The 243,793-nt window shown below is 45.4% G+C and overlaps 1 protein-coding gene across 2 annotated transcripts; it reads left to right on the top strand.

Annotated features, from left to right (window-relative positions):
* Positions 1–402: 402 nt before the first annotated feature.
* Positions 403–212,439, top strand: LOC141257343 (calpain-13-like). Of its 2 annotated transcripts, XM_073671799.1 has the most exons (26): positions 403–693; positions 13,125–13,188; positions 27,834–28,076; positions 54,563–54,632; positions 55,527–55,645; positions 57,114–57,247; positions 60,778–60,952; positions 63,812–63,886; positions 104,515–104,600; positions 109,732–109,806; positions 111,236–111,396; positions 111,642–111,796; positions 133,399–133,410; positions 151,370–151,572; positions 152,710–152,778; positions 157,410–157,481; positions 157,813–157,855; positions 163,952–164,014; positions 165,540–165,597; positions 166,000–166,070; positions 167,482–167,550; positions 169,237–169,315; positions 181,360–181,476; positions 182,796–182,851; positions 195,029–195,077; positions 211,554–212,439. In XM_073671799.1, exons 3-25 carry the CDS (start codon positions 27,846–27,848, stop codon positions 195,053–195,055), a joined length of 2,220 nt encoding a protein of 739 aa, XP_073527900.1. In that variant the 5' UTR covers positions 403–693; positions 13,125–13,188; positions 27,834–27,845; the 3' UTR covers positions 195,056–195,077; positions 211,554–212,439. The 2 variants fall into 2 exon arrangements, with proteins under 2 accessions (XP_073527900.1, XP_073527899.1); XM_073671798.1 differs by lacking the exon at positions 13,125–13,188.
* Positions 212,440–243,793: the final 31,354 nt, after the last annotated feature.

Raw genomic sequence — 243,793 nt, 5'->3', positions numbered from 1 at the left:
GTCCTGATCAATTCAACAGCCAGCAACACGGGATGGAACATTTACAACCCTCCTACAAGTCCACAAAGCACAAGCACCACCAGCAGCATCACCACCTAGCTATGCCTCAAGATCCATGATTCTTAAAAAGTAAAAGGTGGAGGACAAGTAGGCACACCAAGGACATTTTCCTTTTCTAACAGGGCAACAATGTACCCATATAAGGGGTACATTAAAAATAAAGAAGTCTAATCTTTTATACCAAGGTAAGAAATTAAGAATTATGGGTTACTGCCAGTGTCTGGGTGTAAGGCAGTAATCCCTATGTGATCTAGAACATATTCAGGTGACACTTCCACGTTGGGTGACGTATTACTCTATGGTGACTTTTTTTTCAAGGCAGAGGGGGGGGCCGTCTGTTCATTTCCCTAATAATAGTATGTAAATACAGGCAGAGCGTACAGCCCCAGGGCTCAGGGAGACACATCCACACTCACCTGCTGCAAGGAAAGCTCAATACACGTCAATTATTGATTCGCAAACATACAGGAATATAGACACAATAGGCCAATGTTCAACCAAGGCAAGGCTGGCTACTGAGGAAGAAGAAGGAGGAACAATACTGACAAAATAGCATTTTATACTCTGGAGTAAAAGTGCAAGAAAGAAACCAAACTCGGATTGTATCTTGATGGTTCCTTGAAGATCCCTAAGGTAAATTGCTTTTCCGCAGAAACGAGTCTCATAGCCGCTCTGTCCTTAGGCACTTAGACACGTTTGTAGGCATGGAACTAATAGTCACAGCATAGTATAGTGTGAAGGTAAGCAGAGCTACTTTGGAGCTGGGTGTGCATGACCATGGAACATGCTGGGACTTGTGGTTATACAATAGTGGTTTCTGATAGTCTCTAGTAGATACTACAGGATGTGTTCATAATAGAGTGTAGTGTACGGTATGTTATTCACACTGACTCCATCAGTAATATTTGCATGTATCTGAAGTGTGGGACCCTAGACTCAGTATTACTGGGGGGGGGTCCCTGCTACCCCAGACATAGCATTAGCACAATCTTCAACAGGTAGCAACAGGGGCTCAACATGTTTAACCCTCTTGCAAGCACACAAGGTACTAGCACCCCCAGATCCATACATCACTAGACGACATGTTACCACCGGGTACATCATCAGAAGATACATCACCACCGGGTACATCACCAGAAGATACATCACCACCAGATACATCACCATGAGATACATTGCCACCAGACACATCACCACTAAATACATTACTACCAGATATATCACCACCAGATGCATCGCTATCAGATATATCGCTACCAAATACATCACCAGAAGATACATCATCACCAGATACATCACTTCCAGATACATCACCACCAGGTACATCGCCACCAGGTACATCACTACCAGATACATGACCACCAGGTACATCACTACCAGATACATCACCACCAGGTACATCACTACCAGATACATCACCACCAGGTACATCACTACCAGATTCATCACCATCAGGTATATCGCCACTAGATACATCACCACCAGGTACATCGTCACCAGATATATCACCACCAGATACATCACCACCAGATACATCACCAGCAGATATATTGCCATCAGATACATCACTACCCAATACATAGCCACCAGTTACATAACCACTAGATACATCATCACCAGATACATCACCAGCCGATGCATCAACACCAGATACATGATCAGCAGAAACATCACCAGCAGATACATTACCAGCCGATACATCACCAGTCACTGCTAGATACATCATCACCGGATACATCACCAGCAGATACTTCACCACCACCAGATACATCACCACCTGATACATCACCAGCAGATGCATCGCAGCCGATACATCAACAGAAGATACATCATCACCAGATACATCACTACCAAATACATCACCAGAAGATACATCACTACCAGATACATCAACACCAGGTACATTGCCACCAGGTACATTGCCACCAGGTACATCACCATGAGATACACTGCCACCAGACACATCGCCACCAGATACATCACCACCAGGTACATTGCCACCAGGTACATTGCCACCAGATACATCACCATAAGATACACTGCCACCAGACACATCGCCACCAGATACATCGCCACCAGGTATATCGCCACCAGGTACATCGCCACCAGATACATCGCCACGAGGTACAGTTATATGAAAAAGTTTGGGCACCCCTATTAATCTTAAGCTTAATGTTTTATAAAAATTGGTGTTTTTGCAACAGCTATTTCAGTTTGATATATGTAATAACTGTTGGACACAGTAATGTTTCTGCCTTGAAATGAGGTTTATTGTACTAACAGAAAATGTGCAATCTGCATTCAAACAAAATTTGACAGGTGCATAAGTATGGGCACCTCACCAGAAAAGTGACATTAATATTTAGTAGATCCTCCTTTTGCAAAAATAACAGCCTCTAGTCGCTTCCTGTAGCTTTTAATGAGTTCCTGGATCCTGAATGAAGGTATTTTTGACCATTCCTCTTTACAAAACAATTCCTGTTCAGTTAAGTTTGATGGTCGCCGAGCATGGACAGCCCTCTTCAAATGATCCCACAGATGTTCAATGATATTCAGGTCTGGGGACTGGGATGGCCATTCCAGAACATTGTAATTGTTCCTCTGCATGAATGCCTGAGTAGATTTGGAGCGGTTTTTTGGATCATTGTCTTGCTGAAGATCCATCCCCTGCGTAACTTCAACTTTGTCACTGATTCTTGAACATTATTGTCAAGAATCTGCTGATACTGAGTGGAATCCATGCGTCCCTCAACTTTAACAAGATTCCCGTTGCCGGCATTGGCCACACAGCCCCAAAGCATGATGGAACCTCCACCAAATTTTACTGTGGGTAGCAAGTGTTTTTCTTGGAATGCTGTGTTTTTTTGCCGCCATGCATAACGCCTTTTTGTATGACCAAACAACTCAATCTTGGTTTCATCAGTCCACAGGACCTTCTTCCAAAAATAAATTGGCTTCTCCAAAAGTGCTTTTGCATACCTCAGCCGACTCTGTTTGTGGCGTGCTTGCAGAAACGGCTTCTTTCGCATCACTCTCCCATACAGCTTCTCCTTGTGCAAAGTGCGTTGTATAGTTGGCCGATGCACAGTGACACCATCTGCAGTAAGTTGATGCTGCAGCTCTCTGGAGGTGGTCTGAGGATTGTCCTTGACTGATCTCACCATTCTTCTTCTCTGCCTTTCTGATGTTTTTCTTGGCCTGCCACTTCTGGCCTTAACAAGAACTGACCCTGTGTTCTTCCATTTCCTTACTATGTTCCTCACAGTGGAAACTGACAGGTTAAATCTCTGATACAGTTTTTTGTATCCTTCCCCTGAACAACTATGTTGAATAATCTTTGTTTTCAGATCATTTGACAGTTGTTTTGAGGAGCCCATGATGCCACTCTTCAGAGGAGATTCAAGCAGGAGAACAACTTGCAAGTGGCCACTTTAAGTAGCTTTTCTCATGATTGCACACACCTGGCTATGAAGTTCAAAGCTCAATGAGGTTATAAAACCAAAAAAAGGGCTTTAGTAAGTCAGTAAAAAGTAGGTAGGAGTATTTAAAACAAGAAAATGATAAGGGTGCCCACACTTATGCACCTGTCAAATTTTGTTTGAATGCAGATTGCACATTTTCTGTTAGTACAATAAACCTCATTTCAAGGCAGAAACATTACTGTGTCCATCAGTTATTACATATATCAAACTGAAATAGCTGTTGCAAAAACACCAATTTTTATAAAACATTAAGCTTAAGATTAATAGGGGTGCCCAAACTTTTTCATATAACTGTACATCATCACCAGATACATCATCACCAGATACATCGCCACCAGATACATCGCCACCAGATACATCACCAGCAGATACATCACCAGAAGATACATCACCACCAGATACATTACCACCAGATATATCACCACCAGATACATCGCCACCAGATACATCACCACCAGATACATCACCACCAGACACATTACCACCAGATACATTACCACCAGATATATCGCCACCAGATACTTACCACCAGATATATCGCCACCAGATACATCACCACCCAGTACATAGCCACCAGATACATCACCAGCCGATGCATCACCAGTCACCACCCGATACATCACCAGCAGATACATAGCCACTAGATACATCACCACCAGATACATTACCAGCAGATACATCACCACCAGATATATAGCCATCAGATACAACATCTCCAGAAGATACATGACCAGAAGATACATCACTACCAGATACACCACCAGCTATACCTGTACTGGATTCGTGAATCATGTCTGATCTGTTTACTATTGACATTACTAATTTTTCACCGTATCATGGGCAGAGACATTAGACAGGCATCAGCTGGAGGATGCTGAAAGGCAATGTTGCACTTCTGAAAAACACTTATTTAGGCATCTGCTGCAAGAGCATTGATAGTGGGAACCTGGAGAACATTGGCGGACATATCATTGGTGCAATCTGTGCAGTCGCACAGGAGCCCAAGAGATAAGGGGGCCACTGCCAGCTCCAAAGCAGCAAGTAACTTCTGACACAGACACAATATTGGAGTGATATTATATTTGCATATGGGCCGTTTTCTGTCTGGAGAAGATATACTGAGCTAGGCAGGCACCAAACCAGTCACCTGTAATGTAAAACGAACCATTCTTCTCTCATGTGTCATCCGTTTCGTCTCTGTTTTGCATCTTTTTTTTCTCTCATCTTGTTAAAAACTGAAGCAGGTAGACCGTCTGATCTTTTATTCATGGTTGCCTCTTGGACATCAGTTAAAACAGGTGAAACATGAATGGAAAACTGAAATAAAAAGATTGTCTTCCATTTTTCATCAATTTTAATGGACCCCCATAGACTTTAATGGCTGAGACTGATCTGAATAGGAGACTTGTGGATCAGACAAACATCTATTTTTTAAACACTTGTCTATATGGATCAATGAAAAATGAAATTGTAATAATAATAACACATGGACATGTCTGGATGCAGGCTTAGACTGCGGCTAGACAGCGACTTTGACAGTAGCACAGGTCGCGCTGCCAACGTTTGTTAAGTCTATCTGCACAATACCAATGAATGATGTCGCATTGCAACCCCGAGGCTACAAGCAAGTCACAAAAAATACAACAGATTCTTATTTCTTTGCATCTTCCTTGTTGCAGTTGAAGTATCCTCAGTTGTATTATGCTGTGATGTAGCCATGGAGCTGTCACCTGTGTCGCGGCCAAAGTCGTTGTGTAGCCACAGCATTATTTTGGAGCCAGTGTTACCTCCTAGGTGTGCCATCTGGAAAGGAAAGAGGACACTGTAATAATCAGGTTCAGAGTAGGATCACACAACTGTTTTCTCCACATCTGAGAAAAATGGCCCGAATCTTCTGATCAGACTTTGATCAGAGATTGATTAAAGATTGATCAGAGTGGCATCAGGTTTTTTTTGGACGTGGAGACAAAAAAAATGTAATTTTTCCACCTCCATTCTGTCAGTCCGTGAATATCGGACTGCACTGAGATGTAATCTGAGAGTGCAGTCCGATTTTTTTTTTTCATGTATCCATAAACTTGCATTGCCTCACTCAGATCAAAATCGGACATGTCTTCAATTTTTTTCCGCCGACTACTTGGTCCAAAGTAAAAATTGGATATTTGCATAGCCTCATAGAATATCACAAGCACAAGTGGAAACCACAGATAGCACTCGTACGAGAAAATCAGTCGTGTGCATGGGCCCTAACAAGCCCAATTACAGATATTGCTCTCTCCGTATTAGGAGATTATTTTCAGAGCACACAGCTTGGAGGGGACAGAGCATTGGCATCTGTGGCAATGACATTGAAAGAGGGCATCTGTGGCAATGACATTGAAAGAGGGCATCTGTGGTAATTACATTGACAGAGGGCACCTGTGGCAATGACATTGAAAGAGGGCATCTGTGGCAATGACATTGAAAGAGGGCATCTGTGGCAATGACATTGAAAGAGGGCACCTGTGGCAATGACAATGAAAGAGGGCATCTGTGGCAATGACATTGAAAGAGGGCACCTGTGGTAATTACATTGAAAGAGGGCATCTGTGGCAATGACATTGAAAGAGGGCACCTGTGGGAATAACAATGAAAGAGGGCACCTGTGGCAATGACATTGAAAGAGGGCATCTGTGGCAATGACATTGAAAGAGGGCACCTGTGGCAATGACAATGAAAGAGGGCATCTGTGGCAATGACATTGAAAGAGGGCATCTGTGGCAATGACATTGAAAGAGGACATCTGTGGCAATGACATTGAAAGAGGGCACCTGTGGTAATTACATTGAAAGAGGGCATCTGTGGTAATTACATTGAAAGAGGACATCTGTGGCAATGACATTGAAAGAGGGCACCTGTGGGAATGACATTGAAAGAGGGCATCTGTGGTAATTACATTGAAAGAGGGCATCTGTGGTAATTACATTGAAAGAGGGCATCTGTGGTAATTACATTGAAAGAGGACATCTGTGGCAATGACATTGAAAGAGGGCACCTGTGGCAATGACATTGAAAGGGGGCACCTGTGGCAATGACATTGAAAGAGGGCACCTGTGGTAATTACATTGAAAGAGGGCATCTGTGGTAATTACATTGAAAGAGGGCATCTGTGGCAATGACATTGAAAGAGGGCACCTGTGGGAATAACAATGAAAGAGGGCACCTGTGGCAATGACATTGAAAGAGGGCATCTGTGGCAATGACATTGAAAGGGGGCACCTGTGGCAATGACATTGAAAGAGGGCACCTGTGGTAATTACATTGAAAGAGGGCATCTGTGGTAATTACATTGAAAGAGGGCACCTGTGGTAATTACATTGAAAGAGGACATCTGTGGCAATGACATTGAAAGAGGGCACCTGTGGGAATGACAATGAAAGAGGGCACCTGTGGCAATGACATTGAAAGAGGGCATAGAATCATAGAATCATAGAATGGTAGAGTTGGAAGGGACCTCCTGGGTCATCTGGTCCAACCCCCTGCTCAAAGCAGGATTCACTAGATCATCTCAGACAGATGTCTGTCCAGCCTCTGTTTGAAGACGTCCATTGAAGGGGAACTCACCACCTCTCGTGGCAGCCTGTTCCACTCATTAATCACCCTAACTGTCAAAAAGTTTTTTCTAATATCTAATCTGTGTCTCCTCCCATTTAGTTTCATCCCATTGCTTCTAGTCTTTCCTTGTGCAAATGAGAATAAAGATGATCCTTCTACAATGTGACAGCCCTTGACATATTTGTAGACAGCTATTAAGTCTCCTCTCAGTCTTCTTTTTTGCAAGCTAAACATTCCCAAATCCTGCAACCGTTCCTCATAGGACATGGTTTGCAGACCAGTCACCATTCTGGTCGCTCTTCTCTGAACTTGCTCCAGTTTGTCTATGTCTTTTTTAAAATGTGGTGCCCAAAACTGTACACAGTATTCCAGATGAGGTCTGACCAAAGAGGAGTAAAGACCAATAATGACTTCACGTGATCTAGACTGTATGCTTCTGTTAATACATCCCAGAATTGTATTTGCCTTTTTTGCTGCTGCATCACACTGTTGACTCATGTTCAGTCTATGATCTATTAGTATACCTAAATCTTTTTCACATGTACTGTTGCTTAGCTCTATTCCTCCCATTCTGTATATGCTTTTTTCATTTTTATTGCCCAGATGTAGTACTTTGCATTTTTCCCTGTTAAAAACCATTCTGTTGGTTGCTGCCCACTGCTCCAGTTTATTTAGGTCTTTTTGAATCCTCTCTCTCTCTTCTCTAGTATTAGCTATCCCTCCTAGCTTTGTGTCATCAGCAAATTTAATCAGTTTACCCTCAATTCCTTCATCTAAATCATTGATAAAGATGTTGAACAATACAGGTCCCAGGACGGAGCCCTGTGGTACCCCACTTGAGACATTCATCCAGCTGGATGTGAAGCCATTTACAATCACCCTTTGAGTCCGATCACTAAGCCAGTTATGAATCCACCTAACAGTTGCCTGGTCCATTGCATACTTGGTCATTTTTTCAATAAGGATGGTGTGAGATACTTTGTCAAATGCTTTGCTGAAGTCAAGATATACTATATCTACAGCATTTCCCTGATCCACTCAGTCAGTGATTCTGTCATAGAAGGAAATTAAGTTAGTCTGACATGACTTGTTAGTTATAAACCCATGCTGACTCTGGTTAATCACTTCATTCTTATCCAGGTACTTACATACATGTTGTTTAATAATTTGTTCAAAGATCTTTCCTGGTATAGAAGTCAGACTCACCGGCCTATAGTTCCCTGGGTCCACCTTCTTCCCCTTTTTGAAGATAGGAACAACATTTGCTCTTCTCCAGTCTTCTGGGACTTCTGCTTTTCTCCAAGAATTTTCAAAGATTATGGAGAGTGGTTCTAAAATTTCTTCTACGATCTCCTTCAGTACTCTGGGGTGTAATTCATCTGGACCTGGAGACTTGAACTCATTTATGTTAGCTAAATATTCCCTCACAATCTTTCTGTTTACAGATAACTTGGATTCTTCTATTCCTTTAAAAGGACAGTGAAGATCAGTTGATGTTACATTTTCTTTCTGAGAGAAAACAGATGCAAAATAGGAATTAAAAAGTTTGGCCTTCTCAACATCCTCTCTTACCATTTCTCCATTTTCATCCTGTAAAAATCCTATAGCATCTTTGACTTTTCTTTTACTTTTGACATACCCCCAAAATCCTTTTTTATTGCTTTTGACATCTCTTGCAAGCCTTAATTCATTGTCAGCTTTAGCTAACCTGATACATGCCCTACAGGATCTGCAGACTGCATTATAATCTTCTTTAGATATGCCTCCCTCTTTCCATTTAATAAACATTTCTTTCTTTCTTTTTAGCATGTGTTTAAGTTCTGTGTTCATCCATCCTGGTTTCCTTAAATGCTTCCCATTCTTCCTACTTTTCGGGATTGTTAACGATTGTGCTTTGAGAATCTCATTTTTAAAAATTTCCCATCCTTCCTGGACATTGCATCTGTGGCAATGACATTGAAATATGGCACCTGTGGCAATGACATTGAAATATGGCACCTGTGGTAATGATATTGAAAGAGGGCACCTGGGGCAGTAACCTATGTACTGGGGCAGACAGTAATCTGTGCACCTGAGACAAGGACATTAATAGAGAAAATCTGTGATTCCGGGTGCTTAAAGTCGTTCCCAAGGTAGAAGCTAAAGGAGACAATTGTGGTATAAATTATGAGGGTATGTTTATTTGTCACCGACATGTCACATTTTTCTGGGGTGGATTCTGCAACTATATACAGAACAATATATACATAGAAGACTGTGAGCTGTGGTTTTTTTCATTTACTTGCTGCCAAAATAAGTGCAAATTATATTCCATGTATTTTACCCCCTGCAGTGAATTGTGGTGCCGCCTTGTGCATATATAGCCCGTGCCCTGTGTATGTTCTTCCCTCTCTCCAGGTATACTCTGAGAACTTTCCATCCTTGGGGTTTATCTTTAGGAATTTAGCTCCAATTACAAAGAAATGGGAGAATCGGAAGCAGAACAATTAACATTTGATTTAAAAGCTTCAGTTTACCCACAAAATAAATAACAAAAAGTAACTCTCTTGGAATCATGTAACGTATCATTTATTATCAGGTAACAGAAATGTTACAGTTATAAACATGAATTTTCAGAAAAATGAGCCTTGGGATATTGATGATTTTTGGTATTTCTGCTGCGACGTGTAGAGACATAGAGCGTGCGACGTGTGGAAGGGTCGGGATTTTCTTTGGGGCTTAATTAATTACCTAAATACAACAATAATAAAAGGGGAAACATTTTGTGCTGATGGAAAGTCAGCGTCACCTTAATTCACAGGGTGACCATAGAGCCTGTATTTTCTGCAGGTTGATGGTTTGCTCGCCATATGAATGCCCATAAAGCCGCATTCATTAGAAATGTCTTTCGCTTAATGAAAATATGTCAACAAAATGCTCAATGAAAGTTTTTTTGGGGGGCAAATGTTCCTGGAAACAATATATTGAATTTCCTTTAGCATCGGGTTAAACACCGGAGTATCCCTTTAAGTGACAATTGTGGCCACAGACGCCTCAGTTGTAGAGGGAAGGTCACAATTTTTGGGGGAAACATGAAGCCTGACTTTATAGTTTGGTCTTGGTGATCTCCACCACCTCAGAGGTTCCCACCACTTCAGGTTGCAGCCGGCTCTTTGTGGGGCTCCGCAGGGCCACAACCTACTACATCCTGCACTGATTGCACCATTTTCACAGTGATGCACCAGTCCCTTTAAAATGAACCATTTCATGAGTTTGTGGGTGCTCATAGCCACTAGGTCACTACTTTCCACTCCACCTACGAACTAGAAGCAAAGAAACTCCATTCCAGTCACATAGGATATTGACACCTTTGTGGACAATTTTTATTTATTTATTTTTTTAACCTAATTGCATTTATTTTGGACTAAAAAAATAATTTTTGCAATTAGGTTTCATTAAAAATGTTGCTCTTTTATCTGTGCACATTGCTGGCTACAGAATGAGTTATCTTTGAATCCATCAGTGAGCTCATTCTGATTGGAGTTTGTATGTTTTATTTTGAGCTGAGAGGAGCTCAGAAAAAGACATACAAACTCCAATGAGAACGAGCTCACTGATGGATTCTCAGATAACTCATTCTGCAGCCAACAATATATAGCATATAGAAAAAGGTTTTATCTGCAAAACATGCAAACACTTAATGAAAGAAGACCCCGGCTAGACATTTCTATCGGAAGTGCAACACTTTCTCCTTCTTGGGCTTTTAATCTTATCTTTACCTAATGATCCGCACTGGAAGCCAAACAAACTTTTTAGCCATTGATTTGTGCGGCCTCAGAGAAGTAGATGGATTTGAATGTTCCCTATAATACAATTACACCTCCAGGAGCCGCTGCCCCATCAGACGCCTCTTAGCTCTGACAGATTTAATCTCCTTTAATTTAATTAGAAATAATTTGTTCATGAGGAAATGTGAAAAGATTTATAGATATTAGAGAATGATGTAACATCAGTGTATGATCTCAGCAACACCGGGACCATCAGGAGTCTCCAGAAGCCATTTATTACTAAGCAATAGGTTGTAAGCAAGTCCAAATCTATCTATCTATCTATCTATCTATCTATCTATCTATCTATCTATCTATCTATCTATCTATCTATCTATCTATCTAACTTTCTACAGTGCTGGCCAAAAGTATTGTCACCCCTGCAATTCTGTCAGATAATACTCAGTTTCTTCCTGAAAATGATTGCAATCACAAATTCTTTGGTATTATTATCTTCATTTAATTTGCTTGCAAGGAAAAAACAGAAAAGAGAATGAAGCAAAAATCAAATCATTGATCACTTCACACAAAACTCCAAAAATGGGCCAGACAAAAGTATTGGCACCCTCAGCCTAATACTTGGTTGCACAACCTTTAGCCAAAATAACTGCGAACAACCGCTTCCGGTAACCATCAATGAGTTTCTTACAATGCTCTGCTGGAATTGTAGACCATTCTTCTTTGGCAAACTGCTCCAGGTCCCTGATATTTGAAGGGTGCCTTCTCCAAACTGCCATTTTGAGATCTCTCCACAGTTGTTCTATGGGATTCCGGTCTGGACTCATTGCTGGCCACCTTAGAAGTCTCCAGTGCTTTCTCTCAAACCATTTTATAGTGCTTTTGGAAGTGTGTTTTGGGTCATTGTCCTGCTGGAAGACCCATGACCTCTGAGGGAGACCCAGCTTTCTCACACTGGGCCCTACATTATGCTGCAAAATTTGTTGGTAGTCTTCAGACTTCATAATGCCATGCACACGGTCAAGCAGTCCAGTGCCAGAGGCAGCAAAGCAACCCCAAAACATCAGGGAACCTCCGCCATGTTTGACTGTAGGGACCGTGTTCTTTTCTTTGAATGCCTCTTTTTTTTTCCTGTACACTTTATGTTGATGCTTTTTCCCAAAAAGCTCTACTTTTGTCTCATCTGACCAGAGAACATTCTTCCAAAACGTTTCAGGCTTTCTCAGGTAAGTTTTGGCAAACTCCAGCCTGGCTTTTTTATGTCTCGGGGTAAGAAGTGGGGTCTTCCTGGGTATCCTACCATACAGTCCCTTTTCATTCAGACGCCGACGGATAGTACTGGTTGACAGTGTTGTACCCTCGGACTGCAGGGCAGCTTGAACTTGTTTGGATGTTAGTCGAGGTTCTTTATCCACCATCCGCACAATCTTGCGTTGAAATCTCTCGTCAATTTTTCTTTTCCGTCCACATCTAGGGAGGTTAGCCACAGTGCCATGGGCTTTAAACTTCTTGATGACACTGCGCATGGAAGACACAGGAACATTCAGGTCTTTGGAGATGGACTTGTAGCCTTGAGATTGCTCATGCTTCCTCACAATTTGGTTTCTCAAGTCCTCAGAAACTTCTTTGGTCTTCTTTCTTTTCTCCATGCTCAATGTGGTACACACAAGGACACAGGACAGAGGTTGAGTCAACTTTAATCCATGTTAACTGGCTGCAAGTGTGATTTAGTTATTGCCAATACCTGTTAGGTGCCACAGGTAAATTACAGGTGCTGTTAATTACACGAATTAGAGAAGCATCACATGATTTTTCAAAGGGTGCCAATACTTTTGTCCACCCCGTTTTTCAGGTTTGGTGTGGAATTATATCCAATTTGGCTTTAGGACAATTCTTTTTGTGTTTTTTTCATTGAAGACAAATTAAATGAAGATAATAATACCAAAGAATTTGTGATTGCAATCATTTTCAGGAAGAAACTGAGTATTATCTGACAGAATTGCAGGGGTGCCAATACTTTTGGCCAGCACTGTATCTATCTATCTATCTATCTATCTATCTATCTATCTATCTATCTATTATCTATCATCTATCTAATATATATCTAATATCTTTTATCATCTATCTATCTATTATCTATCTTCTATCATCTTTCTATCTACCTATTTAATATATATATAATATAAATCATCTATCTATCCATCACATCTACCATATTTTTCAGACTATAAGACGCACCGGACCATAAGACGCATCTAGGTTTTAGAGGAGGAAAATAGAAAAAAAATGTAAGCAAAAAATGTGGTCATGATGCACTGTTAAGGGGGAGGGGGTCTGCTGCTGACACTGTTTAGGGGTAATATCCCACAATTATGTTAATATCCCGTATCCTGGTATATATGGCCCCCTCCTTTCTGTTATACGTGGCCCTCATCCCCATCCTGATAGGCATGGCACCCCACATCCCCATCCTGGTATGCATGGCACTCCTCATCCCTGTCCTGGTATGCATGGCACCCCTCATCCCCATCCTGCTATGTATGGCACCCTTCATCCCTCATCCTGGTATGTATGGCACCCCTCATCCCCATCCTGGTATGTATGGCACCCCTCATCCCCCATCCTAGTATGTATGGTACCCTTCATCCCTCATCATGGTATGTATGTCATCCTTCATCCCTTATCTTGGTATGTATGGCCCCCCTCATCCCTCTTCCTGGTATGTATGGCCTCCCCTCATCCCTCTTCCTGGTATGTATGGCACCCCTCATCCCTCTTCCTGATATGTATGGCACCCTTCATCCCTCATCCTGATATATATGGCACCCTTCATCCCTCTTCCTGGTATGTATGGCACCCCTCATCTCTCTTCCTGGTATGTATGGCCCCCCTCATCCCTCTTCCTTGTATGCTTGGCACCCCTCCATCCTGGTATGCTTGGCACCCCCTGATCCCTATCATGCTGCACACAAAAAAATAAACAATTATGCTCACCTCCTCGCTCCTCCAGCTCTGCGTCTTGCTCTGCTGCCGACAGGTATCTCACTGTGTGAGCCTTGCATAGCATAACTGCCATGCGCCCTCACACTGTGAGATGCTGTACCGGAATAGTCACTACTCCCCACGCCGGGACTGTGTGCGTGGGAGCAGTGACCATTCACTCACCTTAAGAGTGCGCACACTGTAGCCGCAGTGCTGCTCCTGCTGCGGCCGGCGGTCACGTGTGTCCGCTATTAAAAACCATGAATATTCACTACATCCCATGCGAGTGGGTTGCAGTGAATATTCATGCTGTTTAATAGCTGGCACACAGACCGCAGAGCGTTTTCCCTCTCCTCATTCATTGGGAAAGCGCGCGGTGGATGCGCCCAGTATTCCCACTTGACGTGACATCAGCGCGGGGTCACGTGATGCCTGTGAGCGGCCAAGGATAGCGCTGCTCACAGGCAATAAAGACTACCAAAGGTAATTTCAAAAAGTCTTATAATCACAGGTTTAATACATTGAGGCAATCTGAAAAAGTAGTGGACAACTTCTTTAAGGATTTATTATAGCTGCCTATTGAAGTCTAATGAGAAGGGGGAGGAAGGTGCTGCATAGTCAAAGAGTTGCCCAGACATATAGAGATGATGCTGCTATTTTCTAATAAAACTAAATTTCTCAACCAAGTGCTGGATTCACATCTACACTGCTCAATGCTACTGTACAATGTCATCCATGCTGATATTGCTCCCTCTGAACATGTGCTACAAAGTGATAGGAGAGCCGGAATCCCTCATGTCTGTGTGCGCTGTGTATGGGAGACATCATAGCAGCTAATCTCCACCCAGTAGCTCTGAGACAAATTAAAAATTAGAGATAGCGGCTGCAGAGGGGAAAACTGCAAGATCGAAGTCATATAATGACAAATAATTATGTTATTCATCATGTGCACAGGACAGACTATTCTGAGCAGTCACCTAAATGGCCAGCTTGCTATAGATCTCTGATTGCTGTCAGTGAATAGAACCAATATTGTATGTATCAAAATGCTAAAGACATAAAAAATCTGTTATGATGGTGTAGCAACTAACTTTGAAAAACATTAAAAACTGCAACCGACCGGTTCCTGTACAGACTAGAGATCTTGATCCCGCAGTCCTTAGTGGTTCCTGTGTGAGCAGAGATCGCCCTAACCACAGAATAGATGATGGCAACTCAGATCTATGCTGCCTGAAAGGTCATTGAGTGCTTCACATTCATTCAAAGCAACCGGAGGGCAGAGCAGAGTGCAAATTACCTACAGAAGGAAAAGTGTGCTGAAACAGAAAGAAATCCCAGAGTAAGTAAAACAAAACACAAAATAAAAAATAAAAGATAAAATACGTACTGTTAGAGAATATACCGCCTATTTCCTAAAAAGAAACACAAGATGGATGCAGGATAAAGAACATAAAGAGCAAAGAGATAAACCCTAGCTGGTCTTTCCCTAACTGGCTTAGCCTACAGCAGTATGGCTGGACATACAAATGAGACTATCACCAACAGGAAACACCAACAGGGCGGAAGTATATAAAGCCGCACCCAAAAGGTGATAGGGCAGACAAATGAGTGAATAATGTTACCCTAAAAAGACTGCAGCCAAGATAACAGAAACTAAATACCTGGAGAAAATGTGTATCAGCTGTAGCTCTGCAAACAGAGGAGCCGACCACAAAAAACAGGCTCAAGGGTTCGAACCCAGACGCATGACACAATCCTAACACCTTACCTGTCACAGATGAAACGATTTTGTTACAATTGTATCCAAACTAGACAAATTTCCATGAGATCAGCAACCAGCACTCCAGACTGATACAGAACAGGAGGGGGACTGTGCTGCTGATATCTTCAGCTTACATAAAAATTCTTTAGACTAAATACAATATCCCAAACCTGAGCAGCCAAAAAAATGGAGAAGGTCATTATGATATACTAAGAATAATCATAATTAGTGATGAGCGAGTATGTTCTATTAACCCTTTCGCCGAGTATGCTCGGGCGAGCACTGACTAGTTACAGCTGCTTGGTGTTATGTTGGAATCACTCCAGTGTGCATGATTTGCAACTGTTTGACAGCTTTAATACATGTAAGGAATGATTGTTTCTTTTGCATTCCTCACATGTAGTGATGAGCGAGTATGTTCTGTTAACCCTTTCGGCGAGTATGCTCGGGCCGAGCACCGAGTAGTTACAGCTGCTCGGTGTTATGTTTAAATCACTCCCGTGTGCATGATTTGCGACTGTTTGACAACTTTAATACATGTGAGGAATGTGTAAGAAATAGACATTCCTTACATGTACTAAAGCTGTAAAACAGTCGCAAATCATGCACACGGGAGTGATATAAACATAACACCGAGCAGCTGTAACTACTCGGTGCTCGGCCCGAGCATACTCGTCGAAAGGGTTAACAGAACATACTCGCTCATCACTACATGTGAGGAATGCAAAAGAAACAATCATTCCTCACATGTATTAAAGCTGTCAAACAGTTGCAAATCATGCACACTGGAGTGATTCCAACATAACACCAAGCAGCTGTAACTAGTCGGTGCTCGCCCGAGCATACTGGGCGAAAGGGTTAACAGAACATACTTGCTCATCACTAATCATAATACATAAGTATTAATAATAGTTTAACTATAGTGTAATAATAGTATGATAATAGTGTGATACTTTGTCACTTTTCTTAGATCCTTGACTTTTGAGTCTTTCTGTTACTAGCACATGTGGGATGCCCATCAGTCATTAATTTAGGCACAGTCTATCCCTTAAAGGAGTATAATGCTAACACACTTATTTAAAAGCAACCTCTTCAAGTTAAATGGTCGGCTAAAGGGTTACCCTTAATTTATGAGCATTGTGGAAGTTGCTGGACAAGTGCGGCCACCTTCTCTATTCACTCTCACTACTATTCCTGGTGGGCTTGGGACACTGTAGGTTGGGGTCTCAGAGCTTAATATGTCCTGTGGATATGCTATAAATGCCTGGTATGGGATAATACCTTTAAGACTTTCTTTGTTTTATGAATCAATGTGATTGGGATGTAATTTCTCTGGAATGCCATGACAGGAACAGGTAATTGACGAGGCAATAAATCTCTGTGTAAACATTGGAGCCGTAAATTACAACAGCAAATAGATCCAAAGGGTAAAATATGGATCGCGAAACAGTTGGGTGTGAAATACACGCTCCTCTCACCCTTGGCAGTCCGCACCAGTCACAGTTTGACTTAAAGAGGTTGTCCACCACTTTTACATTGATGGCTTATCCTTACAAAAAGATCATTAATGTCTGATTGGCCAGGGTCCAACACCCGCCGATCAGCTGTCAACAGTGTCGGAAGCGGCAGCCGCCGGCCGGAAGTTCTCACTTGTACTCACATCTCATAATTTTTGCAAGGTGACATGATATTGGCCATTGAATTGAATTCGTAATACTCCATTTCCCCTGTAGTGGGTGCAATTGCATTCAGCAGCCTGAATATACACTGCAAAATTACCAAAAAATTCTGAACGGCTTGGATTACGTAGATGCCACCTGTGCAAGAAATGGGGTTGTCTTCTCTGATAAAGAGCGCCACTGTTTACAGGCTGTGTTTGACATTGCAGTTTCTCGCTAGTCCCATTGATGAGGTTGGTAGTAAAATGAAGTCACCACAGGTTTACAAATTGCAAAGTATAGTTGTTCTGTTCATTGTTAAACAATCCAAAAATGTGACATGTTGGTCAGATCACAGGATTCCTCTCGAACATCAGATTGCATGTGACGCGCCCCCTGGGCCATATTCTTTAGGGGAATACCCGGAGCCGGATCAGATGGGGGTTGTAGTCTCCGAGTGGCTGTGACCCGGTCCGTGCCCAGGGTGTCAAGCTCAGAGTATGTGGCAGTCCTACAGATGTTACAAAGTTCGTTATGTCGACTACGCCACCCGTTGGATTGCGGTCACTACGGCCGCCGCTGCAGCAGGGTCCGCTGAGGCTGATGGTGTTGGTGCAGCTTTAGATAGTATAACCCCCAACGGGAGGGGTATGGCCTCAGGGGGTCAGGTGCAGAGGATGGGGGTTGTGGTGGTGCAGCGTAGATGATAATTAAAGACAGAGTCGGGTTGTGCAGTTCAGGGTGTTTACTTACTGCAGATATTCCGGTCACTCCGGCCTTGAGTGACCACCCGAGCCGTGCTGCGTCCACCAGGTCCTGGATTCAGCCAACCCCCAAGCAAGTCCGGAGCGTGTCCCTGAGCCCTCCTTCTTGTCCTTTCTTCTGGCCGTCCCCACCAGGGATCCACCTAGGTCCAGCTCCCTCGGGCCTTCTGTTGGGAGACCCTTGGCCTTGGGTTCCCTGACCCTACACGTGGTTTGCCTTCAGGGTGGATGTGGTGGGTGGCCGTGGCAGATCCTGCCCACGGCCTCCGGTCTCTGGCTGGGGTATGCTTTAGCCCCCACCAGTTTGGGATCCGGTACCCTGTTGCCAACTCTTCACCCTAGGGTTGTACTTGGGTTCTCAGAGTTCCTTCTGTCTCCCCCTCTGGGTCTTTCTTTCTTCTCCTCTCTCACTCTGGCTTCTCTGCAAAGACTCGCTGACTAACCTCTCACAGACTGACCCTGATCTTAGATGGTGCCCACCTTAAATACTCCCTCTATGTGTGAGCTCAGGTGACCAGCACCCAATGAGCTCCTATCTTTACCCAGGCTGCTCCCCCTATCTGCCCCTACACTACTGGGATGTACCACCCCCCTCCCACTTCAGCCAGGAACAGACTCGGTCGTACCTGCACATTTCTAAGTGGGAGTACCGTTGGTCTGTTCCTCGGAAATGGGATGTGTGTAGTGCATGCAGCTTTCTGAGCTCAGCTCCACACTCCATCCTTACCCGGGAGTGGAATATCACACCTCTGGGTTGAGGTGCAATACCCCTGTAGCAGCCGAATCCTCAGGGTGCTACATTCCCCCCTGGTAAATCACAGCACGTCCTCGGGCTGTAAGATACAAACACACCAAAACATACAATTTTTGCATAAACAACATAATAAAAACATATAAAACATATATATCAGCAATAAAACTTTTCATATATAACATTCTCGTAGACTTTTCTTGCTTCTGGCTCCTCCTCCGGACACTGTGCAACGTGTACCCGGGAAAAGTGCAACAGTTTCTCTAGAAAAATGGTCTTCCTATAAAACCGGTAGGGGGCGCTTTAGGAAGCGCAACTATATACAAAGGGATATGGCCGCTCTCAGTCCTCGGCCAGGTATTAGGGAGGATTGACCGCTCTCAGTCCTCGGTCAGTGGGAATAGGGACACACGGGATTAACAGTTCAGTTCTCTGGTCCCAACGGGGACTATATTAGCAGCAACGGTTCACTGTGCCCCGACGGGCAACTATATACAGCTTCTACTCTGCTGTACTCAACGACGACGTCCTCCTGCTCTTTCTTTGTGGTTACCTTTAGCTTCAGACCCGTCCGGGTCCTCTTGCTCCTCCTCACACCGCAGCTCCTCCTCCGTCAGGCGATGCACATGGAGGGCGTAGGGTCCTTTGGCACACTTGTGCCGGGTGAAGGTGACCTCGTCCCCTATATAAAGGTCACGACCTCTGTGTCCCTCCGGTAGGTGGGACTCAACGTCTCTCCTGGTCACGAAGACGTCGCCTGGGGTGCGGTGATCTCGGATGAAGCCCTACCCGTGCTGCATATTAAACTTTATCACAGTCCCGGTGGAAGGGGGACCATGAGCTGCACGGGGACTCCTCCTGGCCCGGCTCTTCTGCTCCGCGCTCTTTATTTGGGCTTGTTGTTCCCGGACCCGCCTCTCTCTCCGCTCCCTCTCAAAGACCTCGAGCTGCTGCCGGCAGCACTCTGCACGCTCCGCTGCGGCTGCCCGAGTCTCCTGAGTGAACCCCATGAGATCTTCTCCGGTGGGGTCCCACTCAAACTGTGCCTCCTCTAGCGGGGGCGAGGTCCTTTTTACGGGCTTTGGAACCGGAATCAGGGGCTCGTCTAGGGGTCTCTCTTTCCGGAGTCGGGGATGGTGAAACTCCGGTGGCCATATAAAGGGCTGCCCATCCGGGCACGTATGTTGGGCGAACAGATCTTCTCCCAGATGCGGCACTCTTGGTTTTATGGGCGCGGTGGTGGTGGCGCCCGGGTTGCCCAGGCCTTGCGGCCAGGCCTGGGGCACCTGGAAAGTGAAGGGCACCGTAAGGACGGCGGCGCCCTGGGCTACTTGGCCCTGCGACCAGGCCGGTGGCTCCGCGGAGGTAGGGGGCGCTGTTGGTATTGCGGCGCCCGGGGGTACTAGGCCTTGCGACCAGGCCGATGGTACTTCCTGCTTGGTCACGCTTGGGGTCGAGGCGTGTGACGTCACAGGGGTCGCGGCTCCCGTTTGAGGCCTAGTCTGCGGCGGTGACGTTGCAGCGACGGGCACGGCAGGGGATACTTCGGGCTCTGCGACGGGGAGCTGGGGCAGGCACGCGGTTTCCCGGCTCGGGGTATAGACGTCCCCTTTACCTGCCTCCATTCGTTCGGCTCCCTTCTCGGCGCCGTCTCCGGCCTTCAGTCCTCCTGCGCCATCCTCAGAGGCGGTCTGTCTCCTCGTCTCGGGTGGCGTGCTCCGCTGACGGGTTCTTGTCTGCTGGGCCATCTCTCGGCTCCACTCCGCTAACGTCTCTCGCTGCACCCGGGCCATCCTCCGTGCGAGGCCCTCCAGCGCGGTCTGTGCACACTCCCGATCTCGGGGGAGCTGTGCCAGGACCTCCACTAAGCCTAGTGGGGTCGTTGCTTCTAGCAGGCTCCTGACCAACGGGTCGGTGCTGCTCTGCTCTCCTCTCGTTGTCTCCAGCAGGCTCCTGGCCAGCGGGCCGGTGCTGCTCTGCTCTTCTTCCATCTCCGGGTAAGCTTCTTCTGGACTCAGCTCTAGGCTTCTTGTCTCCGGGTGCGCTCTCTCCAGACTGCTCCAGGCGACACCCATCTTTGCTCTCTCCTTCTCAGTCCTCCCACTTCGAGGGCGGTCCCGGGGCCACTTGGTGATTGTCAGCTCCAGGGGCAGTTCTTTCACGCTGACAGACACCTCTAGCATCACAGTCTCTGTTGGTGGGGGCGGTTTCCACTTTTGGCGCCATTTTCGGTCCTGGCCCACGATGGGAGGCGGCCTCTTGCCATCCTCTGGCACGCCCATAATGGCGTCCGCTCTGACAAGGCGGGAAACCTTTGGAAATGGCGGGAATCGTCTCCCAGTGGCGGGAAACTCTGCAGATGGCGGGAAAAAGCTGTTAATGGCGGACAACCGGCGGGAATCGACCTGTGATGGAGTCCGATGGCGGGGACCCTCCGGAACCGGCAGGAGACTTCTTTTTGAGGTAAACTTGTTCTTTTCTTCAGGCACGCAGTACCCGGATGTTGCGGGCACGTTATCCTGCCGACTACGCCAAAGTTGACGCGCCCCCTGGGCCATATTCTTTAGGGGAATACCCGGAGCCGGATCAGATGGGGGTTGTAGTCTCCGAGTGGCTGTGACCCGGTCCGTGCCCAGGGTGTCAAGCTCAGAGTATGTGGCAGTCCTACAGATGTTACAAAGTTCGTTATGTCGACTACGCCACCCGTTGGATTGCGGTCACTACGGCTGCCGCTGCAGCAGGGTCCGCTGAGGCTGATGGTGTTGGTGCAGCTTTAGATAGTATAACCCCCAACGGGAGGGGTATGGCCTCAGGGGGTCAGGTGCAGAGGATGGGGGTTGTGGTGGTGCAGCGTAGATGATAATTAAAGACAGAGTCGGGTTGTGCAGTTCAGGGTGTTTACTTACTGCAGATATTCCGGTCACTCCGGCCTTGAGTGACCACCCGAGCCGTGCTGCGTCCACCAGGTCCTGGATTCAGCCAACCCCCAAGCAAGTCCGGAGCGTGTCCCTGAGCCCTCCTTCTTGTCCTTTCTTCTGGCCGTCCCCACCAGGGATCCACCTAGGTCCAGCTCCCTCGGGCCTTCTGTTGGGAGACCCTTGGCCTTGGGTTCCCTGACCCTACACGTGGTTTGCCTTCAGGGTGGATGTGGTGGGTGGCCGTGGCAGATCCTGCCCACGGCCTCCGGTCTCTGGCTGGGGTATGCTTTAGCCCCCACCAGTTTGGGATCCGGTACCCTGTTGCCAACTCTTCACCCTAGGGTTGTACTTGGGTTCTCAGAGTTCCTTCTGTCTCCCCCTCTGGGTCTTTCTTTCTTCTCCTCTCTCACTCTGGCTTCTCTGCAAAGACTCGCTGACTAACCTCTCACAGACTGACCCTGATCTTAGATGGTGCCCACCTTAAATACTCCCTCTATGTGTGAGCTCAGGTGACCAGCACCCAATGAGCTCCTATCTTTACCCAGGCTGCTCCCCCTATCTGCCCCTACACTACTGGGATGTACCACCCCCCTCCCACTCCAGCCAGGAACAGACTCGGTCGTACCTGCACATTTCTAAGTGGGAGTACCGTTGGTCTGTTCCTCGGAAATGGGATGTGTGTAGTGCATGCAGCTTTCTGAGCTCAGCTCCACACTCCATCCTTACCCGGGAGTGGAATATCACACCTCTGGGTTGAGGTGCAATACCCCTGTAGCAGCCGAATCCTCAGGGTGCTACACATGCTCAAATCAAAAAGTAAACATGATCCTACAATCCAGCAGGTCACGTTATGAGACCGAACTGCCACATGTGTGGATTGTCTGACAATAAATAGAACAATTATACTTTGCAATTTGAAATAATGTTCCTAGTTCTTTTTACCATGGTACATAAGAGGCAGGGCCCTGCTTGAGCTTCTTGCTTCAGGACTGGAGTGCTGTGTTCTCTTTTCCGCAGTTAACAAGGGTGAACCTGTAAGCCACAGAAAATGGTCAGATGCCACTTTTTCAAGAAAGTGGATCAAAAGTGGGTTAAATTTTTTGTTATCCCTGACTAACACTTTGGGTGCCATGTAATTAATAAAATCATGTTCCCTGAAAGAAGCAAAAATGGACTGTCGCATCTATAAGTAAAAATCTTCAGGCTTTATTGGATCACATTAAAAACAAAAACCTCCATGGTAGTGAGTAAAACCACGCTGCCTCTCTGATGAGTTTCTGTCATTGCTGCCCTTAGTCATAGAGTATGGTTAGATACTATGGGAGATCCTATTTAAAGGTTGCACCACCGATAGAACAGAACAGGAAAAGTGAATAAGGTTGGAAATCATTTTAAATGCAAAGAGAGCTGTGGTAGTAGGTTGACTCGCTCGGCTGCTTCCGGAAGTAGACTCCGGAACCGGGTTTTCTCTGCAGTGTTTATTATATGGCATAAAGCCCTGCAACTCCAGCAACAATGAGCACGGTCTTACTGGCAAAACAACAAAACAAAAGATAAGCGATAGCATAGTCCATATGTGTGCGTGCGGTTCGCTCACACAGGTTGTGTCCAGCCTTCAGCTCCCTCCTGAGCTGTGGCTGTCCAGTCTGGAGACCTTGCCTCTCCAAACACAACACAGAGAAAAGAAAACAGGACTGAACATTTAAAGCTTGCTCAGCCACACCCTGAGGAGGAGGTATGGTGAATGACTTCCCTCCCATCTCTACGTCATTCCCATAAAACCACACCCTTTAAAAGAGGTAACCCCCAGCATATAACATGCTGCCAAAAATTCAGTAGGTCTCAGTTCACACAGGAAAGCATCCTGAGTGACACATACCTCCCCTCGCATATAACACCCAACACACCAGTGACTCTGTCCCAGAGCATATAACATGCGATACACTGATATCATAAATATAACTCATAGAAAGAGAAAATCAGTAGATAAACATGGTGTAATTTCTATAATTCATGCCTTTTGGCATTTTGGTGTTCAATCTAATAATCCAAAAGGCTTCTCTTAGACGGAGCTTTTTTTGTGTCAATCCCTTCCCCTTGCTGGTGGATTAACCTTCTCAATGCCAGGAAAAAAAACAAAACCACCCATTTCTCCATTGTGGACATCCAAAAAATATTTAATTACTAATATTTTAAAAACTAATATTTTTATTACTGATGTTTAGTTCTGAAGTCCTTTTCTTTAGTTTATGTCTCGTACGTCCTATGTGTTTCACATGGCAAATATTGCATGAAATACAATAGACATCATGTTGTGTCTTACAATTGATAAATGAATTAATGGTCCACATTGTCATCAGTTTTTTGTGGTTTTTTTTGTGTATTTGCACAGAAAAGTTTTTTTAAAATGTGTCGGTAACAAGTGTAACGTGCAAATTTGTGCAGGCTCTTCTTTCTTATCTTGTTTTGATGAATCATGTTCCCTGGTCAATGGTTCTGATTTTATGTTAAACATACGGCAGAATAAAGGACACCTTTAGGGCGTATGGACCTGTTAATGGGTTGGATACACTGTTCTGGGTCTTTGATGGGCACTTTGGATACATTCACACTTACTAATTTAAGAGAATTTTGTACAGATGCTTCAGTCTGCATGTAGTGTGTTCTGGTGGACAATTTTCTTCCCATAGTAAGTACCAACAGGTGGCGCTATAGAGTTCAAGTCCTCATCCTCTCTGAAGAGGCAATTTGCATATTAAATTTCCCAGAGGAGCATTGCAGAGGGAATAAGCCTCCTTACTTTGGCATGCCAGGAGCCTGTATGTCACTCTCCACAAGGAGAAACATTACTCTTTGGACCTCAGTCCAGAGCCTTTCACCTAGCCAAATCAATTCTCATACTTTGCACTGATGAGGGGCAATACCCCAAAACATTGTGTCTGCAAATTGAGATTCTGATTTGGCTTTTATCTTAAGTCGAATTGCAAGACTCATTAAAGGGTCGATCACGACTTGTAGGATTGCTGCTTCCAGCAGGTGGCGCTATAGAGTTCAAATCCTCGTCTCTGAAGAGGCAATTGGCATAGTAAGAAAGGTTTCACAAGCATCTATAACACCAGAGGGTACGAGGCTCTGGCTCCATGCCACCATGCATATACACCAACTCTCCAAGGATGGCTGGAAATCTCCCAGAAAATCGGGAACTGGTGAAGCCTCCTGACATACATAATCTTTTGGGTCCTTCTATGGCTTTGTCCATTTTATAATAGAAGTCCCCCCCTTTGTTTCAAAAGGGTCTCTTGCCCAAAGAGGCTGTGACTTTTACACCCCAATAGCTAAACTCTTGCTCATAACCATGGATGTAATTTTAGGCTTGTGGGTTCATTGCAAAATATGTCAGGAGAGTATTGGGACTGTGTGGGAATTTAGTAACCAGATGTAGCTGCTACCTCCTCACGCCGTGGAAGCTGGACATAAGGGTTAGACTAAGCCTAGCCCTAACCCATTGAGCCCCTCAGATTACAATCTCTGCACCCATGTAATTCCACCTCTCACCTCAGTCTAATGAGGAAGGAACTTACCCGGAAATAAGAAAAAACTTTATTTCAGATTCAGATATTGATTAAATATGTAACATGTTAGTGATATTACAGAGTTGCTTAGAAGTGGTTGAATGGGCCCTGCTTGACGTCGCTTATGATTTTCTTTGCTAATTATCCTTATCTGCTTTAATTATAACACTTGTATGAAGAAAAGCCGGGTCAGAACATGAAAAACAGACACAGAGATAAAAGTGAGTAAATGGAAGGTCGGAAGCAGCAGAACAGCCGGTAAATGTGGCTCCTGCTGTTCATACAGGAAATCAGGTTGTTTGCATGCACCGAGCGATATATAACGGCGCGGCTGATAATCAGCTACATAAAGTCTTCTATATTTGTAACTACATTGAGGCTGTTGCGACAAATTTTCACAAACTTAGAAAACTATTTTTTGTTTTTTTTACGACTACTCCTTTGTGCATTTGTAGGGGAGAAGGCAAACAAAGCTTCCTATATGAAAATACATTGCCCCTTTTTACTGTGGACTAGAACACAAAAATGGCAGACATATTCGTGTTCCCATGCGCCATGACATCTGAGCTAGTCGGCCTATAACCTGGATCTAATATGATAGGGTGTCCCCCAGTAGATGTTGTTGGAAGGAAAGAGGTATTGGGTGTAAAAAAAGGAAAATAACGTTTTGTTTTTTTTACATGAATGCAAATATTATCGTCTAAAAATATTTTTTTTTCAATTGGGTTTCATTAAAAAAGTGTTTGCCTTCTGTAGCTTCTGTGTTGCACTTTCTAATGCAGAATGAGCTAACTGAGAATCTGTCAGTGAGCTCGGGGAGTTTGTAATTCTTTTTCTGAGCTCCTCTCAGCTGATTATGACCACATCAAATTTGAATGTGCAATGAATCAAAAGATCCTGTAAAATCCAAATGGTACAAAAAATGTCCTGTGGGCAACCTTTTTAATGGACAGAAAGTGACACCAGGAATAGCTGGATTGCATCCCATGTGGCAGCCAGTACTACCCAACTCATGGTGGTGGACTATCATGGCAGCGGGGGGAGGGTCTAACAATGGCATCCATGGCTTCATATTAGATCTTGTTAGAGACTGACAGGCATAATACACTGCAATACACATTTATATTCAAGTTTTAAAAAAAATGTGAAAAATGTAAAAAAATAACTTTAAAAAAATGTATAAAATAAAAACCAAAAATTGCCATTTCTCCTTTATTGCTTTGATATTTGAACAAGTATTATATTGATACAATACAGTTATTTATATATATAAATAAATGTATTGTATCAATATAATACTTGTTCAAATATCAAAGCAATAAAGGAGAAATGGTGATTATATATATATATATATATATATATATATATATATATATATATATATAATTCCATGTCTGTTATTCAATGTTTGAAACAACCCCAGTGGTTAAAATGTAAATCATTTTATTTCATTCACTATGACTACCAAAAAATTGAATAAAAAACAATCAATAAATAACACATACCATAAAAAAGTACTGATAAAATTGTCTTCTCTTCCTAAAAACAACAACACAATTCTATCAGCAGAATATTAATAATTAAATGATTTTTCTTTAAATTCATTTTATTGCATAAGAGAAGGAAAACATAAAAAAAACTATATAAATTTGATATTCCCATCATTCTACTGACCCATAGAATAAATTTAGCCTGTTAAAAACCATTAAAAACAGCTTAAAACTGCTACAGATCTTGAAATAAAGTAATAAAAAAAACTAAAAATATAAATCGCTTTTTCCTTAAAAGACAACGGAACTTTCAACAAACTTTGTATAACTTAACAGAACAGGCAAATATAAGAAACTTTGTGATATATCTTAGCAAAAAAACATCATTTTTTCACCACTTATGAGCCACTTCTCCTGTTTCTCCTGCCTCCTGTACTCACCATTCACTCTAACAAAAGCTTTAGTGGTTAATAAGGGTAGAGCGTCTCAGTTTGTCAACAAAACACCAGCTTATTTATTTTTTTCGCACCTCTAAACAGGTTGTTCCTTTGTGTTTGATCGGAACAATGAAGCATTGAACATCAGAGAATATATGCGTCTGACACTACTTATTATTTTTCTGAAGCTAGCAATTTTTTTTTTTAATAATAATGGAAACCATCAGCAAGTAAAAAATGTAGCCAATGTATCAGGTGACACAGTCCATTTCAATAACCAACAGTATTTTAATGTCAGTGAGAATTTTGGCCAATTGCAGACATAAAAAGTTAATACCTTGGTAATTGCTCCTTTTTTCAGCTTGTGCCTATTTTTACTGAATTGTTTCTTCCTGGAGCCAGTCAGATAATTTTAATCAAATCAGAAGCAAATTTATTTTTGTAAACAAATTGATGAAAATTCCTGCAGTAACTTTATGCTGCACTGACTGGTTTGCAAATCAAATTTCTACTCTTCACAAAGGGCGTTACATCGACGATGTATTTTTTTTACGTTTCTGTTAGTATTATAATATGCAACTTTTTTTTCCCTTTAATAGCTACAAGACATAATGCCGATCCCTGGCGTATATCAGAAAGTGGCAGAGGGGCAACAGAGAAAAATTGGGACTGTGGACAACCCCAAAAAGTTTAAAGGACAAGACTTTAACAGCATCCGCGACCTGTGCATCAGTAGGAAGCAGCTGTTTGAGGATGATGTGTTCCCAGCCAACCTCTACTCTATAGGAGAAAAATTACTATCACAGGATAAACTGCTGAGCATCAAATGGAAACGACCAACCGTAAGTTACAGTTTAAGAAAATAAAAAACACATATTATTTTATTATTTCTACAGAAATATGGACATTTGCTACTGACTTTTAGACGGCTCCATTACGGAAAGATGTGACTGTAAGGTGTAATGTGAGCAAACTTTCACAAGAGTTAGTATTACAGAAGATTCACATTAAGGAAAAATATGCTATCCTTTTAGGAAATGTTTCATTTTTTAAGCAGGATTCTTAGCAATGTGATCATTGGAAAGTTTATCTGACCTACTATAATATACATAAGAGATGGGGGGAGGCTCCTGCTGCAGAAAGTTACCTTGTGGATAGAGACTGATCTGACCTGAGGTTTGTGAGGAGGAGCATGCTTTTCACCCGGATATGCTGTCCTATGTTTGGGCAGTTTACACGGACATTTCTGTTTTTCATATCTTTTGGCCTACTGCAGACAGGGGAGACGGGGGAGGCTCCTGCTGCAGTGAGTTGTCTATCAGCTACAAACAAGGCAGGGGGAAGATTGGGCATGGCTCATCTCCGGAGACACAGAGAAGACTTCTTTAGATATTTTAATTGATACATGAGGCAAAATAGGATCAATGAACAGGAAGAGTTTAAAGGGTATATCTGGGACTTTCTGAAAAAGAAAAAATGTGCCTAAGCACTAACGGGCAGGTAGTTGTTACCTACCTGCCTGTTGTGCCCGATGCCGTTCTTCCCCAGCACAGACTGCTCTTGCAGGGGATTCAGCTGCCTCTGCTGACGTCACATCGACAGAGCGGTGGCTTCTTCTCCGCTCTGTTCTGTTGATGGGGCATGACTTCCAACGTCATCCTGATTGACAGCCAGCTCTCCCATTTAGGTAGCGGCAATCCGGCTGTCAATCAAAATGACATAAAAAGTCCCACCCTGTCAACAGAGCGGATCAGAAAAGGATCCGCTGCTCTATCGAGGTGAGGTCAGCAGAGGCAGCTGAATCCCCGGCAGGAGCGGTCTGTGACTGCTCTGTGCTGGGGAAGAACGGCGCCGGGCACAACAGGCAAGTAGGTAACAATTACCTTCCTGTTAGTGCTTAGGCACAATTTTTCTTTTTCAGAAAGTCCCAGATATACCCTTTAGGGGAGAAATTTGGGTATGTACCCTCGATGCCTTTTAGACGCCGATGTACCCACTGAGTTTTGTCAGTGGAAGAGGTTTCAGCACCTGCCGGCATCTTTTGCCCTCACGCACCTTTTTTGGCATCTCTTCAATAACTTTTTGGGGGGATATTTTGGAATAAACTATTGAGCGCCTTGCAAACAGAATCCGCATGAAGGGTAATTGGGTCATCCTTGGGCTTTCAAAGCCTGAAGTGGTTAAACGAAGCTCAAATACACTGAACATAAGCACAGCAACTTGTTTTGACTTTCAGTGCATATGTTCATTCTTTTTTAGCATTTTGTAAGTGATTTTTCACTTTTGCTCCTCAGCGGACTCACCTGGAAAAGCCGACATGTACACATACACTTCAGGATTTTTTTCTAATGCATTTTCTGTGTATTGTGTTCCTTTAAGGAATTTTTAAAGAAAGTTTCTGCAAGAGAAGAACCATTATAATTCCATTATATGGAGACATCTCTGTAATTACAAGAGACAATGCAGGTCCATGTTCTGACAGTGATAGATGAGATCTACCAGGCGCTGGGAAAGCATTAATTGTGCAAAATCATCTTATTGATTGCTGTAAATAATCCAGTTGTTTCAATTTGCCCAATAGTTTTTCTTTTACCTTTAATGATTATATCAAATAATACAGAGATTCTTAAAGCAGCATAAATCCTGCATGCTTAAATCCTCTGTTCCCTGATGTCTGGTGTCCGGGGAAAGTCGGAATATTACTATACATGTAAGATTGTCGACTGAGTTTCATGTCATAAGTATAACAAACTTTAGGAACAGACTTTAGTCTTCCATTACTGAGCCTTTAAGACCTCCATTTTTGGTATGAAAAGTTTCATATAAACTAAGAAATTCTCACTTAAAAGAGGGATGTCCTCTGTTCTGGAGCCTCATTTCTTGGCCAATTGTCACAGAAAGAAAACTGGAAAATTGTAGAGCGGAATCAGGATCCCTCAGCTATGACCTGACCACTAAGATCTGTGGAGTAACCCAGCCGCAATTGTGCAGTTTACCTGCAGCGCCACCACAGGAGAAGAGAAGCATTACACAGAACTGATAGAAATGTATGGGTCGGATACACCTCTTTGTAGTTTCTTCTTGCTCTTGCTCGAACCCCTTTACTTAATTTCCCAGCAGAGTGTATGAAAGTGGGTTTTCTGTATCATACAATCCTTCTCACCAAGAGACTAAGTCATAATCAGTTCTTTATATTTGTGTTGTTAAACTTTTGCTGGAACTTTTCAAAGTCCTTTATTCGAATTAATCTGCTCCATGTTGACAAAGAGCTCATTCTGGGATTCGCTGTAGGAGTTATCGAAAATTATACAATGTGGAGGCCAAGACTTCACGCCAATATCGGTCCACCACCAAAACCAATATGTATGAACTGGGTGTGCCCTTGGGGAACGAGCAAATATTCCCATGAAATGCATACTGCAATGAATGTACATTATGTTCCTGCTCAGTTCTCCAACAGTGGCCACTACGGGAAAAATATAGTCTCACGTAAAGCTTTGCTTAAAGGGCAATGCCATATGCAAAAAACACTATTTACCTGTAGATATAGGGTTAAGCTGCAAGTAAATTGTGTTAAAATGTTGCCTTATGGTAAGTTTGGCTACTGGGAGGAAATTAACTTATATTCTCCTATGAGGCGACGGTTTCAGGCAAGCCACACTTGTTCAGTCTTAATTGTACTGTCATGAACATGAATTTTTGACTTGCTGAGGCCTTTAGAGTCTGAGCTGTAGCTCTTAGGCTTTTTGCAATTTCTTTGAGCATTGCATTGTCAGACCTGTGAATTTACTGGGACGTCCAACTTTTGAAGATTGTCAGCTGACGTGAATGTGTTCCACTTGCTAATAAACTTTCTTACTGTAGAATTAGGACTCCAAATTGTTTACAAATGGTCTTTTAATAACCCTTTCCAAATTGATGGATAGCAACAATGTATTTCCTCCTCAGAATTGTGTTAACGCAATCTTGAATGCTCCAGACCAGTAAACTGCCTTAACTTCTGCTTTCATAGAGGGGCTCACACTCGCTGATGAATAATTAATCAACGGCATTTGGTTAGCGGCACATGGCTGCTACTCACCCACTTAACTTTTATGGAAGCAGTAAGGATGTACTTAGTTTGTCCTACACTGATTCTTCATTCTGGCCTAACGACACAGTGTAATTTATCACATGTTCATCTAAGGTTTGATTTACCTATTTGTAAGATTTTTTTTAAGAACCAGATTTTTTTCATTGTGTCCGATTCTTGATACACAAAACCATAAAATTCAAAGACGGTGTACTGTACTTAGTTTTTCTCCTGACAGTACATGGCAAGAAAACCTCTTAATATGTATCTATGGGTGGTAAACAGAGCTATAGGATAGTCAGATTTATTTTCCTGCATGTTTTTTTCTATGGTCCAGAGTCCTGAAATGTGATCTGTGCTGTTATCTCGGTACAGTGCTATTATAACGTCCTCACAATGAGTTCATTTAATACTTTGTACACAGAAAAGCTGTATTACCGGTTCTAAAGTTCAACGGCTTTTCACTTTTTCTAGCTGTATACATTCACAAAGGCTTATTTGATAACTGGGCTTCTTAATTGCTTTTCATGTATTAGAAGTGAGAAGTGGTTTCCAGTTACTATTCATGTACGTGCTCGCTGTTAATAGACATACAGAAGGGTAAAGCTGTAATCTGGTTTACACAACCCCTTACAACACACCCTAATGGAGGTGAAGCATTTTAATATATCGTTATAGCCTTCAGGACCCTGTTTTTCTGATACAGAGCTCCAAATCCCCTGGCACAGAAATAGTGTTAAATAATACAATTCTGACTCCCTGCTGCCACCACTAGGGGGAGCTCCCTGCAATCAATTTTATAATGTCTTACAGAGTAAGCTTACAATCTCCCTCTAGTGGTGACTGCAGGAATCCAGAATTGTATGTTGTATGAAAGTGAAATCTTATGCACACGCTGCTTATTTTTTACTTGCAGATTTGAACCAACAAAGCGTTTTTTCAAATCTGCAGAACGGAATTTTTCTGTGTTTTCGCAGTGATTTTCACAGATTCAAATGAATGTGGAAGAAAATGCAAGTAAAATTTCATTAAAAATGCAGTGCAGATTTTTTCCCACCAACCCTCTGGTTTTTGCAGTCGAAAAGTCTGCTGCAAATAGTCAGCATGTGCACATACCCTTAAAGTAAGTTTCAGATTGGCTTCTTTTTTAATTAAATTGCATTTTATGTTGTTTCCTATATTGAATGACAATGTTTTTAGAACCTAGTGGAGATTCATTGTATCACTGGAGAGGTGGAGAGCGTCAGTAGGGTGCTACTATTCCCACCTGTTTGACTTTCCCTATTGTTTAGGTGTTAGACTTGTTACTTACCGTTGTATTGTATTCATTCTATTTTTCCCTTTCATGATAGACTTTATGTATGCGAGTAAATTAGTTCTGCATTCACTTACACAAATACTGATCCTTCATCATTAGTCAAACACAACTTCGTCATAAAGGTCAGTGCTTAATATGAGGCCACATGAGAGCAAATAATAACAAATGGTTACATTGTAATGAGAAAGTTGCCAAAACAAATCTTCTGATTTTGACTTTTGTGGGCAGAGGACGGGGAGATTCTTAGTGGACAATGTAAAGTTTCACACTTTCTTTAAAGGTTTCTTTACAACTTATGTGAACTATGGAAAAATCTCCATGTAGCTTATTTAAAGAGTAATCATTTTATCTTTTATCTTCAGAAATCAGTAGTGTATATGAAAACATAAAATGTTGCCATATACCTTATTAGAGAAATCTGCTTTTTTCTCCTTCTGGATTGATCATTCATTCTCAGTATTCTCAATTCACAAATAAAATGTGTCTTCAGTGACTACCGACTCTCTCATTACTGAGATAAGAGATTACAGTTGGTGCTTATAAAGTTCTATGCATAGTAGAGGGGGAAGGAGATAGAGGAAAGACACAAAAATTCTGCTACAAGTTCACCAGAAACGACAGTTAACTTTAAATCTGGTTTCTATCATAAACACTTATTGTTTCAAATGTTTGGCATTCTTTGGGAAACCATCCTGGAAAATAAAAAAATGTAATGTTGATTGTTTTTTGTAGCTTATTTCTCAGCTTTATTGTATAGACTAGGACACATTCAGCAGAGTCACCTCACTCTCACTGGAGAATTGAATCGGCAGAGTTATCTCATTATCATTACTGAGTGAGGATGAGGTCAGCAAAATAATATAATTATTTTAAGAGAAGAGGGTCAGCTGAATCATCTTATTATTAGAAGAAGACAGGATCATTATAAAGCAGGGTCAGCAGAGTAATCTTATTATAATTAAAAGCAGAGTCAGCAAAATCATTTAAAGGGAATCTGTCACTCCCTGGCACTTATCTGACCTCTAATATGGGCATACAAGTGATAGAAATGTAAATCTATACCTACCTGTATGCCTCATATTAGAGGTCTTGTTGCTGTGAAATGTCTTTTTATTCAATCAAGTATCTGATGCTTGCAGGCCCGGGGCCCTGAAGAAATCCCGCCATTTGTGGTAATTCTAATGTTTCCCCCCTCCCCTGCATGTCACAGACAGTGCCCAGATTTGGCCGTGGCAACTGCACACCACAGGGTACTGTGACATGCAGGGGAGGGGGGAAACATTATTAAGGTCAGCAGAGTTATCTCATTATCACTAGAGGACAGGTCCAACAGAGTCATCTCATTATCATTAAGGGAGGGAAAAGTATTCTTATTATCATTATAGGGTAGAGCCAACAGTCATCTCAATTATCATTAGAGGGCAGAGTTAATAGAGTCATCTCAGTATCATTACAGGGAATGGCCAGAAGAGTCATCTCATTATCATTAGAAGGCAGGTCCAGCAGAGGGATCTAATTATCATTAGAAGGATGGGTCAGGGTCAGCAGAGTCACCTCATTATTATTAGAGGACAGGGTCAGCAGAGTCATCTTATCATTATTAGAGGGTAGAGACAGCAGAGTCATCTCAATTATCATTAGAGGGCAGAGTTAATAGAGTCATCTCATTATCATTACAGGGAATGGCCAGAAGAGTCATCTCATTATCATTATAGGGCAGGGTCAGCAGAGTCATCTCATCATCATTAGAAGGCAGGTCCAGCAGAGTGATCTAATTATCATTAGAGGGCTGGGTCAGGGTCAGCAGAGTCACCTCATTATTATTAGAGGACAGGGTCGGCAGAGTCATCTTATCATTATTAGAGGACAGGGCCAGCAGAATCAACTCATTATCATTAGAGAGCAGGGTCAGTAGAGTTATCTCATTATCATTACAGGGCATGGCCAGCATCTCATTAGTATTAGAAGACTGGGTCAGCAGAGTCATTTCATTATAATTAGAGGACTGGGTCAGTAGAGTCATCTCATTATTATTAGAAGGCAGGGTCAGCAGTGCCATCTCCTTACCATTAGAGGACTGGGTCCACAAAGTCATCTCATTATCATTAGAGGGCAGGTCCAGCAGAGTCATCTCATTATCATTAGAGGACTGGGTCAGCAGAGTCATATCATTATTATTAGAGGTCAGGGTCTGCAGAGTCATCTCACTACCATTAGAGGACTGGGTCTGCAGAGTCATCTCATTATCATTAGAGTACTGGGCCAACAGAGTCATCTCATTATCATTACAGGGCAGAGTTAATAGAGTCATCTCATTATCATTACAGGGCATGGCCAAAAGAGTCATCTCATTATCATTAGAGGGCAAGTCCAGCAGAGTAATCTAATTGTCATTAAAGGGCTGGGCAGGGTCAGCAAAGTGATCTCAATTATCATTAGAGGGCAGGGCCAACATAGTCATCTCATTATCATTAGAGGACAGGGCCAGCAGAGTCAACTCATTATTATTAAAAAGCAGGGTCAGCAGAGTCATCTCATTATTATTAGAGAACAGGGTCAGCAGAGTCATCTCATTATCATTACAGGGCATGGCCAGCAGAGTCATCTCATTATCATTAGAGGGCAGGGTCAGCAGAGCGATCTCATTGTCTTTAGAGTACAGGGTCAGCAGAGTTATCTCATTTTTATTAGAGGGCAGAGTTAGTAGAGTCATCTCATTATCATTAGAAGGAAAGGTCATCAGAGTCATCTCATTATCATTATAGGACTGGGTCAGCAGAGTCATCTCATTATTATTAGAGGGCGGGGTTAGCAGAGTCATCTCATTATCATTAGAGAACTGCGTCCGCAGAGTCATCTCATTATTATTAGAGGGAAGGGTCAGCAGAGTAATCTCATTATTATTAGAGGGCAGGGTCAGCAGAGCCATCTCATTACCATTAGAGGACTGGGTCCGCAAAGTCATCTCATTATCATTAGAGGGCAGGTCCAGCAGAGTCATCTCATTATCATTAGAGGACTGGGTCAGCAGAGTCATCTCATTATTATTAGAGAGCAGGGTCATCAGAGTTGTCTCATTCCCATTAGAGGACTGGGTCTACAGAGTCATCTGATTATCATTAGAGGGCAAGTCCAGCAGAGTCATCTCATTATTATTAGAGAGCAGGTCCAGCAGAGTCATCTCATTATCATTAGAGGGCAGGGTCAGCAGAATCATCTCATTATTATTAGAGTGTTGTCATCTGTCTGTGCTCATAAATGTAATTATTTTGGCTGTTCCTATAGATGGTGAGCTGGCAGACGGCCCTTCTAATTTATAGGGCCCAATGTTATACTTATAGAGGTGATATATACAGGTACTAGTAATGAGCGAGCCTGCTTGCCACTACTCGGTACTCACCTGAGCATCACTGTGCTCAACAAGCTCGGCGAGTATTTCTGGGTTGCTCGGGCGGGAGCTCGGGTCCCCTCCCTGCATGTTTAGTGCCCTTTAGAGAGTCAATGAACATGCAGGGATTGTCTGCCATGCACTGTAATGCCGTAGCCATGTTGGTTGTGGCATTACAGTGATTGGCCGGCCACACAGCTTCATTGGGTCTATATAAGACCTGGTGTCGCTATGCTCATCACAGTCTAACCCGGAAACAGGCAGAGTAGGGAGAGATGCTGCTGAGCTAGGGACAGAATTGGAGATGTAATAGTCAGATATAGGTATTCAACAGCAAGATATATATCCATCTGAACTAACAGACCTTCTGAGGACAAGTCCAGCTGCATATATTCAGTGGTGAAGGTGATAGCAGGAGTTAGGCAGGCAGGCAGGTAGGGTTTGTGGCAGTGTATTAAGCACAAGAGGTTCCATTGCACGTTCTGTCTGCTGCTGCTGTTACAGATATCCATAGACATAGCCCCAGATATCAGGGGCCAGGGCTAATTTTTTTTTCTCTTAATCCTGACTATTTGCTTAAAAAGCAATCCAGAGTACACCATTTTACTGCTCCATTTGCTTATTAGCAGAATACAGCCATTTTTTTTTATTTTATTTGCATGACTGCCATTTGACTGCCGTAATAATACAGAAATTTTGTGGAGCGTGCCAAATATTCCACTGAATTTAAAAAGCCAGCCAGCTGTGTTTTGTTGAACCAATTGACACTTTGTCGCTGACAAATACCACACTATTATGTGACTGCCTGAAACCTTCTTAAACACAAAAAACTGTCCCTATCTCCTGAAAACCTGTCGGGGAGAGCAACCTTGGGTTCAGACTGGACAGGTCTACCAACATTGGTAGCCTGTAACCGGTGATACTGCTGCTGAACCTCACAGCAGATGTCATTCACCTCCAGAAACAGACAGCGGAACTGCTCTGCGAGCTCTGCAACTGATCCCATACTAAAGGGAGTAAGGAAAAAAAAGGTGCACGCCCAAAAAGAAAAAAAAACAAAATGTCAATCAAGTGTAGTTTTTTTTTTTTCCCCAAAACATGCTCGGCCAGTTATAATGTCACCCCAGGTGTGAGTGCAACACAGAGAGTAACGCCGGGTGTGCAACACAGAGGGGAAAGGGAAAGGGAGCCCAGACACTAGGGAAAGGGGGAAGAGGTGACCTCCTAATCTGGACTAGCGTCACCCTGTCTTCCCCTAACGTCTGAGTACAGCCTCCGCAGTTGTCGCCGATCACTTGCCTTGCCCTACTATCCCTTGCATAAGGCTATAGCTGGGGGTGGAAGGAGATGAGCACTAGTCAACCTCCGCTAGCACTCTAAAGACAAAAGGGGAAGACAGCACAAAGGAAAAACAACTCAGCTTTAGAAGAACTCCAACAGGGCACACGGCCTCAAGACTCCAGAGAGGACGTGATGCTTCTTCAGCCAAGTTCCAAGTAGAAATGAGTATAACCTGCGACGCCCACGTAGACACACCAGGTATATATACACCCAGACTAAAGGGAGGTAGTCGCTGGGTCCTAAAAACAGCCTCTTATCTAGGCAGTTGTCTGCATTGCCAAACGTGGAGACCCTGCAAACCACTGCAGGGCGACTGTCTGTCACCTCTGACACACCCGTGACAAATACACATTTGAAGAGAGGTAAAAAAATAAATACATAAATAAATAAAGACACAGTAGGATCTTTCTTTAGTATAAAAACCAGACTCGCCAATGTAACCTCAATGTAATCACATTGTTCAGCTCCTGCACCTCTCCCTCCTCCTCCTGTTCGACCTCCATCTCCGAAATGATCACTTCAGTCACAAGCTGGAAGCACTGCAGCACTGCCTTGGCCAAGCGACAACAGGCTGTGCTGAAGATAACATGTTTAATGCTTAGGTGACAAACTGCCCAGCGCTGCAGAGTTGTTGAAAGCTGTAACACAGCAGGCAGATCTGTGGCTCTCACCGTTGAACATACAGCCAGGCATGGTCGTGTGTGACAATGGCCGGAACCTGATGGCGGAGAAATGACAGCCGGAGTAGATACGGTTTTCCTCTATGCTAGTCCTTTCATCCAACCTGAAGAATATGGCTGTGAAATACAACCCTCTCCGAGAAGCAGCCCTGGCTAATAAAAGTCTGTGTGAAGGTTCCCGACACTCTATGGCTGCTTTTTTACTGTGGATTGGACGTGCTTATGCACGTTATTTCTCAAACCGCTTTGCAGATCAGGCCATTGCCCAACTCTGTAGTCATGAAATTCAAGGCGCAAAGAAAGATCTTTGTGTATCGAAGCACCACTGAGAAGTGTGAGCTAATGTTGGACGGGCTGCCATTGCTTATGCAATAAGCTTCATTAGAGGACTTCCTGGGAGAAATGACAGCCGGAGTAGATACAGTTTCCCTCTATGCCAGTCCCTTCACCGAGCTAAAGAATATGGCTGTGGTGAAATACAGCTCTCACCGAGAAGCAGTGTCAGACTGAAGAATATTGGGCCCACCAGAGGATTTGATTCTGGGGGCCCACCTTTCTCCCCCGTTCAAGAGCCCCATACAAGCTGCAAAGTTTGCGCTATGATTGAACTCTCTTGATGGAGAAGCCAGGGCCCACTGGAGGATTCTCTGGTGGGTCTGTCCAACCCTGCTGAGAAGCAGCCCTGGCTAAGAAAAGTGTGTGGGAAGGTTCCTGGACACTCTATGGCTGCTTTTTTACTGAGGGGAAACCCAAGCAAACACGGGGAGAACATACAAAATCCTTGCAGATGTTGTCCTTGGTGGGATTTGAACCCAGGATTCCAGCGCTGCAAGGCTTTAGTGCTAAGTTAACCACTGAGCCACTTTGCTGCCCTCTCTGTTCTCCCTCTGATATCTAACATGCTGGAGAAACTTGCACCTACTGCCACTCTGTATCTTCAGCTCCTTTGTGAGAAACTAATGTATTTGGGCAGCCACTCAGTCTACCAAATAAAATTCCTAAGAAGGAAATTGTGGAAGGCTTCGCTACTGGTACTGGGGGCACTGCTAATACCATGGTGACTCGCCCCCTGGGCCGTGGGGCACCCGGGACCGGGCTTCTGTGCGATGCTGGGGGTAGTAGTGGCAACCCGATCCCGTGGCTCAGGGTGGTCAGACCAAATGCTGTGGCAGTCTATTTATCAGTGTTTTGAATGTCCGACTACGCCACCCGTGGATTGCGGTCAGGGATGACCGCCGCTGCGAGGCAGACCGCTGAGGCTGGTGTTGGTGTGCAGCACAGGGGTAGGATAACTCCCCACGGGAACAGTGTAGCCTCAGGGCAATGTAGTTGGATGCTGGGGGTGATGGTGCAGGCGCAGCATAAATCACACAGAGTCGAATGGTGCAGTTCAGGCCTTTTACTCACAGTTGATATCCAGGTCACCTCTGTCAGCAATGACTGCCCAAGTCGTGCTGCGTCCACCAGGTGAGGGGCTCAGTCAACCCCCAGGCAACTCAGGAGTGTGGCACAGGACCCCCTTCTATCCTTTCTCTGGCCTCTCGTGCCCCACCAGTGACCACGCTTCTGTCCGGCTGCCTCGTGCCTTCTCTGGTAAAACTTGGCGCCAGTTTCCCTGACCCTATGTGGTGCCTTCCTAGCGGGTGTAGCAAGGGGTCGCACCAATAAATGATCACGACCTCCGGTTCTTGGCTGAGGGATGATTTACATCCACCAACTTGGGAATCCGGTACCCTTCCACGGCCTGACCCTTCACCCGATATAACGCGGGCTTGCAACGGTTACTGTCCGTTCTGCTCTCTTAGGGTCCCTTCTGCCTTCTTGTTTCTGGAGCCTTTCTACTCCTCTGTCTCTCCTCTTTCCTTCCTTCTCCTTCTCCTCTTCTCCTCTCTGGCCCCGGCCTTCTCTCCAGGCCTGCTTCGTGGAGGTGAGCTCAGGCTGAGCCACAGCTCCCTGTCAGCTCTGGCTGAACTACTTCTGAGAACTGAACTCTCCCACTCTCCACTCTCTTCTGACTTAAGATGGCTCCCACCTTTTATCTACCTCTCTGTGTCTGAGCTCAGGTGACCTGCACCCAATGAGCTCCTTCCTATGCTCCAGAAACCGTCCCCTACTGCTCCTACATCACTGGGTTCTCTCCCCCCTCCCCACTCCAGCCAGGGACATGGTCAGTTGTGCCTGCATAAATGAGAGCACCGTCGAGCTGTCCCCCGGAAATGGGGTTAGTGTGTGTATGCAGCTAACCGAGCCCTGGTCCACACTCCATCCTTACCTGGAAGTGGAATATCACACCTCTGGTTGAGGTGCAATACCCCTGTGGCAACCGAACCCTCGTGGTGCCACATTCCCCCCTGGTAAACCACAGCACATCCAACCCTGCCGAGAAGCAGCCTTAGCTAAAAAAAAGTCTGTGGGAAGGTTACCGGACACTGTACGGCTGCTTTTTTAATCCACAACCTGTCTCCTCCATATATCTGTGACCCAGTCTCCCCGTACATACCTGCACGGAACCTCCGATCCTCACAAGATCTCCTTCTCTACTCCCCTCTTATCTCCCCTTCCCAAAATTGTATACATGATTTTTCCAGTGCATCCCCCCCTTCTCTGGAACTCTCTACCCCAACATTTATGACTCTTGCCTACTGTTGAAACCTTCAAAAGGTACCTTAAGACCCACATCTTCCAACAACCTGCAGTAACCCTTGGTCCACCATAGCACTGCATGACCAGCTCTATCCTCACCTACTCTATCCTCACCCATCACTTGTAGACTGTGAGCCCTCATGGGCAGGGTCCTCTCCTCTCCTTTAGCAGTCGCTGTCACATTTTTGTTCAAGATTATTGTAATTGTTTTTGTGATGTATACCCCTTTTTCACATGTAAAGTGCCATGGAATAAATGGCGCTAAAGTAATAATAATGTGGTCCAGACACTGGACCGTGCGGAAGACAGGGTGGTGGTGGTAGCAAACTGACTGGAAGCATTATCTGCTATCCAACCAACAACCTTTTCACACTGCTCTGGCTTCAATAGTGGTGTTCCGCGACCCCCTAGAAATTGGGACAGCAAGGTAGTTCAGCATGATATGGGTGTTTGTTGTGCTCCCTCAGCAGGCACAGTTTCATCTTGCCCACGGCCTCGGCCTCTGCGTGCACGATCACCATTACGTCCACTTCCCCGTTCCTTGCCACGCGCCTTGCCTATTTTAAATGGAGTATAATATTTGTCACGTTGCCAAAAGTGTCTGTATTATTAACTCAGTAATATAGGATCACGTCTGATGACCACGGTTTTAGGCAGGGACCTGGGAGTCAGAGATGCTTCCAGATGTCTTCCCCATGCTGTTCCCATGTCTTTTCAGCACTGTATGCATGTGTCTGATGATATCTCACACACCCCATGGCCAGATAAGGTTGTAAAATGTTAAAATTACATTTCCAGTGAATGCATTTTTCACCGTTGAAAGCAATTCCAAAGCGCAAAAACGCATCCAAAACGCTACATGTGAACATAGCCCAAGGTGTGAAGGAGTATTTTTGTTTTTGGCTATTTATTTTGCCTTATATACAAGTCATTACCCTGGAAAGGATGTTCCTTAATATATTTCCCAGGAAAATGCATTTTGGTTTCGTTTTTGTATATTTTATTGTGAGCCCGTAAAAGTAGCGTAATACTCTGACAACATTGTTCACAGCAATAACCTGGGAGTCAGAGATGCTTCCAGGGGTCTTCCCCATGCGGTCCCCATGTAATTTCAGCACTGTTCCCATCGATTTGGGCAATTTTTAGGCCCTCTGCAGACCGCCGGGGGGGCGCCAGAAAAATGCTCGAGTTTCCCATAGACTTACATTGGGCTCGTTGCTCGGGTCGAGCACCCGAATATTCCAATGTGCTCGACCCGAGCAACGAGTACCCGAGCATCTTAGTGCTCGCTCATCACTAACAGGTACTAATGCAGAGTTAGGTATAATTCATACATGTTAATAACTTTGCCCCAGTACTCGATCCTGCATGCAGCTTAATAGTGTCATTATTCACAGCTCAGCGTAACAAAACTAAAATGTTTTTTCCTTTTCTGTCAGTGATTTCCTCAGCAGCAGTGACCAGAATGCATTTGTCAGGCTATTTTCTTTTCAAAGCAGAATTTGCAGTTTATGGTACACTGAGCGGCTGCAAAGCTTTTGCATTTTTATTATTTGCATCAAAGCCCTATAGGGATATATCAGTAAAATGAGGTTGTGTGAAGATCAGGGCAGAGTCTCCGCTTCATAGCACATCTCTCTACAGAGGTTCATCCTCAAGGTCGTCTTATCCTTCATACTTTCACATATCCCCTCCTCCACCCCAGTGTTAGATATTGTACCACTCCATCGACCAACACAATATAGCAAAAACCAACATTTACCGTGAGGCTTAATAAATAATAATACATCACACTACATCCAAATATTGGGATACTGTAGCTTTCGGACAGGCAAGATCTGGATTTCCTGTGAAAGTTATTTGTCTCTTGGACCTTCTTATAGCCACATCATGTGCAAAATAGGAAAAGTCTACTTCTCAGTCCTACAAGAATGACAGTGTAAACATTTTGTGCACCATTAACCTTTGATTCTTTACAACAGATGTAGCAATCTTTAACTGACATAAAGATCTTGTAGATTTACTTGCACTCCTATGGGAACCTAAAGATGGACCAATGTGACATCAAAGAATGATGAGTGACCAACTCAGCTGGTAAGAGGGTTATAAAGAAGGCCACCACCCTCTTACAAAAATTATTTGGGCAGTGACATTAGAGCTAGGGATAATATGGAAATACACCTTGGGTCAAGAAAAGTCTTATATTTTGAAAGTTTGATATTCCACCACTGAAGGTGATCTGTCCTGAGGAGTTATTGGTAAGATGGTCATTGTTCAACATGGGATCTCCACAGAAAGCTCATTTTTACGAACTTATAAGGAAGTATTTTTACACCAGAAATGGTTAGACACACAGAGACTGCATAGACAGAAGAAGTTGAGCTGCAGAGAGAAATGCCTACATCACAGCTAGTTAGCAAGTGAGGGTGAGTAGCATTTGATACTATATTGTACTACCTTGGGATTTAGTAAGGGCCACAGTGGAGAAAGTAAGTGCTCATTCCTAAGCTCTATTTAGCATAGATTGTTACGTAAAGGAGGCCACTTTACCATCAAGGGCCACTAAATCTTATCAGATTTTAGTGAGTATAGCATGCTTTGGACGTTGGCACAGTACCTGGGCACTTATTCACTGTATAGAGGTAAAATAGCACATGTAAAGCAAGTTACATGGCAGTGTTTGCAGTTTTAGAAGTTAAAAAGGGTTTTAGCCAGAGGTTACATATAACAGTGAACCTATGGGACCCCCACTGATTTTTAGAATGTTGTGGAACATCCTCTCTTGGATCACATCGACTTCTCCTGAATTTCACTGTGGTTAAGTAACAAATCCCTGCGATGATCCTGCACAGGAACTGCTGGAATTTTGCAAAGAAAATTCGATTGTGGTTCAAACCCCTTTGTTCTTGTGATCTGTGGTGGTCGCAAGGTGAGAACACATCTAACTATTACTACATATCTGAATCATTTTCTGTCTCTGGTTTTGTCTGCCGTGCTCCTTTATGTGGCAGTACAAGGTATACCAGCTTTGCCTCTTCTTGGTGTGTGATAGAATTAGGTTGGCAACTGGGCACAACAAGGTCACCTAAAAGATACAGTAAGAGAAGAAAATTATTTCATGTCAAGAAGCCATTCATTCAATGTTTTCAGATCTTTGTAAGCTCTTAAAAGTCTACAAGGTCAGGGGACATCAAGGTCCTGCAGACTGTGGATGGTGGTTTGACATGAAATGCCAACTTCGAACCCCACCTATAAAATTTTCACAAATATGGACAAATTGACATCATGGAGAGAGGTCCACCATTTCGGACCACCATCTATCCAGCAGAGCATACAGGTGCAAGAATGGTTCATACTGTACTGGATGGCTAAGTCCAAAAATTACATGGTTCCATTGTTCAGAGGAACCTGCTCCAATGATGAATCTATCTATTTTGCTGTGGAAGCAGGAAGTTACTTTATTCCCTTAATTTCCAAATGTCCCGCAGGATCCCAACAGAGCATCAACGTGACAGTGTCCATAATATACCAGATATACAGTGGTGGCCAAAAGTATTGGCACCCCTGCAACTCAGTCAGATAATACTCAGTTTCTTTCTGAAAATGATTGCAATCACAAATTCTTTGGTATTATTATCTTCATTTAATTTGCTTGCAAGGGAAAAACACAAAAGAGAATGAAGCAAAAATCAAATCATTGATCATTTCACACAAAACTCCAAAAATGGGCCAGACAAAAGTATTGGCACCTACAGCCTAATACTTGGTTGCACAACCTTTAGCCAAAATAACTGCGAACAACCGCTTCCGGTAACCATCAATGAGTTTCTTACAATGCTCTGCTGGAATTGTAGACCATTCTTCTTTGGCAAACTGCTCCAGGTCCCTGATATTTGAAGGGTGCCTTCTCCAAACTGCCATTTTGAGATCTCTCCACAGGTGTTCTATGGGATTCAGGTCTGGACTCATTGCTGGCCACCTTAGAAGTCTCCAGTGCTTTCTCTCAAACCATTTTATAGTGCTTTTGGAAGTGTGTTTTGGGTCATTGTCCTGCTGGAAGACCCATGACCTCTGAGGGAGACCCAGCTTTCTTACACTGGGCCCTACATTATGCTGCAAAATTTGTTGGTAGTCTTCAGACTTCATAATGCCATGCACACGGTAAAGCAGTCCCGTGCCAGAGGCAGGAAAGCAACCCCAAAACATCAGGGAACCTCCACCATGTTTGACTGTAGGGACCATGTTCTTTTCTTTGAATGCCTCTTTTTTTTTCCTGTACACTCTATGTTGATGCTTTTTCCCAAAAAGCTCTACTTTTGTCTCATCTGACCAGAGAACATTCTTCCAAAACATTTTCGGCTTTCTCAGGTAAGTTTTGGCAAATTCTAGCCTGGCTTTTTTATGTCTCGGGGTAAGAAGTGGGGTCTTCCTGGGTATCCTACCATACAGTCCCTTTTCATTCAGACGCCGACGGATAGTATAGGTTGACACTGTTGTACCCTTGGACTGCAGGACAGCTTGAACTTGTTTGGATGTTAGTTGAGGTTCTTTATCCACCATCCGCAAAATCTTGTGTTGAAATCTCTCGGCAATTTTTCTTTTCCGTCCACATCTAGGGAGGTTAGCCACAGTGCCATGGGCTTTAAACTTCTTGATGACACTGCGCATGGAAGACACAGGAACATTCAGGTCTTTGGAGATGGACTTGTAGCCTTGAGATTGCTCATGCTTCCTCACAATTTGGTTTCTCAAGTCCTCAGACAGTTCTTTGGTCTTCTTTCTTTTCTCCATGCTCAATGTGGTACACACAAGGACACGGGACAGAGGTTGAGTCAACTTTAATCCATGTTAACTGGCAGCAAGTGTGATTTAGTTATTGCCAACACCTGTTAGGTGCCACAGGTAAGTTACAGGTGCTGTTAATTACACGAATTAGAGAAGCATCACATGATTTTTCAAACAGGGCCAATACTTTTGTCCACCCCCTTTTTTAGGTTTGGTGTGGAATTATATCCAATTTGGCTTTAGGACAATTATTTTTGTGTTTTTTCATTGAAGACAAATTAAATGAAGATAATAATACCAAAGAATTTGTGATTGCAATCATTTTCAGGAAGAAACTGAGTATTATCTGACAGAATTGCAGGGGTGCCAGTACTTTTGGCCACCACTGTATAAGTTAATGTAAACATGATGATTTCATGTGCAGACCAACATGACTGTAGGGTCCAGTCCTCCATATCCCAGGAATAATTTATAGCTGGGGAAAATGTCTGTCTATAGAAATCATATTGTACATAAGATCTTGTCCTGCTGGACCTTGAAGGCGCCACCACATAATACATCCATGTACTTATGTAATGAGAAAGCAGTCAGCAATTAATTATTCCTGAAGGTGACCTCCAGACTGAACCGTGCGCTGCGCTGCTTCCCTGCTCTATCTCCAATCTGCATGGGGCTGTGTGTGAGGAATCAGAACAAAACTTGACATCTAATAAATATTTAAGAGCACATTAAACCTGAGCAGCAAATATAAATATGGAAACAGGAGGGAGAAAGGCGGAAAACAAACCATCTGCTGGGAACTGAAACCTGCTAAACATATGAGGTGTTCGAAATATAAAAATTATGAAAATCACAAAATCTCATAAATGTATCAGACGGTACAGAAATGGTCTAGAAATCACATTCCAATATATAGGAGGCAGAATTATAGCAGTTATATTCTTGTACATAGGAGCAATATTATAGTAGTTATATTCTTGTACATAGGAGCAGTATTATAGTAGTTATATTCTTGCACATAGGAGCAGTATTATAGTAGTTATATTCTTGTATCTAGGGGGCAGTATTATAGTAGTTATATTCTTGTATATAGGGGGCAGTATTATAGTAGTTATATTCTTGTACATAGGGGCAGTATTATAGTAGTTATATTCTTGTACATAGGGGAAGTATTATAGTAGGTATATTCTTGTACATAGGAGCAGAATTATAGTAATTATATTCTTGTACATAGGAGCAGTATTATAGTGGTTATATTTTTGTATATAGGGGCAGTATTATAGTAGTTATATTCTTGTACATAGGGGCAGTATTATAGCAGTTATATTCTTGTACATAGGAGGCAGTATTATAGTAGTTATATTCTTGTACATAGGAGCAGTATTATAGTGGTTATATTTTTGTATATAGGGGCAGTATTATAGTAGTTATATTCTTGTACATAGGAGCAGTATTATAGCAGTTATATTCTTGTACATAGGAGGCAGTATTATAGTAGTTATATTCTTGTACATAGGGGGCAGTATTATAGTAGTTATATTCTTGTACATAGGGGGCAGTATTATAGTAGTTATATTCTTGTACATAGGGGGCAGTATTATAGTAGTTTTATTCTTGTACATAGGAGCAGTATTATAGTAGTTATATTCTTGTACATAGGAGCAGTATTATAGTAGTTATATTCTTGTACATAGGAGCAGTATTATAGTAGTTATATTCTTGTACATAGGGAGCAGTATTGTAGTTATATTCTTCTACATAGGGGCAGTATTATAGTAGTTATATTCCTGTACATAGGGAGCATTATTATAACAGCTATATTCTTGTACATAGGAGCAGTATTATAGTGGTTATACTTTTGTATATAGGGGCAGTATTATAGTAGTTATATTCTTGTACATAGGAGCAGTATTATAGTAGTTATATTATTGTACATAGGAGCAGTATTATAGTAGTTATATTCTTGTATATAGGGGGCAGTATCATAGTAGTTATATTCTTGTACATAGGAGCAGTATTATAATAGTTATATTCTTGTACATAGGAGCAGTATTATAGTAGTTATATTCTTGTACATAGGAGCAGTATTATAGTAGTTATATTCTTGTACATAGAGGCAGTATTATAGTAGTTATATTCTTGTACATAGGGGCAGTATTATAGTAGTTATATTCTTGTACATAGGAGCAGTATTATAGTAGCTATATTCTTGTACATAGGGGCAGTATTATAGTAGTCATATTATTGTACATAGAGAGCAGTATTATAGTAGTTATATTCTTGTACATAGGGGACAGTATTATATTAGTTATATTCTTGCACATACGGGACAGTATTATAGTAGTTATATTCATGTACAGTACAGACCAAAAGTTTGGACACACCTTCTCATTTAAAGATTTTTCTGTATTTTCATGACTATGAAAATTGTACATTCACACTGAAGGCATCAAAGCTATGAATTAACACATGTGGAATTATATACTTAACAAAAAAGTGTGAAACAACTGAAAATATGTCTTATATTCTAGGTTCTTCAAAGAAGCCACCTTTTGCTTTGATGACTGCTTTGCACACTCTTGGCATTCTCTTGATGAGCTTCAAGAGGTAGTCACCGGAAATGGTCTTCCAACAATCTTGAAGGAGTTCCCAGAGATGCTTAGCACTTGTTGGCCCTTTTGCCTTCACTCTGCGGTCCAGCTCACCCCAAACCATCTCGATTGGGTTCAGGTCTGGTGATTGTGGAGGCCAGGTCATCTGTTTAGCACTCCATCACTCTCGCTCTTGGTCAAATAGCCCTTACACAGCCTGGAGGTGTGTTTGGGGTCATTGTCCTGTTAAAAAAGAAATGATGGTCCAACTAAATGCAAACTTGATGGAATAGCATGCCGCTGCAAAATGCTGTGGTAGCCATGCTGGTTCAGTATGCCTTCAATTTTGAATAAATCCCCAACAATGTCACCAGCAAAGCACCCCCACACCATCACACCTCCTCCTCCATGCTTCATGGTGGGAACCAGGCATGTAGAGTCCAACCGCTCACGTTTTCTGCGTCGCACAAAGACACGGTGGTTGGAACCAAAGATATCAAATTTGGACTCATCAGACCAAAGCACAAATTTCCACTGGTCTAATGTCCATTCATTGTGTTCTTTAGCCCAAACAAGTCTCTTCTGCTTGTTGCCTGTCCTTAGCAGTGGTTTCCTAGCAGCTATTTTACCATGAAGGCCTGCTGCACAAAGTCTTCTCTTAACAGTTGTTGAAGAGATGTGTCTGCTGCTAGAACTCTGTGTGGCATTGACCTGGTCTCTAATCTGAGCTGCTGTTAACCTGCGATTTCTGAGGCTGGTGACTCGGATAAACTTATCCTCAGAAGCAGAGGTGACTCTTGGTCTTCCTTTCCTGGGGCGGTCCTCATGTGAGCCAGTTTCTTTGTAGCGCTTCATGGTTTTTGCAACTGCACTTGGTGACACTTTCAAAGTTTTCCCAATTTTTTGGACTGACTGACCTTCATTTCTTAAAAGTAATGATGGCCACTCGTTTTTCTTTACTTAGCTGCTTTTTTCTTGCCATAATACAAATTCTAACAGTCTATTCAGTAGGACTATCAGCTGTGTATCCACCAGACTTCTGCACAACACAACTGATGGCCCCAACCCCATTTATAAGGCAAGAAATCCCACTTATTAAACCTGACAGGGCACACCTGTGAAGTGAAAACCATTTCCGGTGACTACCTCTTGAAGCTCATCAAGAGAATGCCAAGAGTGTGCAAAGCAGTCATCAAAGCAAAAGGTGGCTACTTTGAAGAACCTAGAATATAAGACATATTTTCAGTTGTTTCACACTTTTTTGTTAAGTATATAATTCCACATGTGTTAATTCATAGTTTTGATGCCTTCAGTGTGAATGTACAATTTTCATAGTCATGAAAATACAGAAAAATCTTTAAATGAGAAGGTGTGTCCAAACTTTTGGTCTGTACTGTACATAGGGGGAGGTATTATAGTAGTTATATTCTTGTACATAGGAGCAGTATTATAGTAGTTATATTTTTGTACATAGGGAGCGGTATTATAGTAGTTATATTCTTGTACATAGGAGCAGTATTATAGCAGTTATATTCTTGTACATTGGGGGCTGTATTATAGTAGTTATATTCTTGTACATAGGGGGCAGTATTATAGTAGTTATATTTTCGTACAAAGGGGGAGGTATTATAGCAGGTATACTTACTAAATAAAAATTTATTTTACAATGTGTTTATGAGAAATTATATTCCTGTATATTGTATATGTATAATATTTATTTTTCTATTGTTTAGAATTTCTTAGATTTACTTTCAGTTTGAATTTGCATTAAAATACAGTTGTGCTCAAAAGTTTACTAACCTCGGCAGAATTTTTCCTTTCTTAGTCTTGTTTCAGAGAATATGAATGATAACAAAAAAAACTTTTTTCTCCACTCATGGTTATTGGTTGGGTGAAGCCATTTATTGTCAAACTACTGTGTTTTCTCTTTTTAAATCTTAATGACAACCAAAAACATCCAAATGACCCTGATCAAAAGTTCACATACCCTGGTGATTTTGGCCTGATAACATGCACAGAATTTGACACAAATGGGTTTGAATGGCTACTAAAGGTAACATCCTCACCTGTGACCTGTTTGCTTGTAATCAGTGTGTGTGCATAAAAGCTGAGTGAGTTCTGGGATCCAAACAGACTCTTGCATCTTTCATCCAGCCATTGACATTTCTGGATTGTGAGTCATGGGGAAAGCAAAAGAATTGTCAACGGATCTACAGGAAAAGGTAGTTGAACTGTATAACACAGGAAGGGGATACAAAAAAATATCCAAGGAATTGATAATGCCAGTGAGCAGTGTTCAAACTGTGATTAACAAATGGAAAATCAGGGGCTCTATAAAAATCAAACCACGGTCAGGTAGACCAACAAAAATTTCGGCCACAACGGCCAGGAAAATTGTTCGGGATGCAAAGAAAAACCCACAAATAACATCAGCTGAAATTCAGGACTCTCTGCATGGTCGAGTCGCTAGAAGAAAGGCATTACTGCGCAAATGCCACAAAGTATCTCGCCTACGATACGCCAAACAGCACAGAGACAATCCTCAAAACTTCTGGAACAAGGTATTTTGGAGTGATGAGACCAAAATTTAACTTTTTGGCCACAACCATTAACGTTACATATGGAGAGAGGTCAACAAGGCCTATGATGAAAGGAACACCATTCCTACAGTAAAACACAGAGGTGGATCGCTGATGTTTTGGGGATGTGTGAGCTACAAAGGCACAGGAAACTTGGTAAAAGTTGAAAGAAAGATGAATGCAGCACGTTATAAGCAAATAATGGAGGCAAATTTGCACTCATCAGCCCAGAAGCTGGGCATGGGACGTACTTGGACGTTCCAACATGAGACCGATCCAAAACACAAGTCGACCTCTCATTGGCTACAGCAGAACAAAGTGAAGGTTCTGGAGTGGCCATCTCAGTCTCCTGACCTCAATATCATTGAGCCACTCTGGGGAGGTCTCAAGCGCGCAGTTCATGCTAGACAGTCCAGGAATTTACAGGAACTGGAGGCTTTTTGCCAAGAATGGGCAGCTTTACCATCTGAGAAAATAAAGAACCTCATCGACAACTACCACAAAAGACTTTAAGCTGTCATTGATGTTAGAGGGGGCAATACACGGTATCAAGAACTGGGGTATGTGAACTTTTGATCAGGGTCATTTGGATGTTTTTAGTTGTCATTAAGATTTAACAAGAGAAAACACAGTAGTTTAACAATAAACGGCTTCACCCAACCAATAACCATGAGTGGAGAAAAAGTTTTTTGTTATCATTCATATTCTCTGAAACAAGACCAAGAAAGGAAAAATTCCGCCAGGGTATGTAAACTTTTGAGCACAACTGTAATATGAAAATAAAATTCTTCTGTTCCTTCTGATCCATATTTCCTGTAATCACTCAGCCACAATCAGTGTGTGAATTATTTTCCTATTTCCTTTGGGACTGCAGGCTGTAAATGTGTTAAGAAGAATGTTCTTTAATTTGCCCCTAGTCTGGATTAGAGGGATTAATGTCCTGTAAAATGATCTACACTTTTCAATTTTGTGTGTGTTTTTAAGCATGAATCAGAAAATTATTTTTTTTATTGTCTTTTTACTTTCTGGGGGTTTTAGATTGAAGTTAATAGTGTGTGAACTATTTCATTTATTTCAATGTGGAATTATATACTAATGTAATGAGAGTAAAAAATAAAATGTCCGTATAATGGCTGAAGAGGATTTTAAACACATAGGAAAGATGAGCTAAATATATCATATCAGCTAGGATCAGTAATTTACCAATGCTTCAATTTTTCCAGTTTCTTCAGATTCAAATTGAATATGTGATCACCACATGCTGCAGCACACATCCTAACCACTGGGTGGCCGCATACAGACACTTATAGCATAAATATCTTCCAAAAGAGTATCACAATATTATGATTTTTTTTTTCAAAGCTGCACGTCTTTATATTCACTATATATCAGCACGGTGCAATTGTGTTCACACACTATTAAAGGCAAGGAGTCGGAAGGACAAGTTGAGAATATGGAATAAAAGACTCCTGGACTGTAATTGTGCCCACTCCTCACAAGTTAGTGTTGTCCTTGTACAGTCCATGTACAGTATCCACATAGCATATAAAGAAGGTGCCATGCAATGACAGATCTCGTACTTAGGATTCTGACAGTGAGCTCCATTGGAGCACTTATTGCTACTGCCACTAATCCCTTGGACAATCCATTATTCCTTATTTTATTTATTATATCATTTTTGTAGGCGTCCATCTACTTATTCTAGTTTTTATTTAAAATTTATAGTATTTCACATGGAAAGATAATAAATAACAATCACAATGCAGTCAGATCTGTCAGACATAGCCATTCCTCCAGCACCTCCCCTGAATAGCCGGCCCACGCTCAGCTAGATTGTCAAGTTTCTCCATAGGGTGCAACCTGTTAATCATGCAGAGGTGGGAGGGAAGAAGCTGACGAGGTCATTCCTTCATGACATGTCATCACAGTCACCATGACACTGGTTAACAATATAATGTATGTTTTCTATGAAATGCGGCAGCATCTCAGAGTGAACAGACATATTTACATGTAGCACAGCCTGTCTCTGAATGCCGCCTTGGTTCCAGCATGAATCATCTGAAAGGTTGCTTTTAATGGTTTCAGCACCACAGACAGTGACACAAAGCATATTGGGCACACGCTATTAGAGATCAACCAATCTGTGAGAGGCAAATCCAAGAAATTATATTCACCTAAACCTATTTTTTTTTACATTCTCTTTAGATAAATTCAACAAAATGGCAACCAGGTTTCTATATTACATAGGGCTGGGAAGAGAATAAAAAATAATAATGTTCACAAGGTTCTCATCTGTTTCCCTGTACGGAAAAAGATCAGGTCATCTTCTTTAGTCTGGTCTTCACTGGTCCATCTCCAGCACCTTCCACCATGTGGTCATCTTTGATGTTTCCAGTGCATTCTTGGCCTGGAATGTCATGATTTCCCATTATCGCAGGAGGTGCCAAAGGTGGCGGATGATGACTCCAAAGATGGCCAAGTGAAGACGGACTGAAAAAGATGACACGGCCAATGTGGCGTTGCGTGGCGGTAAACCAGGGGAGCCTAGTGAGTATTTATATATTTTTAATCATATATTTGTTCTGTTGTGAGGTCTGTAAAGTTGCACACTAAATTTGCATTAAATAAATTTGATGGAAATAGATTTTTTTTTGGCCCAAGTTCCCGTGAATCTGTGATATTTTACATTTTGTAGCTTCTCCCATCACTACACATAATCAATAACATACAAGGACCTCCTTGTTTGACAAAAGCCATCGCGAAATGCGCGCCCAAGGGTTTCTCCCGGGTGTTAGCAGTCACACTGTATGGGTAAGCAATCATAATTAAGTGTGATGATTGATTTGCACTGGATCTACCTGCTTTAACTGTCACAGGCGCTGGGGGTGGCCAGGTGATTGTGTGATGTAATGCATAATGGAATGATTCACCTTTCATATTGATGCCAGGCAAATTTATTTATGACTGATAAGGACAGGTGGAACTAGGTGTATTTGTCATACTCTTGAACCAGCATAAGGGCTGTGTTATGAATAATAATTAGAGAGCTATAGCCCGTATAGATTGGATATACAAATTACCTGTTTAAAGTACTGCTTGTCCAAACAGGGACTACAATTGTGGTTCCTCCTGATTGCACCTCTATGTATTGTGTAGAATATTTATTGTAGTGATTTTTGTTTAATAAAGATTGTGTTTTCAATAAGTGCATGACTCCAATGGTTCTTGTAGGTGTTATTAAATATGGAGTTCACTTTATCCAGTAGTAATTGCCCCGTTTGAATTAAATAGTGGAAGATCACAGGATCAAAATGATATTATGTTTCCCAGTATGAGTTTTTCTCTGAATGTATTAATATTATCAATTACACAGCATACTCAGAGCATGGCTAGGGCTATTGCTGAAATTTATGCTCAAGAGTAAATGCTTTTATTTGTATCCGGCATATGAAGAACAGAGATCGTTCAATGTTTCGATCCAATCAGTGGTATTTTTCAAGGACATCTGTAGAACAGGAACGCCTGGCATGAAGAGTAGTGTAAAGCGGTCAGACACCACGAATGATTTTATTCGATTAGTGTTCCAAGTTAATTGACCAAGCAAGATTCTTTCTCAGCCAAGGAGCAATTTGGCATATGTGGGGGCACAGGAGATACCCATTGCGGTGCCCCTAAGTTGGTGATCAGTCCTGCCATCAAAAAAGGAAATAATAGTGCAAATTTGAGAACTGCTTGGATTTGACACTTATGAGACCTTTTGGGTCGTAAACTTATAGTCTGATCCTGCAGACTGTACTTCTATCTGTCCACTACATGTTAAATTATAATAATTAATAATTATGGATAGATAGAACAAGTGCAGATATTATAATGAGTTGTTACTTCTGTTGTATAACTTTTTTACTTCTAACATTCATATTTCTCCTATCAGGATCTGCAGAGAGATGCCCGATTTCTGGTAGACGGTGCCAGCATATTTGACATTATGCAAGGAGAAATAGGTAGGAATATTTTATTCTTCCTCTTACAATTTGTTTACTTTAGTTAAAATATTAATATATAAATGTATAAATATAATAGATACAATTTTTTTTTATAATAAATATAATTAGTAACATTACACTTAACGATAAACCACTGATTGTTTTACCTACGTGACAAGATTCAGTTTATCTGATATCACCACTAGGGGGAGCTGACAGTGTACCAATTAAGGGGTTTTCTGGGAGAATTTAGTACTGGAGCACCTACACAGCTTCTCTAGGATTGGTAATAGTGAGTCAATTTCTTGCTGTTATGGTTCTTTCTCCAGTCCTGAGATCGGACAGCTCGTCTTGACTTTCTTCCACCCCTCGCTCTCCTCTTAATGAGCAAATATTGATTATGATGTCCCATGTAACATCATGGCCATTGTGAGGCAGATCTTATGGAGGAGACGCAAGCAATCTTCAGCATTAGATGAGAATTGGTCGCATGCAAAGAGCGCTGAGTTGAGTTTTTTTAGCGCACTGTGACGCATTTCTTGCTGATAGAGCAAGCAGAATACTTCTGAGAGCAGATACTTGGGCCAATAGTTATAGGAATGGTGGCTCAAGATTGCTACAGTGAATGTAGTTGGATGTAGTGGGCAGGTTCTGTAAATGTTTATGAATTGAGCTCCCTCTACTGGTGGCTGAAGGCTGAAAAAATGTCATCAGTTAATTTTATGACTGTTTTGATGCTTTTACTGTTGAGGGTGCCTCAGGCTTTGGGACTCCAGGATAACAAAATATGGCTGTAATAATACTTCATGAAATGTTTCTGGTAGAATGAACCATTAGGCTCCTTGCATGGAGAAGTATCTAATAGCTGTACCTGATATACAGATCTTCATATGATTTCTCTTTCTCCTGTAGGAGACTGTTGGGTTCTATCTGTTGTTGGAGCATTAACTTTGCATCGGAAATTTTTGGAAAATGTTGTTCCCAAAGACCAGGAGTTCACAAACAAGTATGCGGGAATTTTTCATTTCAGGGTAAGTGGTGTTTGATGGCTTTCAGGCTTGGTATTGATCCCTGAACATATCGTAAGACTTGTTAAAGGGTACGAAGTTGAGTTATAGGGTAGTTACCCCCCCAGGACCCCAAGGGACTTACTCTGCATGACAATAAATTTGCATACTTTTCTCCCATGGATTATTGCCTGCAGATTGTGTCTGTATTCCGGCTTCATCGGTACAGTAAACGTACCGAAAAACTCAGTGGTGATGTAGTACTTAGGCAGCCATGAGATTTGCAAAGATGGCGGCAACGAATGGATGTTTCCTGTGTTACCACTGCCTCCCTGTGCATGTGCAGTGCACTAAAGAAGCTGGAGCGCATATACCCAGATACGGTGCATTGTCCGGGAGCCAGAGATTTGGAAAGAGCCAGAGATGACGCTGCTTTTGCAAATTATATTACTCACAACCAGAGGTGGATGAAAACATGATTAGTGAGATCGACTAGCCTGGACAAAACAACGACCATTGAATAGTCTCCACTAATCAGCATATTGTCACCAAAGTTAGAAAATAGTTTTTTTGCAGTAATCTAGTAATCTAGTAAATGCAGCAATCTTGTAAAAGTAAATGCTGTAATCTAGTAAGCGGGCTTGCAAGGAAGGAATCACATAACAATAGATACATGGTGGCAGTTTGGGGACTTTGGAAAGCTGTCAGGATCTCTGGTGACAGTAGTAGATTCATAACCGACATTTTGCAAATCACTTCATTAGGAGTTTATTTGTCCCAGAGGGGCAGAGGTGACCTCCCAAAGAGCATATTCATTTGGCTCTGTAATCTCAGCTTCTAAAAAGTTTTCTTTGTCCTCACGCACGGATTTAGGCAGATAATCTATTCCAAACACTGTGCAAATTACATAAATGGAGCCCAACGTGCAAACATTTGTATAAACCACGTGACGGGGCGTCAGCAGGTTACCGTACCTCACTGTGCAAATATAGAAAGTGACCGGTATATCAGGAGCCAAAACTATCTCCATGATAGACCACAGACTGCTGTTATAGGGGGCTCCAGACTACACATCCAGACCACTGTGATAATACTGCACGTGCTAATCACTAGAATTACTGTGAATTGATTTACATGCCCCAGTCCATTGGTCTCGTCACTAATCTGTGGCCGCTGGGTGAGGAGCCATGTGTACCACTTCCGCGACTTTTTTTCATTAGCCGGCCTAATCAAAAGAAGAGCCACGGAGGTCATCAGGTAGGAGGTGATAGTCAGGCCTTTCATCCTATGGCCACGGATTACTGACATGGCCAATGAGCCGGAAAGTGCTGATTAATTGTCACCAAATATATTTGTCACATATAAATATTTCCTATAAATAAAGAATCTGACTTGGGATATTGACTCTCTTGATGTTTAGTATCATAAGGTAAAGAAAGTAATAACCCAGAAATATCACCTGTCGTATGACTCCTGTGTTTTTCTTTTTAAGTTTTGGCAGTATGGAGAATGGGTGGATGTGGTCGTCGATGACCGGCTGCCGATGCTCAATGGAAACTACTTGTCAGTGCAACCACGTGTCAGCAATGAGTTTTGGCCTTCATTATTAGAGAAAGCATATGCAAAGTATGTATATGTTATACTGCACTGATCCTGAGTTACATCCTTTATTATACTCCAGAGCTGCACTCATTATTCTGCTGGTGCAGTCACTGTGTACATACATTACATTACTGATCCTGAGTTACATCCTGTATTATACTCCAGAGCTGCACTCACTATTCTGCTGGTGGAGTCACTGTGTACATACATTACATTACTGATCCTGAGTTACATCCAGTATTATACTCCAGAGCTGCACTCACTATTCTGCTTGTGCAGTCACTGTGTATATACATTACATTACTGATCCTGAGTTACATCCTGTATTATACTCCAGAGCTGCACTCACTATTCTGCTGGTGCAGTCACTGTGTACATACATTACATTACTGATCCTGAGTTACATCCTGTATTATACTCCAGAGCTGCACTCACTATTCTGCTGGTGCAGTCACTGTGTACATACATTACATTACTGATCCTGAGTTACATCCTGTATTATACTCCAGAGCTGCACTCACTATTATGCTGGTGCAGTCGCTGTGTACATACATTACATTACTGATCCTGAGTTACATCCTTTATTATACTCCAGAGCTGCACTCATTATTCTGCTGGTGCAGTCACTGTGTACATACATTACATTACTGATCCTGAGTTACATCCTGTATTATACTCCAGAGCTGCACTCACTATTCTGCTGGTGCAGTCACTGTGTACATACATTACATTACTGATCCTGAGTTACATCCAGTATTATACTCCAGAGCTGCACTCACTATTCTGCTGGTGCAGTCACTGTGTACATACATTACATTAGTGATCCTGAGTTACATCCTGTATTATACTCCAGAGCTGCACTCACTATTCTGCTGGTGCAGTCACTGTGTACATACATTACATTACTGATCCTGAGTTACATCCTGTATTATACTCCAGAGCTGCACTCACTATTCTGCTGGTGGAGTCACTGTGTACATACATTACATTACTGATCCTGAGTTACATCCAGTATTATACTCCAGAGCTGCACTCACTATTCTGCTTGTGCAGTCACTGTGTATATACATTACATTACTGATCCTGAGTTACATCCTGTATTATACTCCAGAGCTGCACTCACTATTCTGCTGGTGCAGTCACTGTGTACATACATTACATTACTGATCCTGAGTTACATCCTGTATTATACTCCAGAGCTGCACTCACTATTCTGCTGGTGCAGTCACTGTGGACATACATTACATTACTGATCCTGAGTTACATCCTGTATTATACTCCAGAGCTGCACTCACTATTATGCTGGTGCAGTCGCTGTGTACATACATTACATTACTGATCCTGAGTTACATCCTTTATTATACTCCAGAGCTGCACTCATTATTCTGCTGGTGCAGTCACTGTGTACATACATTACATTACTGATCCTGAGTTACATCCTGTATTATACTCCAGAGCTGCACTCACTATTCTGCTGGTGCAGTCACTGTGTACATACATTACATTACTGATCCTGAGTTACATCCAGTATTATACTCCAGAGCTGCACTCACTATTCTGCTTGTGCAGTCACTGTGTATATACATTACATTACTGATCCTGAGTTACATCCTGTATTATACTCCAGAGATGCACTCACTATTCTGCTGGTGCAGTCACTGTGTACATACATTACATTAGTGATCATGAGTTACATCCTGTATTATACTCCAGAGCTGCACTCATTATTCTGCTGGTGCAGTCACTGTGTACATACATTACATTACTGATCCTGAGTTACATCCTGTATTATACTCCAGAGCTGCACTCACTATTCTGCTGGTGCAGTCACTGTGTACATACATTACATTACTGATCCTGAGTTACATCCAGTATTATACTCCAGAGCTGCACTCACTATTCTGCTTGTGCAGTCACTGTGTATATACATTACATTACTGATCCTGAGTTACATCCTGTATTATACTCCAGAGCTGCACTCACTATTCTGCTGGTGCAGTCACTGTGTACATACATTACATTAGTGATCCTGAGTTACATCCTGTATTATACTCCAGAGCTGCACTCACTATTCTGCTGGTGCAGTCACTGTGTACATACATTACATTACTGATCCTGAGTTACATCCTGTATTATACTCCAGAGCTGCACTCACTATTCTGCTTGTGCAGTCACTGTGTATATACATTACATTACTGATCCTGAGTTACATCCTTTATTATATTCCAGAGCTGCACTCACTATTCTGCTGGTGCAGTCACTGTGTATATACATTACATTACTGATCCTGAGTTACATCCTGTATTATACTCCAGAGCTGCACTCACTATTCTGCTGGTGCAGTCACTGTGTACATACATTACATTAGTGATCCTGAGTTACATCCTGTATTATACTCCAGAGCTGCACTCAATATTCTGCTGGTGCAGTCACTGTGTACATACATTACATTACTGATCCTGAGTTACATCCTGTATTATACTCCAGAGCTGCACTCACTATTCTGCTGGTGCAGTCACTGTGTACATAGATTACATTACTGATCCTGAGTTACATTCTGTATTATACCCCAGAGCTGCACTCACTATTCTGCTGGTGCAGTCACTGTGTACATACACTACATTACTGATCCTGAGTTACATCCTGTATTATACTCCAGAGCTGCACTCACTATTCTGCTGGTGCAGTCACTGTGTACATACATTACATTACTGATCCTGAGTTACATCCTGTATTATACCCCAGAGCTGCACTCACTATTCTGCTGGTGCAGTCACTGTGTACATACATTACATTACTGATCCTGAGTTACATTCTGTATTATACCCCAGAGCTGCACTCACTATTCTGCTGGTGCAGTCACTGTGTACATAGATTACATTACTGATCCTGAGTTACATTCTGTATTATACCCCAGAGCTGCACTCACTATTCTGCTGGTGCAGTCACTGTGTACATACATTACACATTACACATAATGTAACTATTTGGAGCTGCTGGGCCATTTCTTCTCACATAATTAGACTAAAGCTTTCCCCCCAGGATGATATGACTGGATGTCACCCAGAACAAAAATTGTACTTTTCTTTATTTATGTATCAAATAGAAAAATGTCCTGGATAAATATTTAAAGTTTTTCATTATCTTACTTTTAACCAGTTCTACTAATGTACTGTCATAAGGTTTAAGTTGAGCTTTTCTCTTCAGTGCTCCCATGACAACACTTCTTGGCCTGTGCTCTCTTGTTTAGCATTACACATTTTCTACATCCAGTTATTCATCCACACTCTATTAGTGGTGTTAGTGTTCTTTGTATATATATTCTTATATATGTGGACATGGATTTCAACATCCTAATGATGACAATAAACCATCAGGACACAGACCAGGAAGCGTCATAAGGACACAGTATGAGGGCAGATGTAATGTTTTATGCGTCATGCAATCTTTCCATATATCACTACTGCTTTAGAGATGATCTGTTAGTACTTATCTCCATTGAATTAACTTGAATGATATTTTCTGCCTCCCATTTGCTGCTTCCTTTCTCCCAGGCTGCGAGGCTCCTACCAGAATCTGCACTGGGGATTCATCTCAGAAGCAATGGTGGATTTTACAGGAGGGGTGCAAATGGATTTTAAGCTAACCAAACCCCCACCTGACCTCCAAGACATTGTTTTAGCTGCTGCACGATCACTATCTCTGGTGGGAGGGACAACACCGGGAAACGTAAGTATAAAATCCGATATAAGAATGAAAACAAAGGGAAAAATAAAAAAAAAGTATATAAAGGTGACCGTGCAGAACTGCATATATTACTTTTCCCTGCAGAAGCTTTGCTTGCCACAGCCCATTTTTTTCTGAACTTTCCAACAAACCAGATCTCAAAAAGGCAGAGTTTATGCAAATTGAATAAAATGGGTACTTCTGAATTTGGAGCTTAAAATATTTTGCAAATTGGGACTGTAACATTATCCACAAATAAAGGTGCGCCAATTCTGTTTACTAATCCTGTCAGCAATGAGTTTTGGCCTTCAGAGAAAGCATATGCTAAGTATGTATATGTTATATTACACTGATCTGGAGTTACCTCCTGTATTATACTCCAGAGCTGCACTCACTATTCTGCTGGTGCAGTCACTGTGTACATATATTACATTACTGATCCTGTACTGATCCTGAATTACATCCTGTATTATACTCCAGAGCTGCACTCACTATTCTGCTTGTGCAGTCACTGTGTATATACATTACATTACTGATCCTGAGTTACATCCTGTATTATACTCCAGAGCTGCACTCACTATTCTGCTGGTGGAGTCACTGTGTACATACATTACATTACTGATCCTGAGTTACATCCTGTATTATACTCCAGAGCTGCACTCACTATTCTGCTGGTGGAGTCACTGTGTACATACATTACATTACTGATCCTGAGTTACATCCTGCATTATACCCCAGAGCTGCACTCACTCTTCTGGTACTGGTGCACTTTGTGTTGTCTGGCTGCCTTGTTTCCAAATCTCTGTGCACATTATTGCCAATTTCTAGTTGACCTCCTGGTGCCAGCACCTGTTATTCAATCTAACACAACCTTACATAATCTGTACCAGGTAGAGACTTGTCACCATCAACAGAATTGGATACGAAGTAAGACAAATTTGCACAGAACTTGGTGGGACTTCCTTCAAGGCCCAATATTTGTACAGTCATGAGAACAACTAAGTACACCCTGCTTGAATTCTGTGGCTTTATGGATCAGAACATAATAAAAAATCTCGTCCTTAGAAAGTCTTAAAGTAGGTAAACACAACCTCAGATGAACAAAAATAGATGTTGTATATTTACCAAGAACTAATCCAAAATGTAGAAACCGTTGGAGAAAAATTAAGTACACCCTATGAATCGATAGCCTGTAGAATCATCTGCAGCAGCAATAACTTGGAACAATTGCTATCTGCATCAATCTCTCACATCGTTCTGGAGTAATTTTGGACCTCTTTACAACGTTGCATAAGATCATTGAGGTTTGTCTTCATTTGTTGATCTACAGGTCTCTCACGGTGTTTCCATTGGATTGAGATCTCGACTGCGGACTCCACATCACCGCAATTCTTTTTTTTTTCAGCCATTCTGATGTGGATTTGCTGCTTGGGATCATTGTCCCCTTACATAACCCAGTTTCGGCCAAGCTTTTGATTCTGGATTCATGGCCTCACATTTGGCTCAAGAAACCTTGTTACAAAGATAACAACACACATAATAGCTGTGCTGATGGTGGTCAAACATATTTATTTAGGGTGTTTACATCAAGAAAAAAGAGATTTTCTTTTGGCAACCCTTCCACTCAAGTCATACTTTTGTATTATTTTTCTAATTGTGCTCATATGAACTTGAATATTTAACATGCTGAGGCCTTTAGCATCTGAGCTGTAGCTCTTAGGTTTCCTGCAATTTCTATAAACACATTCTGGGATGAATTTTCTGGGACGTTCACTCCTGGAAAAATTGTGAACTCTTTTGAATGTTTAACACTTGTAATTATTTTTTCTCACTGTAGAATGATGTACTTCAAACATTTTGGAAATGGCCTTATAACACTTTCCTTATGTTTTTAAGATCATTGCTGATGTATTTTCTCCTTTGTGTTAAAAAATACCTCACTGTTCCGGATCAACAAACTTCCAAAACCTCTACAAATATAGAGGCGGTCTCTCACTTGATGATCAACAATGAATTTAGGGCTTTTGATTAGTAGCACCTGGCTGCTATTTACACTTCTAATTCTTATGAAAGCAGTGAGGGTGTACTAGAATTTTCACACACTGCCTCAACTTTGTTTTTCTCATGACTGTATTTTAATCTGCACCTGTTATGTCCTTCTGGAAGCTGATAGGTTATTAGTTAGGAATGGAAGCATACAAAAACAAAGGCAGAGATGTAGCAGATCCGAGTATGTAGTATGGTTGGATTTAGTTCAGGAGGGGGGTCTGGAAGGGCAAAGTTTAAAAATGGTGATGTAGTAAAGCCCAAAATGAGTTTCATTTTGGGTCAAAGTCAAAGAGTGGTCAAACAGACATCAAAACTAATAGATCCCTAGATTATTATTATTTATTTAATAGCCTTCGGTTCTATCTCGAACCATGCTGACTGGTCGGATGAACGCTCCATAGGAAGATTGATTTAGTAAAAGCCTAGATAGGTCCACCAGGGTCTTGTCCGTTGTTATCTTGATAGTATCAAGCCATCAGGTTGCTGGTCTTCCTCTTCAACTTGTTCCTTCGCTTCTTCATGATGCCCTTTTCCAGTGATTGCTCTCTTCGTATGATGTATCGATCCCAAGATACAAACCAAAAATTCAGGAAGACAAAGCTCAATCTGACTCCCCTTTGGTCTTTTTGGTTAGGTGGCAATAGATATATGTTCCTCTACATCCTTGGCTGCGGGCAGTGATAGCCAGCAGTGGATGGGATTGGAACGTTGAGTGTATCATGTTGCGGTTCCTAAGTAATATCCATAAGTCTAGGTTACGATACGACGTATAAATCAGTTATATCTCTGATATTCTACATTATTCTATTTCAGTTACACACTGGGAACATTGAGCTGCAGAACGGTCTTGTCCAGGGTCATGCCTACACCATAACTGACGACACCCAGGTAACCCTCCACGTCTAACATACAAGCGGATTGTGGAAGTTCTTTCTCAGTAGTAATAGAGGACAAAAAAAAGACACTTAATACAATTCAGAAAATGTGATCAATTACGGCATTCAATGGTTCTTTGGCTCTTGGGCCCAGAATCATCATTAACGTTTTTTTTTAAGCTACTTTCTTTTTTTATCTTGTATAATTTGTGGCTGTTTTTTTGTGCCAAATTCTTCAAACTGGCTCATAAATTTGTCACAAAGACAAAACTGGTCTTTTTTCTCGCCTTGAACTGTTTTTGTGACTTTTTAGCGCAAGAAGCCACATGTTTTGCAAAATGTTGTTAGAATTGAGTCAAAAACTTTCACACTCAAAAAAATACACAACGGGGGTCACCGGAGTAGGATTGCATCAAAGTTTGAGACTTTATAAAATGTTGCACTAAAAGAATCATCTGAAAACATCTGGAATAGCTAAACTCTGCCCACAAAGCATAAAATAAACAAAATAAATCGGCGAGCACATGTAAAATAGTTTTAATAAAAGATAATAGAATAATGAATTGGGTGCAAAAAGGTGCAAAACACAAAAACTAGACAAAAAAAAATCTCAAAGGCAATGATAAATCGGGTCCAATAGATCTGGTATGTGAAAGCTAAGGTCAAGGCAGAAGTAAGCTATGACCTGCTGCCTTGGGTTATGTTCACACTTCCGTTTGTCTGTTCCATTTTGAGGAATAGACAAGTAGAATTAATGTCCAAAATGGATCCGCAGTAGTGGAGGAAACTGAAGATTGGCTCATTGATTATTAGCTGGTCCATCTGTATCCATTATGTGTCGGTTTTTAGAATTGACAAAAAATATGAGGCTTTTTTTTGTCCTTAAAATACAGTAAAGACTGATATTTATGCAATACTGTGGATTATTTTTTGGGTTGTTATATTATTTGAGCGCTGTATGGCAGCATTGCTACTCAGGCACTAAACTGTAGGTTATTTTTGCACTACATGACGTAGGCACTGTTTGGGATTGAGATTTAGACATTAATATGGAGCTGCTCTTTCGTTGTTATGGTGGTATTATTCAAGCACTGTTTGATGGGAGTTGTGGTACTAACAACTAAATGCAAAATAGTCACTGGTGTTTCCTATTGGGTAGTGACTTATTACAAGATATACAGATAGGTCCATATATATTTGGACAGAGACAACATTTTTCTAATTTTGGTTCTAGACATTACCTCAATGAATTTTAAGCAAAACAATTCAGATGCAGTTGAAGTTCAGACTTTCAGCTTTCATTTGAGGATATCCACATTAAAATTGGATGAAGGGTTTAGGAGTTTCAGCTCCTTAACATGTGCCACCCTGTTTTTAAAGGGAATAAAAGTAATTGGACAATTGACTCCAAGGCTATTTCATGGACAGGTGTGGGCAATCCCTTCGTTATGTCTTTCTCAATTAAGCAGATAAAAGCCCTGGAGTTGATTTGAGGTGTGGTGCTTGCATTTGGAAGGTTTTGCTGTGAAGTAAACATGCGGTCAAAGGAGTTCTCCATGCAGGTGAAACAAGCCATCCTTAAGCTGCAAAAACAGAAAAAACTCATCCGAGAAATTGCTACAATATTATGAGTGGCAAAATCTACAGTTTGGTACATCCTGAGAAAGAAAGAAAGCACTGGTGAACTCATCAATGCAAAAAGACCTGGGCGCCCACGGAAGACAACAGTGGTGGATAAGATTTGAGGTGTGGTGCTTGCATTTGGAAGGTTTTGCTGTGAAGTAAACATGCTGTCAAAGGAGTTCTCCATGCAGGTGAAACAAGCCATCCTTAAGCTGCAAAAACAGAAAAAACCCATCCGAGAAATTGCTACAATATTAGGAGTGGCAAAACCTACAGTTTGGTACATCCTGAGAAAGAAAGAAAGCACTGGTGAACTCATCAATGCAAAAAGACCTGGGCGCCCACGGAAGACAACAGTGTTGGATGATCGCAGAATAATCTCCATAGTGAAGAGAAACCCCTTCACAACAGCCAACCAAGTGAACAACACTCTCCAGGAGGTAGGTGTATCAATATCCAAATCTACCATAAAGAGAAGACTGCATAAAAGTAACTACAGAGGGTTCACTGCACGGTGCAAGCCACTCATAAGCATCAAGAATAAAAAGGCTAGACTGGACTTTGCTAAAAACCATCTAAAAAAGCCAGCACAGTTCTGGAAGAACATTCTTTGGACAGATGAAACCAAGATCAACCTCTACCAGAATGATGGAAAGAGAAAAGTATGGCGAAGGCATGGTACAGCTCATGATCCAAAGCATACTACATCATCTGTAAAACACGGCGGAGGCAGTGTGATGGCTTGGGCATGCATGGCTGCCAGTGGCACTGGGTCACTAGTGTTTATTGATGATGTGACACAGGACAGAAGCAGCCGAATGAATTCTGATGTGCTCAGATCCAGCCAAATGCAGCCAAACTGATTGGTCGTCGTTTCATACTACAGATGGACAATGACCCAAAACATAAAGCCAAAGCAACCCAGGAGTTTATTAAAGCAAAGAAGTGGAATATTCTTGAATGGCCAAGTCAGTCACCTGATCTCAACCCAATTGAGCAGCATTTCACTTGTTAAAGACTAAACTTCAGACCGAAAGGCCCACAAACAAACAGCAACTGAAAACCACCGCAGTGAAGGCCTGGCAGAGCATCAAAAAGGAGGAAACACAGCGTCTGTGATGCCGTTACAGTTGAAAGAAATGATGGAGGCGAGAGCATCATGTGATGCTCCCTCTTTCATCATTCCCCCTCTGCCTGCAGCTGGCGTCATTTCATCACGAGCCACGCTGTGCCGGCAGTGGAGCTCCTGAGAAGCACTGTGGACATCGGGGCAGTGGGGGAACGAGGAGGAGAGGTAAGTATGTATTTATTTTTTTTGTAAATCAGTGAGTTCGCCGTCACGATAACACTGTAACACTGCAGGAATGGGGACTGCATTATGTTATATGGGGCTCTGCATTATACGCTGGGGGGGCTGCATTATACTCTAGGGGGTCTGCATTATACTCTAGGGGGGCTGCATTATACTCTATGGGGGCCCTAGATTATACTATATGGGGGAGCCTGTATTATACTATATGGGGTAGCCTGGATTATATTATATGGGGAGCCTGGATTATACTATATTGGCGCCTGGATTATACTATATACGGGGGCTGGATTATACTCCATGGGGGCCTGGATTATATTCTATGGGGGGGGGCCTGGATTATACTATATGGGGGGCCTGCATTATACTATATGGGGGCCTGGATTATACTATATGGGGGCCTGGATTATACTATATGGAGGCCTGCATTATACAATAAGGGGGAGCCTGGATTATACTATATGGGGCCTGGATTATACTATATGGGGGCCTGGATTATACCATATGGGGGGCCTGGATTATACTCTATGGGGGAGCCTGGATCATACTATACTGGGGGAGCCCAGATCATACTATATTGGGGGGCCTGGATTATACTATATTGGGTGCACCTGGATTATACTATATTGGGTGGGCCTGGATTATACTATATGGGGGCCTGCATTATACTATATGGGGGCCTGCATTATACTATATGGGGGAGCCTGGATTATACTATATGGGGTCCTGGATTATACTATATGGGGGACCTGGATTATACTATATGGAGGAGCTTGGATCATACTATACTGGGGGAGCCCAGATCATACTATATTGGGGGGCCTGGATTATACTATATTGGGTGCGCCTGGATTATACTATATTGGGGGGGCCTGGATTATACTATATTGGGTGGGCCTGGATTATACTTTATGGGGGGGCCTGGATTATACTATATGGGGGCGCTGTATTATACTATATTGAGGGGCCTGCATTATACTGTATTGGGGGGCCTGGATTATACTATATTGAGGGGCCTGGATTATATTATATTTTGGGCGGGCCTGCATTATACTATATGGGGAGTGTCAGGAATTGCACAGCGACGACACTGGGGAGATCACGCAATATCTCACCGTGCCGTCACTGTGTCATGGATTTCGTCCGGAATCGCGAGCACACGATCCAGACTACTCACTCCTCAGGTATCGGCAAGCAACCAGTGAGAGTATGGTGTCACACATCTGGATTCCAAAGCATGGAATACGTGTTTACGCCCTCTGTACGGTCACTGTCAGCTTCACGATAGCCCGATTATTAATATTATTCGCTGCCACCACCGTCCAGATATGAAATATAATACAGGCCTGGATGGACACCTGCATTCTTGTAGCATTTATGGCTTCAGGGGAGGGAATGATCACGGAACAAAAGAAACAGAACTATTAAATTTTATATTTAACTCAAAAGGGAGTCTGTGTTATGAAAAATATACAAAGATTTTACAAAGGAGACATACAATACATAAGCAGTTACACAAAATAATAAGGATTAAGGAAGAAACTTACTATACGATTGCTAAGATGACTCAATATAGGTGGAGGAGGGGCTCCCCGATTTGATTAGACTGTTATTGAACAGGATTCGTATAGTCCTTATACCCCTCTGGCAATGAATATGGATCAATCTTCCCTTGTCTCTTTTATGCCAAAGGGGATGGTCTGCCCACACACACCGTATGCTGACATCACAGGGGCTGGATTCCACCCTTCATGTTTGAATTAAAAGCCTGTTTTTTGGGATAACTTATCGCTCATTGATTCCAGAAGCCCAGAAGTGATACCATATTTTCTATTATGATTTTACCTTCATTTAGAGACTACACATCGTATAGTTGCAGTCTGCTATTCTGGTGTTTTTGCACTACAGCTCCACGGAGGGTTTTTCTGCGACAGAAAAATATCCCTATCGTTCCCTAGCTGACCGTGTCCCTAAAAATATGAGTCCCATCATTACCGGATGTATGGAACTTTAGTTATTACATATTTTGTATCGGAGTCGACGTATCTATAGATTTTCTTTTGAAGCTCGGGAAACAGCTTCAACAGTTACATGCAAATTATTTAAATCCTGCAACTAATCACCCCCTGAGTATGCTAGGGAGAAAGATGCTCGCTTTTTAATTAGGTTGCAATTAGGTCTTCCCTCTTACCCTTTTGGTGGCCAGAATGTTCTCTACCTCAAATTCGTTTTCAGCGGAAACCGGAGCAGGAGGCGTGCCTGTAGACTTGGAAAAAGAGTTAAGTACCACAGGTTTGAGGAGAGATACATGGAAGGAGTTAGGGATCCGCAAGTTGGCCGGGAGTTTCAATTTATAGGCCACCGGGTTGATCTGACTGATGATTTCCAGAGGACCGATGAACCGAGGCCCTAACTTATAGGAAGGAATCTTGAGCCGGACATACTTGGACGAGAGCCAGACCTTATCCCCTGGACGGAATTGAGGAGGATCCAGACGTTTTTTGTCAGCATGTCTTTTCATACGCTCGGATGACAGAAGGAGTGCGGACCGGGTACTCTCCCATGTGGAGGAAAATTTGTTAACAAGAGATTCCGCAGCCGGATTGTCCACCGAGGTGGAGACGGGAAACGGGATCCGAGGATGCTGACCGAAGACTACAAAAAACGGGGATTTGGAGGAAGATTCGCTCTCGTGATTGTTGTACGAGAATTCGGCCCATGGCAGGAGATCCACCCAGTCAGAATGGTGGGCATTAACGAAGTGCCGGAGGTAACTGGTCAGGATCTGATTGATCCGCTCCACTTGACCATTAGACTGTGGGTGGTAAGCGGAGGAGAAGTCCAGGGTGACGTCTAGCAATTTACAAGTGGCTCTCCAGAAACGAGAAGTGAACTGTACCCCACGATCCGACACGATGTGACGGGGCAGGCCATGAAGACGGAAGATGTGGCGGATAAAGTCTTTAGCCAGCTCGGGTGCAGACGGGAGGCCAGGCAGGGGAATGAAGTGAGCCATCTTGGAAAAGCGGTCAGCGACCACCCAAATGACCGTACAACCGGCAGAGACGGGAAGATCAGTTATGAAGTCCATCGCTATATGCTGCCAGGGGGCAGCAGGTACTGGCAGAGGAAGAAGGCGACCGGCTGGCAGGTGTCTCGGAACTTTGTTGCGGGCACAGGACACACAGGCAGAAACAAAGTCTATTACATCCTTGCGCAGGTTAGGCCACCAGTAGTGCCGGGAAATAAGCTGGAGGGTCTTTTTCTGACCGGCGTGGCCAGCTAGTTTAGACGAATGACCCCAGTGTAGGATCTTCTCCCGATCAGGTACCGATACGAACGTCTTACCGGGAGGGAGACGATTTAGACTCACGGGAGCCACCTGCATTACTCTGGCGGGATCGATGATATGTTTAGGTTCTTCCTCGAGATCAGATACCAGAAAGGATCGGGACAAGGCGTCTGCTTTGATGTTCTTGTCAGCCGGGCGAAAATGTAGAACAAAATCAAAGCGAGCAAAAAACAAGGACCACCGGGCTTGACGCGGATTAAGTCTCTGGGCATGCTGGAGATAAGCCAAGTTCTTGTGGTCAGTGTAAATTATTACCGGATGAAGAGCCCCCTCGAGTAGGTAACGCCACTCCTCCAATGCCAGCTTGATGGCCAATAACTCTCGGTCTCCTATGGAATAATTCCGCTCAGAAGAGGAGAAGAGTTTGGAGAAGAAGCCGCAAGTTACCATCCTCCCGGAGGAAGATTTTTGAGTAAGTACAGCTCCGGCTCCAGAGGAGGAGGCGTCAACCTCCAGAAAGAACTGCTTGTTGCCGTCCGGACGATGCAGCACCGGGGCGGAAGAGAAGGCCTGTTTTAAGGAAAGAAAGGCCTCTTCTGCTTCGGGCGGCCACTCTTTGGGATTAGTACCCTTACGGGTGAGCGCGGAAATTGGGGCAGTCCGGGAAGAGAAGTGCGGTATGAAGAGGCGGTAGTAGTTGGCGAAGCCCAGGAACCGCTGAATGGCCTTCAACCCCTCCGGTCGGGGCCATTTCTCAATGGCAGACAGTTTCTCTGGATCCATTCGTAGGCCGGTCTGAGAAATAATGTAGCCCAAAAACGGAAGCGAGGTCTGCTCAAAGAGGCACTTCTCATATTTAGCGAAGAGGTGGTTCTGCCTGAGCCTGAGCAGGACCTGACGAACGTCCCTCCGGTGAGTCTGGAGATCCGGAGAGAAGACCAAGATGTCGTCCAGGTACACCACAACGCAGGAGTAGAGAAGGTCCCGGAAGATGTCATTGACCAACTCTTGAAAGACGGCAGGAGCGTTACAGAGACCAAAGGGCATTACCAGATATTCATAATGGCCGTCCCGGGTGTTGAATGCAGTCTTCCATTCATCCCCTTGACGGATACGGACCAGGTTGTACGCCCCACGGAGGTCCAGTTTGGTGAAGACTCTAGCCCCCCTCAGGCGATCAAATAATTCTGGAATGAGCGGAAGGGGGTACTTATTCTTCACCGTGATCTGGTTAAGGCCTCTATAGTCTATACAGGGACGGAGAGAGCCGTCCTTCTTTTTTACGAAGAAGAAGCCTGCTCCCGCCGGGGAGGTAGATTTCCGGATGAATCCCCTGGCCAAATTCTCCTCAATATATTCGGACATCGACCGGGTCTCAGCAGCGGACAATGGGTAAATACGCCCACAGGGAGGAGTAGTACCGGGTAACAGGTCGATAGGACAGTCGTATGGTCTATGAGGGGGTAATGTCTCTGCCTCCTTTTTATTAAAGACATCAGCAAATGACCAATAGGGAATCGGAAGTCCAGGTAGATTAGTTGGGGTAGGAGAAGGACGGACGGGATGAACAGGAACCAAACAAGTCTTATGACAGTCCTGTCCCCAGCGAAGGACTTCTCCGGTCTGCCAGTCAAGCACGGGTGCATGTCTCTGGAGCCAAGGTAGACCTAGTAAGAGGGCGTGAGAGAGTCCAGGCAGAACATGAAAAGAGATGCTCTCAGAATGCAGCATTCCCACCTGCAGAGTTACGGATTCGGTGATGAGTTGGATGGGACGTGGTAAGAGGCCCCCATCCACAGCAGCGACAGATAATGGTACAGCCAGAGGTTTGGTGGGAATGCGGTATTTTTCTACCAGGGACTGTGAGATAAGATTCCCGGCCGCTCCAGAGTCAAGTTGGGCTAGTTCGAAATAACGATTCTCCCCGCAGATAATAGAGACTGACAGTAGCAGAGATGGAGAGGATTTATTCTTGTCTAGGTTGACCTCTCTGAGCGAACCTAGACACAGGCGTTTCCCGACCTCTCCGGGCAGGTACGGATCCGGTGCTCCTTACCGCCACAGTAGAAGCAGCTCCCTTCGGCACGGCGTAAGTCCTGACGGATTTTGACCATCTTGGTCTGGTCGACCTGCATAGGCTCAGGAGAGTGTACCTGGGGAGAGACGGATTTCTGAAAAGTAGGAGCTAGACGTGGAAACCTCCTCTCACGGGTGACCTCTTTGGCACGCTCCTGGAACCGTAGGTCAATCCGGGTGGCAAGAGTTATTAGGTCATCGAGAGTGGTAGGAATGTCCCGACTGGCAAGTTCATCTTTAATACGGCCGGACAGACCCTCCCAGAAGACGGATACCAGAGCGTCGTTATCCCAGGCCAGCTCCGAGGCAAGGGTACGGAACCGTATGGCATATTGGCCCACGGTGAGACTTCCCTGACGGAGGCGTAGCAGAGATGATGCGGATGAGGTCTTCCGTCCGGGTTCGTCGAAGACTTTCCGGAAAGCCATGAGAAAGGCAGGCAAGTCGGACACCAGGGGGTCTCCTCTCTCCCATAGAGGATTTAGCCAGGCCAGGGCCTCACCGGTGAGATGGGACATGATGAAGGCAATTTTGGCCCGGTCGGAGTTAAACTGGTGGGACAGGAGTTCAAAGTGCAGGGTGCACTGATTTATGAAGCCCCGAGCCTGGGCGGAGTCGCCTCCGAAGCGAGGAGGTGCAGAAAGCCGGGTTCCGGGGTAGGATACCATGGTATTGGTGGGCAGCGGAGCTGCCGGGTTGCGAGTCATGGCACTGGCGGTGGTTGCTGGTGGAGCAGTCAGAGTGTCCAGGCGAGAATTGACATTCCGCAGGTGACCCAGGATGGACTCCTGTTGGGACCTCTGACGGGACAGTTCATGACAGAGGTCCGAGAGCGAGGGAGCTTGGGTGCCACCGGGTTCCATGGCCCGAGCAAACTGTAACGGGTCTGGGAGGCGGAACCTCTGAGCTACTATACAAGGGGGCGGTCCTTGTAAGGGAGCGGGTGGCCACCAGGGTAGACGGGCAGGCAGTCACAGCAGGTGACCGGGACAGTCTCTGAATGAACGGACAGGAGGTCACGGCAAGTGACCGGGGCAGTCTCTGGATGAACGGGCAGGAGGTCACGGCAAGTGACCGGGGCAGTCTCTGGATGAACGGGCAGGAGGTCACGGCAAGTGACCGGGGCAGCCTCTGGATGAACGGGCAGGAGGTCACGGCAAGTGACCGGGGCAGTCTCTGGATGAACGGGCAGGAGGTCACGGCAAGTGACCGGGGCAGTCTCTGGATGAACGGGCAGGAGGTCACGGCAAGTGACCGGGGCAGTCTCTGGATGAACGGGCAGGAGGTCACGGCAAGTGACCGGGGCAGTCTCTGAGTAAAGGATTGGTACGACCTGTGGCGGCAGATGATAGACGTGAGCTCCCAGGTGAGCAGGCGAGGGTCTCTGGATAATCGGGTGGTCACAGCATGTGACGGCGGAGCCTCCAGGAAGTCCAACAGACAGGTAGCAGATGAGCGCTCCCAGGTGAGCGGGCAAGAGTCTCTGGAATAGCAGGTGGTCACAGCACGTGACGGCGGAGCCTCCAGGTAGGCAAGCAGGCAGGTAGCGGAGGAGTGCTCCCAGGTGAGCGGGCAGGAGTCTCTGGAATAGCAGGTGGTCACAGCACGTGACGGCGGAGCCTCCAGGAAGGCTAGCAGGCAGGTAGCAGATGTGCGCTCCCAGGTGAGCGGGCAGGAGTCTCTGGAATAGCAGGTGGTCACATCACGTGACTGCAGAGCCTCCAGGAAGGCTAGCAGGCAGGTAGCAGATGTGCGCTCCCAGGTGAGCGGCCGAGCTGGTCCATAGACAGACTGACAGGAGTAGGAAGGCAGACCGTCGGACCTCAGGCTAGCAAGCAGGTAGCAGGAATATCAGGCAGGAAACAGACAGCAAACTGGCAGGACTCTGGCAGGAATCAGGCAGGTAACTGGCAACGGGACCTGAGGGCTGAAGCAGAGTAGTGAACAGTGCAACAACATTGCTCGGGCACCTCCATTTTGGAGGAGGTGCCTTATATATGGTGAAGTCCTCCGGCCATTGGCCGGGGACTCCTTAGGACGGCGCGCGCGGCCCCTTTAAGAGGGAGGGAGCGCGCGCGCCCTAAGCACAGTGGCCGGGAAGGAGCGCGCGCTGCCAGCAGAGCGGGAGGAGGACGCCGGGCTCGGAGCAGAGAGGTGAGGGGAACAGCGTCCCTGCCTAGCAGAGGGCAGGGACGCCGACGCTGCAGATTGCATTATACTCTATAGGGGCCTGCATTTTACTCTATGGAAGCCTGGATTATACTCTATGGGGAGGTTGCATTATACTATATGGGGGGTGCATTATACTATATGGGGGGCTGCATTATACTCTATTGTAGCCTGCATTATACTCTATTGGGGCCTGTATTATACTATATGAGGAGCCTGCATTATATTCTATGGGGTGGCTGCATTACACTATATAGGGGGGCTGCATTATACTCTGGGGGGTTGGCTGCATTATACTCTGGGGGTTTGGCTGCATTATACTCTGGGGGTTGGCTGCATTAAACTCTGGGGGTTGGCTGCATTATACTCTGGGGGGGGGTTGGGTGCATTATACTCTGGGGTTTGACTGCATTATACTCTGGGGGTTTGGCGGCATTATACTCTGGGGGGGTTGGCTGCATTATACTCTGGGGGGTTGGCTGCATTATACTCTGTGCATTATACTATATGGAGGACTAAGGGGAGTTATTATACTACACTGTGTGCAGAATTATTAGGTAAATGAGTATTTTGATCACATGATACTTTTTATACATGTTGTCCTACTCCAAGCTGCATAGGCTTGAAAGCCAACTACCAATTAAGTAAATCTGGTGATGTGCATCTCTGTAATGAGGAGGGGTGTTGACTAATGACATCAACACCCTATATAAGGTGTGCTTAATTATTAGGCAACTTCCTTTCCTTTGCCAAAATGGGTCAGAAGAGAGATTTGACGGGCTCTGAAAAGTCCAAAATTGTGAGATGTCTTGCAGAGGGATGCAGCAGTCTTGAAATTTCCAAACTTTTGAAGCGTGATCACCGAACAATCAAGCGTTTCATGGCAAATAGCCAACAGGGTTGCAAGAAGCGTGTTGGCCAAAAAAGGCGCAAAATAACTGCCCATGAATTGAAGAAAATCAAGCGTGAAGCTGCCAAGATGCCATTCATCACTAGTTTTGCCATATTTCAGAGCTGCAACGTTACTGGAGTATCAAAAAGCACAAGGTGTGCGATACTCAGGGACAGGGGCGGAACTACCGCCCGTGCAGCCGGTTCATTGAACGGGGGCCCCGAGGGAGAGGGGGCCCCTCCAGCCTCCAGCAGGGCCGCCATCAGGGCAGACGCCCTGACTCCAGTGTGGGGCCCAGCCGGTAGGGGCCCCCTCTTGTGATTCTCTCTCCTCACGGGTCCGGGACATCTCAGCGCTGCGCTCCTGCGGCAGCACCTTCATGATTCCCCTGATTTCCGGTCATGTGACGGCGCCGTCACATGGCCGGAAGTCAGGAGAACCTGGTGTTAGCGATTTGGACGAGCGCCAGGATTCTGCAGGGATCGCATGGGGGTAAGTTTTACAAGTTTTGTTTTTTTCAAAATACAATTTACTAGGAGTGGGGGAATGGGAGGTGTGTGTGTGTGTGTGTGTGTGTGTGTGTGTGTGTGTGTGTGTTAGTGTTATAAGAGATGCACATGGGGGGGGGGAGATGATAAAAGATGCACATGGGGTGGGGGGGATGAGAGAGGTGCACATGTGGGGGGAGGGGGATGAGAGAGGTGCACATGTGGGGGGAGGGGGATGAGAGAGGTGCACGTGGGGGGGGGAGATGATAAAAGATGCACATGGGGTGGGGGGGATGAGAGAGGTGCACATGGGGGGGGGTGAGAGATGCACATGGGGGGGTGAGAGATGCACATGGGGGGGATGAGAGATGCACATGGGGGGGATGAGAGATGCACATGGGGGGGGGATGAGAGATGCACATGGGGGGGATGAGTGATGCACATATGGGGGGGTGAGAGATGCACATGGGGGGTGAGAGATGCACGGGGGGGGTGAGAGATGCATCGGGGGGGTGAGCTGCACATTGGGGGGATGAGAGCTGCACATGGGGGGGTTATGTTTACATAACTTTGTTGCCTTATGAAGCGCAGGGGGGGGGCCCCAAAAAATTTCTTGCACAGGGGCCCACTACAGTCTGTGTCCGCCCCTGCTCAGGGACATGGCCAAGGTAAGGAGGGCTGAAAAACCTTTCAACAAGAAACATAAGATAAAACATCAAGAATGGACCAAGAAATATCTTAAGACTGATTTTTCAAAGGTTTTATGGACTGATGAAATGAGAGTGACTCTTGATGGGCCAGATGGATGGGCCAGAGGCTGGATCAATAAAGGGCAGAGAGCTCCACTCTGACTCAGACGCCAGCAAGGTGGAGGTGGGGTACTGGTATGGGCTGGTATCATCAAAGATTAACTTGTGGGACCTTTTCGGGTTGAGGATGGAGTGAAGCTCAACTCCTAGACCTACTGCCAGTTTCTGGAAGACAACTTCTTCAAGCAGTGGTACAGGAAGAAGTCGGTATCGTTCAAGAAAAACATGATTTTCATGCAGGACAATGCTCCATCACATGCATCCAACTACTCCACAGCGTGGCTGGCCAGTAAAGGCCTAAAAGAAGAACAAATAATGACATGGCTACCTTCTTCACCTTATCTGAACCCCATAGAGAACCTGTGGTCCATCATAAAATGTGAGATCTACAGGGAGGGAAAACAGTACACCTCTCGTAACAGTGTCTGGGAGGCTGTGGTGGCTGCTGCACGCAATGCTGATCGAAAACAGATCACGCAACTGACAGAATATATGAATGGAAGGCTGTTGAGTGTCATCATAAGAAAGGTGCCTATATTGATCACTAATTTTTTTGGATTTTGTTTTTGCATGTCAGAAATGTTTATTTCTAAATTTTGTGCACTGATATTGGTTTACCTGGTGAAAATGAACAAGTGAGATGGGATTATATTTGTTTTTTATTAAGTTGCCTAATAATTCTGCACAGTAATAGTTACCTGCACAAACCGATATGCTCCTAAGATAGCCAAATCTAAAAAAAAAACACTCCAAATTCCAAAAATATTAAGCTTGGATATTTGAGTCTTTTGGGTTGATTGAGAACATAGTTGTTGATCAATAATAAAAATAATCCTCTAAAATACAACTTGACTAATAATTCTGCACACAGTATATATGGAGGACTATGAGACGTTCATTATTCTGTAATGGGGAGTTGCATTATAATATATGGAGGACTATGGGGAGTGCATTATAGAATATGGAGGACTAAGGCGTGTGCATCATACAAAATGGATAACTATGGGGTGTGCAGTATAAATACAACCGAAATGTTTCTGTGTGATGGTGCAATATGTGAGCTTTTGGGGCCCCACTTTAAGGTTTTGCCTAGGGGCCCACTTTGTCTAAAACCAGCCGCGCCTGCAGCATGTCAATTTCTGTAGCGGACACGCTAGTCTTCGCTGCAGATTTTGACCAATTGAAGTGTCATTATATGCGGTGAAGTCACATGTACCAACAACAAAAGTGCAGCATTAGAACACCGCATTTTGAAAGCAACAAAAATATGCTGCTCAGTGCTTTTCGGGGGGCCGTAGCGGCTAATGAAACAGCTGTGAGCTGTTAATAATGGCCAGGCACCATGTTTGCAAATGGCACCTTCCCAGGCTAAATGACCGACCTTAATTAAAGTAAAGCGTTAAATAAACACACAGACACAGAGTAAACACTTTGTTTGAAATACAACAGACACATTCTTTAATCATTTAAATTAACCAATATACTCACCCCAGTTCTGACGGGAATCCAAGGGTTTAAGCAATGTCCCACCAAATAACTTTATTTAGCTCCAAAAAGCATTAATTGATGTACAAAAATGCTTAAAAAAAAGCATCAAAAACCGCATCAAAACCGCGTCAAAACCGTGCATTTTTTCCGCAGCGTTTTTCCTGCCAAAGAGATGCAGAAACTCTCAGGAAATTTCTGATTCAAATCCTGATCGTGCGCACATAGCCTAAAAGTTAAATATTGCAAATAGTTTTTCAATATTTCATTGTGCAACTAAAGACATTTAATTGGCTCATATTTTTTCAGCAACTTGATTCACTGCCAGTTTTAGTAGCTAAACCGCAAATAGTTCTAATAACAATATTAAATAACCAAAAATGGTTTTACTAACACAACAAGCTGGAACAATAATACAGCAACAAAATTGTTTTTGAAAAATCCTATCAAATGATGTAATAAGGATGTACTGTAAACAAAACTCCGAAACTATGAAAGCTCAATGAGTCCAAGTCACTAAGAACAGAAATACAGCACAAAATAAGTACAGTAATACTGTCCCATATGTACAAGAATATAACTACTATAATACTGCCCCTATGTACAATAATATAACTACTATAATACTGCTCCTATGGACAAGAATATAACTACTATAATACTGCCCCTATGTACAAGAATATAACTACTATAATACTGCCCCTATGTACAAGAATATAACTACTATAATACTGCCCTCTATGTACAAGAATATAACTACTATAATACTGCCCCTATGTACAAGAATATAACTACTATAATACTGCCCTCTATGTACAAGAATATAACTACTATAATACTGCCCCTATGTACAAGAATATAACTACTATAATACTGCCCCCTATGTACAAGAATATAACTACTATAATACTGCCCCTATGTACAAGAATATAACTACTATAATACTGTCCCTATGTACAAGAATATAACTACTATAATACTGCCCCCTATGTACAAGAATATAACTACTATAATACTGCCCCTATGTACAAGAATATAACTACTATAATGCTGAATGAATAACAACAGCAGTTCGAAACACGTCTGCGTCTAATTATATTCTGGGAGAGGTTGTTGACAGTGGTCATGTTATTACTCTTTTAAAAAAAGTTTTCTAATTAAATTTGGATTTTTTACCTGAAGCTGGAAACCTTCTTATGTCTACTATAATACTGCCCCCTATGTACAAGAATATAAATACTATAACACTGCTCCTATGTACAAGAATATAACTACTATAATACTGCCCCCTATGTACAAGAATATAACTACTATAATACTGCCCCCTATGTACAAGAATATAAATACTATAACACTGCTCTTATGTACAAGAATATAACTACTATAATATTGCCCCCTATGTACAAGAATATAACTACTATAATACTGCTCCCTATGTACAAGAATATAACTACTATAATACTGCTCCTATGTACAAGAATATAACTACTATAATACTGCTCCTATGTACAAGACTATAACTACTATAATACTGCCCCTATGTACAAGAATATAACTACTATAATACTGCTCTTATGTACAAGAATATAACTACTATAATACTCCTATGTGACGCGCCCAGGGGATGGGGACAACTCAGCGCCCGGGCCTTGTAGTTGGTTTTGGGGGATGTCGCGGTGGCCGGCTCCCGGGCCCGTACCCTGGGGCAGGGCCGGCTCCAGGTTTTTCTGGGCCTCGGGCGAAAGAGTCTCAGTGGGCCCCTTTAATACATACCACGATTCATGATGCACAGATACCGCAGAGAAATATATATATATAGTACAATGCAAAGATTTCACTTCTTACATTACATGAGCGATATATATTGTGAATTCTACAAAAGCTCAGAAACGGGCGAATCGCTCCACACAGAATACTGGCCCACATATAAGGCCCCATACGGAATACTGGCCCCCATATAAGGCCCCATACGGAATACTGGCCCCCATATAAGGCCCCATAGGGAATACTGGCCCCCATATAAGGCCCCATACGGAATACTGGCCCCCATATAAGGCCTCATACGGAATACTGGCCCCCATATAAGGCCCCATACGGAATACTGGCCCCCATATAAGGCCCAATACGGAATACTGGCCCTCATATAAGGCTCCATACGGAATACTGGCCTCCATATAAGGCTCCATACGGAATACTGGCCTCCATATAAGGCTCCATATGGAATACTGGCCCCCATATAAGTCTCCATACGGAATACTGGCCCCCATATAAGGCTCCATACAGGATACTGGCCCCCATATAACGCTCCATACAGGATACTGGTCCCCATATAATGCTGCATGCAGGCTGTTACCCCCGCCCACATAATGCCCCATACAGGATGTTACTCCCCACATAATGCCCCATACAGGCTGCCCCCCGCTTATAATGCTTCATGCAGGCTGTCCCCCCCACATAATGCACTATACAGGCTTTCCCCTCCTCCTTATAATGCCCCATGCAGGCTGTTCCCCCCCTTATAATGCCCCATGCAGGCTGTCACTCCCTCTCTCTATAATGCCCCATGCAGGATGTCACCCCCTCTCTCTCTATAATGCCCCATGCAGGATGTCACCCCCCCTCTCTTTGTAATGCCCCATGCAGGCTGTCACCCCCTCTCTCTATAATGCCCCATGCTGGCTGTCACCCCCTCTCTCTATAATGCCCCATGCAAGATGTACCCCCCTTCTCTCTATAATGCCCATGCAGGCTGTCACCCCCTCTCTCCATAATGCCCCATGCAGGATGTCACCCCCTCTCTCTATAATGCCCCATGCAGGATGTCACACCCTTTCTCCATAATGCCCCATGCAGGATGTCACCCCCTCTCTCCATAATGCCCCATGCAGGCTGTCACCCTCTCTCTCCATAATGCCCCATGCAGGCTGTCACCCCCTCTCTCTATAATGCCCCATGCAGGCTGTCATCCCCTCTCTTTATAATGCCCCATGCAGGCTGTCACCCCCTCTCTCCATAATGCCCGATGCAGGCTGTCACCCCCTCTCTTTATAATGCCCCATGCAGGCCATCACCCCCTCTCACCATAATGCCCCATGTAGGCTGTCACCCCCTCTCTCTATAATGCCCCATGCAGGCTGTCACCCCCTCTCTTTATAATGCCCCATGCAGGATGTCACCCCCTCTCTTTATAATGCCCCATGCAGGCTGTCACCCCCTCTCTCCGTAATGCCCCATGCAGGCTGTCACCCCCTCTCTCTATAATGCCCCATGCAGGCTGTCACTCCCTCTCTCTATAATGCCCCATGCAGGCTGTCACCCCCTCTCTCTATAAAGCCACAAGCAGGCTGTCACCCCCTCTCTCCATAATGCCCCATGCAGGATGTCACCCCCCCCATATAATGCCCCATGCCTCCATACATTAAAAAAAAAAAAATCAAATATTCACCTCCCTCCTTCTCACCTGCTACCTGCTGCAGCTGCTCGGGTCCGGACTCCAGCGTTGTCGGCGTCCTCCCGCTCTGCGCTCCCTGTGACGGCTCAGTGAAGCGCGCGGTGGATCTGCGGAGGCACGGGGAGAGATAAGTATCCGGCAGCCGGGCCCTGAGCAAGCGGGAGGGAGCGGGCGCTGGCACCGCTCTCCTCCGCCCATAGCCCAGCGGGGTGCGCGACCGCCAGTGGGCCCCCCCGCCTGCTCAGGGCCCCGGCACTTGCCCGGGTGCGCCGGGTGCTGACGCCGGCCCTGCCCTGGGGTCACTCTTTAAAGCAAGGGATAATGGGGGAAAGGTGTATGGGAAAGGGGAAAGTTCGTGACGCCACCCGTGGTGTCTGGTGAGGATCACCAGCGCTGCTACAGTCCTCTGAGGCCGGTGATCAGGCAGTTTAGTTGGTGCGGCTCCCCACAGGTGGAGCGGGGCCTCAGGGCAGCGTAGGAGAAGAGATGCAGGACAGAGGGGACCCAGCCGGGTCAGAGGAAAAATAGGCACACTCACAACAGTTCACTTCAGTGCCTTTACTGGTGGTGTTTCAGGCACGATCCAGGGCACTGTAGAGTGAAGGGTGCATATCGGGACTCTCCCCATTGAGCAGGTGTGGGGCCTCCTGTTTCTTGCCTTTTCCTGATAAGTTTATGACCTGCCTGGAGCTAGGCCTAACTTGGTCTCTGTCTTGCACCGGCTGACCTGGTGGTAGGGCCTTCTGTTGGAGTTCACACTCGCTGGTCTCTTGGGCCTCTGTGACTCCTGACCCTGGTATAACAGTCAGCTTTTGGTGTTCCTGGGACATATAGTTCGCCAGGGGTTCCGGTAGTTTCTGCTGGTCGTAGAGATCCCTGCAGACGCGAACCCGGTGTCCGGTAAATAATCTTGGGATGAGCTGGCTAAGCTCCTCTGCCCCCCTATGTAGCTCGCTTACTCCACTTGCCTTCGGCCACGCTCGGGGCCTTCACTAGGCTTCACACTGGCAGTAGGCCTCGCTACTCTTCACCTCTCTTATGGCGTTGGCATGCCTTAGGCTCACCAACCTGAGTTCCTTGAGTCTGGGCTGGACTGCCATCCTCTCTGGCTGCAGCACACTTTAGACTGCATACTCCAGGCTGTAGATTCCAGACTGACTGTAACTGAACTCCTTACAGACTTGACTTCAGACCAGACTGAACTGCCTAGCTCCACCTTCCCTATTTATATCCCTATCGGGGCTCCCTCTGCTGGTCTGAGGTGGAAGGTGGAGGTGTGTGTATGCTATGAGGGCCTCTTGTGGAGGAATCTGTCCATGCACCCCTCTAGGATCTGTGGCACCAATGAGCAGCAGGGCGCCACATTCCCCCCTAGCAAAGCTCAGTACTCCTGGACTGAAGTACTTTGTATAACAACAATACAATAACTCTTCCCTTTATGGGAGGCACTTTGCTTGAACGTTACATATAAAACATTCTAAATAATAAATATATATGTACAATATAATAAGCAACCCCAGAATTCAAGTCTCTTCCGGTGAGGTTCCCCAATAGGATGTCCATCTCACAGGTTAGAGTACTTGGTAGCTTGAGGGACCTGTCCAAAGCAAACCCTCCATGTAGGCCCTGGGGTGGCTGAAGGGCATGGTGATCCTGAGTTGAACCTCTGCTTGTGCCACATCAGACAGGTTTTTCTTCTGAGGTCACCTAAAGGGGCACTCCAGGAAGTGCAATTATTTACAAGAAGCAGTTTTTGGGCTGCACATAGTCCTCAGCCACAAAGTTCTGTATGTACCCTGACGGGTAGTTAGAGGCAAACAAGAAAAGTGTCCATTTCACTTAAATTGTCCATTGCAAACATAACACAAGTTAATAAATACATATACATGAAAATACACAATATAATACCCCAAGGGCAACTATCTGCACTGTCAGAATTTCCTTCTTTACTCTCTGTTTCTGACAGGGGTCTGACGTCGTGTGCTATGTGTCGACCTACGAGGTACTGGGATGCATGAGGCACTAGTACTTGTACTACCTCCCATTCTGTCAGTTCTAAGTGTTGGGGGACTGCAGGGTTGCCTTAACCTCTCTACGGGACTGGCAAGTATACCATTGGCTGGGCCTTCTTGCTCTGCTCCAACCGGGGATCCTTCTTCCGGGGATTCTTCTTGAGCAGGCTCTTCTGAAGCACTTACGGGCTCTACTTGCTGTGGAGGGTCTTCTGGCTGTTAAAAGAAGTGGATCACAGGTATTATTACTGCTCCTCCTAGTTGAGGCCAATCTGCCGGGAAATCTCCTAAGTCAGTATGGAGTAGTGCTTCTTTAGGCTCCTCCGGTACGGTGAGAGGCACTTCTTCTTGGGGCTTGAGCAGGTCTGGACACAACTTCAGATGGTCTGTATGTAATAGTGGGGAAGGACGTAGCCTTCCCTTGGCACTGAGATAGTTAAAGGAAGTGTTCCTGAAGTCAGATCTCTCTGAACTGTTGGTAGACCAAGCTAAGGGATAGCTTTAGTGGTCCAGTCAGTAGAGTAGAGGGGGAACTTAGTGCCCTGATCAAGCCTTGAGTGATATAGAGCTTGTTCCTGGCATAATTCCTTGTGGGCTGCAGTACCTTAAACAGCCACAAGATGCCACTGTCCTGGGTGCAGATGTCAGGTTGAGTCTGCTAGCAGTGTTACAGACAGTGATGAGTTAATGCTGTGTGATGACAGCTCACTGAGGGTGGGCACATTAGGAAAATCTCTGTTTAGTTTCCAGAATCAGGAAGTGATTCTTCAGTAAGAGATAGGACAGAGAACCATACAGGCAGCCTGAATATATATTGGCTGCTAGGGTAGACGGGAGTTCCATACCCTCAGACAGTGGGATCACCAGTGTGAAAGTCTCCCTACGCAAGAGCAAGAGTCCTGTTAGCCGGCCGGAGAAACTCATCAAAGGTAGTGAGGACCCGGGGCACTTCTAGTCTGCAGGAAGCAGAGGAAGATAAATAGGACTCCAGACTAAGACGTGGGGGAGAGATATCGGATCCAGATCACTGTTGGTATTGCGGAAGAGTCTCTTGGGCCAGAGATTAGAGTCACAGAGATGCTTCACTTAAAGAGGGAACCAGGGCTGAAGGAGTTGCCAGTGCCTGTGAGAGAGATGATAACCTGTCGGGCCTTATTCATTATATCTGCCTGTAAATATTGTATATATTCCTCTTCCCCAAGTAAAGTTCAAGTTCTGGTTAAGAACCTCATGTCCTCTGAATTTATTGCTGCCCTGGTCCCAGAAGAGAAATGCCTGGAGACAGCCACGATCGGATGGCTTGAAGTAAGTGAAGAGCACCACATACACAGCCACACTTCAGAGGCAGGACACGTATTGTCTGTAGGGTGCCAGAGCGAGAGGGGGCTACAGTCGCCCACGACTACCTCGCTGGGGCACCTTACATTTGGCGTAGTCGGCAGGATGCGAGCTCCTCGCATGAAGAAAGCGGGGAATAGCCGACGCAGAACACTGAGGAGAAAGTGTTGGAAGGCATGCGGCCCAAGATGGCGGCCCGAAGCATGGATTCCAAGATGGTGACAATGGCGGTAAAGTCTGTGAGAAGAACCGCCTATCGTGGGAGTGGACGGCGCCAGAGAGCGCGAAAAGATGTCCAGCCCCTATGAGTTCCGGCCCAAAGAAGGATGGGCCCAGCAGTGAAGATGCGTCCCAGGATGGGATGTCCAGTGAGGAACAGGGCGCGGCGTAAAGTGAAGTCCGGCCCTGTGAGTATCAGCGCGCACAGAGAAGGGGCGCGGCTGAAGGCGGAGCTGCCGAGAGTGATGAGTGACGCGGCGGTCGCGGCAGAAAGCCGGCCCAGGAAGAGGAGGAGTTGGACGCACAGGACGCGCGTCACTGGTAAGCGACCAGCGCCATTTTCTGTCCAGCGCGCGAGAGGAAGGAGGTGCGGCGGTGGATGCTCTGAGAGGATAGCGACCGGAGGATCGGATGACCTGTCCGGAATGAAAGCCGAGGAGGAGATCTTGGAGCTGAGTACCCCAGGGGCCGCAATCGAGAGTCGCTAAACCGCGGATGCTGCCCGTGAGTCATTGCCCCCAGTGGCTGTCCAGTGGACCACTAGGCCCGATCCAGAGCTGGGCCTGCTTGTCCATGAGTTCCGTATGTGGTGCTGGAGCCAGATGCCGGAAGACCCGTCCCCCTCGGCCGAGGTTGGAGAACATTCCGGTGGGGCTGGAGCAACAGCTGCAGCGGGGCTTGACGGATGTTAGCAGCCTATACCCCAGCGGCCAGTTTCGCCTGCGGCGCCTGCCGTGACAGCTTCCACGGTGACTGGGGCCCCTAGGCCTGGAAGGGGTGTAGCGGAGGCGGGGCCTCCCAGGAAGAGGGCCCCGCAAGAGAGTTTTTGGCAGCTGGCAGTGGAGGCCATCAACACCCCTTCGGCGAAGCATTACGCCGAGCTCGGGAGTCTGAAGTGGACTACCCGCAACCCCTCGATGACGCCACGAGAGCAGCGGCGATGGACCGACACCTTCCTCAGAGGCTGGCTGGAAGGGTCCAACGCGGTGCGGAGAGAGTCGGTGGAGGCCTCCCAGACTCGGGGATGAGTCTTTCAGTTCCACATCCGTGAGGGGTACGGATTCCTGGAGGAAGAGTGGACCGGGCACGAGGTGTTCGTTACTCGCGAGGTAATTAAGCGAGATTATCTGCCTGATCGCCTTCACAATCTGCGTGTGAGGGACATAGTGCACTTCATTAAGTGCGAGTGTTCTGGAGGGTGGTACATGGCTGCGCTCACCCGACCGTATGAATGGAAGGATGTCCTGGAAAAAGACAAAGAGGTCTTCTGGAGGAGGGCCAAGAGAGAGGCTAAGCATCGCTGGGCTAGGGAAGCCCCTAAATACTTTCTGTCCCCAACTAAGGCCAATGTTCTGCCAGCAGAGGAGCCTAGGAGGCGGCAGTAGGGGGAGATTGTGAGCGATGAAGAAGAAGATCTCGCAAGTGGCAAGGAAGCTGATTTCCCTAGTGTGGTGCCAGAGGAGGAGTCAGCGCCACAATACCCAGGTGGGGCTGAGAGAGCTGTCGGGGAAATCCAAGCTGGCGCCAGTAATGTCGTCCACAGCTTTACGGTGACCAGCTACGGCCCTACCCAGGTTGGCTGTGGTAGTGCTACATCCTCAGACGAGGACCCTGGGCCTATTAAGTACTCCGATCAGCCTTGGAGGTGGAAGAAGCCACCTTCATCTGCAGCATGGGCCGCCTTCATGAAGGAACGAGGGGAGGCCCGGAAGAAGTGAGCTGGCTAAAAGGTCCGTTGACCTTTCACCTTTTCTTCTACTAGGACCCACCAGCTGTGGTCCTGATTCTGGGACTGTTTCCCAATGGGGGCGGAGTGCCCCATGTTGAATTAAGTTGGAGAAAAAAATGGAGGACTGTTCCCCTAACTCCCAGGCCAGTAAGACCTTAAGCAGCACTAAAGTTGTGTGCCCAGGAGAGCAGCTCTTTTTGTTTTTACTTTTTATTTTTATTTTTGTTGCGCTTGTTGCGCCTTTTTCTGCTGGAATTTAAAATGCTGAGGCACACCTTGAGGATGAATATCCTCCAAATCTAAGAGACTTGCGGCCTAGCGGGAAGAACTGGTGACCCCCGCTAGAGCCAAGAAGAAAGAGACTCACGGGGTGTTACCCGTGACTGTGTGCCTCAGAATGCAGCCCTTGAAGGAGATTGGGGGCTATTGAGGTGTTGGCCTGTCTTAAAAATATGGACATGGACATTGTGTGTCCAGGGTCCTTACCAAGAAGGACCGGTACTCCTGAGAAAGTTTTGAAAAGTTGATAATGGACTGTCCTGAGCTGCTGTTCGGGGGCCCATAACCGAGAAGGGCCGGTCTCCCATTCAAGCAGATGTTTTTCAGGACCAGTCGTTTACTAAAATGTTTTAGTAAATTTAGTAATGTGATATAATGTTATAGCTGCTGATCTGTGTTGATTGTTTAGTGTGGTCGGGGACGACCAACATTAAAGTGTCGGGGAATGTAATAGTGGGGAAGGACGTAGCCTTCCCTTGGCACTGAGATAGTTAACAGAAGTGTTCATGAAGTCAGACCTCTCTGAACTGTTGGTAGACCAAGCTAAGGGGTTAGCTTTAGTGGTCCAGTCAGTAGAGAAGAGGGGAACTTAGTGCCCTGATCAAGCCTTCAGTGATATAGAGCTTGTTCCTGGCATAATTCCTTGTGGGCTGCAGTACCTTAAACAGCCACAAGATGCCACTGTCCTGGGTGCAGATGTCAGGTTGAGTCTGCTAGCAGTGTTACAGACAGTGATGAGTTAATGCTGTGTGATGACAGCTCACTGAGGGTGGGCACATTAGGAAAATCTCTGTTTAGTTTCCAGAATCAGGAAGTGATTCTTCAGTAAGAGATAGGACAGAGAACCATACAGGCAGCCTGAATATATATTGGCTGCTAGGGTAGACGGGAGTTCCATACCCTCAGACAGTGGGATCACCAGTGTGAAAGTCTCCCTATGCAAGAGCAAGAGTCCTGTTAGCCGGCCGGAGAAACTCATCAAAGGTAGTGAGGACTCGGGGCACTTCTAGTCTGCAGGAAGCAGAGGAAGATAAATAGAACTCCAGGCTAAGACGTGGGGGAGAGATATCGGATCCAGATCACTGTTGGTATTGCGGAAGAGTCTCTTGGGCCAGAGATTAGAGTCACAGAGATGCTTCACTTAAAGAGGGAACCAGGGCTGAAGGAGTTGCCAGTGCCTGTGAGAGAGATGATAACCTGTCGGGCCTTATCCATTATATCTGCCTGTAAATATTGTACCTATTCCTCTTCCCCAAGTAAAGTCCAAGTTATGGTTAAGAACCTTGTGTCCCCTGAATTTATTGCTGCCCTGGTCACAGAAGAGAAATGCCTGGAGACAGCCGCGATCGGATGGCTTGAAGTAAGTGAAGAGCACCACATACACAGCCACACTTCAGAGGGAGGACACGTATTGTCTGTAGGGTGCCAGAGCGAGAGGGGGCTACAGCTCGCCCAACGACTACCTCGCTGGGGCACCTTACATCTAGATACCATTGCAGTCGTTCTTCCTCTGTCTTTACTAATCAAACAGGTCTTCTTGTTATCAAATCTTGAATTTAACACAGTGTAGGGTTCTCTCTCCCACTGGTCATCAAGTTTGTGGTTTCTCCTTTTCCTCTTTAACACCACTTCTCCTGGTGTGAAGGGTTCTGCGGGCGCACTTTTATTGTAGTGGGCTTCCTGCTTGTCCCTCACCCGAGTGAGACTGTCTTCGACACAGGCCTGTACTCTTATGTACTGCTCATGTCTGGTCGTGTCCCAGTCCTCAGTGGACATATCTGCTTCTGGTTCTACTACACCAAGCTCCAGGTCCATGGGCAACTTCCCGGGTCTGGCTCGCATGAGATATGCTGGAGTACAATTGGTGAAACTCACAGGTATGTGGTTGCACAGATCTACCAGGTCAGGTAGTAGGTCTGGCCACTGATTACTCTCCTCTAGTGGTAAGGTCTTCAGCAGGTCGATGACGATATTATTCATCTTTTCATAGAGACCGTTGGTTTGGGGGTGGTACGGTGTAGTCCGGATCTTTTTACACCTGTACAGATGGCAGAACTCCTTGAACAATTCGGCTTCAGAGGCTGAGCCTTGATCTGTCAGCACCTGCCCCAGGTATCCATGGGGCCTGCAGAAGTACGCCTGAAACGTCTTCGCCGCAGTTTCTGCCGTCAGATCCTTGACGGGGGTGACCACCAGAAACCGGGAGTAGTGATCCACCATGGTCAGGGCATAAGAATATCCTGACCTGCTGGGTGACAGCTTGACATGATCCAGGGCCACGATCTCCAAAGGTCGAGTTGTCTTGATGGGTTGCACGGATGCCTTCTGGCTGCTGTAGTCTTTACTTCTGAGGCTACAGGGTCCACAATTCCGGCACCACCTCTCAATGGAACTGCGCATTCCTACCCAATAAAACCAACACTTCAGCAGGGTTTCTAGCTTCATCCAGCCAAAGTGCCCCGCCTGATCGTGGTAGGCTTCCAACACCATCTGGATGTCTGTCTTGGGCACCACTATCTGCCATACAATCTCATGGATTTTGGGGTTGACGTACCTCCGGTACAGCTTCTCTCTATAGATGAACAGCCAGCTCTTCTCATTCCACAGCTGCTTGACTTGTAGAGACGTGTCCTTCTCCAGGGAGGAACCTTCCTGGGTTATCAGCTCTTTGATATGGCCGACAACCGGGTCACTGTCCTGGGCCTCCTCCTGGAGGCTCGTTGCTCGTGGACCATTCCATTCCGATGAAAGGCAGGTAGTTCAATCTCCTCCAGGTCATCCACTTCTTCTTCAGTGTCCGACTGGTGAGGCATCCTGGACAGGGCATCGGCGTTGGCGTTCTTGCGGCCCACCCGGTACTTAATAGTGAATTGGTAGTTTGACAGCCGAGCCATCCATCGTTGTTCCATGGCTCCTAGCTTGGCTGTTTCTTGATGAGTCAAGGGGTTGTTATCAGTGAAGGCAGTGAATTTACTGGAGGCTAGATAGTGCTTGAACCGCTCGGTGATGGCCCAGACCAGGGCCAGGAACTCTAACTTGAAGCTGCTATAGTTCTCTGGGTTCCTCTTGGTCGGGCGGAGCTTCCTGCTTGCATAGGTGATCACCTTCTCTTTGCCATTCTGCTTCTGACTCAGTACAGCTCCTAATCCTTCGTTGTTGGCATCAGTGTACAGCAGGAACGGTTGGCTGTAGTCAGGGTAGGCTAGGATCTCTTCGCCGATCAGGATTTCCTTCATCACCTTAAAGGATTCAGCTTGCTCCTTACCCCACTGGAACATTGGAATTCTGCCTCTGGGGGACTGTCCTACCAGGAGGTCTTGCAGAGGCGCCGCTTTCTTAGTATTGTCCTTCACAAACCTCCAGTAATACCCGACTAGTCCCAGAAACTGATGTACCTCCTTGAGGCTCTTCGGCTCCATCAATTTCTGGATGGCAGTGACCTTCTCTGGGTCTGGTGCTACACCCTCTGGACTAACGATGTGCCCCAGGTACTGTACCTTTCGCTTGAGCAGGTGGCACTTTGAGGGCTTCAGCTTCATCCCATACCGGGACAGCGACTCAAATACCTCCGCCATGTGCTTCAAGTGGTCCTCATACGTTTTGGAGTACACTATCACGTCGTCCAGGTATAGTAATACAGTCTCGAAGTTGCGGTGTCCCAGGCAGCACCCCATCAATCTCTGGAACGTTCCGGGGGCGTTGCAGAGTCCAAAAGGCATACTATTGAACTCGCAGAGTCCCATCGGGGTGGTGAAGGCCGCCTTCTCCTGATCCTCCTCAGCAACAGCTACTTGCTAGTACCCACTAGTGAGGTCAAGGGTGGAGAAGTAATTTGCAGACTTCAAGGCAGTCAGGGATTCCTCTATACGTGGTAAAGGGTATGCATCTTTGTGTGTTATGCGATTTACCTGTCTGTAATCTACACACATTCTCATGCTTCCGTCCTTTTTTCTGACTAGAACTAGGGGAGCTGCCCAGGGACTACAACTATCCCTTACTACCCCTGCCTTCTTCATGTCGTGCAACATCTCCTTCGCCTTCTGGTAGTGTGCTGGTGGTATAGGCCTGTAACGTTCTTTGATGGGTGGATGGTCTCCTGTGGGGATATGGTGTTGAACCCCCTTAATCCTCCCAAAGTCAAGTGGGTGTTTACTGAATACCTGCGCGTATTCCTGAACCACCCGGTGTACACCCTGCTTCTGATGGGCAGGAGTGTTGTCTGTCCCAACATGGAGCTGTTGACACCAATCCTCCACCTGGGTTGCCGGGTCATTATCCTCCACTTCGTCTGGTGAGGTTAAGGACTCCGCCGTGTGTATGGAGTTGTTATTTACTGTGTACAGTTTGGCAACAGTGGCGTAGCGTGGTAATCTAACCTCGTCCTCACCATAGTTTAGGAGGCGTGCGGGCTGCCTCCCATTGCGTACATCCACTACCCCTCTGGCAGTCAAGAGTGTAGGTCTATGCTCCGAGCTAAGGGGCTCTACTACCGCCTGGTAGCTCCGTCCTTTGAGACCTATTGCTGCTCTACACCAAATCAGCATTTCACTCATCGGGGGAATCACAATGGGTACCGGGTCTGTCACCCGTACATTACCAATTTCACCGCCTGTTAGCTTTACCTGTTGCTGGTACATAAGGGCTCGGATCTCTTTCTAGAGCGCCCTTCTCTGCCCTGGTCTGGCAGTGTCAGCAATCTGTTGGAGCAAGAACACCACTTCTCCCAAACAGTTACTAACAATATTAGTGCCAAGTACCATATACAAGTCTGTATCATTAGGATTAGTCTCTACTACAATTAGTCCCTGGTCCTTCAGTTCCACTCTTCCCACCTTTACTGCCACATCCTTAACCCCGACTAAGTTAAGGGGGAGGCCATTTGAGGCATACACGGAAAGATTGGGATCTGGCGGGTGAAGTTCGTCTATGGACCAGAACCTTTTGTAGAGGACATCAGGAATGATGGTTACCTGAGATCCTGTGTCCAGCAGAGCGGGTGTCGCGATGCCATCCAGCACAATGGACAGGAAAGGTCTTCCTCCCACGAACCTGTGGTACCAGTTTGATGGGCCTGGGGGTCTACTCCTGGGTGTCGGCCCTCGGCCCCAGGGTTTGCTCATTGAAAGGACAGCTCTGGACGGCGAGACCTGTCTTGTGGCAGACAGGGTCCCTCGGCAGGCGGCGTTGGTCGCTGGTCCCCCCAGGGGGTGGCGTTGTCCTCCTCCTTCTCATCCAGGGGACATCCTTAGGGCTATCGGCTAGCAGGATCCTTCCTTCCTCCTCGGGCTCCATCCGCAGCTGCAGGGCACTCAGTACAGTGGTCAGGGTTTTGCTCAACTGACGCACTTCAGTGGCAGGCTGTCCAGCCCACTAGGGGACGTTGCTTGCACCTTGGTTTCAGCAGCCACTGGGGAAAAGGTGGACGCTGCAGGCACTGAGGTGGCCCCACCCAGGTAACATTGGATAGTACTTGTTTCCAGGGGCTGCAGTCCTTTTATAGCCATGTCCTTAAGGGTGTCAAAGGTGGCATCTGGATGATCCAGGGACTACCTACGCACAGTCCTGCTCTCCTCTTGAGACCTCAGTCCCCGGATAAACTGTTCCTTCAGCATTTTATTTTCATTATCGATGCTGGTTGGACTAACCTGTTTCAGAGCTCGGAGGGCCCCTTGTAAACGCCAGGCATAGTCCCGAACACTGTCCTCCAGTTGCTGAGAGCAGTTGTAGAACCTCATCCGGAGGTCTGTCTCAGTACGATTCTCAAAGACAGTCTGTAACTTTTTAAAGATTGCGGACACTGACTCCTGGTCTGCGGCTGACCAGGTTTCTACTTCTCACTCCGCAGCACCAGTCAATTGTCTCAATACAACAGCGGCTCTTTGTTTGCCTGTCATAGAGTACATGTCCAGTATACCGCATATTTTCCTTTTAAATCCAGACAGGGTATCTGGTTTGCCGCTGTACTGGGGGAGCCACTTCACTCCAGGGATGTACGGTAGAGCTATGGGGATGACAGGAGTTATAGGCCCTGCTGGTGGACCGGCTGCTTCGGCCTGCTCGGCGCCGAGCGCGGGTTGATGATCAGGGCGGTTAACCGGTGCTCCGGCGTTGTCCTGTCCTTTGGACATTCTGGCGCCCCTCTAGCGAACCGTGGCCTACCTTCTTTTCTTTTCTTCTGGTAGGCCGCAGCTCCGCAGGTGACGGTCTTCTTCAGGACCTTGCGTCGCTTGTGTCCAACGTCAGAGCGTTCACCGGCGCTCCTTCCAGGACCTGGGGCTTCCTGGTTTGACGTCAAGGCGTGGCGCGTGTCCGGGGCTTCGTGTGCTTCAGCAGGTACGCCTCTCAGTTTCCCGCGGTTACGCCCTTCTTCCCGCTCGGCGGCACAACAATGGCGGCAATCTTCGCCACAGTTAAATACACAGTTTTTGATTAAAGGCACACAGTACCGTGTGGCAATGGGCACAACACTCCGTCGTTGCAGCAGGCATGGAATCCTGTTCATGACGCCAGGAAGAGATGACGCGCCCAGGGGATGTGGACGATTCGGCGACCAGGCCTTGTTGTTGGTTTTGGGGGATGTCGCGGTGGCCTGCTCCCGGGCCCGTACCCTAGGGTCACTCTTAAAAGCAAGGGATAATGGGGGAAGGGTGTATGGGAAAGAGGAAAGTTTGTGACGTCACCCGTGGTGTCTGGTGAGGATCACCAGCGCTGCTACAGTCCTCTGAGGCCGGTGATCAGGCAGCTTAGTTGGTGCGGCTCCCCACAGGTGGAGCGGGGCCTCAGGGCAGCGTAGGAGAAGGGATGCAGGACAGAGCGGACCCAGCCGGGTCAGAGGAAGAATAGGCACACTCACAACAGTTCACTTCAGTACCTTTACTGGTGGTGTTTCAGGCACGATCCAGGGCACTGTAGGGTGAAGGGTGCATATCGGGACTCTCCCCAGTGAGCGGGTGTGGGGCCTCCTGTTTCTTGCCTTTTCCTGATAAGTTTATGACCTGCCTGGAGCTAGGCCTAACTTGGTCTCTGTCTTGCACCGGCTGACCTGGTGGTAGGGCCTTCTGTTGGAGTTCACACTCCCTGGTCTCTTGGGCCTCTGTGACTCCTGACCCTGGTATAACAGTCAGCTTTTGGTGTACCTGGGACATATAGTTCGCCAGGGGTTCCGGTAGTTTCTGCTGGTCGTAGAGATCCCTGCAGACGCGGATCCGGTGTCCGGTAAATGATCTTGGGGTGAGCTGGCTAAGCTCCTCTGCCCCCCTATGTAGCTCGCTTACTCCACTTGCTTTCGGCCACGCTCGGGGCCCTCACTAGGCTTCACACTGGCAGTAGGCCTCGCTACTCTTCACCGCTCTTATGGCGTCGGCATGCCTTAGGCTCACCAACCTAAGCTCCTTGAGTCTGGGCTGGACTGCCAACCTCTCAGGCTGCAGCAGACTTTAGACTGCATACTCCAGGCTATAGATTCCAGACTGACTGTAACTGAACTCCTTACAGACTTGACTTCAGACCAGACTGAGCTGCCTAGCTCCACCTTCCCTATTTATATCCCTATCTGGGCTCCCTCTGCTGGTCTGAGGTGGAAGGTGGAGGTGTGTGTATGCTATAAGGGTCCCTTGTGGAGGAATCTGTCCATGCACCCCTCTAGGATGTGGCACAAATGCGCAGCAGGGCCTCACATATGTACAAGAATATAGCTACTATAATACTGCCCCTATGTACAAGAATATAACTACTATAATACTGCCCCCTATGTACAAGAATATTGCTACTATAATACTGCCCCCTATGTACAAGAATATAACTACTATAATACTGCCCCTATGTACAAGAATATAACTACTATAATACTGCCCCTATGTACAAGAATATAACTACTATAATACTGCTCCTATGTACAAGAATATAACTACTATAATACTGCTCCTATGTACAAGAATATAACTACTATAATGCTGCTCCTATGTACAAGAATATAACTACTATAATACTGCCCCCTATGTACAAGAATATAACTAGTATAATTCTGCCCCTGTGTACAAGAATATAACTACTATAATACTGCCCCCTATGTACAAGAATATAACTACTATAATACTGCTCCTATTTACAAGAATATAACTACAATAATGCTGCTCCTATGTACAAGAATATAAGTGCTATAATACTGCCCCCTATGTATAAGAATATAACTAGTATAATACTGCCCCTGTGTACAAGAATATAACTACTATAATACTGCCCCCTATGTACAAGAATATAACTACTATAATACTGCTCCTATGTACAAGAATATAACTAGTATAATACTGCCCCTGTGTACAAGAATATAACTACTATAATACTGCCCCTATGTGCAAGAATATAACTAGTATAATACTGCCCCTGTGTACAAGAATATAACTACTATAATACTGCCCCTATGTACAAGAATATAGCTACTATAATACTGCCCCCTATGTACAAGAATATAACTACTATAATACTGCCCCTATGTACAAGAATATAACTACTATAATACTGCCCCTATGTACAAGAATATAACTACTATAATACTGCTCCTATGTACAAGAATATAACTACTATAATACTGCTCCTATGTACAAGAGTATATTTACTATAATACTGCTCCCCATGTACAAGAATATAACTACTATAATACTGCTCCTATGTACAAGAATATAACTACTATAATGCTGCTCCTATGTACAAGAATATAACTACTATAATACTGCCCCTATGTACAAGAATATAACTAGTATAATACTGCCCCTGTGTACAAGAATATAACTACTATAATACTGCCCCCTATGTACAAGAATATAACTACTATAATACTGCTCCTATGTACAAGAATATAACTAGTATAATACTGCCCCTGTGTACAAGAATATAACTACTATAATACTGCCCCTATGTACAAGAATATAACTAGTATAATACTGCCCCTGTGTACAAGAATATAACTACTATAATACTGCCCCATGTATAAGAATATAACTACTATAATACTGCCCCCTATGTACAAGAATATAACTAGTATAATACTGCCCCTGTGTACAAGAATATAACTACTATAATACTGCCCCATGTACAAGAATATAACTACTATAATACTGCTCCTATGTACAAGAATATAACTACTATAATACTGCTCCTATGTACAAGAATATAACCACTATAATACTGCCCCCTATGTACAGGAATATAACTACTATAATACTGCTCCTATGTACAAGAATATAACCACTATAATACTGCCCCCTATGTACAGGAATATAACTACTATAATACTGCTCCTATGTACAGGAATATAACTACTATAGTACTGCGCTCTATGTACAAGAATATAACTACTATAATACTGCCCCCTATGTACAAGAATATAACTACTATAATACTGCCCCCTATGTACAAGAATATAACTACTATAATACTGCTCCTATGTACAAGAATATAACTACTATAATACTGCCCCCTATGTACAAGAATATAACTGCTATAATACTGTTCCTATGTGCAAGAATATAACTACTATAATACTGCCCCCTATGTACAAGAATATAACCACTATAATACTGCCTCCTATGTACAAGAATATATCTACTATAATACTGCTCCTATGTACAAGAATATAACTACTATAATACTGCTCCTATGTACAAGAATATAACTACTATAATACTGCTCCTATGTACAAGAATATAACTACTATAATACTGCTCCTATGTGCAAGAATATAACTACTATAATACTGCTCCTATGTACAAGAATATAACCACTATAATACTGTCCCTTTGTATAAAATATTGCAAATGGTTTTCTAATTTTGTATTGTGCAATTACGAAACAAATAATAACACAATACATCATTTTTGTAGGCATAGTTCACAGACTTCCTAAAATGCAATTGGCTTACGATGACTTTTTTATTATGTAACAATATAATGCTAGAAAAAAAGATGAAAGCTTTTTTTCCCTTTTCTGGCAACTAAATTGAACTCACTGCCAGTTTCAGTGGATAAGCCACACATTGTTCTTCTAACAATATCAAATAACCGAATATGGTTTCTCTAACACAACAAGCTGTTTGTACAGGGACAATAATATATTCAATAAAGTTGGAACGATTTCAATGCAAATATGAGAACAGCAACTAATTCTAAATTGTTTTTGAAAAAGGCTGCAAAACTGAGAAACTATAAAAGCTCAATAAATCCAAGTCATAGTGAACAGACCTACAGAAAACAAATATAAGTACTATAATACTGCTCCTATGTACAAGAATATAACTACTATAATACTGCTCCTATGTACAAGAATATAACTACTATAATACTGCTCCTATGTACAAAAATATAACTAGTATAATACTGCCCCTGTGTACAAGAATATAACTACTATAATAATGCCCCTATGTACAAGAATATAACTAGTATAATACTGCCCCTGTGTACAAGAAAATAACTACTATAATAATGCCCCTATGTACAAGAATATAACTAGTATAATACTGCCCCTGTGTACAAGAATATAACTACTATAATATTGCCCCATGTACAAGAATATAACTACAATAATACTGCCCCCTATGTACAAGAATATAACTAGTATAATACTGCCCCTATGTACAACAATATAACTACTATAATACTGCCCCTATATACAAGAATTTAACTACTATAATACTGCTCCATGTACAAGAATATAACTACTATAATACTACTCCATGTACAAGAATATAACTACCATAATACTGCTCTTATGTACAAGAATATAACTACTATAATACTGCTTCTATGTACAAGAATATAACTACTATAATACTGCTTCTATGTACAAGAATATAACTACTATAATACTGCTCCTATGTACAAGAATATAACTACTATAATACTGCTCCCTATGTACAAGAATATAACTACTATAATACTGCCCCTATGTACAAGAATATAACTACTATAATATTACCCCCTATGTACAAGAATATAACTACTATAATACTGCCCCCTATATACAGGAATATAACTACTATAATACTGCCCCTATGTAAAAGAATATAACTACTATAATACTGCTCCTATGTACAAGAATATAACTACTATAATACTGCTCCTATGTACAAGAATATAACTACTATAATACTGCCCCCATGTACAAAAATATAACTATTATAATACTGCCCCCATGTACAAGAACATAACTACTATAATACTGTTCCTATGTACAAGAATATAACTACTATAATACTGCTCCTATGTACAAGAATATAACTACTATAATAGTGCCCCCTATGTACAAGAATATAACTACTATAATACTGCCCCCTATGTACAAGAATATAACTACTATAATAGTGCCCGCTATGTACAAGAATATAACTACTATAATACTGCCCCCTATGTACAAGAATATAACTACTATAATACGGCTCCTATGTACAAGAATATCACTACTATAATACTGCTCCTATGTACAAGAATATAACTACTATAATACTGCCCCTATGTACAAGAATATAACTACTATAATACTGCCTCCTATGTACAAGAATATAACTACTATAATACTGCCCCTATGTACAAGAATATAACTACTATAATACTGCTCCTATGTACAAGAATCTACTATAATACTGCTCCCTATTTTTAAGAATATAACTGCTATAATACTGCCCCTATGTACAAGAATATAACTACTATAATACTGCCTCCTATGTCCAAGAATATAACTACTATAATACTGCCCTATGTACAAGAATATAACTACTATAATACTACTCCTATGTACAAGAATCTACTATAATACTGCTCCCTATTTTTAAGAATATAACTGCTATAATACTGCCCCTATGTACAAGAATATAACTACTATAATACTGCCTCCTATGTACAAGAATATAACTACTATAATACTACTCCTATGTACAAGAATCTACTATAATACTGCTCCCTATTTTTAAGAATATAACTGCTATAATACTGCCCCTATGTACAAGAATAAAACTATTTCTACTTTTCAGCTATATGCAAATGAGACATTATCCTCAATCGCAAATTTATATAACAATGAACAGGGTGTATTGTTAAATAAATAAGATGCTGCCTTTGTTTGTACAGTGATTCTAGTATATAGTGCTAAATACTGCTCATATAAGAGTGTGGTGATCCACTCCTGTGACGCGCCCCCTGGGCCATATTCTTTTGGGGGGGAATATCCGGAGCCGGATCAGATGGGGGTTGTAGTCTTCCGAGTGGCTGTGACCCGGTCCGTGCCCAGGGTGTCAAACTCAGTTGTATGTGGCAGTCATACAGATGTTATAAGTTCTTTATTGTCGACTACGCCACCCGTTGTGTTGCGGTCACTGTGGCCGCCGCTGCAGCAGGGTCCGCTGAGGCTGGTGGTGTAGGTGCAGCTTTGGTGATATAACCCCCAACGGGTAGGGTATAGCCTCAGGGGGATCAGGTGCAGAGGATGGGAGTTGTGGTGATGCAGTGTAGACGGCAATCAGAGACAGAGTCGGGTTATGCAGTTTAGGATGTTTTACTCACTGCTGATGTTCTGGTCACTCCAGCTTCGAGTGACCTCCCGAGCCGTGCTGCGTCCACCAGGTTCTGGATCCAGCCAACTCCCAAATAAGTCCGGAGCGTGACCCTGAGCTCTCCTTCAGTCCTTTCTCTGGCCGTCCCCACTATTGATCCACCCAGGTCCAGCTCCCTCGGGCCTTCTGTTGGGACACCCTTGGCCTTGGGTTCCCTGACCCTCCTCGTGGTATGCCTTCGTGGTGGATGTGGTGGGTGACCGTGGCAAACGCTGCCCACGGTCTCCGGTCTCTGGCTGGGGAGTGTTTTTACCCCCACCAGCTTGGGTTCCGGTACCCTGTGCCGACTCTTCACCCGGGGATTTAAGTTGGGTTCTTGGAGTCCTTTTCTTCTGGTTCCCCCTCTGGGTCTCTCTCTCTCCTCTCTCACTCTGGGTCTCTCTTCTCCTCTGCTCCTGACTTTCTCTCTGCAACTGACCCTGTTCTTAGTTGGTGCCCACCTTATATACACCCTCTATGTGTGAGCTCAGGTGACCAGCACCCAATGAGCTCCTATCTTTACCCAGGCTGCTCCCCCTATCTGCCCCTACACTACTTGGGATGTACCACCCCCCTCCCACTCCAGCCAGGAACAGACTCGGTCGTACCTGCACATTTCTAAGTGGGAGTACCGTCGGTCTGCTCCTCGGAAATGGGATGTGTGTAGTGCATGCAGCCTACCGAGCTCAGATCCACACTCCATCCTTACCTGGGAGTGGAATATCACACCTCTGGGTTGAGGTGCAATACCCCTGTAGCAGCCGAATCCTCAGGGTGCTACATTCCCCCCTGGTAAATCACAGCACGTCCTCGGGCTGTAAGACATAAAACAACACCAAAACATACAAATTTTTTTCATAAACATATAAAACATTATATAAGTTAGCAGCATCAATAAAACTTTTTATAATAAACATTCTCGTCGTCTCTTGTTCCTCCTCCGGTCACTGTGCAACGTGTGACCGGGTAAAGTGCGACAGTCTCTCTGGAAAAATGGTTTTCCTATAAAACCGGTAGGGGGCGCTTTAGGACGCGCAACTATATACAGGGGATATGGCCGCTCTCAGTCCTCGGCCAGTTAAGGAGGGAAAGGGAATGGCTGCTCACAGTCCTCAGCCTGTGGGATTAAGGGTAAACGGGTAAACAGTTCACTCAGCTGGTCCCAACGGGGACTATATTTGCAGTAACAGTTTCTTTATACCCCGATCGGGTAACTATTTACAGCATCTACTCCGCTGTACTCAACAACGTCTTCCTCCTGCTCTTTCTTTGGGGATCTCAGCTTCAGACCCGTCCGGATCCTCTTGCTCTTCCTCCTCACATCGCAGCTCCTCCTCTGTCAGGCGATGCACATGGAGGGCGTAAGGTCCTTTAGCACACTTGTGCCGGGTAAAGGTGACCTCGTCCCCGATATAAAGGTCACGACCTCTGTGCCCCTCCGGCAGATGGGACTCCACATCTCTGCGCGTGACAAAGACGTCGCCGGGGGTGTTGTGGTCTCGGATGAAGCCCCACCCATGCTGCAGGTTAAACTTTATCACAGTCCCGGTGGTGCGGGGACTATGCGCTGCACGGGGGTCTCTCCTGGCCCGGCTCTTCTGCTCCGCGCTCCTTATTTGAGCTTGCTGTTCCCGGACCCGCCTCTCTCTCCGCTCCCTCTCGAAGTCCTCGAGCTGTTGGCGGCAGCACTCAGCACGCTCCGCTGCAGCTGCCCGAGTTTCTTGAGTGAACCCCATAAGATCTTCTCCGGTGGGGTCCCACTCAAACTGCGCTTCCGCTAGCGGGGGCGAGATCCTCTTTACGGGCTTTGGAGCCGGGATCAGGGGTTCATCCAGGGGTCTCTCTCTCCGGAGTCGGGGATGGTGGAACTCCGGTGGCCATATAAATGGCTGCCCATCCGGGCACGTGTGCTGGGCGTACAGGTCCTCTCCCAGATGCGGCACTCTTGGTCTTATGGGCGCGGTGGTGTTAGCGCCCGGGTTGCCCGGGCCTTGCGGCCAGGCCTGGGGTATCTGGAAGGTAAAGGGCACCGTAAGGACGGCGGCGCCCTGGGCTACTTGGCCCTGCGACCAGGCCGGGGGCTCCGCGGAGGTAGGGGGCGCTGTTGGTATTGCGGCGCCCGGGGGTACTAGGCCTTGCGACCAGGCTGGTGGTACTTCCTGCTTGGTCACGCTCGGGGTCGAGGCGTGTGACGTCACAGGGGTCGCGGCTCCCGTTTGAGGCCTAGTCTGCGGCGGTGACGTTGCAGCGACGGGCACGGCAGGATAGACTTCGGGCTCTGCGACGGGGAGCTGGGGCAGGTACGCGGTTTCCCGGTTTGGGGAATAGACGTCCCCTTTACCTGCCTCCACTCGTTCGGCTCCCTTCTCGGCGCCGTCTCCGGCCTTCAGTCCTCCCGCGCCATCCTCAGAGGCGGTCTGTCTCCTCGTCTCGGGTGGCGTGCTCCGCTGACAGGTCTCGGTCTGCTGGGCCATCTCACGGCTCCACTCTGCCAACGTCTCTCGCTGCACCCGGGCCATCCTCCTTGCGAGGCCCTCCAGAGCGGTCTGTGCACACTCCCGGTCTCGGGGGAGCTGTGCTAGGACCTCCACTAGGCCTAGTGGGGTCGTTGTTTCCAGCAGGCTCCTGACCAACGGGTCGGTGCTGCTCTGCTCTCCTACAGTTGTCTCCAGCAGGCTCCTGGCCAGCGGGCCGGTGCTGCTCTGCTCTCCCTCCTCTGTTTCTAGCAGGCTCCTGGCCAACGGGCCGGTGCTGCTCTGCTTTCTCGCCATCTCCGGGTAAGCTCCTCCGATATTCTTCTCCAGGCTTCTTGCCTCCGGGTGCGCTCGCTCCAGACTGCTCCAAGCGACACCCATCTTTTCTCTCTCCTTTCGTCTCCTCCCCCTTCGAGGGCGGTCCCGGGGCCACTTGGTGATTGTCAGCTCCAGGGGCAGTTCTTTCTTGCTGACAGACACCTCTAGCATCACAGTCTCTGTTGGTGGGGGCGGTTTCCACTTTTGGCGCCATTTTCGGTCCTGGCCCACGATGGGAGGTGGCCTCTCACCACCCTCTGGCACGCCCATAATGGCGTCCGCTCTTCCAAGGCGGGAAACCTTTGGAAATGGCGGGAATCGCTTCCCAGTGGCGGGAAACTCTGCAGATGGCGGGAAAACGCTGTTAATGGCGGACAACCGGCGGGAATCGACCTGTGATGGAGTCCGATGGCGGGGACCCTCCGGAACCGGCAGGAGACTTCTTTTTGAGGTAAACTTGCACTTTTCTTCAGGCACGCAGTACCCGGTTGTTGTGGGCACGTAATCCTGCCGACTACGCCAAAGTTGACGCGCCCCCTGGGCCATATTCTTTTGGGGGGGAATATCCGGAGCCGGATCAGATGGGGGTTGTAGTCTTCCGAGTGGCTGTGACCCGGTCCGTGCCCAGGGTGTCAAACTCAGTTGTATGTGGCAGTCATACAGATGTTATAAGTTTTTTATTGTCGACTACGCCACCCGTTGTGTTGCGGTCACTGTGGCCGCCGCTGCAGCAGGGTCCGCTGAGGCTGGTGGTGTAGGTGCAGCTTTGGTGATATAACCCCCAACGGGTGGGGTATAGCCTCAGGGGGATCAGGTGCAGAGGATGGGAGTTGTGGTGATGCAGTGTAGACGGCAATCAGAGACAGAGTCGGGTTATGCAGTTTAGGATGTTTTACTCACTGCTGATGTTCTGGTCACTCCAGCTTCGAGTGACCTCCCGAGCCGTGCTGCGTCCACCAGGTTCTGGATCCAGCCAACTCCCAAATAAGTCCGGAGCGTGACCCTGAGCTCTCCTTCAGTCCTTTCTCTGGCCGTCCCCACTATTGATCCACCCAGGTCCAGCTCCCTCGGGCCTTCTGTTGGGACACCCTTGGCCTTGGGTTCCCTGACCCTCCTCGTGGTATGCCTTCGTGGTGGATGTGGTGGGTGACCGTGGCAAACGCTGCCCACGGTCTCCGGTCTCTGGCTGGGGAGTGTTTTTACCCCCACCAGCTTGGGTTCCGGTACCCTGTGCCGACTCTTCACCCGGGGATTTAAGTTGGGTTCTTGGAGTCCTTTTCTTCTGGTTCCCCCTCTGGGTCTCTCTCTCTCCTCTCTCACTCTGGGTCTCTCTTCTCCTCTGCTCCTGACTTTCTCTCTGCAACTGACCCTGTTCTTAGTTGGTGCCCACCTTATATACACCCTCTATGTGTGAGCTCAGGTGACCAGCACCCAATGAGCTCCTATCTTTACCCAGGCTGCTCCCCCTATCTGCCCCTACACTACTTGGGATGTACCACCCCCCTCCCACTCCAGCCAGGAACAGACTCGGTCGTACCTGCACATTTCTAAGTGGGAGTACCGTCGGTCTGCTCCTCGGAAATGGGATGTGTGTAGTGCATGCAGCCTACCGAGCTCAGATCCACACTCCATCCTTACCTGGGAGTGGAATATCACACCTCTGGGTTGAGGTGCAATACCCCTGTAGCAGCCGAATCCTCAGGGTGCTACACCTGCATAGTGGCCCGCTGGAGGATTCTCCTGTTCTCATGTGGGCCAGTCCAAGCCTGCTGGCAACTCACACTATGCCACTGGGGCCCAAATGTTCCATATGCTCCATGGGAAGAGAACAATATTATAACTGACAAGTGATCGGTGGGAAGTGCAGACACAGATCTTCCATTCCATTCGTGTCAGATATGACACCTCTGGATCTAGGTGCGCGGTATGGGTTCCTTCTCTACGCGCCATTATATTTAGGACAACCTTCTAACTCCAGCTGGCTGTGCAGCTAAGCTGGAGTACCTGATCATAGTGCCGCCTGTATGTGATATCAAACCACCTACTATGGAGATCGTTCGTTACTAAAACTGATAGAAAAATGTCATTTATTTCCCCATAGATTGAATATAACAACAGATTAGAAGATATTGTCCGGGTTTGGAATCCTTGGGGGCAAGGAGAATGGAACGGACGCTGGAGCGATGGGTCAGTACCAACCCACAATGAATTGGGTCATTCTACACCATGGGACATTTTTATGAGGCTTAACAGGGAATCTGTCAGTCTGTGTATCTGACACCAGCAGGTAGGGACAGAGACCCTGATTCCTGAGATGTATCACTTTTTTGTACCAGGTGTAGCAGTTACAATAAAATCACAATTTTCTCTGCTGGGGATCTAGCAGAGCTCAGTTGTTAAACTGTATATTACCTGCTTTCTGTGTACATTGTATAGTGGGAGAAAGCTGTAAATCAGTGCCTACGGCATGGCTGGACTAGGAGGCATGAGGTCAGTTGTCCTGTAGTGATAATCTCTTGCTGATAAAACACTGATTGTAGTGAAACTGAAAGCCACAGCTCAGTAAGTGACACATCGCTGGAATAAGGGTCTCTGCCCCTACTTCATGGTGCTCTCAGATCACATAGTAAACACTTGCTGACAGACTCTGCTTAAGTCATACGTGAGGCAGCTTCAGGTTTATACAGAAATAATGAAACCGCCTAACTGAAAAGCTCTACAACTTTCTAGTATACTTTGGCCCCTATTTATCATCGTCTTTCTGAATATTTCTGAAGTAAAATTGGTTCTGTTAAATACTTTTATGTTTTCACCTTATTCATTATTTAATTAGCTCTTTTTTTTATGTTAACTTTATTCGGTTTTGTCTTTTTATTGTTTGGCAATTTAGGGTCTGTCTTCCTTGACCGGATGTTTCAGCCTAATTCATTATTTGCAACATTTTTGAGCAATTTCACTCCAGCACCCGAGTAGTCTAAAATCTAAAAAAAATAAAATAAAAAAAAAAATCTGTAAAATTGTAAAAAATTAGAAAAAGGCACAAACCAAAAATACTTTTGATTTTGCACAGAATTCATAAACCCGTGTGCACTATTTTCAAGAATTTTTCGCATGAAAACTAACAAATGCCAAAGATGAAAAAAATAAAAAATGTTGCTTTAAAAAATGCAAATGATGAATTGGGACCTTTCTTTTTCAAATCCTCAACCTCTGTTTGCTGTCAGTGAATGTGTACACTCCTGTTCATGGGCAATAAACCTGCAGATAACCAGTCCTGCTGTCAGCTGAGAGCTGATACAGTTGTATCCAGACTAGACAATGTTCTGTGAGCTGCACATGTTTGCTACAATGTATCAGTCTGGAAGATATTTACTAACATTGCTGTTGGCTGAATGAGGATGTTTCCACCCTGGAATGCCCCAAACCAATTAGGATGACCCATTTTGGGTTGGATTTATATTACAGTTAAAAAGTCATAATTTTATTAGAACCTTATTTAAAAGGAAACAACTCCGGTTGCCACTGTTGATTGGTAAATTAGATCCATTTACTGTATGTTAAGCACTTTAGCACGATTAGCACTTTATGCAATGGAATCCAGTATGTCATATCTATACAATCATCAGAGAGTTATTGGGATCCCTATTTATTGAATGTATTGTGCGGTACATATGGTAGTATAGCCAGTCACTGAATCATTACATATTGGATTATGACTATTAACATAAGGAGCATTAACAATCCAGAACATTATCATTGGAGACAACACCCAAATCACAAATACCACCAAGACGAAACAAATGGTGCTTATTGCCTCTAAAATAAATCTTTATTAAATGTTGCAAAAATATAAAAACAATCCTACAGAGTAAACGCAATGGAGTACCACAAACCACCTTCACATGAATGTGACACTTATAAAAACATAATAGTCAATATATATACATACATGGCTGTCAATAGGCAAAAAAGATCCTAACGATTCAATACATGTATGCATAATGCAAATATTAGGGGGACATTGACATATAAGGTTGACATTAATATTTAACCATAGAAAATATAAGTATCTGTATAAGCTACAAACAAAATAGTACTGTAAGTTCAAAGTTCATATATGCCCCCTGATGAAGAAAGGGTGAAACGTGCGTTGGGGCACCTAGGACCACATCCCACACCAACCCAATTGGACCTGTAAGTTGCTGTGTATCTACCTTTCCTGTTGCTTAGATGTATCATTCTATGGGACAATCCCAGTAGCGTTTAATAATAAGTTGTATACATATGGGACCACTTGGTCTTTGAACTTCCAGGACTATTTTGTTTGTAGCTTATACAGATACTTACAGTTCTGCTCAAAAGTTTACATACCCCGGCAGAATTTTTCCTTTCTTGGCCTTGTTTCAGAGAATATGAATGATAACAAAAAAACTTTTTCTCCACTCATGGTTATTGGTTTGGTGAAGCCATTTATTGTCAAACTACTGTGTTTTCTCTTTTTAAATCTTAATGACAACCAAAAACATCCAAATGACCCTGATCAAAAGTTCACATACCCTGGTGATTTTGGCCTGATAACATGCACAGAATTTGACACACATGGGTTTGAATGGCTACTGTTATGATCTGCAACATGTCCTAAGGAAAGATAGGGGAAAGCTGTCCCTACAGTAAGACTAAGCTGAATCCCTACGATGTAGCGGGCTGCCTGTTCCTTGCGAACAGACCCGCGTTAGTCCTCGGCTAGTCTGAACGAAGACCTATAGAATTAAGGGAGGGGTCCCTAAATGAACTAAGGACTGGAACAAAAATGGGACACCTCCTAAACAGAAGTAGTTGCAGAGAACAAAAGACAAACTGACAAAAAGTACTAGAGGTCCCAGAGGACCAAGCAAACTGACAGAGATAGGCACCGAAGCACCAGGCTAGAGAGACAGTCAAACAACACTGAAGTCCAGCAAAGCCAGAAGGGCGGAGCTGGAATATATAGGCAGATGGTCACGTGACCGCAAAACACAAGATAGCAAAAACTAACAGGAGGGTTCTAACAGCTACTAAAGGTATCATCCTCACCTGTGAACTGTTTGCTTGTAATCAGTGTGTGTGCATAAAAACTGAGTGAGTTACTGGGATCCAGACAGACTCTTTCATCTTTCATCCAGCAACTGACGTTTCTGGATTGTGAGTCATGGGGAAAGCAAAAGAATTGTCAACGGATCTACGGGAAAAGGCAGTTGAACAGAATAACACAGGAAAGGGATACAAAAAACATCTAATATTTTGCGTTATCAATACTTTTTGTGGCCGGGAACCTGAGTTGTTTCCTTTTAAATAAGGTACTAATAAAATTATGACTTTTTAACTGGAAGAGACAAGTCGTCTATGAGACACTTTGAATACTCTCCACCTTTCTTATACCTTGTTAGTCCACAGGATTTATATTATCCTGCTCAACATCAGTCTAGGAAAGTCCGGAATTTGAAAGGATTGTAACTAAAGTATTAGGACAGTCCAGGAAAATTTGAGATGGTTTTCCCTGATGACGCTCAGCTCACAGAGCATTTTCTACACTGATAATATAAGAGCAGGACTAGGTAACTGAAGGGTTTTCGTCAGGAGTGCGCTATTTCACTGATCGTAAATGCCAGCTTTGACAAAGGTGAGACATTAAAACACAAGGTGTATTAGAAAGTTGTAGAACTTTTCATGTATGCAGTGATTATGGTGATAACGATTCATTTATGTATAATCTATAAGGATATTTCAATATTTTAGAGTGTTGGAATACTGTTAGGTCATGCCCACGCTTTATTATTGGTGGCGGGATACCAACCGGGACCCCAATTAAATGATATTATTGGCTTTTACTTATGGTCCCAGGCTGCGAAACAGTATTTTCAGTTCTGCTACATCTGTACATGCACGCAACATATTCCAGTACAACAGAAAGTCACTGATCAGGAGCCGGACGACAAGATAATCCTCTGGCAAATCCAGTTCTAACATACTAAGGGGTGACAGTTAAAACTGAGAGTATAAGCTTATAAGCTAAGCATATCACTGTGTAGAGGATATTGCCCCTTAAAATATTGCAACTTTACTGTTCTATTTACTGCCTCCATTCTGCAGTAAGTGAAGTTTAATTAAATATGATAATTAGGGTGCCTGGTGCACCCTGGGCATGACCAACAGGCTCAGTGCACTCTTCTGCACCCTGGTTTTTCATACCCCGCATCCTTTACTGGTAATTGACAATGCTGCCTGGAGTGAGCACTGTCTGCAGAGAAAGCTAAGGAAAATCATCCATGTCAATCACCGGGGAAGGAGGCGGAGACAGTGGGTGAGACAGTGTACTAATCCAAGATGGTAATGTAGAGTTTTGCTTGACAGTTGCCTGAATTGATGTTTTCTCCTTACAGCACACCCGGTGGTCAGGCATAGTACTGCAGATACAGCTAACTTTTTATAACAGCATTGCTGGATGAGTATAATAACAAATTCTACTTTGCAACATCTAATGCACTCAGTTCTGCAACATTTGTATTGTAAATAATTTTTTTGGCGACTATTGTAAATGCAGATATTTTCTTCTAATTAAAACTATGTGCAGCACTTGCAATTCCACAGCTGACCTCATGTTGTGCTAAAGAGCTGAACACCAAACATGGAATCAGAGAAGTAATGCGCCACCAAGTGGCCCAAGTACAATAGTTCCGTATGACCCATTGATATGAGTAGAAAATGTATAATGCAAAAAAGATCTAGTGCATTTCTTACCCTTTGCTCCAGACTACTGGAAAGAGCACTCAAGGAGCCTCATTACTGTAGGGGCTACTCAAGAGAGATTATTCCTAGAGGATTTTGTGGAATTGTTGAGAGCTGGGGAAAAAAACTCACATCATTGCTCATCTGTCCCGCAGCCCATGGACCAATGCTTCACACATCTGTTTTAGCTCTTCCATCATGTAACATGTAACATGTACAATCAAGGGAGGATATCTAAATACCCAAATTTGAATTAACGAATTACAAACTCAACTTAGAAACATTGAAGAATCTTGGCACTGCTTGATCTGTAGCAAGAATCCCACATTTCGATATTTTCAAGCAAGGTTATTTTCTTCTAATTAAAATTATTTTCAGCACTTGCAATTCCATAGCTGACCTCTTGGTGTGCTACAGTGTAGAAAATCAATGATAGAATCATCAAATAAAGTACGCATGCGCCACCTAATGGTGAAAGTTCATAAAACCCAAAAGGGCTTTGAAGTTAAACAACCTTGTTTCCATCTATACATAAAATGTTTTTCTCTTCCAGAGCACCTGAATGGAACAGAATCCGGCCAGAGATAAGGAAGAAATTGAATATTGACAGGAATGATGGAGAATTTTGGTAAGTTCGATATTCAAGTATAGAGTCTGCCATTCACTCTTAGAATTAATAAAGTTTTTGTGTACATCATCTAACATTCGCAGAATTAAAGGGACTCTTTCATGTGGATTGACACTCACCATCATACTAAAGGGATCTTTCACCAGTTTGACCATATTAAATTAGCCACATTATGGAATAGTGGATACAGAGCTGAATAAAACACCTCTAAATATTATTTTATCTCTTGTAACATTCAGATTTTCATTTATGATAAGTACACCTGGGCTTTATCAGAGATTTGTCTCTTTGAGGGGACGTGTACTTCTTCCCCTACATGACATTGACCAATCATAAGTACGGGGGCATCATACATAAAGAATATTCCCCTAGCCAACTTATAAAAGGATTTCTGATTGGGATCTGTAAGGACACGCAGCCCTGCTCTCCACCATGATCTCTGCACCTACTGTGTAGAGGACAGCAGAGCGGTGTGCCAATATGAACAGCACTAGCAGCATTGATCGTATGTGGGAGAAAGATGGAGCTACGTGTCATTATAAACACATCTTGCAGCTTCTGTCATCTCTGCTGTATCCTACAGCCGCCCACGCTGACTGCCCTGGAGATAGAAGCTACTAAAGATGACATGTAGCTCAGCTCTGCTTTACTCTCCCACCCCCCATTTAGACTGATGTAAGATGACAGCTGTAAAAAGTATTTGTAATGAAACATAGCCCAGCTGTACTCCCCTTCTCCCAAACTGACTGCTGTGAGATGAAAGCTGGAAGTGTTTGTAATGGCATACAGCTCTGCTGTACTTTACACGGTGGGTGCAGAGATCACGGCCATGTGTTATTACAGAAAACAATTGAGTCTGACTTTTCCTGTTCTTTTTTTTACCCCTGTATGACCACCTCCTGCTTATGATTGGTCGATGTCATGCAGTAGAAAAAGTAAACAACCCCAGGGAAGAATCTCTGCAAATGGGTTTATTGAAAATTAGCATATAATCTTTACAAGCTAATATCTCCTCAATGGAGAGAAGGAATAAAAAATGTAAAACAAATGTTTTATGCAGCTTTGCAATCGCTATTCCTTGATGTGGCTCAAACTGGTGAGAGGGCATCTTTAAAAAAAAAAAAAAAACATACAAAAAAATGATTGCATCGCCGTATTCTGGGAGCCATAACTTTTTTATTGTCCCATTTTTTTTCCATTTATATGTGAAAAATCCTCTTTAGGATTGGGCTCCACAAATTGATTTTTAGCTAATAAGTGGCGGCTGAATGGTTACAATCAATCTGTAGCGCTACAAAGAGTCGCCGTGTAGCCCAGACCTGAAGACATCTTAGATACAGTGTTATGAAGAAGGTATCACCCTCTTATGTTCTAAGTGTAACATGTGTTGTCTGTTTGAACTTTTCTTAATTTCCATTCTTGTCCATAGGATGTCCTGTCAAGATTTCATGAAATACTTTGTCCAAGTGAACATCTGTAACCACACACCAACTTTCTTGGATTTTGGAAACCCTCAATATGTCTGGGAGACCACCAGCTATTACAACCAGTGGGTGCGGGGCAGCACTGCTGGTGGATGTAGCACTGCAGGTTTGTCACACATTATTTCACTGTATAGCCTACACCAAATTGCATTGCATTTCAGGATTTTCCACAGAAGACTTAAAATCAGAGATGAGTGACCAATTAAAAACCATAACAGCAGATCAATGGGGACAAAATGTGATCACCCGTTAATTACACATTGCAAACTTTTTTTTTTATCCAAGAAATTATTTTTATAGTAAGGTCGGACCTTTTCTCAAGGAAAATGAATTTATCTCTTTTCTATTCAGATGATATGTGGAAAAATCCCCAGTACATGATAACTGTTCTGGAGTCCCAAGGAACAAAAAGGGGATACAACGTGACCGTGGCTCTTATGCAGAGTCTCAGCAATGAAAGAAAATATGATCCTCCATGGTTACCTATTGGATTTGCTTTCTGTAAGGTATGAATAAAATTCCAATAGAAGCGCAGGAAATCAGAGTGATCACTGATCTGAAGGATTTTCTTGCTTATAGCACTTTAGTAATCTCAAGCTACCACTACCCTAAGAGAACGATCCCAATAATACCTACAAAAATACAAATTCCTATGTACAAGAATATATACTAAAAAAAATAATTATTACTATATTACAGCCCCCTATGTACAAGAATATAACTATTATAATACTGCTCCTATGTACAAGAATATAACTACTATAATACTGCCCCCTATGTACAAGAATATAGCTACTATAATACTGCCCCCTATGTACAGGAATATAACTACTATTATACTGCCCCCTATGTACAAGAATATAACTACTATACTACTGCTCCTATGTACAAGAATATAACTACTATAATACTGCTCCTATGTACAAGAATATAACTACTATACTACTGTCCCTATGTACAAGAATATAACTACTATAATACTGGACCTATATATAAGAATGTAACTACTATAATACTGCCCCCTATGTACAAGAATATAACTACTACAATACTGCCCCACATGTACAAGAATATAACTACAATAATACTGATCCTATGTACAAGAATATAACTACTATAATACTGCCCCTATGTACAAGAATATAACTACTATAATACTGCTCCTATGTACAAGAATATAGTTACTATAATGCTGCTCCCCATATACAAGAATATAATTACTATAATACTGCTCCTATGTACAAGAATATAACTAATATAATACTGCCCCTATGTACAAGAATATAACTACTATAATACTGGTCCTATATATAAGAATGTAACTACTATAATACTGCCCCCTATGTACAAGAATATAACTACTACAATACTGCCCCACATGTACAAGAATATAACTACAATAATACTGATCCTATGTACAAGAATATAACTACTATAATACTGCCCCCTATGCACAAGAATATAACTACTATAATACTGCTCCTATGTACAAGAATATAACTACTATAATACTGCTCCCCATATACAAGAATATAACTACTATAATACTGCTCCTATGTACAAGAATATAACTACTATAATACTGCTCCCCATATACAAGAATATAACTACTATAATACTGCCCCCTATGTACAAGACTATAACTACTATAATACTGCTCCTATGTACAAGAATATAACTGCTATAATACCGCTCCCTATGTACAAGAATATAACTGCTATATTACTGCCCCTATGTACAAGAATATAACTACTATAATACTGCCCCTATGTACAAGAATATAACTACTATAATAATGCTCCCTATGTACAAAAATATAACTACTATAATACTTCTCCTATGCACAATAATACAACTTCTATAATACTGCCCCCTATGTACAAGAATATAACTACTATAATACTGCCCCTATGTACAAGAATATAACTACTATAATACTGTCCCCTATGTACAATAATATAACTACTATAATACTGTCCCCTATGTACAAGAATATAACTACTATAATACTACCCCCTATGTACAAGACTATAACTATTATAATACAGCTCCTATGTACAAGAATATAACTGCTATAAAACTGCTCCTATGTACAAGAATATAACTACTATAATACGGCCCCTATGTACAAGAATATAACTACTATAATACTGTCCCCTATGTACAAGAATATAACTACTATAATACTGCCCCTATATACAAGAATATAACTACTATAATACTGCCCCCTATGTACAAGAATATAATTACTATAATACTGCCCTATATTCAAGACTATAACTACTATAATAGTGCCCCTATGTACAAGAATATAACTACTATAATACTGCCCCCTATGTACAAGAATATAACTACTATAATACTGCTCCTATGTACAAGAATATAACTACTATAATACTGCTCCTATGTACAAGAATATAACTACTATAATACTGCTCCTATATACAAGAATATAACTACTATAATACTGCCCCCTATGTACAAGAATATAACTACTATAAACTGCTCTATATTCAAGAATATAACTGCTATAATAGTGCCCTTATATACAAGAATATAACTACTATAATACTGCCCCTAAATACAAGAATACAACTACTATAATACTGCCCCCCTATGTACAAGAATATAACAACTATAATACTGCTCCTAGGTACAATAATATGACTACTATAATACTGTCCCTATGTACAAGAATATATCTACTATAATACTGCCCCTATGTACAAGAATATAACTGCTATAATACTGCTCCTATGTACAAGAATATAACTACTATAATATTGCTCCTATGAACAAGAATATAACTGCTATAATACAGCCCCCTATGTACAAGAATATAACTACTATAATACGTCCTCTATTTACAAGAATATAACTACTTTAATACTGCCCCCTATGTCCAAGAATATAACTACTATAATACTGCTCCTATGTTCAAGAATATAACTACTATAATACTGCCCCTATGTACAAGAATATAACTACTATAATACTGGTCCTATATATAAGAATGTAACTACTATAATACTGCCCCCTATGTACAAGAATATAACTACTACAATACTGCCCCACATGTACAAGAATATAACTACAATAATACTGATCCTATGTACAAGAATATAACTACTATAATACTGCCCCCTATGTACAAGAATATAACTACTATAATACTGTTCCTATGTACAAGAATATAACTACTATAATACTGCTCCCCATATACAAGAATATAACTACTATAATACTGCTCCTATGTACAAGAATATAACTACTATAATACTGCCCCCTATGAACAAGACTATAACTACTATAATACTGCTCCTATGTACAAGAATATAACTGCTATAATACCGCTCCCTATGTACAAGAATATAACTGCTATAATACTGTTCCTATGTACAAGAATATAACTACTATAATACTGCTCCCCATATACAAGAATATAACTACTATAATGCTGCTCCTATGTACAAGAATATAACTACTATAATACTGCTCCCCATATACAAGAATATAACTACTATAATACTGCCCCCTATGTACAAGACTATAACTGCTATAATACTGCTCCTATGTACAAGAATATAACTGCTATAATACCGCTCCCTATGTACAAGAATATAACTGCTATATTACTGCCCCTATGTACAAGAATATAACTACTATAATACTGCCCTTATGTGCAAGAATATAACTACTATAATACTGCTCCCTATGTACAAAAATATAACTACTATAATACTTCTCCTATGCACAATAATACAACTTCTATAATACTGCCCCCTATGTACAAGAATATAACTACTATAATACTGCCCCTATGTACAAGAATATAATTACTATAATACTGTCCCCTATGTACAATAATATAACTACTATAATACTGTCCCCTATGTACAAGAATATAACTACTATAATACTACCCCCTATGTACAAGACTATAACTATTATAATACTGCTCCTATGTACAAGAATATAACTGCTATAAAACTGCTCCTATGTACAAGAATATAACTACTATAATACGGCCCCTATGTACAAGAATATAACTACTATAATACTGCCCCCTATGTACAAGAATATAACTACTATAATACTGCCCTATATTCAAGAATATAACTACTATAATAGTGCCCCTATGTACAAGAATATAACTACTATAATACTGCCCCCTATGTACAAGAATATAACTACTATAATACTGCTCCTATGTACAAGAATATAACTACTATAATACTGCTCCTATGTACAAGAATATAACTACTATAATACTGCTCCTATATACAAGAATATAACTACTATAATACTGCCCCCTATGTACAAGAATATAACTACTATAATACTGCTCTATATTCAAGAATATAACTACTATAATAGTGCCCTTATATACAAGAATATAACTACTATAATACTGCCCCTAAATACAAGGATACAACTACTATAATACTGCCCCCCTATGTACAAGAATATAACTACTATAATACTGCTCCTAGGTACAATAATATGACTACTATAATACTGCCCCTATGTACAAGAATATATCTACTATAATACTGCCCCTATGTACAAGAATATAACTGCTATAATACTGCTCCTATGTACAAGAATATAACTACTATAATACTGCTCCTATGAACAAGAATATAACTGCTATAATACAGCCCCCTATGTACAAGAATATAACTACTATAATACGTCCTCTATTTACAAGAATATAACTACTATAATACTGCCCCCTATGTCCAAGAATATAACTACTATAATACTGCTCCTATGTACAAGAATATAACTACTATAATACTGCCCCTATGTACAAGAATATAACTACCATAATACTGGTCCTATATATAAGAATGTAACTACTATAATACTGCCCCCTATGTACAAGAATATAACTACTACAATACTGCCCCACATGTACAAGAATATAACTACAATAATACTGATCCTATGTACAAGAATATAACTACTATAATACTGCCCCCTATGTACAAGAATATAACTACTATAATACTGCTCCTATGTACAAGAATATAACTACTATAATACTGCTCCCCATATACAAGAATATAACTACTATAATACTGCTCCTATGTACAAGAATATAACTACTATAATACTGCCCCCTATGTACAAGACTATAACTACTATAATACTGCTCCTATGTACAAGAATATAACTGCTATAATACCGCTCCCTATGTACAAGAATATAACTGCTATAATACTGCCCCTATGTACAAGAATGTAACTACTATAATACTGCCCCCTATGTACAAGAATATAACTACTACAATACTGCCCCACATGTACAAGAATATAACTACAATAATACTGATCCTATGTACAAGAATATAACTACTATAATACTGCCCCCTATGTACAAGAATATAACTACTATAATACTGCTCCTATGTACAAGAATATAACTACTATAATACTGCTCCCCATATACAAGAATATAACTACTATAATACTGCTCCTATGTACAAGAATATAACTACTATAATACTGCCCCCTATGTACAAGACTATAACTACTATAATACTGCTCCTATGTACAAGAATATAACTGCTATAATACCGCTCCCTATGTACAAGAATATAACTGCTATAATACTGCCCCTATGTACAAGAATATAACTACTATAATACTGCCCCTATGTACAAGAATATAACTACTATAATACTGCTCCCTATGTACAAGAATATAACTACTATAATACTTCTCCTATGCACAATAATACAACTTCTATAATACTGCACCCTATGTACAAGAATATAACTACTATAATACTGCCCCTATGTACAAGAATATAACTACTATAATACTGTCCCCTATGTACAATAATATAACTACTATAATACTGTCCCCTATGTACAAGAATATAACTACTATAATACTACCCCCTAAGTACAAGACTATAACTATTATACTACTGCTCCTATGTACAAGAATATAACTGCTATAAAACTGCTCTTATGTACAAGAATATAACTACTATAATACTGCCCCTATGTACAAGAATATAACTACTATAATACTGTCCCAAATGTACAAGAATATAACTACTATAATACTGCTCCTATGTACAAAAATATAACTACTATAATACTGCTCCCCATATACAAGAATATAACTACTATAATACTGCCCCTATGTGCAATAATATAACTTCTATAATACTGCCCCTATGTACAAGAATATAACTACTATAATACTGCCCCTATGTACAAGAATATAACTTCTATAATACTGCTCCTATGTACAAGAACATAACTACTATAATACTGCTCCTATGTACAAGAATATAGCTACTATAATACTTCTCCTATGTACAAGAATATAACTACTATAATACTGCCCCTATGCACAATAATATATCTTCTATAATACTGCCACCTATGTACAAGAATATAACTACTATAATACTGCCCCCTATGTACAAGAATATAACTACTATAATACTACTCCTATGTACAAGAATATAACTACTATAATACTGCTCCCCATATACAAGAATATAACTACTATAATACTGCCCCTATGCACAATAATAAAACTTCTATAATACTGCCCCCTATGTACAACAATAGAACTACTATAACACTGCCCCTATGTACAAGAATATAACTACTATAATACTGCCCCCTATGTACAAGAATATAACTACTATAATACTGCCCCTATGTACAAGAATATAACTACTATAATACTGCCACCTATGTACAAGAATATTACTACTATAATACTGCTGCTATGTACAAGAATATAACAACTATAATACTGCCCCCTATGTACAAGAATATAACTACTATAATACTGCTCCTATGTACAAGAATATAACTACTACAATACTGTCCCCTATGTACAAGAATATAACTATTATAATACTGCTCCTATGTACAAGAATATAACTACTATTATACTTCTTCTATGTACAAGAATATAATTACTATAAAACTGCCCCTTATGTACAAGAATATAACTACTATAATACTGCCCCCTATGTACAAGAATATAACTACTATAATACTGCCCCTATGTACAAGAATATAACTACTATAATATTGCCCCCTATGTACAAGAATATAACTACTATAATACTGCCCCCTATGTTCAAGAATATAACTACTTTAATGCTGCTTGTATGTACAAGAATATAACTGCTATATTACTGCCCCTATGTACAAGAATATAACTACTATAATACTGCACCTATGTGCAAGAATATAACTACTATAATATTGCCCCCTATGTACAAGAATATAACTACTATAATGCTGCCCCAATGTACAAGAATATAACTGCTATAATACTGCTCCTATGTACAAGAATATAACTACTATAATACTGCTCCCTATGTACAAGAATATAACTACTATAATACTGCCCACTATGTACAATAATATAACTACTGTAATGCACACGCCCGGGCTGAGCGGCGTGTGCGTGTGATTCCACTGGACCGTGCCGGAGAGTGAATGCCTGGAGGGGCGTAACTAGGTATTCACCCGATCCGACCAGGGTCGCACGACGGCATACGACGCCAGTGCACCAAGGAGGAACCGAGCAGAGGGACCAAGTGCTACTCCAGGACAGACCCCGGACATGACTGTTGACCCACACAGGGGAATACAGGAACAGACTGGTTAGGCTGGCACACAGACTGGTGGGAATAGGCAGGCACGACTGGTATGCAGGCAGGCGGGTATGCAGGCAGGGGGGTACAGGCAAGCACGGCTAGAGTGCAGACAGGGAGGCACTAGCAGGTAGGAACACAGGCGGGACAGGACCCAGTACACACTGGGACTCAGGAACAGAACCACAGATGTAGCGGGCAAACACAGCAGAGTGAGGCCGCCCAGAGAGGTGAGCGAGAGCAGGGAAGGACGAGACCGTCTGGAGCGGTGAGCAAGAGTAGAGCAGGACGAGGCCGTCTGGAGCAGTGAGCAAGAGTAGAGCAGGATGAGGCCGCCTGGTGCGGTGAGCAAGAGTAGAGCAGGACAAGGCCGCCTGGAGCGGTGAGCAAAGGGTCAGAGCTGAGCGAGACAGCCGGAGCAAGGAGTCAGAGCAGAGCGAGACTGCCGGGGCAGTGAGCAAAGGAGTCAGAGCAGAGCGAGACTGCCGGAGCAGTGAGCAAAGGAGTCAGAGCAGAGCGAGACTGCCGGAGCAGTGAGCAAAGGAGTCAGAGCAGAGCGAGACTGCCGGGGCAGTGAGCAAATGAGTCAGAGCAGAGCGAGACTGCCGGAGCAGTGAGCAAAGGAGTCAGAGCAGAGCGAGACTGCCGGAGCAGTGAGCAAAGGAGTCAGAGCAGAGCGAGACTGCCGGAGCAGTGAGCAAAGGAGTCAGAGCAGAGCGAGACTGCCGGAGCGGTGAGCAAAGGAGTCAGAGTAGAGCGAGACTGCCGGAGCGGTGAGCAAAGGCAGAGCAGGCTAGATCCGCCGGAGCGGTGAGCAAAGGCAGAGCAGGCTAGAACCGCCGGAGCGGTGAGCAAAGGCAGAGCAGGCTAGAACCGCCGGAGCGGTGAGCAAAGGCAGAGCAGGCTAGAACCGCCGGAGCGGTGAGCAAAGGCAGAGCAGGCTAGAACCGCCGGAGCGGTGAGCAAAGGCAGAGCAGCGGGGACAGGGCTCTGTTCACACGGAACAGACAGGAAGGGAAAGGCAGAACCAGATACCCACAGGGTACTTGCAGTGAGGTAGCGAGTGGACCACAAACTCACAAACGGGAGTACAGTGACAACGAGCAGGAGTTAGGTACGAGTTCAGACTCTGCAGAAAAAGGAAAGGTACGGACATAGAGAAACACGGGAAACAGGCTAGAAGCGTATACAGGCAAGAACAGACACAGTAGCAAGATACAGGAGTGGGTCTAGGTAGCAGCCCCTAGAAGGCGGGAGGAACAGGCTAGGAGCGTGTTCAGACAGGACAGACTAGATACAGGAGCGGGTCTAGGAATGCAGCCCCTAGAGGGCGGGAGGAACAGGCTAGGAGCGTGTTCAGACAGGCCTGGAAATACAGCCTCCAGGATAGGCAGACAAGAGAACACAGAAGGGACCTGGCACATTCAAAGTGCAAGAGCACACTAAATGAAACACAATGCTCAGGCAGGGATTGATTGGAGCAGCTGGGTTAAATACCAGGTGACAGACAGCAATAGGCTGAGGTCGCACAAGGGGTGTGCCTGCAGCAGGTACAAAAAGCAGGAAGTGATTGGGCGCCGCCCTTAAGCAGCAGAAACAGACACAAACAGACAGCATGGAGGGAAGCCAGAGAGACATTCTGGACTGGAGATCAAGTGCGCGCTCTTGCACAGTGGGAGATGGACCACTATGCAAGGACGCCGCCAGGTATGTTACAGTACCCCCCCCCTTACGCCCCCTCTTCTTCAGGCCTGCCAGAATGTTCCGCAGGGAATTCGAGGGCCAATCCTTCACTTCAAGGAGATCACTTCCACTGTCCACCTGAAAAACTAGTCTCCTCTGGGTAGCTAGGATGCTACCTCCTATCCAGCTATCCTCAGCAACAGACAAAATGGGTGGAGTACCAGGAACAGCACACAAGGAAGTCTCTCTCCATATATTTTCAGGTGGCACCCCAGAGGGTACAGGAGACAACTGGAAGTCCTCCACCGGGTTGGAGGGGAGCAGAGACTTGGGGGTAATCTCTGCTTCGAGGTACATCTTGTCAAACTCACAAGAAGAAATAGACGGGTTATCAGGTACAGGGTGAGGAAAAGTCACTGTCTCTTTGTTATCTGGTGGTACCCCGGAGGATTCAGGAAACAACTGGAGGTCCTCCGCCGGGTCAGAAGAGTGAAGAGACTCGGGGAAAACATCTGCTTCAGAGTACACTAGGTCGGACTCACTGGACGAAGCAGGCGAGGTATCGGGTGCCGAGTATAGGAAAGTCTCTGTCCATTCACCACCAGGTGGCACCCCGAAGGGTTCTGGAGACAACTGGAGGTCCTGGTCGGAGGGGTGTAGAGACTCAGGAATAACCTCTGCTTCGGAGTACACTAGGTTAGACTCACTAGGCGAAGCGAGCGAGGTATCAGATCCAGGATATAGGAAAGTCTCTGTCCATTCACCACCAGGTGGCACCCCGAAGGCTTCTGGAGACAACTGGAGGTCCTCCGCCTGGTCGGAGGGGTGTAGAGACTCATGGGTAACCTCTGCTTCGGAGTACACTAGGTTGGACTCACTGGACGAAGCGAGCAAGGTATCAGGTACAGAGTATAGGAGAGTCTCTGTCCTTTCGCTACCAGGTAGCACCCCGAAGGGCTCAGGAGACAACTGGAGGTCCTCCGCCAGGTCGGAGGGGTGAAGAGATTCATGGGTAACCTCTGCTTCAGAGTACACTAGGTCGGACTCACTGGATGAAGCAGCCAAGGTATCAGGTGCCGAGTATAGGAAAGTCTCTGTCCATTCGCTACCAGGTAGCACCCCGAAGGGTTCAGGAGACAACTGGAGATCCTCCGCCTGATCGGAGGGGTGTAGAGACTCGGGGGTAACCTCTGCTTCGGGGAACACTAGGTCGGACTCACTGGACGAAGCGGGCGAGGTATCAGGTACAGAGTATAGGGAAGTCTCTCTCCAATTGTCATCAAGTGGTATCCCGGGGGATTCAGGAGGCATCAGGGGGTCCTCCGGTGTGGATTCTGGGTGGGCAGCAGTCTCTTCGGGCAGGAGAACTGGTGCACTACCCATGTACATTAACCGTTGGGGCTTCTCCGGGATACAGGGAGATGAAGCTTCAGTAGGGACTTCAAGGTTGGGGTCAGGAGGTCTCAGGGAGGACAAACCCTGGCGTGACGGCTTGCCTCTACGTCTAGCATGTCTGGACTGCCTCTTGAGGTTGGGAGAAGTATTCCGGAGAGCGTAGTCACCCTGTGAGGATTCTGGGTGGGCAGTAGTCTCATTGGGCTGGAGGACTATTGCGCTACCCACACACATTACCCATCGGGGCTGCTCCGGGATATTGGGAAGTGAAGCTTCAGCAGGAGCCTCCGGGTTAGGATCATCGAAGACCATTAGAAAGGCCACCAGGAAGGCCATTATGTCCAGGACGATAGGATCCTGTGCGTCCCATAGGGGGGTGATCCAATTCAAGGCATCACCCGCTAGGTAAGACATCATGAATCCCACCTTAGCCCCATCTGTGGGAAAACATAGAGGGTAGAACTTGAAGTGTAGCATGCATTGCTCCACAAATGCACGACTCTGTCTTGGATCCCCATAGTAACGTGGCGGATCCGCAGGAACGAGAGCTGATAGATCCATCTGGACGGGTGCGTAATTCGCCTGCAACTCAGCTAAGGAAAAAAAAAAATTATTTATTTATTTTTAATGCATGTATTCGCTGGAAAACGTCTCAGAGAGCGAAGGCCGTGGGGCTCAACCGGAACCATGGCCTGAGCATGCTGTAATGCACACGCCCGGGCTGAGCGGCGTGTGCGTGTGATTCCACTGGACCGTGCCGGAGAGTGAATGCCTGGAGGGGCGTAACTAGGTATTCACCCGATCCGACCAGGGTCGCACGACGGCATACGACGCCAGTGCACCAAGGAGGAACCGAGCAGAGGGACCAGGTGCTACTCCAGGACAGACCCCGGACACGGCTGTTGACCCACACAGGGGAATACAGGAACAGACTGGTTAGGCTGGCACACAGACTGGTGGGAATAGGCAGGCACGACTGGTATGCAGGCAGGCGGGTATGCAGGCAGGGGGGTACAGGCAAGCACGGCTAGAGTGCAGACAGGGAGGCACTAGCAGGTAGGAACACAGGTGGGACAGGACCCAGTACACACTGGGACTCAGGAACAGAACCACAGATGTGGCGGGCAAACACAGCAGAGTGAGGCCGCCCAGAGAGGTGAGCGAGAGCAGGGAAGGACGAGACCGTCTGGAGCGGTGAGCAAGAGTAGAGCAGGACGAGGCCGCCTGGAGCAGTGAGCAAGAGTAGAGCAGGACGAGGCCGCCTGGTGCGGTGAGCAAGAGTAGAGCAGGACAAGGCCGCCTGGAGCAGTGAGCAAAGGGTCAGAGCTGAGCGAGACAGCCGGAGCAAGGAGTCAGAGCACAGCGAGACTGCCGGGGCAGTGAGCAAAGGAGTCAGAGCAGAGCGAGACTGCCGGAGCAGTGAGCAAAGGAGTCAGAGCAGAGCGAGACTGCCGGAGCAGTGAGCAAAGGAGTCAGAGCAGAGCGAGACTGCCGGAGCAGTGAGCAAAGGAGTCAGAGCAGAGCGAGACTGCCGGAGCAGTGAGCAAAGGAGTCAGAGCAGAGCGAGACTGCCGGAGCAGTGAGCAAAGGAGTCAGAGCAGAGCGAGACTGCCGGAGCAGTGAGCAAAGGAGTCAGAGCAGAGCGAGACTGCCGGAGCGGTGAGCAAAGGAGTCAGAGCAGAGCGAGACTGCCGGAGCGGTGAGCAAAGGAGTCAGAGCAGAGCGAGACTGCCGGAGCGGTGAGCAAAGGCAGAGCAGGCTAGAACCGCCGGAGCGGTGAGCAAAGGCAGAGCAGGCTAGAACCGCCGCAGCGGTGAGCAAAGGCAGAGCAGGCTAGAACCGCCGGAGCGGTGAGCAAAGGCAGAGCAGGCTAGAACCGCCGGAGCGGTGAGCAAAGGCAGAGCAGGCTAGAACCGCCGGAGCGGTGAGCAAAGGCAGAGCAGGCTAGAACCGCCGGAGCGGTGAGCAAAGGCAGAGCAGCGGGGACAGGGCTCTGTTCACACGGAACAGACAGGAAGGGAAAGGCAGAACCAGATACCCACAGGGTACTTGTAGTGAGGTAGCGAGTGGACCACAAACTCACAAACGGGAGTACAGTGACAACGAGCAGGAGTTAGGTACGAGTTCAGACTCTGCAGAAAAAGGAAAGGTACGGACATAGAGAAACACGGGAAACAGGCTAGAAGCGTATACAGGCAAGAACAGACACAGTAGCAAGATACAGGAGTGGGTCTAGGTAGCAGCCCCTAGAAGGCGGGAGGAACAGGCTAGGAGCGTGTTCAGACAGGACAGACTAGATACAGGAGCGGGTCTAGGAATGCAGCCCCTAGAGGGCGGGAGGAACAGGCTAGGAGCGTGTTCAGACAGGCCTGGAAATACAGCCTCCAGGATAGGCAGACAAGAGAACACAGAAGGGACCTGGCACATTCAAAGTGCAAGAGCACACTAAATGAAACACAATGCTCAGGCAGGGATTGATTGGAGCAGCTGGGTTAAATACCAGGTGACAGACAGCAATAGGCTGAGGTCGCACAAGGGGTGTGCCTGCAGCAGGTACAAAAAGCAGGAAGTGATCGGGCGCCGCCCTTAAGCAGCAGAAACAGACACAAACAGACAGCATGGAGGGAAGCCAGAGAGACATTCTGGACTGGAGATCAAGTGCGCGCTCTTGCACAGTGGGAGATGGACCACTATGCAAGGACGCCGCCAGGTATGTTACAGTACCCCCCCCTTACGCCCCCTCTTCTTCAGGCCTGCCAGAATGTTCCGCAGGGAATTCGAGGGCCAATCCTTCACTTCAAGGAGATCACTTCCACTGTCCACCGGAAAAACTGGTCTCCTCTGGGTAGCTAGGATGCTACCTCCTATCCAGCCATCCTCAGCAACAGACGAAATGGGTGGAGTACCAGGAACAGCACACAAGGAAGTCTCTCTCCATATATTTTCAGGTGGCACCCCAGAGGGTACAGGAGACAACTGGAAGTCCTCCACCGGGTTGGAGGGGAGCAGAGACTTGGGGGTAATCTCTGCTTCGAGGTACATCTTGTCAAACTCACAAGAAGAAATAGACGGGTTATCAGGTACAGGGTGAGGAAAAGTCACTGTCTCTTTGTTATCTGGTGGTACCCCGGAGGATTCAGGAAACAACTGGAGGTCCTCCGCCGGGTCAGAAGAGTGAAGAGGCTCGGGGAAAACATCTGCTTCAGAGTACACTAGGTCGGACTCACTGGACGAAGCAGGCGAGGTATCGGGTGCCGAGTATAGGAAAGTCTCTGTCCATTCACCACCAGGTGGCACCCCGAAGGGTTCTGGAGACAACTGGAGGTCCTGGTCGGAGGGGTGTAGAGACTCAGGAATAACCTCTGCTTCGGAGTACACTAGGTTAGACTCACTAGGCGAAGCGAGCGAGGTATCAGATCCAGGATATAGGAAAGTCTCTGTCCATTCACCACCAGGTGGCACCCCGAAGGCTTCTGGAGACAACTGGAGGTCCTCCGCCTGGTCGGAGGGGTGTAGAGACTCATGGGTAACCTCTGCTTCGGAGTACACTAGGTTGGACTCACTGGACGAAGCGAGCAAGGTATCAGGTACAGAGTATAGGAGAGTCTCTGTCCTTTCGCTACCAGGTAGCACCCCGAAGGGCTCAGGAGACAACTGGAGGTCCTCCGCCAGGTCGGAGGGGTGAAGAGATTCATGGGTAACCTCTGCTTCAGAGTACACTAGGTCGGACTCACTGGATGAAGCAGCCAAGGTATCAGGTGCCGAGTATAGGAAAGTCTCTGTCCATTCGCTACCAGGTAGCACCCCGAAGGGTTCAGGAGACAACTGGAGATCCTCCGCCTGATCGGAGGGGTGTAGAGACTCGGGGGTAACCTCTGCTTCGGGGAACACTAGGTCGGACTCACTGGACGAAGCGGGCGAGGTATCAGGTACAGAGTATAGGGAAGTCTCTCTCCAATTGTCATCAAGTGGTATCCCGGGGGATTCAGGAGGCATCAGGGGGTCCTCCGGTGTGGATTCTGGGTGGGCAGCAGTCTCTTCGGGCAGGAGAACTGGTGCACTACCCATGTACATTAACCGTTGGGGCTTCTCCGGGATACAGGGAGATGAAGCTTCAGTAGGGACTTCAAGGTTGGGGTCAGGAGGTCTCAGGGAGGACAAACCCTGGCGTGACGGCTTGCCTCTACGTCTAGCATGTCTGGACTGCCTCTTGAGGTTGGGAGAAGTATTCCGGAGAGCGTAGTCACCCTGTGAGGATTCTGGGTGGGCAGTAGTCTCATTGGGCTGGAGGACTATTGCGCTACCCACACACATTACCCATCGGGGCTGCTCCGGGATATTGGGAAGTGAAGCTTCAGCAGGAGCCTCCGGGTTAGGATCATCGAAGACCATTAGAAAGGCCACCAGGAAGGCCATTATGTCCAGGACGATAGGATCCTGTGCGTCCCATAGGGGGGTGATCCAATTCAAGGCATCACCCGCTAGGTAAGACATCATGAATCCCACCTTAGCCCGATCTGTGGGAAAACATAGAGGGTAGAACTTGAAGTGTAGCATGCATTGCTCCACAAATGCACGACTCTGTCTTGGATCCCCATAGTAACGTGGCGGATCCGCAGGAACGAGAGCTGATAGATCCATCTGGACGGGTGCGTAATTCGCCTGCAACTCAGCTAAGGAAAAAAAAAAATTAGTTATTTATTTTTAATGCATGTATTCGCTGGAAAACGTCTCAGAGAGCGAAGGCCGTGGGGCTCAACCGGAACCATGGCCTGAGCATGCTGTAATGCACACGCCCGGGCTGAGCGGCGTGTGCGTGTGATTCCACTGGACCGTGCCGGAGAGTGAATGCCTGGAGGGGCGTAACTAGGTATTCACCCGATCCGACCAGGGTCGCACGACGGCATACGACGCCAGTGCACCAAGGAGGAACCGAGCAGAGGGACCAGGTGCTACTCCAGGACAGACCCCGGACACGGCTGTTGACCCACACAGGGGAATACAGGAACAGACTGGTTAGGCTGGCACACAGACTGGTGGGAATAGGCAGGCACGACTGGTATGCAAGCAGGCGGGTATGCAGGCAGGGGGGTACAGGCAAGCACGGCTAGAGTGCAGACAGGGAGGCACTAGCAGGTAGGAACACAGGTGGGACAGGACCCAGTACACACTGGGACTCAGGAACAGAACCACAGATGTGGCGGACAAACACAGCAGAGTGAGGCCGCCCAGAGAGGTGAGCGAGAGCAGGGCAGGACGAGACCGTCTGGAGCGGTAAGCAAGAGTAGAGCAGGACGAGGCCGCCTGGAGCAGTGAGCAAGAGTAGAGCAGGACGAGGCCGCCTGGTGCGGTGAGCAGGAGTAGAGCAGGACAAGGCCGCCTGGAGCGGTGAGCAAGAGTAGAGCAGGACAAGGCCGCCTGGAGCGGTGAGCAAAGGGTCAGAGCTGAGCGAGACTGCCGGAGCAAGGAGTCAGAGCAGAGCGAGACTGCCGGGGCAGTAAACAAAGGAGTCAGAGCAGAGCGAGACTGCCGGAGCAGTGAGCAAAGGAGTCAGAGCAGAGCGAGACTGCCGGAGCAGTGAGCAAAGGAGTCAGAGCAGAGCGAGACTGCCGGAGCAGTGAGCAAAGGAGTCAGAGCAGAGCGAGACTGCCGAAGCAGTGAGCAAAGGAGTCAGAGCAGAGCGAGACTGCCGGAGCAGTGAGCAAAGGAGTCAGAGCAGAGCGAGACTGCCGGAGCAGTGAGCAAAGGAGTCAGAGCAGAGCGAGACTGCCGGAGCGGTGAGCAAAGGCAGAGCAGGCTAGAACCGCCGGAGCGGTGAGCAAAGGCAGAGCAGGCTAGAACCGCCAGAGCGGTGAGCAAAGGCAGAGCAGGCTAGAACCGCCGGAGCGGTGAGCAAAGGCAGAGCAGGCTAGAACCGCCAGAGCGGTGAGCAAAGGCAGAGCAGGCTAGAACCGCCGGAGCGGTGAGCAAAGGCAGAGCAGGCTAGAACCGCCGAAGCGGTGAGCAAAGGCAGAGCAGGCTAGAACCGCCGGAGCGGTGAGCAAAGGCAGAGCAGGCTAGAACCGCCGGAGCGGTGAGCAAAGGCAGAGCAGGCTAGAACCGCCGGAGTGGTGAGCAAAGGCAGAGCAGGGGGGACAGGGCTCTGTTCACACGGAACAGACAGGAAGGGAAAGGCAGAACCAGATACCCACAGGGTACTTGCAGTGAAGTAGCGAATGGACCACAAACTCACAAACGGGAGTACAGTGACAACGAGCAGGAGTTAGGTACGAGTTCAGACTCTGCAGAAAAAGGAAAGGTATGGACCCTTAGAAACACGGGAAACAGGCTAGAAGCATATACAGGCAAGAACAGACACAGTAGCAAGATACAGGAGCGGGTCTAGGTAGCAGCCCCTAGAAGGCGGGAGGAACAGGCTAGGAGCGTGTTCAGACAGGACAGACTAGATACAGGAGCGGGTCTAGGAATGCAGCCCCTAGAGGGCGGGAGGAACAGGCTAGGAGCGTGTTCAGACAGGCCTGGAAATACAGCCTCCAGGATAGGCAGACAAGAGAACACAGAAGGGACCTGGCACATTCAAAGTGCAAGAGCACACTAAATGAAACACAATGCTCAGGCAGGGATTGATTGGAGCAGCTGGGTTAAATACCAGGTGACAGACAGCAATAGGCTGAGGTCGCACAAGGGGTGTGCCTGCAGCAGGTACAAAAAGCAGGAAGTGATCGGGCGCCGCCCTTAAGCAGCAGAAACAGACACAAACAGACAGCATGGAGGGAAGCCAGAGAGACATTCTGGACTGGAGATCAAGTGCGCGCTCTTGCACAGTGGGAGATGGACCACTATGCAAGGACGCCGCCAGGTATGTTACAACTACTATAATATTGCCCCCTATGTACAAGAATACAACTACTATAATACTGCCCCTATATACAAGAATATAACTACTATAATACTGCCCCTATGTACAAGAATATAACTACTATAATATTAACCCCTATGTACAAGGATATAACTACTATAATATTGCCCCTTATGTACAAGAATGTGCAAAAATATAACTACTATAATACTGCTCCGTATGTACAAGAATATAACTACTATAATACTGCCCCTTATATACAAGAATATAGCTACTATAATACTGCCCCTATATACAAGAATACAGCTACTATAATACTGCCCCCCTATGTACAAGAATATAACTACTATAATACTGCTCCTAGGTGCAATAATATGACTACTATAATACTGCCCCCTATATACAAGAATATAACTGCTATATTACTTCCCCATATGTACAAGAATATAACTACTATAATACTGCCCCCTATGTACAAGAATTTAAGTACAATAATACTGATCCTATGTACAAGAATATAACTACTATAATACTGATCCTATGTATAAGAATATAGCAGCTATAATACTGCCTCTTATATACAAGAATATAACTACTATAATACTGCTCCTATGTACAAGAATATAACTACTATAATACTGCCCCCTATGTACAAGAATATACAGTTATATGAAAAAGTTTGGGCACCCCTATTAATCTTAAGCCTAATGTTTTATAAAAATTGGTGTTTTTGCAACAGCTATTTCAGTTTGATATATGTAATAACTGTTGGACACAGTAATGTTTCTGCCTTGAAATGAGGTTTATTGTACTAACAGAAAATGTGCAATCTGCATTCAAACAAAATTTGACAGGTGCATAAGTATGGGCACCTCACCAGAAAAGTGACATTAATATTTAGTAGATCCTCCTTTTGCAAAAATAACAGCCTCTAGTCGCTTCCTGTAGCTTTTAATGATTTCCTGGATCCTGGATGAAGGTATTTTTGACCATTTCTCTTTACAAAACAATTCCAGTTCAGTTAAGTTTCATGGTCGCCGAGCATGGACAGCCCTCTTCAAATGATCCCACAGATGTTCAATGATATTCAGGTCTGGGGACTGGGATGGCCATTCCAGAACATTGTAATTGTTCCTCTGCATGAATGCCTGAGTAGATTTGGAGCGGTGTTTTGGATCATTGTCTTGCTGAAAGATCCATCCCCTGCGTAACTTCAACTTTGTCACTGATTCTTGAACATTATTGTCAAGAATCTGCTGATACTGAGTGGAATCCATGCGTCCCTCAACTTTAACAAGATTGACGGTCCCGGCATTGGCCAGACAGCCACAAAGCATGATGGAACCTCCACCAAATTTTACTGTGGGTAGCAAGTGTTTTTCTTGGAATGCTGTGTTCTTTTGCCGCCATGCATAACGCCTTTTTGTATGACCAAACAACTCAATCTTGGTTTCATCAGTCCACAGGACCTTCTTTCAAAAAGAAATTGGCTTCTCCAAATGTGCTTTTGCATACCTCAGCCGACTCTGTTTGTGGCGTGCTTGCAGAAACGGCTTCTTTCACATCACTCTCCCATACAGCTTCTCCTTGTGCAAAGTGCGTTGTATAGTTGACCGATGCACAGTGACACCATCTGCAGCAAGTTGATGCTGCAGCTCTCTGGAGGTGGTCTGAGGATTGTCCTTGACTGATCTCACCATTCTTCTTCTCTGCCTTTCTGATGTTTTTCTTGGCCTGCCACTTCTGGCCTTAGCAAGAACTGTCCCTGTGTTCTTCCATTTCCTTACTATGTTCCTCACAGTGGAAATTGACAGGTTAAATCTCTGAGACAGCTTTTTGTATCCTTCCCCTGAACAACTATGTTGAATAATCTTTGTTTTCAGATCATTTGACAGTTGTTTTGAGGAGCCCATGATGCCACTCTTCAGAGGAGATTCAAACAGGAGAACAACTTGCAAGTGGCCACTTTAAGTAGCTTTTCTCATGATTGCATACACCTGGCTATGAAGTTCAAAGCTCAATGAGGTTACAAAACCAAAAAAAGTGCTTTAGTAAGTCAGTAAAAAGTAGATAGGAGTATTTAAAACAAGAAAATGATAAGGGTGCCCATACTTATGCACCTGTCAAATTTTGTTTGAATGCAGATTTCACATTTTCTGTTAGTACAATAAACCTCATTTCAAGGCAGAAACATTACTGTGTCCAACAGTTATTACATATATCAAACTGAAATAGCTGTTGCAAAAACACCAATTTTTATAAAACATTAAGCTTAAGATTAATAGGGGTGCCCAAACTTTTTCATATAACTGTAACTACTATAATACTGTCCCCTATGTACAAGAATATAACTACTGTAATACTGCTCCTATGTACAAGAATATAACTACTATAAGACTGTCCCCATATACAAGAATATAACTACTATAATACTGCCCCTATGCATAATAATATAACTTCTATAATACTGCCCCCTATGTACAGCAATAGAACTACTATAATACTGCCCCTATGTACAAGAATATAACTACTATAATACTGCCCCCTATGTACAAGAAGATAACTACTATAATCCTGCCCCTATGTACAAGAATATAACTACTATAATACTGCCACCTATGTACAAGAATATTACTACTATAATACTGCTGCTATGTACAAGAATATAACAACTATAATACTGCCCCCTATGTACAAGAATATAACTACTATAATACTGCTCCTATGTACAAGAATATAACTACTACAATACTGTCCCCTATGTACAAGAATATAACTATTATAATACTGCTCCTATGTACAAGAATATAACTACTATTATACTTCTTCTATGTACAAGAATATAACTACTATAATACTGCCCCCTATGTACAAGAATATAACTACTATAATACTGCCCCCTATGTACAAGAATATAACTACTTTGATACTGCCTCCTATGTACAAGAATATAGCTACTATAATACTGCCCCCTATGTACAAGAATATAACTACTATAATACTGCCCCCTATGTACAAGAATATAACTACTATAATACTGCCCCCTATGTACAAGAATATAACTACTATGATACTGCCTCCTATGTACAAGAATATAGCTACTATAATACTGCCCCCTATGTACGAGAATATAACTACTATAATACTGCCCCCTATGTACAAGAATTTAAGTACAATAATACTGATCCTATGTACAAGAATATAACTACTATAATACTGATCCTATGTATAAGAATATAGCAGCTATAATACTGCCTCTTATATACAAGAATATAACTGCTATAATACTGCTCCTATGTACAAGAATATAACTACTATTATACTGCCCCATATTTTCAAAAATATAACAACTATAATACTGCCCCCTATGTACAAGAATATAACTACTATAATACTGTCCCCTATGTACAAGAATATAACTACTATAATACTGCTCCTATGTACAAGAATATAACTACTATAAGACTGTCCCCATATACAAGAATATAACTACTATAATACTGCCCCTATGCACAATAATATAACTTCTATAATACTGCCCCCTATGTACAACAATAGAACTACTATAATACTGCCCCTATGTACAAGAATATAACTACTATAATACTGCCCCTATGTACAAGAATATAACTACTATAATCCTGCCCCTATGTACAAGAATATAACTACTATAATACTGCCACCTATGTACAAGAATATTACTACTATAATACTGCTGCTATGTACAAGAATATAACAACTATAATACTGCCCCCTATGTACAAGAATATAACTACTATAATACTGCTCCTATGTACAAGAATATAACTACTACAATACTGTCCCCTATGTACAAGAATATAACTATTATAATACTGCTCCTATGTACAAGAATATAACTACTATTATACTTCTTCTATGTACAAGAATATAACTACTATAATACTGCCCCCTATGTACAAGAATATAACTACTATAATACTGCCCCCTATGTACAAGAATATAACTACTATGATACTGCCTCCTATGTACAAGAATATAGCTACTATAATACTGCCCCCTATGTACAAGAATATAACTACTATAATTCTGCCCCCTATGTACAAGAATATAACTACTATAATACTGCCCCCTATGTACAAGAATATAACTACTATGATACTGCCTCCTATGTACAAGAATATAGCTACTATAATACTGCCCCCTATGTACGAGAATATAACTACTATAATACTGCTCCTATGTACAAGAATATAACTACTATAATACTGCTCCTATGTACAAGAATATAACTACTATAATACTGCTCCTATGTACAAGAATATAACTACCATAATACTGCCCCCTATGTACAAGAATATAACTACTATAATACTGCCCCTATGTACAAGATTATACTGTAACTACTATAATACTGTCACAATTTTCAGGAATATAAATACAATGAATTTGGAGGTTTGTATTACACTTGTTTGATCTTTAAAATATGTACATATTGTACTTTAGAGGAAGGAGTAATTTTTTTTTCTTTTCTCGTTTTTTTTCTTATAGGTTGTGGCCAAGGTAAGAAATTCATTGCACTTATATTTTTATACATTTATATGAAGACAGCAAAACCAAAGAAATGAGCCAGAACTTAAGTTGTTATAAGTGCAATCACACTTGGTTCACACATATTCACATTTCACAGACAAAACTCAAGAAAAAAGCAGAATAAGCATATACCCTGTAGTAAGTAAAGATGTAAATAGTAATAGTACATGTAAATAATAGAAGGGACTTGGTTAACTTTATTTTGTTCAAAGAAGCATAAAAACCATCTCACCGTGGCGGTCCTAACCTGTCTCTTGTATTAAAATATAAAGTAAGTATATGAAGACGTGAGCAGAGAAGATGCAGTATAGACATTTTCCACAACTATGTGATGTGTTAAAATTAATCTAATTGTGGATTTTTTCTCCAGAGCTGTGCCGGGGTTTTGCCATTAGATAAGGTTTAACTTATTTATCATATCAGGGTTTGTTTGTTAGAAATGCCCAAGTCATAGATCCCCAATACTCAAGTTTTTGGTAGTCTCTACTTCCTAGTCCGTCTTAACACACTGGAAATGACTACTCCCCTGGTGATTGGCTGCAGCGGTTGACATGTCCCTGTTGATATTATATTAGTACATGGTAGCAGGATCACAGTATTTTTTAGACATTTCAGAAAAAGCTGAACTCAGTGATACAAGTTTTTCTGAAGTTCTCAGTCATGGCATATGCTTGTTCTGCTCTATGTACCTTCTAAATTTTTGAATGGTGGATTTACATAGGACTGACCCCAACGTAACTTAATTTATAAGCTGTTTGATTAAATAATAGAGATCTTCTTTAAATGTGATAAAAAAAAATATGATATAAAGGGTGTGAACAGTTATTCATTCAGCTGTTGATGCAATTATTTACTTAGGTTTTGTTTTTGGCAACTCTTACTTTATAAATGTGTCACAAATAGTGATGAGCGAGCGTGTGTTGTTAACCCTTTCGGCGAGCATGCTCGGGTGCTCTCCGAGTATTTGCGGCGTGCTCGGCATCTATGTTAGTGTTGCTGCGGCTGCATGTGTCACACCTGTTACACAGCTATGACACATGCAGGGATTGCATGTGTCACAGCTGTCTATCAGATGTGACACATGCCGCCGCAGCGACACTAACATAGATGCCGAGCACGCCGCAAATACTCGGAGAGCACCCGAGCATGCTCGCCCAAAGGGTTAACAACACACGCTCGCTCATCACTAGTCACAAATCATCTGAAAAAAATTCCCTTCCTAAGATTCCCATTAGGATATTTGGTCGTTAAATGAATCTGCATAATCCCTGCTCTTTGTACAGTCAAATCCATAGCTTGTACTACAGAAAGACAGAAAGGTTACAAATTGAGGAGTCCTCCAAACATGGTCCAAACTAACCACCCTCCATGGAGTTAAGCTTTGGAGATGAGTGAGCCGATCTGATGCAAATCGAATTTGTGTAGAAGTTTTAGAAATTTCCTGAACCCCATGGGTACAAACAATATGCGATTCACTCCAACTGAATTACCTTAAATGGCTACCACTATTTTATAGTTTGTAAAAGGTTGCATCAGCCTGAGAAGGGAGGGTCACCAGGGTGAAGGACAACGCTACCAATAAGTAATGAAAGCCATAAAAGACTGAAGAAACTGTGCAGATAGGGTGTGACAGCACAGCAGTTAGGCTGAGTTCACACGATGCGTTTTTCATGCGTTTCCGCGGCGTTTTTGCAGTTGCGTAAACGCCGCGGAAACGCATGAAAAACGCATGGTAGAAGGGCAGCAATGTTCCCCAATAGAAATCCGCATGTGCTGTGCCCATGATGCGGATTTTTCCGCAGCGTAAACGCTGCGGTCAAAATTCCGCAGCATGTCAATTAATTTTGCGGAAACGCTGCTCTTTTGTCGCCATTGACTTGCATTAGACCGCATGGAATCCGCATCACTGTATATGTTGATGCGCTTTTCATGCGGTCTAATGTGTGGATGGTACCCGGGTGTGGAGGAGAGGACTCTCATCCAGACCCAGGTAACATTAAAAAAAAAAGAATAAAATAAAAAATATATATATTCTCACCTTCTGACGGCCCGCGCAGCGCTCCTGCTTGATTCCCCGCACTTCGCAGTTGAATGAAGAAGGACCTTCGCTGATGTCAGAGTCATGTGACGGGTCACGTGACGCTGACATCAGAAGGTCCTAAAGTCTTCACTGCCAGCAGCCGGGACCGAGCGAAGCCGGACACCGGGGGCCATCAGAGGGTAAAGTATATATTTATTTTTTATTTTTTGACATTCACACACTATATAAATCCATGCCGGTTGCCGGTTGCATGGATTTATATAGTGTAAAGTTGACAAGCACTTTCCAAGTGATGCTAAAATCACAACCCGCATGCGGAAATGAAAGTGAAGACCTCTTCATTTCCGCATGTCCCTGGCAGGAAGCCGCATGTACAATCCGCATGTACAATCCGCATGCGTTTTTTCCTGCCAGAGAGATGCAGAAACGCTCAGGAAAAAATCCTGAGCATTTCTGCATCGTGTGCACATACCCTTTAGATGATTAGAGTGTGAGGACAAGAGAACAATACACATTATATTGAGAGGCAGAGAGAGAGGATAGTGATTGTGTCTGTGAGGCAGGAGAGTCACTGTGTTTGTAAGGCAGGAAAGTTATGGTGTCTGCGATGCAAGAGAGTCATTATGTCTGTGAAGCAGGAGAGTCATTGTTTTTTGTTAGGCAGGTGAGTCACTGTGTCTGTGAGGCAAGAGAGTTACTGTGTCTGTGAGGCAGGATAGTCACAGTGTCCATGAGGCAGGAGAGACACTGTGCCTGTGAGGCGGAAAGTTATTGCGTCTGCGATGCAAAAGAGTCACTGTGTCTGTGAGGCAGGAAAGTCACTGTGTCTGTGAGGCAAGATAGTTACTGTGTCTGTGAGGCAAGACAGTCACTTGTAAAGAATGTTTCTGTTGTATTTCAAATAAAGTGTTTACTCTGTGTCTGTGTGTTTATTTAACTCTTTACTTTACTTTAATTAAGTTTGGTCATGAAAAGTTCTGATTGACACCTTGTCGTAACCAAACAAAAGACCTGGGTATCAGCTGATCCCATTCACCCAATCTTCATTAACATTTCTATTCATGTAATTTATGCGGCTGTTGCAAGCTGATATTTTTAGCCAGGGAAGGTACCATTTGCAAACATGGTCCCTGGCCATAATTAACATCTCACAGCTAGTGTTGAGCATTCCGATACTGAAATATCGGGTATTGGCCGATATTCGCGGTATCTGAATTCCGATACTTAATTCCGATACTTTTAGAATATCGAATACCGGAATCGGAAGTTCCCATAATGCCTGCGCTCTGCAGTGTCTCTGAAGGATGGCAAGCTGGATGGCAGCGCTCAGCTGCGATCCAGCCTGTCATCAGAATGCCATCCCAGCGTGAGAGAATTCTCCTGATTGTTTAAAAGCCGGCGGGCGGTAAAACGCCGCCGGCTTTTAAACAATCATACAGCCCCATACTGCTTCCCCGCAGCCTCCCACCCCGATCCTCCGCTCCCCCCATCCTGATCGTAAGTTAGGACCGGGCGGGGAGCGCAGCACCAAGGAGCGGGGAGCGAAGGACACGGGCGGGGAAGCTGGCAGTGAAAAGACTTCACCGCCAGCTTTCCCGTTCTGTGCTGCGCTTTCCCGCCGGTTATTCAAATGAACAGCTGAGGTATCCGCTGATGCTGATCAGCTGTTCATTTGAAGTAGCCGCAGTGCCCTCAGAGGGTTCATGTGAGTTCATGCTTGACTGCATGAACTCACATGAACTTTCCCACGGCCACACAGGTCAGCCTCACCTCTCAGACCATCAGACCCGTCATGATTAGTGTGTGCGCAGTGTCTGTGCGATGTCTGCGAGTGTGTGCGGGGTGTCTGTGCGATGTCTGCGGGTGTGTGCGGTGTCTGTGCGATGTCTGCGGGTGTATGCGGTGTCTGTGCGATGTCTGCGGGTGTGTGCGCGGTGTCTGTGTGGTGTCTGTGCGATGTCTGCGGGTGTGCGCGGTGTCTGTGCGATGTCTGCGCGATGTCTGCGGGTGTGCACGGTGTCTGTGCGATGTCTGCGGGTGTGTGCATGCAGGCAGACATAGGCCGATGTGACACTACTACTCCCATCGGCCTATGTCTGTCCCCTGTCCACTCGTGCCAGCAGGATCAGCTCGATGGGAGCAGTAGTTCCCATCAGCCTGATCCTGCTATTTAAACTGCCCCATATGTTATTTTTGCCCCTATACACATCTTTTATTTTTTTAGGCCCCCATATATATTTGTTTTTGGTCCCCAATAAATTTTAAATACAAGTCATTGGTGGCCAGTGGTTACCTAAAATAAATTAGTTTATACATTACCTGTCCCCGCCGATCGCCACCTAAAATAAAGTAAAAAATAAAAAAATACACCTATACTCACCTAGACACCTAATTCCCCGAAGCCATCGATCTCCTGTAATAAAATATAAAATAATAAACCACAACCTTATCCTTACCCCTCCATAGTAGTCCACGAGTGTCCCACGAAGATCTCCAGTTTAGAGCAGCCACATAGAATGTGACCGCTCTGAACCGCTGCCGGCGCTACAATGACGGGGCCGTAAAGCAGCCCCGTCATTGCATAAGCGGGTTCACCAGAGTTCAGGCAGCGCTGCTCCGGTTAGCTCCTTTACGACCCTGCTGTACTGTGAGAAATTCCCACGGTACAGCAGTGCCGTAAAGGAGGTCTCCGGAGCTGCCCTGACTGAATGCACTCTGGTGACCTCAGTCAGGGGCTCACGCTGCCGGGAGCGGACGTGTTCCCGGCAGCGTGAGCTTACAGCAGCCATGACAGCTGTCACCATCTCCAGATGTGACAGCTGTGCATGGGAGATCAGCGCAGGAACGTGGACAGGTAACTATTTTTTTTTAGTAAACTAAGAATTAAATAAAATGGTGTGTTTTATTTCAAATAAATTATTTTTTTCTGGGTGTAGTGTGTGTTTTTTCTTTTTAACACTTTGTAGGTTAGTAATGGGGGTGTCTTATAGACGCCCATCATTACTAACCTGGGCTTCATGGCAGCTGGCGCTGACATGAACCCCACCACTATTACCCCCTGCCACCGCACCAGGGCAGCGTGGAAGAGCGAGGCTAAGTGCCAGAATTGGCGCATCCTATGGATGTGCCATTTCTGGGGTGGCTGACGGCTGGTGTTTCTAGCCTGGGAGGGGGCCAATATTCATGGCACCCTTCCTGGGCTATTAATATCAGCCCCCAGCTGTCTGCCTAGCCTTTGCTAGCTATTAAAATAGGGGGGACCCCACGTAATTTTTTTGGGGTCTCCCATTTTAATAGCTAGTAAAGGCTAGGTATTCAGCTGGGGGCTGATATTAGTAGCCTGGGAAGCTCCGTGGGTATTACCCCCTTCCCAGGCTTCAAACATCTGCCCCAGCCGTCTGCTTAACCTCCGCTAGAGACTAAAATTATGGGGGATCCCACGCCAATTTTTTTTTTAATAAATCCTTTATTTTAACACTAAATGACACTTGAGGGGTTAATAAAGATGCAGTCCATAAATTATTATTTATCTTTTAATTAATTTTTCCCAAAAATTTTGACTTGGGCTTTGCCATATTTTTGTATGCCAGCCAGGTACAGCATCCAGGAACGGGCTGCCCCCAACTCCAAGCTGCCTATTTGTACCTGGCCGGACACATGAATTTCATGAAATAAGTAAAAAAAAAAAAAATACGTGGGGCTTTGCCCTATTTTTGTGTCCAGCCAGGTACAACTAAGCAGCTGGGGGCTGGAATCCACAGCGCAGGGTGGCCCAAGCTTTGTGGGCCCCCCCTGCTGCGAACTGCAGTCCGCAGCCACCCCAGAAAATGGCGCGTTCATAGAAGCGCCATCTTCTGGCGCTGTATCCAGTTCATCCAGAGCCCTGGTGCGGTGGCTCACTGGGTAATAAAGGGGTTAGGGCCAGCTTTGTATTATCCGCTGGCCCTAAGCCCGAAATTCATGGGGTCACGCCAATATTAGACATGACCGCCATGAATTTCTAGTAAAGTATTTAAAAAAAACGCAACACCCAGAATAAAGTCCTTTAATTGAAATAATCACACAATTCTTTAATGTTCTAAATTAAACCATACTTACCGTCACACCCATTCCAGCTGAAGCCAACGATCTCCTGCAATAAAAGTAAAATAATAAAGCAACATCATCCTTACCTTTCCATGGTTCCCAGGACAGCTTCAGCTCTGCTACATCGAGATGACAGGCTGGATCACAGCAGAAAGCTGCCATCCAGCCTGTCATCCCGCAGACACTGAGAAGCGCAGGCATGCTTGCGCTCCTCAGTGTCTGGCTGTGACGGCATCCTATGGATGCGCCATTTCTGGGGCGGCTGTCGGCTGGTGTTTCTAGCCTGGGAGGGGGCCAATATTCATGGCACCCTTCCTGGGCTATTAATATCAGCCCCCAGCTGTCTGCCTAGCCTTTGCTAGCCATTAAAATAGGGGGGACCCCACGTAATTTTTTTGGGGGGTCCCCCATTTTAATAGCTAGTAAAGGCTAGGTATTCAGCGGGGGGCTGATATTAGTAGCCTCGGGAGCTCTGTGGGTATTACCCCCTTCCCAGGCTTCAAACATCTGCACCAGCCGTCTGCTTAACCTCCGCTAGAGACTAAAATTACGGGGAACCCCACGCCAATTTTTTTTTTAATAAATCCTTTATTTTAACACTAAATGACAAGTACAGTAATCAACACTATCACTGTACTTCACATATATGTGACTGACATGTTTCTATCTATCTAATCTATGTGTGATGCTCTATTCTTTCTGTTATAAATTGTCGGGTACCGCTGCTGAATTGCCGGCCGGCTTTTTTAAAGAGACGGTGCATGAAAACACTAATATTTTTTTAAATAAATCCTTTACACTAAATGACAAGTACAGTAAGCAACACTGTCACTGTACTTATTATATATGTGACTGACATGTTTCTATCTATCTAATCTATGTGTGATTCTCTATTCTTTCTATTCTAAATTGTCGGGTACCGCTGCTGAATTGCCGGCCGGCTTTTTTAACGAGACGGTGCATGAAAACACTGTTATTTTTTTTAATAAATACTTTACACTAAATGACAAGTACAGTAAGCAACATTGTCACTGTACTTCATATATATGTGACTGACATGTTTCTATCTATCTAATCTATGTGTGAAGCTCTGTTCTAAATTGTCGGGTACCGGTGTATGCCGCTGCTGAATTGCCGGCTTTTCATGTTTCACTGTGAGCACTGTTCCCATCGATTTGGGCAACCACCTCCCCCAATACATTCTACATTATTGTTAGTTGTTTTCCTTCATGTAGAATTAACCTACAAGGAAAGAAAGGGTTTATTTTCATTCCGATATTTGTGTCCCATTGACTTGCACTGGTTTCCGGTATCGGAATCGGCGATATCCGATACTTTTTGGGTATCGGCCCGATCCAATCCGATCCGATATTTCCTGATATCGGAAGGTATCGCTCAACACTGCTCACAGCTGGTTCGTTAGCCACTACGTCCCCCCGATCAGCACTCAACAGTGCTTTGGACACAGCGGATTTTTGTTGCGTCCAAAACGCGGAATCCACCGCATATAGTGACACTTCAATCGATCAAAATCTGCTGCCTAGTTGTACCTGGCTGGACACAAAAATAGGGAGAAGCCCCATGTATTTTTTTTTTTAATTATTTCATGAAATAATTAAGAAAAAAAGGGCTTCCCTATATTGTTGTGTCCGGTCAGGTACAAATAGGCAGCTGGTGGTTGGGGGCAGCCCGTTCCTGCCTGCTGTACCTGGCTGGACACAAATATAGTGTGAAGCCCAACGTCAATTTTTTTTAAATTATTTCAGGAAATTCATGAAGTAATTAAAAAAAAAATTGATGTGGGGCTTCGCCCTATATTTGTGTCCAGCCAGGTACAGCAGGCAGGAACGGACTGCCCCCAACCACCAGCTGCCTATTTGTACCTGGCCGGACACAACAATATAGGGAAGCCCTTTTTTTTTTAATTATTTCATGAAATAATTAAAAAAAAATTGACGTGGGGCTTCGCACTATATTTGTGTCCAGCCAGGTACAGCAGGCAGGAACGGGCTGCCCCCAACCACCAGCTGCCTATTTGTACCTGGTTGGACGACACAACAATATAGGGAAGCCCTTTTTTTCTTAATTATTTCATTATTTTTCATGTTTCACTGTGAGCACTGTTCCCATCGATTTGGGCAACCACCTCCCCCAATACATTCTACATTATTGTTAGTTGCTTTCCTTCATGTAGAATTAACCTACAAGGAAAGAAAGGGTTTATTTTCATTCCGATATTTGTGTCCCATTGACTTGCATTGGTTTCCGGTATCGGAATCGGCAATATCCGATACTTTTTGGGGATCGGCCCGATCCAATTCGATCCGATATTTCCTGATATCAGAAGGTATCGCTCAACACTACTCACAGCTGGTTCGTTAGCCACTACGTCCCCCCGATCAGCACTCAACAGTGCTTTGGACACAGCGGATTTTTGTTGCGTCCAAAACGCGGAATCCACGGTCAAAATCTGCAGCGGAGACTAGCGTGTCCGCTGCAGAAATTTACACGCTTAGGGTGAGTTTGGGTACATGGCCACGGTCAGGAGCCGCTGCAGGTTTGACGCTGCGTGTTTATACAGCGTCAAACCCGCAGCGTCCAGATGTTAATGGATGGGATCTCTATAAATCCCATGTCCACTATTCGTGCATCTGAGGCTGTAAATCACCTGTGGACACTTACATGCAGCGCGTCTTTCAGGACCTCAGCATGTCATATTCTCTTGCTGAGTCGCTAGTCTGCGCAACAGAAATTTGACCACTAGAATGTATTGAATGCGGTAAATCCGCATGGTTAAGTGAACACATGTGGATTTACCTGCGTTCAATAGAATGCAACATTTTGGATGCAGCAAAAAATATGCGTCCAAAGCACTGCTACATCCGGATCGTGGGCACACATCCGAAAATTTAAAAAAAAATGGCGTGGGCGCCCGCGTCATTTTCGTAGCCAGCAGAGGGAAAGCCGACTGCTGGGGGCTGATATTAGTAGCCGGGGAAGGGGCCATTAGCCCACAATGTTCCCTGGCTATTAATATCAACACCCTCCTGTTTGTTTAGCCTTTACTGGCTAGATTACAGGGGGACCCCAGAAAAAAATTGATGTTGGGTCCCCCTATAAAATCTGACAAGAAAAGGTAAACAGACAGCTGCGGGCTGATATTAATAGCCAGGGAAGGGTCCATGGATACTAGCCCCCTCCACTGCTAATAATATCACCCCTCAACAGTCCCAGAAATGGCGCATCCATAAGATGCGCCAAATCTGGCGCTTAGTCTCCGCTCTTCCCACTGTCCTGTATTGGTGGCGAGTGGGGTAATGGGGTTGAGACCTTGTATTGGCGGCTGACGTGAAGCCCAGGTTAGTAATGGAGGATGTCTATAAGACTCCATTACTAACTGCGCATTAAAATGGTCGTTACCTTTTCAATAAAAACATAGCCAGAATAAAGTATTTTAATTTTATTGCATGGGTCCGCAAAGCCATCGATCTCCTGAAAAAAACATATAATAACAAACAACTATATTCCTCACCTGTCTGCAGTCCACGTACCGCCAACAAGTGTCCCACAGCGATCCATATCACTTCTACAGTAGTGACATCAGCAATCATGATGTCATTGCTGTAGAAGACAGCAGTGTATACTGACAAGGGTGTGAAATCACCCCTGTCAGTGTATATTGCTGTGCAGGAGTTCACTGGGGTTCATCAGCTGAAGATCAGCTGATGAGCCCCAGTGAGCTCTCACCGCCATCACCCTGGGAACTTTCTTCTGAAAGTTCCCAGGGTGAGGTCACGTGAGGGATCAGCTGATCGATCACGTCACTGCAGGTCCTGGCAGTACAGTACCTGTGGTAATGTGAGCATCAGCTGATAGGTCACGTGACCGATCATGTGATCGGTGACATCACTGCAGGTCCTGGCAGCTCAGTGCACTGCAGGGAGTGAGCCCGCTCCCCGCAGTATACCGCCAGCTGCCAGGAGGAGAGGATCGCCGCCGGAGACCAGGAGGACACCGGAGGGCGCTGGACAGGTGAGTATAGAGTTTTTTTTTATTTTTACTTTGTTTTTTCATTTTTTTTAACAGCGCATAGTAGTCGGTTTGGCTGGGAACACTACCGCTCCACCCATACACATAACAGCGGAAGCGGCGGTCGGATGAGAGGAGTTGTAGTCCTCCTCTTCAACCTGGGTATCACCCTCACCGCATTTCCGCTGCAAATTCGTGGCGATGGACTTAATTGAAATGCTGCAAATCCACATACACCTGCAGGTTTGCTGCGTTTCAATGGACCTCAATGGGTGCGAATTTGCTGGAGGGATTGCGCTAGAAATGGTCGTGCTGCGTTTTTTAATGCAATGCGAATCCAGAGCGGAAATTTCTGCATCATGTCACTGTGTCTGTGAAGCAGGAGAGTCACTGTATCTGTGAGGCAGGAGAGTCACTGTTTCTGTGAGGCAGGAGAGTCACTGTTTCTGTGAGGCAGGGGAGTCATGGTGTCTGTGGGGCAGGAGAGTCACTGTATCTGTGAGGCAGGAGAGTCACTGTGTCTGTGAGGCAGGAGAGTCACTGTATCTGTGAGGCAGGAGAGTCACTGTGTCTGTGAGGCAGGAGAGTCACTGTATCTGTGAGGCAGGAGAGTCACTGTGTCTGTGGGGCAGGAGAGTCACTGTATCTGTGAGGCAGGAGAGTCACTGTGTCTGTGAGGCAGGAGAGTCACTGTGTCTGTGAGGCAGGAGAGTCACTGTGTCTGTGAGGCAGGAGAGTCACTGTGTCTGTGAGGCAGGAGAGTCACTGTGTCTGTGAGGCCGGAGAGTCACTGTTTCTGTGAGGCAGGAGAGTTACTGTTTCTGTGAGGCAGGGGAGTCACTGTGTCTGTGGGGCAGGAGAGTCACTGTATCTGTGAGGCAGGAGAGTCACTGTGTCTGTGAGGCAGGAGAGTCACTGTATGTGTGAGGCAGGAGAGTCACTGCATCTGTGAGGCAGGAGAGTCACTGTGTCTGTGAGGCAGGAGAGTCACGGTGTCTGTGAGGCAGGAGAGTCACGGTGTCTGTGAGGCAGGAGAGTCACGGTGTCTGTGAGGCAGGAGAGTCACGGTGTCTGTGAGGCAGGAGAGTCACAGTGTCTGTGAGGCAGGAGAGTCACTGTGTCTGTGAGGCAGGAGTGTCACTGTATCTGTGAGGCAGGAGTGTCACTGTATCTGTGAGGCAGGAGAGTCACTGTGTCTGTGAGGCAGGAGAGTCACTGTGTCTGTGAGGCAGGAGAGTCACTGTGTCTGTGAGGCAGGAGAGTCACTGTATCTGTGAGGCAGGAGAGTCACAGTGTCTGTGAGGCAGGAGAGTCACTGTGTCTGTGACGCACCCCCTGGGCCAGTGTTGTTTGGGGGGGATTACCCGGAGCCGGATCAGATAGGGGGGGGGTTGTAGTCTCCGAGTGGCGGTGACCCGGTCCGTGCCCAGGGTGTCAAGCTCAGTGTGTGGCAGTCCTTATAGATGTTACTAGATGTTCTTTTATGTCGACTACGCCACCCGTTGAATTGCGGTCAATACGGCCGCCGCTGCAGCAGGGTCCGCTGAGGCTGGTGATGTGTGCGCAGCTCAGGTAGTATAACCCCCAACGGGAGGGGTATAGCCTCAGGGGGTCAGGTGTAGAGGATGGTGGTTGTGGAGGTGCAGTGAGGATGGTAATGAGACTCAGAGTCGGGCTGTGCAGTTCAGGGTCTTTACTTACTGCTGTTATGCTGGTCACTCCGGCCTTGAGTGACCACCCGAGCCGTGCTGCGTCCACCAGGTCCTGGACTCGGCCAACCCCCAGGTGATTCTGGAGCGTGGTCCTGAGCTCCCTTTCTGACTTGTCCTTCTGTCTGGCCTTCCCCACCAGGGATCCACCTAAGTCCGGCTCCCTCGGGCCTCTTGTTGGTAAACCCTTGTCTCTGGGTTCCCTGACCCTATTCTTGGTTTGCCTTCCTGGTGGATTTAGTGGGTGGTCGTGGCAGATCCTGCCCACGACCTCCAGTCTCTGGCTAAGGATTAGTGCCCTCCACCAGCTTGGGATCCGGTACCCTTGTGCCAACTCTTCACCGTCTGATCTAATCTTGGGTTCTTGGAGTTCTCTCTTCTCCCCCTCTGGGTCCTTCTTTCTCCTCTCTCTCTCTGGGCCTTGGAGCTGCTCTTCTCCTCTGCTCTCTTCCTCTGACTCACTCTACCAAAGACTGACAGACTGACTGACCCTGATCTAAGATGGTTCCCACCTTATATACTCCCTCTATGTGTGAGCTCAGGTGACCAGCACCCAATGAGCTCCTAGCACTACCCAGACTGCTCCCCCTATCTGCCCCTACACTACTGGGATGTTCCACCCCCCTCCCACTCCAGCCAGGGACAGACGCTGTCGTACCTGCACATTTCTCTAGTGGGAGTACCATTGGTCTGTCCCCCGGAAATGGGATGTGTGTAGTGCATGCAGCCTACTGAGCTCAGTTCCACACTCCATCCTTACCCGGGAGTGGAATACCACACCTCTGGGTTGAGGTGTAATACCCCTGTAGCAGCCGAATCCTCAGGGTGCTACATTCCCCCCTGGTAAATCACAGCACGTCCTCGGGCTGTTAAAGATAAAAACATCCAAAACATACAATTATTTTTCATAAACATCAACATATAAACATATAAAACATCATATATATATCAGCAATAAAACGTTTTCATAAATAACATTCTTGTAAACATTCCTGTCTCTGGTTCCTCCGGTCACGGTGCAACTTGTGACCGGGTAAAGTGCGACAGTCTCTTGAAGAAAATGGTTTTCCCATAAAACCAGTAGGGGGCGCTTTAGGAAGCGCAACTATATACAAAGGGGATATGGCCGCTCTCAGTCCTCGGCCAGGTATTAGGAACTAGGGACACACGGGCATCAGTTCACACTTTGTCCCAACGGGGAACATATTTTAAATAAGTAACAGTTCTTGGTACCCTGAAGGGCAACTTTATACAGTCTCTCTCTACCGTACTTCAACGACGGCGTCCTCCTGCTCTTTCTTGTTGGTTGGTTTCAGTTTCAGACCCGTCCGGGTCCTCTTGCTCCTCCTCACACCGCAGCTCCTCCTCCATCAGGCGATGCACATGGAGGGCGTAGGGTCCTTTGGCACACTTGTGCCGGGTGAAGGTGACCTCGTCCCCTACATACAGGTCACGACCTCTGTGTCCCTCCGGCAGATGGCTTTCTATGTCTCTGCGGGTGACAAAGACGTCGCCGGGGGTATGATGGTCTCTTATGAAGCCCCACCCATGCTGCAGGTTGAATTTAATCACAGTCCCGGTGGTACGGGGACCATGAGCTGCACGGGGATCTCTCCTGGTCCGGCTCTTCTGCTCCGCGCTCCTTATCTGTGCTTGCTGTTCCCGGACCCGCCTCTCTCTCCGCTCCCTCTCGAAGACTTCGAGCTGCTGCCGGCAGCACTCTGCACGCTCCGCTGCGGCCGCCCGAGTCTCCTGAGTGAACCCCATGAGGTCTTCTCCGGTGGGGTCCCACTCAAACTGTGCCTCCTCCAGCGGGGGTGAGGTCCTCTTTACAGGCTTCGGAGCCGGAATCAGGGGCTCGCACATGGGCCTTGCTCTCTGGAGTTCCAGCTGAATGTACTCCTGGGGCCATACAAAGGGCTGCCCATCCGGGCACGTATGCTGGGCAAATAGATTTTCACCCAGGTGCGGCACTCTAGATGTTGAGGGCGCGTTGATGGTAGCGGCGCCCGGGTTGACCAGGCCTTGCGACCAGGCTTGGGGCACCCTAAAGGCAAAGGGCACCGTAAGAACGGCGGCGCCCTGGGTTACTCGGCCCTGCGACCAGGCCGGTGGCTCCGCGGAGGTAGGGGGCGCTGTTGGAATTGCGGCGCCCGGAGGTACTAGACCTTGCGACCAGGCCGATGGTATTTCCTGCTTCGTCGCGCTCAGGGTCGAAGCGCGTGACGTCACAGGGGTCGCGGCCGCGGTTTCCGGTTGAGGCCTAGTCTGCGGCGGTGACGATGCAGCGACGGGCACGGCAGGGGGAATTTCGGGCACTGCGACGGGGAGCTGGGGCAGGCACGCGGTCTCCCGGCTCGGGGTAGAGACGTCCCCTTTACCTGCCTCCGTCCGTTCAGCTCCCTTCTCGGCGCCGTCTCCGGCCTTCAGTCCTCCTGCACCATCCTCAGAGGCGGTCTGTCTCCTCGTCTTGGGTGGCGTGCTCCGCTGTCGGGTTTCGGTCTGCTGGGCCATCTCTCGGCTCCACTCCGCCAACGTCTCTCGCTGTACCCGGGCCATCCTCCGTGCGAGGCTCTCCAGCGCAGTCTGTGCACACTCCCGGTCTCGGGGGAGCTGTGCTAGGATCTCCACTAAGCCTAGTGGGGTCGTTGCTTGCAGCAGGCTCCTGACCACTGGGTCGGTGCTGCCTGACTCTCCCTCCATCTCCGGGTAGGCTTTCTCTGGACTCCTCTCCAGACTTCTTGTCTCCGGGTGCGCTCTCTCCAGACTGCTCCAGGCGACACCCATCTTTGCTCTCTTGTTCTGTCTCCGCCCACATTGAGGGTGGTCCCGGGGCAACTTCAGTTCCAGGGGCAGTTCTCTCACGCTGATGGACATCTCCAGCATCACAGTCTCTGTTGGTGGGCGCGGTTTCCGCTTTTGGCGCCATTCTTCGACCTGGCCCACGATGGGAGGTGGCCTTTTGCCACCCTCTGGCACGCCCATAATGGCGTCCGCTCTTCCAAGGCGGGAAATCTTTGGAAATGGCGGGAATCGTCTCCCAGTGGCGGGAAACTCCACGGATGGCGGGAAAAAGCTGCAAATGGCGGACAACCGGCGGGAAACTACCTGTGATGGGGTCCGTTGGCGGGGACCCTCCGGAACCGGCGGGAGACTTCTTTTTAAGGTAACGGTGAACTTTTCTTCAGGCACGCAGTACCCGGTTGTTGCGGGCACGTAATCCTGCCGACTACGCCAAAGTTGACGCGCCCCCTGGGCCAGTGTTGTTTGGGGGGGATTACCCAGAGCCGGATCAGATGGGGGGGGGGTTGTAGTCTCCGAGTGGCGGTGACCCGGTCCGTGCCCAGGGTGTCAAGCTCAGTGTGTGGCAGTCCTTATAGATGTTACTAGATGTTCTTTTATGTCGACTACGCCACCCGTTGAATTGCGGTCAATACGGCCGCCGCTGCAGCAGGGTCCGCTGAGGCTGGTGATGTGTGCGCAGCTCAGGTAGTATAACCCCCAACGGGAGGGGTATAGCCTCAGGGGGTCAGGTGTAGAGGATGGTGGTTGTGGAGGTGCAGTGAGGATGGTAATGAGACTCAGAGTCGGGCTGTGCAGTTCAGGGTCTTTACTTACTGCTGTTATGCTGGTCACTCCGGCCTTGAGTGACCACCCGAGCCGTGCTGCGTCCACCAGGTCCTGGACTCGGCCAACCCCCAGGTGATTCTGGAGCGTGGTCCTGAGCTCCCTTTCTGACTTGTCCTTCTCTCTGGCCTTCCCCACCAGGGATCCACCTAAGTCCGGCTCCCTCGGGCCTCTTGTTGGTAAACCCTTGTCTCTGGGTTCCCTGACCCTATTCTTGGTTTGCCTTCCGGGTGGATTTAGTGGGTGGTCTATGTGTGAGCTCAGGTGACCAGCACCCAATGAACTCCTAGCACTACCCAGACTGCTCCCCCTATCTGCCCCTACGCTACTGGGATGTTCCACCCCCCTCCCACTCCAGCCAGGGACAGACGCTGTCGTACCTGCACATTTCTCTAGTGGGAGTACCATTGGTCTGTCCCCCGGAAATGGGATGTGTGTAGTGCATGCAGCCTACTGAGCTCAGTTCCACACTCCATCCTTACCCGGGAGTGGAATACCACACCTCTGGGTTGAGGTGTAATACCCCTGTAGCAGCCGAATCCTCAGGGTGCTACATCTGTGAGGCAGGAGAGTCACTGTGTCTGTGAGGCAGGAGAGTCACAGTGTCTGTGAGGCAGGAGAGTCACAGTGTCTGTGAGGCAGGAGAGTCACTGTGTCTGTGAGGCAGGAGAGTCACTGTGTCTGTGAGGCAGGAGAGTCACTGTGTCTGTGAGGCAGGAGAGTCACAGTGTCTGTGAGGCAGGAGAGTCACTGCATCTGTGAGGCAGGAGAGTCACGGTGTCTGTGAGGCAGGAGAGTCACGGTGTCTGTGAGGCAGGAGAGTCACAGTGTCTGTGAGGCAGGAGAGTCACTGTGTCTGTGAGGCAGGAGAGTCACTGTGTCTGTGAGGCAGGAGAGTCACAGTGTCTGTGAGGCAGGAGAGTCACAGTGTCTGTGAGGCAGGAGAGTCACTGCATCTGTGAGGCAGGAGAGTCACGGTGTCTGTGAGGCAGGAGAGTCACGGTGTCTGTGAGGCAGGAGAGTCACAGTGTCTGTGAGGCAGGAGAGTCACTGTGTCTGTGAGGCAGGAGAGTCACTGTGTCTGTGAGGCAGGAGAGTCACTGTGTCTGTGTGGTAGGTCCAGGCAGGGACATATAGCTGGCAGATGCTGCTTGTCTGATCGGTGTGATTATATCGCTATATTGCATTTCAATCACACATACACTTCTTTTCATGGTATTTGGAAACTTTCGAGGACTTTTGATTGTTGGCAAATCGATTCTGAGCAAATCTAATTTCCTGGCAAAATTTGGCTAACCTGGCAAATTCTAACTCCACAAGATTTGTTCATCTCTTTGGATTATACATAGAAACTATTATACTAACTGACCAGAAAATAAAGGACAGATTAGCTAATCCAGCTAAGGGGTATTGAATGCCTACTGATGTGCCATCCCTTGTGATTTCATCAGATCGGGACTGGTTGTCATGTCATCTGATTCATGAATGGTGGATGGCAGGGGGCAATTAATTAGGGGAACAATGTGTTTTCTGCATAGTGGATTAAATTCAGCATTTTGCCCTTCAGCAATCTGGTTATTTCTTGATTGGCCGCAGCTGTTTTGTTAATGATTCGCAGCTGAGCTCCATTGCTAACAATTACAGATATGGAGATGATGACTTTACAGCAGGATAGTCCAGGATATATTCATTAGCTCTGAAATATTTCCTTACAAAAAGAGAATTGTGGTATATGGTAGGTACTGGTCATTGAGGAAAGGAGTAAAGCTGCAAATTCTGCAATGGGGCATTCTGTCTACCAAGTGACAAGTTATGCGATCTTGGCCACCCCTTGTGGCACCAGTGCCTACTTCTGTAGCCCCAATAACTACACACCTTAGTGGGTTTAAGGCTGTATCAAAAAGGTCATACAACCATAGGAAGGAATTTTACATGGATGAAATTATCGTTCATGAATAAATAAGTAAAAGAAGGAATTTCCCAATCAGAACCAGGATGAAATTTGGCAAAGGGAAATATTTATTTCCTAATTTTACAAATCTCTTACGCAGTGTAATTTTCCATCATCTACATTTTGGGAAGTGGCTACTACTCTGTTGGCTCCACACCCTGACAAGTTGACACTTTTTTGGCCGCCTTAAGCTAAGAGTCATTTGGGGTATGTTCATATTCCAAAATTTGTGTTTTTTGGTGCCAATCAAGGAAGATTCCTAATTATACCATAGTTGTGTTATTTTGCATTTTCTCAAAAATATGTTTAAAAAAAATAGATACAAAGTTTTGATTCTTGCAAACAAACATATCCAGAAGAGAGGCCAAATTCCTTGCATTTGGTCTCAGTCACATAATATTGACTACATCATGTTATCCATTTTTTATTTATTAAAGTGACGTCTTACTCCTAATATTTTACAATTGTATTTCAATGACCCTTTAGGGCGTTAAAAATGGGACACAACAAAAATATTCTCGGCAGCATGTCACTGACACCATCAACTCAGAACTAGAACGAGGCAGAGAAGTTACCAGATCTTTCATGGTTCCACCGGGGACCTACGTCATTCTGCCCTTCACCCAAAACAAGGGACAAGAGTCGGAGTTCTTGCTTAGAATCTTTATGAAAACTTCACAGATTGCTGAGTAATAATCTTTGCATTTTATTTTGCTTATCAATGAAAGATAATATTCTGAAATTAAACTTTTAATTGTTTGTTAAAGGAGAACGTGGGTTATATAGGATCTGGTCAAGGCTGTATTTGATTAGTCTCATGCAAATTTGTTGTAGAAAATTTTACAAAACTGTTACAAAAAGTAAAAAAAAAAATCTGTTATACAGAAATGTGGTTACATGATAAATCTAATATTCTATAGTAACTGCAATATAGGAATATTTTTGACATGTGATAAGTTGATCGCTGGGGTTCTGAGTGCTGAGACAGAGAATCCGAGCATCTCACTTTGTTCCTTCTTCTGAGTAGAGAATTTGTGCCATCAATTAAATCTTCTGACTTCTCTCGTTCCCAAAGTTCTCTCAAAGTGCAGTTACAGTTTAGATAATATCTAAGGGTGTACAAAATTTAGAGGTAGACAATTTGACTGCTTTGGCCCTTGGAGATTGAAGCCTTGACAACGTTGGCACATCCCTTTTCACTTTGGGTGGCAAGAACTTAACCTTGGACTCTCATCAATGATGGAAGAGCATAGTTAAACATGGTTTATGGGGAATTAGACAAAAAGGCTTAAAAATGTAGGGGTCAGGAAATAAACAGCAGGGACTTTTGTCTAATGGGACAAAACCCAGCACGATAATGGAAAACTTCATCACTGTCATGGGGCTCCATCTCTTCATTGACACATGATTGCAAATATATTAAGACTCACTGAGCAGATGTTGACCCAAACAATATGACCGGTGCATCTGTTTTTCTCTTTTAGATTTCGATCGTATCCATCTACCTCGTGTCCTTTTCTTCTCCTACCTTCATCTCTGCGATTGCCTCCGTCCATCTTGGTGCCGGTCATTCTCTTCTTTTCCTTCAACTCTTTCAACCTGTACAATAACTGCTACTCCGATAAATTGTGACTTCTCAGGATTAGTTTGGTCATTCGTGTCTTAACTGGATGATATAATTTTAAGTTGATCATGGAACCACTTGTGTTTTTTTTTATTCTTTTGCCTCTAAAAAGTGTTCCCTGGATCATAGTTAAAAGTTTCCCCTATTGGCAGTGGCTTAGTAGGCCCTGGTGTATAGTATTAAATGTGTGTTATGTTTTTAGAAATCCAGTCCCTGAATCATCACCAAGTGAAAGTAATCGAGAACTCCGCTCCAGCAGCTCCTCATCACAGTAAGTATCAGATAACTCACTAATTAATGCTTACGGTGTACAGAGACGCTCCGGCTTACCTTCCAAAGTGTAATTTCATTCTAATTAGAGCTCCCTAATAGGATTTATCCATTTACATGGATTATGATGATTTCTTTACAACTGTAGCACCCAGGCACTTCTGTAAGTATCTTTACCAAAACATTGAAAACACAAGAATTAATAACAACACTTAAAATGTATTTGTTTCCAATTGCAGCGACCTCTAGGGGGAGCACACTGCATATAGATTTATGTAGCTCATATTAAGTTTAGTAATAAATATATACGCAGCCGGCTCCCCCTAGTGGTGACTGCAAACAGAATGTTATCATGTATCTCTGTATACAGGGTGCTCCCCCTAGTGGTGGCTGCAGACAGAATGTTATCATGTATCTCTGTATACACGGAGCTCCCCTTAGTGGTGGCTTCAGACAGAATCTTATCATGTATCTCTGTATACAGGGAGCTCCCCCTAGTGGTGGCTGCAGACAGGATCTTATCATGTATCTCTGTATACAGGGAGCTCCACCTAGTGGTGGCTGAAGACTGAATCTTATCATGTATCTGCTTACATGGAGCTCCACCTAGTGGCGGCTGAAGACTGAATCTTATCATGTATCTGCTTACAGGGAGCTCCCCCTAGTGGTGGCTGAAGACTGAATCTTATCATGTATCTGCTTACAGGGAGCTCCCCCTAGTGGTGGCTGAAGACTGAATCTTATCATGTGTCTGCATACAGGGATCTCCCCCTAGTGGTGGCTGCAGACAGAATATTATCATGTATCTCTGTATACAGGGAGCTCCCCCTAGTGGTGACTGCAGACAGAATCTTATCATGTATATCTGTATACAGGGAGATCCCCCTAGTGCTGACTGCAGACAGAATCTTATTATGTATCTCTGTATACAGAGAGCTCCCCCTAGTGGTGGCTGCACACTGAACTTACCATGTACCTCTGTATACAGGAAGCTCCCCCTAGTGGATGCTGCAGACGGAATCTTATTATTTATCTTTATATACAGGGAGATCCCCCTAGTGGGCTGCAGACAGAATATTATCATGTACAGTACAGACCAAAGTTTGGACACACCTTCTCATTTAAAGGTTTTTATGTATTTTCATGACTATGAAATTGTACATTCACACTGAAGGCATCAAAACTATGAATTAACACATGTGGAATTATATACTTAACAAAAAAGTGTGAAACAATTGAAAATATGTCTTAAATTCTAGGTTCTTCAAAGTAGCCACCTTTTGCTTTGATGACTGCTTTACACACTCTTGGCATTCTCTTGATGAGCTTCAAGAGGTAGTCACCGGAAATGGTTTTCACTTCACAGGTGTGCCCTGTCAGGTTTAATAAGTGGGATTTCTTGCCTTATAAATGGAGTTGGGACCATCAGTTGTGTTGTGCAGAAGTCTAGTGGATACACAGCTGATAGTCCTACTGAATAGACTGTTAGAATTTGTATTATGGCAAGAAAAAAGCAGCTAAGTAAAGAAAAACGAGTGGCCATCATTACTTTAAGAAACGAAGGTCAGTCAGTGCGAAAAATTGGGAAAACTTTGAAAAAGTCCCCAAGTGCAGTTGCAAAAACAATCAAGCGCTACAAAGAAACTGGCTCACATGAGGACCGCCCAAGGAAAGGAAGACCAAGAGTCACCTCTGCTTCTGAGGATAAGTTTATCCGAGTCACCAGCCTCAGAAATCGCAGGTTAACAGCAGCTCAGATTAGAGACCAGGTCAATGCCACACAGAGTTCTAGCAGCAGACACATCTCTTCAACAACTGTTAAGAGGAGACTTTGTGCAGCAGGCCTTCATGGTAAAATAGCTGCTAGGAAACCACTGCTAAGGACAGGCAACAAGCAGAAGAGACTTGTTTGGGCTAAAGAACACAAGGAATGGACATAAGACCAGTGGAAATCTGTGCTTTGGTCTGATGAGTCCAAATTTGAGATCTTTGGTTCCAACCACCGTGTCTTTGTGCGACGCAGAAAAGGTGAACGGATGGACTCTACATGCCTGGTTCCCACCGTGAAGCATGGAGGAGGAGGTGTGGTGGTGTGGCGGTGCTTTGCTGGTGACACTGTTGGGGATTTATTCAAAATTGAAGGCATACTGAACCAGCATGGCTACCACAGCATCTTGCAGCGGCATGCTATTCCATCCGGTTTGCGTTTAGTTGGACCATCATTTATTTTTCAACAGGACGATGACCCCAAACACACCTCCAGGTTGTGTAAGGGCTATTTGACCAAGAAGGAGAGTGATGGGGTGCTACGCCAGATGACCTGGCCTCCACAGTCACCAGACCTGAACCCAATCGAGATGGTTTGGGGTGAGCTGAACCGCAGAGTGAAGGCAAAAGGGCCAACAAGTGCTAAGCATCTCTGGGAACTCCTTCAAGATTGTTGGAAGACCATTTCCGGTGACTACCTCTGGAAGCTCATCAAGAGAATGCCAAGAGTGTGCAAAGCAGTCATCAAAGCAAAAGGTGGCTACTTTGAAGAACCTAGAATATAAGACATATTCTCAGTTGTTTCACACTTTTTTGTTAAGTATATAATTCCACATGTGTTAATTCATAGTTTTGATGCCTTCAGTGTGAATGTACAATTTTCATAGTCATGAAAATACAGAAAAATCTTTAAATGAGAAGGTGTGTCCAAACTTTTGGTCTGTACTGTATGTCTGTCTACAGGGAACTTCCCCTAGTGATGACTACAGACAGAATCTTATCATGTATCTCTGTATACAGGGAGATCCCCCTAGTGGAGGCTGCAGACAGAATATTATCATGTATCTCTGTATACAGGGAGCTCCCCCTAGTGGTGACTGCAGACAGGATCTTATCATGTATCTCTGTATACAGGGAGCTTCCCCTAGTGGTGGCTCAAGTCAGAATCGTATCATGTATGTCTGTATACAGGGAGCTCCCCCTAGTGGTGGCTGCAGACAGAATCTTATCATGTATCTCTGTATACAGGGAGCTCCCCCTAGTGGTGGCTGCAGACAGAATCTTATCATGTATGTCTGCATACAGGGAGCTCCCCCTAGTGGTGACTGCAGACAGGATCTTATCATGTATCTCTGTATACAGGGAGCTCCCCCGAGTGGTGGCTGCAGACAGAATCTTATCATGTATCTCTGTATACAGGGAGCTCCCCCTAGTGGTGGCTGCAGACAGGATCTTATCATGTATCTCTGTATACAGGGAGCTCCCCCTAGTGGTGACTGCAGACAGGATCTTATCATGTATCTGTGTATACAGGGAGCTCCCCCTAGTGGTGGCTGCAGACAGAATCTTATCATGTATCTCTGTATACAGGGAGCTCCCCCTAGTGGTGACTGCAGACAGGATCTTATCATGTATCTCTGTATACAGGGAGATCCCATAATGGTGACTGCAGACAGAATCTTACCATGTATGTCTGTATACAGGGAGCTCCCCCTAGTGGTGGCTGCAGACAGAATCTTATCATGTATCTCTGTATACAGGGAGCTCCCCCTAGTGGTGACTGCAGACAGGATCTTATCATGTATCTCTGTATACAGGGAGCTCCCCCTAGTGGTCGCTGCAGACAGACAGAATTTTATCATGTATCTCTGTATACAGTGAGCTCCCCCTAGTGGTGACTGCAGACAGGATCTTATCATGTATCTCTGTATACAGGGAGATCCCCCTAGTGGTGGCTGCAGACAGAATCTTATCATGTATCTCTGTATGCAGGGAGATCCCCTTAGTGGTGGCTGCAGACAGAATCTTATCATGTATGTCTGTATACAGGGAGCTCCCCCTAGTGGTGACTGCAGATAGGATCTTATCATGTATCTCTGTATACAGGGAGCTCCCCCTAGTGGTGGCTGCGGACAGAATCTTATCATGTATGTCTGTATACAGGGAGCTCCCCCTAGTGGTGGCTGCAGACAGAATCTTATCATGTATCTCTGTATACAGGGAGCTCCCCCTAGTGGTGACTGCAGACAGGATCTTATCATGTATCTCTGTATACAGGGAGCTCCCCCTAGTGGTCGCTGCAGACAGACAGAATCTTATCATGTATGTCTGTATACAGGGAGCTCCCCCTAGTGGTGGCTGCAGACAGAATGTTATCATTTTATATCTGCATACAGGGAGCTCCCCCTACTGGTAGCTACAGGCAGCTACTATGTTATCATGTAGCTATAGAACATGTGAATGGAAGAAGGGGATTTTAAGCTCTGTATCAGAAAAGAAACCCCCTTATAAATATATATTTAAGAAATGTAATTAAAATTATTTTTTTTCAACCAAGTGTTTAAAACAATATGTTGAATAAAAGGCCGCTATAAAGTGCATGTAAAATTAAAAAAGGAGGTTGGGACCTAGTCAACTTGTTGTTCTAGTTGAGAAGCAACTTGCAGCTACAGAAACGTTCTCAGTCAGTCCTCTGCTCTGTCTGTAATGGAGTCTGGGAAGTGGTAGCAATGCATAAAGTGGCCAAACAGAGAGACATCCCTACACCGGACATCAATGTTAGACTCAGCATTTGGAAGATTTATGTGTTTCAAACATTTTCTATTCATCTACATATAAAATAATCAGTCTGTAATTTCAAATTAGATCTGAAAACAGCAAAAAAGTCCAAAGAAATGGAAACCAGGCACCAATGTACCCCAACGATCCTGCGCTAAGGTAAGGGTTTACTCAGGTTCCCATATAAGACTTGTCCTATAACTCCAGTAGATACTCCTGTTCAAAGAACTTACAATATTTATAAAGTAGAGCTGAAGTGTAAAGTATGGGGGAGTGACAGGTCAGCAGGAGGTAGATATAAGGCTTCCATACACTAACAAGTGCACTGATCAGAGCTGTGTATTAAATGATAACTTTGGGCTGCCTGCGCCTTTATATATTATTGATAGGCAAATATTTTATATTAAGAAATGTAAAGATTCAGCAACGTCTGGATGTAACTATTTTTTCTTTTTTTTTAATGTAACATTTGGTTTTATTTCTCTTCCAGTGACTTTGGCTCGAGGCTCAGCCTAAATACTCAAAATCCAAAGGTACATGACTGTTTGTCAACCTAATTACTTACATCAATCTGTCACCAATTATGCTGCCAAACTTTAATATCTATCTATCTACCTATCAGGGGCTTACATAGGAATCATGGGGCCTCATAGCAGAAGTTCTAATTGGGCTCCTCCACCCAAAAAAAATGTAAATAATTGTTGGGGTCACAGAAGAGCAGATCTCACAACTTTCCAGCTTTTACATAGTAATTTTCCTCCTGCTGACGTCCTAGATCTCTCTTTCATTGCCCCATAATGTGTGATGTCAGCAAAAGTGCCCCCCAAACACAGTATGATACCCCCATGGTGAATTCCTCCACATGCACAGTATAATGACCCTACTGTACCCCACCTCAACTCCCAGGGCAAACTATGCTGACCCCAACACAGTATGATCCCCCAACTGTGACCCCCTAGAGCTAGAAAGGATGGTATGTAATAAGGGAGGGTGTTATACATAATAAAAGAGGAAACTATATAACTAAGGATGGCGCTATACATAATAAGTGAGTACACTATATACTAAGGGACTGTGCTATACATAATAAGTGAGTACACTATATACTAAGGGACTGTGATATACATAATAAGGCTACATTCCTGCATCTGTGTGCAGTGTCGGTGTGCTGCCAGCTTTTACAGACGTATAGAGCATGTCCTATTCTAATCCTCAAAATCGGATCAGAACAGGACATTCTCTGACCCTCTTAGATCTCATTCTCAGATCCGTGATTTTTCATGGATGTGTGAATGGATCTATAAAACTGTACGAGTCCGTGGACCATCCGATAAAAAGATCTGGCAGCACACGGACATTTCACACAAATGTGAGAATGCAGCCTAAGGGATTTTACAGATAACATCATCACTCCAAGTCACACAGTGCAGATACAGAATAATATTTACATCCAGGCACTTACCGCTGACGTCTCATCTGATCAGAGTCGGTTTCTGCTGCTTCTTCTCCATCTGGTCAGACCTTCATGTCGACATCTCCCAGCCACGACTCGTCTTGTCACGATGATCTCCAGCCTAGAAAATAACAAGGTCACATATATTGTATATATACGCACTGCGCCCCTGACTACAGATATGTCCCCCCCCCCCCATTAATATACTATTAGCCACTTAGTAATCAAAATATAAAGTGATAAGCAGCACTGTGACCCCCATTAACTATAATCTCCACCTGCCAATAATATAAATTATTCAGTCTCTGTGACTCTCCCCAATTAACTGTAAGGCTATGTGCATATGGAAAATATACAAGCACCCCTATCATTGCTCTCTCCCAGCACCCCCATCATTGCTCTCTCCCAGCAACCCCTGTCATTGCTCCCTCCCAGCACCCCCATCATTGCTGTCTCCCAGCACCCCCGTCATTGCTCTCTCCCAGCACCCCCATCATTGCTCTCTCCCAGCACCCCCATCATTGCTCTCTCCCAGCATCTCCATCATTTCTCTTTTCCAGCACCCCCATCATTGCTCTCTCCCAGCAACACGTCATTGCTCTCCCCATCCCCACCATCCCCATCATTGCTCTCTCCGAGCACCCTCATCATTGCTCTCTCCCAGCAACCCCCGTCATTGCTCCCACCATCCCCATCATTTCTCTCTCCGAGCACCCCCATCATTTCTCTCTCCCACCAACCCCCGTCATTGCTCTCCCAGCACCCCCATCATTGCTCTCTCCCAGCACCCCCATCATTGTTCTTTCCCATCACCCCCGTCATTGCTCTCTTCCAGCACCCCCATCATTGCTCTCTCCCTGCACCCCCATCATTGCTCTTTCCCTCTCTCCCAGCACCTCCATCATTTCTCTCTCCCAGCACCCCCATCATTGCTCTCTCCCAGCAACCTGTCATTGCACTCCCCATCTCCACAATCCCCGTCATTGCTCTCCCCATCCACACCATCCCCATCATTGCTCTCCCCAGGCCCACCATCCCCATCATTGCTCTCCCTAGTCCCATCAGCCCCATCACTGCTCTCCCCAGCCCCACCATCCCCATCATTGCTCTCCTCAGAACCATCTTCCCGATCACTTCTCTCCCCAGCTGGACCATCTCCATCATTGCTCTCACCAGCCCTATCATTGCTCTCCCTAGCCCCACCATCCCCATCATTGCTCTCCCCAGCCCCATCATTTCTCTTCCCAGCCCCATCATTTCTCTTCCCAGCCCCATCATTGCTCTTCCCAGCTCCATCATTGCTCTTCCCATCGCCACCATCCCCATCATTGCTCTCCCCAATGCCACCATCCCCATCATTGCTCTCCCCATCATTGCTCTCCCCAGCCCCATCAGCCACATCATTGCTCTCCCCAGCCCCATCATTGCTCTTCCCATCCCCACCATCCCCATCATTGCTCACCCCAGCTGTATCAGCCCCATAATCACTCTCCCCAGCCATACCATCCCCATCATTGCTCTCCCCAGCTCCATCTTTGCTCTCCCCAGCTCCATCATTGCTCTCCCCAGCCCCACCATTGCTCTCCCCAGCCCCATCAGCCCCAACATTGCTCTCCCCAGCCCCACCATCCCCATCATTGCTCTCCCTAGCCCCATCATTGCTCTCCCCAGGCCCATCAGCCCCATTATTGCTCTCCCCAGCCCCATCAGCCCCATTATTGCTCTCCTTAGCCCCACCATCCCCATCATTGCTCTCTGCCACCTCCCCTCCCCAGCGTTTCAGTAAAAATAAAAAAAACAACACTTACCTCTCTGCCCGCTCCCCCACAGGCTGCAGCATCCTTGTTGTCTGCAACGTCCTTCCTCACACAGGCCCGCGCTGCATGATGACATTATCAAACAGCGTGTGCCTGTGTGAGGGAGGAAGTGGCGGGCAGGAAGCAGAGGACGGATCTATGCAGCTCCGCTGCCATTCTCTCCTGTCAGTAGCGGAGCTGCAGGGATCACTCCCTGCCCACCGAGAGCAGGGAGAAGTTGCACCGGCGGGCCCCACCAGCGCAGCTGCCCCGGCGGCAGTATGTCTGCCCCTGGACTGCTATGGGGCAACCCTGGCTCACGTGCACCTTAGCAGTCGCGTGGCCTTCTGCCATTGGCAGAGGTCGTACTATTCCTGTAGTTCTTGACCAGATTTTCATACACTGCAGTAGGGATTCTGGCCGACTCCTCCATACAGATCTTCTCCAGATCTTTTCGGGGCTGTCACTGGGCAACATTGAGTTTCAGCTCCCTCCAAAAATTTTCTATTGGGTTCAGGTCTGGAGACTGGCTAGGCCACTCCAGGACCCTGAAATGCTTCTAATGGAGCCACTCATTAGTTGCCCTGGCTGTGTTTCGGGTCATTGTCATGCTGGAAGACACAGCCATGATCCATCTTTAATGCTTTTACTGAGGGATAGAGGTTGTTGGCAAAAATCTCGCGGTACATGACCCCATCCATCCTCCTTTCAATACTGTGCAGTTGTTCTGTTCCCTTTGCACAAAAGCATCCCCAAACTATGATGTTTCCCCCACCATACTTCACGGTTGGGATGGTGTTCTCAGGTTGTACTCGTCCTTCTTCTTCCCTCAAACACGGCGAGTGGAGTTGACACCAAAAAGTTCTATTTTGGTCTCATCTGACCACATGTCCTTCTCCCATTCCTCCTCTGGATCATCCAGATGGTCAACTTCAAATGGGCTTGGACATGTGCTGGTGTGAGCAGGGGGACCTTGCGTGCCCTGAAGGATTTTAATCCATGACGGCATGGTGTATTACTAATGGAAATGTTCGAGACTGTGGTCCGTTTGAGCCCCAGACCGAGGAAGATTGACAGTCATCTTGTGTTTCTTACATTTTCTAATAATTGTGCAAACAGTTGTTGCCTTCTCACCAAGATGATTGCCTATTGTCCTGCAGCCCATCCCAGCCTTGTGCAGGTCTACAATCTTGTCTCTGGTGTCCTTAGACCGCTCTTTCGTCTTGGCCATGGTGGAGAGGTTGGAGTGTGATTGATTGAGTGTGTGGACAGGTGTCTTTTATACAGGTAACGAGCTCAAACAGGTGCAATTAATACAGCTAATGAGTGCAGAGTAGGAGGGCTTCTTAAAGAAAAACTAACAGGTCTGTGAGAGCCAGGATTCTTGACGGTTGGTCGGTGATCAAATACTTATTTCATGAAACAGAATGCAATTGAATTATGTACTGTAGCTACGATAAAAATTACAGACCCCTCAAGTCTTTGTAGGTGGGAAAACTTGCAAAATCGGCAATGTATCAAATACTTATTTTCCCCACTGTATATATCTCATATCTATCTATTATCTATCCAGGGGCATAACGATCGTGGTCGCAGAGGGTGCGACTATGAACAGGCCCGTGTGGAGGGGATGTGCTGACCCAGCACATATTTCAGTTGGATGTGCGTCCGAGAACACACATTCACCTGAAGTGTATTAGGGAGCCGATACCTTCTGGCTCCCTGCACTGCAATACACGAGGTCGGCCAATCAGAGGCTGGCAGCTGACATCAGCGCATTCGTCATGAGCAGCGCATGGCAGTGACATTAAGCGCTGCCCATGGCATGCACGCTGAAGTCAGCTGCAGTCTATAGAAGAGGACGCTGTATGTTGTGGGAGTGGAGGAAGGTAAGAAGAACTGTTTATTTTTTTATGTGTTGGAAAAGAGCAGCAGAAAGGACCATGTGCCAGGATGGGGGTCATTATACCTGATGGGGGTCATTATACCAGCCAGGAAGGGGCCTATGATGGGGGACAGCATACTAGGAAGGAACCCAGACGGAGGACAATGTTATAGGATGGGGGATGTTATACCAGGAAGTGTCCCATGATAGTGAACATTATACCAGGATGGAGGACATTGTTATAGGAAAGGGGCCAAGATGGTGGATATTATTACATTAAGGGGCCCAGGACAGGGGACATTATACCAAGAAGAGGCCCAGAACAGGAGACATTATAACAGGAAGGAGCCCAGTACAGGGGACATTATAACAGGAAGGAGCCCAGTATGGGGGACATTGTTATGTGATAGGGAACATTATACCAGGATGAGGACATTGTTATAGGAAGGGGCCAAGATGGCGGATATTATTACATTAAGGGGCACAGGACAGGGGACATTATACCAAGAAGGGGCCCAGAACAGGAGACATTATAACAGGAAGGTGCCCAGGACAAGGGAAATTATACCAAGGAGGGGCCCAGGATGGGGGACATTATAACAAGAAGGGGCCCAGGATGGGGGACATTATACCAAAAAGGGGCCAAGGATGGTGGACATTATACCAGGAAGGGGCCGGTATAGGGAAATTATTAAAGGAAGGTGCCTGAATGGAGGCAATATTGCATGGTGGGTAAACACATATCTCTTTAAAGGATCTAGAATGCTACAAGGACCCAATGCATCTGACCAACATGAAGGTGGGGGCCTAGGTCCAAATTTTGCACTGAGGCCCATGAGACTCTATTTACGCCACTGTATCTATCAATTTATCTTTCACATTCCTGTATATCTCTCATATCAGATGCATTAGCAGTTAGCTGCATACACATGAAGGAGGTTCAGGTAATTAGATGGGGTCGCTCCGACTTCTATGCTTTTCCCATGGCATTAATTAAATATTAATTACATTTTCCGCAATTATTCATTAACGCTGACTGAACGTTTATGTATTACTTGACCTTCTAAAGGTCCCATGTACACACGTGGCTGAAATCCAATCATATACAAAATAATATATTCACAAAGACATTCAAAAAATCATTAAATCTACAGGCAGAAATGTTTATTGTGTTCATACACTGACAATATAAATCATATGCTGAGAATAGCATGTGAGATGATAAAAGCACAGAACTGGAGAAATCGTTTAGCACCAAACATCAGCTTTCTACCCAAGAACAGTTCCTCGGGGGAGGGGCATCATTGGACCACACCCCCTTTCCCTTTCTTATATTTGCTCTGGTTACAATGTTACAGCAACCTAGGGGGCGTCTCTGTTTTATGTGTGAATAAAGACATTTTTCAGGACTTCCCTGTAGTAATAGGGGCCTTCCCCATAGTAACTATAAGTAAAATGTTTTCTCTTAATACTTTTTTTTCTTCCCCACATACAGGCAGTTTTAAAAAGATATCAAGACGGAAACTACGATAATATTTTTGCTCGTTATGCAAATCAGGTGATTATATTACTTTTGGGTACATCTTCTTCATTGTTAGGGTGGACACATGAGTAGTGGCTCCTGTCCGGCCAATAATTGTTTTGCAATTTTTGCAAATTGCTGCAGCTTTCTAGTGAATGTCTGCATTGTTTTCAGGTTAACCCCATATGTTCTTGCAGTGTTTGACCGGACATGGACCCCTACTTGTGTCTCTGATGCATCATCTATATGATTTCTGTTGCCTTTTTATATTGGATGTGCCCATGAAATCACTATTCTCCTGCCCTGTGTTGCACTTTGGGCAGATCCAGTTCATAGTTTAAAGTGTTTTTTTCCCATTGTGTTCCGGTCAGTCAGTTAGGTGGATGGATGGACTCATGTAGTGATTACATGGAGGAATAACATGATATATTTGTATCCAGTTTATCCAAACGGATACATTTTACCTGCACTGATACAATGTAGCAAACTATCAAGACAGAAGAGATATTTGTGCTGCTGATGTATTTAGCTCACAGAGGATTTTCTAGATTAGATCTAATTGTCACCCAGATACATTTTCAGCCTTTGCATGAATGTTTCCAGTCTCTGTCAGCAAGCAGAGATCTTGTAAATGAAACAAAAAATATATATATAAAAAAAGTTATTTTTTTTCAGTGATTTAAGGGTTACTCAAGTTACTCCTCTGCCATTCTGCTACCTGTTTGCCATGGGGGGGGTCTTCATGCACTTCATGATTGACAACTTAGGCTGAGCCTGGAATTGTCCGCTCTCACATGTTGTCAGCAGAGGCAGCTTTGCCACGATATCATCCATCAGGGCGATCTGTCCAGCTTCAGAGCAGCGCTTCAAGCTCTATAGCAAAGAACTTACAAGTACTGCGTTCCTTGCCTAGGAAACCGGCTACTTCTCACACTGCAAAGGTGGCCGGTAACTAAGCAATGAGTCGTAATCTATAAAACAGAAAGGAAAGAAAACTATTTTTAATAAGAGGTTAATTGCCATTTTACCCATTTAATAAGTTGAGAAAAAAAAACATTTTAATAATATCCCTTTATAACCTAAAAGCCCATTTATAGGGTGAAACAAGAAGAAAAAGTACAAGAAAATAAAATGTGATTTATGGCTGAAGTTAAAGTTTAAACTAAGCTTTATATATCCCCATGTTCCCATGATAACACTTCCCGCCTCTATGTTATATGATCGCATTCAAGACTCATATCAACCAATCAGATCTCTCTTTTTTTCCTCTGTGCTAAGCAAACATTTACCAGATTCTGATTGGTTGTTGTGAGGTCTAGGGACCCTATAAATAATATCACTGAATTACCGTATCACAGAGTCAGGAAGAGTTGTCATGGGAACAAAAAAAAGCTCCTACCTAAATCTCCAACTTCAGATAACTCAACGTAGATGTGAATTATTGCATGATGATACTGTACTTCTGCTGTAATAATCGTAGGAGCAGATATTTAAAGACGCAGTCATATAAATTATATGAATTAAATGTTGTGAAAATGTAAATCTCTTGCCCGTTTCCTAGACTTCAGAGATGTACGCGGAGCACCTGCAGATGCTGCTGAATGATGTGGTTATCGCAGGTAAGTCTATGATCTGGTGATTTCTCTGGTGCATGGATTATTGGCCACACCCCTTCCCATCAAAGACACGCCCATTTTAAAGGACCACACCTCAGGACAACTTGCTGGTTGTTACCACCTTTAATCAACTGCAAAAATGATTCCTGGGAATGTATGAAAACAGGATCTCATGCCCCAACACCCCTGACATGCCCATAACCTTTTGCAGGCCTGTTTTATACTCCAGAGCTGCATTCACAGTTCTGCTGGCTTCAGAGCTGAAATCTGCCTTCACTATGATGATTTTGGACTCTTCTTCTTCAACCAGTTAAAATATTTTCTCCGGCAAGCAGTCATGTTTCAGATTTCAGTTCAGCTCTAATGTGTATGACGTGATAATGCTTCTTCACTCCTCGTTGACAGATCAAACCTTCGTAGCCGACAGAGCAGAATTCAGCCTGGACTCATGCCGTGGGATCCTCATGCTGATGGATGTATCTTTTTACTGTAGCCCACAGTTGTTTCCAGAGAATTTACTTCTGCCTTATTTCATAAATAATACCACCATGCAGTGACTAATTAAGACCGCTCTCCAGCATCCAGGAAAAAGGAAACATTCTGTCAGGAGGATGTAGGACTGATTCCGCTCTCCTTTGTGTCAGGATCTATTCACACTTATTAAGAAAGATGTACTGGACAGCAGATCTACTGCACCTGGTGTCGTGTAATACCGCAATATAGTGAGTGTAGAACCCTGATACGCATGGTTAATAGTAACAGCAGATAGTACTGGTTAGTAAATAGGTTAATGACTGCGTCCTTATGGTGTCAGGAAATAGAAGGGTTGGTGGTTGAGAGTAGTGGATGGTATAGTGACTGCTTCCCTGGTGGTCTAGGGCAGACTTGTGCACATTGGGTTCCACGAGCCACATCTGGTCTTTTTGCCGTCCCTGTCCGGCCCGCAGACAGGGACAAACAGATAGGCATCAATTGTGTAAATCCTCACTTAAAGGGGTTATCCACTACAGGACAGCCCCCTTGTCCCCCCCAGTCCTGTAACGGTTCAGTCTGTTGGGTCATTCTTCTGCATCAGTCACAGTTTCTAATATGGCCCCTTGGAAATATGATGGCCCATCCCTGGTCTAGAGTATTGGAAGGATTAATGGCTGTTCCCCTGGTGGTCTAGGGTACAGGAGAGGTTGGATGGAAACTTCCTTGGTGGTCAAGGACCGTGGAGAAGTTATTGGATGCCTCTTTGGTGGTCTAGAAAATAGAAGCAAGGGTAAAGGGCTATGTTCCTGGTGGTCTAGGGTTCTTGAATGATTTCTGGCTGCTTCAATGATGGAAGAGGTGCATATAAGACTCCATCTTCTCCTGTAGTCCTTTTATGCTATGAAGGCATCCACATTAATTGCACAAAACCCTTTGAATTTTCAGACCAGTCTCTTTTCCTGGCCGCCAGGACTTATTTTGGCACTGCAGGCTTTGTTGGCATTTACTCAGGGCATAGAAAACTGAAGTCCTTATTAATAGAGGTTTATAATAGCACACAGAGCGTCCCTCAAATATTCAGCTTCATCTGTGGTGTGTGCTATAAAATATGATACATTGCTCCAGCTACTGCAGAACCTCTTCGGGAACAGTGAAGAGGGGCTTTTTATTCATTAATGTACAGTAGCAGAAGATATACTGCGACCCCCGTGTGTGAATGTAATCTAAGGAAATACTTTCAAATTCAGAAAAAAGCAAACGTATGTGAAAACAATGTATGGATGTAGGAACCAAGACTGATAGGAAGAGCAACAACTACTGAAACACAATGTAACGAAAATGTAAAGTGCCGTTCACTGATGTTACACCGCCATCAAGTGGACTAAAGAAATATGGTACTTAACGAAACTTTAGCTGAATGCTAATGGAAGACTCAGTCTGAACGAATTTGGCCGCCTATGGAAACGTCTGAATATGTGCAAGGTGAAATAAACCGCCACTGCATAATAACTATCAATAATGTATAGATGAAACTATCCCAGTATTTCTCAATGTGAATTATGAGTTATATTCTTACAAATAGGGAGCAGTATTATAGTAGTTATATTCTTGTACATAGGGAGCAGTATTATAGTAGTTATATTCTGGTACATAGGGAGCAGTATTATAGTAGTTATATCCTTGTACATAGGAGTATTATAGCAGTTATATTCTTGTACATAGGGAGCAGTATTATAGTAGTTATATTCTTGTACATAGGGGCAGTATTATAGTAGTTATATTCTTGTACATAGGGGGCAGTATTATAGTAGTTATATTCTTGTACATAGGGGCAGTATTATAGTAGTTATATTCTTGTACATAGGGGCAGTATTATAGTAGTTATATTCTTGTACATAAGAGCAGTATTATAGTAGTTATATTCTTGTACATAGGGGCAGTATTATAGTAGTTATATTCTTGTACATAGGAGCAGTATTATAGTAGTTATATACTTGTACATAGGAGCAGTATTATAGTAGTTATATTCTTGTACATAGGGGCAGTATTATAGTAGTTATATTCTTGTACATAGGGGCAGTATTATAGTAGTTGTATTCTTGTACATAGGGAGCAGTATTATAGTAGTTATATTCTTGTACATAGGAGCAGTATTATAGTAGTTATATTCTTGTACATAGGGGCAGTATTATAGTAGTTATATTCTTGTACATAGGGGCAGTATTATAGTAGTTATATTCTTGTACATAGGGGCAGTATTATAGTAGTTGTATTCTTGTACATAAGAGCAGTATTATAGTAGTTATATTCTTGTACATAGGGGCAGTATTATAGTAGTTATATTCTTGTACATAGGGGCAGTATTATAGTAGTTATATTCTTGTACATAGGGAGCAGTATTATAGTAGTTATATTCTTGTACATAGGAGCAGTATTATAGTAGTTATATTCTTGTACATAGGGGCAGTATTATAGTAGTTATATTCTTGTACATAGGGGCAGTATTATAGTAGTTATATTCTTGTACATAGGGGCAGTATTATAGTAGTTGTATTCTTGTACATAGGGAGCAGTATTATAGTAGTTATATTCTTGTACATAGGAGCAGTATTATAGTAGTTATATTCTTGTACATAGGAGCAGTATTATAGTAGTTATATTCTTGTACATAGGAGTATTATAGTAGGTATATTCTTGTACATAGGGGGCAGTATTATAGTAGTTATATTCTTGTACATAGGAGTATTATAGTAGGTATATTCTTGTACATAGGGGCAGTATTATAGTAGTTATATTCTTGTACATAGGCGCAGTATTATAGTAGTCATATTCTTGTATATAGGGGGCAGTATTATAGTAGGTATATTCATATACATAGGAGCAGTATTATAGTAGTTATATTCTTGTACATAGAGGCAGTATTATAGTAGTCATATTCTTGTATATAGGGGGCAGTATTATAGTAGTTATATTTTTGTACATAAGAGCTGTACTATGATGCCAAACACAGTAGCAGCAGTATTTTTGTAGTTATAGTAGTAAGCACTATAATATTTTTTCCATTGTCAGTCTTCCTCTTAAATTATCCATCATCTAAACCTACTACGTTTACTGAATTTTTATTACAAATACCAACATTTTTACTGACATTTTTGTTATGTTTTTCAGGATCTATTCCGGACCATTGATATGAACCAGACTGGATTACTCGATGGATTTGGTTTGACAAGAGCCGTCCAAGAAGCTGGTAAACAGCTCTGCTTACAGTGGGTGCGGAAAGTATTCAGACCCCTTAAAATTTTTCACTCTTTGTTTCATTGCAGCCATTTGGTAAATTCTAAAAAGTTCATTTTTTTCTCATTAAAGTACACTCTGCACCCCATCTTGACTGAAAAAAAACAGAAATGTAGAAATTTTTGCAAATTTATTAAAAAAGGAAAACTGAAATATCACATGGTCATAAGTATTCCGACCCTTTGCTCAGACACTCATATTTAAGTGACATGCTGTCCATTTCCTTGTGATCCTCCTTGAGATGGTTCTTCTCCTTCATTGGAGTCCAGCTGTGCTTAATTAAACTGATAGGACTTGATTTGGAAAGGCACACACCTGTCTATATAAGACCTCACAGCTCACAGTGCATGTCAGACCAAATGAAAATCATGAGCTCAAAAGAACTGCTCAAGGAGCTCAGAGACAGAATTGTGGCAGACACAGATCTGGCCAAGGTTATAAAAGAATTTCTGCATTACTCAAGGTTTCTAACAGCACAGTGGCCTTAATGGAAGAAGGAAGAAGTTTGGGACCACCAGAAGTCTTCCTAGACCTGGCCGTCCAGCCAAACTGAGAAATCATGGGAGAAGAGCCTTGGTGAGAGAGGTAAAGAAGAACCTCAAGATCACTGTGGCTGAGCTCCAGAGATGCAGTAGGGAGATGGGAGAAAGTTCCACAAAGTCAACTATCACTCCACCAGTCGGGCCTTTATGGCAGAGTGGCCTGACGGAAGCCTCTCCTCAGTGCAAGACATTTGAAAGCCCACATAGAGTTTGCTCAAAAACAAAAGAAGGACTCCCAGACTATGAGAAATAAGATTATCTGGTCTGATGAGACGAAGATAGAACTTTTTGGTGAGCATTCTAAGCGGTATGTGTGGAGAAACCAAGGCACTGCTCATCACCTGCCCAATACAATCCCAATAGTGAAACATGGTGGTGGCAGCATCATGCTATGGGGGTGTTTTTCAGCTGCAGGGACAGGACAACTGGTTGCAATTGAAGAAAACATGAATGCGGCCAAGTGCAGAGATATCCTGGATGAAAACCTCTTCCAGAGTACTCTGGACCTTAGATTTGGCCGAAGGTTCACCTTCCAACAAGACAATGACCCTAAGCACACAGCTAAAATAACAAAAGAGTGGCTTCAGAACAACTCTGTGACCATTCTTGACTGATCCAGCCAGAACCCTGACCTAAACCCAATTGGGCATCTCTGGAGAGACCTGACAATGGCTGTCCACCAACGTTCACCATCCAACCTGACGGAACTGGAGAGGATCTGCAAGGAAGAATGGCAGAGGATCCCCAAATCCAGGTGTGAAAAACTTGTTGCATCATTCCCAAGAAGACTCATGGTTGTACTAGCTCAAAAGGGGGCTTCTACTCAATACTGAGCAAAGGGTCTGAATACTTATGACCATGTGATATTTCAGTTTTTCTTTTTTAATAAATTTGCAAAAATTTCAACATTTCTGTTTTTTTCAGTCAAGATGGGGCGCAGAGTGTACTTTAATGAGAGAAAATGAACTTTTTAGAATTTACCAAATGGTTGCAATGAAACAAAGAGTGAAAAATGTAAAGGGGTCTGAATACTTTCCATACCCGCTGTATATTGTTTTTTGTTTTTTTTTGCTCAATTATATTAATGTTGCAGAACTTTACACCGATTAAACTTTAGTTTCTTAAGACTGGATGTCACACAAGGAAGCAAAGGGTTAATCCCATAAGTGTGAATGACATTAGCGCAGGGCAACCTTCCTATCTTTCGCCAGTCAGTAAATCACAGAAGTCCCAGATCTTTAAGCTGGAAAATAAGGATGGATACTTTCTTCCAGGGAACAGACAAGGCGATTACTTAGACTTCTAGAAGAATAACTTTTTGTAATGTTGATGGATCGGCCGCGGCAGAGTTGGAGTTTAATGATATTGAGTTTTCAGGGTTCATTGAGGGGCGATCGCTGCGTAAGGACATTAATCGTCATTTATGGGGGTACAACCGCTCAGTGCATGGCAGATGCTGACTCACGAGGTTGTGGAGGCTGTTATGGGATTTGTTACAGTCAGTAAGACAGGTTTGGTTTATGGATATTGCAGGGTGAATTACATGGATGATTTATTAGCGAAAACAGGGCAAATTATGGCAGATTTGCAATGTCACTTTACTCTACTACATGTCCCATAAAACTAGGTACGGACATAGACTTTGGCCAACAATCCTTCCTGTGTTCTGCTGGAAGTTCAGTGTCTTTTGGGTATGGACAGAGCACGGCCACTGTACTTTCAGAAAACTCCATCTCCATTTCCATTTGGCTAGCTTGCTGTCCAGGGAGTGTGGGGAATCTTTATAGTGCGGGTGTGTCATTGTTTCTCTACAAGAAGTGAGGGCAGGTCTTTTTCTTTTTACAGGAAGTAGGGGCGTTTTTTTTTTTTTGTTACAAGAAGTGGAGGTGGGTCTTTGTCTATAACACGAAGTTGGGGAAGGACTTTCTCTACAGGAAGTAGAGGTGGGTCTTTCTCTGCAGGAAGTAGGGGTGAGTATTTCCTTCTCTACAGGTTTATTATAGTGATAAACCCCCTCACTCCCAAATGTTCGATCTTCTGCATCTTGTACAGAAGTGGCTGCCGCCAGAGTCCTCCACTCCAGCCCAGATGGTCGAGGGGGGTTGTCATGGACAGATTTGTGCACTCCTTTCCTAGGCCGGTGCAGACCTGGGTTGCCCAGGGAGACCCCCGGACTGCGGACAGACTGGTTGGCTTAGTGGAAAGCTACCAGGCGGTCGAGAGGTCCCTAAGGAAGCCGAGTTGCATCCCCATAATGGGATAGTAGAGCTACAACTGGGGGGAGTCCAAGGTCCCAATGGGGTTGCTGAGGGGTTGCCAAAGGCTGCCGGTAAAGACTTGCTCTGCTGGAGGTGTCACGGTCCTGGACACATAGTCCTATGTTGTCCTATGTCTTCTGAACAAATGGACTGCTGCCTAGGGAGGTCCTGCTTGTACTATGCCTATCCCGCCTGCAGTGTTTACTATCAGCCCGTTGAGTGAACTCAGTCATGTCCCATGACAATTAATGAGGTACTCAGGACTCTTGGACTCGGGGAGTTTGGTGACTCTGGTAAGGGTCACACTCCCCCACCAGTTGATCCCAGGAAAACACGTGGGCATCCGCTGTATCCATGGGGACGCCCAGGACTACCCCGTCGCCCGAGTGACTATAAAAACAAACCTGGCACTGAGTCCCATGAGGTCGGGGTAGTCAGAGATTTACTATACCCAGTGATAATCGGGCGGGACTTCAGCCTCTTCTGGGACTTGTGGGGAAAGGCGGAGCCGGTTTGTCCAAGAAGAATCCCCATTGCAGTCGGAGGCGGATGAGGTTCCCCTGTGTGTCCTTGCTGGCGATGAGGATGAGACAGTGACCCATGAGGAGGATATTCCTGAATTTCGAGCTGCTATATGGACGGCACCCTCAGGGACTTCTGGACATTGCAAAGGAGACCTGGGAAGAGGAGGTAACACCCCATCGAAGCATCATCAAACATGTGGCCCAGATGCAGGACCGGATCACGAGGGTGATGCGGGTTGTGAGGGAGAGCCTCCTTCAAGCAAAAGAGGCCCAGGCAAGAGTCTACAATCGGTCCGCGAGACTGACACAGTTTAACCCTTGAGAGTTGGTGTTGATCTCCACAGTGAATAGTAAGTTCCTGGCCAAGTGGCAAGGGCCATACAAGGTGGTCGAAAAGTTGAGTGATGTCAACTATAAGGTCCTCCAAGCAGGGAAAAGAAAGCCGTATCAGGTATACCACATTAACCTGCTCAAACCATGGCGAGAAAGGGAACCAGTGGAAACTACGTGCCTGGAGGCCCATCCTGAAGCCAGGGTCAATGATGTCAAAGTGGCAGAGACACTGTCACCAGCCCAGAAGCAACATTGTCGAGAGCTGCTTCAGCAGAATCGGGACCTGTTTTCGGAGCTGCCAGGTTGTACGCAGGTGGTCGAGCATGAAATCCTGATGGAACCGCATGAAAGGGTGAACCAAAAGTCATATCGGATTCCTGAAGCCCGCCACGAAGTGATCTCCAAGGAGGTGAGGAGAATGTTGAGCCTGGGCGTCATCGAAGAGTCAAAGAGCAGTTGGTTCAGCCCCATTGTCCTGGTGCTGAAGCTGGATGAAGAGTCGCATTTCTGTAATGAGTGCTGGAAGCTAAATGAGGTGTCCAAGTTCGACGTATATCCGATGCCCAGGGTCGATGAGATTTTTGAGAGGCTAGGGTCAGCCAAATATATCACCACCCTGGACCTAACGAAAGGGTACTGGCAAATTCTCCTGTCCCCAAGGGCCAAGGAGAAGATAGCCTCCTCTACCACTGACAGGTGCTTCCAGTATACCCGGATGCCGTTCGGTCTGCAGGGAGCCCCAGCTACCTTCCAGGGGGCCATGGGCCAAATCCTGGCCCCTCACAAAAAGTACGCCACAGCTTATCTGGTTGACATCTTCAGCCCGGATTGGGGAAGTCACCTGCAGAAGGTCCAAGCGGTTCTGGATGCACTGAGAAAAGCAGGGTTTACCATAAACCCAAAGAAGCACGCCATAGGGAAAGAAGAGGCATAATACATCTTCGGCAGAGGTGAAATAAAGCTGCAAAAAAATAAGGTGGAGGGAAACCAAAATTTTCCGCAACTGGTCTCCAAGAATCAAGTTCGGGCATTTCCGGGAATTGTGGGATACTATCGGTGATTTATCCTGAATTTTTTGCCATGATAGTCGCCTCTCTGACTGATCTTCTTAAGGGCACAAAGACGTTGATGGCCAAATGGTCCTCTGAGGCAGAGATGGCGTTCCAAGAGTTGAAGCTTGCCCTATGTAAACAGCCGATCTTGGTCGCACCTGACTTCACTAATGAGTTTGTGATTCAGACGGACGCCTCCGAAGTCAGTTTGAGAGCTGTGTTGTCCCAGAAAATAGATGGGGACGAACATCCAATCTTATTCATGAGAACTAAACTCTCATCCTGTGAAAAGAACTATGCCATCGTAGAGAAAGGCCATCAAACGGTCAATTGACACGCTGAGGTACTACCTGTTAGGCCGCAAGTTCAGGCTAGTGTCAGATCATGCGCCCCTGAGATGGATGCAGGGAAAGGAAGGGGAAGAATGCCCGGGTGACTAGGTGGTTTCTAGCGCTCCAGGACTTCAGTTTTCATGTGGAGCACAGGCCTGGGAAGTTATATGGTAACACAGATCCCCTGTCCAACCTTCCCTGTTTAACAAGTGAAGGTGCCAAAATCCCTGCCTTTGGGCAGAGGGGGGGATATGTGACAAAGTCACTGGCATAGTGCTGGAGGGGAGGTATGTTTCACTGAGGCTATTAGCTTCAGTGATCTGAAACCCAGAAGTTTTTGCTCCAGCACACCAAGTGTTGTCAGAGGATAAGCAGCCATTTTCAAAGGGCGAGGTTTTTGTGAACGACCATAGAGCGGGTGGGAGGTTGTTCATCATATCTCCACCCTAGGGTGTGGTCTGGGGTTTAAATAGACGGCCTGCTGAGGCATTAGTTGTTCGGTGTATGTGGAGAGGCTAGCTCCAGAGAAAGGAGCTTGTGGCTGTATAGACCTGAACTATGTGTGATTTGCTAACCCTGTTTGAGCGGATCCCAACAAGCCTCTGTACTGTGCAATCTATTTTTCTTTTGTTTACCCCTTTATGCCAAGAAAGACCCATTTGTTTTGATGGATTTGATAGTGATTTATGCCTTGCCTTAATAAACCACTGAGAAATTTAAAGCAACAGCGTTTATGTCTACCTCTATGTGCAGCTGAGCGAGCCGATCTGCCACACCCCCTATATTCGATCTAGAAAGTGATAATGATACCTGTGTGCAAGTGCTAGAGAGTACTAGAGCCCATTTTTTTGGCTAGACAGAAATAATGCCTCCTTAAAGTCTGATGTCTGGTCCTTTGAAAGTTATAATCACTCGAATGCCCCCTTTAAGCAATAATGCACCCTGAGTACCGCCTCAAGTATTAATGCCCCATGAGTCTCTACTCAGAGTAATGCCACCGTTGTGCATTAATGTTTGCAATAAATAAAGCTTATACTCACCAAATATCATCCCCTGTTGATCCACAGCCACAAGTCCTCTTCTCCCCTACACACAAGAGGAGGCCGGAGGAAGCAGTGCAATTTGCTGTGACACTGATATCTAATAGGTTGTGGGCCGATAGCACCCTGACGCCTACCAGAGAGTGGTGGGGCGGAGAGTCTGTGGCTCCTTCCCTCTTTGATTACAGGATCAAACTGTCTTGGTACCTTGTTCACATCTATACAGTACAAAGTGGCGCTCGCCCAGAGGTCGTTAACACTGACAGCGCCACTTCGGGGTGGGACTTTATCTGTCTAAAGGAAAAAGTGGTGGAGGCTCTTTCTCTACAAGAATTACTTAAGACATAACAGACGGAAGTGGCTTCATCTCAGGCAGGTAAGATATTGAACAGGAGCAGGAGCTATGCATGCTGGAATTTAAGACAACAAAAGGGCCAGCACCTATAGTTCTGGAAGAATGCTAACAAAGAAGAACTTCTGCTCAAAAAGAGTGAATGGTAAATTCAAGCTCATGAAATTCAGGACAGTTTCTGGAAATATTACATACATATGTAAAAAGCAATTTTGGAATATGAGCAGTCAGACTGTGCTCTTCTGTTGGTTTTGAGGGTGTGAGGCAGTGACCAGGATCGTATACAAGGGACGTTATATATCCCCCAGAATGTGTACAGAGACCTATTAAATCCATTGGAGTGCATTGCAGTCACAAACTCACCTGCGGCTGCAATGCAGGAATGAAGGTGAGCATTGATCTGGTCAGGCTATCTGGCTAAGGCAGATTAAGTAAAACCCAGGAGGGCCTTCAATTCTTGGGGGAGGCTACAGGAAGGCAGTGGGGCGGCCTCATCCCTCCAACCCGGGTTTTCCAGTAGCTCTTGCCACAGGTCCTTTAAAAACCCTGCACTAAGGATTAGTGTTGTTCTATGTTGGAACCTGCTAGGAGCTTAGCAGGAAAGCTCAGCAGGATTGAGTGTGGCTGAACCCACGCCTGGGAAGGCTCTGCATCTGTCAGGCTCTGAGCAGCCCGGCGCAGTCGTTGCCCACGGCAACCGTTGTTTAAGGACTCTTGTTTACCCGGCTGCGAACTGGAGGACTTTCTGTTTACCCGTGAGTTGCTGAATAAAGTTGTTTATGTTGGACTTGCTTGGGTCACTGCCTCAGTTACTGCACGGTGTGAACACCGCCGCCTTACAGCTTGGTGGAGAATGCGGGCAGTGTGACTGAGGCATACCCCACCGGCAGCTGTATGACCACAATCCGGCCAGCCACCTTTCAGCCCAACCCTGTGAACAAAATGAAGGAGCTGTTAAGACAATTGGTCCTTACGCAGCAGCAGGAGCAGCTCAAGCAGCAGCAGCACACCAATGAGCTGATCATGCAGCAGCTCACAGTCCTGCGGGAGACGCCGACTGCACCAGCGCCGGAGCGTCGAGAGGCCCGGGACAAGGTTCGCTCAGCGTTGAGGAAGATGGGACCGGAGGATGACGTGGAAGCCTTCCTGACCATTTATGAGTGCACAGCAGAGCGGGAAAACCTACCAGCCGGCCAGTGGGCAGAAGTGGTGGCTCCGTTTTTGGCCGGCGATGCCCAAAAGGCCTACTTCGACCTCAGTCGAGAGGATGCCCAGGACTACCAGAGGCTCAAAGGTGAGATCCTTGCCCGACTGGGGGTCAATACATATGTGAGGGCTCAGCGCGTATTTTAATGGGCCTTTGTGGAGACCCGACCCTCCCGGTCTCAGGCTTATGAGGTGGCTCCAGCCTGAAACTTTGTCTCCAGCAAAGATGGTGGAGAGGGTGGTGGTTGAGTGGCTGGTGAGGAGTCTGCTGGCCGCTATCCAACATTGGGTGGGGCAAGGGGACCCAGGCACCCTCGACCAGGTGGTCAGCCTGATCGAGCGCTACTCGGCCACTCAGGACTTTATCTGAGACTCTGCCCCCTCGCAGCTGTCACGCCGATCCCTGCCAAGCCGGGAAAGGGGTCGCGTCCCTCTGCTGAGGACAGTCAGCACCTTACCCGTGCTGAAGGAGTACCCCGGAGTGAGAGTGGCAGGAGACCTGTTCCCTCCCAAATGGTCATAAGAACTAACAGTACCCCCACCATTAGGTGCTGGCGGTGTCAGGGGCCGGGACATGTGGTTGCTAACTGCCCCCTGACTGCGGAACCCATGGACTGCGGGTATAACTGCCGGGTCTCAATGTACGCCCAGAGCGTCTGCACTGCGAGTGCAGACCCCTCGGACAGTGAACCTCAACTGTGCCAGGTACTGGTTAATGGGTACCCCACGGAGGCCCTCCTAGACTCGGGAGCCTCGTGACTTTGGTACATGGGTCGCTGGTGGCAGGAGACAACTCCAGCGGACGGACAGTCGGGGTTGTGTGTATCCATGGGGACCTCCGAGAGTACCCAACCGCAGAGGTAGTTTTGTCCACGCCATGTAGCGACATAAAACATGTGGTGGGGGTGGTAAAAACTCTTCCTTATGGGACTGTGTTGGGAAGAGACTTGCCCCTGTTCTGGACTCTGTGGAAAAACAAAATCCACTCTCCCCCGGTAAAATTTGTTACAGGCGCTGTACCCGACGAACCCGAGTCAGGGGTACCTGCCGTAGGGGTGTCCAAACTAGGGACAGAGTGTGACCCCAATAGGTCTCCCCTAGAGTTGCTGGCAGGAGAGGTCGAGGAGACCCCATCGATCCCCGAGCTGGAAGTGTCCCGGGGCACGTTTGGGACAGCTCAGCTACAGGATCCCACTCTGACTGGGGTGCGGGAAAGGGTGTTAGAGGTAAATGGTGTAGCTCAACAGCCCGGTGCAGATACTGTATTTCCATGCATGATAGTCAACGGTGAGTTGCTCTATAGGGTAGACAAAATCAGGGACGAGGTCATGGAACAGTTAGTGGTACCTCAGTCATACCGTCGGGCGGTTCTGGAGTTGGCACACACACCTGCTGGGTGGACACTTAGGGGTTAAAAAGACGCAAGAGCGTATCTTGCAGCGGTTCTTTTCACCGGGGATTTACGGAGAGGTCCAAAGTACTGCGAATCCTGCCCCGAATGTCAGCTGATCACACCCACCGCAAGCTTCCATAGCCCATTGGTACCTCTGCCAGTGATAGAGGTACCTTTTGAATGGATTGCAATGGACTTGGTAGGGCCCATTGTAAAATCCGCTTGTGACCATCAACATATACTGGTGGTCGTCGACTATGCCACCCGGTACCCGGAGGCTATACCACTATGCCACACCTCGGCAAAACTGATTGCACAGGAGCTGTTCGCCATGTTCTGTCGCCTTGGACTACCTAAGGAGATCCTGACGGATCAAGGGACCCCTTTTATGTCCAAGGTGACAAGGGAACTGTGCAAAGTGCTAAAAATTAAACAATCGCGCACCACCCTAAAACCGACGGGCTAGTAGAACGGTTCAATAAAACCCTCAAGTCCATGTTAAAAAAGGTGGTTTCTAAGGACGAAAGGGATCGGGACATGTTGCTACCCTATTTGATGTTCGCAGTCCGTGAGGTACCCCAGACTTCCATAGGGTTCTCTCCCTTTGAGTTATTGTACGGCAGACACCCTAGGGGTCTGTTGGACGTAGCCAAAGAGACGTGGGAACAAGAGCCGACTCCACATAGGAGTATAATTGAACACGTGGCTAGTATGCAGGACCGGATCGCGGCGGTCATGCCCATCGTGAAAGAACATCTGTTAGATGACCAGGCAGCACAGAAGCGTACATAGAATAAAAGAGCCACGGTCAGGTCTTTTAACAAGTGCGATCGGGTGTTAGTACTGGTACCCACAGCCGAGAGTAAGCTCATGGCCAAGTGGCAAGGGCCATATGAGGTTCGAGAAAAGGTGAGGCAGGTAAATTACCGGGTGTATCAGCCCAGAAGGAGGAAACCGGAGCAGCTTTATTATGTAAATTTGCTAAAACCTTGGAAAGATCGAGAGTGTTTAGTTACAGACGTCACTTCGGGCATGCCATCAGAAAGTTCTCTACCTTCAGCCAGGAATGCGTCCGGGGGAGAGGTCAGGATAAATGATGCTCTCACTAAACAGCAGCGACGGGAGGCTCGCTTGCTGGTGCAGCAGAATACCGACGTGTTCTCAGAGCTACCCGGTAGGACTACAATTCTCCAACATGACATTGTCACCGAACTTGGGGTAAGGGTGCGAATGAGACCGTACCGGGTACCCGAAGCTCGGACGCAAGCCATCACGGCTGAGGTAAAACAAATGCTCCAGTTAGGCGTCATCGCGGAATCACGGAGTAAGTGGGCTAGCCCCATCGTACTGATTCCGAAACCAGATGGATCGTTAAGCTTCTGTAACGATTTCCAGAAATTAAATGAAGTGTCGAAGTTTGACCTTTATCCAATGCCCAGGGTGGATGAGCTGATTGAGACACTGGGGCAGGCCCAGTACTTTACCACGCTCGATCTCACCAAGGGTTACTGGCAGGTACCTCTCACAAAATCAGCGACGGAAATGACCGCCTTCATAATTTCGGAGGGTCTATATCACTATGTGGTCTTACCTTTTGGGTTACATGGAGTCCCGGCTACATTCCAGAGGTTGATGGACTTAGTGCTCAAGGCTCATCAGGAGTACGCGTCCGCGTATCTAGATGATATTATCATCTTTAGCACCGACTGGCATACGCACCTATCCCAGGTACAAGCAGTGCTGGATTCTGTCAGAGCCGCGGGGTTAACGGCAAACCCAAAAAAATGTGCGATAGGGCTAAAGGAAGCCCGATATTTGGGGTATGTGATTGACCGAGGAGTTATCAAGCCCCAAATCAATAAAGTTGAGGCCATAAAAAACTGGCCTAAACCGTCAAGTACAAAGCAGGTGAGGGCGTTCCTTGGCATCCTTGGGTATTACCGCCGGTTTATACCTAATTTTGCTGGGAGAACGGCGGCCCTGATCGATCTCTTGAAAGGAAAAAAATCAGTAATGGTTCGGTGGAACCCTCAGGCAGAAGAAGCCTTTCAGTCCATGAAGTTGGCCCTGTGTGGACAGCCGGTCCTCATCAGCCCCAACTTCAAGGAAACCTTCATTGCACAGACAGATGCCTCGGAGGTAGGCCTAGGGGCGGTATTATCACAAAAAGTGAATGGTGAAGAGCACCCGGTCACCTACTTGAGTAGAAAACTTGTCCCGGCAGAGAAAAACTATAGCGTGGTAGGGAAGGAGTGTTTGGCTATTAAGTGGGCCTTGGAATCGCGACGCTATTATTTACTCGGGCGTCAGTTCCGCTTGGTGACGGACCACTTACCCTTGATATGGATGAGAAATGCCAAGGAGAGGAATGCGCGAGTCACCAGGTGGTTCCTGTCACTGCAAAATTTCAGTTTCTCTGTAGAACATCGCCCTGGGAAGTCGCAAGCAAACGTGGATGCCCTGTCCCGGGCACCCTGTATGGTGACAAATGTTCAACCCCACAAGTTTGAACAGAGGGGGGGATATGTGAGGCAGTGACCGGGATCGTATACGAGGGACGTCATATCTCCCCCAGAATGAGTACAGAGACCTATTAAATCCATTGGAGTGCATTGCAGTCACAAACTCACCTGCGGCTGCAATGCAGGAATGAAGGTGAGCAATGACCTTGTCAGGCTATCTGGCTAAGGCAGATTAAGTAAAACCCGGCAGGGCCTTCATTTCTTGGAGGAGGCTACAGGAAGGCAGTGGGGCGGCCTTCTCCCTCCAACCCGGGTTTTCCAGTGGCTCTTGCCACAGGTCCTTTAAAAACCCTGCACTAAGGATTAGTGTTGTTCAGTGTTGGGACCTGCTAGGAGCTTAGCAGGAAAGCTTGTTATTTGCTATATCCTTTGCAAAAATCCTTCCCTGACCTGTATTCTCATTGTTCCTCCTGTCACATCGCCCTGTATCTGTCTGTTTTCAGGTCTCGTGGTCAGTGACGCGGTGCTGAATATCATGATCCTGAGATACGCCAACTATGCCCAGAAGATGAGTTTTGCGGACTTTGTCTGCTGCATGATTCGCCTGGAAACTGTGACAAGTAAGGGACATAAATGAGGTATCAGTACAGACGGTGACTGTATGGAGCCTCAGCGGGTGCTGCCGGCAAGGAGACTAGTACTAGCCACTGTGACTCATATGGGAAGACTCAGAGCATGAACCAGAGACCACTGTGTATCTGATAATGGTTATTACTATAGAGGAAGATACTATGGAGACACTGATCATAGAGGACAATATTATGGAGGCACTGACTATAGAGGATGATATTATGGAGGCACTGACTATAGATGATATTATGGAGGCACTGAGTATAGAAGACGATATTATGGAGGCACTGACTATAGATGATGATATTATGGAGGCACTGACTATAGAGGATGATATTATGGAGGCACTGACTATAGAGGACAATATTATGGAGGCACCGACTATAGATGATATTATGGAGGCACTGACTATAGAGGACGATATTATGGAGGCACTGACTATAGAGGACAATATTATGGAGGCACTGACTATAGAGGATGATATTATGGAGGCACTGACTATAGATGATATTATGGAGGCACTGACTAGAAGACGATATTATGGAGGCACTGACTTTAGAAGACGATATTATGGAGGCACTGACTATAGAGGATGATATTATGGAGACACTGACCATAGAGGATGATATTATGGAGGCACTGACTATAGAGGACGATATTATGGAGGCACCGACTATAGATGATATTATGGAGGCACTGACTATAGAGGACGATATTATGGAGGCACTGACTATAGAGGACAATATTATGGAGGCACTGACTATAGAGGATGATATTATGGAGGCACTGACTATAGATGATATTATGGAGGCACTGACTAGAAGACGATATTATGGAGGCACTGACTTTAGAAGACGATATTATGGAGGCACTGACTATAGAGGATGATATTATGGAGACACTGACCATAGAGGATGATATTATGGAGGCACTGACTATAGAGGACGATATTATGGAGGCACCGACTATAGATGATATTATGGAGGCACTGACTATAGAGGACGGTATTATGGAGGCACTGACTATAGAGGACGATATTATGGCTTTGTATGTGGCTGAATCTGTATAGATATTACCTATATCACTATACACAAACAGAAAAGAGCCCCTGTGCAAGAACAGTATATCAGCCCTTTGCAGTCCAATAGCTCCTCATAATGAACAATTGTTCCTGTTTTGGAGGTGGTAGTGGGCCCACTTACTTCTCGGGCCCCTGTGCAGCTGCACAGACTCCACTTATGATATGTCCACCCCTGACCGATATGATCCATATGACTTATATAAGAAGCCGGTTATTATATCTTTCCAGAAGTTTTCCAGAACCTAACAAAGGATGGAGTGGGAGTGTACCTGAGCGCAGAAGAGGTGAGTGTAGACATTACACTGCAGACATTACGGAGTCTCCTGTATGTGGACGCATGTCTCGTATCAGCTTTATACACAGTCTAAAAGTACAATGGATGAACAGACCAGAAACCTGACAGTCAAAATTAGTTTGGGCTTGTATGACTTTACATTTGTTATGATATCTCGAGCTAGAATTAAGATAAAGAAATGGGACGAGAGGCATCATTTTGATCAGAATTGTACAGGCTGTATTTGATATGTCACAAGACTATGTTTATTGATATTTAGTTTTTGAGGAGTCAAATTCTAAATTTTGATGGGCGATTTGGGAAAAACTATGTTATAAATTTTTCACAAAAATGCATAGGTGTTACTTGTGTTCTTGGTTATATTTGTTAAGGGATTCAAGTTGGGATCTCCATAGGATCATATTTCAAAGAGTGATTTCCTAAGTCATATATGTTTGATGCTAAATAAAAAGAATCAGTATTTTTAACACCTTTTTAAATATACATGTAACAATTTTTTTATTATTATTACATCATTGTCCTTTTTCAAATTTTTAAAAGAAGAGTACAGTAGTCAAATCATTAAGCTATAAAATAAAACAATATGAACTAGTCTTAAACAATTAATAGTAAGTATTTACACTGAGCTTTTATCATCAATTTGTCCGTTCTTGCTCATGCTTGGTAGGATGTAGTTTATCACTGTCACGTACACACTTCTCAGCACGTGACATGGGGTGCACCTGCAAGGGTTAATCTATCTCCTCTCACTCAATTCAACACTCAACCTCTGTTCTAGGCTATACAGTGAGCATAAATCACACCCGACACAGTTTGCATACCCCGATTTCTTAACGCCCTGCCACCACTCATGAAACACATGGGGTGATGAGTCCCAAAATATGTTACTGTCAGACAATCTAAAGGTTACACACTCTCTGAAAACTGCAGGTTATTTAGAGCATACAAGGATCAAACTTAGTAAAGATTTTAAGCTTAAATATAAAAATATACAGTGCTTACAATAAAAGATATAACAAGGTAAAAATAAAAGGACACACAAATATGCAAAACAGTTCTAAAATAAAAAGGGAGAAATAACAGAAACACCTAACTGTTTCCTTCTACACTAATCTTCTGTTTCCTTGAGGGAAGGAAAAATAAATTATGGATCCCATCAGCCTCCTAGGCACCCCTTGCATGTGAAAAACTTCTTTTTGTACCAACCAGCTTTTTATAATCCTGACCATAGGCTCATATTTCCAGGATGACCCAGATAGGCCCATTTAAAAGTTGCTGTTTGTGAACAGACAATGGGCTAAGTTGTGGCATTTCAAATATCTGTGTCTCCCTATACAGACAATAGGAAAAATTCTGCCTAGTAAAGACCATTTGATAACCCCTTTTGAAGCTCAGGACCAGGAGCTAAGTTTGACACCTCTAAGCATGTCCGTTTGTTTAGAGACAATCATTTGGATGCAGCCTCAACTAGCTACTACAATGACATTATAGTTTCCCTCACAATTATATGTTTACTTCACAATCACGGAAATCTATTTTTTGGAACAAATGAACAGCTATTGAATCATGAAGTCATGAAGTAAGCAAACAGATATCATAACTACTCTTTTGTTTTTCATTTCTGACTGTAAGCAGAGCCAGCTTATTACTATTCAGCTAAGCAGACAACGCACAGGACGTTGGGGCAGACATTGTACCAGGGAGACACTGCACAAGGGAGACACCGCTGGGACCAGCCCCTGAAATGAGTGACACTGATGACAGTTCGTTTCAGGGCAGCAAGAGGAGTGTCAGGATGTCCCGGCCTCCTCCTCTTCGATGACACTTGTTTCAGGGCGAAAAGGGGAGTGACAGCAGTTTCAGCAAGCAGATGCCCATTCGTTTGAGTATCCCATCATGCACTGAGGATTCTCAAACGAATAGTCATAGGAAGTGGGTAATATAAACAGAACCCTAAGTTGCAGTACACAGTGAATGATAGGAAATTTTACCATGACTTGAATTACAAAAGTTATTCGTTTTTAAAGATTTATTAATTGAAATTTACTTTTGGGGTTCGGATTAACCCTTTAAGGACTATCAGCTGGTCACAAAAACGTTCTACAAAGTCTTCTGCACTTTTAGAAACAGTGTCAAAAGTCCATCTGTCACCAGATATCCACTGTCTATAAGTTTTACTATCTACCATAGCCTCTTCGAGATGATTTAGTATTTTTTCTTAGAGAGTCATTACTGGAGTCCATGTTTTGCAGATATCTAGGCAACAGTTTGAACTCTTTTCTGGACACATTATGTAAGATACATACTTTGTAATCACCAAGGTGAATATCTTTGAGCTCACCACCTTCAATCATAAGCTCAGCGTTCTGGTGTGCTGTACATACGCATACTGAGGGTGCACCACGACCACCAGCCAGGACACAATTCTTAGGTTGCACCACGACCACCAGCTAGGACACAATTCTTAGGTTGCACCACGACCACCAGCCAGGACACAATTCTTAGGCTGCACCACGACCACCAGCCAGGACACAATTCTTAGGTTGCACCACGACCACCAGCCAGGACACAATTCTTAGGTTGCACCACGACCACCAGCTAGGACACAATTCTTAGGTTGCACCACGACCACCAGCCAGGACACAATTCTTAGGCTGCACCACGACCACCAGCCAGGACACAATTCTTAGGTTGCACCACGACCACCAGCCAGGACACAATTCTTAGGTTGCACCACGACCACCAGCCAGGACACAATTCTTAGGTCGCAGGTCAGCAAAGTTTGAAAATCATATTTGGGCTGAAACTGAATTTAAAAAAAAAAAAATCATAGGTCTCTTTTAAATTGGCAAGAACCAACCTCTTATGGACATGAGTTTTCTTACCGTTCACTTTCGTAGACAGGCAATATTTATTGCCAGGGGTAATTCGGTTCACTTCATCACTATTGTAAAAACCTTTCACTGTATCCAATATAGATTTATCTAATGATTTGCCTGGTTTAAGATCAGGACAAGTCATGAAACTTTTTTTTTTATTTATTTGGAAAAAGTAGACCCTGCAGTTTTAGACCACTGGCTGAGCAGATGTGAATTCAAGATTTTCAAATTGACACTGATCATATAGTTATTATTTGCAGTATGATCCCCTTGAGATCCCAACCTGAATTTTGGTACAGATGTGGCTAGGAGCAAAGGAGGCACATGTGAATTTTTTGAAAATTTTATATCTTATAGTTTTTTTGGAAATGCTTTTCAAAATTTTGCATTTGAATCTGCATGGGTAAATATTAACAAAGATATTATTGTGACATATCTGTTGAAAGCCTGTACTGGCTAATGGTGTTTTTTTTTCCATTTCTCTATCTTGGTTCTGGCCTGAGTTATGAGGAGAAATGTAAAGGCATGCAACACATAAATTCACATTTTTTTCAAAACTTTGAAAATGAATAAAAAAAAACCCTAAAAGTACCGTATTTTTCGGACTATAAGACGCATCGGACCATAAGACGCACCTATGTTTTAGAGGAAATTAGAAAAAATAAATATAAGCAAAAAATGTGGTCATGATGCACTGTTAAGGGATAGGGGGTCTGCTGCTGACACTGTTATAGGGGTAAGGTCCCCCAATTTTGTTAATATCCCTCATCCTGGTATGCATGGCACCCCTCATCCCCTTCCTGGTATGCATGGCACACCTCATCCAAGTATGCATGGCACCCCTCATCCTGGTATGCATGGCAACCTTCATCCCTCATCCTGGTATGCATGGCCCCCCTCATCCCTCTTATTGGTATGCATGGCCCCCCTCATCCTGGTATGCATGGCACCCCTCATGCTGGTATGCATGGCCCCCCTCATCCCACTTCCTGTTTTGCATGGCCCCCTCATCCTGGTATGCATGGCACCCCTCATCCCCATCCTGGTATGCATGGCACCCCCTTGTCCCATCCTGGAATGCATGGCCCCCTCTTCTTGGTATGCATTGCACCCCTCATCCTGGTATGCATGGCACCCCTCATCCTGGTATGCATGGCACCCCTCATCCCTCATCCAAGTATGCATGGCCCCCCTCATCCTGGAATGCATGCCCCCTCATCCTGGTATGCATGGCCCCCCTCATCCTGGTATGCATGGCACCCTTCACCCTGGTATGCATGCCCCCCTCATCCTGGTATGCATGGCTCCCCTCATCCTGGTATGCATGGCACCCCTCATCCTGGTATGCATGGCACCCTTCATCCTGGTATGCATGCCCCCCTCATCCTGGTATGCATGCCCCCCTCATCCTGGTATGCATGGCACCCCTCATTCTGGTATGCATGGCACCCCTCATCCCCATCCTGGTATGCATGGCACCCCATTCTCCCATCTTGGAATGCATGGCCCCCTCATCTTGGTATGCATGGCACCCCTCATCCTGGCATGCATGGCCCCCCTCATCCTGGTATGCATGGCCCCCTCATCTTGGTATGCATGGCACCCCTCATCCTGGCATGCATGGCCCCCCTCATCCTGGTATGCATGGTACCCCTCATCCCTCATCCAAGTATGCATGGCCCCCTCATCCTGGTATGCATAACACCCCTCATCCTGGTATGTATGGCACCCCTCATCCTGGTATGCATGGCACCCTTCATCCCTTATCCTGGTATGCATGGCCCCCCTCATCCCTTATCCTGGTATGCATGGCCCCCCTCATCCTGGTATGCATGGCCCCCCTCATCCTGGTATGCATGGCCCCCCTCATCCCTCTTCCTGTTTTGCACGGCCCCCCTCATCCTGGTATGCATGGCACCTCTCATCCTGATATGCATGGCCCCCCCTCATCCCTCTTCCTGATATGCATGGCACCCTTCATCCTGGTATGCATGGCACCGTTCATCCCTCATCCTGGTATGCATGACCCCCCTCATGACTCTTCCTGGTATGCATAGCACCTCCATCCCCATCACGCTGCACATAAAAAAAGAAACAATTATACTCACCTTCCTTCCCTCTGCTCCATTGCTGCATCCTGTTCTGCTGCCAGCACTGATCTCACTGTGTGAGCCGCGCATGGCATCCCTGCCATGCGCCCTCACACTGTGAGATGGTCTGCCAGAGTAGTCACTGCTTCCCACGCCGGGACTATGGATGTGGGGAGCAGTGACCATTCACTCTCCTCAATAGCGCGCACAGTGTACCCGCAGCGTGGCTCCTGCTGCGGCTTGACGGTCGCATGTGCCCGCTATTAAAGAGCATAAATATTCACTACTCTCCACACCCATGGGAGTGGGTTGTAGTGAATATTCATGGTGACCGCCGAGCCACAGCAGGAGCCGCACTGCGGGTACACTGCGCGCACTATTAAGAAAAATTAAGTGAAAAAAATCTTTATTACATGATTACATTTAGACAACAAAAGAAAAATTTTTTAAAAGCATTTAAACAGACAAAAACATGTGCAATCTTCATATGGGGGAATTCATGATAATATGCATAAAAATAGCAATAAACCCCGCTATGTTATGTGCCACAGGTATATTTTACATCACTTATATAACATTCGATTAATGTAGACCACCTAAGCAACCCTGGCTATAAATAGCACAGCACAACCAGTCAAAATATGTGTTTATGACAAAGCAAACCCCCCTAAATAATATAAGTGAATCAAGACAACATACCCCTGACGAAGCTGCGTCTGAGCAGTGTAACGCGTAGGGTCTCTGGTGCCAGCAGGTAATTATTCTTCCATATATTTTTTATTTACTTATTTTCTTGACTTGACCACTCAGGAATGCCTGGCTTGTTATTTATATGTGGATCAACTGTGCCACGTCATATATGACTTTGGTGACACAATCTGGCCAATACCTCTAAAATATGGGCCCCCATTGCCAATAGACCATCTCTCCTACTCATTCCTTGATTCACTTATATTATTTAGCGGGGTTTGGTTTGTCATAAACACATATTTTGACTGGTTGTGCTGTGCTATTTATAGCCAGGGTCAGGGGCGGACACAGACTGTAGTGGGCCCCTGTGCAAGAAATTTTGGGGGCCCCCCCCTGCCCTTCATAAGGCAACAAAGTTATGTAAACATAACCCCCCATGTGCATCTCTCACCCCCCCATGTGCAGCTCTCATCCCACCCATGTGCAGCTCTCACCCCCCGTGCATCTCTCATCCCCCCATGTGCATCTCTCATCCCCCCATGTGCATCTCTCATCCCCCCCATGTGCATCTCTCATCCCCCCCCCATGTGCATCTCTCATCCCCCCCATGTGCATCTCTCATCCCCCCATGTGCATCTCTCACCCCCCCATGTGCATCTCTCACCCCCCCATGTGCATCTCTCACCCCCCCATGTGCATCTCTCATCCCCCCCCCCATGTGCATCTCTCATCCCCCCCGTGTGCATCTCTCACCCCCCCCCCATGTGCATCTTTCATCCCCCCCGTGCATCTCCCATTCCCCCCACTCCTAGTTAATTAATTGTATTTAAAAAAAATAAAACTTGTTATACTTACCCCCATGCAATCCCTGCAGAATCCTGGCGCTCGTCCACGTCGCTGCCACCAGGTTCTCCTGACGTTCGGCCATGTGACGGCGCCACATACATAGCCATCAGCTTTTGTTTTGGCCAAAAGATTTTTAAAGCCGCCACCACGATAAGGTAGACTCTTCTGGCCGGGCCCTACTCTAACCTATTAAAATTTTCTTAAAATATCCAATACTCTTTTTAGATATATTTTTATTTAGTTTTCTTTAAGGGAATGTGTCATATACATTTTTTTTTAAATGACCAATAATACCACATACAGGGAATACCGCCACACCATGACCAGACCACATATTACCACAACATAGTGACCGAATAATACCACACAGAAGGGAGAAAAACTGCCACACCATGACCAGACCACATATTACCACTACATTACTAATATTACCACCACATTACTAATATTACCATAAGTGTCATTATACACGGAAGCTCTATACATGGTATGTATAACGTAAGTGTCCAGGTAATCTAGTGATCACCAGTGAAATTATACACAGGAGCTCTGTATATAGTGTCAGTGTACAGGTAATACAGTGATCACCAGTGACATTATACACAGGAGCTCTGTATATAGTGTACAGGTAATACAGTGATCATCAGTGACATTATACACAGGAGCTCTGTATATAGTGTCAGTGTACAGGTAATACAGGGATCACCAGTGACATTATACACAGGAGCTCTGTATATAGTGTCAGTGTACAGGTAATACAGTGATCACCAGTGAAATTATACACAGGAGCTCTGTATATAGTGTCAGTGTACAGGTAATACAGTGATCACCAGTGACATTATACACAGGAGCTCTGTATATAGTGTCAGTGTACAGGTAATACAGTGATCACCAGTGACATTATACACAGTGTACATGTAATAGACTGACTCACCGGTGACGTCTCTAGGTGAAGTCCTTCATCTTCGCTTTTCTCCTTCATCCAGCACAGACCGCCATCACGTCTTCCAGCCAGGACTCGTCTCTGCATAAAATAACACAGTTATCTAGAGCACATTCCCCAACTTCTACATTACGCAGCTGAATACAGACGTGCATCCACCATCAATATATGGTTAGTTATTATGCAACCTACCATTCCAAATATAAATTGTAATCCACCACTGTGCCCCCATTAACTGTAAATAGGCACTTAATATATAATTTAATTAGAACCTCTACTCTTTCCGCCAATTTGTTACCAGTCACACTCCTGCATCCGCAACGCCCCCTACTCTATACTTCCTGCTCCCCGCATTCAATATTTACATGCACCCCCTGCCCCAATTCATTATATCATGTCCGTGCTCTCCCCACCCCATCATCATTTATCATTTACTCTCCCCCACCCCACATTCGTTATGTGCAGCTCATTATCCCCCTACTCCCAATTCCCCCATGTGCAGCTCTCAAACCCCCCCATGTGCAGCTCTCACCCCCCCCATGTGCACATCTCTCACCCCCTCCCCCACATGTGCCCCTCTCTCATCCCCCTCCCCCACATGTGCCCCTCTCGTCCCCCTCCCCCACATGTGCCCCTCTCTCATCCCCCTCCACCACATGTGCACCTCTCTCATCCCCCTCCACCACATGTGCACCTCTCTCATCCCCCCCCCACATGTGCATCTCCCATCCCCCCCCCACACATGTGCATCTCCCATCTCCCCCCCACCACATGTGCATCTCCCATCTCCCCCCCACCACATGTGCATCTCCCATCTCCCCCCCCCACACATGTGCATCTCCCATCCCCCCCCCACACATGTGCATCTCCCATCTCCCCCCCCACACATGTGCATCTCCCATCTCCCCCCCCACACACATGTGCATCTCCCATCTCCCCCCCCCACACATGTGCATCTCCCATCTCCCCCCCCACCACATGTGCATCTCCCATCTCCCCCCCCATACACATGTGCATCTCCCATCCCCCCCACACACATGTGCATCTCCCATCTCCCCCCCACACACATGTGCATCTCCCATCTCCCCCCCACACACATGTGCATCTCCCATCTCCCCCCCCCACACACACATGTGCATCTCCCATCTCCCCCACACACACACATGTGCATCTCCCAACCCCCCCACACACACATGTGCATTTCCCATCCCCCCCCCACACACATGTGCATCTCCCATCCCCCCCCACACATGTGCATCTCCCATCCCCCCCACACACATGTGCATCTCCCATCTCCCCCCCCACACACACACATGTGCATCTCCCATCTCCCCCCCCACACACACACATGTGCATCTCCCATCTCCCCCCCACACACACATGTGCATCTCCCATCCCCCCCCACACACATGTGCATTTCCCATCCCCCCCACACACATGTGCATCTCCCATCTCCCCCCACACACACATGTGCATCTCCCATCCCCCCCCCACATATGTGCATCTCCCATCTCCCCCCCACACACACATGTGCATCTCCCATCCCCCCCCCACACACATGTGCATCTCCCATCCCCCCCACACACACACACATGTGCATCTCCCATTCCCCCCACACACACATGTGCATCTCCCATCCCCCCCCACACACATGTGCATCTCCCATCTCCCCCCCACACACACACACATGTGCATCTCCCATCTCCCCCCCACACACATGTGCATCTCCCATCTCCCCCCACACACACATGTGCATCTCCCATCCCCCCCACACACATGTGCATCTCCCATCTCCCCCCCACACACATGTGCATCTCCCATCTCCCCCCCACACACACATGTGCATCTCCCATCCCCCCCACCACACATGTGCATCTCCCATCTCCCCCCACACACACATGTGCATCTCCCATCCCCCCCCACACATGTGCATCTCCCATCTCCCCCCCACACACACATGTGCATCTCCCATCCCCCCCCCCACACACATGTGCATCTCCCATCCCCCCCCACACACACACACATGTGCATCTCCCATTCCCCCCACACACACATGTGCATCTCCCATTCCCCCCACACACACATGTGCATCTCCCATCCCCCCACACACACATGTGCATCTCCCATCTCCCCCCCACACACACACACACACACACACATGTGCATCTCCCATCCCCCCCCACACACACATGTGCATCTCCCATCCCCCCCCACACACATGTGCATCTCCCATCCCCCCCCACACACACACACATGTGCATCTCCCATTCCCCCCACACACACATGTGCATCTCCCATCCCCCCCCCACACACATGTGCATCTCCCATCTCCCCCCCCCACACACACACACACACACATGTGCATCTCCCATCCCCCCCCACACACATGTGCATCTCCCATCCTCCCCCACACACACACACATGTGCATCTCCCATTCCCCCCACACACACATGTGCATCTCCCATCCCCCCACACACACATGTGCATCTCCCATCTCCCCCCCACACACACACACACACACACACACATGTGCATCTCCCATCCCCCCCCACACACACATGTGCATCTCCCATCCCCCCCCCACACACATGTGCATCTCCCATCCCCCCCCACACACACACACATGTGCATCTCCCATTCCCCCCACACACACATGTGCATCTCCCATCCCCCCCCCCACACATGTGCATCTCCCATCTCCCCCCCACACACACACACACACACACACATGTGCATCTCCCATCCCCCCCCACACACACATGTGCATCTCCCATCCCCCCCCACACACATGTGCATCTCCCATCTCCCCCCCCCACACACACACACACACACACATGTGCATCTCCCATCCCCCCCCACACACATGTGCATCTCCCATCTCCCCCCCCCCACACACACACACACATGTGCATCTCCCATCTCCCCCCCCACACACACACACACACATGTGCATCTCCCATCTCCCCCCCACACACACACACACACACATGTGCATCTCCCATCTCCCCCCCACACACACACACACACATGTGCATCTCCCATCTCTCCACTCCTAGTTAATTGTATTTAAAAAAAAATAAAACTTGTTATACTTACCCCCATGCGATCCCTGCAGAATCCTGGCGCTCGTCCAAATCGCTGACACCAGGTTCTCCTGACTTCCGGCCATGTGACGGCGCCGTCACATGACCGGAAGTCAGGGGAATCATGAAGGTGCTGCTGCAACAGCGCAGCTCAGTGCTGAAATGTCCTGGACCCGGCGCATAGCATGGGGCCGGGGGCCCCATGAGGAGAGAGACGCACAAGAGGGGGGCCCCCGAGGGGGCCCCTACCGGCCGGGCCCCATACTGGAGTCAGGGCAGTGATGCCCTGATGGCGGCCCTGCTGGAGGCTGGAGGGGCCCCCTCTCCCTCGGGGCCCCCGTTCAATGAACCGGCTGCACGGGCGGTAGTTCCGCCCCTGGCCAGGGTTGCTTAGTAGGTCTACATTAATCGAATGTTATATAAGTGATGTAAAATATACCTGTGGCACATAACATAGCGGGGTTTATTGCTATTTTTATGTATATTATCATGAATTCCCCCATATGAAGATTGCACATGTTTTTGTCTGTTTTAAATGCTTTCAAAAAAATTTTCTTTTGTTGTCTAAATGTAATCATGTAATAAAGATTTTTTTCACTTTTCCAACATTGGGTGTGCATGGTTATATATCCTGAGTCTTTTTCTTCCGAATAATTTTGTGTCTTTACATCAGGTTACTGTAGCACCCCTTTCTATTTGTGATTATTATTCCCCAGCAGTGCCCACTTTTTCTTTTTGTGTATTAAGAAAAATTAACATTCACTGCTCCCCACGCCCATGGGCGTGGGGAGCAGTGGATATTCATTTTCTTTAGCAGCGGGGACAGTGTAGGCTGCAGCAGGCAGCTCCTGCCTCCTGTGTCCCGCTCCTCCGCCGCTGCCGCTCCCCCCACACCCCTACCACCCATAGCCACAATATATATATACATTCGGACTATAAGACGCACCCAACACTGTCCTCCAAAATTTTGGAAGGAAATGGTGCATCTTATAGTCTGAAAAATACGGTATATAGAAGTTTTTTTTTCTTCACGTTTTGCATCCTCTAACACACTATTACCAGAGCACAAAATCTCAAAAGAATTAAAAATATAGAGGTAAAATTCATGGGTTCACTTGACATTTAATTACCCAAACCTCAAATTCCTTCATATAATACTCACATTGACTGACAGCAAGCAGAGGTTTTGAAAACAAAAATGTCTATTGTGCAAAAATAAGTGGTTTTCAGGCAAAACTTTTCCTGATATTCGTGATCAATTGAAATTAAAGGGGCTGTTCAGGCTTGGGACAAAAGTCTGCAGTCTCCTTATGTGTGCACTGTGTACGCTGTTATGATTCCCCGGTATTCCCTGTGGTCCGGTGACCGTACGTATGATGCTTGTGGTCAACACCAGGGAATACTGACAGCATGCACAGTGTGACTGCCGACTTTAGTCCCAAGCCAGACAACCCCTTTAAATATGGATCATTTTGGCGCGCTAGCCGGCACATACCATGTGGCTCTCCAGCTGTCCTGTGATGAGGTCACTGACCAAGATACAATCAGACATGATTAAAGAACTGTGCACATTGTATCTGATCGCTGCTGGTCCTTCGTCATGTGACTTTCTCGGTTTTCTGTTTTATTTGCAGTGGATGCAGATTATCATGTCCAGCTAACGACTCCTGAGGCTCTGGGACGGTAAGAACAGCAAGACTCTGGCTACAACTGTACAAACTGTAGAGCCTAAATCTCCCAGCGTCCACTGCGCTGTGCAGAATCTGCTGTCATAATCTACAGTTGTGCTCAAAAGTTTACATACCGCGGCAGAATTTTTCCTTTCTTGGCCTTGTTTCAGAGAATATGAATAATAACAAAACAGCAGAACAAAGTGAAGGTTCTGGAGTGGCCATCTCAGACTCCTGACCTCAATATCATTGAGCCACTCTGGGGAGATCTCAAGCGCGCAGTTCATGCTAGACAGCCCAGGAATTTACAGGAACTGGAGGCTTTTTGCCAAGAATGGGCAGCTTTACCATCTGAGAAAATAAAGAACCTCATCCACAACTACCACAAAAGACTTCAAGCTGTTATTGATGTTAGAGGGGGCAATACACGGTATTAAGAACTGGGGTATGTGAACTTTTGATCAGGGTCATTTGGATGTTTTTGGTTGTCATTAAGATTTAAAAAGAGAAAACACAGTAGTTTGACAATAAATGGCTTCACCCAACCAATAACCAGGAGTGGAGAAAAAGGGTTTTTGTTATCATTCATATTCTCTGAAACAAGACCAAGAAAGGAAAAATTCTGCCGCGGTATGTAAACTTTTGAGCACAACTGTATATATGTACACAGTGACTGCACCAGGAAAATAGTGAGTGCAGCTCTGGAGTATAATACAGGATGTAACTCAGGATCAGTAATGTAATGTATGTGCACAGTGACTACACCAGCAGAATAGTGAGTGCAGCTCTGGAGTATAATACAGGATCAGTAATGTAATGTATGTACCCAGTGACTGCACCAGCAGAATAGTGAGTGCAGCTCTGGAGTATAATACAGGATGTAACTCAGGATCAGTAATGTAATGTATGTACACAGTGACTGCACCAGCAGAATAGTGAGTGCAGCTCTGGAGTATAATACAGGATGTAACTCAGAATCAGTACAGGATCAGTAATGTATGTACACAGTGACTCCACCAGCAGAATAGTGAGTGCAGCTCTGGAGTATAATACAGGATGTAACTCAGGATCAGTAATGTAATGTATGTACACAGTGACTGCACCAGTAGAATAGTGAGTGCAGCTCTGGAGTATAATACAGGATGTAACTCAGGATCAGTAATGTAATGTATGTACACGGTGACTGCAAGCAGAATAGTGAGTGCAGCTCTGGAGTATAATACAGGATGTAACTCAGAATCAGTACAGGATCAGTAATGTATGTATGTACACAGTGACTCCACCAGCAGAATAGTGAGTGCAGCTCTGGAGTATAATACAGGATGTAACTCAGGATCAGTAATGTAATGTATGTACACAGTGACTGCACCAGCAGAATAGTGAGTGCAGCTCTGGAGTATAATACAGGATGTAACTCAGGATCAGTAATGTAATGTATGTGCACAGTGACTACACCAGCAGAATAGTGAGTGCAGCTCTGGAGTATAATACAGGATCAGTAATGTAATGTATGTACCCAGTGACTGCACCAGCAGAATAGTGAGTGCAGCTCTGGAGTATAATACAGGATGTAACTCAGGATCAGTAATGTAATGTATGTACACAGTGACTGCACCAGCAGAATAGTGAGTGCAGCTCTGGAGTATAATACAGGATGTAACTCAGAATCAGTACAGGATCAGTAATGTATGTACACAGTGACTCCACCAGCAGAATAGTGAGTGCAGCTCTGGAGTATAATACAGGATGTAACTCAGGATCAGTAATGTAATGTATGTACACAGTGACTGCACCAGTAGAATAGTGAGTGCAGCTCTGGAGTATAATACAGGATGTAACTCAGGATCAGTAATGTAATGTATGTACACGGTGACTGCAAGCAGAATAGTGAGTGCAGCTCTGGAGTATAATACAGGATGTAACTCAGAATCAGTACAGGATCAGTAATGTATGTATGTACACAGTGACTCCACCAGCAGAATAGTGAGTGCAGCTCTGGAGTATAATACAGGATGTAACTCAGGATCAGTAATGTAATGTATGTACACAGTGACTGCACCAGCAGAATAGTGAGTGCAGCTCTGGAGTATAATACAGGATGTAACTCAGGATCAGTAATGTAATGTATGTGCACAGTGACTACACCAGCAGAATAGTGAGTGCAGCTCTGGAGTATAATACAGGATCAGTAATGTAATGTATGTACCCAGTGACTGCACCAGCAGAATAGTGAGTGCAGCTCTGGAGTATAATACAGGATGTAACTCAGGATCAGTAATGTAATGTATGTACACAGTGACTGCACCAGCAGAATAGTGAGTGCAGCTCTGGAGTATAATACAGGATGTAACTCAGAATCAGTACAGGATCAGTAATGTATGTACACAGTGACTCCACCAGCAGAATAGTGAGTGCAGCTCTGGAGTATAATACAGGATGTAACTCAGGATCAGTAATGTAATGTATGTACACAGTGACTGCACCAGCAGAATAGTGAGTGCAGCTCTGGAGTATAATACAGGATGTAACTCAGGATCAGTAATGTAATGTATGTGCACAGTGACTGCACAAGCAGAATAGTGAGTGCAGCTCTGGAGTATAATACAGGATGTAACTCGGGATCAGTAATGTAATGTATGTACACAGTGACTGCACCAGCAGAATAGTGAGTGCAGCTCTGGAGTATAATACAGGATGTAACTCAGAATCAGTACAGGATCAGTAATGTATGTACACAGTGACTCCATTAGCAGAATAGTGAGTGCAGCTCTGGAGTATAATACAGGATGTAACTCAGGATCAGTAATGTAATGTATGTACACAGTGACTGCACCAGTAGAATAGTGAGTGCAGCTCTGGAGTATAATACAGGATGTAACTCAGGATCAGTAATGTAATGTATGTACACGGTGACTGCAAGCAGAATAGTGAGTGCAGCTCTGGAGTATAATACAGGATGTAACTCACAATCAGTACAGGATCAGTAATGTATGTACACAGTGACTCCACCAGCAGAATAGTGAGTGCAGCTCTGGAGTATAATACAGGATGTAACTCAGGATCAGTAATGTAATGTATGTACACAGTGACTGCACCAGCAGAATAGTGAGTGCAGCACTGGAGTATAATACAGGATGTAACTCAGGATCTGTAATGTAATGTACAGTGCCTACAAGTAGTATTCAACCCCCTGCAGATTTAGCTGGTTGACACATGCGGAATTAACTTGGCATTGTGACATTTGTACTGTAGATCAGCCTGGAAGTGGGAAATGCACTGCAGCAAATTTTGTTTTTGTTTTTTTTTTTCGTTTTTTTTAAAAACGTTAAAAGTTAATTCAGAGTGTCATTTATTATTCAACCCCTCAAACCACAAGAATTCTGTTTGGTCCCCCAAAAGTATTAAGAAGTAGTTCAGGCACCAAGAATAATGAGCTTCACATGTGTGGATTAAAGATCTCTTTTGCCAGCCTTTTCTGACTATTTAAGACCCTCCCCAAACTTGTGAACAGCACTCAGACATGGTCAACATGGGAAAGACAAAGGAGCATTCCAAGGCCATCAGAGACAAGATCGTGGAGGGTCACAAGGCTGGCAAGGGGTACAAAACCCTTTCCAAGGAGTTGGGCCTACCTTTCTCCACTGTTGGGAGCATCATCTGTAAGTGGAAGGCTGCAAAGTCACCCGCAGGCCACGTGCAGCGAGCTCCCTGCAGGACAGGCGACAGTGACATCCGGTCGCAGTTCTGCCGGCTCTTGGGAGGACAGTGACAGCAGCGGCCAGGGAGGGGCGCTAATGGTGGAGATTAAGCTCCTGGAGTCCCCAGTGTGCCTCCAAAACTTCCATCTTGGTGACGAACTACCAGAAGAGGCACCTGGGGGCCACAAAAAGGCAAAGAAGACCAAGCCAAAGCTGCAGGAAGCGGTAAGATACGTATATGCCCCCCTCCCTGTACCCCCTGAGTCGGCAGCAGGCTCAGCTCGCTGTATAAGCCCCGTTGCCCAGCCCAGCCCGGGTTCTGCTGTGGATCCGGTGCAAAGGCACGGGGAGATTACAGAGCGCGGTAGTGAGGCGCAGAGCTCCGTCTCTGCTTGTAATAGCGGGGACGTAGCAGGAAGTGCATCAGCCGAGAGGCTGGACAGTGAGGGCGGCCCGGCGGCGGGCGTTCCATCAGGCCACGATGCTGTGGTGCGCTCCTCAGTGGGAGGGGGGAGCAGCCCGGTGTCGGGGGCAGCTCCGGTAGCCTCGGCGCCTCTGAATGCTGTTGCCGCTGATCACTTAGTTGAGAAGCGACGGCAGTGTGAGGGGGCAGTTGGGGCTGAGCGTTCCGGTCCTCCCACCAAAGTGCTATTTTGTGTTGGCGTCGCTGGTCCGGAAGATCCTGATGCTAAAGATCAGCGGCGCCTAACTGCAGCTAGAGATCAGCGGCACATTATACCAAATGCCAAACAGCGGAAATTACCGACCGATGATGTGGAGGGCACACATAAGACCGGGGGTGAGGTCGCCTCCAGTTCTATGGAGGTGACTGAGCCCCTTGTGCCTGATGCGGAGGTCAAAAGGTCATCCACCATTGTTACTGGTCCAGCAGGAATGAATGTGGTGGTGGAGGTGAATGAGGATAATTCATTGTCTAGTGGTGTGGTTGCTGGTTTGGTGGAGGGTGAGATGGAGGTGGGTAATGGTGATACTGTTGGGGCTGATGTGGTCACTGGTCCGGTTGCCCCCCCGGGGGTGGCAACACCTGTCCAGAGTTATGCCAGTGTCACCTCCGGGGCAAATAGGGCATCCTCCTCGTCTCCGGGCTTTGGGGACGGCATGTTGCAACGGCGCCTTCTGGAGGCTCTAAAGAAGGGGGAGAGATCACTAATGGTAGAGGGTCGAGAGGTTGATCTATCCTTCTGGATAGAGAGGCATGGCCTCGAGGCCTTCCGAGAGCAAAAAGGGGGAGATACAGTGTGGCCCCTCCCAACAGCCGGGCCAGGCAGTGTGCGTAGGAATGTGGTCCGTCTTCGGTGGAGGGGCAGTGATGCATGTCCGCCAAGGTCTAAAGTTGTGGAGCTCCTGCTGACGATGGGCTTCAAGGTGATTGACATCTACGCCTTGATACATCCCTATTCCACGCCTGAGTTTGATGTCAGCTTTGTTCGGCCGGAGGGGCTTGAGCTCTTCTGGGCGAATTATGAGTTGGCAAAAAATGAGCCCGGCTGGCGAGACTTTGCCGTTCAGGCAGTGTCTCGCCAAAACCAGATCAAGAAAGTGACCGTGATGACTCGTAACGAGTCGCTTTCTTGCTATGACATCATGACGTGGCTTGGTCGGTATGGAGAGGTGGTGGAGATGCCAAAGAAAAACCGCGACGAGTTTGGTATCAGGTCAGGGGCCTGGACGTTTATGGTAAAACTTAAGCGTTCAGGTGGTACGGTTGCCCACATTCCATCGTCTGCCTTCCTGGGTAGGGATCGTATCCTGGTCTTCTACCAGGGGCAACTGAAGCTCTGTCACAGGTGCGGCGACCCCACACACTTCAGTGCAAACTGCACCGTGCAGAAATGCGCGTTGTGTGGGGGTGTCGGCCATCTTGCCGCCTCTTGTGTGGAGATTAGGTGCCACCTGTGTGGTGAGTTAGGTCACCCATTCAGCCGTTGTCCTCGCTCCTTTGCTAATGCAGTCGAGACCCCGGTGGGAGTAAGCCGTGAGGCCGATTCTGCTGGAGAGGGGACTAGCAGGGGTGGGGGAGCTGAGGGGCCAGGGAAGAAAAGCAATAAAAAGACGCCTGCCCAGCTGAGGCGTCTAGACAAGCGCAGACAGGAGAGGGAGCGGGGAGAGCCCCAGACTACCGGGGCAGCCCCTGTCCTGGATGCCAGTGTTGCTGCTGAGGCCCCGAGGGATGATGAGTTGGATGAGGAGGTCAGGAGGATCCACAGGGAGGAAACTGCCTCTGCCTCAGAATCCTCCCATTATGAAAGTATGGATGAGGATAATAAGCGGTGGCTAGAGCACAAGCGTAAGCTCGGCACCAAAAAGAAGAGAAAGAAGGGAGATAAAACATCTTCTCCCGCTCTGACCAAGGTACCTAAGGAAGGTAAAACCGACTCCCCTCTAGTTGGTCTTTCTAACCGGTTCCAAGCCCTTGATAACATCTCTTCCTCTGAGGAGGAGGCTGAGGTTCCGGCTTCAGCGGAGCTTACAGGGGGCGCCGAGTCTCCTTCTCCTGGGGATGCAAGGTCCTTGGGGGGAGGGACTGGCCCAGAATCCGGAGACGAGGACGAAAAAAGAAGGAAAAAGGTGGGAATGGACACCTCTGTGTCATTAAAGAGGGGGAAGGATTCCTCCTCTGAGGCAGAGGATAAAGGGAATGGGAAGAAGAAAGCCATCTAACTCAATCACCAATGATGGCGGTACCCACTCCGTTGACGCTGGCGTCCATTAATGTCGCCAGCATTAAGTCAAACATGGCTAGATTTGTGGCCTTTGATTTTCTCAGCCGGGTTGAAGCTGACATTTTCTTTTTGCAAGAGACCAGGCTGCCAAATATGGCAGAGGTGTTTATAGCTAAGAGGGAGTGGAGACTCGGGCCCTCCTATTGGTCTCTTGCGGCCGAGCCGTATAGCGGAGTGGCGGTCCTTTTTACCGCACCGGTAGAATGCCGACGGGTTATTGAGTTAGAAATGGGGAGGTGCCTGATATTAGATGTCCTCATGAAGGGACAAGAGCTCCGGCTCATTAACATCTATGGTCCCCAATCTAAGTGGGACCGGAAGTGTCTCTTTATGAGGATCAAGCCCTACCTTTTTACGAGTCGGCAGGTCGTCTTTGGAGGGGACTTCAACACTGTCACGAGGCCCCGGGATAGAGGAGGTTCCAGAGACAAGATGACTTATGATAGCGTCGCCCTTAATAGTATAGCTAGTGAGGCTCGCCTGGTGGATGTCCACATCCGGCACACCGCAGGCCACGAGGGGTTCACCTATCATAGAGGTAACTGTAGGTCCAGGATAGACAGGTTTTATTTAAAGGAGGAAGCCGTCTCTTCAGCAGTATCTGTTGTTGAGGTGGAGTTCTCCGATCACTGTTTGATTTTGTTTTCCCTGAATGTTACAGAAACCCCCCGGATGGGAAGAGGCTTTTGGAGGCTCAATTCGTCTCTCTTGGAAGAAGCGGAGATAAGACAGTCCTTTGAGGATTTTCTTCAGAGCCAGGTACCCTTACTGGATCTTTGTAGTAGTAAGTCAGAGTGGTGGGAGATGTTTAAGAAAAGGGTGGCGAGATTCTTTCGCCTGCTCTCGAGCCTCAGGAGCCTGGACAGGTACCACCTGTATCAGGGCCTGAGGAGGAAACTCGAGCATCTTGTCTCAACTGGAGGTAGCCGCGAGGAGATCTCCAGAGTGAAATCTTTGCTAATGAGGTGTCAGTATGATAGACACGCATCTTTGGTTTTTGAGAGGGATTACGGGAAGTACCGCTCGCCCGACCCTTATAGAAACTGCAAGATGTCAGTGAATAGTAAAGTTGTTACAGGACTGGTTGACACTGCGGGGTCCCTGAAAAGATCCAGATCAGGGGTCCTGGAGGTCGTCAGATCCTTCTACTCGCACCTCTTGGGGAAGAGGGATCTGGATTGGGATGAGATGTCGGCTTTTCTGGCTGAAGCCGTCCCCGAACCAGGGGTAGACCCCTCTCTTGGTGTTTTGACAGAGATGATCAGGGAAGAGGAAGTTAAGTTGGCGATTGAAGGGCTTGCCCTGAAGAAATCTCCCGGTCCGGATGGCTTAACATCTGAATTCTATAAGACCTTTAAGGACGCCTTGGTTCCCCTCTTGACTGAGGTATTCAATGAGTGTCTTTCCTCGGGCACTCTGCCAAAGTCAATGAGGAGGTCTGCCCTGATCATCTTGTCAAAGGGTAAGGACCCATCTTGCATTGAGAATTGGCGTCCCATAGCGCTTCTCAATGCAGACAGGAAGGTTTTGGCAAAGGTGCTGTTTAATCGGCTGGTGAAATTTGCACCCCAGCTCCTTTCGGGAGCCCAGCATTGCTCTGTTCCGGGCCGCAGTACAATTAGTGCTGTACTCTGTGTCCGAGAGGCGGTGGAGCAGGGTAGGGCTGGCCACTGGAAGGGGTACATGCTGTCATTGGACCAGGCAAAAGCGTTTGATCGGGTTAATCATGAGTACCTCTGGTCTGTCCTTCTGAGGTATGGCCTGCCGGGGGGGTTTGTTGATTGGCTTAAGACCTTGTACTCTGGGGCAGAGAGTTTCCTGCTTGTGAACGGTTGGATTGGCAGCTCTTTTGAGGTTGGGTGTGGTGTTCGCCAGGGTTGTCCCTTGAGCCCGCTACTGTACGTGTTTGCGATTGACCCACTTCTTAGGAGGGTGGAGCGTGGACCGTTGGCTGGGATCGGGATGGACCGGGCAGCACCGGAAGCCACTCTGAGAGTGGTGGCGTATGCCGATGACGTCACCGTTTTTGTTTCCTCTGATGGGGAGGCAGAATGGCTGATGTCAGAGGTAAATCGCTACTCGGAGGCATCCGGGTCTAAGATCAGCCGGGATAAGTGTGAGAGTCTCTGGCTGGGAGGAGGAGATCCTGGTTTTGATCTCCCGGACACCCTTCCAGAACCCAAAGTCTCTGCAAAAGTTCTTGGCATCGAATTTGGCCAGGGGGATTACCCCAAACAAAATTGGGACAGCAGGCTAGAGATCGCCACTCAGAAGGTGAACCAATGGAAGGGTTGGTCTTTGACCCTAAGGGAAAGGGTAAACCTGATCAAAACTTACCTGCTCCCTTTGCTGATCTATCTGGGCAGTGTGTGCATCTTGCCAGAGCCTCTCTGGACTCGGGTCTACAGTTTGTTCTTTCAACTGTTATGGGGGAATAGACTGAACCTGGTCAAGAGGGAGGTTACTTACCGTACGAGGAGACTAGGAGGGTTGGGTATGGTCAACCCTGTGGTATTCCTTGTGAATACCTTCATTAAGATCAATATTGCAAACCTCTGGAAAGAAAGGGCTCCTCCGTGGGTATTCTCCTGTAAGGGATGGTTTCAGCCTTTCTTCCAGGAATGGGAGACAGGAGGGCAAGTGAAGGATCTCTGCACACCACATGGACATCTCCCGGCTTACGCTACCGTGGTTCTGAAGGTAATTCGCCGGTGGGGTCTGGGAATGTGGGAGGTCAGGACTCTGCCAAGGAAGCTCCTTGACAAAAGGGTTCTGTTGACCCATTTTCAGAGGCCTCTGGCGCTCAGGGATTGCCCAAGTCGGGATCTTGGGGTGGGTCTGCATCTTTTGAATTCTATCAGGATCCCCTCGAAGGTTTGGGACTTGGCTTGGCACTGCTTCCATGGGAAACTGTGTGTGAGGGACAATCTGAAGTGTAGGAGCTCTGAGGACAGGAACTGTGCTCGGGAGCATTGTGGTACCATGCTTGAAAGCATGGACCACTTCCTGCTTCGTTGTCCCTTTAACACAGAGGTGTACAACAGGGTGGGCGCCTCCATTGGCTGGCCCCGGCTGGCCGGTCTCTCTTATGCGGAATGGGCCTATGGAGCATTCGGGGACCTGGGTGGTCGGGACCGCTGCACCTTATTTCTAGTTAGCGCAGTGGTTAGGTATCACACGTGGAACGCACGGTGCTTAGTATCGACGCAGCGGAAAATCCTCCCAGTGGACGATGTGTTTAGGACCATACTCGGTGACCTGGTGAAGGTGCATTCTCTGGAGTATGAGAGACTGGGTACACGGAGGGCCGCTCTCCTCTGGAGGGGCTTTTCTTTTAGTGTGCCCTAGTCTGGTCATCTCCTCTCCTGGTGGTGGGCTGCTGCTGACACCATAGATTTTTGTTTTATTGATCAGTAGACAGTGATGTAGGGCTGCAGGCGCCGAACTTGGGCTTTGTCAGTTGTGGTTATTGTATTGTTTGTTATTGTATTGTTTGTTTCTGTATATATTGTATATTTGGGTTTGGGTGTAGGTGTTAGGTTGGGTGGAGGGAAAAGGGGGGAGGTGGGTTCATCTTGTGGGACACTGGTTATTTGGGTGAAAAACTGGCACTGCCTGATCTGGCCTATGGACGTTGGACATGGACTGAGGCATGAGGCGCAGGACCAGCTCTCAGGTCAGTGCCGGGGAGGGACTGGTGGGCTTGAGTGTGGGGTGTTTTGTTTTGTCTTGTATATATTTGTATAGTTAGTATTTATTTTATTTAAAAAAAAAAAAGAATGTATATATTAGTTTGTATATAATTTGTCGGTTATTGTTTATTATATTGTTATTATTTGTTTGGTAACCGGACCAGATGTCACAGTGTAGGTAGTTATTATTGTGTATATATGTATAATATGTGTGTGAGGAGAGAGGGAGCGGCTGGACCAGTTCATTACATTGTTTATTTTCTGGTTATTAATTTTGTTATGTTTTTCATTTTTATAATAAAAGATCTACAGGATGTAACTCAGGATCAGTAATGTAATGTATGTACACAGTGACTGCACCAGCAGAATAGTGAGTGCAGCTCTGGAGTATAATACAGGATGTAACTCAGGATCAGTAATGTAATGTATGTACACAGTGACTGCACCAGCAGAATAGTGAGTGCAGCTCTGGAGTATAATACAGGATGTAACTCAGGATCAGTAATGTAATGTATGTACACAGTGACTCCACCAGCAGAATAGTGAGTGCAGCTCTGGAGTATAATACAGGATGTAACTCAGGATCAGTAATGTAATGTATGTACACAGTGACTGCACCAGCAGAATAGTGAGTGCAGCTCTGGAGTATAATACAGGATGTAACTCAGGATCAGTAATGTAATGTATGTACACAGTGACTCCACCAGCAGAATAGTGAGTGCAGCTCTGGAGTATAATACAGGATGTAACTCAGGATCAGTAATGTAATGTATGTACACAGTGACTGCACCAGCAGAATAGTGAGTGCAGCTCTGGAGTATAATACAGGAGGTAACTCAGGATCAGTAATGTAATGTATGTACACAGTGACTGCACCAGCAGAATAGTGAGTGCAGCTCTGGAGTATAATACAGGATGTAGCTCAGGATCAGTACAGGATAAGTAATGTATGTACACAGTGACTGCACCAGCAGAATAGTGAGTGCAGCTCTGGAGTATAATACAGGATGTAACTCAGGATCAGTAATGTAATGTATGTACACAGTGACTGCACCAGCAAAATAGTGAGTGCTGCTCTGGAGTATAATACAGGATGTAACTCAGGATCAGTAATGTATGTACACAGTGACTGCACCAGCAGAATAGTGAGTGCAGCTCTGGAGTATAATACAGGATGTAACTCAGGATCAGTAATGTAATGTATGTACACAGTGACTGCACCAGCAAAATAGTGAGTGCTGCTCTGGAGTATAATACAGGATGTAACTCAGGATCAGTAATGTATGTACACAGTGACTGCACCAGCAGAATAGTGAGTGCAGCTCTGGAGTATAATACAGGATGTAACTCAGGATCAGTAATGTAATGTATGTACACAGTGACTGCACCAGCAGAATAGTGAGTGCAGCTCTGGAGTATAATACAGGATGTAGCTCAGGATCAGTACAGGATAAGTAATGTATGTACACAGTGACTGCACCAGCAAAATAGTGAGTGCTGCTCTGGAGTATAATACAGGATGTAACTCAGGATCAGTAATGTATGTACACAGTGACTGCACCAGCAGAATAGTGAGTGCAGCTCTGGAGTATAATACAGGATGTAACTCAGGATCAGTAATGTAATGTATGTACACAGTGACTGCACCAGCAGAATAGTGAGTGCAGCTCTGGAGTATAATACAGGATGTAACTCAGGATCAGTAATGTAATATATGTACACAGTGACTGCACCAGCAGAATAGTGAGTGCAGCTCTGGAGTATAATACAGGATGTAACTCAGGATCAATAATGTAATGTATATACACAGTGACTCCACCAGCAGAATAGTGAGTGCAGCTCTGGAGTATAATACAGGATGTAACTCAGGATCAGTAATGTAATGTATGTACACAGTGACTGCACCAGCAGAATAGTGAGTGCAGCTCTGGAGTATAATACAGGATGTAGCTCAGGATCAGTACAGGATAAGTAATGTAATGTATGTACACAGTGACTGCACCAGCAAAATAGTGAGTGCTGCTCTGGAGTATAATACAGGATGTAACTCAGGATCAGTAATGTATGTACACAGTGACTGCACCAGCAGAATAGTGAGTGCAGCTCTGGAGTATAATACAGGATGTAACTCAGGATCAGTAATGTAATGTATGTACACAGTGACTGCACCAGCAGAATAGTGAGTGCAGCTCTGGAGTATAATACAGGATGTAACTCAGGATCAGTAATGTAATGTACGTACACAGTGACTGCACCAGCAGAATACTGATTGCAGCTCTGGGGTATAATACAGGATGCAACTCAGGATCAGTAATGTAATGTATGTACACAGTGACTGCACCAGCAGAATAGTGAGTGCAGCTCTGGAGTATAATACAGGATGTAACTCAGGATCAGTACAGGATCAGTAATGTATGGACACAGTGACTGCACCAGCAGAATAGTGAGTGCAGCTCTGGAGTATAATACAGGATGTAACTCAGGATCAGTAATTTAATGTATGTACACAGTGACTGCGCCAGCAGAATAGTGAGTGCAGCTCTGGAGTATAATACAGGATGTAACTCAGGATCAGTAATGTAATGTATGTACACAGTGACTGCACCAGCAGAATAGTGAGTGCAGCTCTGGAGTATAATACAGGATGCAACTCAGGATCAGTAATGTAATGTATGTACACAGTGACTCCACCAGCAGAATAGTGAGTGCAGCTCTGGAGTATAATACAGGATGTAACTCAGGATCAGTAATGTAATGTATGTACACAGTGACTCCACCAGCAGAATAGTGAGTGCAGCTCTGGAGTATAATACAGGATGTAACTCAGGATCAGTAATGTAATGTATGTACACAGTGACTGCACCAGCAGAATAGTGAGTGCAGCTCTGGAGTATAATACAGGATGTAACTCAGGATCAGTAATGTAATGTATGTACACAGTGACTCCACCAGCAGAATAGTGAGTGCAGCTCTGGAGTATAATACAGGATGTAACTCAGGATCAGTAATGTAATGTATGTACACAGTGACTGCACCAGCAGAATAGTGAGTGCAGCTCTGGAGTATAATACAGGATGTAACTCAGGATCAGTAATGTAATGTATGTACACAGTGACTGGACCAGCAGAATAGTGAGTGCAGCTCTGGAGTATAATACAGGATGTAACTCAGGATCAGTAATGTAATGTATGTACACAGTGACTCCACCAGCAGAATAGTGAGTGCAGCTCTGGAGTATAATACAGGATGTAACTCAGGATCAGTAATGTAATGTATGTACACAGTGACTGCACCAGCAGAATAGTGAGTGCAGCTCTGGAGTATAATACAGGATGTAGCTCAGGATCAGTACAGGATAAGTAATGTATGTACACAGTGACTGCACCAGCAGAATAGTGAGTGCAGCTCTGGAGTATAATACAGGATGTAACTCAGGATCAGTAATGTAATGTATGTACACAGTGACTGCACCAGCAAAATAGTGAGTGCTGCTCTGGAGTATAATACAGGATGTAACTCAGGATCAGTAATGTATGTACACAGTGACTGCACCAGCAGAATAGTGAGTGCAGCTCTGGAGTATAATACAGGATGTAACTCAGGATCAGTAATGTAATGTATGTACACAGTGACTGCACCAGCAGAATAGTGAGTGCAGCTCTGGAGTATAATACAGGATGTAACTCAGGATCAGTAATGTAATGTATGTACACAGTGACTCCACCAGCAGAATAGTGAGTGCAGCTCTGGAGTATAATACAGGATGTAACTCAGGATCAGTAATGTAATGTATGTACACAGTGACTGCACCAGCAGAATAGTGAGTGCAGCTCTGGAGTATAATACAGGATGTAGCTCAGGATCAGTACAGGATAAGTAATGTAATGTATGTACACAGTGACTGCACCAGCAAAATAGTGAGTGCTGCTCTGGAGTATAATACAGGATGTAACTCAGGATCAGTAATGTATGTACACAGTGACTGCACCAGCAGAATAGTGAGTGCAGCTCTGGAGTATAATACAGGATGTAACTCAGGATCAGTAATGTAATGTATGTACACAGTGACTGCACCAGCAGAATAGTGAGTGCAGCTCTGGAGTATAATACAGGATGTAACTCAGGATCAGTAATGTAATGTACGTACACAGTGACTGCACCAGCAGAATACTGATTGCAGCTCTGGGGTATAATACAGGATGCAACTCAGGATCAGTAATGTAATGTATGTACACAGTGACTGCACCAGCAGAATAGTGAGTGCAGCTCTGGAGTATAATACAGGATGTAACTCAGGATCAGTACAGGATCAGTAATGTATGGACACAGTGACTGCACCAGCAGAATAGTGAGTGCAGCTCTGGAGTATAATACAGGATGTAACTCAGGATCAGTAATGTAATGTATGTACACAGTGACTGCGCCAGCAGAATAGTGAGTGCAGCTCTGGAGTATAATACAGGATGTAACTCAGGATCAGTAATGTAATGTATGTACACAGTGACTGCACCAGCAGAATAGTGAGTGCAGCTCTGGAGTATAATACAGGATGTAACTCAGGATCAGTAATGTAATGTATGTACACAGTGACTCCACCAGCAGAATAGTGAGTGCAGCTCTGGAGTATAATACAGGATGTAACTCAGGATCAGTAATGTAATGTATGTACACAGTGACTGCACCAGCAGAATAGTGAGTGCAGCTCTGGAGTATAATACAGGATGTAACTCAGGATCAGTAATGTAATGTATGTACACAGTGACTGCACCAGCAGAATAGTGAGTGCAGCTCTGGAGTATAATACAGGATGTAACTCAGGATCAGTAATGTAATGTATGTACACAGTGACTCCACCAGCAGAATAGTGAGTGCAGCTCTGGAGTATAATACAGGATGTAACTCAGGATCAGTAATGTAATGTATGTGCACAGTGACTCCACCAGCAGAATAGTGAGTGCAGCTCTGGAGTATAATACAGGATGTAACTCAGGATCAGTAATGTAATGTATGTACACAGTGACTGCACCAGCAGAATAGTGAGTGCAGCTCTGGAGTATAATACAGGATGTAGCTCAGGATCAGTACAGGATAAGTAATGTAATGTATGTACACAGTGACTGCACCAGCAAAATAGTGAGTGCTGCTCTGGAGTATAATACAGGATGTAACTCAGGATCAGTAATGTATGTACACAGTGACTGCACCAGCAGAATAGTGAGTGCAGCTCTGGAGTATAATACAGGATGTAACTCAGGATCAGTAATGTAATGTATGTACACAGTGACTGCACCAGCAGAATAGTGAGTGCAGCTCTGGAGTATAATACAGGATGTAACTCAGGATCAGTAATGTAATGTACGTACACAGTGACTGCACCAGCAGAATACTGATTGCAGCTCTGGGGTATAATACAGGATGCAACTCAGGATCAGTAATGTAATGTATGTACACAGTGACTGCACCAGCAGAATAGTGAGTGCAGCTCTGGAGTATAATACAGGATGTAACTCAGGATCAGTACAGGATCAGTAATGTATGGACACAGTGACTGCACCAGCAGAATAGTGAGTGCAGCTCTGGAGTATAATACAGGATGTAACTCAGGATCAGTAATGTAATGTATGTACACAGTGACTGCGCCAGCAGAATAGTGAGTGCAGCTCTGGAGTATAATACAGGATGTAACTCAGGATCAGTAATGTAATGTATGTACACAGTGACTGCACCAGCAGAATAGTGAGTGCAGCTCTGGAGTATAATACAGGATGTAACTCAGGATCAGTAATGTAATGTATGTACACAGTGACTCCACCAGCAGAATAGTGAGTGCAGCTCTGGAGTATAATACAGGATGTAACTCAGGATCAGTAATGTAATGTATGTACACAGTGACTGCATCAGCAGAATAGTGAGTGCAGCTCTGGGGTATAATACAGGATGTAACTCAGGATCAGTAATGTAATGTATGTACCCAGTGACTGCACCAGCAGAATAGTGAGTGCAGCTCTGGAGTATAATACAGGATGTAACTCAGGATCAGTAATGTAATGTATGTACACAGTGACTGCACCAGCAGAATAGTGAGTGCAGCTCTGGAGTATAATACAGGATGTAACTCAGGATCAGTAATGTAATGTATGTACACAGTGACTGCACCAGCAGAATAGTGAGTGCAGCTCTGGAGTATAATACAGGATGTAACACAGGATCAGTACAATATAAGTAATGCAATATATTTAGGAAGTGACTGATCATTATTATGTAGATGTTATCTTTATATTAATAATTTCAGAGATGCTATAACGTATTTATAAGCGTCTGGAAGTAATAAATGTATTTTCCTTGTATCTTACAGATGAACGTGCACTGAGAAAGCTCCTGACAGACCTGTGCAGCTTTATTCCTGATTCCTTCTGATGGAGTCTGTCTCACTTTAGTTTTACAATTCTTTGTGTATTGTACAATGTGTGAAAGTTTTATAGAATAAGAAATTCCAGAACACGTAAAGCAGATCTGTCATCAATTTTCACAACACAAATTGTATACTTTATTAAGAGGATCTCTTAGACCTGATGGCGCTGATGCACTTATTATAAACATCCATGTCAGAATGACTATATAATCCTTTGTGAATGTTTCTTTGCGTTTGTAGTAAAATGAGCTTCATATGGGTCCAAATGAATGAAATGATCACACAGCCATTCCCATGCATACCCTGAGCGTCAGTATGAATGAATACATGAACTCTTGCTGTGCTCGTTATAGGGTACACCTTGACGTGGTTTGAGGCTTTTGCACTTTTTCTTGAAAAAAAACCTTAAATACCTTACATTTTTAACGTGTACAGCAATATTGGATTTCATGTATTCATTAATCGCAGCGTGCAGACTCATCGTGTATGTATATGTTCATGTATTGGCCACATAGCTTATATTGTGCACCTGTACATTAATTTAATACTAAAGATGTGCAGTCCCTTTTTTTTTTGCAGTACACGGCCATTGTGACATGGATTTTCATAGTAAGTACATCTGCCTCATCCGGTCAAATAAATATTTTATAATGTAGTGCAGTTTGTAAGTCTTTCAAGCCCAAATCTCACAGTCAAAAATATTTTTTATAGATAATTTCTTATATTTTAAATTAAAATTTAAGTTGTGTTGATGAGAAAAGTTATATCTGCATTTTTGTTTTGTAAAAATGTGTTTGATTGAAATAAAATAAAAATAATCATCAATTTATTAGGCCTTTCATGGGTACATAAATAAACATGAGGGTGAAAGCCTCGGCTTCTCTCCACCATACTCCACTTGATTGTCAGGACTTTCCAATTTGTGTTTGTACGTAGAGACCGGTTAACCAACTGGAGAGGGTGTGAAGAAGCTGGACAGGGTGGTCCCGGACTAGTCATGTGTCTCCATATAATCTCCGTCCAGCTTTACAAACTTAGTTTTCTCTGAAATTCTGCAGTATCAGCGTAAAACATACCCAACTGGTGTATTTAGACTGTGATTCATGCTGCCTGTGGTTCGTGCAGCATGAGGCTAATGGCGGCTGCCCTTTAATATTCCGTTTAGTTGCTCTTATATCAGGTCTATAATCTCTTATTCTTGGGTATTGCTCCAATCTCTGTGTTTAGCGCAATATAAAATATTTTTCCTATTGTTTATGAAAGTTATACAATATTGCCATCTTGTGGTGATATCTATGAATGCAATGACATAAAAAGTGTTCGTTTCAAAGGATTATTCCCACAACCACATTATTTTTATAAAGCACAGAAAATGCACACTTATTGTTAATAAGATCCACAGTACATTTACTTTTGCACTTTTGTGTCTTTTTTCAGCTTTATCTGCCGCTTCATCTTAACGAATAGGTGGTCCTATTCTTATTTATTTTACTCACTTATATTGTGCCATTCATTCCACGGCACTTTACAGATGTCATCACTGTCCCCATTGGGGCTCACAATCTAAATTTCCTATCACTATGTCTTTGGAGTGTGGGAGGAAACCGGAGAACCCGGAGGAAACCCACACAAACACGGGGAGAACATACAAACTCCTTGCAGATGTTGTCCTTGGTGGGATTTGAACCCAAGATTCCAGCGCTGCAAGGCTGCAGTGCTAACCACTGCGCCACCGTGCTGCCTGCTGCTCAGTGTCTCCTATGTGATGTATATATACAGCAGTTTCTGTGTCTCCTATGTGATGTACGTACAGCAGTCTCGGTGTCTCCTATGTGATGTATATACAGCAGTATAGGTGTGTCCTGTGTGATGTGTATACAACAATCTCTGTGTTTCTTATTTAATGTATATACAGCAGTCTCGGTGTCTCCTATGTGATGTATATAGCAGACCTCCCACTGCCAGAGTTTTATGTTACGTGAGCAGTGAGGAATTTCCCACTTTGAGGTGACCTGCAGTGTGATATACATAGCAAAGAGTTTACTGCGTTCAAGACTGCAACTCGCCCCAATTAACTTTAGGGGCGAGTTCATTAATTATTCGATCAAATATAGCTGGATCGTTTTTCAAGCTGATTATTTAGTGTGACCCCAATGATGTTATAAATATCCAAATAGCCCTTGGCAGAAAAAAGGCTCCCCACCCCTGATCTAAGCACAAGGGATAAAAGCTGATGGCTAGAATGCACTTTATACTTCTGACCTTGCTGCTTCATGTCAACAATTGATTTCAATATTTACAGTGGAAATATCCCTTTCTGGCCACGTTCAGTATTTGGTCAGTATTTTACATCAGTATTTGTAAGCCAAAACCAGGAGTTGTTGATAAATGCAGAATTGGTGACTTGTTTCTATTATACTTTTCCTCTGATTGTTCTTCACCTAATTTTGGCTTACAAATACTGATGTAAAATACTGACCAAACATTGAATGTGTGAACGTGGCCTAAGGGGGGGGGGGAGGGGGTCGTAAATTTTAAGATAAAGGTTTTCCAACCAGGATACAATTATTGGTGTCAGTAATGAGCCGTTATCAATCATTAAGTAACGATTAGGAGCCGCCTGCAGCTATCTCTATTCCTGTGCGGGTTATATCTGATTTATCTCTGATTATAGATCCTAGGTGACAATGGCGCTGATTAACCTCTTAATGTCACGTTAGATTTGAATGGGAGACAATTAAACCACAATTATTCATTTCTATACATAGAGGCTTTTAATTACAGGCGTATTGTGCCTCGTGCCTTAGAGCCCTTCAGATTCAGGTCGGTGCATTTGCCTGAATATTTGGAGCTTTTTCGCTGAGTTCAGCTTGTGATGGAGAACTTGGGGCATGTAATGAAACGATTCACAACGAGTCCAGAGTATAATATCAGCCTTGACAGTGACAGGACGGACGTCTCATTGTTCAAGATCCAACAAAAGCTAAAATAAAAGGGGAGGTAACGTCAAAGACTTCCATCACTGCATCGAACCCCTTCCCCAATGACCAAAGGGATCAATAAGCTTCAAATGATGCACTGTCGATTGTAAATCCTACCTACCTCATTAACAGATACAGTGGGGGAAAGTATTTGATCCCTTGCTGTTTTTGGAAGTTTGCCCACTGACAAAGACATGGACAGTCTATAATTTTAAGGGTAGGTTAATTTTAACATTGAGCGATAGAATATCCAAAAAAAGTCAAGAAAATCACATTGTATAAATTAGATAAATTTATTTGCATTTTCAGTGAGTAAAAAGTATTTGATCCCTCTGGCAAACAACACTTAATACTTGGTGGCAAAAGCCTTGTTGGCAGCACAGCAGCCAGACATTGTTTGTAGTTGATGGTGAGGGTTGTGCACATGTCAGGAGGAGTTTTGCTCCACTCCTCTTTGCAGATCATCTCTAAATCATTAAAATTTTGAAGCTGTCGCTTGGCAACTCGGAGCTTCAACTCCCTCCATAAGTTTTCTATGGGATTAAGGTCTGGAGACTGGCTAGGCCACTCCATGACCTTACTGTAGTTCTTTTAGATCCACTCCTTTGTTGCTTTGGCTGTATGTTTTGGGTCATTGTCTTGCTGGAAGACCCAGTCACGACCCATCTTCAATGCTCTTAGTGAGGGAAGGAGGTTGTTGGCCAAAAGAAAAGCACCTCCAAAGTATAATGTTTCCCCCACCATGCTTCACGGCTGGGACAATGTTCTTAGGGTTGTACTCATCCTTCTTTGTCCAAACACGGCGAGTTGAGTTAATATCTAAGAACTCAATTTTTGTCTCATCTGACCACAGCACCTTCTCCCAATAACTCACAGAATCATCCAGGTGTTCATTGGCAAACTTCAGATGGGCATGCACATGTGCCTTCTTGAGCAGGGGGACCTCGCGGGCACTGCAGGATTTTAAACCTTATGGCGTAATGTGTTACCAATGGTTTTCTTGGTGACTGTGGTCCCAGCTGCCTTGAGATCATTAACAAGTTCCCCCCGTGAAGTTTTAGGCTGATCTCTCACCTTCCTCATGATCAAGGATACCCCACAAGGTGAGATTTTGCATAGTGCCCCAGATCGATGTCAATAGACAGTCATTTTGTATTTCTTCCATTTTCTTACTATTGCACCAACAGTTGTCTCCTTCGCCCCCAGAGTCTTACTTATGGTTTTGTAGCCCATTCCAGCTTTGTGCAGGTCTATGACCTTGTCCCTGCCATCCTTAGAAAGCTCTTTGGTCTTGCCCATGTTGTAGAGGTTAGAGTCTGACTGATTAATTGAGTCTGTGGACAGGAGTCTTTTATACAGGTGACTATGTAATCCACTGCAGGTGCTCACAGCAGCCTGGAGCAGGTAATCTAGTGCAGATGCTCACAACAGCCAGATGCAGATAAATCCAGGCAGGTGCTCACAGCAGCCTGGTGCAGATAAATCCAATGCAGGTGCTCACAGCAGCCTGGTGCAGATAAATCCAGTGCAGGTGCTCACAGCAGCCTGGTGCAGGTAATCCAGTGCAGGTGCTCACAGCAGCCTGGAGCAGGTAAATCCAGTGCAGGTGCTCACAGCAGCCTGGAGCAGGTAAATCCAGTGCAGGTGCTCACAGCAGCCTGGAGCAGGTAAATCCAGTGCAGGTGCTCACAGCAGCCTGGAGCAGGTAAATCCATTGCAGGTGCTTACAGAAGCCTTGTGCAGGTAAATCCAGTGCAGGTGCTCTCAGCAGCCTGGAGCAGGAAAATCCAGTGCAGGTGCTCACAGCAGCCTGGAGCAGGTAAATCCCGTGCAGGTGCTCACAGCAGCCTGGAGCAGGTAAATCCAGTGCAGGTGCCCACAGCAGCCTGGAGCAGGAAAATGCAGTGCAGGTGCTCACAGAACCCTGGAGCAGGTAAATCCAGTGCAGGTGCTCACAGCAGCCTGGAGCAGGTAAATCCAGTGCAGGTGCTCACAGCAGCCTGGAGCAGGTAAATCCAGTGCAGGTGCTCACAGCAGCCTGGAGCAGGTAATCTAGTGCAGATGCTCACAGCAGCCTGGTGCAGATAAATCCAATGCAGGTGCTCACAGCAGCCTGGTGCAGATAAATCCAGTGCAGGTGCTCACAGCAGCCTGGTGCAGGTAATCCAGTGCAGGTGCTCACAGCAGCCTGGACCAGGTAAATCCAGTGCAGGTGCTCACAGCAGCCTGGAGCAGGTAAATCCAGTGCAAGTACTCACAGCAGCCTGGTGCAAATAAATCCAGTGCAGGTGCTCACAGCAGCCTGGTTCAAATAAATCCAGTGCAGGTGCTCACAGCAGCCTGGAGAAGGTAAATCCATTGCAGGTGCTTACAGAAGCCTTGTGCAGGTAAATCCAGTGCAGGTGCTCTCAGCAGCCTGGAGCAGGAAAATCCAGTGCAGGTGCTCACAGCAGCCTGGAGCAGGTAAATCCAGTGCAGGTGCCCACAGCAGCCTGGAGCAGGAAAATGCAGTGCAGGTGCTCACAGAACCCTGGAGCAGGTAAATCCAGTGCAGGTGCTCACAGCAGCCTGGAGCAGGTAATCTAGTGCAGATGCCCACAACAGCCAGATGCAGATAAATCCAGGCAGGTGCTCACAGCAGCCTGGTGCAGATAAATCCAATGCAGGTGCTCACAGCAGCCTGGTGCAGATAAATCCAGTGCAGGTGCTCACAGCAGCCTGGTGCAGGTAATCCAGTGCAGGTGCTCACAGCAGCCTGGACCAGGTAAATCCAGTGCAGGTGCTCACAGCAGCCTGGAGCAGGTAAATCCAGTGCAAGTACTCACAGCAGCCTGGTGCAAATAAATCCAGTGCAGGTGCTCACAGCAGCCTGGTTCAAATAAATCCAGTGCAGGTGCTCACAGCAGCCTGGAGAAGGTAAATCCATTGCAGGTGCTTACAGAAGCCTTGTGCAGGTAAATCCAGTGCAGGTGCTCTCAGCAGCCTGGAGCAGGAAAATCCAGTGCAGGTGCTCACAGCAGCCTGGAGCAGGTAAATCCCGTGCAGGTGCTCACAGCAGCCTGGAGCAGGTAAATCCAGTGCAGGTGCCCACAGCAGCCTGGAGCAGGAAAATGCAGTGCAGGTGCTCACAGAACCCTGGAGCAGGTAAATCCAGTGCAGGTGCTCACAGCAGCCTGGAGCAGGTAAATCCAGTGCAAGTGCTCACAGCAGCCTGGAGCAGGTAAATCCAGTGCAGGTGCTCACAGCAGCCTGGAGCAGGTAAATCCAGTGCAGGTGCTCACAGCAGCCTGGAGCAGGTAAATCCAGTGCAGGTGCTCACAGCAGCCTGGAGCAGGAAAATCCAGTGCAGGTGCTCACAGCAGCCTGGAGCAGGTAAATCCAGTGCAGGTGCTCACAGCAGCCTGGAGCAGGTAAATCCAGTGCAGGTGCCCACAGCAGCCTGGAGCAGGAAAATCCGGTGCAGGTGCCCACAGCAGCCTGGAGAAGGTAAATCCATTGCAGGTGCTTACAGAAGCCTTGTGCAGGTAAATCCAGTGCAGATACTCACAGCAGCCTGGAGCAGGTAAATCCAGTGCAGGTGCTCACAGCAGCCTGGAGCAGGTAAATCCAGTGCAGGTACTCTCAGCAGCCTGGAGCAGGTAAATCCAGTGCAGGAGCCCACAGCAGCCTGGAGCAGGTAAATCCAGTGCAGGTGCTCACAGCAGCCTGGAGCAGGTAAATCCAGTGCAGGTGCTTACAGAAGCCTTGTGCAGGTAAATCCAGTGCAGGTGCTCACAGCAACATGGAGCAGGTAAATCCAGTGCAGGTGCCCACAGCAGCCTGGAGCAGGTAAATCCAGTGCAGGTGCCCACAGCAGCCTGGAGCAGGAAAATGCAGTGCAGGTGCTCACAGAACCCTGGAGCAGGTAAATCCAGTGCAGGTGCTCACAGCAGCCTGGAGCAGGTAATCTAGTGCAGATGCTCACAACAGCCAGATGCAGATAAATCCAGGCAGGTGCTCACAGCAGCCTGGTGCAGATAAATCCAATGCAGGTGCTCACAGCAGCCTGGTGCAGATAAATCCAGTGCAGGTGCTCACAGCAGCCTGGTGCAGGTAATCCAGTGCAGGTGCTCACAGCAGCCTGGAGCAGGTAAATCCAGTGCAGGTGCTCACAGCAGCCTGGAGCAGGTAAATCCAGTGCAAGTACTCACAGCAGCCTGGTGCAAATAAATCCAGTGCAGGTGCTCACAGCAGCCTGGTTCAAATAAATCCAGTGCAGGTGCTCACAGCAGCCTGGAGAAGGTAAATCCATTGCAGGTGCTTACAGAAGCCTTGTGCAGGTAAATCCAGTGCAGATGCTCACAGCAGCCTGGAGCAGGTAAATCCAGTGCAGGTGCTCTCAGCAGCCTGGAGCAGGAAAATCCAGTGCAGGTGCTCACAGCAGCCTGGAGCAGGTAAATCCCGTGCAGGTGCTCACAGCAGCCTGGAGCAGGTAAATCCAGTGCAGGTGCCCACAGCAGCCTGGAGCAGGTAAATCCAGTGCAGGTGCTCACAGCAGCCTGGAGCAGGTAAATCCAGTGCAGGTGCTCACAGCAGCCTGGAGCAGGTAAATCCAGTGCAGGTGCTCACAGCAGCCTGGAGCAGGTAAATCCAGTGCAGGTGCTCACAGCAGCCTGGAGCAGGTAAATCCAGTGCAGGTGCTCACAGCAGCCTGGAGCAGGAAAATCCAGTGCAGGTGCTCACAGGAGCCTGGAGCAGGTAAATCCAGTGCAGGTGCTCACAGCAGCCTGGAGCAGGTAAATCCAGTGCAGGTGCCCACAGCAGCCTGGAGCAGGAAAATCCGGTGCAGGTGCCCACAGCAGCCTGGAGAAGGTAAATCCATTGCAGGTGCTTACAGAAGCCTTGTGCAGGTAAATCCAGTGCAGATGCTCACAGCAGCCTGGAGCAGGTAAATCCAGTGCAGGTGCTCACAGCAGCCTGGAGCAGGTAAATCCAGTGCAGGTGCTCACAGCAGCCTGGAGCAGGTAAATCCAGTGCAGGTACTCTCAGCAGCCTGGAGCAGGTAAATCCAGTGCAGGAGCCCACAGCAGCCTGGAGCAGGTAAATCCAGTGCAGGTGCTCACAGCAGCCTGGAGCAGGTAAATCCAGTGCAGGTGCTTACAGAAGCCTTGTGCAGGTAAATCCAGTGCAGGTGCTCACAGCAACATGGAGCAGGTAAATCCAGTGCAGGTGCCCACAGCAGCCTGGAGCAGGTAAATCCAGTGCAGGTGCCCACAGCAGCCTGGAGCAGGTAAATCCAGTGCAGGTGCTCACAGCAGCCTGGAGCAGGTAAACCCAGTGCAGGTGCTCACAGCAGCCTGGAGCAGGTAAATCCAGTGCAGATGCTCACAGCAGCCTGGAGCAGGTAAATCCAGTGCAGGTGCCCACAGCAGCCTGGAGCAGGTAAATCCAGTGCAGGTGTTCACAACAGCCTGGAGCAGGTAAATCCAGTGCAGGTGCTTACAGAAGCCTTGTGCAGGTAAATCCAGTGCAGGTGCTCATAGCAGCCTGGAGCAGGTAAATCCAGTGCAGATGCTCACAGCAGCCTAGAGCAGGTAAATCCAGTGCAGGTGCTCACAGCAGCCTGGAGAAGGCAAATCCAGTGCAGGTGCTCACAGCAGCCTGGAGCAGGTAAATCCAGTGCAGGTGCTCACAGCAGCCTGGTGCAGGTAAATCCAGTGCAGGTGCTCACAGCATCCTGGTGCAGGTAAATGCAGTGCAGGTGCTCACAGCAGCCTGGTGCAGGTAAATCCAGTGCAAGTGCTCACAGCAGCCTGGAGCAGGTAAATCCAGTGCAGGTGCTCACAGCAGCCTGGAGCAGGTAAATCCAGTGCAGGTGCCCACAGCAACCTGCAGCAGGTAAATCCAGTGCAGGTGCTCACAGCAGCCTGGAGCAGGTAAATCCAGTGCAGGTGCTCACAGGAGCAGGTAAATCCAGTGCAGATGCTCACAGCAGCCTGGAGCAGGTAAATCCAGTGCAGATGCTCACAGCAGCCTGGAGCAGGTAAATCCAGTGCAGGTGCTCACAGCAGCCTGGAGCAGGTAAATCCAGTGCAGATGCTCACAGCAGCCTGGAGCAGGTAAATCCAGTGCAGGTGCTCACAGCAGCCTGGAGCAGGTAAATCCAGTGCAGGTGCTCACAGCAGCCTGGAGCAGGTAAATCCAGTGCAGGTGCTCACAGCAGCCTGGAGCAGGTAAATCCAGTGCAGGAGCTCACAGCAGCCTGGAGCAGGTAAATCCAGTGCAGGTGCCCACAGCAGCCTGGAGCAGGTAAATCCAGTACAGGTGCTCACAGCAGCCTGGAGCAGGTAAATCCAGTGCAGGTGCCCACAGCAGCCTGGAGCAGGTAAATGAAGTGCAGGTGCCCACAGCAGCCTGGAGCAGGTAAATCCAGTGCAGGTGCTCACAGCAGTCTGGAGCAGGTAAATCCAGTGCAGGTGCTCACAGCAGCCTGGAGCAGGTAAATCCAGTGCAGGTGCTCACAGCAGTCTGGAGCAGGTACATCCAGTGCAGGTGCCCACAGCAGCCTGGAGCAGGTAAATCCAGTGCAGGTGCTCACAGCAGTCTGGAGCAGGTACATCCAGTGCAGGTGCTCACAGCAGCCTGGAGCAGGTAAATCCAGTGCAGGTGCTCACAGCAGCCTGGAGCAGGTAAATCCAGTGCAGGTGCTCACAGCAGCCTGGAGCAGGTAAATCCAGTGCAGGTGCTCACAGCAGCCTGGAGCAGGTAAATCCAGTGCAGGTGCTCACAGCAGCCTGGAGCAGGTAAATCCAGTGCAGGTGCTCACAGCAGCCTGGTGCAGGTAAATCCAGTGCAGGTGCTCACAGCAGCCTGGAGCAGGTAAATCCAGTGCAGGTGCCCACAGCAGCCTGGAGCAGGTAAATCCAGTGCAGGTGCTCACAGCAGCCTGGAGCAGGTAAATCCAGTGCAGGTGCTCACAGCAGCCTGGAGCAGGTAAATCCAGTGCAGGTGCTCACAGCAGCCTGGAGCAGGTAAATCCAGTGCAGGTGCTCACAGCAGCCTGGAGCAGGTAAATCCAGTGCAGGTGCCCACAGCAGCCTGGAGCAGGTAAATCCAGTGCAGATGCTCACAGCAGCCTGGAGCAGGTAAATCCAGTGCAGGTGCTCACAGCAGCCTGGAGCAGGTAAATCCAGTGCAGGTGCTCACAGCAGCCTGGAGCAGGTAAATCCGGTGCAGGTGCCCACAGCAGCCTGAAGCAGGAAAATCCGGTGCAGGTGCTCACAGCAGCCTGGAGCAGGAAAATCCGGTGCAGGTGGCCACAGCAGCCTGGAGAAGGTAAATCCATTGCAGGTGCTCACAGCAGCCTGGAGCAGGTAAATCCAGTGCAGGTGCTCACAGCAGCCTGGAGCAGGTAAATCCAGTGCAGGTGCCCACAGCAGCCTGGAGAAGGTAAATCCATTGCAGGTGCTCACAGCAGCCTGGAGCAGGTAAATCCAGTTCACATGCTCATAGCAACATGGGTTAGGTTTAGTGCAAGTGGTGATCAGCAACATGAATAAGGCTAAAACCAATGTCTGTGCTTACAGCAGCCTGGTGCAAGTAAATCCAGTGACAGTACCTAAAACAGCCTTGTGCGTGCTAAATTCAGTTCATATGCTCACAGCAGCATGGGGAAGACTAAATCCAGTGTCGGTGCTCATACAGCCTTGTGGAGGCTAGATCCAGTGCACTGCTCACAGCAGCATGGGGCAGTCTACATTCAATGCCGGGGCTCACAGCAGCATGGGGCAGTCTACATTCAATGCCGGGGCTCACAGCAGCATGGGGCAGTCTACATTCAATGCCGGGGCTCACAGCAGCATGGGGCAGTCTACATTCAATGCCGGGGCTTACAGCAGCATGAGGTAGTCTACATTCAATGCCGGGGCTCACAGCAGCATGGGGCAGTCTACATTCAATGCCGGGGCTCACAGCAGCATGGGGCAGTCTACATTCAATGCCGGGGCTTACAGCAGCATGGGGCAGTCTACATTCAATGCCGGGGCTCACAGCAGCATGGGGTAGCCATAATCCAATGCCAGTGCTTACATCAGCCTTGTGCATGCTAAATCCAGAGCCACTGCTCATCAACAGCCTTGTGTAGGCGTAATGTAGTGCCAGTACATTGGATACTATGGGCTGAGGCGGCATAAAATCCTAAAATAAACCTGATACTCTAATATATAACAGCTGTACATTTCAGTTATATGATTGTAGCCATTATCAGTTATTTATGCTCATGGGATATAGTCAGACATATTGGTTCCTCACCCCAGGGTCATCAAATGTTACATTATTAGCTGAGAATAGAAGTTAAAAAATATGTAACTTGTAAATACTCCACGGCTCCAGCATTGATGGACCACCATTCTCCCATTTATATTGCGAGTGGTCACTCTGACATGGAACATGGTCTCTAAAAAGGGTGGGGTGTAAGATCCAAAAAAATGTAGGTCCACCCAATTAAGTTCAGTTGACCAGGACAAAAAGAAGACGAGATAGGTTTATATCACAAGAGATCACCAAGAAGATGTAGAGCGTATAAAGGTTGGCATTAAACTTTTACAAGACCAAGGACTACTAAGACAGCACCAATTTAGTCATTCATTAAGGTTTTGAGCCAAGTATCAGGAGGATATGTTGACACAAAGCATGTTGACATACATCTTTCATAGCCACATCACTTTTTCAGGCTATGGGTCCCCCTACTTCCCATTGGACTGCTGATATTCCCAGAGATTACCAAGATAATTATATCACCATGGCCAAGAAAGATGTAGCTTGTTGGGTCTAAATGTTGTCAAGAAACCAAAAAATAAGTGTAGCATCGGCGTCTCTGCCCCCTGACAGGCAGAGACGCCGTCCCTCTTACCGCTGCGCTCCTGGCCCGGCGTCTTCCGGCTCTCCTGCTGTCGGCGCGTGCAGCTTCCCAGGCACTGTGCTTAGGACGCGCGCTCCCTCCCTCTTAAAGGGGCCGCGCGCCGTCCTAAGGAATCCCCGGCCAATGGCCGGAGGACTTCTCATATAAAAGGCACCTCCTCCAAAATGGAGGTGCCCGTGCAAGGTTGTTGCTCTGTGTTCTAACTCTGCTTCAGCCCTCAGGTCCCGCTGCTAGTCTGACTATCAGTCCAGTAAGCCAGCCTGACTACCAGTCCAGTCCGCCAGCCTGACTATCAGTCCAGTCCGCCAGCCTGACTATCAGTCCAGCCCGCCAGCCTGACTACCAGTCCAGTCCGTCAGCCTGACTACCAGTCTAGTCCACCAGCCTGACTACCTGTCTCCGCCAGCCAAGTACACTCTCTAGCCCGACGGTCTGCCTACGGTCCAAACCCGCCAGTCTGTCTATGGGCCAGGCTTGCCTGCCTACCCGGAGAACGTGCCAGTTACCTGCCGTGCCTACCAGCCAGCCTACCTGGAGGCTCCTACCAGTTACCCGTGGTGTCTGCCAGTCCGTCTACCCGGATCACCCGTCAGCTTGCCTGCCATGCTCATCTGCTGTACCGGTCAGTCCCTGCCTTCTGACCCGTGGGAGTCACCTGCTCTCATACAAGGACTGGTCCAGAGTAGCACCTGGTCCCTCTGCTCGGTCCTTCCCTGGTTCACGGAGTCGATTGAGCCGCCGTGCGACCTTGGTCAGTCCGAGTTGATACCTAGTTACGCCCCTCTGGTCCCTCCTTGCACCGCAGCACAGAGGTTCCACCACCCGGATCTGTAACAATAAGACCTTGTCAAGAGTAGTCTGATTGTTGCAATCTTATATCATGATTGACCATCAAGACTGCTAAAGGGTGTTGGGTATAAAGGTTGATGGAATTTCTTATTAAATCATGCAATATATAAATGGTATTGATCTTCTGGGTATTAAAGATGGCACAGAGCTGAATATAAGCGTTGATGAGTATATTTTTCACTCCAAGGACCATCATGAAGACCTCATGAATTGATGCCATCTTGTATTGTGAATGACCACTGAAAAGGTTCGATCCTTCTGGGTATAATGGAGAATTTGAATGCTGAGATTTTCATAGATAACCAGGATGACTCTACTTTGTGGGACTATGTCTCCATGGACCAAAATTTGGGTATAAATCAAAAATATTTGAAAGACAATCAAGGTAGCAGATGTCTTGTTGGATGCAAAGGTTGACACTTGCTTCTATCTCCGTGAACCATCTTATATAAGAGGATAAAGTCCAATTGTCGCTATCTTGTATAACAATTGACCATCAAGAAGGGTGAAGAGTGTTGGTATAAAGATTGATGTAAATGCTGATTCCACCACAGATCGATAGAAAGGTGAATGGATTCCCTTATAAACCAAGGAATATCAAGATGGCTGTCAAGGTTGTCATCTATACTCTATACTTCCACAGACCATCACCATGGCATAAATCCAATGGAGCCAAAACCTTGTAGAACATAAAGTCTGATTGTTGCAATCTTGTATCACAATTGACTACAGAGAATTTCTGATTTTATGTGGATCTTATGATTGGTCTTGACAGAGAACTTTTTTCTATTCTATGATACATTCTATCTCCAAACACAGGGCACAGGGCACAGCTATGGGATCCAACGTGGCAGCTCCATATGCTATTTGTTTCATGTCAACTTTTGAGACTGAATATGTTTACTCCAATACTCTATTCCATACTCATTGTATACTGTGGCTGAGATATATTGTTGATGTCTTTTGTCTATGGGGTGGAACGTTGGATTCCCTCCTGACTCCAATCACAATTGAACAAATGTAATCAGAACTACAATTCACTATATATAGTAATTCACAGAAAATCAGCTTTTTGGATATTATGGTTTCTAACGATGTAAAAGGAACCATATCTATCGATCCTTATGTAAATAATACAGACCATAATAACTTTATAGTAGTTGCCATCCCTCAACTGTCAACTGTCAAGAAATCTATTCCTCTCAGTTCAATAGAGTCAATTACATAGTGTCTAACCATCAGACCTCAGACTTGGAGAAATGGAGTTTAAATTTATACAAAGTGGTAACCCAAAAGACTTAAACATTGTAGACATCGACCTCTGCCGGAATATGATCGTAATTTTGTGAGCAGAATTCCTTTTGTACATACTCACCATCCTCTTATATACAGACTACTTAAACATATTCGTAGTCAATGGTCCAATTGGAACAAGGTTAATCAACCACAAAGTGGGTCTCTTGAACGCACATCTGTGGGCAATTACCTCTTTACTTTATTACGCTACTCTTTGTCCCATCATCTATTCTCTATCTACAGTTGAAATCAGAAGTTTCCATGCACTATATAAAAAGACACATATCCAGGTTTTTCTCAATATCTTACATGAAATCAGAATAAACTTTTCCTGTTTTAGGTCAATTAGGATTACCATCATTTTTAATATTTGCCAAATGCCATAATAATGAGAGAGAGAGAATGTTTTAAAGCATTTTTATTACTTACTGCAAAGTCAAGTTTACATACACTAAGATTACCATGCCTTTAAACAATTCTGGGCTGCCTATATGGTGATGTCATGTGTTTGGAAGCTTCTGGGTTTTTTTTTGGCAACATCTGAGTTAATTAGAGACACACCTGTGGATGTATTTTAATGCACACCTGAAACACACTGCTTCTTTGTGTAGCATCATGGGAAAGTCTAAAGAAATCAGCCAAGATATCAGGAAGAGAATTGTGGACTTGTACAAGTCTGGCTCATCCTTGGGTACAATTTCAAGATACCTGAAGGTGCCTCATTCATCTATGTTAACATGTTGCGTTTTTGCTGTGTTTTTTGCTGCATTTTTTAATGCAAATGTTTTTAAAGTACTAGCAACATCTCTGAGATTTCAGAAATCTCGTGTACACGCTTGTTTTTTCTTTCCTGACTGAATTGGAAAACTGCTGCTTTTTTGAAAACTGCAGCATGTAATTCTTTCAGCGTTTCTGCAGCATTTTTCCAGTGTTTTTTCACTGATAGAAAGCAAAAACGCAGCAAAAAAAGTTGCCATCGGTTTTTGCAGTGTTTTAGTGAAAAAAAGCATGTTCAGCAGGATGTCAAACCCATTTATTTTTCTGATTTTCCCAAGTTTAAACCAAAATGTCTTGGTATCCTCACATGAGCCTGGCAGTTAGGATTAGTACGGTTTAATTATATTAGCGATATGTGTTAAAGTAAACTAAACCTGAGCATCTCAATGGCTGACCAATGTGTAAAAGTAAACAATGTCCAACAAATTCAATGCACTGCATTGTAATTGTGTATTTTTCCATGAAGTCATATGATTTTTTTTCTTCAGAATAGGCCAGGGGTCTCAAACTCGGCTGGGTATATGGGCCGCACATGGAAAAAATTTGAATTTGGGGGGCCGCATTCTTTGTTCAATGTGACATTTTTAGTGATACCATTTTTTTTGTATACACCTTTTGAACATTTTTGCCGTGTTTATTTTTTTATGGCTTGGGTCGTTATGGATGTGGCGATAATAAACGTGCACTTTTTTGTGTTTTACTTTAGTTTACATATAAAACAGCATTTTTAGTGCCCAATATTTTTTCATGCTTTATTTTATTTTTTATTTTTTTTACAATTTTATTTCCCCCAATTAGCCACATACAGTAATATTGTCTTACAATTAGCATCATATAGTAATAATGGAAAACATCTTGTAGTAATGTTCCCCATCCAAGTCCCCATCTTGTACTAATGTGCCCCATCCAGGTCCCCATCCTGTGGCTATGTGCCCCATCCAGGTCCCTATCCTGTGGCAACGTTCCCCATCCTGGCGCCCATCTTGTACTAATGTGCCTCATCCAGGTCCCCATCTTGGGGCTATGTGCCCCATCCAGGTCCCCATCCTGTGGCAATGTTCCCCATCCAGGTCCCCATCTTGGGGCTATGTGCCCCATCCAGGTCCCCATCCTGTGGCAATGTTCCCCATCCAGGTCCCCATCTTGTGGCTCTGGTCCCCATCTTGTGGCTCTGTGCCCCATCCAGGTCCCCATCTTGTGGCTCTGTGCCCCATCCAGGTCCCCATCTTGTGGCTATGTGCCCCATCCAGGTCCCCATCCTGTGGCAACGTTCCCCATCCTGGCGCCCATCTTGTACTAATGTGCCTCATCCAGGTCCCCATCCTGTGGCAATGTTCCCCATCCAGGTCCCCATCTTGTGGCTATGTGCCCCATCCAGGTCCCCATCTTGTGGCTCTGTGCCCCATCCAGGTCCCCATCTTGTGGCTCTGTGCCCCATCCAGGTCCCCATCTTGTGGCTATGTGCCCCATCCAGGTCCACATCTTGAGGCTCTGTGCCCCATCCAGGTCCCCATCCTGTGGCTATGTGCCCCATCCAGGTCCCCTCTTGTGGCTCTGTGCCCCATCCAGGTCCCCATCCTGTGGCTATGTGCCCCATCCAGGTCCCCTCTTGTGGCTCTGTGCCCCATCCAGGTCCCCTCTTGTGGCTATGTGCCCCATCCAGGTCCCCTCTTGTGGCTATGTGCCCCATCCAGGTCCCCTCTTGTGGCTATGTGCCCCATCCAGGTCCCCATCCTGTGGCTATGTGCCCCATCCAGGTCCCCTCTTGTGGCTATGTGCCCCCTGTGCTGTTCTTCACACACATAAAATAGAAAAAAAAAAAAGATGATTCTCACCTGTCCTCCGTTCCCTCGGCGTCCTTCCTGCAGATGTGGCCCGCAGGCACCACAGAGTCCGACCCCTTGACGATCCCGACCTGGTCCAGGAGGAGCCGCCGACAGCAGCGCTGCATTGCCGCACAGAGACCGTCTCCCAGCCCAGCATTTTCAATGTCAGCCGCCGGCCAATCAGAGGCCAGCAGCTGACATCTGCATATGGCAATGACGTCATACTCGCTGCGCCGACACGCAGATATCAGCTGCTGGCCTCTGATTGGCCAGCGGCTGGCATTGGAAATGCAGTGCTGGGAAACAGTCTCTGTGCGGCAATTCAGTGCTGCTGTCGGCGGCTCCTCCTGGACCAGGTCGGGATCGTCAAGGGGTCTGTGCCTGCGGGCCGCATAAAGCAGCCTCAGGGGCCGCATGCGGCCCGCGGGCCGCGTGTTTGAGACCCCTGGAATAGGCACTATTTTTTCAGACATAAAAATGTTTTTCCACTAAATAATTTTATCAAATTGTCCTTTTAACCAAAAATGTTTTATGTTTTCACATACATCTTGCTTTCAGTACCATCTATACGCTGATGACACTCAGATCTACCTCTTTGCTGTCCAGAATCCCAGAGTGTCTATCAGCCATATCCTTCTTCTCCTCTCACTTCCTAAAGCTCAATGTGGACAAAACCGAACTCATCATCTCTCCTCTGACTCGCCCAGGGTGAATGGGGACGACTCGGTACCCGGGCCTTTTTGCCTGACCTTGGGGATGTCGCGGTGGTCGGCTCCCAGGCCCGTACTCTGGGGTCAGCTTTTAAAAAGGGATTGGTTTGTTTATTAGTTTTATTAAAGTTCGTGATGCCACCTGTGGTTTCTGGTGAGATTCACCAGCGCTGCGGCAGTCCACTGAAGCCGGTGATAAGGCAGCTTAGATGGTATCGCTCCCCACAGGTGGAGCTAGGCCTCAGGGCAGTGTAGGAGGGGGGATGCAGGGCAGGTGAGACCCAGCCGGGTCAGAGCAAGAACAGGGACGGACACGATAGTCACTTCAGTACCATTTACTGGTGGAAATTCAGGCACATCCCGGAGCACTGTAGGGTGAAGGGTGCATGTCAGGATCCTCCCCAATGAGCTGGTGTAGGGCCTCCTGTTTCTTGCCTCTGCGTAGTAAGTTTCTGACCTGCCTGGAGCTAGGCCTAACTTTGTCTCTGTCCTGCGCTGGCTGACCTTGTGGTAGGGCCTTCTCTCGGAATACACGCTCTTCAGCTTGCGGGGCCTATGTGTTTCCCGGCTCTGTTACGCATCAGCACTTTAGCGATGCTGGGACCTGTAGTTCTCCAGGGATTCCGGTTATGCCTTACTGGGTCATAGAGATCCCAGTAAGCTCGGACCCGGTGTCTGGTAATGCTTCGGAGTGAGCTAGTTAAGCTCCTCTGCCCCCTATGTACTAACTCTCCACTCGCCTTCGGCCTACTCGGGGCCCTCACTAGGCTATACACACTAATGGCAGCTTGCCGCGCTTCACCGATCTTATGGCGCCGGCACACCTAAAGCTCACTATTCTGAGCTACGACTCGACTGAGCTCAACTCTGCATTCAGACCTGTACTTGCTGAACTCTCCAGAGGAACTGCTGAATCACTGAGCTCCACTGCAGACTGACCTGTTTATGTGTCTCACTCTGCAGGAACTGAACTGCCTGGCTCCACCTTCCCTATTTATATCCCTAACGGGCTCCCTCTGCTGGTCTGAGGTGGAAGGTGGAGATGTGTGAATGTTTATAGGGGCCTCTTGTGGAGGAATCCTTCAATGCACTCTTCTAGGATCTGTGATACCAAGCGCAGCTGGGCTTCACACCTCCATTTCACACTCCTCTACCTGATCTATCACAAGAAATGACATCACGCTTTCCCCTGTACCGCAAGTCCTCTACCTCTGAGTAACCCTCGACTCCGCCCTGTCCTTCAAACTGCACATCCAAGCTCTCGCCACCTCCAACTCAAAAATATTCCCAGAATCCATCCTTTCCTAAACCCACAATCTACTAAAATATTAGTGCATGCCCTCATTATCTCCCGCCTCGACTACTAAAAGATCCTCCTCTGTGTCCTCCCAGCTAACTCTCTCGCACCTCTCCAGTCTATCCTCAACTCTGCTGCCCGACTAATCCACCTCTCTCCTCGCTATTCCTCCGCTTCTCCCCTCTGCAAATCCCTTCACTGGCTCCCAATTTTCCAATGTATTCACATCGAACTACTAACACTGACCTACAAAGGCGTCTGTAATCTTTCTCCTCTCTACATCTCCATACTCTGTACTAACCTCCCATTACCTCCCAACACATAATCTCTGGTCCAACCAAGACTTTCTTCTCTCCTCCACACGTATTCATTCCTCACCCAATTGCCTGCAAGATTCCTCCCGAATATCCCCCATCCTCTGGAATTCTGTGCCTCAACACGTCCGATTATCCTCCACATCCGGATCCTTCAGATAGAACCTGAAAACCCATCTCTTCAAGAAAGCTTACAGCCTGCAATGACCCCGCTGCCTCCTCAACAACACCGAAGCTACTGCAACCCCCAACCTATTGTCTCCTTCCCAATCATCCTGTAGACTTTCAGCCCTTGTGGAGGGGTCCTCTCCCCTCTGTACCCATCTGTCATTGTTAGTTTGTTTACTGTAAGTGATATCATATCTGTATTTTGTATGTAACCCCTTCTCATGTACAGTCCCATAGAATCAATGGTGCTCTAAAAATAAATAACAATAATAATTTGTCATATTTAGATTCCTTTCTCTGAACTTTTACCTCACCCTGGTGTGCTTTTTAGGTACTACTTTTCAGAAATCACAATATTCTGTATTTCTTTAGCATGATGTTTTCATGACTTGGTACCCCTTTTGGTCTTTATGAGACTTTATTCAGTTATGCTCTTAGAATTTACCCTGTGTTATGGAATACCCTATACATTGTACATATTAAAATTATATCATGTGTGACTTTGCTATTTTGTATGTATTTGACCTTTTTTCCACCTTTTTTGTATAATACATCTTATATTGTTTCAATTTATGTTTTTCTTTCTCTTCCATGTAAACTTTAGTCTGATGAAGGTCTGAGTAACAGCCTGAAACGTTACATTATCTGGATTGCAGTTACAATAAAACTACCCATTCTTCATTGCAAATTTGTGAGTGCTGGATTCTCTTTCGTGTTGAATATATCCGGAGTGGTACCCTATCCGAACACCCAATATTACAGAGTGACATATATTCTTGTTCCTCCTTCCTCCTAACTATAGAGAAAGGTGGAGCGTGCTGGGCATAATGGGGAATGTGAAAACCAAAATCATCATACATCACCAAGATGGATCCAGTTTCTGGGATTTAAAGGCCAATGTGGACAATGACATCACCATGGACCCCCAAAAAAGGAGCCTGCTGGGTATAAAGGTTGGCATAAATCCACAAAACGCAAAGTCAATCAAGATGCAAAGGTTGACAGGGGCTTCTATCTCCATGAACCATTAGGAGGACGTTGTAGAGCATAAAAGCTCAGAGTTGCCATCTTGTATCTCAATTGACCATCAAGGAGAGTGAAGCACGTTGAGTATAAAGGTCGATGTAAATGCTGATGCCACCAATGCCCGTGCCACTTGATGAACCCCTGCTGACATTTCGTGACTGTCCATTCATGACCCCTCTGCTCATCAAATCACCCCCTGTAGTGCCTTGATCTCTGAGTCACCCTTCCCAGGTCCGGGGGGGGGGAATCAAAGCCATCCAACTTATCTGCCTACCCCTGGATATAAGGAGGCGGCCTGAGGAGGACATAGTGACGAGTAAGTTAGATCCTTAGTGGGCTGCTGATGCTAAGGCCAGCACCCCAGAGAGACTTGGAGGAACCCTGATTACCCAGGAAAATCCTGCTGGTGGAGGAGCCTATACGGAGAAGTATCTGGAGCCGCACTGCCATATCCATCTCTAACCTCAGGATTGTGACTCTCATTTCCGGGGCATTTATCCCGTTAATGGACTATATTTGTATTCTTGGACTATTTCATCCTCTGTGTTGTCGTAGACTGTTTTATGGACCTTTCGGTTTGCATGTAATAAAGGTTCTTGGCACTGATCACTCATCTCTCGCTCTTTTGATTGTGTGATACCAGAGTGGGACCCCGTGACATCTACTTTTATTCCATATTAGACCATCAAGATGGTACAGATCTTGTTGCATAAATTGGTTGATGTGAAGAATAAAGTCTGATTCATTTTAGAAGAATTGACTAGATAAGACCACCATAGATCGCGAAGATGGCTCCAGTGTGTGGGATGTAAAGGTTGTGTATACTTATATCTCTGGGGACCAGAAAGATGGAACTTGTTGGGTATAGATGTGAAGAAGGCTCGGATTGTCTTGTATCACCGTCGAAAATCAAAAAGATTTTGCGTCTTGTTGGATATAAGAGGTGCCATCACCGTAGACCATCAGGATGGCACAGATCTTGCTAGATATAAAGGTTGATATTTATGATTATATCAGTATGAAGCCTAAATGTCTCTATCTTGTATCACAATGGACCATAAAGGAGAATGGAGAAGATTGGGTATATTGGATCATGTGAACATTTCTTTTACCATTGGATCATCCATGAAACTTGGAGACAATTATACTCTGTACATACATAACAAGATACTTAATTATCATAAAATATTATCAATGTGATGCCGGGAAGATAATTAATGAATGAGATTGAATGCATAAATGGCGAAGCACGTACCTATCAGGGCCTGAAGAGGTTAAATAAACTGTAATATAATCACAATTTGTAGCAGACGCCGACAGGATCTTCTATGTATTCCAGCTCTTTCTGGATAAGTATAAATATCCGCGCTGATCCTCCCAGACACAAAACAATGAAAATCATATTTACATAAAGTGTTTTCGGAGCCGAGTCATTAAAGAGATTATTAATAGTCGCCATCAGTGCGGCCGCTCCCTTAATGTGATTCTGAGCGCCATAATATATCTCACTTCGGTAACGCGCTTTAATTAAATTTACTTTGCAGCACGAAGTGTAAAAAAATGCAAATATTACCGCGTCTTTTCTTCACTTTCACAAATTCAATTCCCTGAACCTACACAAACAAGTGTGGAATATTTTGGAAAATAAGAATTAGCAAGAACTAAGGTTTAAGGGATTTAAGAAGACCCCCCCCCCCCCATGTCTATATTACCTATAGACTTCCAAAAGGTCCTTAAAGGGAATCTGTCAGCATGTTTTCACTATGTAATCTGACGGCAGCATGATGTAGGGGCAGAGACCCTGATTCCAGCAATGTGTCACTTACTGGGCTGTGCTTTGCTGTGTCGATACAATCAGCAGGAGATTATCACTACAGGACTAGTTGTCTCGTGCCTCCTAGTCCAACCAGCACTGATTAGCAGCTTTCTGTCAATATACAGTGTACACAGAAAGCTGCCAATCCGAGCTCTGCTAGATCTACAACAGAGAAAACATTGATTCTATCACAACTGCTGTGCCCAGTAAACTAAGAGATACATTGCTGGAATCAGGGTTTCTGCCCCTACATCATGCTGCTGTCAGACTACATAGTAAAAACCTGCTGACACATTCCCTTCAATGGAACCTCCATTTACCAGAACAGAAGAGAGGCTACACCTCTGAAGAACTGCAGCGGTGACATCACGACTACAGGGTGTGTGAACACTGCAGTCAATCACTAGGCTCAGCAGCAATGTAGAGCCCATTAGTTTGTTACAGGGGTCACGCGCATTGTAATAGTAACATTGGAACGGCTTCGAAGAGGCAGATCAGCACCCGAGAAGGGTGAGGAATAAACTACTGTGTGAAAAATAGTTATTTATGATAATGTTAACTTATACGGGTACTATATGGCAGTATTATTTTGATACTCTATGAAGGCATATCTTGCACATGGTTCGCTGATATGATCCCTGCACTGAATGACAGTTTTATTTAGGCAATGGCAGCAGTATTGTGTGACATAACAACTGGTATACAGCAGTGTTATATGAGCACTGTAAGGTAGTATTAGTTAGATGCTGTTTAGAGGTAATATTACAGCATTTTATGGTGGTATAAATTATGCACGAAATGGCAATTTTATATTAGCAATGATACTGTGGTACATATTTGGCAATATTTTCTGAGCACTGTATGGCAGTATAGTTTGGATTCTGTATCAAGGTATTATTTGCATAGCAGTATAATTTGTCACTGAATGCCAGTTTTATTTAGACAATGAATGTCACTATTGTATGGCAAATAGTTGTATGTAGCAGTGTTTTATGGGCACTGTATGGCAGTAATATTTACAAATGATATGAATCATTTGTGCACTGAAGGCCACAATTGTGGAAAATCAGTATATGGCTTTTTTGTTTGAGCCACATAGTTAATATTATTTGGATACTTTATAAAGGTACCTTATAAAATGTCATAACTTGAGTACTAAATAGCTGATTTTGGGGCAATGAATGGCACTATTATGGAAAATATATGTAATATTATCTGAGCACTATATGGTAGTATAGTTTGGATTTTGTATTATTCTGTATCAGTATTATTTGCATGAAAGTATAACTTGTGCACTCAATGGCAGATTTATTTAGACAAAGAATGTCACTAATGATGAGTGAGCGTGCTGGCCACTGCTCGACACTTGATCGAGCAATGGGGTGCTCGGGTACGCTTGTTACTCAATTAAGTATCACGGGTGCCCGACCCGAATATTTCGTGCCTCTTAGACAGCCAATAAATATGCAGGGATTGCCCGCCATACACAGTAAAGCCATGTTGGCTACTGGCATTACAGTGGTTGGCCGGATGCATCGCATCATGGGGTCTCATATAAGACCCGGTGACGCGGTGTGCGGCACACTCTCCTCTGCAAGCAGTTGAGGGAGAGTTGATCTATGAAGGAGAGCTTAGATTAGAGCAGGCATATAGGCAGCGTTTAATTGCTATTGCAGTACTTGTATACCGCTGCTCCACCATTAAAACAAAAGTCCTTGTCAGGGCTACATACTGTCCTTTCTCTAGTAGAACTGCTGATACCTGCATTCAGTGTAGGGATAGCTGGTGGAGAAGGGATAGTTTTGGATTAGAGGCATATAGGCGGTTATTTACCTTACAATCCTTATTATTATTATTTATTATTATAGCACCATTTATTCCATGGCACATTACATGTGAAAAAGGGGGTATACATAGCAAAAACATTTACATAATCTTAACAAAATGAGTCAGCGACTGGTACAGGAGGAGCGAGGACACTACCCGCGAGGGCTCACAATCTATAAGGGATGGGTGAGGATACAGTAGGTGAGGGTAGAGCTGGGCGTGCAGCGGTGGATACTACAGGTAGTAGGCTTGTGGGAAGAGGTGGGTCTTCAGGCTCCTTTCGAAGGTTTCCACGGTATGTGAGAGTCTGATGTGTTGGTGTAGAGAGTTCCAGAGTAGGGGGGAAGCACGGGAGAAATCTTGTATGCGATTGTGGGAAGAGGAGATAAGAGGGGAGTAGAGAAGGAGATCTTGTGAGGATCGGAGGTTGCGTGCGGGTATGTAACGGGAGACTAGGTCAGAGATATATGGAGGAGACAGGTTGTGAATGGCTTTGTATGCCATGGTTAGGGTTTTGATCTTGAGTCTCTGGGCAATGGGGAGCCAGTGAAGGATTGGCGGAGAGGAGAGGCCGGGGAACAGCGGGGGGACGGGGATTAGTCAGGTAGCCGAGTTTAGGATAGATTGGAGAGGCGCAAGAGTGTTGGAAGGGAGACCACAGAGGAGGATGTTGCAGTAGTCGAGGCGGGATATGATGAGGGCATGCACTAGTGTTTTTGCAGAGTCTTTGCTGAGGAATGCGTGGTTGCGGGAGATATATATATATATAGGTAAACTGCTGCTACAACCTAAAAACAAAAGTCCTTGTGAGGGCTACATATTTTCTTTTCACTATTAATACCGGAAAGTTTGAAAGCATATATTATATACCTAACTTAAAATGTGCAAGACATGCGGCCCTCGCTTCACATTTTTAGAGGGTAAACTAGTGGCCCTCACTCATAATTTTTAGAGGGTACACAAACGGCCCTTACTCATAATTTTTAGAGGGTACACTAGCGGCCCTCACTCATAATTTTTAGAGGGTACACAAGAGGCCCTCACTCATAATTTTTAGAGGGTAAACGGGCAGCTTCACTCATATTTAGAGGGTAAACAGGCGGCCTCGCTCATAATTTTTAGAGGATAAACAGGGGGGCCTCGCTCATAATTTTTAGAGGGTCATCATGCGAGCCTCACTCTTAATTTTACCAGGTTGTGAATGATGCCCTTCTTCATTATTTTTATGGAATGTGTATGAGGCCCAACGTCTACAATTCTCTTACATATATATATGTATACCTCCCAGGAGTGAATGTTTTTCAGACCTTGCACTTACTGCATAGGCTTTACCAGTCCAGGAGTCCCCTCCTTAACTGCTTCACGACATCTGCCGTATATGTACAGCGCATGTTAGTAGCGGTTGTATGGAGCGGGCTTACTCAGCAAGCCCTCCCCATACCAGGCAGGCGATGGCTGTGCATTACAGCCAGGACCTGCCCTTAACAGTTGCAGGTGGAGCAGTGCTCTGCCAGCGATTGTTAACTAGTTAAATGCCTCTGTCTATCTCTGACAGCGGCATTTAACACGTGCCGATGTGCGCATGCGTGATTATCTCCACCCATCAGTGAGCCCATGACGTGATCGCAGGTCGCCGATGGGTTGTCATGACAGCCGGGGGTCAGCTGATGACCCCTGAGACGGTCATTACGGAGCTTCTTTGAAACTCTACCTGTGGCCAGGCTTCAAAGGAGACCGTGATTTCTGCTTTATGCAGCGATGCTGTTGCATCACTGTGTATAGCACAAACGATTGGATGATCGCATATTCAAGTCCTCTAAGGGGACTAACAATAACAGTTCTCCATATAGTATAATGCACAGCTCATAGTCATCCATAAAGTATAATGCACAGCCCATAGTCCTCCATATAGTATAATGCACAGCCCATAGTCCTCCATATAGAATAATGCAAAGCCCATAGTCATCCATATAGTATAATGCACAGCCCATAGTCCTCCATATAGAATAATGCACTCCCCATAGTCATCCATATAGTATAATGCACAGCCCATAGTCTTCCATATAGTATAATGCACTCCCCATAGTCATCCATATAGTATAATGCACAGCCCATAGTCCTCCATATAGTATAATGCACTCCCCATAGTCATCCATATAGCATAATGCACTCCCCATAGTCCTCCATATAGTATAATGCACAGCCCATAGTCATCCATATAGTATAATGCAAAGGCCATAGTCATCCATAAAGTATAATGTACCACCCATAGTCATCCATAAAGTATTATGCACAGCCCAAAGTCATTCTTAAAGTATAATGCACAGCCCATTGTCATTCATAAAGTATAATGTGTGACATCCCTGGCGGCGTGCTTGCATAGTGCACCACCTCCCACTATGCAAGATCGCAATCTTACCTGTCTGTCCAGCCTACAAACTTTGCTCCAGTTCATGCTATGTGAATGTCTCTTGACTGTTTAGGGCGGTGGCCCGGATGCTTCCTGATTCTTATAGCTGCTGTGGGCGCACCCCTAATGCGTCTCCAGCCTAGTGCTGTGAGTCACTGGATATTTAAACCCCCTCCACCCAGTAGGAGGGGCCTGAGCAACACTAACATTCAGTGTGCTCCTTGACTCTGAAGTTGCCAGGTCCAGTTCTGCTTCTTGTCCGTTTCCGCCATCTCTGGGGGCTGTATACCCAGGCCTGTTATATCTGACTTCCAGTCTACCCAGGCTCGTTCTTGTATCTCATTGCAGTAGCAGTTCCTGTCTGAACTGTATCCTAGCCTGTTACCTGTTTATCTCTATGTCCGTACTTTCCCTTTTCCTGCAGTATCAGAACCTGCACCTAACTCCAACTCGTTGTCTCTGTACTTCTGTTTGTGAGTTTTGTGTCCACTCGCTACTTCATAGGAAGTACCTTGTGTGTATCTGGTTCTGCTTGTCCCTTTTCCCTTCCTCCGTATCTTCCTGTATTTTCCAGTCTGTTCCATGTGAACAGAGCCCTGTTCTCTCTGCCTTGCTCACCGCACCAGCGGTTTCTCTCTGCTCTGACTTGCCCACCGCTCCGGCGGCTTCTCTCTGCTCTGCCTTGCTCACCGCACCTGCGGTTTCGCTCCGCTCTGTCTTGCCCACCGCTCCGGCTGTTTCTCTCCGCTCTGTCTTGCCCACTGCTCCGGCAGTTTCTCTCTGCTCTGACTTGCTCACCGCTCCAGTGGTTTCCCTCTGCTCTGCCTTACCCACCACTCCGGCGATTTCTCTCTGCTCTGACTTGCCCACCACTCCGGCGGCTTCCCTCTGCTCTGCCTTACCCACCGCTCTGACGGCTTCTCTCTGCTCTGACTTTCCCACCGCTCCGGCGGCTTCTTTCTGCTTTGCCTTGCTCACCGCACCAGCGGTTTCTCTCTGCTCTGCCTTGCCCACCGCTCCGGTGGCTTCTCTCTGCTCTGCCTTGCCCACCGCTCCGGCGGCTTCTCTCTGCTCTGCCTTGCGCACCGCACCAGCGGTTTCTCTCTGCTCTGCCTTGCACACCGCTCCGGCGGCTTCTCTCTGCTCTGCCTTGCCCACCGCTCTGGCGGTTCCGCTCTGCTCTGCCTTGTCCACCGCACCTGTGGTTTCTCTCTGCTCTGCCTTGCCCACCGCACCTGCGGTTTTCGCTCCGCTCTGCTTGCTCACCACGCCAGCAGTTCCTCTCTGCTCTGCCTTGTCCTCCACTCCGGCAGTTTTGCTTTACTCTGCTTGTCTACCGCATCTGCGGCTCTGTACCTGTCTCCCAGTCTGTACTGGACCCTATCCAGCCTGCGCTCCAACCTGCTAGTACCTCCCGGTCTGCACTCCAGCCGTGCTTGCCAGTATCTCCCTGTCTGCATACCAGCCGTGCTTGCCAGTGCCTACCTGTCTGCATACCAGCCGTACTTGCCAGTACCCACCGGTCTGCATACCAGCCGTACTTGCCAATACCCACCTGCCTGTATGCCAGTCTAACCTGCCTGTTCCTGCATTCCCCTGTGTGGGTCAACATCTGTGACCGGGGTCTGATCTGGAGTCGCACCTGGTCCCTCTGCTCGGTTCCTCCTTGGTCCACGGAGTCAACTAGCGGCCGTGCGAACTTGGTCGGATCGGGTTGATACTTAGTTACGCCCCTCCAGGCACTCCTCAGTTCATGGTACAGTGGGATCACTAATCACGCTCACGACAGTCAGTCCAGGCGCGAGCGTAACATAATGCACCCCCCATTGTCATCCATAAAGTATAATGCACAGCCCATAGTCATCCATAAAGTATAATGCACTGCCCATAGTCATCCGTAAACTATAATGCAACACCCATAGTCATCTATAAAGTATAATGCACAGCCCAAAGTCATTCTTAAAGTATAATGCACAGCCCATAGTCATCCATAAACTATAATGCACAGCCCATAGTCATCCATAAACTATAATGCACCACCCATAGTCATCCATAAAGTACTATGCACAGCCCATAGTCATCCATAAAGTATAATGCGCAGCCCATTGTCATTCATAAAGTATAATGCACCCTCCATTGTCATCCATAAACTATAATGCACAGCCCATTGTCATTCATAAAGTATAATGCACCCTCCATTGTCATCCATAAACTATAATGCACAGCCCATAGTCATGCATAAAGTATAATGCACCACCCATAGTCATCCATAAAGTATAATGCACCACCCATAGTCATCCATAAAGTATAATGCACAGCCCATTGTCATTCATAAAGTATAATGCACCCCCCATTGTCATCCATAAAGTATAATGCACAGCCCATAGTCATGCATAAAGTATAATGCACCACCCATAGTCATCCATAAAGTATTATGCACAGTCCATAGTCATCCATAAAGTATTATGCACAGCCCATAGTCATTCTTAAAGTATAATGCACAGCCCATTGTCATCCATAAAGTATAATGCACCCCCCATTGTCATCCATAAAGTATAATGCACAGCCCATAGTCATCCATAAAGTATAATGCACCACCCATAGTCATCCATAAAGTATAATGAACAGCCCATAGTCATCCATAAACTATAATGCACCACCCATAGTCATCCATAAAGTATTATGCACAGCCCATAGTCATCTATAAAGTATAATGCACAGCCCAAAGTCATTCTTAAAGTATAATGCACAGCCCATAGTCATCCATAAACTATAATGCACAGCCCATAGTCATCCATAAACTATAATTCACCACCCATAGTCATCCATAAAGTATAATGCACAGCCCATAGTCATCCATAAAGTATAATGCACAGCCCATAGTCATCCATAAACTATAATGCACCACCCATAGACATCCATAAGGTACTATGCACAGCCCACAGTCATCCATAAAGTATTATGTACAGCCCATAGTCATCTATAAAGTATAATGCACCACCCATAGTCATCCATAAAGTATTTTGCACAGCCCAAAGTCATTCTTAAAGTATAATGCACCACCCATAGTCATCCATAAAGTATAATGCACAGTCCATAGTCATCCATAAAGTATTATGCACAGCCCATAGTCATTCTTAAAGTATAATGCACAGCCCATTGTCATTCATAAAGTATAATGCACCACCCATAGTCATCCATAAAGTATAATGCACAGCCCATAGTCATCCATAAAGTATAATGCACCACCTATAGTCATCCATAAAGTATAATGCACAGCCCATAGTCATCCATAAACTATAATGCACCACCCATAGTCATCCATAAAGTATTATGCACAGCCCATAGTCATCTATAAAGTATAATGCACAGCCCAAAGTCATTCTTAAAGTATAATGCACAGCCCATAGTCATCCATAAACTATAATGCACTGCCCATAGTCATCCATAAACTATAATGCACCACCCATAGTCATCCATAAAGTATAATGCACAGCCCATAGTCATCCATAAAGTATAATGCACAGCCCATAGTCATCCATAAACTATAATACACCACCCATAGACATCGATAAGGTACTATGCACAGCCCATAGTCATCCATAAAGTATTAAGTATAGCCCATAGTCATCTATAAAGTATAATGCACCACCCATAGTCATCCATAAAGTATTTTGCACAGCCCAAAGTCATTCTTAAAGTATAATGCACCCCCCATTGTCATCCATAAAATATAATGCTCAACCCATAGTCCTCCATGAAGTATAATGCACAGCCCATAGTCATCCATGTAGTAGTATGGCCACTGATTTAAAAAAAATAAACAAATACTCACCTTCTCTCCACTCCCCCGCCACGCTATGTCCAAGCCATCCGAGGACACACATCCAGTTGAAGTTTCTGCTGGCGTCGGCGGGCCCCTGACCCGTCGGGCCTGGTTGCGGCGGCGACCGCTGTAACCGCAGTCATTTCACCCCTGTGCATAAGCTTTAATAGTCTAGGAGTCCCACTCCTTAAAAATGGGAAAACAAGGTTTTCTAAGGCTTCCTCTACATGTCTTCCCTCCTTCTAATTGTTGGCAGCCCTTGCACTTAGTGCATAAGCTTTATGAGTCTAGGAGTCCCACTACCTAACAATTGTAATAGAATACATATGAGGCCTCCTTTATACCTAATACAGGGTGTATCGGAGTCCCTCTTCCTTTTAATTTTTGGCTCTTGCATTGTCTGCATAGGCTTTGTGAGTTTCAGAGTTCCTCCTCCATTATTTAAACAGGAGATGTCTGACCATGTCACACACACCACATGCCCAGATAAGGTAGTAAAATGTTAAAATTACATTTACCGGTGACTACTACTGTCATCTACTGTAGTCATAGGTGACGGGGAAATACGCGATTTTCCTTCCCCCTAGCCCTCCTGCCGGAAAAATGCTTGAGTTCCCATTGACTTCCATTATATTATACTCATTACTCAAGTCGAGTACCCGAGCGTCCGACCTGCTCGATCATCACTAAATGTCACTATTGTATGGTAAATAGTTACATGTGTGCGTGTTTTATGGACACTGTATGGCAGTATTATTTAGAAACTATTTGAATCATTTATATGTAGCTCTTTTATTTGAGCCATATAGGGCTGTATTATTTGGGTACTGTATGAAGGTACTCTTTAAAATGTCATACTTTATGTACTAATTATCTGTTTTTGGGCAATGAATGGCACTATTATAGAAAATATATGGCAGTGTTATATCAGCACCATATGACGGTTACTATTGTAATATATGGAAATATTATTTGTGCACTATATGTTAGTATATTTGGAATACCGTATTAATATATTAATTAAACATTGTATGGCAGAATCATTTGTGTACTGAATAGCAGTTTTATTTGGGCAATGTATGGCACTATCGTGGTAAATATATGACAATTTTATCTGAACAACATCTGGTAGTATATTTTCACCCTGTATGGAGGTATGACTTGAGCATTGTATGGCGGTATCATTTGTGCACTGAATGGCAGTATTATTTAATGTGAAAAATAAAGTGGAGAGGGGGTCTTAATGGTACTTTCAAAAACAGGACCGTTGGCAACTTTAGCAATTACTGAGTTATAGTGCTGATATGTCACTACGGCTGATGACAATTAAAAGCTGTCCCTGTAAGGAGCCTGTAGGAATCTATTCTTGGGGGTCAGAAGACCCCTTTAAGCCAGGCCGACCTCTAGGATGCATCCAGCCATGGACGAAAATGTAATCCTCTTGTAATTCAATGTTTGACCAGCAGATAGCAGATTTCACCAATTCTTCTAGATTCAAGACGTCTGAAAGACTTAAATTTTTCAAATGCAAAAATAATAAAAAAAATTAATTAAAAATTAAAAAAAATGTAATTTTTATCCCCTTTCCTTCTTTCTTTCCTCTTCCTTCCATCCTTCACTGTCACATGTAATATTTATATATAGGAGGAAAATCATCTGTGTGTATTCCTTCATTGTATGGAGGCTGCTGCCTCCTGTAGATGTCACTGTCGGCACAGACATCCATAGAGGGGAACATTGTGCACATTAAATCGGAATAACTGCAGTTAATGTTCATTCAAAACCATAGAAGAAAGCTGAGCTATAGGGAGCTGTTTGCTGGCTTTTCGCACTGTATAGTATGTGCTCCATTGCTGCATGTGATATGCATGGTCGACAACTATCTCGGGACTTCTGTGCCGAGAAGGAAGGGGTTTGTGTAAACTCCATCCAAAAGTGGCTGCAGTTAGTTGGGTCAGGATGTTCCCGGGCAGGGACGGATTTTTGAAGAAGGACTTAAATGCACATGAAATGTTATCAGCTGTGCTTGCCCCTTCTATTGCTACGCCCTGAGTAAATTTTCAAAATTTTACCAAAATTTACTACATTTTACCAATGTAGCAGATTTCCATAATCGGGACTGGCAGATTTTACATGTCACTGCTTGTATGTCACCATATCT

Source organism: Phyllobates terribilis, unplaced genomic scaffold (assembly GCF_046119375.1).
Source record: "Phyllobates terribilis strain yellow unplaced genomic scaffold, ASM4611937v1 Scaffold_3__8_contigs__length_932513732, whole genome shotgun sequence".
Lineage (NCBI taxonomy): Eukaryota > Metazoa > Chordata > Amphibia > Anura > Dendrobatidae > Phyllobates > Phyllobates terribilis.
This window is presented reverse-complemented; position numbering and strand designations above follow the sequence as displayed.

What these genes read in the sequence shown, in the direction of transcription:
- LOC141257343 (XM_073671798.1), top strand. Translation starts at nt 27,846, where the DNA reads ATGCCGATCCCTGGCGTATATCAGAAAGTGGCAGAGGGGCAACAGAGA. An exon ending in AGGAATGATGGAGAATTTTG is followed by an intron (nt 109,807 to 111,235) that starts GTAAGTTCGATA and finishes TCTTGTCCATAG; the next exon opens with GATGTCCTGTCAAGATTTCA. An exon ending in AACGTCTGAATATGTGCAAG is followed by an intron (nt 167,551 to 169,236) that starts GTGAAATAAACC and finishes TATGTTTTTCAG; the next exon opens with GATCTATTCCGGACCATTGA.